The following is a 242,970-nucleotide window of genomic DNA, read 5'->3' as shown; positions in this document are numbered from 1 at the left end:
CTACACTTCTACACAACTCTGTTGCTGCAATTCCTCCAACCTTTCTTTTTCCATTAAAACACACAAGTAATTTTCTGGCTGCTTCAGTCCACCACATACAAATGGACACAAAAGCCATCATCATGACTGACATTCTTGATCACACTCTTGGTAGAGAGGCCAAGGAAGGACTGGGCATGGAGACTGATTTAGCCTTTCGTTCCCAGATGTCATTCCATATCCGAGTTGAGGTGGTGTGAGGTAGCTTGCACAGTCTCTCCACATAATGCACTTGTCCTGTGGCTAAATTAAGGAATTTCCTTCTAATGGCTGTCAAACCAGCAATTTTCACACCCCTAAATTAATTTAGCAAAACAAAAGACCACACTCCTTTTTCTTGTATGTGTCCTGTGTCTGATCTGAATGATCTGCCATATGCCACTCGATCAGCATAAAGATGAATATTAAACGTAATCAAAAAATGGGAGACTCACAAGAGAGAACATAAGGTGCCACAAGTACTCCTGTTCTTTTTGCGGATACAGACTAACACGGCTGCTACTCTGAAATGTGTCACCACTATTACTCAGACAAGGTTTATGGGACGTTAGCCAACACTCAGAGAGAGATGTTCCTGCTGCTTCTATGTCCAGCACAGCTAAAGAATAATCTAGTACAAGAACATATGAAAAATCCCAAAATGATGTTTATCCTGAATCCACATTGGAGAAAACTAGTAATATAGTTGAATGTCTTCCTTCTCCTCTAACTGTTAAAATGCCTCATTTTTAGAAGTATTACAAATTATAGGTCTTGCAGGTGTCATTGCACAATAAGATTAGACATGTCCACTTGGAAAAATTCAGATCCAGCTTCAGGGATGCTTGTATGTGGGGGTTTGGTTTGGACCATTATGGATGAAGAGGCAAACCACAAAGTTGGGAAGGGACTGGGATTTCCTCAAATTTATATTTTTTACACAGCTAATTCCAGCCGAAATAATCTTGCATAGTTATGGAGTAGGCTGAAAATCTCATAGGATCAGATTCTGACTGTGTACATCGAGTAGCAATCTGTGGATAGTCCCATTAATTTCAGTGGAAATACTTGTGGAATAAGGTGCTACTCGGCTTGAGTAAGTGTGCCAGATATGGCCAATAGGGTTTCTGAGATAAAAACAGGGTGGTTGGGAGGATAGAGAATACACAACATAACTAGGAAGCAACTTGTGTTTTCTTCTTGGTGCTCTCAACTCCCGTCACCTTCCTTGTACTTCAAGTGTTCTTAATTTTTTCTCCCTTATAATCTTGTTGTTAGAATCATAGAGTCATAAGGTTAGAAGTGATAACAAGGGTCATGTAGTGTAACCCCCTGCCAAGATGCAGGATTTGTTGTGTCTAAACCATCCAAGACAGATGGCTATCCAGCCTCCTTTTGAAAACCTCCAGTGAAGGAGCATCCACAACCTCCCTATACAAATGTATTCTAGACAGATTGAGAGTAGGTAAGCAACTGCTTTCAGGCTCTGCATGGGTCTACTTCTGAGAATACCTTGGAAGAGTCATCTGAGTAAAGGGATCGGGAGGCCCTGTTGACCGGAAGGCATGGGATGCATTGTCCTAGGGATGGGGGTTCCATGACCACCACTCCCAAGAGGAGGGGAAGCGTGGTGGTGGTCAGGAACTCCCTCCTAAGGGGGATAGAGTCATCCATCTGCCCTCCAGCCCGGGAATCCCAAGAAGTGTAGTGCTTGTCTAGAACTGGAATTCAGGATGTTACTGAGAGTCTGCTGAGACTCATTAAGCCCTTGGACCACTACCCCTTCCTACTTATCCATGTGGGAACCAGCGATTCTGCCAAGAATGACCTTGAGTGGATTACTGCAGACTATGTGGCTCTGGGAAGAAGGATAAAAGAGTTAGGGGTGAAAGTGGTATTCTCGTCCATCCTCCCTGTTGAAGGAAAAGGCCTGTCTAGGGACTATCAAATCATGGAAGTAAATGCGTGGTTACGCAGGTGGTGTCAATGAGAGGCCTTTGGCTTCTTTGACAATGAGCTGATCTTCCACAAAAGAGGATTACTGTGCTGGGAAGGGCTCCATCTATCAAATACTAGGAAGAGCATCTTTGGTCAATGTCTAGCTAACTTGATAAGGAGAGCTTATGAAGAAAATTATGATTTACTGAATTGGCATTACAGAGACTTGGTGGGACAACTCCCATTATTGGAGTACTAGCATTGAGGGGTCCAGCTTGTTCCAAAAGGATAGGTATGGGAAAAAAGGAGAATGTATACACTTGCTCCGAGGTCCAACGGGAAGTGAGCTGACTTGTGGGTTGGACTAGATGACCTCCTGAGATCCCTTCCAACCTTAATATTCTATGATGATTCTATGATTTTAAGCTCCCCAGATACCCTATTCTCACACAATTCTTTTAGAATATATAATTTTTTACACATCACAACAAAAATGGAAGCTTGTTTTAATCACAGATTTCTCCACTTCTTGAGCATCTTACGGGGAGTAGCTAAGGAGCCACTGTTTTAAGTGCAATTTGGATACAATTTTTAAAAGCGCCTAAGTGATGTTGCCTAAGTCCCCTTTGAAAAAAGTAGGAGCGTAAGTCCCATGGTGACTCAGGCTCTTAAGTCCAAGGTTTTTTTGAAATTAGGATGTAACCACTTCTGATTATCGATTGTTCTTTTAGAAGCACAATTCCACTTGCAGAAGCTCTGTGTCCTTTTAAAATCAGATTGAAGACCACGTTCCCTTGTAAAAATAGTATCAACTGTTCTATCAATCTTAAGTACTCATATGAGTTCCATTACCAGAGTCTCTCAGCACCTCATGAACTGTCATATCATATCTCATAGAGCTAGAAGGGACCTTGAAAGGTCCTTGAGTCCAGTCCCCTGGACCATTCCTGACAGATTTTTTTTGCCCCAGATCCCTAAATGGTCCCCTCAAGGATTGAACTCACAACCCTGGGTTTAGCAGGCCAATGCTCAAACCACTGAGCTAACCCTTCTCCCTATATATAGCTGTATTTAGTTGTTGTTACATAAATATTAGAAAAATTCTCTATTAGTTTTCCCAGTTTGTTTAACTTTGAGTATACAATAGCACTTTGTTTGTTTAGAACAATCAGGTTCACTGTTTTGTTGATGGTCAGTTGTACTTCCAGTCTCATAGATTTGTAGAAATGTAGGGCTGGAAGGAACTTTGAGAAGTCATCAAATCCAGCCCACAGTGCTGAGGCAGGACCAAGTAAACCTAGACTATCCCTGGCAGGTATTTGTCCAACCTGTTCTTATAAACCTCCAGTGATGGGGGTTCCATAACCTCCCTCGGAAACTTATTCCGGAGCTTAACTATCCTTAGTTAGAAAGTTTTTCCTAATAGCTAACCTAAATCTCCCTTCCTGTAGGTTAAGCCCATTACTTCTTGTCCTGCCTTCAGTGGACATGGAGAACAATTGATCACTGTTCTCTCTATAACAGCCCTTAACATATTTGAAGAATGTTATCAGATTCCCCTGAGTCTTCTTTCTTCAAGGCTAAACATGCCCTGTTTGTTTTAACCATCCCTCACAGGTCAGAATTTCTAAACCTTTTATCATTTTTGTTGCTCTCCTCTGGACACTTTCCAATTTATTCACATCTTTCTTCAAGTGTGGTGCCCAAATATGGACACAGTACTCCAGCTGATGCCTCACTAGTGCCAAGTATAGTTGGACAATCACCTCCTGCATCTTACATACGACACTCCTGTTAATACATCCCAGAATGATATTAGCCTTTTTTGCAGTTGCATCACATTGTTGACTCATATTCAACTTGTGATTCACCACAACTCCCAGATCCTTTTCAGCAGTACTACCAGGCTAGCACAAGTGGCAAGCACAGCAGTGCTCACGTGGTAGCCTGACACCCCTATAAGCAGTGCTCTGGGTGAAGATCACCTAACCTCTCCACAAAGGTGTTTACCGCTGATAGCAGCAATAAAGCTGAAATGGAAACCACAGAGGTAGCAGGCATGTGTGAGCAGAGCAAGAGGTAGGGGGTGCTGGGGGAGAGGTCGTCCTGAGGCATATTTGGTGCTCATCTGTGGCACACCCAAAAGATGCTTCTAAATTTCAACCAAACAGGAGAAAACCTGTATTTTTTAAAAAGAATTAAATAAAATCAGATCATACCATTTAAAAAGTGCTCTACCAGAATTTTTTTAAAATTAGCAATTGTACAAGACTCATGTTGACAACATCCCGATAACAACTAGCTCAATTAACAGTTAAAAATATCTATATCCAAATTAAGCTTGTCCTGTTTAACATAAGTACAGTTTTGCTACATTTGTTTATTATGGTAGAGACAGATGCATCTGATTACAAATGTCGATTGAGTAAAATGAAAGATCTCAATCAAACCCCAAGGAAATGTCTTAAGATCGCAAATATGCTTAGACTTCAGCTTTGCCAACTAAAAAGATCTTAAAACCATTCTACCCTTCATGTAATTATAATCTTTGCATATTTGTAAAGTTTAAATTATTATCGTTAACACCAAAGTGTAATCTTTTCACATAGGTAGCTCAGTTTGTCATGCCTGGTATCAGCCTGGTCCTGATTGGGCTGCAGGGATGTGCACTCCTGACATTTAGATCAAGAATTCCCTGGGAAATCAGTCAAGAGATTTTGACATTGCTGCTGGCTATTCTCCAGAGGGTTTAGTTTTACCCTCCTTCTCCATTTTCTGTGGACTCTGTACCTACTGTGGATGTACACAGAGTCCTATGCTAGGTAAAGAGAAGTGAGAGAAAGGGACAAAATGACTATTCATTACAGTGATTCATTCAAGATTTTGTTAGAGGCTTTACAAGAGATCAGTAATGTGGATGGATGACTGGCTAGCTTCTTTAGTCCTTATCCATTACCCATCTAATGTGACAGCTTGGAAACTGGTTGTTTTTCCAACTCAGTAAGAGCAAACCACAGTAGAAACAAACGAAACTGAAAACTTGGTAGGCTGGGAAACAGTTTGAGAGATGCAGGGTTTGGACTGCCATGTTCCTCTGTTAAACATTATTTGAAAAACAAAAGTGCAATAGAAACACAATGTACGGTGCACAGACATGGCTAGAAACTGCTGTGATTATGCAGCGGTAACTACAGCAACTTTGGGTATGCAGTGGGAACACAAGAGAAACTCCACTGCACACCCAAAGCTGCTGCAGTTACTCTGCAAAGTGGTGTGGGGGAGATGGGTCAGGTGGGATTTTAGTGGTGTATCAGCCTTGTGATAGGAGTAAAAGTGACATTCATTTATGCAATCACAAATTTTATCAGACATATGCAAATTAGTTTTCCACTTTATATACGCCACCACCTTTTCCCATTCTTCAAGGTTCACCTACAGTTTCCTCAGTAAAAGTGTTGCACTTCATGTGCTCCATTTCTCTATGCGGATGGCTGCATTTGTTTGCAAAAAAGAGAGTATTAACCTGTGTAAAAATTCCTGACTTTTTTATGACACTTAGGAGCCAATTTTCAAAACAAGACTCATGTATAAACAAGCACATACAATTATGAACTTAGATTTAAAGTCACGTATCAGAGGGGTAGCCGTGTTAGTCCGGATCTGTAAAAGCAGCAAAGAATCCTGTGGCACCTTATAGACTAACAGATGTATTGGAGCATGAGCTTTTGTGGGTGAATACCCACTTCGTCGGATGCATGTCAGATTTAAAGTGTAAATGTCCCAGTTGCATGCACAAAGCAGATGGTTGATCAAGCAAAAGGTGATTTAGCGCCTTCACTACCCATTTGTTCAATATTCACTGGTTCTTTCAGTAACTGGGTGAACAGTTGTTGACACATGATTGGCCATAAGGAACCATTAGATCATCTAGTCTGAGGTCCTCTGTATCACAGGCCCATAAATTTAACCTAGTTACCCCGTATTGAGCCGAATAAATAAATTGTTTTTAACTAAAGCATAATTGTGTTTGGCTAAAGAGCATGTTCCGTAAAAGCATCCAGTCTTCATTTGAAAACATCAAAAGATGAAGAATCCATCACTTCCCTTGGTAAATTGTTCCATTGGTTAATTACGTTCACTGTTGTTAATGTATGCCTTATTTCTAATCTGAATTTGTCTGGCTTAAGATTCCAATCATTGGTTCCAGTTATGCCTTTTTTTTCCGGATTAGAGGGCCCCTCTAGTACCCAGTATTTTCTCCCCAGAAAGGTATTTATCCATTGTAATCTAGTCAACTCTCAATCTTCTTTTTGATAAACTAAACAGAGTGAGCTCTCTAAGTCTCTCACCATAAGGCATTTTCCCAGTTGTTTCAAATCAGTCATTTTTGTGGCCCTTTTCTACACCCCCTCCAATTTTCCAATATCCCTTTTAAAATGCGGATGCCAGAACTGGACTCAGTATTCCACTATCAGTCTCACCTATGCCATATGCAGAAGTAAAATCATCTCCCTCCTCCTACTCACTACTCCTCTGATTATAAATCCAAGGGTGGCATTAGCCATTGTTACCCCAGCATCACGGAACTTGTGTTCAGTTGCTTGTCCACTAGGACCCCTAAATCCTTTTCAGAATCGCTGCTTTTCAGGATACAGTCCTCCATTATGTAGTCACGGCCTGCGTGCTTTGTTCCTAAACCTGTAACTTTGCATTTGGCTGTATTAAAACATATTTTGATTGAACAGGCCAGTTTACCAAATGATCCATATCACTCTGTAGGACTGCCCTGGCTTCATTGTTTTTTAGTACTCCACCAATCTTTAGAGCCCAGCAAATCTGCAGATGTACGCAGATGCGGATTGCAGATCGGATACGGATGCAAATTTTATATCCGCACAGGGCTCTACCAATCTTTGTGTCACCTGAAATTTTTATCAGCAATGATTTTATGTTGACTTCGAGATATTAATGGAAATGTTGCCTAGCATCAGGCCTAGTATTGATTCCTGTGGAACCTCTCTAGAAACACCATCATTCAATGTTGATTCCCCAATGACAATTACTTTTTGAGATCTGCCAGCCCGTTCTTAATCCATATGCTCTAATGACATTGTATAGTGCTAATCAGAATGTCATACAGTGCTAAATCAAATGCATTCCAAAAGTCTCTTATTTCTATGCAGCACCAGACTTGTAATCTCAAACGAATGAAATCAGGTTTGTTTGACAGGCTCTATTTGTACCAAGATGAACATGAACCTTAGACTTCCCTTTCTGTCCCTTGCTCTATGCCCACAAGAATCAATTTCCACACAGTATTAGGAATATCTACTTTTGAGCTGTCCAAATCCGTGTAGAAAATATGTCACAAATCTTACCTGGCACCCAGAATCTCCTGACTGTCAGCTCTCTGCTGTAATCACAAAATAATCTTTTTTGATTAAATAAAATATAAAAAATCATCATAAAGATAAGTTTTACTTAGCTGCACTAAAAACTTACATCATGCAAAGTTTATGCTGTCTATATTTGGAAAAGCCAGATCTGCTTCAGATATTTTAGACTGTCCTTGTGTTTTATAAAATAGTAACTGTCCTCTTAATAGTTGGGACTAATAATTTATTTTATATTTTCTCCCTCGATGTTAAGACCTTCTAAAAACTACACCTAATGCCTTTAAAGGTGTTATTGCTCAGTTTTATAATAAGGTCCAGTTTCCACTGAACTAACTGAAAAGTAGATTCTGATGACGAATGTTTGTTTACAAGACTAGCTATTTTGCTGTGCAAGGTTATAAAGAAAAACGGACTACATGTTTTTCCTCAAATACTTTGGGGAACAATGTTTTCATTTCTGACAGTATTAAATTTTTCATCATGTGATCCTGATAGATTGTAGCATAGATGCTGCAGTTACATAAAGCTAGTATATTTAATAGATTTGATAGATTTTTAAGGTGAGAAGAGACCATTATGATCAGTCTTGTCTCCATCATAACACCAGGCATAGAATTTCATGCAGTGATTCCTGTCTTTAGCCCAACAATTTGTGGTTGAGAAGAGATACAGTGTGCATTTTATCAAGATAAACAGTCTTGATTTAAAGACTCCAGCTGATGGAGAATTTGCCACAGCTGTTGATAAGCTGTTCCAAAGCTACACTGTTAAAGTTGTATCTTATTTCCTACTTGGCCATTCTTAATTCCAGCTACCAGCCACTGGATCTTGTTATGCCTTTGTCTGCTAGGTGTAAAGACCTCTTTCTTAGTCCATTACCTATGCATGTCCTGGAACTACCCATTGTTGGACAGTAGGGGAGAGAGGCAGTAGAGCGAGAAACCGGACATGTCAAGGATGGTATCATGTTTTATTCACTTCTCGTTGGTTTGTTTTTGTTTTTGCTACTGACATCTTGCTAGGACACACTAGAACATGCAGGCTGTTGCTCTATAAAGCTGATTTAAATTTTTTTGTGGTGAATGAACAGATACGAAATAATTAAAAAAAAATTCTCTCCAAAATGCCCAAAGTCAACACTATTCTGGAGGTCTTTGGGAGTAATTTTTCATATACTTGTTTGCAAATTAGACAAGTCGTGTTTAATGTGCCATAGACCAAATTTGAGGCAGTTTTCCATAGCATGTAGCTTTAGAATCAGCAAGTTTCTCTTTCCCTTAACTCCCATTTTTGGATGGGTGTGTCCAGAGTCCTGTTCGAAGTGTTTCCTTGGTGAAGGCAGGTAGTGCCTTAGAGGTAAAAAAGGATTCAGATATTGCTGATCCCTCCCTTACCTCCAGGCCATATTCTAGAAAAGCTTGATCCCTGAATAAATAGATTCACAGGGATGAACATTTCCCAGGGATTTTTCCCTTGCACATGGATTTTCCACACTTTTATAAACTAAATGCCTGCTGTACCCAATGCCTTCCAGTTTAAACCATATGCCAGCTTACTCGACTGACAAGTTTTTACCACTGTTAGTAATGCAAAGCCAGCATATCTACGGAAGAGTGAGCTAGATTCTTTTCAGCTACACGCATCATCAACACGATTATCAGTGAGGCTCTGATTGTGGAATCTTTATTCCTGGAAGTGTAAGAAGAGGCAGAAAAATACACAGCCTGTTTTTCAGATCCAGGGGGAGTTTGCAGAGCTGGTAGTCAGCTCTTTTTGACTTGTAAAATGAGCACATTTGATGTGGAAGTCATTGAGAGGGACTAAATATGCCACTGCACAATGTTATTTTTGCAGTCACTTTTCTGACTGTGACTGAGCTTTAACTGAGGGCCTGATAGTTCTGTCTCTTTGAATAAAGGATTCTCTCTCGTATAATGATTCTTCAGGAGTTTAGCACATTTTGTACCTAACCGTGGAGTCAGTCTCAAGCAGCCCATTAACTTCTTCAGACATTAATGGTGAATCTAAGATCTGGGATCTTAGAAGGCTTTAGGACAAAATAATGGTGAGGAAATAAACATATTAACACACAAGACTAAAACGATAAAATGAAAACCTCCTGATTCTTGGGGACATGATTGGACAGCTTGCTTTCATTTGTAACAGGTAGATCAATAAGTAGGTGAGGCTTACAGATCAAGCTGGGTCCAGCTGTGACACATAATTTGCTGAATTAGTGGGTCAGATTCTTGCCCCCCCCACTCTCTTTCTGCACTCAGGCAGTGCAAAGGAAGCAGAGACTGGCCACAGCCTCCCTGCTGAGGATACCCACCATGTGAAGCCCAACAGCTGACTCAGATGCTTTCCTCTCCCCACAATCTCTGGTGCAAAGGGCATTTCAGGGATGGAGCGGGGGGTGGGAGAGTAGCTCTACTGTGCTGAGCTGTAGCTATTTTCAGCTGGTTGGCAATTCCTAGGGGACCATGGCCAATGGGTTCAACCCCTAGGCTGTTCTAATTTGTGCCTTGTGCCAGGGCAGGCAGAAAATGAGATAGCCATAACTGGCTCCCTGACAGCACCCTCTTGTACTGCACTCAGCAGATGCTGCGTTCACTGGAGAATCAGGCCCACTGGGAGGAGTCAGGGAATGAGCCGCACTGAGTGAAGTGAGTTATCTGGTAATCTCATGTAGCTCTGATTTGCCTATTATTCAAGTAAGTGTCAGTGTGGATCTCTTTATGTGCTCGTGCTCTATGGGGACATGAGATGGCACAGGGCACTTGTGTGGCCCTAATAGGCACTGCTAGCCAAATAACCTCCGGTCTCCTCTGCATGCTAACCTACAACAGGATCCCCACTGATGACACCATCTTGTAGAACCAGTGTTACTGTAGGGTAACTGGCTGTTCTTTTCTGGCACGGAACAGAGTCCTGTCCCCTTTGCTTTACAGTGTGCATTTTCTGGGAGGGTTCCCAGGGGAGAGATTATGGAAGTTTATGAGACCCAATTTGGGTGGAAAACCAGTTAAATTTTATTCATCGTACAAGTGAGAAGGCTGCAAAAACAGGGGAAAAACAAACACTTGACTTTCAGGCAAATGCAATTTGCTTGGAAAGTGAAGAATTTAAACCACATACAGAAAGCGAAGGGAATCTAAGCCTTTGGGGACACCCCAGAGATTTCTTAGAATTACAAGAGTTATTGGAGACTTTTTACGCATTTCAATGGAAAGTGTCCTGTAGGCACTGGAATGTTCTGGTTAAAAGAACAGAGCCCTTTTCTACATTGCTTCCCTTGTATGTGAGTGATTTTGAAAGGCCTGGAGCATTTCAGAGGTTTGGGAACACAGACAATTGCAAGGGTCTGTGACAAGCATCCCCCCACCCCCATCCTATAATTGTCCAATCACTGTGGTTTTGTTCCTGAGCCAAAGCAAGGGGTAAGGCATAATAATAATAGAAAGTCCAGAAACTGTAGATTTTACATGACAAATACCCTGCTTCTCTCATTCAGCAAGTGCACAGCTCTGCAACCAGTGTGGCTTAGAGAAAAAAATAGCAGTTTGTAGCCTAAAAAAAGTTGTCACTGGGACAGCTTGTTTTCCTTTGGCAGATTAGAATAAACTAGAGGAATGCATCTATGCTCATAAAGAAGAGATGTCCTGACAATGATAAAGAGAAGCCTTGGGGTGTCATGAAAGTTTCTCTCCCCCTTTTTTAATCAGCTTGTTAATAAAGGAAGTGGCTTAAGGCTTTAAGATAGCCTTGAACATTGCCTTGAAGAATGTTTCTACGCCCCGTCACAAAAGAACAAATGAGGGATAGTGGTTGCATTTGGTTTTTTAAAAGAACGTTGCCAGCATTTTTAAAGCTGGATGCCTAAATTCAGGCTCCAAAATCCAGTAGAAGTGGGCTGATTTTCAAAGGCGCTGAGCACCTCCTATTGATTTCAATGGCAGTAGCAGGGAATTTTCAGCTGCTGTGAAAACAGGCCATTTCTTTTAGGTGCTGATTTAGGAGCCTAATCTTAGACACCCATATTTCCTGTGCTGATATTTTTAACAGTAATGTCACAATGTGCGGCTATAGTCCATTTTAAAACAGTTTTCAAATGTGACTGGTTTTATCATCTATGGCTACAGATGAGACAGCCTAATGTATTTCTCTCATTTGCTGCAGCACCTTCTTCAAATGGACATCTGAAAGTTCTGCTCTGCAAGCCATTTTGGATAAGGATCTAAGATAGTAGGAAGCTGAGTGGGGAAGAAGGAAAAATGGTAGCAGCAGCAGAATGCTGACAAGAAGGAACTGCTTGGGAAACAAGATGCAAAATGGCCTTTCCAGGAGAGAGAGACTTGCAGAACTGGCTTTAATATTTTGTGAGCTCCTAAATGAATGTACTCTTATGAATTCCCTAAAGTCAGCTCACTTCCATTGACCACTGGGTCAAGTCTTTCGGATGAACATGAATGAATATTAACAACATATGCACCAAACTCATACCTTGATATGTCATTGGTGTCTTCAAAAGGCTTGTTAGTAGCACGAGGAACTTTAGAGGCATCCAGGAGATCCTCCTCCTGATTTATATATGCTGGTATGCATCTTAGCATCAAGATAATCTTAAATGCTTTTGTCACACGTGCTCAGAACACCAAGTCCAATTGGTCAGGTCCGTGTTATTTGGCTGCAGTAACAGGGGGTGCATAGACATTTACAACTTTTTAAGAATAGTTCCCATTCACTCAGGTAAGGACAGTCAGTCATTTGTGACTTGGTAGCGGCGAGGACCAATTTGAGTGGCAGGAAAACCTGAGTTTTAAAAATATATATATATATTGAGTCCGTCAGTGTGCTTGGCACTGTGAAAACGTGGAAGAACTGACGGTCCCACTCTCTAGGAGCTTACAGTCGAAGGCCCCAGGGCTGCCCAGAACTCTGTGTAAGTGGATCTCTGCACCTGTACTGGAAACACTGCAGAATGGGGACCCTTGCACCATATTTACATAGTTATTTAGGTGCTAACAATGCCGATAGGTGCCTTTTGGATTTTACAAAAGTATGTGAGTAGGTTATGTGCCTAAATACCTTTGAGGAGCTGGGCCCTGTTCCTGTGCCCAATGGGCGTTAGGTGCCTACCCTCTTATGGGGCTTTTGTAAATCTCAGCCGGGCACTTTTGTGAATCCCACCTCCCTCTTTATGTGCCTACTTACCTTTGTAAATCTGGGCCCTAATGCTGACACACAGTACCGTTCTGATACAAACTCTCTGGATGATGTTTCCAATGTGCAGCACAGCAGAGCTTTGGGAGCGAGCAGTGCTTAAAGCAAGGCTTTGTGGAAGAAGTATGTGTTTGAGGAGGAAACTGAAAGACAAATTGGCATGGGAGACATTTGTAAATGTAAGGGACATGAGAAAGCAAGAAGATGAAAATGCAAAGATAAAAGGGAGTGATCGAGGGCTATTAGAGAAGAAAAGTTATGGTAGCCACACAGGGATTTTCTCTTTATTTTTGAAATGTAGGTGACTATTTCCCCTCCTTCTAATCATTATCGTAATCACTTTCGAAGGGTGAAAAGTACCCAGGATAATATTTCAACATGTTATGCAGTTTTCCAGTAGGCCCCTGTAGCGGGGTGGTCACCTGCTCCTGCCCTGAAAGGGCTTGAGGCCAGCCCTGGGAGAGGGCTGGGGTTGCGAGCTAAAGGCTTGCTGACTGGGGAAGCAGCCGCACCAGGGCTATGCCCCCGTCAGACTGCAGCTGGCCCTATAAAAGCCAGTGAAGCCAGGAGCTGAGAGGAGTTTCTCTCTGGCAGCAGAGAGAGAAGGGCCTGGCTGCAGAGCAAAGTACCTAGAGTGGAGCAGGGCTGGGGGAAGGCTAGAGGAGCCGGGGGAGCTCCAGCCTGGAAACCCCCCAGGCTGCAGGCCTTTGATGAAAGGCCAGGAAGGGTACTGGGGTTGCAGAGGTGCAGCCCAGGGTAGGCCAAGGCAGCAGGTCCAAACCCCCCTTGCCGGTGATGAGTGGCACTTACACTGCAGTCTGCCCCAGGGAACGGGGGCTAGGTGATGACTGGCAGTGGCCATAGAGTGAGGTGAGGTGGGGATAGAGGGTGGGGGTTCCCTGGGGAGGGGAGACCCAGATCTGCACCCCGGCCTGAAAAGGGCACCGGAGTCCAGGAGGGACTCGGGCCCAGTGGCAAGCGGGACACTGGCCTGCAGAGGGTGCTCCGGAGGCTGGAAATACTAATTCCCTCGATGACCAGCAGGAGGCGCCGCAGGGTGAGTCGCTGCCCTATGACATCCCCCATGAGTGTAGCTACATGGGTGGGCTTCAATGCACTCAAACAGTGCACTCAAAGCTTAGGTCTGTAGAACAGTACATCTGAGTATCATTTTATTTTGGGATTTTATATTGAAATGAAATGAATTAGTCTAATGATCATAGTAAAAATTAGGACAAGATTGTTTCTCCTATTCTAGATGCTTTATGTTGGATTAAAGGGCTGGAACAGTGTAATGGGACTGTTCCTCCAGGTTAGACAACTTGGCTGTAGTTTTATGTCAGATCAGTGCTTGGTGAACCCTTAATAATTCTCGGTGTTTTGACACAGAGCTGAAACAGAAGCTCTGATTCTTGATACTGCCAACTGCACAAAATGGAGCTGAAGCAATTCAGTGAATTATTTGAACATAACTGAAAAGTCCTCAATTTTCTCTGACATCTTCAGAATAAGATATAAAGCAAGGTTGTGTACCCTGAGTATGAAAGCCCAATGAAATTCAGAGGCAATAAATAGAAGTCTGATGTACTTTTTTACATAATGCAAAATAAGTCATGGAACTCACAGTTGTGGGAAATTATGTGGGGGAGAGGGGGGCCACAGTTAATTATTTAATGATGGTAGACAGATTCAAAAAGTTAAAGCTTTTTAAACCATTCACACAAATTGTCAACAGCACATGTCAAAATATACAAAGTAAATATCCTTAAATCAACAAATGGTATCTGTTTTTACTCATCATTCACTAGTTCATTTGTAACAAGCTGAATACGAAAGTCTAAATCACTGGATTTTTACTATACTAAGTTCTCAAGAAGCATTTTTCTTACTTTGTCTATCTGTGTATTTAGATTGTTGTCAATGGAAATATTTGTTCATTAATTTGTGTGTACAGTGAAATCAATGTTTACTGACATTTACCAATAAAAATATAATCCTCCTAAACGTATATATAAGTGTTACACACACACACTCTTTCTTGGAGTTCTATTAAGATAATTTCCTCTCCAATTTTGTAAACGTGTAATTTTGTAATTTTCACTACATTTAAAATTAAATTGGTGATTTCCAAGTTAAAAGCAGCCACCTAACACTAATATATGGGGCCCAAATAGCTTCAATAAGTTTGGTCTTTTGGGGAAGTTCTCCTAGTGAGTGCTTTGGTGTAAATTTTATTTTAAAGTTGGCCTCTAGTTTTCATGGACACACAAACCAGTGTATTTTAATTTGATTTGAAGAATTAATTTGGATGCCTTAAAAAAAGGGAAGCATAGGAAATTTTACTTTCCTCATTTTGCCTAAAATAAATAACGGTTAGCTGTTTGTTCCAGGAGGAAGGCAGTGCAGTCTAGTGATTAGAACAGAATGAACATTGGAACACTTCTGACTCATTATAATGCTTTTGCCAAGCTATTCAACATCTCTGTGCCCAAGTGGTGTGACACTTAACTGACTTATGTCTGAAGAGCATTTTGAGATCCTCAGAACAAAGGTCGTACAACACTACTACGTATTATTACAGCAAAACCTGTATCAAGTGACCAAATATTAGTTACATAGCACAGTAAGCTTAAAAGGTCAAACAAAAATTGAACTGGAAGACATGTGGATACCTTAACATAGCTCCCAGGACAGGCATTGTTTATTGCAGTTGATCCTTATAGTAGGCCTAAAGATACTATTGCCTACTATACTGCAATGTGCATTTTTGTACGTCAGCCAAAAACACGTCATATACTTTTGAGTACAACAAACATTGGTGGGCTTTTATATTGATTATATTGTCTGACCTTCAATTTCTGATTTCACTTACTGATCTTTCTAAACATCAGCTGATTTACAACCCAGACTCCCTGTGACCTTTTAAAATTTACTTTTAAAAATAGAGGTTATCTGCAAATTAGTCCTTTATCTATTGTAATCCCACAAGTCAAATATCACAGTCCCAATTCAATTATACTAAACTCTTTTATGTTAATTTTAAATCATGTAACTTAATTCCTGGCAAAGCAGGATGGTGAGTTTCAAAATGTGGTTAATGAGGCAAAGTACAATCTAGAGTCTGCTACTGAGATCATCCTAATCCCTCAGGTTGCTGAAGAGGACCGGGGAGAGACTTTTCCTTACAACAGTCCGGGTTAGATTTTCAAAAAAATGAATTTTAAGTGCAGTTAGGGGCTATGACATCTGACGTTGAGCACACACTGAAGTTAAATTACTTTCACAAGTGTGATTGAATAACAGTGCAACTAAACCAATTATGGTTTTGTGTATACACCCTTAGCTTGTCCCCTCCCACCGCAAATCGTAGATGCAAAATGTATGAGACTTGCGAAATCCAGGGAGATGATGCGTGTCTGCGAATACCCATTAATCAGTGCTCTTTGTTCATTTTTGCTCTCATTAGCACAAGTTCAACACTTTTTAACACCAGCTCTCTCCTCTTACCTGTTCTGTTTGTTCCCTCTGGGGCACCTGGCAGTGGCCATTGTCGGAAGACAGGATACTGGGCTAGATGGACGTATCCTGACCCAGTATGGTCATTCTTATGTTCTTATGTTCTCTTGATTCAAACACTGTTTTTAATGAATAAGAATTAGTTGATGAAATCTTATTTTCCATGATGTGAGACCATGCCACTTGTCCAACAGAAATATAAATACATATTTTCTAAAATCACTTTCAGGCCCCAATCCTGCACTAGTGAGGACAATGGAAGTTTTATCATTCATTTAGTGGGAACAAGTTGAAGGTTTGGTTCTCATTCAGTGACTTTGTAGTTTATCATTCTATCTATTTGAACTGGGAGTGAACACTCATCAGGACAGAGAAATAACAGAGTAGAACGCAGAGGTCTTGCCTTCACTAGGGAAAAAGGTGCATTTGAGTTAACTAAAGAGGTAAAATCCTAGTGAAGCCTAGGCAGTTAATAGCTTTCACATGACTTAGCCAGTAGATCTGCATAGGGACAATACTTGAAAATCAAAAGTTCCTTGCGAGCAACCTTCCATTCTTTTTTGAAGGCTGGTGTGCATACCCACTCATAGGAAACTAGCAAGCACTGCCCCTTGGATAGAAGGGGGGTAAAGTGGTCTTGAACTGTAGCAGTGCTCTCTCAAATTGGGCATCAGAGTAGGACACCAAGTCTAAGGAACAGTACTTGGTAAAAAATATGCATTGAATTTCATGTCATATCTGCATAATAGGAATTCGCTCAGACGTGCTTCAGGTGCAGCAGTGGCTCTGGTGGAATACGTCTGTAGAACCACAGTCTTTGTAGGGTTACCTAAGATACGTCTTTTTATTCAATGTGTCTCTGCTTGGAAATAGGTTCTCCCTGGTGTCTTTCCCCATAGACTATGAATAATCTGTTGGGTTTTTTAAAAGGGCTTGATTTTCTTCAGGTAAAAGCAGTGTCATTTTAACATCTAGAGCAGTGGTCCCCAACAAGGTGCCCGTGGGCGCCATGGCGCCCACGGGGGCATCTTAATGCGCCCGCGTCCTGGCCCCCGGGAGAGCACCCGCTGGAATGCCGCCGAATTTCAGTGGCATTTCGGTGGGGATGCCTCTCGATGATGACGCTTGTCGCTGACAAGTGACGTCATCGAGAGGCGTTGCTCCCAAATTTCAGCGGCGACGCCTCTCACTGACGCCGCTTGCCGTCGACAAGTGACGTCATTGAGAGGTGTCGCTCCCGAATTTCGGTGGGGACACCTCTCGATGACGTCGCTTGTCGACGGCATTTCAGCGGGTGCTCTACTGCCGCAGTGGTTCTTCAGCTGGCGCCCGCCAGCCAAAAAGGTTGGGGACCACTGATCTAGAGTGTGCAGAGGTGTTTCTTGGCAGTGGAAGTGGGGGTGTAGAGAGAACTCCAGAAGGGAGATGTATTGGATAAGGTGAAGTCTGACATCACCTTGGGCATAAAATTAGGGTGTGGCCTCAAGGTCACCTTGTCCCTATGAGCTATGGTGTAGTGTGGTGTGGCCACGAGTGGGTGGAGTTCACTAGCCCTTCTTGTGGAACTGATGGCTATAAGGAAGGCTGCCTTTATAGGGAGATGCTCTAAAATACTGTCCTAAGAGGCTCAAAGAGAGAGCCTATGAGTTTGGTCAGTACAAGTTTAAATCCAAGGACAGAGGAGGCTCCTTTGTAGAAAGAATGGTTTTCAGGGACCTAAAAGCAGAGCATGTAGGCCCGTCTTTAATATGCCTCTGGTGGGCTCAAATGGCAGCTAAACACACCTTGAGGGAAGCTGAGGCTAGTCCTTGTGATTTCAGGTATAATAAGTAGGCCTGGGTTGCAGGGACCCTGCCTTGAGATAGGGTTAGGCTTTGTTTTTGTTTTGTTTGAACTGGGCCAGAGGGAGAACCAAATCCATTTTTATTTGTAGCACTTGAGAGTGGAGCTTTTCCTAGATTGCAGTGGGATGATCTGGATTCCCTGTGAGCAGAAACAGTCTGCAGTTACCAGAATATCCTCCACTCTGCTAGATGGAATGTAAATGTCTCCCTGGCTGCGTACACAGGAGGTTTAGAGAGAGAGGCAGAGGGTAGGTGGTTCTCCAGACAGGTGTAGGGAGGTCTAGGTACCACATTGGCTGTGTCTGCCTTGATTTTTCTTATGGGCCCTGGGGGTCAGGGCCTGGGAGGTGATGGTATCCTTTCTGGGACCATTCTTGACCCATGTCCAAGACACATCTCAGTTGTCTTTCTTGGATCTCCTATAACAATGTTATTTCTTTCCCTAACCATTTTCTCATCACTTCATTTCTTACTTTCCAAAGTCTTCAAACTCTCAGTAGTCCCCCCAGCTAGTTCATTTTCACTGTCAAAATCTTTTATTTGTTGGCTTTCATCAGACTTCAACATTCCGGCCCATACAGCAGTGTCAGCACGATAACTGTTTCACACATACTGATTTTTGTTTTTATCGAAATGACTTTAGCCTTCCAGCTCTTACAGAGTGCTCTGAATGCAATAGTGGCTATTCTGATTCCTCTTTTTGTGTCATCTTCAATACTAGTCCTCCAAGGTGCACAATTTGTTCCACTTGTTCAGGTTCTTTGTCTCCAAGTTTGATCTTTATCTCTTTCTCTCATCTTCCAATTGCCATGATTTTGTCTTCTCTGTGCTGATCTTCAGTCCAAATTTTCTGCTTTCCCAATTTACTTTCTTAGTTATTTTCTGTAAATCCTCCTTGGTCAACACTATGAGGTCAACACTATCTGTAAGTCTAAGTTTATGCACACTCCTCCCACATAATAGGACTCCTCTTGTTTCATCTCAGAGTGCTATAGCCATTACTGATTCCAAAACAAATCTGCATCCTTGTCTCCTCCTATGGTCATGCTGAACCATTCCATCATTTTCTTGTCTACATCTCATTGCACCCATCCAGCTTGATCAATTTCTCAGGGATGCCATACATTATCAAGACTTGCCATAACCCTTTCTGCAACATGATATCAAATGCCTGTTTAAAGTCTATACAGTTGTTGTAAACAGGTTCAGTTGTGTTCTATGAACTTCTCCAATATCTGTCTTATCACAAATAGCTGATCTACTGTACTTTGTCTGAATCCGGCCTGTTCCTCTGCAAGTGCTGCTTCCGCATACTACTTCATTCTCCTCTGCAATGTCTTGATGAATGCTTTTCCTGGCATTCTCAATAAGATGATTCCTCTTATCTTCTTTTTTATAGATTGGTACTATTATCACTTTCGCCCATTCGCTCGGCACTTGCATTTGTTTGTAAAGCTGCATGGTTGTTGTCACTTCCTGGCACCTTTTTCTTTTTCACGACTTTCCATTGAGATCTTTACTTCTAAGAATTCCAGCATCTGCTTTCCCTTGTTTGTACTGGCAAGCTTCTCCAGGACTGTTTCATTTACTGTGTTCTGTATGTTGTTCAGCTCTTCAAAATACTCTTTCATCAATTTATTTCTTGTTTGTCCTCAATTATTTGCCCATGCTTGCATCTCACCACTGACATCTTCAACTCATATATCCAAGTCAGTTTTCTTATCATGCAATACAATCCGTGCCATATTTTTCTTTGTGTATTCTTCTGCTTCATTACGTAGTTCACATAACCAGTTGTTTCTGTCTCTCTGTTTTCTCTTTCCAGTCAAACTGTTGAACTTAGCTCTTAGACTTAAGTCTTCCTTTTTATTTCCTTCAGCGTCATGTGCTTGTCACTCAATTGCAGCACTCCATCAGTTCTTCATTTTGGCTTTGTAGCCCAGCCTCTCTCATAATCCCATTTTTTACATTGTTCCATGTCTTTCAACATTCATTTCTTCTTTCACCAGAGATGTGATGTTTCTCTGCATGGCTTCTTTGTATTCTTTCAGGATATCTGGCTCTTTCAATTTGTCCGTCATACATTTTATTTCTTGGCACAGTTTCAGTTGCTGGTAGCCTCAACTTCATTGATGTCAGCACTAATTGATGATCCAATTCAATATCGGCCACAAATGATCTGCACAACCACACATTTGATTTCCATCTGTGATTCACAAGAGTCTATCATTTTCTTCATTTGCACATCAGGTGATATCCAAGTACACTTGCTCACAGCTTTCTTTGTAGAAATAGTGTGTTCATTATCACCTGGTTGTTACTTAGGCTACTCAATTTCTGCCTTTCTTCTCTTGCATTTTCTTCACCCAGTCTGAATCTGCCTATTGCTCTGGCACAGGAATTCCAGTCCTATCCTACTTTTGCATTAAAATCTCCCATCACCAATAACATGTCTTGTCTTGAAGCGTCTTGTATTGCTTTCTGTAGATTGCTATAAAATTCATCATTTTTTCCCTTGGGCACTACTGTGTTCAGTACATATATTTTTATACGAGTCAGATTTGATTCTAAATCTCACCTTCAACATATGAAGATACATTAGGTTAAATACCATTAGAACCCAGCTTGCCTTTGGCTTTAGCACTAATGCAACTCCATCCTGGTGTCTACCATCTTCTCGTCCCAGGATTGATATCCTGTGTTCATTGTGGTAGCATTCTTATTTGCCTTCCCGTCTAATTTCACATAGACCGATGATTTCCCACAAATATCTTTTCAACTTGCATATCATTACCGTCAGTGCTTCAGCCTGGCATAATGTTCTTACATTCCATGTTCCGGTAAATGTCTTATCCTTTGGGTTCATCATACAGGTCCCTGTTCCGCATATTGTTGTGTGTGTTCTGTTCACATACTTTTTTCCCCACCTTGGTTTCTGAGCAGTGAACGTGGCCTTTGTTTGCGTGGGCAATGACCAAGCCATGTACCTTACACCAAAGAGTGCTGTGTACTTCAAGCCAATGTCTCAACGGTCTCATGGACTGATGAGTATAAGGAATGACATATGGAAGGAGACCAACAGGCCCAAGAACCTTATGTAAAATTGAATGTCTGTTCTGGTTGCTCCCTGAGTGTAGTCAGAGTTTGTTGCATCCTGAGGTATGTCTTTTCTGTGAGAAAAGCCCTGGCTTGGGTCAAGTGGAGAAGTACCCTGATAAAAGAGATCCTATGTGTGGTATGAAGAGGAGCTTTCACCCTGTTAATTAGGAGACCCAGTGATTAGAAGAGACTGCATATGTATTGAATTGCCCATGTCAAGTTCTGAGGAGACTTGGCTATTAGCAGCCAGTCATCAAAGTACAGGTAAACAAAGACACCTGGGTGTCTGAGGTGAGCAACTGCCACAGCAAGACACCTGGTGAATACCTGAGGCATGGGGATGGAGCTAATTGTAGGACTTTGAAGTAATAATGGTTTGACCCTACACAGAACCCGAGGTATTTGGTGCGAGTCTTTTGATCACCACATGAAAACAGGTGTCCCTCAAGTTGAGACGTTCTAATAGAAAGTTTATGCCTCTTTCTGTCTAAGGGGGTGATTGAGAGGCTGCAGCTCCCTAGACTTCTCCTGTGCTGCAGATACCACCAGGAAATTGGCCAGTGGCTGCTGGAATAAAAACTGGTGGCCCTTGCTAAATATCCTGCTCCTCTGGCTACAGGAGGGAATGAGCCAGGTGAGAGCCAGGTGTTCTTGGCTGAATTATGACAGCCACTTCTAAGGGACAGAGCTGGCCTCTCTGTAGTTTGAATCTAGAAAATGTCAAGGTGGATCACTTATGTACAGCCATTCTCCCCAAGAGTTCCTCGGGCTGCCTATGCTCACCAGGCAGGGAGATGGATGATGCCCCAATTTGAACTTTGGACAGGAAGCATCTATATTCTCCCTCAACAATGACTCATATGGGTCCTCAGGAGGGTTACCTTGTGCAGGAAGAAATTCTCTCAGCCAGAGCAGCACTGGCTGAGATAGTAGCCCCCAGTCCAGGATTGGTGCAATCCTCGTCTGGAGCCCTTAGTGGAAGTGGAGTTGAGAAGTGATTCTGTGGTTTGATTGGTTAGGATGTTGGCATTGAAGCTGGTCTCCACACCAGCAATGGATCTGCCAGAGCACTGGGCTATAGACATCTGAGCCAGGTGAGCCTGGAGCCTCATGTGTCTCTTTCCTTTCTGGTCCAGAGATTAAAGGCATTGCACACTGCACACTGGGTGATGATGTACAGTCTGTGGCAATTCACCCAGGCACAATAGGCTTTGGATGTGGGCATCAGACAGTAGTATAATAGCAGAACAAGAGACACCTCTTGAAATGCTTATGAGGCTTGGGATGTGGCATAGCCCTAATGAAGGAACTAGGAAGTGCCCAGGACAAGGGACTGCTAGAAGCTGGGAGTGGACAATGGGGATGGATCAGTTGAGAATTGCCCTGTTCTCATAGACTCATGGACTCATAGACTTTAAGGTCAGAAGGGACCATTATGATCATCTAGTCTGACCTTCTGCACAATGCAGGCCACAGAATCTCACCCACCCACTCCTGTAACAAACCCCTAACCTATGTCTAAGTTATTGAAGCCCTCAAATCATGGTTTAAAGACTTCAAGGTGCAGAGAATACTCCAGCAAGTGACCCATGCCCCATGCTGCAGAGGAAGGCGAAAAACCTCCAGGGCCTCTGCCAATCTGCCCTGGAGGAAAATTCCTTCCCAACCCCAAATATGATGATCAGTTAAACCCTGAGCATGTGGGCAAGACTCACCAGCCAGCACCCAGGAAAGAATTCTCTGTAGTAACTCAGATCCCACCCCATCTAACATCCCATCACAGACCATTGGGCATATTTACCTGCTAATAAAGATGAATTAATTGCCAAAATTAGGCTATCCCATCATACCATCCACTCCATAAACTTATCAAGCTTAGTCTTGAAGCCAGATATGTCTTTTTCCCCCACTACTCCCCTTGAAGGGCTGTTCCAGAACTTCACTCCTCTAATGGTTAGAAACATTCATCTAATTTCAAGTCTAAACTTCCTAATGTCCAGTTTATATCCATTTGTTCTTGTGTCCACATTGGTACTAAACTTAAATAATTCCTCTCCCTCTCTGATATATTTATAAAGAGCAATCATATCTCCCCTCAGCCTTCTTTTGGTTAGGCTAATCAAACCAAGCTCTTTGAGTCTCCTTTCATATGACAGGTTTTCCATTCCTCAGATCATCCTAGTCAGGGGCGGCTCTACCTTTTTGGCCGCCCCAAGCAGTCATGCGCGGGAGGCGCCCCGGAGCCGCGGGAGCAGCGGACCTCCCGCGGGCATGACTGCAGAGGGTCCGCTGGTCGCGCGGCTCGGCTGGACCTCCCGCAGCTGCGGAGGGTTCGCTGGTCCCGCGGCTCCGGTGGAGCATCCGCAGGCATGCCTGCGGGAGGTCCAGCCAAGCCGCGGGACCAGCGAACCGTCCGCAGTCATGCCTGCGGGAGGTCCACTGGAGCCGCGGGACGAGCGCCCCCTCCGCAGTCATGCCTGCGGCAGGTCCGGTCGTCCCGGGGCTCCGGTGGACCTCCCGCAGGCATGACTGCGGCAGGTCTGCCGGCCCAGCCTGCCGCCCCCCCGGGAAAGGGCCGCCCCACGCGCGTGCTTGCCGCGCTGGGGTCTGGAGCCGGCCCTGATCCTAGTAGCCCTTCTCTGTACCTGTTCCAGTTTGAATTCATCCTTCTTAAACATGGGAGACCAGAACTGCACACAATATTCCAGCTGAGGTCTCACTAGTGCCTTGTATAATGGTACTAACACCTCCTTATCTTTACTGGAAATATCTCGTCTGATGCATCCCAAGACCGCATTAGCTTTTTCAATGGCCATATCACACTGGCAGCTCATAGTTATCCTGTGATCAACCAATTCTCCGAGGTCCTTCTCCTCTGTTACTTCCAACTGATGTGTCCCCAATTTATATCCAAAATTCTTGTCTTAATCCCTAAATGCATGACCTTGCACTTTTCACTATTAAATTTCATCCTATTACTATTACTCCAGTTTACAAGGTCATCCAGATCTTCCTGTATGATATCCCCGTCCTTCTCTGTATTAGCAATATCTCCCAGCTTTGTGTCATCCACAAACTTTATTAGCACATTCCCACTTTTTGTGCCAAGGTCAGTAATAAAAAGATTAAATAAGATGGGTCCCAAAACCAATCCCCGAGGAACTCCACTAGTAACCTCCTTCCAGCCTAACAGTTCACCTTTCAGTATGACCCGTTGTAGTCTCTCCTTTAACCAGTTCCTTATCCACCTTTCAATTTTCATATTGATCCCCATCTTTTCCAATTTAGCTAATAATTCCCCATGTGGAACCATATCAAATGCCTTACTGAAATTGAGGTAAATTAGATCCACTGTGTTTCCTTTGTCTAAAAAATCTGTTACCTTCTCAAAGAAGGAGATCAGGTTGGTTTGGCACGATCTACCTTTTGTAAAACCATGCTGTATTTTGTCCCAATTACCATTGACCTCAATGTCCTTAACTACTTTCTCCTTCAAAATTTTTTCCAAGACTACAGATGTCAAACTAACAGGCCTATAGTTACTTGGAGTACTTTTTTTTCCTTTCTTAAAAATAGGAACTATGTTAGCAATTCTCCAGTCGTAAGGTACAACCCCTGAGTTTACCAATTCATTTAAAACTCTTTGGAACCGTATCAAATGCCTTACTGAAATGAAGCATTGGCCACTGTCAGAAGACAGGACATGGGACTAGATGGAGCATTGGTCTGACCCAGTATGGGCGGTCTTATGTTCTTATGAAAAAAAGGGGGGAAATTTCAGGATTAGTTAAATACTTGCACTAAACTAAGGAAGTACAAAAAAGGGGCTGAGAAGGTTCTATTTGCTAAAGACATGAGTAGGGTGAGTTCTGTCCAGGAACTGAGGTGGTTGGGGGTGCACTCCCTTATAGAGAGTAGTACACTGAGGTCATCCTCACAGGAGCGCACTTGTGTGCCCCCAATGGACACAACCTTTCGAGGCAGTTCCACAGTTCTACGGCCAGGGTGCCAAATCCTACAAGGAGGAATAGTCAGAGGCCCTTGAAGAAAGGCCAGCAAGTACATCTGGAGGAAAAGAATTCAACACACAATCCCTGATCCCTGAAACACTTAAGTACATACATGACTTTACTCACACGTACAGTTCCATCGGCTTACTGGATTCATAGTAGCAACCACCAAAAACATTTGGAGGGGGTGGGGGAAGAAGAGGGGGAAAAAAATCAGTGGAGTAATTTTTGCCCATAAGTTGATTCCAAAGATGTACCAAGTACTCTCCTCCAAAAGACCCACAATGTCCTACATTTGTACAATAAAGTAGATGTCCATACTGTGTATGCACCTAGGTGTGCGCACCCAATGCTGCCACGTTTTCCTGTGCACACATGCCTAGAACATTGTGTACCTCTGTGTCCTCCTAGAACTAAATGTTCCCTCTCCCCAGTGTCCTCTCTCCACATTTTTCTCCCCCTCTCTTCTATCTCCTCCAATCTTTGCATACAGTCTCCTCAATACAGGCTGCTTGTTCCCTTCCTAGCTGTATTTTCGTCCTCCTTGCTGGGAGGAGAGCTGAAAGGTGTCCTCTTCCTCCTTCCACATGCTCGTCATGTGAGAACTGGACTCTTCCTTCCCCTTACTACAAGCGCAGCTAGCAGGGAGGAAGGTAGGTTCTACCCTCTAATGTCTCAGTGTGGAACTTCTCTGCCTTCAGCTTTGAGTGGTGCTCTTACCTGTGCTCATCAGCTGTTCGACAGTTCTACTGGTAAGGGAACCAGCTGTGTGCAGTACCACTTTTGGGGTTGGAACTGGCCTCCCCTCTCCTCTGCCACAGGAGAGAAAATTGAGAGTAGAAAAAGGCATTGGGGTCCCCCTATTCCTCAGAGTATGTATGTGGTGGGTAAATAGCTCCCCTATCCAGTAATGAGCTGCCAAAATCTTAACAACCGGTTCCCTATAAAAAGTTCTGATTTAAGGGGGGGAGGGGTCAGGGGAAGACATACCTGTGGGGCCAGGGGCCCCTGCAGGGCCTGGGGAAATTGCCCCACTTGCCCCCCCGGCAACCCTAGAACTTGAAGCCCCCTCTCCCCTTACCTTGCCGGCAGCTCAAAGCAGCAGGATGACTCAAGAGCTCAGCTGAGCTGCCCAGCTGCTGGCCATGCTGCAGCTCTGCTGGGGGCTGGGGGGGGCTGGGGGGAGACATCCTCGTGGGGCCAGGGGCCCAGGGCAAATTGCCCCACTTGCCCCCCCCCCCAAGGCCCTGGAGCTCGCAGCCCCGTTATCTTGCTGGCAGCCCAGAGCTCAGCTGAGCTGCCTAGCTACTGGCCATGCTGCGGCTCTTTGGGGTGGGGGAAGCGGGGGAGGGCCCGGGGGAGACATCCTCGTGGGGGCAGGGGCCCCTGCAGGGCCCGGGCCAATTGCCCCACTTGCCCCCTCCCCTCCCCTCTGGCCAGTCCTGGAGCTTGCAGCAGGACCCCCCCACACACATCTTGCTGGGCCATTCAAAAAGCGGCAGCAGGACGACTCCAGCGCTCAGCTGAGCTGCCCAGCTGATGCCGGCAGCTGGCCATGCTGCAGCTGGGGGGAAGCAGGGGAAAGGCTGGGGGAGCCTCAGCCTCCCCAGCTGGGAATCCTGGGAGCAACAGGATGGTCTGGCCCATGGACCGGAGTTCTTTGCCCACCCCCTGGCCCTTTAACAACCGGTTCTCCACGGAGGTCTAATTTTAGCAACCGGTTCTTGGGAACCTGTGGGAACCGGCTCCAGCTCACCACTGCCCCTATTCTCCCCGCCCAGGGCTGCCTTTGGCAAGATCAGGGCCATACAGTCGTTTGGCACAAGGAACCTGGGAAGCAGTAAATCTCATAGTGAAGAAGGGGGAGTCACTTACTTATGACAGTTTTCTGTAGAACGGTCTCCTCATTCTACAGTTCCTCATATTCTGAGACTGGAAGCAATTGTTCAAAACTACAAAAATGTTGGGTTTTGTTCCCCTTCTGGGACATTCCGAGCATCTATTCCATAATGCTTCAGAAGAAACTGTCTGCATCAGGGATGATAGTGTCATAGTTTCAGAATAATTGCACCTTTAACCCCACCTCCGTGATCTGCTCAGATCCCAGGCCTTTACCTCTCTCTGGACAGAGACCCATATCCCACTCCCTTCTGACCCGAAGTTTTAGCCTGCAGTCCCCCTGGCACTTCACTGTGATTATCCCAAGCAGGTCTGACAAATGTCCAACCCCTGCTCCTTAGTTTCTCTCTCAGAACAATTAGAGTGTTTTTACCAATGACCACGTAGTTCTTCCAAAGCAGAGCAAGTTTATTCACAGATAAAAATGAAAACACACAAACAAAACCAGGATCTAAAATGCTTTTCCAGTAACTCCCCATCTGTCCTATGGAGACCCTAGCAGGTCCCAGTCTTTCCAACCCTTCAGCAGGGTTGGGTGCTCCCTTGAACAAAAGGCCACGTCCATTTACTGAATCAAAAGGCAACCCCCGAGTCTGTTATACCCCCAAAAAGCTTTGTGTCTCAGCCTCCTAAAACCAGGTAAAACCAGTCATTTCCCCTTTCCTCCAGGAATCCCAAGCCTCAAAGGGTAGCTCCATAACCAGCCTTGGGATTTTGCATTAATCATCCCCAGTGATTTTAGTTCCTCGTGGAGCTTGACAACTCTCCCCAACCAGCCAGCATACAATCCCTGGCTCAGAGAGATATAGATAATAGTTATAAAGTTAAATACAATAGTCTCAAGATATACCTGGCTTCATTCTATCTGTCACAGACAGGATATTCTGCCCTCTTGCCCACAGGTTCCACTCCTTTATAACCAGGATGATGGGATTTTGTACTCAAATTCCATAAATCTGCCTCGGGGATTACAGTGGCCATTTCCCTTCCCGTCACTTCAGAATGCTGCATCCTCCATCTTTCTGAGGTTTGCTGCTTGATGGCCCAAACTCCGCAAAGGAGAGAAAAGGTAACAGAACACAGAGCACAACCAGTGGCAATCTGCTGGAAGCGTCTGTTGCAATAGAGCAATTCCTACTGAACTGTGATCATGGTTACCAATGGTCCTGAAATAATGGGTGCATACCTCACGTGCAACAGTTAGCAGGAGGCATGGCTGGAGGATTTACCACTGTCTGTGGAGGTGGATAATAGCCATTGCACTGATTTTACCTCCACAGAAAATCTCTGCAGATGTTCCACAGCCTCCACCCTATGATTCTGCCCAGACACTGAGGATGGCCACTAAGTTCAGGATTGGGATCATTGTGTACATCACATGATGGATTTCTATTTAATAATTAAAATGCCAAGAGAGTGGGTAGGTGACAAATGGGTACATCACTGCAACTGATAACACTACATATGTCTTACAGAATTAGCCAATGATTTTTATTAATATGCCACACACAGCAAAAAATATACATTCAAAACACTCAACACATTATTCCTACTTAGACAGACAGACAGAGACACACACACACAAATCCATGCTATTTTAAATGTTTTTCAACCATTACAAGAACATTAACTGAGCTAATGAAACAGCTGGCTGAATTACTGCTTCCACAATATAATCCGTACTCAAAAGCAGCTTTTTTCAGACCTTTTAGTGCAAATTAGATAGTTTATAGGTCTCTTTTGTGCGTTGCTCCTATAATTTTGTGTCAATGGGTATCACTTTCATTTATAAAATCTCAACTAAGTCAAGACAATTACACTTAGCAGTTACATTTCTTCCACTCAGAGCTGTATGGTAATATTACAGTTGCTGGTTTGAGGCCAAAATTGTTAAATGTCTGATAGAATTTTAAAATCATTCAGAGCTATACAATTGGCATTGTATAATTAAACATTAAATAATCCAAGTAATAAAAATCATAGGTCAACTGTCTCTCTGTATCTGACAGCAACTTTAAGTATTGTCTCACTACTTCCATATTTGTTCTTTCATCGGAGGAATGTCTGTCTTTGAAATTAGGAAACTTCAGCCCTGCTGGAGCACCTATCAATTGCAAAAAGTAATTGGCATCTTCCTCTAGAGTTTCGAATTTTCCTATGAAATCATAGTTGATGAGGCAGGGATAGCAGAGTTTACTAATCTGCTCCCAGTGTATGTCCATTCCTACTGGGCGCTGGGAATCTAACAAATACTGGACAAATTCTTTGAACTTCACACCTGATCCAGTTTTCAGTGCCTCTTCACGTGCATTAAGTCTGTATTTCTTAATAATTGCCTTTCCAAACACTGGGTGGTAGTAGCTGTTTGGATGTTCAAATTTATCCCTGAAGGCAGACACCAATCTTTCCATGGGGTCACGTACAAATATGGTCTTGGTGTAGGTATTTAAACGTGTCTGTATCCCTTTTAAGTCATAACTGTCCAATTTCTTTAGATGCTTTCCGTAGTGCACGGCATCATGGCTAATACTGTATGCCGAAGAGGCAAGTCCATTGAGCACCATTAGAATCCTTTTCCAGTTGGAACAGCCTGCTTTAGGCACTTCACAGTATAAGATTTTGTGTCTATCCTCTACGTATATTCTGGATACCATACGCACTAGATGGGTTCTGAGCTGGTTCTCACTGCTGTATTTTTTACAGAAGTCATAAAGAAAATATCTGCGTTTCTCTTGAGCTTCATCTATGTTTTTCCATCTGTCACCTTTGATTAAACTTTTATTTAAAGGGCGCATCACTGGCGGTAAATTCACTTGTTTAAGCTGTTTTAGAAAGGCTTTAGTCATCTGCTGCTGTTCAGATAATTGGTTCACCAAGGAACTGGCTATCTCACCAAGAGGACTGGCTTTCTCCTGTGAATGTCTCCCCATGATTACAGTTGTCTGTCGCTTGTTGAGGTTAGCAGCAGCACTCTGATTTTTTGGTGCTGTGGCAAGCTCCTCTGGGTGCGGGAGCTTGGAATCCTGTAAACATTAAAAGAATGAAAATTTAAAGCATATTTCACCATTCACTTAAAGAATTATTAGTCTGGCAAAAGCAGTAGGGGTATGAAAAATACATTTTGTGCTAGCAGCTCTATTTGAGATGGGGAAGGAAACTCACAGAACAGGTTTACAACCACTCTTAGATACATCTAATTTAGTTATGAGTTGGGTTAACTGATGAGAACAATATATGCTTTTAAGCTGAGCTTGTTAACACCAGATCCTCTTAACCACATGGGCTCCAGTAAGTCAATCAAAATGAGTATCTTTTTGAGATTCAGAACAGCTGTACATAGGGAGGTTGATGCACTTGCCCAACCTTGCTGGCTTTAACCATTAGGCCCCTTTCTGGTGTTAGCAAGGTTGAGAGCCTTAGTGTAGACAAGCTGATAGCCATTGAAGCCACTTTAAACCCTGGGTTTATTAGAGCAGTCCAGAGCAAGACTCGTCAGGACAGTGCTTAAAACAGTGTTAGCAGGTGGTGGGCTGACTACACTAGGGTTCCTGAAGTTCCGAACATTGTTGGAATTGAACTCTGTGTAGCAGCGGTGACAAATGTTTAGAACATTTCCTAGCACAGACAGGCTTTAAGTGGCTATGAGCAGTGACTCAGTGACAGCTTAGGCAGATACTCTGAAAGGATTAGTGCAGAGCTTTCCAAACATTTTGCCTGAATTTTCAGCTTTATTGCTTCCCACGACCGCAGACAGCAGGAAGTATGTCAATACACAATGGCATCTTCCACACTGTGTGACATTGCATGCCCTGTATGTGCAAGATCATGCTGTGTGGAGGATGCCATTTTGCAGCGTGATCTTGCCCACACATGCGAGGTCACGCTGTGTGGAGCAAAATGGCCTCCTCTGCACAGTTGGGATCACCAAGACCCTCTCTGCTGATGGTGCAACCCCACTTGGGGTCTCAACCCCTAGTTTGGGAATCACTGGATTAGTGTATGTGGGGAGGTGTTACAAGGTGTTACAACCCGTGTTTTAAAAATCTCTCCTAACAGCACTGGAGTTTGTGAGGTCTATAGGAAAACAATGAAGTCACTTTTAAAGGATTTCTAACCTTTGCCAAAAATTGATGATTCACAAGGTAGTTGGTTTTGTTTTTCACAATGGCTCTTAACTGGGTTTTTTGAAAATTGGCAGTTTTGGGGCTATTTCACATATAAAGTAGTGCCGCCTCTGTAGATTATGCATGACACCCAGGAATTTGTAATTATTTATAGAGAGAGTACTGGATGGTATAAAGCTTGTGAATACCATTTTGAAACTGAGCCTACAGATATGTAAGCCGTTTCAAGAAGAGGGAGCCTATCTTGACATATGATCAGTGAGGAAAGAGTTTCCAAAAGGGTCATTGGGGAATCAGCCAGCTCTATATTGCCTCAAACTCTCACAGATGTAAAGAGTCTTAAAGGGCTCTGCTCTTATTTCTCTATTTGCCAATGTAAAATTACTGTATAGAATTCAGTGAAAAGGAAGGCCTTTTTAGTGGTTGGCAGAGTGCAATTTACTATTTAAAGAATTACAAAAAGGCACTTGATTGCGCTCTGCTTTGGTCTTATCCATGATTTAAAAAAACCAAAAACCTTTCATATTAGACAGGTGCATATATTTAGAGATTGAGACTAAGTTTTTTGCCTAAGAATGGGGAGGATTCAAGAGAGTGGTGCAATCTAAGAGAAAAAGAGTCCCGAAGCAGGGAATATGGACGCAGTGAATGATTGTAAGTTCACGTGGCATTTAGATACCACAGTGAATGGTGGTGAAACAATGGAATTTCTCAATGGAAGAGAACCACAACCATTGTGGAATATAGTGTTCTCTCAGAATACAGAGAAAGTAAATGCTTTTGGTCACAGTGGAAAAGTCTGTAATTTAAAAGATGCAATTTTGTATAGGAAATAGGGAAAACACACCTAGCACGAGGTGCAGGTAGATGAATCTATATAACTAGTATTAACGTTATGCAATGATGTTAAAATAACTGGACACTGTGGGGTTACAAAATCCTTAACCAACCTCTGAGAGAATTTTATTTGATAAAACACAGAAACATAAAAAATATGGTGCTTTTGGTGAAAGGAGTGTCCCCACTAAGGCAGTGAGAGGACTAACATCTTGGGGGAGAGGGTATCTCCAATGCGCAGTATGGTTATTGATGTTCTTGCTTATGCTTTTGCCTAAGATAGAGTCTGACTGACTAACAGTACCCGATAATTTCGGTGTTTTCAAAACATAATAAAGAGAGAAATCAAGGTATCTCATGACTCCTCGTATTTGATCAGCAGCTGAGGGCCTAATGCTTTGGAAGAGGAACAAAGGAATTTGGATCATTTGGACATACATATACAAAAATATGTTTGACAGAGCAAATTTGAATACCCTTAGATAAAGTATAAGAGTTTTAAGTAGTATGATGGAAGATCATATGGGGAAACTTTTTACAACTGGAGAGCTGGCTTGTTTCCATCAAATCGAGAGAAAGGATAGACTTCCTGAGGTCCTGACTACAACCTTGCTATGGACTCTATTCAGTTCTGACTCAAGAAATGGTCCATTTGGGACCCAGAACCAAGATCAAAGTTATCCTTGAGGACACTCAAAGGCACTACAAGAAGAGGACAGGATTTCAACCTGGTTACCTCAGAAATTGAGAACACAAATGTAGGGACCAATGCTGAAGTGTTTGTGACAGGAGTGAATACTCCATTGGAGCAGGATGGGCTGAGCCATTTGGAGGAGCCTCAGATAACACTTCACAAGAACAACTTCTTACATGCAGCAGGAGTCACTTGAAAGTGGTCCCCTCTTAGCAAGCTGAGAAGAAGAAAAAGGCTCCAAACAGATATGGCGGTGAACAAAGACGTGGGGGAAAATGATGACATTGGAAGTTCCGAGAACAAGAAAAGGATTGTGTAAATATGTAAGCTTCTTTTTAATGCTTTGTGAATTTGATTTTCTTTTCCTGTTGTGTTCCATAGTGGATTATATTGTAGAGGTCAATAATTAGTACTGTAAGCATCCTGAATAATGAAGTGGTTGCAGTGTTTGTTGCTATAAACTCAGGGTAGTCAACAGGCAGACCGTTGGCCAAATCTGGACTGCCAGATGCTTTTGAAAGGACCCCAAAATCTTTTTATTTATTTATTATCATTATTGTCATTTATTTTTTATTATTTTCTCTGGAGTCTGGACCTTGACTATACCTGGGCCAAGAAAATTGGACCTTGACAAAAATAATTGACTCTCCCTGCTATAAACTATATTTAAGAATGGGAATTGAGTGTGGGTGATTTTTAAAGGCACAAATGGCAGTTAAGCATCTAATTCTCAAGAAACTCTCCCCTGGAACTCACAGAAGAGATTAACAACCTCTGCGTGTGTGATAAATGAAGTGGGGGGCGGGGGGAGGGAAGCTCCCTTTTATGAACACCCAGCCAGACAGTAAGCTATAAAGTCCCTCTTGGTCACTGTTCTCTGCTTGCTTTATGTATAAAGGGTTAACAAAGTTCCCCAGGTAAAAAAAGGGGCACCTGATCAAAAGAGCCAATGGGAAGGCTAGAACTTTTTTAAATTGGGAAAGCAGCTTTCTCTTTGTGTCTGTGATTGTTCTCCAGAGAACGGAGACACAGCAGCAGCAATGCTGTAAGCAGCTTTAAGCCACGTATGATCATAAGTCATCAGATCATACCTAAAACTACCTATCTGGAACTCCCAAATGTGTAAGTAGATTAGGAATGTTTAAAAAGACACGATTAGGGTTATTTCTGTTTATTTCTTATGGCTAATGGACTCCTCTGTGCTAATCCCAGATGCTTTTGTTTGCTTGTAACCTTTAAGCTGAACCCCCAAGAAAGCCATTTTGGGTGCTTAATTTTTGGAATTGCTCTTTTAAAATCTAGCAAAAGCCTAAATTCCAGATGTATTTTTTTCCTTTTTGTTTTTAATAAAATGTACCTTTTTTAAGAATGGGATTGGATTTTTGGTGTCCTAAGAGGTTTGTGCTTGTTGTTTGATTAGCTCGTAGAAACAGCTAATTTCCTTTGTTTTCTCTCTCAGCTCTTTCCCAGAGGGTGGGGTGAAAGGGCTTGACGGTACCCCACAGGGAGGAATTCCCAAGTGCGCCTTCCTGTGTCCAAGGAGTTTTTTTGCATTTGGGTGGTGGCAGTGTTTACCAAGCCAAGGTCAGAGAAAAGCTATAACCTTGGGAGTTTAATACAAGCCTGGAGTGGCAAGAATTAGTTTTTAAAATCCTTGCGGGCTCCCACCTTCTGTACTCAAAGTGCCAGAGTTGGGATTCAGCCTTGACAGCATGTATGCATAACTGAGTAATGAGCTGGGTTAATGGGTGAGAACAATAGATGCTTTTCAATTGGATGAACTGTGCTTAAGAGAGAAGTTACATCAAATGCTTTTTTTAAAATTGCAAAATAGTAGTATAAGTGAAAGAGCTTCATGCCACATGTGCTCCTCTTACCCTCCTCTCCCCTACCCTGTCCCTCTCATCTCCCTTCCTTTTTCTTTCCACGTAGCTTATCCCCATCTAACTAAACCTATCTTTAAAAAAAAATTGTGAAACTAACATGAAATTTGCAGCCATCACATTGTTCACTCTACATGTGTGTTATACTCCTTCATCCACAACGTGTTTGTCGTGTCTAATTCGATTGTAAGCTCTTTGGGGCAGGGACCATTCACTTCTCTGTGTTTGTACAGCACCTAGCACAATAGGGTCCCCTGTTGGTTTGCCCTTAGGTACTACTGTAGTATACATGATTAATAATAATACGATAATATTACCCATGCAACACTGGCAAATCTAGCTATTGTGGCTCTCATGGGGCTGGGAGCATTGACTGAATGACAGTCCAGCCACATGCTCTGAAAGAATTTTTATGTTTTTGGGGCAGAGTTAGATCCATGTGAAATGGGATAGTGTTTGTGTGAGAAACCATTAGCTAGCTGGAGGTCACAACATTGCAGCTCCCAGAAGTCCAGAAAGTGGCAAGTTTTGCTGCTGCTTTTTTTGTTTGATATTCATTTGTTTACAATGAAACAACAGGAACTATGTACATATTCCAAATAGAAGTAGATTGGGAAAGAATAGTCTAAAGTTTTTGTCCACCCATTTCTCTGTCAGGAAGGAAATAATTCATTCCTGGAGTGAAAATCTTTCCTGGGCTTTTTGAAGCCAGAACATTATGATCAAGTTTTTCAAAAGCAACCAGTGATTTTGAATGCTTAAATGTTTGGGTGCCCAGACACTCGCCTTAAAGATGTGAGCATCCGCCACAGAAAATGCTGAGCACCCACCCTCGGCAGATCATGCTCTGTCAGTGTGCCTTGAACTGGGCACCCAAAAAGTGAGAGACCTCAAATCACTGGCCACTGTTGACAATCTTGGCCATTATCTGCATTTATAAAACACAACCTTTGGGTGCAATCATAATTTTTTAAAACACTACTTTAAAAACCTGCCAACAATAGTCAGCAAGCAGATAATCCCCAGATTAGTCACTAGCTACAATGTTTTCAGAAGTCTGGTATCTCCCTACAGACATGAGAGCTACTGCTTCACTGTTCCTGGATGGTCAAAAAAACAAACCGTGGACTCTAATAAAATGCGAAAAGAAATGAGTTCTAAAATCACTGTGGAGAGCAGAGAGTCTCTTGTTGAGATGTTTTGACAACTTGTGCTACAGGTTGTGTGCAACTTATCTGACAATTACAGTTAATTGAAATGTTGCCTCCTGCGCATTTTCTCTCATTACTCACTTGTGTTATTTGACACATTTGAAAGGAAGTTGTGGAGTGGCCATATGTCTGATTTCGGTGGTAACGCATAACAGTAGATCTAACCCTTGTTTCCCTTTCGCTAACCAGACAGAGAGAGAGATTTTAAAAATAGCTTAACTAAATACAAAGGGAAGGATTTTAACATGGTCACAGTAAGGTATTTGGCTACCTGCCATTCAGTGAATGTGCTGAACAAAAGGAATTTTGGGGGTGGCTGGATTGGTGCATGTAGTTTGTCCTCATCTTTTTATTCTTTTAAATACCCCACTCCTCACTCATTCACAAAATGGTTTCTCCTTACTGTAGTAGCAATAAGCTGCAAAGACCCACATTCAGGCACATGATGCTGTCCTTCCTCTCAGTGCCTTCACAAACCACTGGGTGGAAAAGATAGAAAGACTAATGCTAAGAATGGCTAAAATTCATCCAATTATGTGATGTGGTAGTTATAGAACACACTAGGAGGATCCCATCTCGACTGTTCTCAATTATAGCATCCTGCCATGCAAAAAATATAATGATGTCTTGGGAAGGGTGATATTCTAGGGCCTGATTTTCAAAAATGTAATGAGCTGTAAATACAGACACCATTATGCCTCAAATATTTTAGTGCTGGATCTTGCTCTATTAACAGGAATAGTAAAATTAAGAGCTCGACAGAAAGAGTGGATCTGAGACAGAGGGGGAAAGAAACTGTTGTGTAGTGTTCTTCTGCAGTGCTAAATAACTACAATTCCGGGGTCAGTGAAGTGGTTTTTGGTTGTCAAAATTTAGCTACAGTATCATCTCGTACACCATCACACTCTCCTTCTCAAATGTTCTTTCATCATCAGCTTGAGCTGACTGCATGAGTAACCTGGGAGTAAATTTTACTGTAGGTCTGCGGTACCTGTATCTGCTTATCATAGGGTTGAGTTAGCCCATATCTCTGACCAAGAGAAGGGGACAATCTACTGGTGCTATATCTCTGAACAGCCAGTAAATACTTCATCAGTTGTTTTTGTGCATCCAACACTACATTGCACCACTTATGATCAGAGTTGGCTAGAAAACATCTCTCAAAATGAAACTGATAAAAATCAGAAAATATTGAAAATTTGTTTGCGTTTTCCGATCAGCTCTATTTCTAAGGAGGCTTGTGTTCACCAAGCTCAAGACTCCTGCAGAGTTGTATCAGGGACTTAGAAAAAAGAAATCACGTTAGGTAGTGCATATGCATAGAAGTTTAGTTATTACAGGGAAAAGATCAGTGACACGATAGAAGTAGGAGCTACAGTATAATGTGAGTTTGGAAAACTAACAGATGGAGCTGATGCATGGGTCATAAACTTATTGTTTCAATTGAGAGTTTCAATCCAAGATAATCTCAAACGCTATGAAAGCTTAGTAAGGGCTGAAAAAATGTATATACAAGGACTCTCCAGAATGCTTCCAATGGGGGGACAGGGCGGGGACTGGTAGGTCACTGAGTTATTGCACGCTCTTTTTTGCCTGGGTTCTAATCCTGATGTAGGTCATAGGTAAAAATTAGTTTGGTAGCTTTTTCTCAGTCTTCATTGATTTAAATCATGAAATGACCACATAATTTGGCACAATTAGAAGTCTCTCCTCAGAAAAGGTCAGGATTGTGATAGCCGAGGTCAGAATTAATATGCATTAGCAGCGGTATGTGGAGGGCTTGCATGGCACCTTCCTCCAGCATATCAGACTGAAGCCACTGCTATTATAGATACATAGAAATAAGTTCTATAAGCCTGCTAAGAGTAGTGGCTATTCACAGTCTTTTGGTACCAGGAAAATATTTGCCAAGAATAACTGGCCATGGTCAGAGAACAATTTTACAACAGACCCAATAAATAAACATACACATTCCTCACATAGAAATTCTGCAGTCTAGTGTTAGTGAGCTTAAACAAATCCCTGTAACAGCTCTTGAAAGAGACTGACTAACCTACAAAGAGTTGGTCACAGATGTAAGGTAAAAGATTGCTACTCTTTTTGGTATCTTATTAACTTCACTGACTTACAGTTTATTAAGGGTAAGTCTCTGATGAGAGCAGGATGAAAACTACTGGCTCATGCATTCTATATATAAATCAAGGGCTGCACTGACAGGAAGGGGGGTGGGATAGCTCAGTGGTTTGCACACTGGCCTACTAAACCCAGGATTGAGAGTTCAATCCTTGAGGGGGCTATTTAGGGATCTGGGGTAAAAATCTGTCTGGGGATTGGTCCTGCTTTGACCAGGGGGTTGGACTAGATGACCTCTTGAGGTCCCTTCCAACCCTGATATTCTGTGAAGGGGAACTGGTGGTACTCTTCTCTCAAGCCTCACCAAGCCCACACATGTCCTGACACCTCCCTGGTCAGCCCTTCTCATCCCCTCTGGTTATACCTCTCAGGCACTTGTTAGTGACGCTCTCTTTCTGCCAGTCTTCTCTGGAATCCTAATTTTTCCAAAAATCTCTGCTTACAAATTCAAAGGGGAATAGCCACCAATGTATCAAACTGTGTTTTAGAGAGGAACATTTTTGTTTCACATTTCTGTGGCCAGACACCAAGTGGAAGGGACTTGAAACAGGATGCCGTGCCTTTCTTGTCTAGGTCACTTCTTCTAACCTGGCACAGGGACGCGTTGTGGAAATGCTCTTACCATTCGACAGCTTCCAGGGGTCTGCATAAAACGAGCTAGTGGTTTCAATCCAGAGGGAGGAAAGATGGTTTGTGGCTAAGACTGGTACTCAAGCTCTGGGTTTAATTCCCACCTTTGCCACAGCTATAAAATGGGGATGATGCATACCTCACAGCAGTGTTGTTTTCATTAGTACAGCACTCAGATACTACAGTGGCAGTAAGGAGATAACACTGTAGGAACTAGGTAGCAATATTACAGAATCCTCCATTATAATATATATTAATTGGTATCTTTGTGGGCACTCCTCAGCAGAAGCACCAATATCAACGAATCAACACGTGAAATCTCCTCTCTCATCTCTAGAGATTGTCCTCTAGATCAGAGCTGAGGCATCTAGTCTAAGTAAATTTGTTCTCCTGTTGCTTGGACTGTTCCTATTCTGTAAATGGAAGAGGACTTAAATGAATATTAAACAACACCAAGTACACATTCAAAAAGATTTGTCAAAGATATATTTGGGGTGTGGGATGGAGACACCTTTGCACAGTTACAAGGGAAGGTAGTTTGAATTTTCTGTTACTTTAGCATGGTAATTCAGATGCTGGAACCCCCATTGGTATCTGTTTCAGGTTCCTGAGAAAAACAAAGCAGAGCAGCAACAAAATGGGCATGGGGGTGAGGAGTAGATAGTGCTTGATATATTTATTTACAACACTGATAAGGTTGCCCGATACTTCCCATTATAAGATCCTGTTTGCAGTTGCTTATAACTTCACCAGACTAAACATTTGGGCTGATATTTTCCATGCTAGGTGTGTGCCTCAGGGTGAATGTTGAATAATTTCAACCAAAACTGTTCAGACACTTCTGAGAAAGAGGCTAAAATACACTGTTTTGCCCATGTTAAAAAATTCTGGCAATCTTGTGTTTGAAAAGCTCTAGCACCCCCATACTTTGGAGCAGTGACTTGAAATTTGGAAAGGAGGTGGTCTTTGGGTCAAGGATGCACATTTTGCTGTCTCTGTGAAAATCCACCCAAATTTGACCAAATTATAAGCCTCTGAAAAACTGCAGTTCGCATATGCTCAAAGGAAACTTGCTAGAGTTTAACAGCTAAATTCCACAAAGATTCCATCCACTATAGCATGCATCTGCCTGGGGCTGAGCAGGTGGTCACTAACTTTGTTTTCATTTTCTTGGTGCCCAACTTCAGACCCTGGGGTCTGATTTGCAGATGTGCTGGGCACTCACACCTGCGACTGAAGTCAATGGGAGCTGCACTTTGAATGCATAAAATGCTATATAATGAAAAGCACTCTGAAAACGTAGATCCCAGGCATCTCAAATTGGGCACCCAGAATTAGTGGATACGTTGAACCTCAATTTCTCTGTACTTCAGTTCCCCATTTTACAGAGGTGAAGATAAATTCATTTGTGAAGCACTCAGTTTCCATAGTGACAAGCACCATAAAAAAAACCCATGAGGAAATTAATAACTCTGTCTTCAGAGCAGGGTTTGAACGGAGTGCAGGAAATAAGGTATGGGAGCACACCTTAAACAATGAGTAGAAAACAAAATAATGAATAGCTGCTCATTAAGTGAGCACCATCTGTTCTGTGCATTGAATGAGGTAGGGATACTATGGAAACAATAGTATGTGATCATGTAATTAAAGACTTTATCATAATGCATTTGCCGGAGCAACCTTAATTCTGGCATTTCCTAAATGAGTGCTTGACTTTGCATCCTTAATTTCTTTTTAACATAGTTTTTGTGTGTGTAATATCATCATATTTGGCTTGCTAAACCCAGGGATGTAAATTCAATCCTTGAGGGGGCCATTTAGGGAACTGGGGTAAAAATCTGTCTGGGGATTTGTCCTGCTTTGAGCAGGGGATTGGACTAGATGACCTCCTGAGGTCCCTTGCAACCCTGATATTCTATAAAATCTATATATTGTCAAAATACAATGTAGCAAATACAATTCTGACTAAGTATGTTACAAGAGGTTCAAAACTATTTCTGTAACATTTGTATTACTTGGCCAGAGTTTTCTGATATCAGGATGCTGCCAACTAATAGGAAGTGGTATTTCTGACAAACGTCGCAATTTTACAAAAAAACAAAACAGCTATTTCAGTATCAGCAGTATTCTCCCTCATATTTCTCTATGCTCATTATCCGAAATACAGATACTGGCTCACAGCAAACCTGATCCGCTAATCCAATACAACCAGCAAGCTTTTGCATATGATCACTATATGTCAAATTACCATTGTGATTCTCACGCCACCAGCATACATCACTATCCAGTAAACCACATCTAAATCAGTGCAAAAGAGTCCCATCAGTTCGGTGTATGATTTTAGCTTGTTGCATTTTCATTTCAGACTCACTAGTAGGTCAATATATTTGACCAGCGTTGTTTATCAAACTTGCACTCTTATCTCTATACAAGGCTAAAATCCATAAGCAGAGGAAAGTAGCCTAAGCAACATCAAATGAAATTTTGACACCAGATAAGAGGATGATTTGAGTTTCATTATGGAAAATACTATAGAGATGACTCTAGTGCTCTAGGCAAGCAAAAATATTTGCATGTCTACAATGCAGTAGTTGGCATACAGCACACACCCCTATTATATGTATATAAGGACCTTAGATCTTAGGAAAGCATAAGTTTTTAGGCAATCTTGAGTCAGGAAGTTTAGTATGTTACACATTAATCTTTTATTTGAGCTAAACAGATGAGATTAATATGTAATCTCTCTTTTTTCTGTTTAGATAATTTTACTTGCCTTTGTGCTTTAAGCTACGGATGGCTCCCATTTGTTGATAAATGTATTTCTGGAAGTCATTTAGTCTCAGGTAGGGTTAAGAAATAACCTTTACAATACTGGTCATTTTAGGAAAAATAAAAACAAACAAACCCCAAAACAAAAATAAGTGTTGTCTCTTTGTCTTGCATGTTCATAACTCAAAGCAGGCAGGTATTTTTTATCCCATTTTACTTTAAAAGCAGCTAGCTATTTTTCACAGCCACACTTTAGTCCATCTGGTATTTTAGAAAAAAACTAGATAATTCAATATATAACATTTCATAACTGTATCAATATCAAATAAATTTAAAAACAGAGCCTAATTTCTAAATATTAACATCTTAACAATACATCCAAACCCCAGATTTCGGCACTCAGACAGGCTCTTCTCTGTCTACATTGACAATAAATGCACCTAAGTGATGTTCTGAATGTCCACATGTGGGATTTGGATGTCCTATTAGGGCACCTGTGTTTAAAAACTGGGCCCATAATGTATAAAGTATGGTAAAACAGCCTAATTGTAGCCATGTGGGATTTGAATCAGGTCCTAAATCATCTTCATCAGTCTTTCTAAGAGCATATTTTAGGCTGTGAACATTAGAGCAACAAAAAAGCAAAAGTATATAAAATGAGGGGAAGGAAGAAGCTCTTTTGAGAAGAGAGGCACATAATGTAATGCAGCAGCTCTATGAACACAGCGATATTTTCCACATTAGCTGAGGATGTGGTAGGTTCCACAGGGATCTTTTCCTGGTCAACAGAGACCATTCCATTCTTATCTGCAGGTAAACACACTTATCTATCTGCAGAAACAAGACATTCTGTTCTTTTAGAAATAGCACTAAGAGGTTCAAATGAAAACTAGGTACAAATGAAGAATATTGATATAAATTCTGCAATGACAAATTCCACTTCCCCCCAATTGCTTTGAAAGAGAATAAGCTCTCTAGAGGTCTCAACGCATATACATTTTCTGTCAATCACACTAAAGTTGGATGACTATCTTTAAATAAAAAAAATGTAAAAAAAGATAAATAAGATTGTATAGGAACCCAGGCTGGCAAGGAGCCCAAACACATCTCTGGCTATATGCAGTGTTACACCTAGAAATTCATCCTAACACTAAGGGTACGTCTATACTACCTGCCGGATGGGTAGAGTAGCTCATGGGCCCCCATAAACTACAATTAAATGTTAGTTTAAGTATCAGCAATTTCACCAAGTTCTCTGTTACTATGTACCTTCCAAATCAGTTTAATCTTGCATAACAACTGTGGTACTCCTACAAATCTTATTTCTCATGTGTACTTAAGGGTTAGGGTTGACTTTTATTGTTGATGGCTATTGCAGCATCAAACTTGGCCTCATTTTGTTTGTCAATGTACCCAATTATTGTAATGGTGATGGTTTTATTGTATTCCCCATTATTATGATTGTGATTGTTTGCATTTGTGTTTATGTTATATCTGGTGTTTAGTCAATTGTAATGGTTTTAGTTATATTCACCTGGTTATGGTTGTTTGGTTTGCCTGCAACAGATCACCTGTGCCCTAGAACAACAACAACTACTGTAATGATCATAGATCAAGGGGCAGAGTGTTGTAGGAGCAGCAGTGATTTGTATGCTATGTATAACCTGTATGCTCAAAAGGTCTGTTACACTTTTCCCCACTCTTTTGTCTCCTCTCTCTCTTTGAATACCTGTGAAGTGTCTTTCCCCCTCCCTCCTGGAATGCTTGTGGGATGAATGGGCTGCTTGAAGAGCTGGAAGATCAGAAGAGCTCTCAGGTAGACAAGGTATCTGGGACTCTAATTAGGCATCACACACACACCCAATGCATGGACACTGATCGAGGTGGAGTGTGACCAACCAGACACCTCCAAGTCATCTCTAGTCGCAGGCCATGAGGAGCAGGTCCTTAAAAGGGGAAGGGGCCATGTGCTCAGGAGTGCACTCACAAGCTTGTACCTCCCGTGAAGGCCCTTCACCCGGACTGCCTGCCCAGTGGTTCGCCGCATTGCATTCCATCGTGCCTCAGGAAGACTTACCTTCATTGCGCCATCCATCGCTGCGCTGTGGGACACTTACCTTAAAGGATCCTGACATCTCCAGTGCTGTGCCTGTCCTGGGAGTATGCGAGTCTGAGTGTGACACCCCTCCACCCGCCCTCTTCTTTTGAGCTTAGCTATCAGTATAATAAATGTGCTGCTTTCTGCCAAACTCTGGTGGGTCACTAGTCTTCCCTAAGCTTACTAGTTGGCCCAATTTCAGGTAACAGTCTCCTTTCCTTTTCCCCAGTGGTACTTAACACACATCTTGGCTTCTGGGGCTGTACACAGACACCAGGATACAAGTTAAGGTTGCTGAGGTAGTGTAGAGTAGGGTACACAAAAGCAGAAAGCAAAATATTTATGGGTGACTCACTGCTGTGGAAGGATCTTGGAAGTGGCAATGTTAAAAAAACAAAAAAAATATGGAGAAAAGGAGGTGGCTGAGAAAGCCAGCAGCTGGCTAAAGATCAAGAGGAACAAGAGTCAGTGAAGGTGGCAAACTGTAGACAAATATTTTGTCTCATGGAGGATGATGCCTTGATTTTACATTTATATATATATCACCAAAATTTGCTTAAAAACTAGAAAGAGCTAATGACGATGTAGAAATGCATGACTGGGGTTGATTGCAATGGACTTCTCAGGGTGTAAGTGTGGTTAGCATTTGGACCTAGCTATCGAAAATTCATCATTGTTCAGTCAGAATTTAACCAAGCAAGGGCTCACTGAAGGAGGAAGCAGCTTTGTAGCTTTTTGACCTTATTCCCCACTCTTGTCTGCTCTTCAATCATCCTGGCCTTGTTATGAACCCCCCATTTCACATACTTGTCCCTCATGGATTCTAATTTAATTCCATCACACATTAACATTCCACAGAATCAGTTCTTCCTCACTAAAAGTTCTGGGCCAGATCCTCAGCCAGTTTAAATTACTATTGCTGCATTGACTTCAAGAGAAATGCACCAATTTACATCACCATGCATGTGAAACCTTTTACACTGTACTGGAAACAAACAATCTTTCTGCCATCAGAATCCATTCCATTTTAACCTTTTTAAAATCAAAGTGACACTTTGAATCAAACCACATTCATGCTGATAGTCTACATTTTTTCAGAGGGTTAAAAATAAGATTGTAAATTCAAAATGAATCTTCTCCAGTTTATTCTTGGAAATCTTCAAAGGGAATTAATATAGAACAGGACACCAGCAGCTCCATTAGTGGCAGAACTACCATTAAGTGGATACATACTTGATTAAACAACCACAAACAAAGAGTAACTATTAATGGAATGATGTCAGACTGGAAGGAGGTCTCAAGTGGGGTTCCACAGGGATCTATTCTGGGTTCATTGTTATTTAACATCTTTATTAATGACCTGGATGTAGGACTAGAGAGCATATTGATCAAATGTCCAGATGACACACACCTACTCCAAACACTTTGGAGAACAGAGCTAAAATTCAAAGGGATCTTGATAAATTGGATAACTGGGCTATAGACTACAAAATGAAATTAAAGACAGACAAATGTAAGGTGCAGGGGCGGCTCTACAAATTTGGCCGCCCCAAGCAGTCATGCGCGAGAGGCGCCCCGGAGCCGCGGGAGCAGCGGACCTCCCGCAGGCATGACTGCGGAGGGTCCGCTGGTCGCGCGGCTCGGCTGGACCTCCGGACGGTTCGCAGGTCCGGCGGCTCCGGTTGAGCTGCCGCAGGCATGCCTGCGGGAGGTCCAGCCGAGCCGCGGGACCAGCGAACCGTCCGCAGTCATGCCAGCGGGAGGTCCACTGGAGCCGCCGGCCGAGCGCCCCCTCCGCAGTCATGCCTGCGGCAGGTCCGCTGCTCCCGGGGCTCCGGTGGACCTCCCGCAGGCATGACTGCGGCAGGTCCGCCGGCCCAGCCTGCCGCCCCCCCGGGAAAGGGCCGCCCCAGGCGGGTGCTTGCCCCGCTGGGCTCTGGAGCTGGCCCTGGTAAGGTGCTACATTTAGGGAAGAAAAACCAATTTCACACAGAATGGGGGTTAGCTGGCTTGGCGGCAGCACTGCTGAGAAGGATCTAGGACTTGTGGATCACAACCTCAACATGAGTCAGCAATGTGATGCTGTTGCAAAAAAACCCAAAAAAACAAAAAATAAAATAAAGCAAATGCAATTTTGGGTTGCATTAACTAGGGTGACCAGATGTCCCAATTTTATAGGGAGAGTCCTGATTTTTGAGTCTTTTTCTTATATAAGCTCCTATTACCTTCCTCCCTCCCCACGTCCCGTCCCAATTTTTCACATTTGCTGTCTGGTCACCCTAGCATTAACAGAGCCATACCATGCAACTCACGGGAGGTGATAGTACTGCTCTACTCAGCACTGGTTAGGCCTCAGCTGGAGTAGTGTCCAGTTTTAGTCACCAACGTATAGAAAGGATGTACAGAAACTGGAAAGGATCCAGTGGTGAGCAACAAAGATGATCAAGGGAATGGAACGTAAGCCATAGGAGCAAAGGCTGAAGGAACTAGGTGTGTTTAGTTTTACCCTGGCATGCTGACTGGCTGCTACACACTCCTTGGCTCCAACTGACTGTTGCGGGCAGGTTTTTCCTGCCATACACCGCCATCAAATGTGGCCACCACAGCTGCTGATCCATTTTCTATTCAGTAATATCCTCTTAATTGCCCCCCCTAAAAAGCTGAGTCGTACTTAGCACAATCCCTTTTAAAATTAATATCAGGGGTTACATTGGGTGACTGGGCATGGAGTGTAGGTAGAATTGAGGTATCCATGCAAATAGATGCTTAGTTTTAGGACTGCAGCCAGAGTACACAGATTTAAAAAAATTATAAAGTAATCATTCAAAAGTGCAATGATTATGCACGTTATTCTGTGCTCTGATTGAATAATAGTATTCCGTTTATTAGCCACTACATATATGTTGAACATAGTTTACACCACATTAATGTGTATTCTGAACACATTACTAATGTAATATTCATTTTATACATAAGTGTTGGCCAAGTTATGCTAACTGAATATATTATGCTCTTCCCACATTTCTGCTTACACTTTGCAAAGCTGAAGTCAGATTTGGCATTAGCTAATAGAGAACTTGTCAAAGGAAAGATATATTCGTTCTATGTCCTAGTACAGGTTTAGAATGCAGGATCCAAAAGAGAGAGAAGAAAAGTACAGAACAAAACAACAAGTTAAGAAACTGTTATGAACTGGTGGGTTGGATTTTAGTGACAGATTGAGAGTTCTGTAACTTTTTAAATGAGTATTTTCAAAGCACAGCTTCTGTGTAAAGCGAACATGCTATGGGATAAGAATTGCTTCCCAGAAGAAGGGTGGATCTGTATATCTCCTTTTTGTACTATACTGTTTTTATTTTAGACAATATGTCTGCTTAAGTTCAGTTATTTGATCTTTTGAACATTTTAAAGAATGAACCGTGAGTGTAGTCAAACCACAGGCTATACCTTTCAGTCAATAAGTCAGAGTACAGGGATTTACATACTTTGCAGTTATTTAGGAAAAACAGTATAATCATTAAGCAAAATAAATCCTTTCATTGTTCAGAAAAAGTGTACTGCTTAGAATATGTATACAGCTGGGCAAGAAAGGGTTTTCCCATCCTGTAAATATTTTCAAGAGTTTGAAATTTTTCCGTCTTGAATTCGCACAAAAATTCAAACTCTCAAAAACATTTATGCACCAAAACGACTGATTTTTTTCTCATCTCACGTCAGCCAAAACATTTTGTTTCAATAATTTCGAAAAATGCTGTTTTTATTTCAACCTTTTAAAAACAAGTCTAATTGGCTTAAATTAAAAAAAACCAAAACAACCCCCCCCAAACAGTCAATTTGAACCAGAAAACCGAATTTTCATTTAAAAAATGTGAAAACTTTTTTTTTTGATAATTTCAAAGCTATTTTCTTGACATATTTGGGGGGTGGGGAGTGACGGGGTCTGGAAATTCATCAAACCTAAATCTGTTTTGCGAACAGTTTCAGTTTAGACAAATCAGCTTTTTTTGATGGAAAATGATTTGTTGAAAAATTCCCAACCAGCTCTAAACAAGTAACTACAGCTCTCCTGGCCTTTCATTGGCTAAAACAATTCCACTTCTGTATAATTTTCAAACATATGCAAGTTCCTACACTCGGAATTGCTAGTATTGACCTTCATTTATGTACCCATTCCTTCTGACACAGAAATAGTAAATAAAATATTAAAATGTTATCTTTGCAAACAGTATTTTCCCCTAATTGGTGCAGTAATAAAAAGCAGAATCAAAAACTAGTTTACTTTATAGCTCAGCCGTTGGACTCCAAGTATGACAATGTCACAAGCAATGTCACAGTTTAGCAAAGCAGTAGTGAAAACTTGCAGTTGTAATTAACCCCCCACCCCAAACTTCACATAGCAATGCACTATTTATCATTTGCACATGGTGCAGTAATACAACAACATAGATGTTTCATACCAACTTTTAGAAAGTTGTTCTCTCAAATAGGTGCAACGATCATTTATACAAAGGCAGCAGTTAGGCATTCTCAGACCTGGTCCTAGCAGACAAACTGCCTGCTGGCTTTGTCCTTATCACAGAGCAAGATGACAAACTGGCACACTTAATTGCTCAAGATACAGGCCATTGCCTCAGACAGAAAGAAGTGTTACAATCCTAAACTCAAGTGAATAGGCAGAACTGTAGGGCAGGATGGGGGGACCTCACACTATCTGCCTGTCTTATGTTTAACTTTAGCCTTTCCTATAAGTTTCTCACTTTCAAACTTGCTAAAATTTTCCAAGAGTACATAAAAAATATAGAGTAATAAAAAAGTGTGTAAAAATGGCACAATACCTGATTAATTATCTGTTGTAATTTTTCTCCAGACACTGAAAGAAAAAAGAAACATAAATAATTAGCTGTAACTTATTTTAGTGCATAAAATTATCTTGTATGTAACAACAAAAATGAGGCAGTCAAGGAAAACAGAACACACAATATGATAACGAACAGTGTACACAGAGGCTAAAAAAGGATCTTTAAAAAAGAAATCCAGCCAAAGTGATAACACTAATAGAATGAAGCAAATGTCTGTAACATTTAAACTAGAGATTGAGAGCACTAAGGGGGAATTTGATGGATAGCCAACCAAAAATATCAAGACTAATAATATGAAATAAAGTATAAAGAGATCAGAATCATTAAACCACCAAGGCATAATGAGGCAAATAAAGAAAGAAGGAAATTGCAGCGCAGCTAAGTAATTTATTTTAATTGATCTTCATCACACAGGAAGACGGGGAAAACGCTTATCCTCAACTAACATTTGAAGTCAATGGAAGTGACTGGCTCTGTCAGTCACTCGGAGTATCAAAAAATTATTAAAAGGTGGTGATGAAACTATGGAACCGAGATTGCACTAATGCACCAGGAACATAGTTATCAGAATTTGGTGGGAAGTAAAAATATTAGGTAGCTAACCTGTTCATAATAATATTCAATTTAACCTTAAAAGCATAAGAGGAATGGGAGATGGCCACTTTTGCACCCATCTTTGTAAGAAAGACCTACAGGCAATTAGAGTTGAATAAACAATTGATTTTTCAGTTCAATGGCTAAACAAAAATATATATATCAGACAGAAAATTTGGGTTAGGTTAGAACCAAAATTGATTTTTTTGTTTTTCTCGTCCAATTAAAAAAAACTGAAAAGATGTTATTAGGGTTGAACAAAATTTTTTGAAACAACATTTCCTATACAAAATATTGACTTGAAATGATATTTCAACATTTTTGAAATTTCTTTTCCTGACAAAACGGTTTGCCAAATTACACCCTGATTCCCGAATGGTTTCAGTGCTCTGAAAAATGCATTTTTAGTGAATTTACTATTTGCCTTTTTTTTTTTGCCTAGCTCCCTGGCAATTGTTATATTGTAATGGGATGGTAGTTTATACCAGCACACTATGTCATACACAATATCGCACTATCATGCCAATACAGTTGGGTCCATAATCTGGGACAGAAGGGCTAGCCACAGAGGGAAATATCCATCCTTCTTCCTGCACTTTGGAGATAGAGAATTGAGTGCAGGATTCTTAGCCAGCTATTTCCTGCCTACCATGCTCCATGGTGTCCTCTTAGAACATACGCTCTTTTGGGATGTATGCTCTGACGTGATGTTGAAGTCTGCTAAACTAGAACCTCCAAAGCTTGGTTCCAGTTCAGCAAACTCAGGTAAGCCTTGCTTGGAAGAGTATTCTCCCCCATTACAAATCTGGAAAGCCCCAGTTAAGTCAACGATATAGTCTCATCTTGGCCACCACACTGAATTTTGGTGATATGATTTCAAAGGTAGATGTTTTATTGTAAAGGAAAACATCCATTGGGTGGGTGAATGGGAAAAGAAGGTGCTTCCATACAAGGAAAAAAGACAAATATTATTTCATTTGGAAAGGAGAAAGAAAGATGTAGTGAAGATGTCATAAAATGAATGGTATAGACAGAAAGCCAATCATGCTACCCTGTTAATTACATCAGACATTACAAACTCCGAGACGTTTAAAATGAAGACAAATTTCAAATGGTTAAACAGCAAATATGCTTTATGAATCATCTTAATTAACCTGTGGGTTTCATTGCTGCAGGATACTATGGTGAAGAGATCAGTAATATTTAGATAAAGTTTAGCCACATACATGAATAAGACTGACATCTGCAGTTACACTAGCTAAATTAACATTGATTGTGTGTGTGTGTGTGTGTGTGTGTGTGTGTGTGAGAGAGAGAGACATTCATAATATCGAATACAAAAATGATACATGCATGCAAATAGGATTAATACATTCAGTAGATCATAACCTTTACAGAGATATGTTACATGGTATATGTAGCATAAAACACATTCTAAGCATATTTCCTTAGACCTTTATGGGAGGTATCGTCACAATGATCATTTTTATTCTGCGATTCTGCTGATTTACATGTTAGATGGCAAAAGTTACTCCCCAGCCACAGCCGTGAAGAATTCCATCTCATAATAACTGGACACAAATTGGTTAGTTGAATTATGGTTTTATTTACTTATTTTGACCTTCCTCTGAACCTTCTCTATAGTGTATTATTGGAGACAAGATACCAGTCTGGATAGAGGTTACTTTATCCCATTGTGGGAGTTTCTGTGCTTCTATCAAAAATCACATATCTTTGTAGAATCAAACCTAGTCTCAACCTTCAGGTAAAAGAGACAAAAGAGAGTAAATGTATCTTGCAAAGTGCTACCACACAGTAATAGTCAGAAGTGTGGCTAGATTAATTACACTCTCTCTGCTAGGAGGTACTCCACATCCTTTGTGGATGACCAAGAATTTCACATTCACCTACATCTAGCTCTACATATATCAGCCATGGTTTTCTAGACCAATAATGATGGGACTCCCTTTGCAGCTTGTCAGTATCACTCTTTAATTGGCCCAGGGGATTGCTGTTGAGTGACATTAGGCACTCCCTCTTCCAGGAATAGTTATGTAAATAGTGTCCCTTTTCATAAGAATTTCTTTGTACTGACATACAGAGTGTACAAAATGTAGATTTTTTTTAAGACTGGGTAACAGTATTATGAATTTTTTAATGTAACACAAGGTATTATTAATAAGAAAAATGATCTTCCCTATTGATCCTCATCCTAAGGAGAAAAAACTGAAAATAACATACTACTGTAGGCTTTACCATAAAATGACTCTTACGATAATTATTTCCTGCATGTTGGTGTAGTATTTTTGTTTGGTAGATGTAAATGGTACTTTTTAGCTCCGAGAGGAAAAAAGGAAACATCATTTAGGGGAGACTTACGGTAAGTCATTCCCAGGTTTATTGAGATAATCTTTGTGAGAAATGGAATTAAATCTTGGGGCTATTTTTTTTAACCTAGTAAGGTTTTTGGTAATAGAGTATTAAGGAATATGTGTTTTAACATTCCTTAATGATATACAAGTTGCTAGGAAAGTACAATGTTTGAAATCTCTGGTTGGATCAACACTATTTTGCTCTGAGGTTTGTGGACTTTGAATACTGATGCTTTCCTGTTTTCTAGTATATTTGTTTTTAGGCTATTTTGATTCACTTTAAAGGAATTTTAATAGCTTTCTGTTGACAGCATGGACAGCTGGTCTTGAGAATTAACAAAAATTCACTTGCTGACTGAGGAAGGAAGTGACATCAATGAGTTTCTAAAGTCAGCCCAGAGGGAAAAGTGAGTTTTGTGCAAGTAACCTTTTCATTTCATTGTTCTTACAGTGATGCTTCAAGATGCAAATTGCATTGTCAGTCAAAACCTATGGTAGCTACCTCAAACAAGCCTGAAGATGAAGTGAACGTTTGAAAATACATCTGTGACAATTTTATAGTCACAGTTAAGGAAAATTAAAAGGAGAAACTGAGGTACCATCCTTAGTTCTTTCTTTAGTGGTTTAAACACAATGCTATCACTACAGTGGCAGTCACTTAAGCATCCTTATGAACTACCAGCAAAGATAATGTGGGCTAAACAGGGCAAACATTGACTGTCCACTTTGGGAGAAAAGGGGTCGAACTCAAGGTCACAAGCAAACTGAATATTGCATTCTCTGTTTACTCACTAGTTGATATTTGACCTCATTAGAAAACTACCAAATAGATTTGGCATCAGCAGCAGTCTCAGAAGAGACCAAGGTTTGTATTAGCAGAGATGTTGAGAATTAGGATTGAAGCACATTGGCACAGCCATATCAAGCTGCTTGCAAAGTGCTTCCATGTATTATAGTTGGTTCAGATCAATGCTAACCTCCTTTCATGTTAACGAGCACTATAAAACAATAAGAACATTCTGAATTGGAAAAAAAAAAGATTTCTAACATTTTATGCTTACAACACTACTTTTATGACTGAATCCCAGTCCCAAAGAGCACAACTGAAGTTCTTTTTGGCGAGACCAGATTTTGGCCCTTGGTTTCCATGCTCCTAAAACACATACACACATCCATCCATCCACCCTTAACCTCCACACAGTGTAGTCTTTTTGGGGACACTAACAGTGGGAATCAATTTTTTAATTCTACCACCAGTTTGAAAATGCTGGTGTTTTGAGGATATGTCATGGCAGCTGTTCTCATGGCTGACATTGGTAACCATTTTGCCCAGCTCAGCAATTTAAAAGTGGAAGATATGAGAAATGAGCTCCAAACTCAAAGCACAGGAGGCAATGGCTGATCAAAATTTCCAGTATCCAACCTTTAATTCCAGTCCCGCAGCTAATTCAAGAATATGGGTAGAGCCATTTGCTTCTGTCTGTAAGCCCCCAACCTGAAGCAAATACTCACCAGCAACCACACACCATACAACAAAAACATTAACCCAGGAACCTATCCTTGCAGCAAAGCCTGTTGATAACTCGGGCTTTGGCTACACTTGCATTTCAAAGCGCTGCCGCAATAAATTTGTTAGTCTCTAAGGTGCCATAAGTACCCCTCGTTCTTTTTACTGATACAGACTAACACAGCTACCACTCTGAAACCATTTGAAATAGAGTAGCTCAAAATGCTCTATCAAACTGTTAATGCATGTCACCAGGACGCACATGCATAGTTAGTCTGTGGCAGACTAATGTGGGGTAGATTCTCACCCTATCTTGCCATAAACTTATTGTTTGTGTAGACAACCCCTAAACATCCTTAGTAACACTGAACTGGAGAACTGTCCTTATATTCACTGGGCTGACTGTTAAATCATTTTAAAAAGCCATTTTTCTTCTGCCACAAAAAAGGTAAGACAATATTTCTAGCTGTTTTAGAAAAGTCTGTGACAAACGGCCTTCCTATATGAACTTCAGGTTACTTAACCTAAAATAACATATATAGAGCCCATGCTTTTTAGAGTTCTCACTGTTTTCAGTCATGCTGGGGTTTCCAGGGTAGTTTATTTTTAAATAAAATAAAAATTGACGTTTACTTGAATGAAGGATCTAAAGACTAAAATGTATTACAATGTGAGAGATATTGGATACAAGGCCATGCAGTAGTTGTTGCTCTCATGATGTACTGTAACATTTGTTCTTCAAATATCTTTACATACATAACCTATGCAGAGAACAGCATGTAAGTATTCACACTCCATCACCCCTCCTCCATAAAAGAGAAAGCAATATTTGTGGAGGTTTGCAGATTAATCTGGCATAATTCCTTTAGATTTTCTACTATTTTCGGTGCACATGATTCAGATCACTGGTTACAAAAGTTTCTGTAAGGAAATATTTCTTCTGGTGACGAGTACTCGAAACAGCTTGCTGCTGTTTCTTGTGTTCAAACAGCCAGGCACATTATGACTCCTGACAGCCTTTTCCCTCCCTTAGCATACAGGAACAGTGAAGTGTTCCATTTCAAAAAGCAAAAGACGACTACTTTATTTAATCAGGCGCTCCCCACCCCGCTAAATTTCTGATACGGTGTGCACCATCAATCCCTATGGAGAGATCCTCGCTGCAGCCACTGATCCCAGAGCCTCACTCACTGAGTCTCAGCCCCACCTTCCAGCCTGGCACGCACAGGTGCAGTGCCACTCCCCATCCCTGAGAGGGGATATGGGCTGTTGGACAGGGGGACCCCACAATTCAGGAGTCAGCCACCTGCTGTCCACCCCCTGCCAACACAGGTTTGACCCCACCAGGCCTCCATCATGATGGAAGAGCCACAGGCTAAACTTGGAGAGGCATTGTGATGTAGTGTTCAGGGGTCGCAGCTCTGGGTTTGTCCCCACCACTCTCCTTTCATGAAAGGGGATGGCAGGGCCAAAAATAAGTGAGTGGTGTTGTGGCATGGTGCATGGGGGTTGCGGGTGCAAACCTGAGTGGCACTGTGACAGCCCCCAACCTCGTGCACCAGATCACAATGCCACTCACTCAATTTTGGCCCCAACACCCCCACCATGATGGGATAGTGGTGCGTGAGCAGCGAAGCACGGCTCCTCCTCGCCACTACCAATGGTACACACCGTGTGTAACGTGTGTCTGGCTGCAGGTGCCACTGTGTTTAATTATAAGATCCCTTAAATACATACATCCGCCAACTTACATGGCACTGTTGACACCCTTTGCACAATGCTAGCAATAAACGATTTTTTAAAAATCAAGCCATCATCCTACACTTTAAGGGGAACAAATACTTTCAGATGGTGAGAAGGGTTTGGGAAGTGAACACTACATGTAATCCACTGAAGGTTTAGGCTGTGTCTAGACTAAGAGGAAAATAAGTTCTGGGGCCTAGCTACTTGAGAGACCGCCTTTCTCCTTGTGCTATATTGCCACAGCTGGGGTTGTCCAAGGTGCTCCAGCTGGACCCCTTCAATTTATAGGAGGAGGCAGTATTAAGGTGTTCTCTGTGAGGGGACCTCAGCTCTTCATATTGCTGTCTATGTATAAATATCTCTTATCAAGCCACTTTCAATGACATTTTTCTCCTTTTTGTTACATCGGTTTAAAACATTACAAATGGCTTATTTACAACATTGTCTTAAAAATGTCCTTTAACATATTTCTGAACCTCTGTCTAATTATGCAACTGAATATGATTGCTGGGGCCCACAATCTATTAATTACATCTTTACGGTATTGCATAATCCTTCTTATCTGTCACGATGCCAACTCACAAGTTACCCTGGCAATGTTAAACATAAAAAGAACCCCAAGTTGATATTGATTGAACCAAATGAAGGAAAGTTGGCCATCTCAAAGTGTTTGAATTCTCATAGCATTCCAAGGTCTGCCTGGCTAATTTTTGGTGATTATTTTTGATATGAAAACAGACCTTTAATTGTCAGTCTCTAATAAGGATGCAGAGCTGTTCCCTGGGAGGTTCAAAGGACCCTGGGAATCTAAACATGTACGAAAGCTCAAGTAGCCAAATGTCTTGGCCGATCCACGTGCACATTTAGTTTTCATCTAATGAAATAATTACAAATAAAACAAAAAGGAGCAAAATAAGTTGTTCTGGGTTTCACAAAGACGCTCTATTAATAGGATTTTTTTAGGGCCTTGTTCATTAACTGTTTTGAGCATAAGAAGAGGAAAACTGAAGATTCCATTCCTAACAAAAAATGGAATATGGATCTGGGCCAAATTCTGAATGGACTCATACTCTGTGCAATCCAATTAAAACCAAGGAACATACACAGGATATAAGGCAGTGCAGAATTTGGCCCTTTACCATGCCTGCAGCAGTATCAAATGTTTACAAGAGATGTATAATTTTCTATGAACAAGTATTTCTACTATTTCCATTTGTAGTATAGGATGTTCATTTTTTATTGGAAAGCTACATCTGCATTGCTTTGTTTCATCATCAGAGTTCCTTTAATAACCACACATTCGGACATCAGAATGCTACATACAGCAGTTTTAACATCACTGCAATATTAATGTAACATTTTCCAATAGAATTCTGTGTGCATTTTCCATGTTCATTACATAGTAGGTCCGTATCCAACAGATCATAAGAGTAGTTTGCTTAATTCTGTTTATGTCCAAATCACCATAGGACTGCTTTGAAATCTATGTTTGTTTTTTTCTGGATACCCCATGACTTTTTCAGATTTCTCTGCACTTCGAAAGGTCTAATGGGGCAAGTAATGGTATTTTTCCTGGGTTCCTAGTAATCTGCAATTAAGTATGGAAGGATCATGGCTTAACATATGGATGCATTTTCATAAACCTTTTCACAGTGTGGACCTCATCATAATGCAATGACTGCCTTACAGACATGAAACTTCACATTCAGACTAATGAGGGATACCTCTTCTCCCATTTGTGATCACATGGACCATCTCGCCTCCCATTTCTGATTACATAACATCCATGTGGCAATTACAATCGATTACATGGAAATTACATATTATGTAAAAATGTCCTCCCGACTATTCTCTGAGTTAGTTTTAATACTGGTCTCTTCATCTCTAACTAAATAGCTAAACTAACGGCACAGTACTTACTCATCCCACACAGAAATAAATCCATGAACATGCACAGTTATCTCATCAATGCATTGTACTGCTACCTTAGACTACTTAGGGTCCATCCGCACAACCCATGGCAATGAGCCTCCTAGCCCAGGTTAACAAACTTGGGTTGGCGAGGCTCAGACTAGCACTCTAAAAATAGCTGTGTGGACAGTGCTTTGAAGTTGCGGCTTGGACTCTGAAATCCACCCCCCTTTCTAGGCCTCAGAGTTGCAAGGTCTACCCAGCTATTTTTAGTGTGGTAGCATGAGCCCTGTGAGCCCAAGTCTGTTGACATGGGCTGGGAGGCTGGCTACCGTGGGCTGTGTAGACTTGGCACCACACCACCATTTCTGCTTTGGTTTTTATTCCTGCCCAACTTCTGCCCACATTGAACATACATGGCTTCAGCAGCAAAAGTGGAAGTTGCAGCTGCAGTGATATTAGAAACATTGGGGGAACCATATGTAGCCCAGGATCTGCAATTTGGCATCTTCTGGGGTAGGTCAACCACTGTTCTTACACTTCTAGGAAAAAGAACTGAAATCCAGCTCTAAAACATGCCAACCCCAAATAATCTCAATTAGATTAGACAATTTCTAAAACAAAGAAACCTATGATCACAAGGGGTGAACAAAGTGACTCAGAGTTCTGGGCTCCCCAAGAAAGTGTCACAACATGGCACCATAACTTGCAACTAAGGAAAGCCCAGGGAGGCTTCCCTTTGAGTCACCTGCTAGAACTGTGGCGTACACACCAGTCCACAAGGGTTCTCTCGTTTGGATCTCTGAAGCAGAAGCATGCCTGATGTGTGCACAGCAAGTCCAGCTACGGATGGAGGAATCCAGCTTCTTGGCAGCAATTACAAAGTATACTCCCAAAGCCGAGTCTCCATGGGAAGCCTAGTCTACAGCTAATACACGTCAAAATAAAATGTGTTTAATTGCCAATGAAAAAGGAGGCCAAAAATGAGCAACAGAGAGGAGGGCAAATGCTCTTTCAACTTACCAGGACTACATAAGGGTTCTCTACTGACTTGATACTGATGCATTCCTTTATTTGAGACCACCCTAACTCACGCTGCATAGTACTTTAGCCACAAGCAGCCCCTGCGTGACTGAGGGACTCTTGGTGCCAACTGGCAGAGGACACAGGGGTGCCTAAGGGTTACAGGGATTCCCTGGGTTTGATATCTACATACTACCTCACGAAAGGGTGTCATATAAGAGCTCTATTGAAAGCCTGTCTCACATGGTCACCATAACCATTGCAAAATCTATGTACTGATAACATGTAAGGAGCTATATAGATATACTGAAACTTCTATTCTTAAAGCCTGCAAATTTGTGGCTTGTCACCAGAAGGTGATCAACAAGTTCCTTTCTGGCAGAAGATATTTATCTATCTGTCTGACTAGGGAAACTGAGTATTGTATGGTTCACAACGGATGCTCATTTACAGTCTGAGCTGGATGCTAATGAAGGGATTGTGAAATCTTCCGGAGAGGGAATTTAAATGAAGATAAACCAGCAGGAGGGAGTCCTGTTTGCAAGTGAAGACGATGGATTTTTGGACTTCAACTGTAAGAGACAAAAATGCTTTCTGGATCCTTCACTTAGGAAGCAAACTAACCATGCGTTTGCTTCATTAAAAAAAAAAAAGGATCACAGCCAAATCTGGCTGAAACACGCTGGAAAGACTTTGAGGTGAGCTAAACTTGATTTGACATGGCTGTGCCTTATTAGGTAAGACTAGGCTCTAGACTGCATGTTATGATTTTGTTTTATATGTAACCATTTGTTTCCAATATTTCTATTTGCTATCACACAAATCTCTATTCTTTGTTAAATACGCTTCTTTTTTGTTTTTACTACATATACAGATCTAAGTGCTGTATTTTTAGCGGAGCTGTGTTCCAAGGCTTAAGTGGCAAGTAGAGGTGTCCTGTTCCTTTGGGAATGGAGGATCTGGGAATTGTGAGAGTGTTCAGTGGAACAGGGGCTGGGCACTCCAGGCTCAGAGCACTCGGGGGTTGGAGTGTGCCTGTAGTTAATCGGTATAGAGAAAGTGGGGCCTGCAGAGGCATGGAAGACAGTGCTTGTATCGCCAGAGGCTGGTGGAGTTAGGGCATTGACCCATAGCAGACACACAAGGCTTGCTCGCACTAAGGGCAGGTGGTATTGAGGTGCCTCATAGCCCTAAGTACTCCCGAAACATCACACACTGAAATGAATGGGGATACTCAATGAAGTAAATATTACCCAGAGTGCATAAGGATGGAGGATTCTGGCCCTTAGATAGAGACTATTCACAGAGTAAGGTGCTACCTAGTATAAGGAGTAAGAGTGATAGCATCTGGCCATTAATCATTGAGCATAGGATGCAAAAAATAAGGAGAAGGTAGCAGGTTATAGTCCTTTGAAGTCGACTGTTAAAAACTTGTAAAGTAAGGAAATTTCTCTAACAGATCTAAATTTGTAGTGAAAGGTGGCTGGAGGAGGAAAAGCAGAACTAAACAAAGGCACAGTGTAATCTTCCCTAATGCAGGTTTTGAATTAAGATTGGTCAAATACAATATAAAAACCTAGAACAATCCGTTGCTGCGGGGAGTACAAATTTATCCACATTTTATAAAACTGGAGTATGACCTTTTGCTACCAAGAACGGTGCTTGTATTCAGCTACAGTTATTGGTAGTCATTTGTAAAAGGTCATTCATGGACAAGAATATAATATGAGTTTGAAAAGTGCAGGGGATTAGGTTTCTGCTTTTTGCCTCATGTGAGTCTCACGAACTTTGGGGGGACGGGGGGGCGGAAATCATTATCATGACAAACAGCTTTGGTTTTAAAACTGATTTGAATAATATAGGAGCAACATATCAATTACAATTTGATATTTTTCAGCATCCAACTGTTCATAGCATATAAATAATACTAATATTTATCAGTAAAATATACATGAGAGAGAGAGAGAGAGACTGCATTTTCAGGTAAGAGGTTTCTTGTTTACTTACTTTAGATTTAATCAATTTCCTTTTAATAAAATATTTTAAAACCCATCACCTCTTCCTCCTCTCCCACCCTAGAAAATTATTATTAAAGCTCAGTCTTTTCATAACTGTTACAAAAGGAGGGGTGTTAGGTTTTAAAAAGGTGTATTTATATTAAAATCAATATAAAAAGTACACCTCTCCTCTCTCAAACATCCATATCCCTCTGGAGTTTGCATGCTGGGTGATAGTTTAAGGAGCATCTCCCTGGGCAGCTCCACAGGTCTCGCCACCTATCCAGGCCAGCGTGGAGTCCAGCCGGGGAGCCATGGGGAGCTGCAGCGGACCGTCCACGTGCCTGCGGTGCAGGGGCTGAGAGCAGCCTCTGGCCATGTCCCCGCCTCCCAGGCTCCCCACCTGGCTGAGGGCACGTGGAAGGTCCGTGACTCTGAGCAGGCTCCCCACGCGGCTCTCCCTGACTGGGCTCCAGCGGGGGGTGGGGAGCCTCAGAGCCTCAGCCCAGCCACAGTAAGTAGAGCCCTGCAAATCTGCAGATATCCACAGACAATTTTTGCAGGTCGGATGCAGATACACATTTTGTATCCACGCAGGGCTCTATGGCTGGGTGCCCTCAAGAGACCGTGGAGGGGGAAATACAGGTGCAGTTATCCTGAAACTGACAATTACGACTAGACTACTGTTAACTTTTGCTATTAGAACATATTGCTGAAAAATACAGAGTAATAAAGGTATTTAAAACGAATATGTATTGTTTAAAATTTCATTTGCTAACTGTAATTATCTCCTCCTTTATTCCAGGCTTTGCTACAGGTGAAACATCCTGGATCCTGACATTTCATGCTTTACAAATATTGTCACATATTTGGTTTCTGCTTTGGCAAGGATCCTGTGTTTACTTTAAAAATCTCAATTGCATCTCACTTTTGAGTGCCATCACTATGCCAACTCAGGTACTGGCAGTGCTCAGGACACAGTGGGAAACAGCAGGGGGGATGAAACAAGTTCATCTAGAGAAATCATTTCAAGACCTTACACATTTCATTGAAAACATGCTAAATGTTTCCTTTTAATTAAACAGAGAGTGAAAACAACAGCAGTAAGAGTTGTGCAAAAATTATAAAGTACCCCAATGGCAAAAAAGAAAAAGATGCATTTTGTGCCAAATGACGACACTGAAAGATTATTTATAAATAGATGTTTCATGTGCACTTTTAATGTTGTAGAGTCAAATTGAGCCTTTAAAACCACACCCACAAATTCTGCATATGCAAACATTTGTAACCCCCAAACTAATACTGCTTCTTGCAAAGCAATATATGCACACACAAAACCCAGCACTTGGGCACAATTTGTATACATAAAGCATGCAGGTGCAATTTAATAGACACCTACTAGAAAAATGTAGCCATACTGCATATCAACAACTATTTATGTATAAATGTTTAGAAAACAATTTTGTAATGTTTATACTCACCACCATGAGGCAGAAACCATGTCATGCACAAGAAGCAGATCTAGAATTTTGCAACTGAAGTCGCAGACATTTTAATGAATAAAACGATGATTTAAAAATGGAAATCTATTTACTACTGGTTGCATGTTGACTATTTCCAGCAAGTAACATGCATGAGATAATGCATCCATGGAGGACAATTTAAATGCTTATTTCACAAGAGTGAAAAGAGAATTCTGAAAAAGTCCTTAGGACCAAATGACTAAGTTAAAATATTTGTGTTATTACTAAAAAGAACATGATGCTTATTCTTCCCTGGTGAGCTATATTCTCTTCCATCACATTAAAAAATAATCATGCATGCTTGGTGTGAATCAGCATGTGAATTACTGACCAAATGAGCTTCAGCAAGTACTAAGTGACATTCAGATTATATTGCTATTATGCCCATGTAAATTACTAATTTCTACTGAATTGAGCATTTGGGACTGGACATTCCTCTTTGTTCTTGACAGAACATAGTAGATAAAACTTGACACTGTCACACTTATTATTCTTCCTGGGCAAGAATTTAAGAATTTCTGCTGATAAAGAAAAATCATTGCCAGTTAACCCATTACTGCTGTTTATTTATAATGGGATACAATTCTTAATCTACAAACCCAAATTAAAGAGATGTGGAAAGAAACAACAAAGAAAACTGAAAAGCTATCTGTTGATTAAAGAGTAATTTGGTCTAAAACTAAAACCACACCTATTACTATTTACATTATTTAAATAAGAAGCTAGGGGAAAAAAGATGATTTGACAAGACTGGACTTCGAAGAACAATACTTCTAGATCTTAGCCACCAGGAACATATTGGCCTATTGCTATTATTAGGAACTGTCTCAATTGTGGATTGTTTAACTATAAAAGTAGGCTCCAGATACTGCAAACCTTGAAGAAACAAAACTTCAGAAAATACATTTTGCATGTTAATATTTATGGCTCCAAGCCAAGGGGAGTGGACAGCATTTTTCAAAAGGGCAGTGAATCAGATGTTTAACTATATGCTCCAAAACTGGAGAACTGCAATCAACCTAGAGTTTCAGATTTCATCTGTTGTTAACGAAGTGTATCACTGAGGTGTTTGCTTTCCACAATGCCTTCTTCCCCTTTGGATTACAGATAACTAGCTCCCAAGACCACAGAGGAAAGACAAACATCTTTGTTAATCATGGCACAGAGCCATGGTTACATGAAACATAAGTATAGTCACACTACGGCTAGAAAAATGGAACGTAGATTTATGAGACGAGAAAGAAACACACAGGGCATGTCAAGAGATGAAGAAATATTTCAAACTAGAACTTACAGTACATGACTTATCTTTTTTAAAGCAAAAGTGACTCCAATAATGCCACATGGACTGAAATCACATCTCAATAGGTGGGGGATCTAAGGGAGCTGGCTATGAAAGGGGAGAGTCCCAGCAGCAAGGGAGGGAGGCACTCATGGAGACATTCCTCCCTCCCCTTGGAGTCTCTGGCACCCATTGGCCAGCTGGGGGCTGTGCGTGGGGGAATGCTGATTGGCTGGCATTCCACAGATCCCAGGGTTTAGCCTGGGGCAGGAGGCATGTGGAGCCTCTTTTGGCCCTATTCCAGCAGCCCCACCCTACCCTCCCTGAACTAGGAATGGGAATCTGGCCAGACAGTTTATGCAGGTCTAGCCAATTGGCTGTTTAGGGGCCAGGAAAGAATGTTTTCTCCCATGGGCCAATTGGCAGAGGATTGGGGAGTTTTTGCCTTCCTTGCAGCACCCTCAAGCCAGAGTAGATTAAGTAGGAATGTGCTTGCTCCCTAACTGAGGTACTTGGCTGAGTTAATTTGCTGCAACTTTGGGCCAATTTCCAGTGTGGATAAAATGCATGGTTCCCAGAGGTAAAAACCTGGGATGTTGATGATGGGTCTTCGGCTCATGGGATAGCGCGAGACCTCGTGGCCCTCACAAACTGAGGTACCCACCCTTCTGCACCCTCTATCCTCTTTGTGGGGTGGTGATAGTGGTGGTAGGGGTCAGAGTGAGCTGAGTCCTGGGGGGCAGGCTGAAGAGAGCCTATCCCGAGTTATGGGTTATATGGAAGGAGTCATGCAACCCCCGCACTGGAACCAAATAACTACCTGGGATAGGAGAGTATGGGTGGTGGGCAGGTAGCTCTCCTCCCTTGTGTTTACATTTAATAAACATTGCAACGTGCCACTTAAAATCCATCCATATGTCTGTCCTCATTTCTGGCCATATCAAAAACAATTGGCACATTTCTCTGTAATGACAGTGGGGATTTGCAGATCTCTGGGCAATTACCAATGCATTGTAACAGCCTGGTCTTTCAACATGGAAAATATATTTGGTTAAACCATTGCTTTGGACACTTCTCCTCAGAGACGTTACCTGTTTGTTCATATGTAACGCATGCACTCCATGATCCCAAGATTTAATACCTTTTGTCACAGATAAATAAAATAAACTTATCTAGTGCTTACATTCTCTGAGTGTATTGTGATTCCATATCTTGTAACAGCAAGGGAAACTAAAAAGAAACCCACAGTTTAAACTATTGCAGAGTCTGTTCATGACACCTTGATAGCTGCATGCCCTTAATGTCTTAATGACACACTGAACTGCTGACCAAGCTAGAGAAAGGAGAGTGGTGGTGGTGTTTCTTATGTTATTGTTCTGCACTGTGTGTGTGTGTGCACGCGCTCGCGCACACACATATGCAGGGGCACATCAAAATTGCTTTAAAATAACTGTCACAATAACCCTGACTTTGGAGCTGGCCGGGGACTGACATGGGGACCCTTTATTTGCAACAGTAGCCTAGCTGCTCTTAACCCCAAAGGGACAGTAATCATGAGTCTCTGTGACATGAAGGCACCAGGCCACAATCCCTTTCTCTCAGAGTATCTAACTACCGCAGGTACTTATATACCCTTCATCACCATAGGCGGCGAGTTATATGGGCCCGTGGTGCCCATGCTCCACCAATATTCAGGAATGTTGGCCTGGCTCCACCAATGTTTGGGCTTATATTTTCAGAGCCGTCCCATCCATAGGATGGACTTGCTCAACTGCCATGGGCCATGCACTTTGGGAAGCCCCACGCTTCAGGGGGACATGGGGTCCAGGGTGGACTGGGGGGCTAGTGGTGCTGGCAGCAGCAAGCGACATGGACCCAGCCTGCTGTGCTGTATTCCGCCCTGCCTGTTCCTGCCCCTGTTCCGCCCTGCCTTTCCCCACTCCACCTCTTCCCCCCAAGCCTCTGCCCTGCCTCCTCCTCCCGCCCCTGCTCTGTCCCATCACCTCCCGCCCCTGCGCTGCCCCCTCCCACTCCCATTCCACCCCTCCCACCAAGCCCCCACCCTGCCTCTTTCCAGATTCTGACTACTCTCCTGAGTGATGCTGGGAGCTGGCAGGGCAGGGTGGAGGAGGCTGGGACCAGGTCACTCGCTGCTGCCGGTGCCAGGCCACCCACTCACCACCCAGGCCGCCCTGGACCCTGCATCCCCCTGAAGCATAGTTAGGTGCCTAGGAGCTGGACTAACCTGCCTGAGCTCTTGGCCAAATCCAGGGCCTGGGGCAATTGCTCCGGTCTATTCTATGGATGGGATGGCTTAGCTTGGACCCATTCTGGGCACCACCAAAAATTATACAAACCTGGCTCCCATGTTCATCATTAGTATCTGAGTGCTTCACATTCTTTCAGTGTAGTTATTCTCACAACACACCTGTGAGGTAGGGAAGTGCTATTATCCCCATCTTACAGATGAGGAACCGAGACACAGAAACTAAGTGATTTGTTCAGGGTCACACAGGAAATCTATGATGGAGCAAGGAACGGAATCCTGGTCTCCCATGTCCCAGACCCCCTGCCCCCCATAACCATAGACCATCCTTCTTCTCTGCCAAGGATTGGGAAAGAGGGGCAATGTAGGAGCCACTACAGCAGTTCTGTCACTGTGCCACCTGAGAGTACACTCCATCCCCATGCAGGATCCCGGAGGAGCTGATCTTCTGGCCTTCTAGAGGCTTCACATCAGTGGAGCTGGGCAAAGCAGACCTAGTGAGGGCCAGGATACATCCCACGGTCTCTAATATTGAACTTTTAAAAAAAGTCAATTAGGCCTGGTCTACACTAGGACTTTAATTCGAATTTAGCAGCGTTAATTCGAACTAACCGCTCAACCGTCCACACCAGGAAGCCATTTAATTCGAACTAGAGGGCTCTTTAGTTCGAATTCGGTACTCCACCCCGGCAGGTGGAGTAACGGTAAATTCGACATGGCTAGCTCGAATTAGGCTAGGTGTGGATGCAAATCGAACTTAGTAGCTCCGGGAGCTATCCCACAGTGCACCACTCTGTTGACGCTCTGGACAGCAGTCCGAGCTTGGATTCTCTGACCAGACACACAGGAAATGACCCGGTAAATTTGAATTCCTTTTCCTGTCTGGGCACTTTGAATCTGACGTCCTGGCTGGACATCGGGGCGAGCTCCACAGCACCTGCAACGATGCAGAGCTCTCCAGCAGAGGAGTTCATGTTATCTGTGAATAGAAAGAGGGACCCAGCATAGACTGACTGGGAACTCTTCGATCTGATCGGTGTGTGGGGCGAGGAGTCTGTGCTTTCGGAGCTGCGCTCCAAAACAGGGAATGCGAAGACCTACGAGAAGGTCTCCAAAGCCATGAGAGACAGAGGATACAGGCGGGATGCAACGCAGCGCCGCGTGAAAATCAAGGACCCCAGACAAGGCTACCAAAAAATCAAAGCGGCAAACAGACGCTACGGAGCCTGCCACCACTGCCCCACCAGTGACCGTGGACTCTGACGATGGGACAGTGTCGACGGCCAGTTCCTCGGTGATGTTCGCGGATGGGGAAGATGAGGAAGGGTTTGTGGAGGACGAGGCAGGCGAGAGCGCTTACAACGCTGGTTTCCCCGACAGCCAGGATCTATTCATCACCGTCACGGAGATCCCCTACCAACCCTCCCCGGCCATGAACCCAGATCCTGAATCAGGGGAAGGAGCAGTCGGTAAGTGCTTTAACCATGTTAACTTTTATTCTTAATATAACAGGAATCTTAACTGTGTGAAAAGGAGGTCTCTCTAGATATGGGGATAGAACAGAAATCATCCTTGGAGATCTCCACGAAGCTCTCCTTGCGTTAATCGAAAAGCATCAGCAGGAGGTTCCTGGGGAGAGCTGCCTTATTGAGTGCTCCGTGGTAGCACAGTTTTCCGCGCGAGGCTTTCATGAGGAACTCAGGGAGCACTGCCTCCCCGAGCACGGCTGCATCGGGCCCTGGTTCGTGCTAGCTTTCACGCAGCATGCGCTCTCTATCTCCTTCAGTGACCCTCCTCAGGGTGATCTCGCTCGGAGACTCCTGCATCTAATTAGGGTAATTACTGTAATTTTACGCCTGGTCCAAAGTATTTTTAAGAAATCTACGGACAGACGGCATAGCACAGAATCAGCACGCAGCTGCGTGACGAGCGTAACGGAAAGCCAAAGAATATAATGGACGCTCATGGAGGGAGGGGGGAAATGAGGACGCAAGGTATCCCACAGTTCCTGCTGTCTCCGAAAAGTATTTGCATTCTTGGATGAGCTCCAAATGCTTCTAGGGTCAAACACAGTGTCTGCGGTGGGTCAGGGCATAGTTCGGCAATTTGCACACACACCCCACCCACCACCAGAAGTGAAAACAATCCTCTGTTGACTCTTTTACATGTCACCCTATCTTTACTGAATGCTGCAGATAGACGCGATGGTGCAGCACTCAACACCAACATCCTTGCTCCCCCCACGCTATGGATGGCTGATGGTACAATAAGATGGAAATCCATCCTCATCATCAGCCTATTGGCACATGGGGCAGTGCAAAAGGGCTGGTAACCATGCCGACTAGTATCAGTAAGGTCAATCAAGGGCGCCTGTCCCTAATTTTTGATGGCTGATGGTACAATATGGCTGGTAACCGTCCTCATCATTGCAACAGGGGGCTGAGCTCCATCAGCCCCCACCCTTCATTGTAAATAAAAGATTCAATTGCCCCTGGACTAGCAGAGGGATGATGGGCTCCTTCATCCACACTCCTTAATGTCCTGCCTGGACTATCATTGCAGCTGGAGGCTTCCTTCCACTCATTTCTCACAAACAAGTCACTGTGTCTTATTCCTGCATTCTTTATTACTTCATCACACAAGTGGGGGGGACAATGCTATGGTAGCCCAGGAAGGCTGGGGTAAGAACGGAATGAACAGGTGGTGTTGTTGCAGGAGCACCCCCTGTGAATAGCATACAGCTCATAATTTATGCAGGATCAGACACAGAGCAGCTGTGCTCTCTGGTTCTATGATACAGTGGTTCTCTAGTACACTTGCCCATAATCTAGGCAGGACTGATTCTATTTTTAGATACCAAAAAGGAGGGATTGACTCAGGGAGTCATTCCCAATTTTTGCTTTTGCGCCCCTGGCTGCTCGGCCAGGGGCACTTATGACAGCCCCAAATGGGGCAGTGCAAAAGGACAGGTAACCATGCCCATCTTATTACCATCTTATTACCAATTTATGGTATGGTTGATGGTACAATATGGCTGGTAACCATCTCTGCTGTCATGCAAAAGCAAAAGCATGCTGCTGTGTAGCGCTGCTGGCCCGCCTCTGTCAGCGGCATCTAGTACACATACGGTGACATACACAAAAGGCAAAACAGTGTCCATGGTTGCCACGCTATGGCGTATGCCAGGGCAATTCTGGGAAAACGGGCTTGAAATGATTGTCTGCCGTTGCTTTCCCGGAGGAAGGAATGACTGGCGACATTTACCCAGAATCCACCGCGAAAATGATTTCTGCCCCAGCAGGCACAGAGGTCTCAACCCAGAATTCACAGAGACAGCCTAGACTCAGTTAATTGTTCGCAAAAATGTATCTTTGCAAGGAATTCACTCCCTGTTTCCCATCTCACAGCTTCCACTGTCTCCAGACCTGCCACAGCATCCCCCTCGCAGAAGCTGGCAAAGATTAGGCGGCGAAAGAAAAAGACAAGGGACAAGATGTTCGAGGAACGTATGGGCTGCTACCTAGCAGAGGCGGACCAGCAGAGCCAGTGGAGGGAGACCGTCTCTCTGTGCCAGCGCTCACACAGCGAACGGGAGGAGAGGTGGCGTGAGGAAGACAAGCAGGCGACTGAAACAATGCTTGGACTAGTGAGGGAGCAAACGGACACGCTCAGGCGCCTTGTGGATGTTCTGCAGGACCGCAGGAGGACAGAGACACCCTGCAGTGTATCTGCAACCACACTCCCCCGCCACAAAGTCCCATCCCCCCCTCACCGAAAATAATCAGGAGGAGGGGCGGCCGGGGACGTGAATACTGTCAATGCACCACAGCACAGTGCTCAAGTACCCAAAAGCTCTCATACCCTATATTTGCCGAAGTCCTTCACTTCCAGACTCACAGTAATCCCAATCCCAGTCCCATCCCCTAACTGTCTACTTAAGTAATAAAAATGCTTTGCTGTTAATTACTGTTTCTGTTATGTTTTTTCAAAGAAGACTGTGTTCGAATGGGGGGCGTGGGGAAGGGGGTGGTTAATTGCATAGGACAGTCACCTTTCCCAGGGTACAGACACGGGGGCAGGATCAGCAGCAGGTCACACACACGGTGCAGTCAGTAGGCAACCTGGTCGGTTTTTGGAGGTGGTTTCCAGGATCTGTGTGGGCGGGGGAGATGTGACTTTGCATCGGGGGAGGGCGGTTACAGATCTTATACAGCGGTCCTTGTCCTGGACCGCTGAGTCACGCAGCTGAGGAATCTGTATCCGTCCTCCTCCACCACAAGGTCACATATCCGCCCGCACACAGAATTCCATAAAGAGGGATGGCAGGCTCCGTTGAAAGAAGCATTCCGGCACTGCGGACCGCTCTAGGAGCAGGAGCCTGTCATTCCTTGAGTTTAGAGGCGGTCTTTACATCACCGCACACCCTACCCAGCACAGCCTGCGTCCCAGTTTCAACCCTTTCACGAAAAGTCATGAATAAAGAAACCTTTGTTAAGTAATAATGGGACATGTATTTTATTTTTACACGTGTGCTGGAAGTGGGGGTAACGGGGTGAACTGGTTTTAACCGAAGAGGAGAGTCAACAGTCAGTGGGTAAAGAAACAGGGGCAGGTTCAGCTTCTCTGTAAAGAAACTGAACAGTCACAGGTCACGCTGCTCGCTGGTATTTGAAGAGTTCCTTGTCGCTGTCCCAGGCACCTGTATAGGGCTTCATGAGCAAGTGCATTAGCGGGCAGGCTGGGTCCCCGAGGATGACTATAGGCATCTGCACATCCACAACAGTTATTTCGTGGTCCGGGAAGAAACTACCTTCCTGCAGGCGTCTGAGCAGCCCACAGTTCCTGAAAACACACGCATCATGAACCTTGCCCGGCCACCCGACGTTGATGTTTGTAAAACGTCCCCTATGGTCCCCCAGTGCTTGCAGCACCATTGAAAAGTAGCCCAATTTCTCAGCAGCTGACTGTGGAAGACGTGGACGATAAAGTGCGAGGAGAAGAAAACGGCGATGATCGCAGCGGGCTCCGTGCTTGCAGTGCTGTGGCGTCCGCGCTGTCACTGACCAGAAAAGTGCACGAACAGATTGCCCGCAGGCGCTTTCAAGGAGAGAGGGCGTGATTGACGGTTCAATGATGACAGTTACCCAAAACCACCCTCGACACATTTTTTCCCCCAGCAGGCATTGGGGGCTCTACCCAGCATTCCACTGGCAGCGGGGACTGCGGGAACTGTGGGATAGCTTCCCACAGTGCACCGCTTCCAAAGTCGACGCTGGCCCCGTGAATGTGGACTCAGAAATTCGAATTAGTGTATTTAGTATGGATACACAAATTCGACTTCATAAGGTCGAATCCACAAATTCGAACTAAGTTGATTCGAAATAGTCTTGTAGTGTAGACAAGGCCTTAGGTAGGATTAGTTCATAAAAGTAGATGTTCATTAAAAAACAACAACCGCCAACTATTATTATAGCAAACGCTGTGCTTTCATTACAGCACATTGGTAGATTTAATATCATTGCATTTGATTTAATTATACTTTGTACATTAAAAAAACCTTCTTCCTTCCTTCTAGTGAATCATTTTTATGGTAAATAAGACCATTGATTTTTAAAAATGGAAAAATTAGCCAGGCAAAACACAAATAAATATTTAACAGGCATACCCATTAGAGACATTGTCAGTTTTAGAATTTATACACACGTACCTCTTATTTATCCTATTAGTAACACCTTAATAAATAATACTACAGCCTATCTATTATGTAGCGTTTTGCAACTATAGATCTAAAAAGCACTTTACAATGGTATTATTAACCACGTTTTACAGATGAGGAAACAGAAGAAAAGCGACTTGCCTGAGGTCCCTCAGCAACTGGGCAGGCCAAGTCCAGAAAGGGACCCTGAATGCCAGCCTAGTACATTATCCACTGGACCACCATGCCTCACTGACATTTTTACATGCTAGTTTGTTTTCTCTGACAGGGCTGTTTCATTTTGTTTCTTTCAGCCTCGAGAATAAAATGAGACTGGTCAGGGTTTTTGTTTGTTTATGGCCAGTTTCTAGTCCATTTTAGTTTCTTGTTTTCATAAGCTAGCACTGTTTTATTCTGTTCTGGGTTGCAAATAACGCAGGGGAATGTTTGTTGTAACGTCCCTCCTACAAATATTCAAAAATCTTGTTTAAAAAAAAACAAACTATTTTAAAGCCAAATTTGACAGAACAAAGTCTCCTTTAAAAGGAACAGAAAGGAAATTAGTGTCCCATCTTGCCACGTAACATGGTGGATTGCACTGTGGAGACAGTTTACATACAGGGTTGCCAATTTTCTAATCCCACAAAACTGAACATCTTAGCCCCGCCCCTTCGCCAAGGTCCCTCCCCTGCACCTTCCCTGAGGCCCTGCTCCCTGCTCACTACAATTCCCCTCCCTCGGTGGCTCAATCTCCCCCACCCTCACTCACTTTCACTGGGCTGGGGGGAGGGCAGGGGGTTGGTGTGCAGGGAGGGTGAGGGCTCCATCTTGGGGTGCAGGCTCTGGGATGGGGCCAGGGATCAGGGGTTTGAAGTGCAGGACGGGGCTCTGGGTTTGGGGGGGCTCAGGGCTGGGAGAGGGGGTTAGGGTGCCTAGGAGCTGGACCTGATGGCCACTTCCGGGGTGCAGCGTGGTCTGAGGTGCCAGGACAGGTAGGGACTAACCTGCCTGAGCTCTGCAACACCGCCAACCAGACTTTTAACAGCCCAGTCAAAAAACAGGACAGCTGGTCACCCTATTTACACAGCAGATGGAGGGGGAAAAATGTCAGCATGTAGACCCTGATCCATATGAGCACCTGAGCCATGTGGGCAGACCTTCATGTCTGCATGGATCAGACTGCACCATTGTGGCCAAAGTCACTAAAAGACCTACAGGGAAAAATATATATACGTGAATGAACTGCAGCACAATCAGTGTAATGCATGGAAAACTGGACAAACTGATCTTTTGGCTCAACAGCCTTACCACGCAGCCAGCCTAAGCAATGTTCCCAGTCACCTAGATTTACCAGGTTTGACCTGCACTTTCAACTTCAACTCCACTGACCCATAGGAAAGTCAACAAAACATCTTAAACTGGGTCAGTAGGTAAAACAGCTAATTGCCTCTCAGGTCAATGATGAAATTATCTTTATGGATTTGGTCATTTTGGATTGCGATAATTTATTGATTTTAACAGCAGGCTGCTTACCAGAAAAGGGACAATGTAAAGTAATGCAAGTTCCGACATCAAAATTCTCCATTCTGTTGTAGCTGAACTTTGTGTATATTACTACATTTCCTGGAACTGATTTTACTTGCTTTCATTCTTGCAACCTACCAGAATTAATAAGAAGTTTAGATAAGATGGATACAGAATATTTTGCTTTATACTAGGGGACAAGTATCTGAAAGCTATGGGAAATTGAGTTGATTTTGTACAGAAGTACAGGTTTTCACTAACCTTTTGTAGTAAAATGATGCCTCATGCTATCTTATCGAACACACTTTATAATGTAAAAATGCATTAAAAATTGTGAAGTCTTAACATAAAGAAAGGCATGTCAAGAGACAGACTTAAAACCATGTAACTGTGCGTGCATAGGTCCTACAGTATGTGTGGCATGCATGACCATGCACCATCTGTGGTGATTCTTTAGGGAAAACTCAGGAAACTGCAATATTCCTCATATATCATATCTTCATTTCCCCAGCTCCAACCCTTACATGTTATGCCTTCCTTCTAGTGGTCCCTCCATGAAAGGGGGAGTGGATTGGAGGATTTTAAATGGCCACATTAATTATTTATCTACTTTTAACTGAGTTTTTTAAATCAAGTAGACTTCAAGCTGATGGTCTCTCCTCAATGTGCAAACCAACAAATCAAATTGATCAAAAGTAAAACAAGTCTACCATCAGGCTGAGACCTTCTATTAGAAGTTTCAGTCAGAAGCTCAGCATGGCCATTTGACAAATGGAGCGTAGTATAGAAATGTTAAACAGACACATAAATATAGAGATGCTAATGCATGCCACAATGATTAAAGTACAGTTGAACCCTGTTATGTCGCCAGCGGGGACCAGGTATGCGGGGGGCGGGCGGCAAAGCAGGGACCGGCGAAGCGGAGCCGGGCGGGCAGGCGGCAGGCAAAGCGGGGACCAGGTATGCGGGGCCGGGCGGGGCCGGGCAGGGACCGGGTATGCGGGGCCGGGCTGGCGGGGACGGGCAGGGACCGGGTATGCGGGGGCGGGCGGGCACGGGCAGGGACCGGGTATGCGGGGGCGGGCGGGCGGCTGGGGACGCGGGGAGCGGGCGGCTGGAGAGCCAGGGAGCGGGCGGCTGGGGACGCGGGGAGCCGGGCTCGAGATATTAGGGTTGGGCAAATCGACATAATGGATGAGAAACCCATAAGATAAAGAGGGAGTTTGGCGGTTCCACTTGTAAAACCTCGAGTTAATAGGATTGGCAAGTTAACCGAGGTCGAGATAAATGGGTTCGACTGTATTTATAAACGAATACTTGTATTTTGTATGCTTCAGCATTAAAATGCCCTGGCAATGCATAACTCCAGAATATCTTTCTTACGCTCCATGACTGGCAGTAGCAGATAGAAGCACAGAAAAACCCATCAACAGAACTCCCAATTTACTTTTCTCCATATTGTGGATAGTTGGCCAACAACAGGGGGGTATGGGCAGAAGTGGTCATTTGGCAAACTCCTTCCATGCATGTAACTGCTGAGTAATATGCACCTTTATATACACAAATACACCTTGTAAGTCATGCCACTAACAGCCAAATATCCGTTATTAAGACATCTTATGCATCTAATCTGAGATGCATTGTGGTAAGGTGGACCTCTGCTAAAACAAGCAACCTAAAAACAATGAGTCCAGATTATATTTAAATGTCATTAGGCACTTAGCACATATGTAACTCTACTCACATAAGTGCTCACACTGACAGCAGGATTACTCACTTAAAAAACAAACACATATGAAAGTCTTTGCGGGATCAGAGCTTTAGTGGGGTATTTGCTTATGCACAGAGCAGTTTTTGCATGCAGTTTTCTCAGGCTGAAATTTTAATGGAAGTATTTTTATAGTCCTAAATTGAGTTTTGTTTTTTAAAATCATGTAGGTTTTCCAGTGCCCATATCAGTGATATTTTTACCCACACTCCATACTTCTTATCACCTGATAACCTCTCCATAGACTAAATACAAGCACAGTACATGCTATTGAAATAATTAATTCCATTGCCATATCTGCAGCTTATATATGGTAAAAGGAAGTTTTTCTTCACATAGTGCACAGTCAACCTGTGAAACTCCTTGCCTGAGGAGGTTGTGAAGGCTAGGACTATAACGGGGTTTAAAAGAGAACTAGATACATTCACGGAGGTTAAGTAAATTAATGGCTACTAGCCAGGATGGTTAAGGAATGGTGTCCCTAGCCTCTGTTTGTCAGAGGGTGGAGATGGATGGCAGGAGAGAGATCACTTGATCATTTCCTGTTAGGTTCATTCCCTCTGGGACACTTGGCATTGGCCACTGTTGGTACACGGGATACTGGGCTGGATGGACCTTTGGTCTGACCCAGTATGGCCATTCTTATGTTCTTATCTGTCTATCATGTGCTATGTACTTACTGTAGGAATACTGTAGGATACTCTGTCAAGCTTTCTTCCCATGAAGAAATGATTTACTATAGATCTGCACTCTTGCTGTTCTGTTTTATATAGAGATGTGTTCCCATATCTATATGCTTATACATTTGATCCCTCATAAAGATCAACATATTTATTTCAAAAAGTCATCTGTTTTTAAAAAGAAAGGGTTTCAAGGAAACGAACGCTGATTTTGTGTGGTTAAGTGCCCCCTAGTGACAATGTCCAACTCCAGATAACTTTCACAGTCATTTACAAGCCATATATATAATTCTCCCCATCTCCCATAAAAATAAGGTCACTACATTTACATTAGTATACAAAAATCACAGAAGTAATTGTGAGGAAAATGCCTCTCTGTGAAATCAGAGTGCTAGCCTAACAAGAGCCTCATTTATTTGGAGCATAACTTTGCAAACTCTTCACTCAGTCTTTCCTCACACTGAGCTCAATGGAAATACTCATGTAAGGGATTTGCATGATCAGGCCCTTGGTAAAATAAATGTAAGTATCCAACATAACAATTACATCTTTGTTTTCACTTAGGCTTCTCATTGACTGACAGCTATGAAATAAAATGTAAAGGAGAAATCACCATTCTACGCTAACACTGCAGCCCTTAAGGACAATACTACAAAAAGCCTCACCTGCTAAAGCAAAGATGTCTAATCTATAGTATTTACAGGAAATATGTAAAAGGACATAACCGTCTCTGTTCTCCGTGGGCTTTATTTATTCAGCCTTTACTGCAAAAGGATTAAAGGGGTAATATTCAGGGGCTGCAAATGAAGCAGGTTTAAAAGATAACACTTCCTCTTCTCCAGTTAATGTAGTTGGAAACAATCTCAGAGGGGGATACAGATGGCCTTGTTTTATACTGCTGCCCGCTACAGGTGAGAGCAAAAGAGTAACTGATCAGTTTTATATATAATTTATGATGTTGAGGAAAACTCCTTGTCCACTAAGACCCTCCCCCCATCTTTTCCTAAATACTTTATCAAGTTTGTGTGTGTGAATTTCAAAAGCGCTTGCCATAGGCTTAATTCTGCTTGTGTTGAAGAAAATGGAAATTTCGCCATAATTCAAGTGTTCTTCCATTATGCAGTCTAGAGAACACCACAATATTAATTACAATTGAGCTTTCAAGATAATTCTGGGTCATCTTTAAAAAGACCACGGTCAATTCCTTTAAATAAATAATGTTATTCTCCCTGTAATGCTCGCTTGGAAACTTGAGAATATGATTTCTTTTGTATAAACAGTGCCTTTCCCCCTTACTTGATAAACATCAATTTTATGTTCCTGCTTTTCTAATGAAGTAACAGCTACACTAAGTTTGTTTTGTTTGCTTCATTGTCTGCACTACCAAAATCAAAGGTGTCCGCAGGAATAGGCACAGCCCTCCTGAATGCTTGGTAGTTAGAGCCAGCTGGAAGAGCTCATACATTGCTCTGGAATATCACATTAAGTACTTAAAACAGCTCTTCAACAATGAATCACCCAGGATATGGAATCCAGAAGACAGTTCATACTGGATTAAAACAAATAAAGCTGAATAAAATGTGTCCAAAGATGTAACTGTTTTCACATACACACACTGTATAAACACACACAGATGTATGTCCAAACTCCCTAAGAATGCTTTGTCTCTTTAGACCAGGGGAGGGCAAACTACGGCCCGCGGGCCGGACCTAGCCCGTCAGGGCTTTGGATCTGGCCTGTGGGATTGCCACCCCTGTGACGCTGCGGGCCCCGTGCCGCTCCCGGAAGCACCCGGCACCACGGCCCTGCAGCCTCTGGGGGTGGGGGCAGAGGGCTCCGCACGCTGCCCTCACCTGCAGGCACCGCCCCCCACAGCTCCCATTGGCCGGGAATGGGGAACCTGTCTTAGCCCCGCTATGCACTGCTGCCACCCCAGAGCCGCTCCAGGTAAGTGGTGCCGGGCCAGAGCCCGCACCCCAAACCTCTCCTGCACCACAACCCCCTGCCCTGAGTCCCCTACCACACTCTGCTCCCACTGCCCTGAGCCCCCTTGTACACCCTGCACCCCTCCTGCACTCCAACCCCCTGGCCCAGCCTTATGGTCATGGCCCTGCATGCAATTTCCCCACTCAGATGTGGCCCTTGGGCCAAAAAGTTTGTCCACCCCTGCTTTAGACTAATAGAAATCATCACTTCATGCTCTGAACCAGAGGTGAAAGTAAGCTGGTACAGGCTGGTACGCCGTGCTGGACTGGACTGGTTTCTCTGGTGGTGATTTAAAGGCCCCAGGGCTCCAGCCGCTGCGGGGAGCCCCAAGCCCTTTAAATCACCGTCGGAGCTCCGGCAGCGGGGCTCAGGCAGGGATTTAAAGGTTCTGAATCTCCGGCCCCTGTGGGGAGCCCCGGGCCCTTTAAAGCGCTGCCTGAGCCCTGCTGTGGGAGCCTCGGGGCCCCGGCAGCTGGGTTCTGGAGGGGATTTAAAGGGCCTGGGGCTCCCCACAGCGGCTGGAGCCCCGGGCCCTTTAAATCACCACCAGAGCCCTGCCGCCGCTACCGCAGCCGTAGCCCGGCCACCCCGGGGTAGCAGCGGCAGGGCTCTTGCGGTGATTTAAAGGGCCCGGAGTTCCACCGTGGCCAGAGCCCCGGGCCCTTTAATTCGCCCCTGACCCCCAGGGCTCCCAGACGCCTCTGCAGCTGGTAGCTCTGGGATGATTTAAAGGCCCTGGGGCTCCCAGCCAGAGCCAAAGCCCCAGGGCCTTTAAATCTCGAAAGGCCCCACCTCTTCTAGTTGAGGCCATGCCCTGCTCAGGACTCCGGTGTACCGGTAAGTCCTTTAAGTTACTTTCACCCCTGCTCTGAACTCAAGTTTAGCCTTTTAAGTTACTTTAAAATAAGACAAAATCCTAGCATCAGTGCAGCTCTATTCTCTGATTTTAAGACCGTACTTACATGATGGTCAAAATTCAGCTAAACTGACCAAGACAATTAGATTGTACATACAATAGTACACGGAATAAATTGGCATTTAATACTTTCGAAATCATTATAGATTGAGCCAGTGGTTTCTTAAGGCTAATAAATGTAGTCAAGAAGCATGCTACTTTAACTGTATTCCAGAGGTGTGAAACCTATTCAATTCAGTGTTCATGGAAGTTTCATTGGCACATATTAAAATGAACTCAAGATTTTACAGATATCATGTTCATAAAACAAAAAAGCTAAGATAGTTAAAATTAATATATCATAAATAAAACATGCATTGCAGCATATATTAAATGACAGGTCTCAGAAACTCTGCTTCCATGCAGTCATTCACAAAGCTGCAAGAACACATGTGATTCATTAAATCCACTGAAGTGTACTAGCTCTTCCTGGCATTATTCATAATTGAAACATTTCAATTTTAGTTAACAGAAGAGAGAAAACTAATTTAAAAGTAAAACAAGGAAATTAGTTCTGTGTTTCTGGATTACAATCCCACAGTGCCTTCAACTAGTCCTATTTAGCCTCAGGGGGTTTAATTTAAAAAAACAGGCAATTTAGCCCACTTGAATAGAAAACCTTTTAAAGGCACAGACCTCTTCAATACTTACTTCTATCACTGCATCATACGAACCTCGTACAGAAATGTAGCAACGTTTCAGTTCAGTCATTTATATTCTGAATATTCAATTTGATAATTCAGTTTTCTGTTTCCAGATGGTAGGTGTACTGAAATTGATGGTCTGACCTTTGAAGTTAATGGCCACCCCTCTACCCCCCCCACACACGTCAACAGGCTTTGGATCAGACCCTTTTTCAGTGAAATACAGTGCAGAAGGCACAAATAATCAAGTTTTGTGCAGGGTATGATGGGGAGACTGGCAAATGATGGAACAGTGATTGCAGTCTCTCCTATGCAGTGGTGCTGTCCCATCCATGCTGAACGATTTAGGGCCAATGCACAAATCTCTGCAGCATATAGCATATGGAAGACTGTTACCTGCTTCATCTTTGCATAGGGCCTTATGTGGCCGCAAGGACCTTGTGTGGGCCCTCTACAACAGGGTGAACTTCACCCTTAAGGAATTTGCACCTCCATTTCCCCATCTACAAAACTAGGCTAAGACATATCCACCTTTGTCAAGAGTTTTGTGATCTCATTAAAGATCTGTACAAGGACAAAATATTAATTTAAATCACACACTCTTCTGTTGTTTCATAGGATAATCATAGGCAGACATGCCACATTCTGCAAATTTGTTGAGTCCTTTGAGGTCTCCTCAGAGGAAATCTATTCCACATTGATCACTGACCTCTGACTTGATCTTGGAAGGTCTATAGGCTGTATTTTACCCAAAACTATCTGCTAAGCGTGCTTATAGAAATTATTGAAGTTGTAACAGCAAGCAGAAGAATCAAAATATAGGTATTATAAATAGGCTTGGCTATATGTCTTAAGTATTACGTGTTAAAGGTTTAGAGTGAGGTTTAGTAGAAGTTGGCTTCTGGTATAGGTTAGTATGAGTATTACGTGCTTGACTGAAGGTTATGAAATGATATATGCTTGATTTAAGGCTATAAAATTTAGCAATATGTATCTTGTTACTGTTTGGCAATGCATGATAAACATGTAATCCACAGACAGACAGTAGCATTTTAATAGAGCTAACCGCACTGATGTATCAAAAATATTGGGAAAGGGACTGACATAAATGGTTGGGTTAACTGTTGGAAATGTAATGACAGTCAAACAAAATGCCATATATGGATAACTGGCCGGGCCGGCTCCAGGCACCAGCTGAGTAAGGTCGTGCTTGGGGCGGCAGATTCCAAGGGGCGGCATTCCGCCCAATCCTTTTTTTTTTTTTTTTGCGCTTCGCTGCTTCGGCTGACCCCACAGGTTTTTTTCTTTTTGGTTTGCTGCTCCGGCCGCCCTGTAGGGGGCAGCAGCACAGAGGAGGGGAGCGTCCTGCTGGGAGCGGTGCGAGGTCTGTAGCAAGCCCGGCAGGGCAGCCTGCATCCTTCCCTGCCCGCTGACCGGAGCAGCGTGGAGCCCTCCTGGCAGGTGGCATGGCGAGCACCCCGCTGAAGGAAGCCCGGGCTGCCCCCCTTCTCTCTCTCCTCCCCGCTGCCCAGGGAACATCTGCAGGGCCGCGAGTCCCCCTGCACCCGCGCTCCGTCGGCCTCACAGGTTTTGTTTTTGTTTCCCCACCCCCCTTCGCTGCTCCGGCCAGCTCGCAGGTTTGTTTGTTTATTTTTCCCTTCGCTGCTCCGGCTGGCTCACAGGTTTGTTTGTTCCCCCTCCCCCCGCACACCGCCTTTGCTGCTCCGGCCAGCCTGCAGGTGTTTTTTTTGCTTTGGGGCGGCAAAAAAGCCAGAGCCGGCCCTGATAACCGGAATCCTCAAATTGGTCTACTGGAATACCAGCTATGTGTAGGGGGTTGAGATGTGATCAGATACAATCCCAGCTGTATGTGGGTGGCCTGGAAAAAAGGGGTATAAAAGGGTTAACCCATCCCTAGCTGGGACATTGAGGTAATAAGAAGGTGGAACCCTGGATTAACCTCATTTTAGGATGCTCTCCTCTGACTTTGTTTCCATCTTTGTCTGCACTGGCGTCCATCAGGTTATGAGTATGGACAATGCAATGCTGGGAGCTAAGGGGTGCTTTGCTATACTTGTCTGTTCCCGTACTTATCTTGCTTTTCTATAATTTTTGTACCTAAATACTAAATAATATCTTCACATCCCTACATGTGTTTCACCAGTCTCATAATTAATAATATCTGACACAGCCTCAAGAGTAACCTGTTACCTGTCACTAGTGCACTTTGCACCCTAGGTTAGTCTCAGGCTACAACTTCATAACACCAAACACACAAGTTGACCATTATAATAGGTTGCAATTAGTGTACTGTTTAAACATAGCTGTGGATCATGTGTGTTATATCCCTGATAAGTTTATTAGTCTTAGATCGGAAGAAAGATATATGTACCACAGATATATGTACTCACGAAGGCTCCAAATTCAGTAAAAATCTGATGTTACTTCTATGTTGTTTTTCCTCTGTCCCTTACTATTTTGGTGGTTTGCATAGCCAGGCACAGAGGCTGGGAGTGAAGTGGGTCAGAAACAATGTAGTGCTTACGCTGCTTCAGTCAGAGGTAGCTAGTAAAACACCACTGACAATTGCTGAAATGGGTTTCAGTTACTGATTTTTGAAAATGTAAATAAAAATATAAACACCCGAGAGTTTAATATAATCCACCAAATCTTGAACAAAAAAAGTTTTGTTTACTGCTATCCACATCCTAGAGGATGAGTCACTGCATAAAATAAAAATAGCCAAAATATAATCATGTCAATGTTTAAATAATTATTGTAATAAGAATCTGAAACTCTCCTGAAAGATCTGCAAACAAGAGTGAGAATAAATGGTAATGTATTAGTTTAATAAATTGTCTTGTTGCAGAAGAGGTGAGACACAAAAACATTGAGCTACAGGAAAAAAAACTTTACTTTTATATTGGGTATATCAAAAAACCAGCATTTTGATTCTTATCACAAGGTTGACTTTGTTTAGTTTCACATTTTCTAACTTTAAACAGTGATGATTCGTTGTCCTAGATTGGGATGAAATTGTTAAAAAGTAAAAGATAAATGTCATTACTGCAACAGACCAGCAAGGGGAGTAGTTACACTTTGAGAAGTTTCTAACTTCAGCCAGAGTAAATTATACAGAAATGTAGAAACATATAAAAATATTGATGCTGGGTTGTGTACACAATAGAAAGAACAATTATTTTAAATGTGAGGAATTAGAAATGTCGAGCTTTTAAAGATTACTTTGTTCCTGAATGAAAGGTGAAACACTCCCTCTCTCTCTCTCTCCCTCTCTCTCTCTCTCACCAGCTCATCAAATCGTCCCACTAGAAACCCTATGGAACTAAGAAAATGAGATAAAAACCTTGGTCATTCTTTTCTATTTTTCCTTTAAACAGCAACAATCAAATCTCCACCAAAGGGAGGTAAATTCTGTAGTTTCCTAGGTAAATAAATATCTGGAACAGGTGCTGCCGATAAGTAGGCTGTGTGTGAAATTCATAAGCCTGTTTGAATACTGACAACTACTAAGGATAGCAGAGGGTATGACTTTTAAAAGCAGGGAATGAGATCTTTGCATTCAGAGTTCCTGGTTAAAGGCAGCTAAGTAGGCTCTTTCTTAGAAGACGGTCCTTGACAATTACCAGCTAATAGCCTTTTCAGCAGATTGGCCTCCTATAATACCATAGAACTTATTTTTTTGGCATAAGTGGAGGAGGTGTGGTGGAGCATGGAATGCATTTAGCTTCCACGTGTACTGTCACATTAGAGAGAGGCATGAAGTCTACCATTTTGTCAGCACCTGGCCTAACCCATAGCCACATATACAGCATTGCCCTTGGGCAATGACACTTCCCAACCTCAACCCAACTATACCAGCATTAGGGACAGATGGGCCTCAGGTCGGAGCAGGAAACTAGAAGAAATGCTCTCAAGAGAAGAAAAGCTTCAGGCTGTGGAAGTTCACTGAATGCATTGACTATAGCACTTAGTATTCACAAATTATATCCTTTAATATCACACAGCACTACAGCTTCTTTATAAAAAACATAAGCCTTCCCCCAAGAAATGTTTCACTGGTTTATTAAAATTATTACTTCAGTCTATGTATTTGGCTATCTACAAATTCATTAATATTCAGTGCAAGGATACCCTAGTGAGGAACCCTGTGTAATCATTTGTAATTGCTATTAGTGCTGGTCGAAACTTAGGATTTCCGGTTTGAGGGCGTAACATGTTGCTGGGAATACCCAGGGCTGTGAGCCACTGTGTTACCTCTCTGTAGGGTGACCAGACAGCAAGTGTGAAAAATTGGGACAGGTTGGGGTGTAATAGGAGCCTATATAAGAAAAAGACCCCAAAATCAGGACATCTGGTCACCCTACCTCTCTGTCTCAGCAAAAGTGAACTTTGCTGGAGATTAGATTGTGTGTCTGCTCTCTGCCATACCAGTCATCTTCCTAGCCAGCAAACTCCTCAATACTCTACCACTCTTAACCTTTGCTAACAGGTAATGATCAGTGAACTCCAGTACCTGAGCTCCTCTGAGATGTTTCTCTGTAATGCACAACACTTATGACTGTACATTCACAAAAGATATTAAGTTGCTGCTCCTTCAAAAAGTACATCACAGCTTATTAACTTAAGTGGGTTAAACACAACCTTCCCTTCGAACACAGCACTGAGTTGGTTTATAGTAAAAATAAAAAAAATTAACAAAAAGTATATAGGCTAAATGATATGGTTAAAATAAACAACAGCAGAAAAACACTTTCTAATGTCTAAGACCTAACTTAACAAGCTACTGTCTTTGTTCAAAATAGTTTCCTCACTAATCTTCCTTGCCCAGCAATAGCTGGCTAACTCTTCGCCAGGATCCCTCCAGAGTCCAAGGCGCTGATTTTCCTTGTCTCCTCCCATGAAAGAGAACTTCAAGTCTTTCTATGTGTCCTTATATCTCAAGGTCTGTCTTGGTTTCCAAGGTCAAATTGATCCCCTGGGGTTCAGTTTCCTGTCTCCTCTGGGGGAGGAGCGGGCAAATCTGTCTTGATTAAGGTGTCCCCTGCTCCCATGTTATGCTTCCTGCCGCAATTTTACCATGCAAACGTTCTTTTTCTGCAACCTACAATACAAGTGAATAGCCCATGTAATTTGGCCATACCTGGTTTGAGGTGTTGGCCTCTTTCCTTTTTGAATTAAACTAAACTGAAGGAAGGCCACTTTAATTCTAAATGAGAATGTCCACACAGAGGTTTAATAGTTTAACTAATCCACTTTAAATTCACACCTTTTGTTAATTCAGATTAATTTTGCCGAGTGTCCCTCTGTAGACAAACCCTATATTTGTTTAATGAGATGTCACTGGGTGGGTTATCATCAGCAGGACTGAAACCTGGGACCTACAGATCTAAAATGATAAGCATCTACTGCCTGAGTTAAGCATCAGGTTTGCTAGCTCAGAGACAACAGACTTAAACCTCCATGTGCTCCAGCCAAAGAACCACATTGTATAATCACAGGTTATAGCTGAGTTTTTAAAGCTAAACGCAAATTGATGTAAATTCTCCTCCTGAGGCGCAGGAGCATTATCCCTGAAACCTGCACACTTGATGGGAGATTAGACACCTTCACATCAGGGAGTGCCAACAACTTTGTGCTAATACATACTTTGAGTTGGGAAGAGGATTTGTGTGTTGATTACTCTAAGCCTGGCTTTAGCAGTCGGCTAATGGTAACATTTCTGCAGGCTTCTGGATGACTGGGATTGGCCAAGTAAAAAGATCATGGGTCCAAAGCGGAATCTGTTCTTGACAACTGCTGAGCCAGGGACCTTGGTTAAGAAGGGCCCTGGAACCCAATTAGTTCCATTAGCACACACATAGACCGCTACTCGATGGGAATCAGAGAAGTAAAGAACAAAAACAACTTTTCCTTCCCACCAAAACAACCACCAAGACTTCACCCCCATCCCAAACCAAGCTGTACACCAACCAATCTAATCATTCGGCCTGCAAAAGAGCCAACATAAAAAGATGTTGCTGGCACCATGTCCTAAAGAACACCAGATTCCTATTCTGTTGGATGAGTGTCAGAAACAAAATTTCAGACTCAAGAGCCCTCCACTGATAACAACATGCCTCAGCCTGTCTATGCTTAAATATTGGTTATATTAGCCCAAAGAGCCCAATTGATCTTGCCTGCTATTATGAGTATTATTCTGGGGTTGATATTTGAAAGACCATCAGAAATTTAACTCAATAACAATAAACAAGAAATAAAATGTCTTTTCCAAATGAAAGTACTCAAAAGGAATAAAAACTTTCTTCTAAGAGTCCATCTCATCACTAGCACAAATGCTCACGGGCTTTGCAGATAATGTAGGAAATGTAATATTACTAAAACGCATGTAACATTTGACCTCATACACTTCATTCTAAGTGGATACTCTTATTAAAACGATCAAAATTCTATTAGTTTTCTTTTCAATGAAGCAGAGCGCATAAATTGCTTTAGTATAAAAGTAGCTTCCATAGGAGGGAGTCCATGTTAAGTATTCTTTCATATATTTAGATTGTGCAGTGAGAGAGTAGCTTTAAAGGTCCATTTTCAGACTTGCCTTTAAGTATCAACAAGACGGTACCAGCTATTAAGAGTATTTGAACTCCTGAAATAAGTACCACTACTTGTAACATACACAACTATTTTCATATTTTTTTTCAAAAGTCTACGGTTACTGCTTTAAGTCTCTCCTTTTGCTCTCTGTAAATTTGACCAGCATGCACAATGAAAAAATACTCCCTCTCTCTATTACTATAACATTTAGGATACTCCATTGATTTTATTTTCTCTGTCATGCCATAAGAAAGAAGATGATTTTCTCTGTAGCAGTGTGTGCAAGAATGGTAGAATATTTACAGTACCTCTCTCTCTCACACACATACAGATTAACTAATCACCCAAACCATGTTTCTCATGAAGTTGGTTGAATTTTTGGGTTGCTGTGCTCTTCCCTTAGGGGCTTGAGAGAAAGACAGAGAGACTGGTGCTTATCCTGATAGGTCATTGGCCACCGCTGGCTTCTCCTACAGATAATAGATCCAGCACTCAGTCTCACATGCAGGTGTTTTCAGTTTGTAAGAAGCTATGAGATTTCAGCAAGGGAAGCTAATTGTCACACCCATCCTAGGCTTTCTATCCAATTTTAAGGAATGAAATCCCCATCAGGTCACCTCTTCCAGATCACTGAAGGAAGCATATTTGTCACTTTCCAAGAGTTCAGCCTGAGTACATCTTTTAGACTCATCGCTCTGACCATCTGTGAGGAGTCCTTAGCATCATCAAAAATTTCCTTCCCATGTTCTTTCCACTGTCTCAGTGGTGCCCTCATTAAATGCTTCCTATACACCTATATGACTAAAGTGATTTTCTTGAGTTCAATATGCATCTTTGCACCAATTTTCCAACATATACATAATGAAAATCAAACATAAATCTCCCCAAATACACCAACATTTCTTTTATCTCTAATCAGTGGAGTGTCCAAGACTTTGCTAGGAAAGATTACTACACCAGAAATCTTGAGTGAGCCTTCCCAAACCGTAACCTTTTTGCCAGGTATAGATGGTGACAGAAATGGCCAGGGATTCAATAAGCTCAGGGAGGGGACCCTTTCTAAATAAATAAAATATATGTCTCTGTCTGCCATCCAGAGCCATACTCCAACTTCCACTTCTCAGAAACTACAATTTAACCTCTCTAGTCACCTTTCCAGGTGTTTCTCAGAATCCTCTGTAACATGAAACCACGAACACCCTTTAAAACACAAGCTGCATATACTTGTAGAGAATAAAGTTAGCAAACCCCAAGTCCTTGCTGCTGTCATCAGTCCAGTCTGACAGATTCTGGGATTTAGAGGGGAAACCTACGGCACAGAAGGACTGCAGACAAAGGCACTCCGGACAGAGACCCTGGCCCCTCAGACAGTCCTCCAGCACTCCCGGAGTTTTGGGATTTGCACCCAGAGTTCACTACCTTTAGCTCAGGGCGACCCAACTGTCACAGGCTATACCTCTCACAAGCTCTCTTCTCTTTCATAAATACAATTAAATGAATCATTTAATATAAGTTCAAAATACAGAACAGAAACTCAAACCACTGGGATGAATATGTAAATATGTAAATTAACCCACCCAGAGCTGGCTTTCACTTTTACCCATAATGAGAAGTAGAGAATTCCATTTCTCCCAGCTTTCTAGCTCTGGGGTTTACATGTGCATGTCTCATCTTCTCCCCTTCATTCCCATTCTGCTTTGAAATAGTAGAAACTTATTTCGGTCTCTAACTTGTTGAGCAGAAAGTCCAGGTCTCATAGCTATAATCTTCAATTTATTTAGATGATGTGATGTTATCAGCAGTCTGCCTACCAGCTGCTTGTCTGTTTATATGTATTTCAACTATAGGGGATTTTGCAGTTACCACACAGGGCCTAGTTCCTACACAATCTGTGAAAAAGCATCTTGTTTTACTCAAATCTCTTTGTTCTATAATTACGTGGCCCAACTCATCTTAGAACAGTCAATGGAAAGACCACCACTGAATGCAATAGAAACCGGATCAGACCATTGGCGATCAGTTTGTACAATTTTAACATTACTAATGTAATATTCATTGTTACTGATGAACTTATAAAACAGTGTAACATCGCCAATAATCTTTCAATATCTTTGATGGTTGCTCAAGCATCATGTTGCTATGTGTCACTGTTTATCTATATAACATCACTATATTCTTTAACATTCTTAATCTTCCCATGCCTGCTTTACTTCTTGTTCCCATTGTGTAGCTCAGCATGAATTAGAGTAAGTCAATATGCCTAGTGGCTTCCTGATAAACAAATTCATAGTATAATTTTTAAACATTACAGTTGTGGTGAGGAGCACTAACCAAGATCAGGAGTCTAGTATCAGAGGGGTTGAGACATATTATTTTAGTTCACGCTTGAACTAGGATTCATTTGTTGGAAAATGTTTTCAAGAAAACAAAAATATTTTCTACTGGCAGTTGCTGTGGTATGGCAGACTAACTTCCAGTTGATCACTCCAATTCTTGGCAATGGTCTCTTATTCAGAAGCCACTTCTATTTAGCTCACTATTAAACAATCCATCTGTGTACTAATTCATTTGGAGAATATTCTCTATTTATACATCTTCTCTTACATCTTTCTGAGAATCTGGAAGGCCAGGGTGCTTCTTCAGTTAACTGGGATAATAAATTACAAAGTATGGGATCAATCCTGTTAAGTGTTGAACACTCAATTTCAATATGAGTTGAGGGCTTACAGTATGTGCAGGATAGAACTCTCTGGGTTCTATTATACTTTCAGTTGCATCAGTGGAGATGCAGTGGATTAAATACCAGTGAAAATTAAAGCAAAATTTTGGTCTGAAATTATTAGGACCAGCATTACATTGTTCAAGGTACTGGGTGTTACTGAACAATTACTTTTGATGGTACCAACATAATTACAAAAAAAAAAAAAAGAGTGAACTTGTAAAAATCTATGGTATCATCTAACACGCTGAAGAATACAAAATAGTTATCTTAATTGTTTGTCAAAATATCAAACTAATTTAGAGGTTAGCCTCCCATAAACCATTACAATGACTCAAATTTATTTGTGGTACATATTCTTTTGCTTTTATAACAGCTTTTTCCTCCTCTTTCCAAAATACAAAAATCATTAAGCTATATTTTTGCATCAGTGTGCTCAATTTATATTCTAATTATTTTCAGTTCCCTTAGTGTTAACGAGTCCTTCAAGTCAACCTGTAGAAGACTTGACTGAAGACCACTGCTTTGATTTTAATGTGCTAGCTAAGATTCACAAAGATTTGCAACATCGATGTAATATTAATTACAAGGAGTGGTAGAGGGAACTTAGCAAGTAACATAGCTTTTTCAAATGGTCTATAAGGATTTGTTCTCCAGAGTTCAAGTGTCTGGTGAATCACTTGCTGCAACTCTCTACTTGATTATCACTAGTATCACTGACCATGGTGTTCTAACATTATTTTCCATTCCACGTCAAAGGGTGCTTTGTGACCCCTTTGGAAAAGGACATTTATTCTTGCCTGTTTTGGTGGAGTTGAGTGTGAGATCATGCTGTGGGTATTCTGCTCTGATATTATTAAAATCCTCAAGCAGCGGCACTTCAGTATTGATTATTCAGCATAAGGTTTTCCAGTCATTTTCCACATATGGCTGAACACCTTAGGAAGCCTGTATAAAATTCTAACCTTTTAGAGTGTAATTCCCCATCCATGACACACTTGCTTGGAAGTGGACTTAGTGGCCATATTTCAGACTCTAGAGAAAGGGGTGAAGCCTGGTGGCCATAGAACAGCTCTGTGGAAGCTAGAGAGGGGACTGACCTTGGGGTTAGATTAACACTCAATAAACATGGAGCCTGTCTCTACCACAGCTGTGATTGCATTCTGCTTCAGACAATGTTAGAATAAGGCCCTGTCAACGATCTGGCTGGGCTTCTCCTGCTGGCAGTTCACCAGATTGCTGTGAAGGGAGCCAACCACTCATTTCCCCTTGGTGTTTTAAACCCTTCACAGTCTGAACAGAGTCCAGTCACTGCCCTAGTCTTAGGATCCCTAGACAAATTCTCAGGGTACAGCTCCTCTATCTAGGATCCCTTCCAGAGAGCTGGGACTACACAACACAGCTGCCTAGCCCCTGGGCTCAAGTGCTGGCTCCATAGGCTCCCCCATAGCTTAAAGACACCCTCCTCCAGAACTTCACCCAAACATGTAAGCCTTCTAGTTTCCCCCTTCAAAGGGCCATTTGGTAGGTGTCGCATACACACACACTTTGCACAGGACTCTAACACAGCATTGCTCTCAAGCATGAGAAACACACAGATGGTACAGATCATATAGATAACAACAAACATACTAAACACAATGCTACTCACTCTAGCTCACCCTTTCCTTGGGAGTCAAGGCCAACCTTGGGGGTGGATGATCAGTGAGAGTGCCCTGAGTGTCAACTTCTGGGTGTGCCACATCACTCAGCTTGCTTGGGGGGTATTGGGGTGCAGGCCAAAAATGTTTTCCCCTGGGTGGCAAAATACCTAGGGCTGACCCTGTTTGTAGTCCTTGGGGGACCATAAGTGTTCAGGTGGGCAGGGTCATTCTCCTCTCCCCATACCTCATCTGACTCCAGTAGCAGAATCCATCATCTTGAGATAGTGAAAAATGGCTGAAGGACCCGCAAGTAAAGCCACTCCTGTCATATGCAGCCTTCCAGTCTCCTCTGTCAGGTATAATTATGATTGGCAGGCCAAAAAAGAATTTGAAGAGCAACTAGCAAAAGATTCAACAATAATTTTTTTTAAGCATATGAGAAGTAGGAAACCTGCCAAACAATTGGTGGGGTCGCTGGTGATCGAGGTGCTAAAAGAGCACTCAAGGAAGACAAAGCTGTTGCGGAGAATCTAAATGAATTCTTTGGATCAGTCTTTGCTGCAGAGGCTGAGAAGGAGATTCCCATACCTGAGCCATTCTTTTTAGGTGACAAATCTGAGGAACTGCTCCCAGTCTGAGATGTCAATAGAGGAGGTGTTAAAACAAATGGAAACATTTAACAGTAATAAGTCACCCAGGACCGTATGCTATTCACCCAAGAGTTCCTAAGGAACTCAAATGCGAAATTGCAGAAATACTGTATTATGTAACCTACTGCTTAAATCAGTTTCTGTACCAGATGACTGGAGGACGGCTAATGCAATGCCAATTTTTAAAAAAAGTTCCAGAGGCAATCCTGGCAATTATAGGCTGCCAAACCTAACTTCAGTACCAGGCAAATTGATTGAAACTATAGTAAAAAACAGTATTATCAGACATACATGAACACAATCCACTGAGCCAACACAGCTTCTGTAAAGGGAAATCATGTCTCACCAACCTATTAAAATTCTTTGAGGGGGTCAATAAACATTGGACAAGGGTGATCCAGTGGATATCGTGTTCTTGGACTTTCAGAAAGCCTTTGACAATGTCCCTCACCAAAGGCTCTTAAGCAAAGTAAGCAGTCAAGGGATAAGAGGGAAGGTTCTTTCATGGACCAGTAACTGGTAAAAAGAGAGGAAACGAAGGTTAGGAATAAATGGTCAGGTTTCACAGTGGAGAGAGGTTAATAGCAGGGTCCTCTATGGTTCTGTACTGGGACCAGTGCTGTTCAACATACTCATAAATGATCTGGAAAAAGAGGTAAACCATGAGGCAGCAAAGTTTGCAGATGATACAAAATTACTCAAGATATTTAAGTCCAAAGCACACTGTGAAGAGTTACAAAGTGATCTCACAAAACTGCTACCCACTACAACCCTTATCTCTCTCTCAGAATTACTAATTTGTTTCTTCCTGCTTTCAGGTAAGCGTTTCTGGTTATTATTCACTAGATTTATTAGTTTGAATGTTTCCAAGATGAATCTTATTTTGTTGTTTTCTGCCATGTCTAATCTCATTAGTTGCCTTTGCATTATTTATCTATTGGTGCTTGCAATGGAAAAGGGAGTAAACCATATAATCAGGAGCTGTATTAGTGAAGATGTTAAATAATAAAAAATTGGGATTAACTGAATGCCCACTCCCCTCCCCCCTCATACATCACTATTTATCACTGCTTTTTATTTACAGTCCTTCAACTAATCTAAAGTCCATATGTTCCTATCCCAGCCAATCTGAATTAGTTTTTCAGGTAAACTTTCATAAGACAGTATCACATGCTTTACTGAAATCCAAGCACATACTACAGCATATTCCTGTTTATCTGAAACCTATTATCTGAATCCTTTCCTTGTCCCCCAGCATGAGATACATGCCCTCTGCAGCATGTATTTCACACTGGGGGAAAAGGAAGGGATTCAGATAATGCAGAGGTTCAGATAATACAGCAGATCCCCCCAGACCAGGACTGCAAAAAGGAGGACAGGTCCCATGCCCTGGGGGGAGGCCATCATGCTGCTGAATGACTCCTACAGCAGTGCAAGGAGCCCTCTGCGGCCCCACCATCATGGGAGGGAGGGAGCGGGGCTGTGATAGCAGAGCTGCAGAAGGTGCCCGGCACTGCCACAGGGCAGTGACATCTGCAGATGCAAGGTGCAGCAAAGGCGGTGGTCCTACCAGGGTGGAGCAGAGGCTCCTGGCCAGGACTGTGAGGAGGATGAGCCACTGGCCGGGGGCAGGCCACCCTGCTGCTGAATGGCTCCTGCCCTCTCCATTATTTGAACTCCCAATTATCCAAATAAAATCCATGTCCCCCATGCTATTCAGATAATTGGGAGCATACTGTATACCTACCATTTTCCCTTCAACAGTTAATTTTGTAATCCTATCAGGAAAGAAAATAATCTGGATGGATTTATCCTTTATAAGACTGTACTGCTTATTGTTGCATTACTACAGCCGGGCAAAATGAGCATAACTTCCAATCCTCCCCCAAACAAACTTTGGCTGTTTTCACAGTGTGTAAAACTTCTGAAATTTGCTCTAGTTTCACTGAGCACTCATAGCTTCACTGAATTTGACTGTGTAAAATAAGCTGAAAAGTCCCTCTCTCTCAATTTACCCTTATGGATATTGAAAAAGCTGCTGAAGTTAGAGCAATGCCCACACAAAATGAAATGATCAAACGGACTAAGCACTGGAATGGGATCCAGGAGATGTTGAGTTCTGTTCATCTCTGCCATTGACTCACCTTAAATGCAAAATAGTAAGAGCGTTACTACCACGATCTACTAAAGAGGGCTTGTAAAGTGCTATATGAAATTGATCTTGCAAGGTGCGGAGCACCCACCAAAGCACTTCAGTGCATATGAGAAGTCCCACTGATGTCAACATGGGAACTCGTGCTGAAAGTTACCCATGCACTTATATGCTCCGGTTCTTAGTACCTTGCAGGATCTAACGCATAGTGTACTTTTACAAATCCTATTTAGCAGATCAGTCTCAGCCCACATTTTAGATGGAGAAAGAGAATAAAAGTGTAAGTATAGGTGAATGCCAATGCCCACAAGATACAATGGGGCTCTGTACAAAGTCAAGTGCGGGATCAGGGCCTATCTTTATAAGTTTCACCTAATTTCCCTTTGGTCTCATAGTTAGCATTAACACATTCTTAAAAATAAACTGTTCTTAGTTCCCTGCAAGCCTTTTCTTACTGTATTATTGTGGCTTTGTTTTTGCCATTTCATTTTTAGGGTCGTTTTTTGTCCCCCCCCCTCCCTTTTTTTTAAATGACAGCTCTTTGTTATTCAGTGCACATGCACATATACCTGTCTGCATGTGCAAATACAAGCACAACAGGTGTGAAAAACTGTCCTGAACTGAAGGCCAACAACAGGTAAAACTTTACTAGAACAAGAGAGTTCATAAGCAGGGGTATTTGAGATTTTTTTTAAAATAGCCTTTCAGCTTTATCTAGAGAGCTAATATGTCTATATTTTCCACAATCAGATAATGTAGGTATAAAAATAGACCATTTCAACCAAAGCGTCCCACAAGTCCTCCTGGACTTTCACTGAATTAGCTAAGGCTTATTGAGTGCAGTTTGAGTATGTGTTAAATTTTTTTTTTGGTGTTTTTTTTTTCATATAAGCAATAAAGATAGATCAGCAGACTGGAAAAATGTTATTCCCCAAGAGTCTGGGACAATATGAATTCACAGCCAAGCAATGTGACACTGCTTCTCAGATAGCCAGGGGAGAACAAAGATTAAGATCAGAATGTTACAACTGAATACTTAAACAGATGTGCAAAGCAATCCAGTTCCAGATCAAAGCAGCATTATAGCTGAGGAGTGTTTCTGTTAAGAGCATCAGTGGAAGGGTGATGTTGTCTTGTCCAGCTATGCCACTCAGATCAGGAGCTGGGTTGTCATAGCCAGGCAAAACTGATGGGAAGTGCTCAGGCTTGGATAGCATAAGTGTACACAGATGGGCAAAGAAAGAGAGAGGTTATCTTTGCACAGTTTTCCCCCTGAATAAGAAAAATAGACATTTCTAAAATATTCATGAAACAAAAGGCAGATATAGAGGAAAATACACACGAGCAGAGGGGAAAAAAGACTGAATTGCAGAAAACCAAGTTAAATGTTGAACAGACAGGGAGAATAGGACAGAACAAAAAGGCCAAACATATCAAGTTGAAGGGGAAAAAAACCACAAACACTTGAAAGCAGAAGTATGAATGAAAATAACAAGCAGCCTCAAAGCCATTTTAAGTTACATTTAAAAAGGATGTCAACTGGGTCAACATATTTACCTATTTACTAGAGGACAAGATTCCAGAAGCCATCTGAAAGCAGAAACAATTCGTTTGACTTGACAGTTTGCTTGTTTTTAAATCAAAAAAAGGAACTCGTATCTCTCTTCATTCCACAATAAGGAACAATGGTAACATTGTACATAGTAAGCATGCGTGAAAGAGAAAGCTGGGCGAGTCCATAAGAACACCACTCTGTGTATGCAGAACAGGAGTCAGCAAACTTAATATACTCACTAGTGCACCTGTGCCTGCCATAGACCTCCACAAGAATGAAAACATGAAGTCGAACTGCTCTTTGCTATGAACTCAACATAGTGCTCTCAAACCGCTCCTGGAATCTTCTTCGGAGAGTGTCCCACTGCCCCAATCCTGCACACCCCACCACAGCCCCCAAATATTTTTGGCCACACTGACAGGGACAAATATTTTAGCAAAGGTTTTTCTCAGCTTATGCAGTAGCTCCTCATCAATACAGCAAAATGCTGCGATACTGAGGGTACTTACAGATGCAGTGATCAGATTCACAAAGCAAAACAGTGAGGCACAGGAGACCATTTTATTCAGCATCAGAAAAATGGGTGCAGGAGTTTTGATAACTAAACGGGAAGACAGGAAACAATGCTCACTCCTCCCTCTCCACAGCCAAATCACTGCTTTCCTTCTACCTCTCCAGCCACTTTTCTCCTTTCAGAAAAAAAACAACCACCTTGGGACATGTTACAGTAAAGGGCAGAGTCAGGGAAAAAAATGGTATCAAACTCCACAGTCCTTTACTTCTCTTCCTTGTCCCCCTACTCCCCAACCTAGGGTACATGGATGTTCAGCACCTTCTGAAACACAAGCACCTTCAAGAAATCTCAAGTTAGGTACTTGAAAATTACCTCCGAATCACAAGTGATTGTTGAAAATTTAGGTCATGTACACGCAATAAACATATCCTGCAATTACTCCTTCCTTAGTTATTAGTCAATGGAAACAGACTTCACTACATTGTAACTGATTTCATCTTATACTGTAGCATCCCCCGATTTTGTATGGAAATATTTTCATATCTGTGTTTTGTCAGTATGAGGCAACATGTCAGTTTTTCCTGCATTAGCCATTTATCATTTCAGATTTGTTTTGCTTGCATAAACACACTATATTTCAATACTGTGTTAAACAATAAAATCTTATGCATTTCCATAACAGCAGAGCACAGCTGTTTTGCTACCTGTACTCCATCTTATAACTTGGCTGGTTGGAAAATAACATTTCAAAATAATTTCTGATCTTATTTTAACAGAGGGCCCTGCCAGAGTCTCTCTTTTGTGTGAAAAAAATACGATTGGCCAGCACAACAAATGCTGCACTAAAACCATAATCGAAAAGGAAACTGGTTATAGGTTTTTGTCCTTTTTGTATTTTTAAAACAGAATCCATTAATGCAGGTAGGAAAATGTGTCTGTCATGACAGAATTTGCTCTGAAGGTCTAATTTGTAGTAGATGGATAGCATAGCTCACAGGCAGAGACTTGGAGAGACTTAATTGAAAATGGAGCCAGCTGAGTAATAAAGGTCTGATTCTGTTCCCATTGAAGTTGATGGCAAAATTTCTGGTGATTTTAGTCAGAGCAGTATCAGGCCCCAGGAGTGAAAAAATATAAAATTTGTTTTCTCCCCCAGGATTCATTTTAGTGAATCCTTTCCAGACAGGACATATTAGAGGAATTCCTATGAAGCATTATGAGTTTTTAGAAAGGCAAAATAAAACCAATAGCTTTGTCACAGTATCGTCAGTACTTCAACAGTTAATATTCAGGAGTGTATTTATTATACCGAATAGCAGTCCCTGGCATTATACTTTAATAATAGCCTACCACACATCCCTGGCTCTATGTATTCTAATCTCATATCTGAGAAGGTACAATTTGTTAACTTTATTTTCCTTTTCTAATGTAGAAACTTCTGAATGTTTAACTCTGCAGCTACGGTAGCTGCAAGTCCCACACTGATGAACCAAAAGCTCCACTCCCCATGTTATGGCGCCAGCCAATCAACCATTGATAGCTGAGGAATTGGATTTGCAGACACTGCTAGAAATGGATGAAAGTTCATGAAAAGGTCAATACTGGGGAAGGGAATGTCTGGTAGGGCTGAAATGGAGTCTCAGCCAGGGATCCACAAACTAATTACCAGAAGACCACCTGTGGAGCCAGAGCAAAGGAGGGAAAGTGGGGCACTCGCTGTGGGGAGGGCCATAATGTGAGGGGCATGGCCAAACTGGGCAGACTCTGTGGGGGAGTCTCAGCTGGTAAAGGTTCTCTAGTTGAGGGAGCTGTCAGCTCTGACAGGTGTCAGACATGATAGCCCACCATGTTGGGAGAGAACATTGGAGCTGAACAGATTTGGGGAAGCTCTAATAGGGAAATGAGGCAACAGTACCTCCCTCACCCAATAACGTCCAGCATGGTTGAGCCAACGCTCTTATGCTACAATCGATGCAAAACAGTCAATTGTTGCACAAACAAGTTAACTCTTTCTAAAAGGAAGATACTTGAGTTGGACCAATTTCCTGATTTAATACAGTCAATCCTATCCTTCTACTCCATTATACTATGTTACGACGCACAAACTGTAGCCCTACTAAGCAAAATAACATTTTCTAATTACCATATGTTAGGAAACATTTCTCATCTCTTTTATTAGTAAAGTATAGAATCATGCATGGCAGAATAGTCTTGCATGTATAGAACAAAAAAAGTGAGGAGGAGAATGATTGCTGGTCTGTAGTTTAGTGACTGAAAATATAGCAGGCTGGTTACAAGGTATGCTATCAACAGTTAACCTTGAGACAGATTTTTTTCTCCACAGCTTCTGTGACTCAAAAGTAATAAATTGAAAATGTCACTCTGACATTGAACAGCAAATAAAAATAAACTATATGCAGGCCTGTAAAATTGGAAAAATTCCCTACTAGTTCCATGTAGAAGATAGTGCACTATCAGTATAATTAAACAATTCAGAAAAAAAAAACTTATTCAGGTTTTGAGCTATAGTCTTCAGTACAGACACAGTGTTTCTGCATCATAATAGCTTATTTCTGCTCCAAAAGGAGGAGGTTTATAAAGATTCAGGCTTTCTGTAAAAGCTGTTGGCAAAAAAGATGGCAGAATAAAGATGCTGGTATGTAGGGTAAAACCCAAGGATTGTATTGGGGATAACTAGAACCTGTATATCCTGCATTTGAGGAGCTATGCTGTTCCATATTTTTTAAACAAACACTAATTTGCTCAGTATTATAGGGTGAGCTGGTAGCAACCTCTACATTTAGGTTGCATAACAACTTCCATCATACAAGATTCTTATACATTTTCTTTCTTTCTTTTTTTAAAAGACAGTCTAATACCTTGACTGTTTGAAGCAGACCTTTAATATTTGGCAGGGGGAAAAAGCCCTGGAGCCAGAGAAGAACCTTTTCTTTGTGCCATGAAATTCAGTTCAGGTTTTGCTGAGATCTAAACTGTTATAGAATGTAATTTCCTGTTTCTTGTTTGGGTTGTGCAGGAAAATTCTGGCAAGTTGCCAAATTAATACATTGACCACACATTCTAAGGCTGGATTCCAAATCGGCAGCAGCAGCACATGCTGGGCTGGGGACAGCCAGAAGGTGCTGGAGCATCTGAGGGTGGCAGGGATAACAGGGATTGACCCAGGTTCAATTCCTGACAACTAGCCCCCCTGAGGCCAGTGTCAAGCCCATAGGCCCACTTCCTCTCCCCCTACAAGAGAACGGCCTGCTCCTACTGTCACCTGACAAAGTTCATGATGTATCTCAAGTGACAGAAATCTGTACCAGGGCTTTGGAGCGGAGGCCGAAGCTGGAGCGCGGAGCAGCTCCGGAGTAGTGGAGGTGCAGGTTTTTGCCTGGAGTTGGAGCACAGCTCCAAAGCTCTGATCTCTACTGCATTGCTGAAGGTTCATGGTTCACAGTTCTAGAATACCATAGGGAGGTCGCTACAGTTACATATTACTGAATTTACATTTACCTTTCTTTTCCTAAAAACCCTAGAAATTATATACAAATGAATAAGGTAAATGCCTGCATAGTCAAACCATCGAAACTTAAGTAATGCCATATTGACAGCTGCCTATGCATCCTTACTTCAGTGAATATGCATTATGATAGTCTTCAGTTACATGATCACACGCTACTGTTCACGTGACCTGTGCCTCTTTCAACATATAGGATAAGCACACAAGAGGGAACCTAAACTTGGCATTTCTTAACTTTTGAACGCAAGACCATATAGAATAAGTCATGTTTCAACCTAACGTTTTTTGTATACGATTAAATGTAGAGCTGCATGAAAGCTTTTTATTTAGTTTTAATAGCTGAATAACGCAGTTATTTAATACAGAATTGGTCAGTGACAAAAGAACTGCAATTCTTTATTTAAAAAAAGTTTAATTATAGACTAAATACCATAGCCTATGTTTGAAGTATTTTATTTTTAAGAAGCCCAATATTGAGTTAAAAGAGCTGTTTTGGACCGAAGACAGCTGATATTGTCCTATGAAGACATTAAGTATCAAATTGTACTGCATTTCTTTTTAACTATGATAGTACAGTAATTATTGTTGATCATTTCAGCTTCTTCACAAGTTGAAAACATGGATGGTAAATTAGTGATAATTAACAGTGGGAAACAAGGATATTTATATACTGTCTCTCAAGGGCTTGTCTACACATGAATGTTCATCTGGAATAAAATAGGGTTTGAATTTAAAACAGACTAAGTATTCCTGAGTAACTCCATGTGGGGACACTTATTCCAGAATAAGAGTGCCTTCTTCTGAATTAGGTCAATCCACTAAATTAAGTCAGAATAAGTGTCAGGAATCCCCAGCAGCTCTGCCGGCTCACAATCCTGACAGCTTAATGAGCACAGCTGGGCCACATCAGCTAGATCATCTGATGGACCACCCCACCTGATTGGTTGGAAAAATCAGCAGACTGGCTTTTAAGACTAGCTGCAACAGTAGTTCAGTGTCTGGTCAAAGCATTCACCCATGGCTGTAATAGCTCATAGCCTGAACCCAACCTTGCCCTTGCCCCACGTCACTCCAGGTAACCTGGTCCTGACCCTCAAATGTGTTTTCTGACTTTGGGTCTGGCATCTGGTCTCTGACTCAGGTTTTGACCCTTAGCTCTGATTCCTCCCTTAGGCTATGGCAGCTGACTCCTACTCCAACCAGTAGGCATGGCCACCCATGTCCTGGTCTCCTGCCAATAAGGCACTCTTGTTCTGGAATAAGCGTGTCCACCAATGGAATTATTCAGGAATAGCTATTCCAGAATAACTCTTCATACAGAAAGGCCCTCCTTACATCATTTAATTGTTAATAGGTCGGGGGAAGGGAACGTCTCTATGCATCCTGTTTTGCACTTGGAGAGATTTCTCTCAATAAATATATCCTTTATTTTCTTTCTTTTTATAGATAAGATAACTACAAATTATCATATTACTTTCTCTCTCTGACTGCCCTACCAATCTCTCATCAACCAATTCTGAATCTGTTTTCACTTTCAGTCATTTATCTACAAATACTTATGTGAGAGGTATTATCAATCATATCCTGTTGCAAGGATACAAAGAATGTTCATTTAAACTTAATGTTCCTCTTTCTAACAAAGTGCCATGAGGAATGCACAGATTTCACACAAAAACTACCTTGCATAACTACATTTTAAATCAAGACCATCAGCTAGTAGAACAGGCATTACCAAGAAGAATTTTTTTAAAGGTAAAAAACAAGTGAAATTTAGTCTTGAGCTTGCATAGCACAGCTTCATTTGGAAAGTGGATGTTTTTGGAAAACTGGTAGATATGCAATAGTGTATAAAAACCAAAGATAAATGTACTGCCTTATAAATTCTGGGAACAACGGCAGTATAAGTGGAATAATGTCCTTATTACAAAATAAGGCATACTATGAGCCTAATCCAATACCCGTTGACATTAATGGAAAGCCTACCAACACTTAAAAAGTAATCCAGTAGATTCTAATTAGCATAGATAGGTATAGTTTATACATAAACTTGTATAAATTCATGAGGACTGCTGCCATTTCTCCAATTCATACCCACTCCCTGCATTTATTCCATTACATACCCAACTCATTGTCATTGCACATCCACTTTCATTCAACGACACATGGTTCCCCAGAGAAAATAAATGAATGGGTAGGTATGGAAAGTGGTATCACCCATTCTGATTCATTCTATATAAATATAGCCACTCATTTGGTATACATTCCGCTACTCCATCCTCACACGTTCCCTACAGGCCTTCCGCACATACACCTCAGCGGACCAGAACAGTTAGCAGATGCTTCCACCAACCTACCCCCTACACATCAAAAGGGGTGGGGCAGCACAAACATAGGATCTACCTTTTAGGGGGCACCTTCACGAGGAAAAAGGGTATGTATTTAAGTCATTAGCTAACCTGAGGTAAAATCTTTGTGAAGACAAAGCAGTTGGTAGGTTGCACACAAATTAGTAGGTCAAGATAAATCCTAGGATCGCTCATGGTCTTTAACGTAACCTGCTAAATCGTGTGAAAACTACACCCTGCCTTATCTTCACTAGGATTTTACCTCAGATTACCTACCTCTAGTCACCACCACCCCTTTTTTCCTTGTGAATAAAAGGCCTTAGCGGCAGAGCCTAGGAGAAGAGCAAGATTTCACAGTATTCAGAAGTTCCATTCCTGCATGTGGACACACCACACCATACCCCTGCCTCTGTGACCTTCTTGTCTCCCCTTTCCCTGGCCAAGAAATCCACAAATCTCCCCACACAACTGGCTCTTTCCCCATAGTGCTCTCCTTATGAGCCTCCCCAGACAGACATGCTACTGCCCCTCCCCATCCCTCCTAGGATGAGTGCTGGTGCTTCCCCATGACCCCTGAGCTGCTGCCCATATTCCCATGAACTACTACTTTGTGGTGCTGGAACAATGTTTATAGTGGGAGTAGTGAAGGTGGAAACCATGCCTTTGGACCGTTATCACTACTCAAGCCAAGGGGTGCGGCAGCGTCTCCAGCACCCGTAGTTCCAGCACCTATGCTGCTGCTGCTCCTACTCTATTCTCTCCCCATGTACTTCTGAGATGCTGCTTCCCGCTCCATGATGTGCAGACTGAGATGTTAAGTTCTGGTTCCAACCCCGCTGGCCCAGAGGAAACAGCCCCCACCCCATAAGAGTGAAGTTGAACAAAGCCAGCAGGGTGGAATTCAGCACCACTTAGTCTGAGAAGTGGGTACTGCTGGGTTGGGGGGGGAAGCTGCAGCCCATTCCTGAAGATCCTGGAACGCCAAGGGACTGAATGGACAGCAACCTCCTGAACATGTAGGAAGCATTTGGCCATCCCTTCGTGTCAGAAGGAGAGGAGACCACTGTACTTCCTCAGAAGATGCCCATATTAAGCAGGAAGCTGGGTTCTGCAGTCCATACATGGGACATACGAGGCAAATGGCTGCCACCTTACAGTCAGTGAGGGACAGCAGCACTTAGAGGGGGAAGCACTCACCTCAAAGAGCGGGGAGAACATGGGCCTAGTCCACAGTGCCTGGGTGGAGGGGCTAGGGGCAGGAAGAGTAGCTGCTTCCCAACTGACCAGAACCAAAGGCTGAGCAGAATTGATGCCCTCAGTCCTTTGTTTCTATAGCTGATACATGGTAGGCGTGGTCAGGATTCTGCCTGCTCCAGTAGCCAAGGGTTGTCCCTGAGCCTGTGCAGTATCTCTGATTAGCTGCATTTCCCCAGGATAATGGTGAAGAACAACTAATCACAGGAGAGTTCCCCGAAAATGGGTTGGTAAACCCATAGAGTTGACACATTTGCATGGATGTCAATGGATTTGGATCAGGACACACGCACACACTCAAGACACTAAGGCAGATGAAATAGGCAAAATCTACTGCATAAAATTCATTTCCTAGATGTTTAAATAATGTCTGTTTTTAGATATATTACTTTCCACGTGTTCCCCCACAAAAGGGACAAAGGAGTTCAGGAGAGCTGACAGTTTCTGAAAGAGACTAAGTCACAACAGCAAACTATCCCAATGCAAAGGCAAGATAGGAAGACTAGTTAAGAGGCCAACGTGGCTGCATTAGGAGTTCTTTAAAGACCTGAAAATTAAAACAGGAATCCTACAAAACACGGAAGCATAGACAAATTGCTAAGGATGAGTACAAAAGAATAGCACAAGCATGTAGGAGAAAATCAGAAAAGATAAAGAACAAAATGAGTTACATCTTACAAGGGACATAAAAGGCAATACAAAGCGGTTCTATAAATACATTAGGAGCAAGAGAAAAAAATGAAAATGTAGATCCACTACTTAACAGGGAAAGAGAGCTAAAAACGGACATCATCAAGAAGGCTGAGGTGCTTAATGTCAAATTTGCTTCAGTCTTCACTAAAAAAAAAATCATCATCAGATATTTAACACAATTAATATTAACAAGGGGGAAGAACACAAGCCAGAATAACCACCTCCGCTTGGACCCCTAGGTTTGAGGCTACCTGCTTCATTAGGTCCTGATATGCCTTATGGTCATCTGGTGGGGAGCCCTCAATTGGTGCCTCAATGTCAGCAGGATCCTGCAAGTCTTCCCCCTGGGGTTCAGTATCATGTTTGGTATGCTGCACCGAGGGTGCTCTAGCCTCTGAGACAACCAAATAAGATAATCTCAAAGGGGTCCCTTGAGGTGGTGGAAACCCCCACTGGTTCCAAAAAGGCCACTGCATGGCGGATGGGGCCTATGGGTACTGTGGCCAGGCCCCCCGAGTTTCCAATGAGCTCGGTGCTGTGACAGAGTGGAAGTGGCCAGGGGAACAGTGTGGTTGACAGCTTCAGCGGCAGGAATACAATTCCCCCTCTGAGTCTGATGGGGGTGAAGAGATGCACTGTGGACACCAAAACAGTGCCATGGCATTGGGTGCTGGAAAAGATTGCCTAGGGGACTTAAGAGGCTTATAGCACAGGTTTCCCCTTGGACAGCTGACGTAGTGCCGGTCGAGGTGCTGGCACAGATTCCCTGCCACTTGGGGGCACCATTGATGCCGACACGGTCATAAGGTTCCTTGCAGCCGCAAAGGCGTTGGGAGTTGATGGGACCACAAATTGATGGGTACACTGGTCTCAAGTGGGCATCGTATGACACTGTGAAGCCAGGGCTGTGGGCACCAGGCAATGTGGCGCTGGGGATGAAGAGCAGCCTGACATGGGTCTCACTCTGTTTGTCCCCTGGCACCAGAGATCAACTCTTCTCCTGGTACCTGCAGCGTTTCTTCTTAGGCACCAGCGAAGACTATCAGTGCTGAGGGACTCTCATTGATGGAGGAGTGCTCTGCACCGAGGTCGAGGTGCTGAGTCTCAGTGTGGCTCTGAGGCCAGTCTTAGGGCTGCCTCCACGAGGAGGACCTTCAGACAAGCAGCACTGTCCTTCTGGATCTAGGGCTTGAATTCTTTACAAATTTGGCAGCGGTCTTTCCCATGAGCTTCCCCAAAGCACTTGAGGCAGCTCACTCAAGGCACAGACTTGCTGCATGAAGCGCAAGGCCTAAATCCCAGTGACCGAGGCATGCCTCAGCACCAGGACGAAGGACAACTCCACTATCTAGCAGCAGGGGCATCCAAACTATCTAGAAAGAGGAGATTGGGATGCTTATCCTGTCCGTTAAGGGTCAGATTCTCAGACACAAGTAGATTGTGTATGGAATGCATGAGGTTTACCAAGATGGCAGCATTTTTATTTTGGACATTGGCTTCAACATCTTTCTGAATAACAGTAAGATTTTGTGGAAGGGAATGGACAGGGTGCCTCACACAATGGTGCTGAATAATCAAACTAGCCCTTTGCATTCCAGTGGTAAAGTTCCTACAGTGGCTGGAATGAGAGGCTGGCCCAATTTTATTCATCAGCTGGGCTTGGAGTGGAAAATTAAAATGGACTCCAATAAGCTCTGAAGGAAGATGAAGGGGCCACAGTACTGTGCATATGTATGAGATCCCTCCTCAGAGACCTCCGTTCCTTTAACAGAAGAAATTTGCAGTTTTGCCAAGACTACTTCGTAAAGGCAAGGAGGTACCAGGCATCTTCAAAGACAATATCAGGAATGGAGGACTGCATAGACTAGGTATATGCGGCCAAATCTTCCTTTTGGTTTACAGTTGAATTTATATTTAAATAAAACGTGTAGCCAGGAGTCTTTAACTGTACACAGGTCTTGCAAACAAGAAAATAAACTACATATGTAGGTACTAAGGCTGTCAATTAATCGCAGTTAGCTCACGCGCTTAACTAAAAAAAATTAATCACGATTCATTGCAGTTTTAATCGCACTGTTAAACAATAGAATACCAATTGAAATTTAGTAAATATTTTTGGATGTTTTTCTACATTTTCAAATATATTGATTTCAAATACAACACAGAATACAATGTGTACACTGTTCACTTTATATTATTTTTATTACAAATATTTGCATTGCAAAAATGATAAACAAAAGAAACAGTATTTTTCAATTAACCTCATACAAGTACTATAGTGCATCTCTTTATCATGAAAGTGCAACTTACAAATGTAGATTTTTTTGTTACATAACTGCACTCAAAAACAAAAAAAATGCAAAACTTTAGAGCTTACAAGTCCACTCAGTCTACTTCTTGTTCAGCCAATTGCTCAGACAAACAAGTTTGTTTAGATTTGCAGGAGATAATTTTTGCCTCTCATTTAAAATGTCATCAGAAAATGAGAACAGGCGTTCGCATGGCACTTTTGTAACCGGCACTGCTATTTCTTTTGTTTTTTACAGTGCAAATATTTGTAATAATAAATATAAAGTGAGCACTGTACATTCTATGTTGTAATTGAAATCAATATTTTAAAATGTAGAAAACATCAAAAATATTTAAATAAATGGTATTCTATTATTGTTTAATCCAGGGGTAGGCAACCTATGGCACATGTTCCAAATGTGGCACACGAGCTGATTTTCAGTGGCACTCACACTGCCTGGGTCCTGGCCACTGGTCCGGGGTGGGGGCTCAGCATTTTAATTTAATTTTAAATGAAGCTTCTTTAACATTTTAAAAACCTTATTTACTTTACATACAATAGTTTAGTTGTATATTATAGACTTATAGAAAGAGACCTTCTAAAAATGTTAAAATGTATTACTAGCACGTGAAACCTTAAATCAGAGTGAATAAATGAAGACTCGGCACAACACTTCTGAAAGGTTGCCGACCTCTGGTTTAATTGCACGATTAATTTTTTAGTCGCTTGACAGCCCTAGTAGGTATCATTAGTTAACATTTTTTTCCAAATCTAAAAATCAGACCTGGATATAAAGCCAGAATTTGCCAACCTGAATCATTATTAAATTTCATCAAATCTTTATAGATTCACTCTTGCTGGTGCTATTACAAATCTATGCCAAGCACTGTTTACGACTATCCATACCTGGCACTGATTTCTATGGTAAAATAAGAGTTCTATGATGCTACTCTATCAATGGAGATTCACGCTGGTGGAAATCTACTTGCAAGTAAACTGTACTGACACTACACAAACATTTTCGTGAAATTCATTCAGGGAAAAAATGTTCAGCTTCATTTAGAAGATTAAGCATTTCTTCTGAGACCAAAACACCTAGATCAAAAATGACACTGCTTTAAGTTTACAAGGCTATGTTTTCTGTTTTGGAAGTTCTGCTTTAATAATGTTCCATAGCAAGTAAATCCATATTGTTGCCTGACTTATTTTTCTGCCCTATTTTAGGCTTATAGAAGAAAATTCTTTCCTCACACAGGATACAATAAATGCATTCAGCTCCTAATCTGTGACTGTCAGTTTCAGTAGAGGGACAGTACCCAAAGTGCCAATTTTCTGCTTTTATTTATTTATTTATTTAAGGGAGGGAGGGTGATTGGAGATGGTGGTAGTATTCTGGATCTACATTTAGCCTCGAAAGCTGATAACAGACAAGTGTTAGTAGTTACAATTCTCAGAACAAAAAAAATCTTATTTGGCTTGGTCAGTATTGCAGCCCACACAATGTGGAAAGATGCGAGTCTATAAAGTTGCTTCAGTCAAGAATTAGTATAAAGGTTTTCTTAAAACATGGGTGTCAGAGCCTGGTAGGCAAGCAGTACAATCACAGTATGATTTTGTGATGAACAGACAGTTACTATAGCTTCGCTCAGGAGAACATAGGGCAGGAATTTAGTAATTGCTAAATCAAATCAATCTCAGTGGTTCATCTACTCCAGTAAGCTAACTTCAGCAGTGGCCGATACCTCATGTTTCTGACAAACATGCAAGAAACCCCATGCACAGCTAAGGAATAACTTGCCCATGGGGGAAGCTTCTTCCTAGTTTAGATACTTAAGTGATTGGCTTATGACCTCAAGTAGAAAGGCTTGCATTTCTCATATTTCTTACCCTGCCTAGTGTAACTGTAGGCGTTTTCATTTATATAAATGCCTAAACCATTTTGAAAATCCAGGTAGGCTTTTGGTCTCAATGGTATACTGTGGCAGTGAGTTTCACAGATTCAGTGCGTGTTGCAAAAGTATTTTATCAATTTTAAATGTGCTGTCTCTCAGTTCCGCTGGATGTCCTTTTGTCCATGTATTATGAGAAAAGGGAAACACGCACTTGGATTATTTTCTCTGTATCATTCATTATTTTTACATACCTTTACACATACTAGTGCCCAAACTTTTCCTATTGCATCCCTTCTTACCAGTAATGGAATCTGTCTGCGTCCCCCCTCCATTACAGCACAGCCAAGGCTTCCTCAGCAGAGGAGCTTGGGCTGAAGGAGGGGTTGGGGGCAGAACTGCAGATGGGGGTGGAGAGGAATGAAGGCAGAGCTGTGGCTGGAGCTGCGGCTGGGGAGTGCTCCCTCCCTGCCCCCTATAGGAGCTGGCCAGCCATGCTGTGCACCCCCCAAATGTCCTCTGTGCCTTCTTAGGAGACACGTCTCACAGTATGGGGAGCACTGCTTTACATTTTGCCCCCTTATTTATCTCTTCTTTGAATTGTCTTTTTTCCCCATGGAAATCTTTCCAGATCTCTACTTTTCACCACTCGTCTCTAAACCCTTTCTGTGTTTGTGGTACTGGCATTCAGGGTGACGGAATATCATTACTTTATACAATGGCATTTCAATAATTTTCAGAATTATTTTCTAATCTATTTATCCTAATATTTTTTATTTTGACTGATACTGTGCCTTAAACAGATGTTTTCAATAAGATGTCCATAGCTTTTCGGACAGCCAGCTACTATGTTGATGGGGAAGTTGGTCGGTGTATACCTAGATGGCCAGACACAATGAAAACCTTTCTTGAGTTATTACCATTCATTGAGCGGCAGTGTTGTTTGTGCTGTCACTTTTAGAGGCAACAAATATCTTTTACCTATTGCAGTAGTCAGTAATATAACCCTATTTTTTTTTAAGGCGTTAGGAATTATATTTATATAGATACTACTACTATACAGTATGGTCCTCTCAACTTAGGGCTTGGCTACACTTGCAAGTTAGAGCACATTAAATCAGCCCCGGGCACCCTAACTCCTGAGGTGTCCACACTGGCAAGGCACTTAGAGCGCCTGGATTCCATGGCTGGAGCGCCCCTGGTAATCCACCTCCACGAGAAGCATAGAGCTTGCTGCGCCCTTGCTGAAATACCCGGGTGTCAGTGTGGACGTGTTGCATTACTGCGCTGTGATTGGACTCAGGAAATGTCCCATAATCCCCTGAAGTCAAGTGGCCACTCTGGTCATTGTTTTGAACTCGGCTGCAGGCATGCGGATAGCCCCTTTCAAAGTTCCGTTTCTGACAGCCGGCATGCTTATCTGCTCCGGGACAAAGCAAACCATTACTGTGGAATGCTGCTGCTGCTGTGTGTGCGTGAGAGAGGGGCGCCGGGTGGGGGCTGATGTTGGGGTTTCCCCTTGCTGCTGTCTGAACTTACAAGACAGCATGCTGACACACACTCTGCCCCCCAAAACACAGTCTCTCCCTCAACATACACACAATACACTCCCGTATCAGAGGGGTAGCCGTGTTAGTCTGGATCTGTAAAAAGCAACAGAGAGTCCTGTGGCACCTTTAAGACTAACAGATGTATTGGAACATAAGCTTTCATGGGTGAATACCCACTTCGTCAGACACACAATACACTCCCTGTCACACTTCACCCCTCTCCCCCATTTGAAAAGCCACTGCAGCCACTTGCTCACTGGGATAGCTACCACAATGCACTGCTTTCTGTGGCATTGCAAGAGCTGCTAATGTGGCCATGCCGCTGCGTTTGCAGCTGACAGTGTGAACACAGAGCAGCGCTTTCCCTGCTACGGTCTCTGAGGGCTGGTTTAACTCTCAGCACTCTACATCTGCAAATGTAGCCAGAGCCTTAGAAATTCTCTCTCTTTAGAATCTCTAAATCCTTTCAGGTTTAATACTATTTCTTCACCTCTACAGCCTAGTCTCCCCGCACTGCAAATACTCCATTAATTTTTCAATAATACCTAGCATGTCAAGTACCTGCAAGTGGCTGACACCCTGTTATATTTCTCAAATGTACCTCTGATCTCAATCTGTTCCCTCTTTCAGTTCAGATGTAATTTTTGTCCTGCCCTTTCTACCGGATAGCCAGCTGCCTTTATATTACAGACCTCACCAACAGATGTCTTTATCTGACCAAAGTGGTCTTCAGTACCTGTTGGCTTCATACCACATTTGTAATTTAAACAATCAAAGCAAAGTTAGTTCTGTGTGTCACTAGTATGGCTACACATTGGTTAAAGAGGAGTCCATCCCTGCTGTACAGGCGCTCCCTCTATCCCAAAGTTCTCCTGTGCCCAATAAATTTTAATCCATCTTCCTGACTCGGTCGTCTCAGCCACACACTTTCACCCTGAAGTCTCCCCATCTAGATGGCTCTGTGCACGCAACTGGAAACACCTCAAAGAAAGCTACCATGGAAGCACCAAGCTTAAGTTTGCCTCCTAATAACGTCAAGTACGCTTCCAAAACTTGCCTTCCACCTTCCTATATCTTTGTTACCAAAACTTCCTCAGTTTTCTACATGATTCACCACCTTTGTCCCCTGTAGGCAAGTCATAGAATTGTTCTCATAATAACCACTTACCACGACCATTTCTAATGATCAGTGACCCCTTTCCCCACAGCCAGTCTCTCAATAATACTGCCATTTTTTTAAGTGACCCCAAAGTTTGAAAGACCTCTGTTGGGCCCTAAGTTTGTTCTTCCATTCCATCTTATCTTCTGCCCTCATAAGGCCTGTTTCCTCAGTTCAAGGACCAGGGCAGCCAATTCTGAGGGGGGGGCACTTTATAATATCCCTATGTGCTATCTTTGTGAATAGTTCCATCTCCCGCAGTTCCAGCAGCTCAGTAACTTTGGCCTCAAGATGCTGTATTTGGAATGTGAGAGCCATAAGCTGCTTGAAAACAGGATAGGAGTGTTTGGACTGAACTGGATAAACAGAATTCAGAGAGCAACAAATATACTCATGATTAAGTAGAGTACTGAGATAAATGCCATCCACGTGGTATAACAAATGGAAATAGATTATCTCGTCTAGAGTACAGTATAAGCATACAAATCTTGATACATTCTCACTCCCAGTTCTAGACTTCAAATATTGTTAATTGCAAACAAGAATCATTGTATGAACTATACATCTTCAAAATGTTTATCAAAGTAGTACAGGTCACTGGCTGACTCATGTGTGCAATGCTACCCTCCTGCTACCCTCTCATTTTATAGCCTTTCAGACAGCAGATATTTTCCAATATTGCTGTGTAGCAATTCCATAATTCATTAAGAATTACAAGAGTGAAAGAGCAAATGCATTTAACTTCTCAAAGGTCTTAATTTAATAACTTCCAACCACCTCCAAAATTAGTAAGTTATAGCCACATAAATAAAAAGAAAACAAAGAAAGAAGAAGTGGGACCATTAAGCACTGAAGATGGCAATCTAGGCAAGGCTCAATACCTAAACAAATACTTTGCCTCAGTTTTTAATAAGAGTAATGAGGAGTTTAGGGGTAATGTCAGGGTGGCTAATGGAAATGAGAATATGGAAGTAGAAGTTACCACATCCACGATGGAAGTCAAACTCAATCAGCTTAATGGGACCAAATCGGGGAGAGGGGGGGAAGATAATTTTTATTCACAAATATTAAAGGAACTGGCATATGAAAATTGCAAGCCCAATAGCAAGGATTTTTAATGAATCCATAAACTCAGGACTATGAGTTTATGGATTCACATCCTATGACTGGAGAATTGCTAATATAGTACCTATTTTTAAGACAAGGGGGAAAAAGTGATCTGGAAGGCCTGTTAGTTTAACCTCAATTGTTTGCAAAATATTTTAAAAGAGAAAGTAGTTAAGGACATAGAGGTAAATGGCAATTGAGATAAAATAGAACAAGGTTTTAAAAAAAGATAGATTGTCCCAGATCAACCTGATCTCTTTCTTTGAGAAGATAACTGGTTTTTGAAACAAAGGAAATGCAGACGATCTAATCTACCTGGATTTCAGTAAGGCGGTTGATGCAATTCCACATGGGAAGTTATTAAACTGATGAAGACGGGGATTAATATGAAAATTGAAAGGTGGATAAGGAACTAGTTAAAGGGAAGACTAAAATGGGTCATACTGAAAGGTGAACTGTCAGGCTGGAGGGAGGTTACTAATGGATTTCCTCAGGGATTGGTCTTGGGACCAATATTTAACATTTTTACTAATGACTGTGGCATGCAAAGTGGGAGTGTGCTAATAAAATTTGTAGATGACACAAAGTTGGGATATATTACCAACACTGAGGAGGACCAGAATGTCATAGAAGATGATCTGGACAATCTTGAAAATGGGAGTAACAGAAATGGGATGAAATTTAATGGTGCAAAGTGCAAGATCATGCATTTAGGGACTAACAACAAGAATTTTTTGAATAAGCTGGGGATTTGCAAGTTGGAAGCGACAGGGGAGGTGAAAGACCTGAGTGTATTGGTTGATCACAGGATGATTATAAGCCACCAATGTGATGTTGCTGTGAAAAAAGCTAATGCAATCTTAGGATGCATCAGGCAAGGTATTCCCTATCTCTACTGGAAAGTGTTAGTACCATTATATAAGGCACTGGTGAGATCTCATCTGGAATACTGTGTGTAATTCTGGTCTCCCCTGTTTCAGGGAGATGAAATCAAATTGGAACAGGTCCAGAGAAGGGGCTACTAGGATGATCAGAGGACTGGAAAACCAATCTTAAAAGAGGAGTCTCAAAGAGCTTGGCTTACTTAGTTTAACCAAAAGAAGGCCAAGAGGAGATAGGTTGCTCTCGATAAACACATCACAGGGATAAATACCAGGGAGGGTATTTAAGTTAAGCACCAATGTGTAGAGAAGAACAAACAAATATAAACTGGCCATCAACAAGTTTAGGCTTGAAATTAGACCAGTGGTTCTCAAACTTTTGTACTGATGACCCCTTTCACATAGCAAGCCTCTGAGTGCGACCCCCCCCTTATAAATGAAAACCACATTTTTATATATTTAACACTATTATAAATGCTGGAGGCAAAGTGGGGTTTGCGGTGGAGGCTGACAGCTCGTGACCCCCCCCATGTAATAAGCTTGTGACCCTGAGGGGTCCCAACCCCCAGTTTAAGAACTCCTGAATTAGACAAAGGTGTCTGCCCATCAGAGGGGTGCAGTTCTGGAACAGCTTTCGAGGGGAACAGTGGGGGCAAAAAACCTTCAGTACTGAGTCTGATAAGTTTATGGAGGGGTTGGTATGACAGCTGCTTATAATGGCATGTAGATGACCTGTGATTGTTAGTGGCAAATATCCCCCGTGGCAGGAGATAGGACACTACTTGGGGAAGGCTCTGAGTTACTACTGAGAATTCTTTCCCGGGTGTCTGGCTGTTGAGTTTTCTCAGCATGTTCAGGGTCCAACTGACCACCGTATTTGGGATTAGGAAGGAATTTTTCCCCAGGTCACATTGGCAGAGACCTTGGGGGCTTTTCACCTTCCTCTGCAGCATGGGACATGGGTCACTTGCAGGTTTAAACTAGAGTAAATGGTAGCTTCTCTGTAACTTTAAGTCTTTAAATCATGATTTGAGGACTTTAGTAACTCAGCCAGAAGTTAGGGGTCTATAACACCAGTGGGTGGGTGAGGTTCTGTGACCTGCAATGTGCAGAAGGTCAGACTAGATGATCATGATGGTACCCTTTGGCCTTAAAATCTGTGAGTCTAAGTGAGCCTGATTATGCATATCTTTATGCAAACTGCAGGAGCCCGTATCCACATTTTTACATTGTTAACACTTGCTGTTGCATGTCCTTGGTACTGTAGGAACACTGCTGGACTCTGTGCAGTAGACAATATTACCATTGTCAAACTTCTGAAACATTAATTTTGCAAAAAAAACAGGAGTACTTGTGGCACCTTAAAGACTAACAAATGTATTTTAGCATGAGCTTTCGTGAGCTAAAGCTCACTTCTTCGGATGCATAGAATGGAACACACAGACAGGAGATATTTATACATACAGAGAACATGAAAAGGTGGAAGTATGCATACCAACAGGCAGAGTCTAATCAATTGAGATGAGCTATCGTTAGCAGGAGGAAAAAAAACTTTTTGAAGTGATAATTAAGATGGCCCATAGAAGGTGTGAGGAGAACTTAACATAGGGAAATAGATTCAATTGGTGTAATGGTTGGGTCATTACACCAATTGAATCTATTTCCCTATGTTAAGTTCTCCTCACACCTTCTATGGGCCATCTTAATTATCACTTCAAAAAGTTTTTTTTCCTCCTGCTAACGATAGCTCATCTCAATTGATTAGACTCTGCCTGTTGGTATGCATACTTCCACCTTTTCATGTTCTCTGTATGTATAAATATCTCCTGTCTGTGTGTTCCATTCTATGCATCCGAAGAAGTGAGCTTTAGCTCACGAAAGCTCATGCTAAAATAAATTTGTTAGTCTTTAAGGTGCCACAAGTACTCCTGTTTTTTTTGCGGATACAGACTAACACGGCTGCTACTCTGAAACCAATTAATTTTGCAATTTCCTCAAAGCCAGAATTGTTAATTGCCATAGTGCAACAGATCTGTAAATACAAAACAGACATAAAATAAACAGCTCGACGAATGAATGGTTCCGACAGGGAGGTAAATACTGCAATATGAACATTTTAAAAACCAGTCTATATAAGTTAGTAACAAATGAGTCTCCAATCTAGTCCTTTGCTGAATCAAATGAACACAAACCAAGCTGCCTAAGCAAAGACTAAAGGAAAAAAAACTATTGAATGATATTACTGTTTTCCCATACGAGTGAAACACTCTGTACTCCAGTGTGTTATGGAGGGACGTTGTCAGACTTATATGAAATATTTAAAAATCTAGTCAGTTGCAAAAAACAAACAAGTTCAGTTACTATCCCCTTCCCCAACATCCCTGGTGATTTTTGTGGTTTAGCAATTACATTTTCGCACAAATATCTTAGTTTTAAATTTCTCAGTGAATTTAAACAAAGGATAAAAAGTGATTTATGCTACAAGTGGTTAAGTCTTATAGGAAGTCAAGGGAATTTAGGAGCCTATGCCACTTTTGAAAGTTTAATCTAAAATGGTTTTTAAAAAAAAAAAAACCCAAGATTTTGAATCATGAAGTAATTCACAAATGTATCTAAAGTGGGTTCGGTTTGAGGAGTGAGCAGGTTACCTGTTCTCTGACACCTTCATGTCCAAACTTTTGTGAAAAGTTACTACGCAGAGGTTCGGCATCACATTAAGAATACAGTTCGTGATGATAAACATTATGTAGTTTCAACTGACTTGCTTTACCTGGATTCACTGAAACTCTGTACATGCCATTACATTCAGTGAAGTGTTTTGTCCTTTTACATCAGCCAATTGACCACTAACCTTCCAGCAGCTTAATCATTTAATAAACAAAGGGCCATTTTGTACTTTTACCCCCTCCAGATAACTCAGTATACAAAAGCAAATGAAAGACTTACATTTCTAGCCAGAAGGAACAAAGCCTATCTTTCCATCTCATAGCCACTCTAATTCCCTCCTCCCTATCGTACCTTGAATGTTACAATATGGTAAAAGTTAAAATAGTGAAACTGTACAGCTCTTAGTAAGACAAGCTTTTTTTATTGCAATAAGCATTATAGCACATTGAATTATCTGTGTAACAAGTGCAAATAAAGTAAAACATTATATTTTTAATGCAAGTTCTAAAAGCTTGTGTGTTCAGTTTGCAATTAGTAACGTACAAGATGAGAGAAACTGATGATGGCCAATCTGCTCTGAATGGGGGTAGGTGGAAGAAGGAGGGATGGGAAAGAGATGGAAAAAGAAAAGTTGAATTTTTAATTATCCATATCTCAGCTACTTACAGAAACAACCCTCTTCTCACCACCCCAGAACACTATTACCTAGTCAGACAGGAGAAATATATAAAGTATTTGCATTAAAAATATAAATCCCAACTTCAAATGCAATAACTATAAGTATTTAAGAAAGAATAGAGGTTCCGCTAGAAACGAGACTGATGGAAACAAATGGTTACAACACAAAACAAAATAATAAAACGTGAACTAGGGTGTACACTTAATAGTTACCTTTCCTTTCTAATAAATTAGAATTTTCCACCCAAAGTGCAGTCAATTGCAGAGCTGGCTGGCTTCACAGGAACCAGGATCCAATCTTCCATGAAACACCTCTGCTCAACAAGATGTCTCCTCAGTGAATGGATGCAGAGTGTCTTTCTCCACCCTGTGACATACTGAATCAGTCTTTTGTCTTTATTCACAGACTGGGTAATCCATGGTCTGTTATGATGTTCTCTTTTTTTACTTCCATGTGGTTTCAAATGTTTTCGGTGGTCTTTGATGGCTTTCCACTGACTGTTCGGAGATAGAGAAAGTTACAATTCTCTGTTTCTTGAATGGAGTATTACTGAGACATATGACTCCCTGGTCATTAACATTTACTCCAAGACCAAAAGACATAATTTTAATGTAACTAGTCCTTAAATATTACCCATAAACACATACCAATGATTACGAGTATTAATAAGGTACAAGGTTTCAGCAGAGACCTCACAAAGTACTCTTTATTGATAAATACCACGGGAGTGGTATATTAGGTGTTGTGAGTTTGTCAGGTTTGAGACAGAAGTTGCTTGTAAAGAACAATGAACACTTGGCACCAATAGGCCTCTGTTGTCACACTAGTTATGGAACTCCTTTTTGGGCAGTGCCAGCATATTCAATATCCTCTGTTACTGTCATCTGTCAGTTCTTCCTTGACCACCTTCACTTTGTCTTTCCTCCCTTGGGTACCCAGTTCAAAGCTTTCTTAGCATGTACACCATATGGAAGATGGGAGATATGTCCCAACCAGCTGAGACTTCTTTCTTTGATGGTATTTTCTAACATATCCTACTGTCAGCTCTCTTACTTTTGAATGTCATTTTGTCTTTCCATGAAATGTGTAGCATCTTCCTCAGCAATCTGTGATGGGCAGCTTCCAATCTCCTTTTGTTAGCCATTGACATCAGCCAAGTCTCTGCTCCGTACAGTAACGTGAGCCATAAAATCAGCTAGTATAATCTGACCTTTAGCTTGGTGTGGAGCTCTGTTTGACCAAATGTTGTTCATCTTTCCAAATGAGGTGTCTGCTTTTCTTAATAAGGACTATATTTAGGTGAGTAGTAGGTTAATATAAAAAATACTATCAATGGATTACAGCATCTTCATAAACAATTAAAGCCAAGCTTGCCTTTTAACACAGAACTACAAGATAAAATCTTGGTATTCTAAATGTAACAACCTTTAGTTTTCTGAGACAATAAAAAGAAAATAAGAATGTGAAGTTCCATGGATTCTATTTGCAAGATTTAAAAATATCCAACAAAGAAAATTTCCAGTGGTTGTCAGCAGGAATTACAAGTCATTCTTTAAGCGCCTGTTAAGACTTAGGTATCTAGGTACTTCAGTGGTCCTATCACTATGGGATCTGAGAATCTGCAAAACCCAGGAGATAGAGGAATTAGTATTATTTCCATTTTCTACATGGGGAACTAAGGCATAGAACAATTAAGTGACTTGTGCAAGGTCACACAGGAAATCTGTGGCAGAGCCAGAAACCGAGTTCAGGTTTCTTCAGTCACAGTCCAGGGCCATAACTGCAGTGTCATCCTTTCTTCCTTGAAGGACAGGGTAAATGGATGTGTGATGAAATCATGACGTAAAGGGCACATGAATGCCCACGTAGAATTTTGTTTGGAAATCTGGCAATTTACCAGCCGAACATGTCACACAGAGCCTACCCCTCAATGAGCAGACATGCTCCCTCAAAATCCACAGAGAAACTTCTGTGGGTTTACTGCAAGGAAAAGAAAGGAGTATGTTGTGTAGCCGCATATCTCCTCTCTACTGAGCCACATCAACATCAGGCCCTCTCCACCAGTTTTGTGCTTTGCTGCACTATACCTCACAGGAGCATTTAGCCCTCCATGATCAGTGTCCCACCAATTCAATTAACAAGAAAAAAAGTATGGCCATGAAGGAACCTGGCAAACCTTTGCAGCAAGATGTACCTGAGCATTATGAATCTTTTCTTATATTCTTGTCTGGGTGCTATCTGAACTCCATGGAAGCCCTCTGCACTTTTTCAGGTATTTATAAAGAGCACATAGCATTATAGGTAGGCTGTTTGCCTGGCTTTACACCAAATAGTCCTCTTTTTCTATGGTTTCATCTCTTGTCTGATACTGAGACAAAATCAGGCATGGTTTTGGCTGGTATCATGGACAGGGCACACTATTTCGAAGAGTGCGCCACTCCACCCCTGCCAGTGTGATCTCACATGTACTGGGCTTGCAAGGTCATGCTGGTGTGGGGCAGGGCAGCATGCTCTTCAAAATGGCATCCTCCCTGCAGCGTGAGTGTGGTCATGCAGGTGGTGGTGGGGTGGTTGGAAGTGTATGTGTGGTATTGTCCAGCACTGTGGAGATGCATGATAGGTATACTATAGTGCAGTAGGGTGTCCAATGTGTCTTTTGTCCTGCTTTCCAGCTCAGGCAGTGGTCAAACAAGATATGAGTAGTCATTTAGGTCTACTTTCACATCTTCATGCACAATAAATATAAGACTGTAGCAGGGCTCCCCCCAGGTCCCCTTAGTTTGATACTTTTGCCCCCACTCACATGTCAGCATGGTCATTTACCTAATGGCACACTGCATTGTTGTTTAGATCCTTATGAAACAGAAATGGTGACAAACTGCAACTGGTGATCTAGAATTCTAATTCTACTGTGGGAAGACTGGATGTCAGATACACAACAGAAAGTAGTAGTGGGTGTGGGAGTCAGCATAATGGGTTTCTGTATTAAAGGACTATTGAATTTAAAAACACTGTAGTCTCATCTCTTCCGGGGTGTGGGTGTGTATCTCTGATGCTACGATACCATGGCACAGAAAATGCAGCTGGTTTAGTGGCAACTGCTGTGTCATGTGTGAACGTAACGAGAAAATCAAGTTACATCATTTTATTGTTCAGCTAAAGAAATATCAAACTCCTTTGGCCACAAGTGAGCTTGAAAGTCTTATTTGTTTTAGGCTCAACAGTGTAACACTGAAGTGAGTTGACACTAACAATTTCTGTAAAAAAACAAAACAAAACAAAACTGCAATTTAAGGGGCAGGGAAGTCAATTTATACTGACACTTCTATCGAGCAAAAGCTATATGAAGCTTACATAAACCTACAGTCTCCTCTACTACTTGTCACTTGGGCTGTTCAAGTGCGTGTCACTTTCTGCTACTAAACTTTGAATCGTTTTTATGTATAATGCAATGTTTTTATGTAGCTTTAGAAATCCAGTTTTATATTCAGGGACCCAGTATTGTTTTAGGATGGCAGCAGTGAGATTAGCATGGGTTGTTTTTTTTTAAATAAAACCCTACCAATTTAGAAATGGAACTTAGAGTGATTACCATGCTCTAGTTTATTGCAGTGCTCTGAAGAAAAGATTGAGGATTTATTTGAAGAAATATGTTAGGTCAGTCAGCAGAAAAGCACAAGAATTTTTAAAATAGTTTTTATACCTGTTAGTTGTTAGACAATTATCAAAAATAGTTACTGATACTGTAAGCAGTTTTTAGTCTGAATAAATGTATTAAAAAATATCACATTTCTGCAGAAACTAGGTTAAAAAGGCAGACTTACTACTTGGACGCCTCACAAAACCAAATGGCTTAAAATTACCTTTCAGAAAGTTTTAAAATTTGTTGACTTGCTCTAGTTATGGATTATTTAGATCTATCGATAAGGACTGCCTTTCCCTTTCTTCCTTTTGCAAACATCTTAAACAGGAAAACGACCCTTAGGGTGGCTGACAGTCCTGTAACAAACAGTGATCTGCATTGTAAAGTCATGCTAGTTTTACTTGAAAGAACTGGATCTCCAAGAGGGTTTCATCTACAGCCATGTTTAACCAAGTGCAGTCAAAAGCAGGTGTATTAGAACCTCTTTAATTCACACTTCATTCATTCATGCACACAGAATTTCACTCACGAAATTCTGAGGCTTCTTCACCTCTCAGTAAAAGCTTAATAGCAGAGTGATGTAGTGAGGTCTCAGAGGAATCAATTATTTTTACAAGATATTACAGAATATTTGAAAGAATTCTATGAAGTACTATCATAACTAATTAAAGTACATTTGTCAAATAAATGAAGTGATGCATTATTATTTGCTTTCTCACTCACAAATTCATTTAATTCAGTTATTTGCAACGGATCTGTAATGTATTCGAGTGAATTTAGGAGGTTTTTGCATACAATAAACTGAATTTATATCCCACTATGAGTAATAAATAGTTAAAAAGTTTCTTAATGTTCCACCACTACCGAAAAAATATCTACAGTTTAATTTCCTAGCTTCTATCTATGGGAATATAAACAAGAGACAGGAAAACAAAATGAAAACAGCCATGAAAGCTGACAGTTACTTCCACATACTTGCTCAAATTTACTGTTGTCTTTGTTAGCCTGTACTACCATTTACTTAATCCTAGAAGGTGATAAAAGAAAAATATCAATGCCTAAGTAACACGTACATAGTATCTCTTCATGGTAAAATGCTTCTCCCCCACCCCACAAGATCACATTCCCTTGCCAATCGTTACACAAGCTACAGTATTTTGCTCATGTTCATGTTAAATAAATATGGGATTCTGCCCACCTTAATGAAAGTTTGTATAAAATGTGAATCCTAATTTATTTTCTCCTCTTTGAATCTCAGCATTGGAAGAAGCATGTTTCTTAGCTTTGAACATAAACAATCATTCATCTCAACAAAAGCTAATGACTATTTCATTCAGCACTTGTTACTGTCCTCATTAGCAGAGAAATGGTGATCTGCTTAGAGCAGTGGTTCTTAACCTGGGGTGCACGCACCCCTGGGGGTGCGAGACATGCCAGGTTTTTTAGAAGGTAAATCATCAAAACCACAAATTAAGCACAAGCACGTAAGTACTACCACTTTGTTTCATCAAACCTATGTATTTATTAACATTATACATTTTTAACAATTACAGTAATATACAAACAAATATCTAGGTTTAAGGGGTGCAAGAACGTATTTTTTAGGTTTAAGAGGCGCAAGAACATATTTCTGAGAACCAAAGGGGTGCAGGCTGCAGTAAAGGTTAAGAACCACTGGCTTAGAGGGAAATGCTGCTCACCCTGACCCCAAGAACTCCACCAGACCTGTGACCTCTCATGCCAGCAAGCTCTCACTTTTAGAAGTAATCAAGGACTAGACCTTCCAAAGGTGGAACTTAAATCCCAGAAGAGTCAAGAGCACAGTTGAATAGATTCTCCTCTTTAAAGTAATTAGAGCAGCATTCTTTAACTTAGGCTTTTTCTACACTACCACTTTTGTCGGTTGGGATGTGGAAAAACCCACACCTCTGACTGACATAAGTTTCACCGATAAAAGTGCTGGTGTGGACAGTGCTATGTCGGCGCGAGATGCTCTCCTGCCAAAATAGCTAACTCTGCTCATTGGCGGTGGTTTAATTACTTCGGCAGAACTCTCTCCTGCCAGCAAAGAGCAGCTATGCAGCAGATCTTACAGCAGCCCAGCTGTGCTGCTGTAAGGTCCATAGTGTAGTCATAGCTTTACTATTACGGGCTGGTCCACACTGGGAGATTACAATGGCATAGCTACGACTTGGGTGTGTGTGAAAAATCCACATTCCTGAGAGACGTAGCTATGTCAACCTAACTCCTATGTAGGAAGCACTAGGCTGATGGAAGAATTCTTCCATCTACCTAGCTACTGCCTCTCAGGGAGGTGGATTAACTACAGTGATGGGAGACCCCTCTCATCACTGTCCTGAATGTCTATACTGAAGTGCTGCAGAGGCGAGCTGCACTACTATAGTGTTTTAAGTGTAGATATAACCAGAGTCTTTGGCACATATGTAGTTAGTGTGATGTAACCATCCATAACCTATTACATTTAATATTTGCTAGAGGACTCCGTGGACGGTACTGATCACCAAGAAAAAAAATCTCACTTTTAGCAGTGCATTTCTGTTGATCCAGAATACACACATTATTTAACTATCATTTTTACAAAACAACAAAGTTCTTGCCCCTGTAGGGACAAAAATGGGAAAAATATTTTGTGGCCTCCAGCAGTAAAAGACCACACGCCCTCTAGTGAAAAACATTTTCACAGAATAAAAGGAGTAATATGAGGGAGAAAATAAATAGACTAGACGATCTGCCAGTGAAGGTTTTTTCCTACAGTTCATTTTCTAGTGTTTTCTCAAATCTAGCTCTAAGCAATGAGGAATTCCAAAGCCTAATTTTTATCTCACTGCCAGATGTTTCTCCCAGTGTTCAGTCTGGAAAGTTCTCTTTAACATTTTTAATTACATCACCTTAAATGGGTCTTCTCCATATCCTTGGCATTTACATTGAAACATTTTTAGATAAAGGATCTGGGCACAGCATAAACTAGACAAACTAAGTATAATTAATCATTTTAATCTTTCCTTATTGGCCAAGCTCACCGTATTATTTTTGTTGCTCTTTGATTTGCCTCCAATTTGTCAGTATTTTCTGGCAGTGTGTTTCCAGGGGAATTGAACACACAAATCTAGGTGTGATTAGTTCAGACAAATACAGAGAGGGACGCTTACTTCCCTTCTGAGAACACCGCTGTGAGATGCCTCTGTAGATGCACGGTTATTGGTGCTTTCCAGGTTCCTCCCTCCACTAAATACTTGGATTTCAGATGATCCTTCCTCCACCTCCATTATTTCTTTGTCAGCAGAAGTTATTCCTCCTACTTTACCCCCCCCCCAGTGGCGAGTTTTAAGATACCATTTACTTTTTATGCCAGATTAAGAATGACGTTAAGGTGCAGCAGAACTAACCCCAAGCGCTCAATAGACTCCTCTAGCTTGATACATGGATGTTCATTATTCCTCAACACTTCAGTCATTTTTCACTCTTCATGATTGTATTCCTATACAACCAAATTTCTAGTTCAGATTTCAGATAACATATAGTGTCAGATGTTTTACTAAATTGCAAGTGCATTACTTAATATAAAAAAACCTGATGGCTGAACAGAGCAATCTAATTTATCTGGCAAAAGGTTTTATTTTGTGTGTGTGCTAGAGCTATTTATTGCAGGTCAAAGAAGAGAAGAAAAGAAATGGAAAAAAGGGGGAGGGGAGAGGAAGGCAGACATTGATCAATGAGGAAAGATTAAAAGGGCTAATGGCAAACTCTGTTGGTAGTGACAACAATTTTTTTTTGTTATGAAACTGTGTTTCAGTAAACCCCATTGAGTCCACTACATATGCCTTTTGCTGTCAACATTAGAACTTGGTTAAGTGCTCACACTGTCTATTGCTAATACTTTGATCATTATCCTTGGAGAAGAAAGTGCTGTGCTATCATTTCTAGAATTAAGTGCAGTCATTCCACTGATCCATAAAGTAATATCTAATTACAGGACAAGAAGGATAGTAAGTTTTACAAGCAGTTTCAAGTTTCTTCATTTCTAATGGGAAGTGGAAATTGTAATTGAACCTCCTGCCCATCTAAACGTGAAAGACAGAACTGAATTTTTGCTGTGGTCTACAATTTGACTGAAACGTTTTTTTCCAGGGGTGGGACTCCAGGGGATAGAGGGAAAAAATGGATAGTGCATAAGAAGATACAAAAAATAAGAATCTCCCAAATGAATACTATTGTTTGAAATGCAGACTGGCATCCACTTTAAGCATGTATAGTCCCATTTAAAAAATATTAAAATGTACAAGTTCACTTGTAGCTTGAGAAAGTAGCCTGTTCATCTCTAGCCATTCAGTAGGCAGTCATCACAGAGCTCAGTCTCTGCTTGGTTTAAATTGCCTCCCAACTGCCATCCAACATGTGTTTTCCTTAGTGAACAATCATCCCAACTCCACTATATTTAAGTGAGCCTATGTAACTGGAGACAAAAAATTGGCTCCCCCACCTAGGCTAGCATGTACTTGCTAATCAGTCACACAATCTAGTAGCATGATTTGGGTTAATCGGTCTCAAGCATGACGTCAATGTTTTGTCATACTCCGTGATCAATCATATCTTAAAAGATAAAAGTAACATACCTCAGCCATTTGAGATGAATTCTTGCAGGAAGGAAGTTCTGCTCATGGGATAATGAAATCTTTGAACCATTCACTCTTTATCAGTAACTATTTTGGCATACACAAGTAGTCAAGAATCTGCAGGCTCATTTTGAAAATTTAAGTGGGACAGTAAAACAGAGGAGATGGAGGGCGAAAATGCTGAAATGATTTCCCCCACCTGTAATGGGCCAAAACAATTGTAGATCACAATCAAGTCCATGTTATTCTTTGTGTCTATTAAATAAATATTTTGTTCTGATCAGGTAATATTAAAAAAATAGGAGTAGTAACACTTTAGCAAGTCTTACTTTTCTCTTCCTTGGTACTTCAACGTCAAAATGTTTGACATCATCAGGAGCTCCAAGGGAGGGGAAGAAATGGATTATTCCTCCCATACAAATACATTTCTTTTACATATGAAGGTTGTTAATTCTCAGTAATGACAGAGGCCCACTGTGAATTAATGAACCTTTTGAGTTAGCAACTAAGTGAATAAAAAAGCAAGCCTAATATATCAGAGTAATTTCCTCATTTTGACAAGTTTAATTTTAATAATTTACAATACTTTAATTTACTGCAATATGTTTTGTGAAAATAATGAAGTCCTAGCAATCCCCTTCAGTACAGGGCTGAGTCATTAAATGATCTCTCCTAATCTTTGACAAAGATTTTTGTGCAAATTAGTGAAACAAAGAATTTATTGCACTAGTGTCAGGTTCCTGGGGCACAGCTCAAACAGCTTAAGGTCAGATTTCCAGGCCAAGGTCAGAACTTGTGTCGGGGTCCAGAGTGAGGGTCAGAATCCAAGTCAGAGCCAAGGTCAATGTTGGGAGCAGAGAAGCACAGTTGGTCATAGCAGCTCGCTGGGGATCCATGTTCTTGCTTAGACACTTCCTGGCATGGCGTGTGAACTTCTGTGGGGTCAAGAGGCCTCTAAGGAGGCTACCAATTGGGTCTCTTGGATGGGACTTCCCATAGTGTACTTCAGCTATGGTTTATGGGCAGCAGCTGGGATATAGATGCCATCGAGTGGCAGTGTGGAGGTGACAGTCTGGTGGCGCTGATGATCAGGTTTGAGTCCCACCAATCCCTACTTAACCTCCCCCTTCCAGGGACACCTTCCCCGCGCCCAAGCATAGTGTTTGTCTATGTGGACTACATAGGAGGCTGCTGCAAGGTCAGGCACATGGAGCTGGGAGGCCCATTCCAGGACTGATCCCCTCAGGGCTATAATTTCCCAAATTGGTGAGGTACCAAACAGGAACCATGATTGATTTTAGAATCCAAAAATCTCATTGCGACCCTGGACCTGTACTAGAGGGGGTGAAGGCCGTTGTCAGCAATCAAAGGAATTGTTGACATGTAGCTTCAGCAGCGATACATGGAACACCAGGGATACCCTGAAGGATCTGGGCTGCTGGAGCCTGGGTTGATCACCTGGCTGATGGGGTACAGGCTGAGCTACTGGTAATCCAGTTTACAACAAGGATGGTCCATGTGGGAGGTATCATGCTGAGATCTAGACCTTTTGTCCAACTGCCAAAAAAATCAGGGCATTCTGGAGCTGGCACTCAGTATATTGCTTGGAGTTATTCTTAGCATTTTCAAGATGTGTCTTAAGCTCCCCCTGGACGTTGTGGATCTGCTATACCCACTCAGTGGCTGCCATAGAGATGGCAGGTAGAGCCAGCTGAAGGTGGGAATGGAACATTCATGGAGAATGGACTCTGCCTGGTGTAGACACGGTTGGTGTTATAGTGGGTGAATACTGCCTGAGGTAGGAGAGACGACCAATCATTTGGGTGATTAGAACAGTATCTACGGTTCTTTACAAATAAAACCAGAATCATTCTCTTGAAGTGGTCATCAGCCTGTGGTGATAGGCAGAGGACATGTAGGTGAGGACTTTGAGCAACTACAAGGTTTTCTCTTCCAGAATGGTGACACAAAAGTTGCAGAGCTTTGTTGGATGTGACCTATTTGGGAAGCCTATGGAGACGGACGATGTGCATCACCAGGAATTAAGCCATCTCTTCCACAATGGTCAGGTGTGCAATGGGAGGGAAGTGGGCTGTTTTGGTTATTTCATCAACCATGGTGAGGATGACAGTGTACCCATCACACAGGGAGCTCTGTTATAAAATTCAGGGTGGTGGCAGTTCAAAGTCTAGCCAGGGTCTCTAAGTACTGGAGTGACAAAGGGGGTCTCATGTGTGTCCTCTTGGCGCGAGTGCATACTTCACAATAATGATGTACGTATGAGTGCACCATTGCTAACATCCAGGACCACCAGAAGGTGTGAGCAGTCAGGCAAAGGGTCTTGAGGCTGCTAAAGTGGGCTGCTAGCAAGAAGCTGTGGCTGAGTCTCAGGACCTCCAGCTGGGGGCATCCCAGTGGGATGTACAAGCAACCCTTGAAATAGAGTAAGATATCCCATATCTGATGTTCATTAGAGGGGGCTTCCTCCTACCAGTGAGCTGATCAAAGACACAAGGTCTTGAGAAATGGCAGCATCCAGGAAATTGCAGGGGAGCTCTGTGCAAGAGAGGTCTTGACTGGTGAGATACTCCCCTTTTCAAGACGGGGCCCAGGAGAGTGGTCTTTGGTTAAACAGCTTAGCCTTGTGAAGACATTTAGAATTTTCTGCTTTGTGTACATCTGTATTGGTAGTGCACCACTCTTCAATGGCAGTCTTGATTGCTTGATGTTCTTTATATATGATTTCATAATTCCATTCTGTCAGAATAAGATTTTGTGACCAGTAGGCACAAGGGAGAAGATGCTGTTGGGGACTGTATCTTTGGGATAGTATGGCCCTGAAGGCACGGTTGGGGGCACCAATTTTGACAACAAAGTGCCTGTTGTATTGCTGGGGACCAAATGAAGGACGCATTCTTGTACAGAAGAGCTGTCAGCAGGGTTATCTATAAAAAGTTAGCAGACGTCAGAAAATGCTACAGCTCCTTGGTGTTTCAAGGGTCCATCCAGGTCCAAACAGCATCCACTTTTCTGGGGTCCATTTGGAGGCTCTTGATGTAGCCCAAGAACACCAGGGAAAGTAGCCTGAAGCTGTACTTTGAATTTCACATATGGACCATGCTGGCGAAGCCAATCCAGGATTGATCGGACGGGCTGAGTATGTTGGTCAGAACTCAGAGAAAACAAGTATGTTGTTGAGGTAAACTGCAAAATACTGGTCTCAGGTGTCATGGAATACCTCATTCACAAAATGCTTCAAAGTGGCAGGGGCATTTGAGAGACTGAATGGCATTATGGAGTATTCGTAATGGCCATATGGGGTATGTAAAAAGCTTCCTTCCATTCGCCCTCTGCTCTGATGCTTACCAGCTGGTAGGCTCTTCACCCATTGAGCTTAGTCAATATCCGGGCTGACTGCATGTAGTCCAACATCTCCAGGATGAGCTGGAGGGGCTACTGGTTTCTGACAGTTACTTGTTTGAGGGCCCAATAATCCACAAGTCCCATCTTGCTTTTTGACAAAACACAGGGTCGCTCCACCCCCGCCTGGCAGGAGGGGTTAATGGTTTGGCCAGATTCTCCAGAAACAGGAATGCAGGGCAGCCAGTGCAGGTTCTGAAATTGCATAGAGGCTGCCAAAGGGCATCTTGGCCCCAGATTGCAGCTCCGTCTGTCACAGTCCCAGTGTAATGGTAGAATGGCTGCAGTTCCCCTCCCCCCACCCAATTGAAAAGAGATCTGTGCATTTGCTGTACTTAGTGGGAAGAGCAGGGGTTAATTCTGGTGGTGGTCTCACCTGGCCCACAGTCAGGGCCTGGGGATTTCTCAACAGTGGCCCAGTCTCTGGCCAGGCTCCATCAGGTGGTACATATAGACAGGCTTGCTGGCAGAATTCAGAGTGGAAGCTGATTTTCCATTTCTGCCACAGGATGTGCAGGTCATGGGTCACCAACCACGAGATGCAGAGGATTATGGGAAGCGTGGTGAGCGGATCACTCCAAACCTTAGGGTACCTTGGTGATTCTGGATATCACTTCCAAAGGCATGCTCTCCTATGTCACTGGGCCTGAAGACAGGAACAAGCCATCTAGTATCTATGAAGTTGGGGGCTGCCTGGGCCTGCATTGGGATGCTCACAGTTTGTGCAGCATCAGCATCCATTAAGTTGTCTGCTGCCCCAGAGTCCACGACTATCCATCGTGGGGGAAAATGAAGACTTGCGAGGTTCCCCACAACAGAAACCACACACCATGGTGGTGATGGCATCTTTCCTCTGGAATCACACAGCCATGAGCTACATGGGTTCTGGAACCAGGCTGAGGGATGTTACCAGGGATTGTTGGCTGGGATGTGGCACTGACCCCTTCCTTTCTTTGCATTGCTCACGCAATCTGTTGACCTCACTATATGGATCGACAAAAGGCATCCAAAATGGGTCAGTGTTTCCACACAAGCTAGTTCATCTTTAAACCCACTCGTGTAATCCCCACTGAATCTGGTACAGCTGGGATGACTCGTTCCACTCAGTGGAAAAGATGAGTCACCTGAAGAGAGCAACCAATTCCTTTCCTGTCAAGAGTTTTCACAGGGTTGCGTCAGCTGAGTGACTGCACTGGGAATCACCAAGAAAGTGGCAGGAAATGGCCGAAGGAAGGCTCCCAGTTCATCTTTCGAGCTCCTTGTTCTAGCAGGGGTGAGGCCCTCTCCCATTAAGACGCTAATTACCAAACCTACTTTAGCTTGATCAATGGAATAGGATTAGGGGTGCAGCTGGAACAACAAATGACATTAAGAAACCCCTGAATTTTCAGCAGTCCCTGCTGAAGCATTCAGGAATGGGAACAGTCATCCCCTGTATCCAGGGGTGCTGGGAGCGGTGCATGTCTGGAGCGTAGTATTCTTGCTTAGGAGGAAGGGAGCCTGCAAGGTTCTCAGCAGCATACTACGCCAGTTAAGTCCACAGTGCAATGTTTTCTGTGTTGTCTGCACCCATAAGGTCCGGTTCTCCAGCGAGAGTCACAAACATTTGTGCTCAGTGTGGAAAGTTCCTCCTGAAAACAATCAATCCATAAGGCATTTGTGGTGCCCTTTGAGACATGCTGGGTAGGGGATGACCTACTGCCTTCATGTTCCCATTGGACTGGCCTTCACCAGGGCTAAGGAGTGGTCCACGCAAACTGTCAGGGTCCTGGGTTGGGGCTCAAGCAGTTCGAGGCCAAGTTTCTGGTCTGAGGTCAGTACCAGAGGTCTGAACTTGTGTTGGGGTCCCAAGTCAAAATTCAAGTCAGAGCCAAAATTGATGCCAGGAATTAGGGAGCAGAGAAGCACACTCTGTCATGGCAGCTTGCAAGGAATCTGTGTGGTTGCCTGAACACTTCCTGGTACACCCTGTGGGCTTCCATAGGGCCAATCGGGTGCCTCCAAGGTGACTGCCAGTCAGTCTCTTAGGTGGGACTTCCTATAGCGTACATCCACTGGTTTGCAGGAAGCTGCCAGGTTACAGCTGCTGCAGCTGTGGGGAGGTGTCCAATACCTCGTGGCTCTGCTGTACCAGGTTCCAGTCTCACCAATCCTCACAGCTAGTCTTAATCAAGTTTTGAGAGCTGAAGTCCCTCCTATAATGTGGGGATTGTTTGACAGTTTGGTACCCAGGTTCTTGTCACCTGGCCTGCCACCAGCTTGAAGGAGAGTTGCTGGTGCTTAATTGTAAACTCTCTGACACTCAGCCTGTAGGCCACCCAAACTCTCTCCTCTGGGCTATGCCAGTTATACTTCGTCTTGCAGGTTAATCATAAGTGTACCCTACTCCCCTGTGAAGCATTCTCCTATAATGTCCAGCCCCTTCTCCAATGCAGGCTCACAGAAATACAGGTCTGCTGTCCCCCAGACAACAGTGTACACACCAGCTGGCAAGATTCAGTTCAGGATCAGAACAGATATATTTATAGTAAAAAAAGTTTATCATCAAAAGATGCAAGAGCTAGTGAGTAAGGATAATGGAAACAAATTACATATAAAATAAAGTCATAATTTCTAGAAATTAAATTTAACAGGCTCATCTTCTAATGAAGTTTCTCACCCCAAATGCCCTTTGTCGTGTTTCAACCAAGGCTCGTTGTGATCTCTTTTCATGACTGTAATCGCACTAGCCGATTGCTTCCTAGATACAGTAGCTCCTTGCTTAATGTTGTAGATATTTCTGAAAAATTCAACTTTAAGCGAAACAATGTTAAGTGAATCCAATTTCCCCATAAGAATTAATGTAAATAGGAGGGGGTTAGGTTCCAGGGAAATTTTTTTCACCAGACAAAACACTACGTAGATATACACACAGTATACGTTTTAAACAAACAATTTAACACTGTTCACAGCTATGATTATTGTGAAGCTTGGTTGAGGTGGTGAAGTTAGAGCGTGGAAGAGGGAGGGATATTTCTCAGGAAATGCATTACTGCTAAATGATGAACTAGCACTCGGCTGAGCCCTCAAGGGTTAACACATTGTTGGTATTGTAGCCTCTCACACAAGGCAGCACGAACAAGAGGGAGGGGAGACAGACACACACCTTGTGTGTGGGGGAGAGAGAGAGAGAGAGAGATGCACACTGCCCCCTTAAATGCATTGTCTTTTTTAGTGGATCAGGAAGTTGAGACAGCAGCTGCTGCCCCAAGCTCTCTCTGTCTCTCTCCGTCCGTGTCTCCTCCTGCTCTATACGGAAAAGGGGTAAGTGGGGTGCAGGAGCAGAGGGGAGGGGGAAACCCTGACATTAGCCCCCGCTTCCCTCCCTGCACAGCAAGCAGGAGTCTCTGGGAGCAGCTCCAAGGCAGAGGGCAGGAGCAGCACATGGCAGTGGGGGGAGGGACAGCTGAACTGCCAGGTAACTGATAGCCTGCTGGGCAGCTGCTGCACAGAGAACTTAGGGGAGCGGGGAGCTGATGGGGGGGGGGCTGCCGGACCACACTGGTTACAAGCTCCCACCAGCTAGCTGCAACGGGCTGCTCTTCCTGCAAGCAGTGGACAAAGCAGGCGGCTGCCAAATGATGTTAGAACGGAGCATTGCACAACTTTAAACGAGCATGTTCCCTAACTGATCAGCAACATAACAACAAAACAACGTTAACCAGGACAACTTTAAGTGAGGAGTTACTGTATAGGATAAAAGAGTGTCTATCTTGCCTTCTCCTTATATCCCCAAGAGTTCATTGTCTGTTCTCAGAGTCAGTATAACCCTCCTGACTTATTCTCTGATGTGCTGCTTAATGATTTCACATCCCGCTCCTGCCCCTGTTGACTTTGTATGTAAATAACTCTCCCCATTGGGTTAGCTTACAATATTAAATTTACCTGGCAACAGAGACAGACAAACAAACATCTTCTGACAGGAAACTGGTTTCTCCACCTCTCTCGTGATATAGATGTTAGAACAGATTTTCAGTATACATACTGAGTATCCATCCATATATTTTACAATGATATTAATCAATCACCAGTGTAACTCTGGCTTTCATAAGACCTCACATGACTTTCTTTGGTGAATCAGAATGTACATACCAGAATCATAATAGCCTTGTAAGCCCCTTGCCGGTTGGCATTGAGGGGTTTGTGGGTCACAGGCTATAAGAGCAAAGTTAGCAACAGAGTAGGAGGTGGAAGGCAAAGGAAAAAGGTGTAAGCCCCATAAGCTTTCAGTACTCTCTTGTGTAGCCATCCTGTAACCAAGGGTCTGTGGTTTCTGTTACTCTAGGATGCGCTCAATAATGTATTACAAAGGGCAACACCCTGAACACCAGGTCACAAAGTCTGTTACTTTTCTCTCCCAACCTCCATCAATAACAGCCATTTTGTATTGGATTGACTGTGCATGTTCTTTAAGAGTACTGATTTGAACTTGTGCCATTCCCACAAAAAGCACAGATCCTCCCATGAAGTTTGCATAGCATACATGTCATTTAATTTAATCTGCCACCCGTAGTCACAAAGCCACTGAATGGCTGGTTTAATGAGAATGAGAACTGCGGGAAGTCTATCTCCTTATGTCTAGCAGTACTAGATTATTCTATGCTGGGACTATCTGCTACTTCTGTCATATCTCAGACCAAGAAAGTAAACACTTTATCAGAATTTAGGGTTTACCAGGTCAGATAAAATACCATGCTAATAAGTTAGCACTGGCCATTCCAGGTCAAGAACAATGCCTTCTCATTTAAACCATACAACTTCCCCTTCCACTGCATTCTCCCAAAAGAGAATGGAGATTATCAAAACCTATGTCCCCATTAAAGCATTATTTTTGTCCAAATTTGAGAATTTTTGGAAATAAGAGATTTGCAATAGCAAACAGGTTCGCTCCCCTCAGCTCAGCTGATAGTGTCTGCCTGTTCTTTGAGAAATAAAAAAAAACAGATTATGTGGGAAAGTTATTTTTTCATTTTTCATCTAAAAATGCTTTCCTCACTTCACAATGCACCTACAAAATTCTACTTTTGAAGTGCCAGACATGAATATTTTTTTACATTTAACACAAATGAGTGTTTCTAACTGGATTAGCTAAAACCAACACACCATGCTCTCCCTGGGGGATTAACATTAAAACAGCCCTTCAACTCTCTCCTCCTCCAATCAACTCATGTAAGGGGATTTGTGAACCCAAGGAACAATCCACGGCTTAAGAGGATCGCAGAGCACATGGGAGGTATTTTTAAGTGGATGCTTGTAATAAATTATTTGGGTTCCTTAACTTAGGAACAGGTTTCAGAGTGGTAGCCGTGTTAGTCTGTATCAGCAAAAAGAACGAGGAGTACCTGTGACACCTTAGAGACTAAAATTTGAGCATAAGCTTTCGTGGGCTAAAACCTACTTCATCGGTAGCCCACGAAAGCTTATGCTCAAATAAATTTGTTAGTCTCTAAGGTGCCACAAGTACTCATTCTTTTAACTTGGGCCTTGGCTCCAGCAGCTTCTGTTGCTGGGGTCATCACTCTCCACAATGGAGATTTATCAGACCTGAGCAGGTCTGAGGCTGGTTTTGGTGTCTGCATACAGGGAAGGTTCTCCACCTCTTCATGCCTATGTTTTGAGTGGGAGTTGTAGACCCCATCACAGCAGAACACAGGAGATGTAAAATGGTAGCTTGAAGCCAGCTTTGTCCTCTTTCCTCCTAAATTCTGCATAGTGCAGGAATAGAGCGTGAGGAGGAAGAGATCCTGGGGTGAAGCTTATTCATTATGCAGCTAATACAACCTAAATTACATTATGTAACCACAGAGTTAGAGCTTTCAATACACTGATACAGAGCTCAAACAGCTCAAAGTGACCTTCTCACCCTGCACATTCAATAATTTAAAACATGTAGTCTATTTTACTCATCTTAGAACAACTTTTCTATACTTTAGACAAGCAGTGTGTGCACATGCACACGCTCTACACTGCAATGTAAGCCCAGAGTTAATGGGATTTGAGTCAGTTGACCCATGCCAAGGAACCCTGGGCTTGAGCATCTACACTGTATTTTAACCCTACTTTAGGGCTCTTCTAACCCATGCTCTGGCACCCACACTGCAGTGCGCTGACCCAAGTCAAAGGAACTATATCCCAGAATCCCTAGCACCTCCTTCCGCCAAAGAGTGGCCACTCCACCCCTAGGACTATGGTAAAAAAAACTTTACGGCTCACCCTGCACATTACCAGGAAGCAGTTCACTTTGCAAAAGGCTTCATTGGCTCGCTTTCCATTGCAAACCCAGGAAGCTCTGTGATAGTGTGCTTGCAGATCAGTGATCCGAAGAGAATGGGTTATTGCTGACCTGAGTTGCTTCTATTTGCAAAGAGGGGGTAGCTTCAGTTTTCAGTAGAGTGGATTGCAGATTGGCAGGATAGAGAGGACTAAGGACGTTGTCCCATTGAATTGTGGGATACTTCCAGCTGACTCCCAGGACTCAAGTCAAGCAGGGCTACATCTACATTGCAAACCAATAGGGCTCAGACCCTGGATCCTGGTTTAATACGAACTCAGACCCTCTAGCCCTGCAAGGTCCTGGGACTCTGGGTACAAGCCCGGGGTTAGCACAGTTGCAGTGTAGACGCAAGGGGGGCTAGGCTTGGTCTCAGGCACGGACTTGCATTGTAATATAGATATACCATTGGGGGTAAATGGTGCCATTATATGCTCTATTTGTAGTGAAATACTTCATGCATCCTTTCGAACTTTGAGGAAGGGAGGGGAGGCAAAAAAACCCACTATAGGAGCCCATCTATATGACCAGAGAAGGGGGTGGGATGTAAAAAGCTAAGCTAAACTATCTGAGTAGAGTTATGCTGCCAATAAGTACATTAAAACTTCCTCTGTTTTGAGCTGAGTGTTTTGGTTGTATATGAATCAAATATATTTCCAAATCAGAGGCAAGGAAAAACCCAATCACAATGAAATGAAAGAGCAAAAGAACACAAGAACCAAGAAATGCATGTAGTTGCAAAGTCAAGGAGGCGGTGACTGGTAAATGTATCAAGGGTCAGTTAGATTTTTTTTAAATGGTAATATCCTAATTTTGCAGTCAGGTCAAGTCAAAGGACTATCTTTTAATCAAAAAAATTCTAGAGAGAATCTTAGGCTAACATTTGAGTTTAAACTACAATAATACGATATGAAGGCAATAGCCAGAAGTAAGTTGCCTTTGCTTAGTAGACTTATTCTGCACATATACACTGCAAAGGCTCAGAGGAAAATCTCTGTTAGCCTTCAGGTATGCTGATAATTGCCATATTATTGTCTTTAATGGAGGGTGATAAACTGACTAGTAGGAACTTGGAGAATGATTTTGCCTACACAGCCAGCTTTTGCTAAGCTGTGCACTGTGAATTCCAGGCATGATCATACAGATAGAAAGTTGCATTGTCACTATGAACACAAAGGCCTTATCTACACTGCAGGGTTTTGGTTGACAAAAGTGATAGACACTCAAAAATCGCTACGCTAAGAATCAGGATGTCATGTTCACACTCGCTCCCTGTGTTGGCAGAGTGTGCCCACAGCTGGAGCACTATCAATGTTGTGAGCAATGTACTGTCCAGCTCAACACCTTCTGCCAGTAGGCAGATGAAATTCAGTGTTGATAAATGCAAAGTAATGCACATTGGAAAACATAATCCCAACTATACATATAAAATGATGGGGTTTAAATTACCTGTTACCACTCAAGAAAGAGACCTTGGAGTCATTGTGGATAGTTTCCTGAAAACATCCACTCAATGTGCAGCGGCGGTCAGTGAACAGAATGTTGGGAATCATTAAGAAAGGGATAGATAATAAGGCAGAAAATATCATATTGCCTCTATGTAAATCTATGGTACGCCCACATCTTGAATACTGAGTGCAGATGTGGTCGCCCCATCTCAGAAAAGTTATATTGGAATTGGAAAAGGTTCAGAAAAAGGCAACAAAAATTATTAGGGGTATAGAACGGCTTCCATATGAGGAGAGATTAATAAGACTGAGACTCTTCAGCTTGGAAAAGAGACGACTAAGGGGGGTATGATAGAGGTCTATAAAATCATCACTGGTGTAGAGAAAGTAAATAAGGGAGTGTTATTTACTCCTTCTCATAACACAAGAACTAGGGGTCATCAAATGAAAATTAATAGGCAGCAGGTTTAAAACAAACAAAAGGAAGCATTTTTCCCACACAACACACAGTCAACCTGCGGAACTCTTTGCCAGAGGATACTGTGAAGGCCAAGACTATAACAGGGTTCAAAAAAGAACTAGATAAATTCATGGAGGATAGGTCCATCAATGGCTATTAGCCAGAATGGGCAGGAATGGTGTCCCTAGCCTGTTTGCCAGAAGCTGGGAATGAGCAACAGGGAATGGATCACTTGATGATTACCTGTTCTGTTGATTCCCTCTGGGGCACCTGGCACTGGCCACTGTTGGAAGACAGGACACTGGGCTAGATAGACCTTTGGTCTGACCCAGGATAGCCATTCTTATGTTCTTAAGCTACAAGTGGTGACTTTCTTTCCAGACCAGAAGATTACAGTGGAGGATGTTGAAATGCCCATAGTGATCCTGAGAGTCCTGGTGCACACCTTACAGCCATAGCTTATGAAACTTTACACAGGAAACCTGGACAGCAGTAAGGAGTGGTTCAACAACAGGCTGAGTAGGTGCCGGATGACCGGGGAATGTGCCTTTGGCAGATTAAGGGCATGCTGGTGATGCCTTTGTGGCAGGTTAGACCTCAAGGAGGATAATATTCCCATGGTCATAGCCACATATTGTACATTGCATAATCTTCGTGAAGCTAAGGGTGAAAGGTTTGCTCAGGGCTGGAATGTTGAGGCAGACCACTTGGCTGCTGATTTTGAGCAGCCAAATGCCAGGGCTATCAGAGGGGCCCAGCAAGGGCAATTAGAATCAGGGAGGCTTTGAAGCAACACTTTGAAAATGAGAACCAGTAATCTCGGTGATTGGTGCTGCAATGTTACATTACATGTAGTTTTTCTAGGAAGCAATGACGACATTTGGGGCCTTACATTCTAGTAAGCAAATTATTACATTGCCTGTGTATGTATTGGAAAGTGCCTGTTATCTCAATTTGTAGGAAACAAAGATGAGTTACTGTTCAAAAACTTTTCTTGTTTAATAAAAGCAACATCACACACACACACACACGCGCGCGCGAGCTTGGTGGGAAAGGTGGTACATGGAAGGGCAGGCTTTCAGAGTTGTGTGTATGTCCAGCTATCATTTTGAAAGTTGTCCGAAAGGAAGGAGTGAAGGGGAAACCAAGACGACCCGGAAACTGGAAAGGACGGTGCAAGCAGAGTTTTCCTGGGGGGTGATGGGGGCATGTAAAAGTTCTCAATGTGCTGCAGGGAGGATGGGCATGCATCTACTCAGTCTGCAGTATTAAGGACTTCAGCATCTGTATTTGGTCCTCCATTACTTTAATCATCTGCTCAGTAGTGTCCTTTACAAACTTCTGATTTTCTTTTCCGTCCTGCCTTTCTGCTTCCCTCCACTCCTTGCGTTCCCTTTTCCCTGCACTGGAGAAGTGCAGTACCTCCCAGAACGTATCTTCTTTGCTCCATTTTGGGCGTTCTCTTATCTGGTGGAGATGTTCGGCCAGTGTGTGTGGGGGGTGTTCCTGAAGGCCACATCTTCCGAAGCACAAGGAACAATGCACAGAAACATGATTGTTAAGTTCACACATAACATTGAAACTTTTCAGCAAAATACACCTTTTGCAACATAATCACTTTCTCGCTGACCCTTGGCAGGCACACATCTTGACGAACACCCAAAGCATGATGAGTGTTGGCTAGGAGTGGCGCTTTACATGGGGATAAAGAGCACTCTGCAAGGGTTGTGGTGCAGCTGACTAAGGAAAAAATTCTCCCACACTTCCACAGGCGGTGGTCAGTGTAGCAGGTCTCATTGCTGAGGGTAAGCAGAGAAGCGAGGGTACATCTACTACACACTTTGGCTTCCATCCTGATCCCTATGCTGCTCGCCGGCGTGCCACTTTGGTCCCTGAACAAGTGATTGCCAAATGGTGTGGGAAAGTTTCCTACAATGGGGAAAGGAACAAAGCAGCTCTGCCAAGGAAACGTCAGCAGAGGATTGCTGAGTACCCTCCAGGAAACTTTCCTAGAGATCGCTCTGGAGGATTCCCATGAGATCTCGGCATGCATCAACACCCTGTTCAGCCATAACAATTAGCTGCACGGGCAAATGTCCAGCACACAGAAACAGCCAGCCTTGTACATTTCTATACCCTGAACCCACCGCCGCACTCGACAAACCACAGCCACTTACCAGGCATCTCCTTTCCTCCTTCTTGCCTGCTGGAGAGTAACTGCAAAGACTGGCTAGACACCTCCAGAGTGGTGAACAGTTCCTGGCTGTCTGCCACACTGGGAGCTCCACCTTGTTGTCTAACTCCACCTCTTCATCAATGACTTCGTCCTCCAGGTTAGGCTCTCTTTCCACCACCTCCAGGCCCGCCGAAGTATCCACAGGGCTCTTGGCAGTGAGGTGGGGTCATCACCGAGGATAGCATCCACCTCCGTATAGAACCGGCAAGGCTTAGATGCAGCACCGGAGTGACTGTTTGCCTCCCTCGCCTTATGATACACCTGCCTCAGTTTCTTTATCTTCTGCTCTGCACTGCAGCGTGTCTTGATCATAATCCCTTTCACACGAGCCTCAATAGATCTGCCCGTAGATATCAAAATTCCCACCGCTCAAACGGCACAGCCTCCTCTCCCCATATACTGATCAGATCCACCCGCTCCACAGTGGTCCAAGCGGGAGAGCGTTTGCTGTGATAACCAAGGTCACCCGGGAAGATGTGGCTCCATGTTGAGCCAACAGGAATTGGAATTTCAAAAATTCCCAGGGCTTTCAAGGGGGAGGGGACCATGGTTGTTACCTGGCTGCAGGGCAGTGGAGTTCAAATTGATGAGTAGAGCGGTCAGAAAGGGCATTATGGGACACCTCCTGGAGGCCAAGTAGAGTGATAAAATCAAGCGTGGTGTCTACACTGAAACTGTGTTGACAAAAATTGTGTGCAGAAAGCCTTATGTCTCTCATCGGGGTGGTTTTATTTTGTCGGCAAAACAAGGCATTTTTGCCAACAAAAGTTGCATCGCAGTGTGTATGCATTCAGTTTTGTTGACAAAAAACTGTCTTTTGTGATAAAACTCTGTAGTGAAGACAAGGCCAAAGTCTTGTGATAAAATTTGTCACTCATGATGCAATACTTGCCAGAAGATACAGATGCACATTGTGTAAGAGGACAATCATACTTATGGGTTTGGTCTCCAGGAGAAGCCCTGCAGTAGGGAATTTTATTGGAAGGAGTGCTGTTACATAACATTGCTAATATCTATGGGATACACATACAGATTGAGATATTCCAAGCAGTGAGGGATTTAGCCACGTTTTCTATTAATCATCACCTAAACCAAATGGTCAAATTTCTGCTCTTCATTACATACATTCAACCCGATTTAGTTCCACAGCTGCACAGGTGTAACAGAGTACAGTTTCTTCCACAGTGTACATATAGTAGTGTCTAAAATTCACTGTCCTACAGAAGTCATAAAAATCACTACCCTAAATAAATGAATTGTGAAGATTTCACACAAAGATGAAAGATTTTTTTTGTATTAATTGATTTGACCACTAAACCAGACTTGACTGGCAGAAGTGTTCAAAGACTTAGAAGCCACAGTAATACATGGTACTAGTTTACTCCATATTTTGGTTAAGAGTAGTAACATTCACATCACAAATACATCCAGGGGTCAAAATTGGAAGTGGCAGAGACTATAATAAAGACTAAATGATTGCCTTTTAGTCTTGCTTTTTCTTTTACATCATCTTCAGAATTTCTTCTTTTCTTTAGTTAAAAAAAAACGTAGAGACAATTTTCTTCCTTGAACACTTTGCACCCCAAGAGTTGGTCCTGACTTAGAAGCCACAGTAATACATGGTACTAGTTTACTCCATATTTTGGTTAAGAGTAGTAACATTCACATCACAAATACATCCAGGGGTCAAAATTGGAAGTGGCAGAGACTATAATAAAGACTAAATGATTGCCTTTTAGTCTTGCTTTTTCTTTTACATCATCTTCAGAATTTCTTCTTTTCTTTAGTTAAAAAAAAACGTAGAGACAATTTTCTTCCTTGAACACTTTGCACCCCAAGAGTTGGTCCTGAATAGTTCCAACTAAATCATATGCTATTTGTATAGTAATATTGATCTATTTGGGTATGCCTCCCCCGCCCACCCCCATCATCATAGTACTTTTAAACATCTCAACAACTAAATAAAGTAAGGAAACACTATTATCCCCGGTGGCTTGCCTACTTTCACACAGGAAGCCTGAAACAGAGCTGTGAACTGAACTTGGGAACCAAACCACTGGATCATTCTTCCTCTATTAATATACTCAGATAATATGTAGCTCAATTCCTATGTACCCAAATGATCATCAAAAGTCAGACGATGGATTCTCCTCAATATTCCCCAAATGAAATGAAATGAAATGAAATGCCAGGTCTGCAGTAAGACTAATGTAATGTTATAAACTACAGCTGCCTGGAAATTTTTCCTTTTTTTTTTTAAATGGGAAAATACCAATTTGACAATCTACATGTTCTGCTGGAATTGTCAGTTTCATCCAATTGTCCAATGGAAACCTGCCTGATTTCCTGAAAGCTCGCCCACCACCGCGCCTGGCAGGCTGCCTTAGACTCAGAGCCAGGTGCCTGGTAGTTCCGGCTGGAGCAGAGGCTCTCCGGGTTTCTAGGTTCCTCCCCTTGTGCAGGGTTCTTGGCAGCCCTAGGATCTTGGGCTTCAGCTGGGGCTTCCGGGCGAGCCGTCAGGAAACAAGGCAGGTTTCCTTGCCAGTCTTATCAATCTCGAAGAAAAGCACTACCTGGAATCATACAGCTATTAAACTAAGAATTGTTATAAGTCAAACCTGAGCCATTACGGGGGATTGATACTACACTGGCTGCCAATAACAAAGTTCACTTTTTGTTTCAGAATTATAAATAAATTAATCAGTACACATTATATTGGCCTATTGTGCAATCAGTAGTGTGGTCAATTAATAGATATCCCCTTTCAGATCACCCCCCAAGAGCTTCACACAAAAACATACAGCAAATTTGACTGCTTTGATTTCTAGATCCCATCCATTTTTTTTGCTTCAAGTGTATGAAAAACAGGAAAGTGATTTGAAGTCACACTGTTTCAATATATGCTCCAGATTCAACTCTGGCAAAGAAGTTACATTGAGGACAATGAAACTGGCAGGCAATCATCCAGGGGGGAAAAAAGGAATGAAAAACAATTCAGTTAAATCCCATCCCATTATGCAGCAAAGCTGTAGGTGCCTGTTTCAAAAACATCTGTTCAGTTCAAATTGAACAAAAGAAATCATGTGCCTGATAATTCTACAGTATATTTAAAGATTGATATCCCACTTCCTGTCACATATTAGCTATTCCCCCCCATTCAACTTCACAAGAACGGTTAACTATCCAGAATAGTAAGAATTGAAGCTAGAATACTGGTGTTTAGGACCACCCACTTCCATAGATTTCACTTGCCATATTTAAGTACATATTGAATAAATGGCATTGAGAAAGCCAGCAAGGCACTCAGATTACCTTGTTCTTGCTGTATAAGATAAGGAAATTAAAATCAATAAATTAGAACACAACCAAGCTGTGGAACTCCACCACAATATGAGGAAAATAGTATAGTAGGGTCTAAGAGGACTAAATATTTATATAGATAATGCATGCCCAGTTATCGTACAGTTAAATATAAAGTTAGAAGAAAGGTTTCAGGATAGTGGCCAACCAATAGATGCTTGGAGTTCAGATGCAATTTCCCTCTCAAGGGACACGGTGGTTCTCGTTCATTATGGGGATTTTTTTTTTTTTTTTTACACTTTTTTCTGAAATATCTGGTCCTGGCTGCTGCTGCTGGAGATACACCTAATGAATTTAGGATACTGCTTAGGGTGACCAGACAGCAAAAGTGAAAAATCGGGACAGGGGGATGAGGGGTAATAGGTGCCTATACAAGAAAAATACCCAAAAATCAGGACTGTCCCTATAAAATCGGGACATCTGGTCACCCTAATACTGCTCTGATCCAGTATGGCATTTCATGTATTTTTACTCATAAGACTGTTATAATGCAAAGTATCAAACTCTACCCTTGATACGAATATTTGCCAAATACAGGAATAGAAAAGGACTGTACACCCTCCCTTCAGCAGACATACATTTAAGAGAGAAAAAGCCAACTCTGTTTTGATCTATAGAGTGAAATTCATCCACTTATATCCTGTTCTCTCTGGGAGATTTTCCAATAGCACTATAACCTACCTCGAAATGGAATTTACTGATCCCTTTAAATCCTCTCTTTCTGCTTCAAGCCATTACTGGGTCGATAAAAATTATGCACAGTGGGTATTTAGACAACAGGGATAAATACTGAATACTCCCAGAAGGGCAGCCTCAGGAGAAATGGGGCATTTCAACCAGTAACTGGAGAAGTGTTGACTAGACTGTAGTACTGTTTTGCTCCTGCTGAGTTTGTAAGATAGACAGACAAAAAATGATCCCTATAAGCTACCCAAGCCTCCTATTACAGAAGTATTTCAAGCTTACTAAAAAGGAGCTGGTTAAAATTATTCACTGCAAATGTCTATTGCTAAGTTGGCCCCTTTTTGCACACTGATCCCAGTTTCTACAAGTATATTAGGTAGTCACAGACTAGTTTACCGGACAAATTTCACACAAAGGCTTATTCATGAATTGTTTGCTTTAGCAGTTCATGGTGTGTGACTGGCCATCTAATACATGATATTGCTTCTGTTCCCTGATTAGATTGACTTTTAATAAAAGCTTAACAAATGAGAAATACTAAATATGACACTTTAGGTATGTATCCCCCTTCTATTTGGAGGTTCCAGATAAGAGTAGGTTTCTCCGGTCCTTAAGGGTCTGCCTATTAACTTGGCAGAAACATGAACAGTCTATAGGAGCAAGGAGCCTGACTGACATGCCCCAGGTAGCCTGCATATGACTGAGACTATCCAGGAACGAGTGATGGGTAGAGCTAGGCAGAAAAAGCTGTTCTCTTTTGCAGAGGAAATCAATATTTTGAAATCTGGTTTTGTTCAGATTTTGAATGAGAAGCCAAAAATTTCAGAAGTCTCCATAAAAGGGAATCAAGCCCCTAGGCAGTCCATTTGGTGTGCTGCTGGGTGAGTGAGCTGGCAGGAAACCAGACACTCGTGATGGAACCCTGCCTCGGTTTGGGTGGAATTCTGTGGAAGTTGAACATCTCAGTGAAACATTTTGATTTTGACTAATCAGCAAATTCTTATAAAAATGTTTTAGCAGAATTGTTTTGATCAGCTTTAGTGCTGAGCCCAGACAGAGAGGGAGTTGGGGAGAAGAAAGTTAACTGCAGGGAGTCTGACTGCTATAAGAGGGGACACTGCTCCTCTGATGCTCTAGAAGGGAAGGAGAGAAGTGTATAGAACCAGTGGTGCTCCAGGAGAGGGCATATGGCATAACTTTTCAGATGAATCATTCGTTCTGAAGTCCAAGAAAATTCAGCATTCATGTACGTTTTCATGACCACCAAGCACCCATCGGAATACTTGCCAACAACGAACAATATAACCCCATTCAAAAAAACCAATGAAACCAAGCTGCCAAACTTACAGCATCTATTCACTAATTATTTCTGTAGCCTTCATCCAGCTGTACTTACTGACTAGGCCACATAAAGTCATGTCAGGAACCAGACACCAACTAAGAGGAGACATTTCAGAGTTCAGGATCCTAACTGTATGTTTTGGAATGCTGGTGTGCGGTGGTAACTCTGCAGGGCTGGTGTGCAAGAGTGTGATGCTCATACACCCTGGTGAACAGCTCTGGGCCCAGAAGGCCCAGCCTAGCCACAGCCACTTCTTATGCTCACACTGGAGGTGGGGCTCAAAAGGGAGCAGCTCAGCTCAGTCTGAGTGCAGAGTTCTGTACTGCAAGCTGCTGAAGAGAAGCTGCTGGGACTCCATGTGGCAGAGACCAGGCCCCACTGCTGAGCCGCCATAAGCCCTTTACCCCACGGAGGCCGGGAACAAAGGACTGCCACTAATAGAGGCAGAGCACAGAGAACTCCAGAAGGAATTCAGAAACAGATCAGTGGCATTGATGGAAGAACAAAAGCCAAGATAGGAAGTGACCCAGGCATAAGAGCATCTGTCCCTCGACCACATATCTGAGCTATTATTCACAGGGGCTTTAAATTTAAAGAACAATGTAAAGGTGCGGGACTCACCACTGCTGCGCCTCCTGCTGGTTGTTGGGAATTAGCTCTTTTCCAGCCTGGGCGCCCTCTGCAGGCCAGTGTCCCTCTCTGGGAAACCCCCCAGTCATCACTGGGGCAGGCCAGTGTCCCGCTTGTAGCTAGCCCCGTGTCCCTCCCGGACCCGGTGCCCCTTTACACTGGGGCTGCCTCCTAGCAATACCCTCACCAGTCAACCCTGGGGCAGGCTGCAGTGTAAAAGCCACTCATCATAGGCAAGGGGGTTTGGACCTGCTGCCTTCCTCTGCCTCCCAGTACCTCTGTGGGCCTTGGACCAGGCCCTGCAGCCTGGGGAGTTGCCAGCCTGGAGCTCCCCTGCTCCTCTGGCTCTCCCCAGCCCTGATTCACTTCCAGTACCCGTTCTGCAGGCAGCCAGGGCCTGCTCTCTCCCAGCCTAGAGAGAGTCTCTTTTGGGCCTCTGGCTCCCAGCTTTTTCATACAGGCCAGCTGTGGCTTTATTGGGGGATGGCCCAGTTGCGGCCGCTTCCCCAAGCAGCCCAGCTTAGCAGCTCTCAGCCCCAACCTTCTCCCAGGGCTAACTTAATCCCTTTTTCCGCGGGAGTGGGGGAGCCGCCCCACTACAAACAACATTAAGAAATAGCTACTACATTTCAATTCATGCCACAATACTTGATGTTTTCTCTGAAGTACATCAGATGGCATGGAGAATGGGCCAAACCCAGCAATCCTTACTCAGGTAAAACTCACACTGACATCACATAAAAGGCCACACTTCAAGACTGTTGCATACATGTTGGCTTCAATGGAAGTTCTGCCCAGATAAGGCCCGTAGCCATGCAGGGAACCCTTCAGGCACTGATACCTCAAGTGCTGTGCTACTCCATACAGGTCTGATCCCCCACTCTCTGCTCAGTTCAATCCAGCACACCAGGCAACAGTGCTCTAGTAAGCTAAGAAAAGTGTGGGGGGCACGCTTACCCTCACCCTCTGGGAGGCCTTCATCCTCTATTACTGAAGACACTTAGTATGATGCACCTGCTCAGTCCTATCAGACAGTCCCTTCTGGCAAACCAGAGGCGGTGGCTCCTGAAAGAAGCTGGTAGCTCTGCTTCTGAGACCCCTTTAGCTGCTATTCTTCCCTTTTCCTTGCTATACACAAGGGCAGGGAGCATGAGCATGAACAGAAAGCAAGAAGATGATTCCAGGTGCACAGAGCAGTGGGAGAGAGGAGCAGAGGACAGAGGAGTAGAGTACATGGTAGAGTTGGAAGCTGAGATCACTGATTCAACAGATGGCTCAGGAAGGATTTGAGATCAGCGAATCACTTTCAAAATTGGGTGTTCTTAGCGGTGCGAGTGCTAGAGCAAGTGTGAAAAGCTAAATCAGAGTGGACACAGAGGTGCTTGGGGAAGACCAGGTCAAGAGGACACTCGTAAGGCGAATGTGGGAGTCGTAGCGCTGTTGAAAAATCAAAGATGTGAGGGGCTGGTGAGTGAGTGAGATCAAGCCATAGAAGAACGTGGAGTTAGCTCCAGTGTGAGAATACACGAGGATTTGGAGGAAGAGGAGAGAGAGCAAAGAGTGTATTCTAATGAGGAAAAAAATGATAAGAGTGGAAGTAAATATCCAACCTGTAACCTAGCAGGGGACAGAGTGCTATTGAGCATGTAGTTTTTTGCTTCCCTACAAAAATCCAGGTCTGGTTAGGAGGCATGTAACACCACAGCTAGGAGAGCCTTTGAAACCAGAGTAGAACATTTATATTAGCAAGAATGTGAAGTTTAGCAGATGCACCAGCAATTTACCAGGCTTCAAGTAAGATATACTAAGAAATTGAAAGTTCAGTGCTGTAGGAGCCGATAGTCTTCTAAACTCAAACCTAGCCAGTTTTCAGTCACGTAGCAGCATGCCGTTTGTACATTTTGAGCAGGGCACTGCAAAGGCTAAAACCAGTTCTGCTTACAGCAAAAACATTTGTCCCTAAAGGCTCTTAGAGTGACAGTTCAGAAGTGTGCACAAAGCATGCTTTACGTTTTTTTAAACAGAACAGAAAAATACAGCCATTTGCAGATTAAAAACCTCTAGCTGTCTTAGTAGCAGCACGCCACTACTGATACGATTAAAGAAGCACACAATCTTTTTGAAGATAGTTGTCAACTTGGGACTCTCCAAAACTCCAAGCTAGTTCATTGCCAAAAAGCCACAGGTATACAAAACAAAGAAAAAAATCCAGCTGAAGAGTAAATTCAACATCCATATTAGAGTAATCTCAAATTGCACTGTATGTTCACAAGTGTTTCAAATTATTTTACTTAGTAGCAACATTTAAGTGACCATATTTTTAGAAGAGAGACCATAACTGAGAACAATAAGCAACAGGGAGGTGCTGTAAAGGAGATACAGGTGTTTGGAATAAAAAAAAAAAAAAAAGAGTTGCTTTTTATATGGGGGGGGGGAAGATGTCTCAGGGTTGAGGGGAGAGAAGGGAAGGGAGGACTTAAAGCCTTCTCTTCATGAGATAACATGTCACTCAGATGAAACGCAGAGAAAGCCAAAATCTGTTTTGCAGAGATCCTGATATGTTAGTACAACAGTGGCACTCCTGCCATAGTGGGACACTGCCTGCATTTATGTTTATTCATACAGAACACTTAGGGCATATCCACACTTACTGCGGCGATCAATGCACTGGGGGGGTGGCGATTTAGCGGGTCTAATGAAGACCCGCTAAATCGACCACAGATTGCTCTTCTGTCAATTCCGGTATTCCACCAGAATGAGAGGAATAAGGTAAGTCGATGGGAGAGTTTCTCCCATTGATGCAGCGCGATGTAGATACCGCGGTAAATTGACCTAAGCTACATCGACTCCAGTTACATTATTCACATAGCTGGAGTTGCTTAACTTACGTCAACTTACCCCTGTAGTGTAGACGGGGCCTTAGGTAGCAGCAAAAGATGCTCAACAAACGCAAGTCATAGCATGGGGAAATTCCTTGATACATATACTGATTGCTGCACTGTAGTATAGAGTGTTAGAGTCCCATTCCACTGTCCCCATCCCCATAAAAATCCCACACCACACCTTCTCATCAAATTATTCTTTTAGCTTAAAGCAGCAACTTAAAACAATGGAGGCAATATGTTGCATCACAGGAGCAGGAAGGAAGTCTAACAGTCAAGTGTGGTCACAAGCAGAGAGAGAACCCTTTATTCCACTCCAGCAGACTCTTATATACACAATTATATTAGGCAATCAGGCAACAACTAACAGGTTAATTAGATCTACACAGGCACAGCTGTAACCTCATAGGATAATTATCATCCTACACACCTGTCTAACTTTCCCAACACAATCAACTCATCCCAGAAGCCCAAACATCTCACATTCCTTTTCCCACATCTCCCCCCTGTATTCAAAATCAAAAGGAAAGGAAAAAGGAAAAAAGAAAAGAGAAGAATAAAGGTGTTAGCAAAACATTTCCAACTCATGACAGCATAACACTATAATCTATCACAAACCAAAATTAAAACTTTATAAAACCAACCTATGACCATGCAATCCTTAACATATCACAGATTAATTAGCTACACATTATAACATTTATCACAGAAGACACAACTTCCAAAACCTTTCTTAAATCCTTAACATGAAAAAAGGATTTAATTTTCATATTAGCAAAGGTAGAAACACCAAACAAACAAAAACAGAACACAACAAACAAATGATGTAAATTCTGCAGGATTCCCCCCTCTCTATTAAATTACCAAAATATCCCTCAAGTGTCAGGTGATCAAACTGACACTGAGGGTGGGGGAATTCTAAAGAAAACACATCAAACCACATAACACAACAATAATTCTGGCCAGAAAACAGACAACACAAAACAACAATTTTTTTTTTTTTTTTTTTTTTTTTTTTTTTAAAAACTCTAAATAATAATTGCATGGTACACTGAATGCTATACAGCCAACACAAAATCTCTTTCAGACACAGCAAAAATCATTTCAAACAAGAAAAATCCTGACAGAGCTAGCAAATAGTTCTCCTCCGGGGGCTCTGGTTCCACGGCGATCTTTGCATCTCAACCAGTCTCACATTCTCTGTGTTACACAATCAGCACAAGCGAGACATTAGTGCAGAGGAAACAAGTCAGATGTACATAATAAAGCTCCCAGCAGGTGTGCACTCCCTGCTCCAGGAACAACACTTGCACCTCATCGTTCAGCTGATTGTGCTGCTCTATCAAGCCAGCGCACTCCCGCCCGCCATAGGCGATGCAAACTCTCTGTCCTGGATGGAGCTGTGAGCGGTTCAGGTCTGGGAAGCTGGGCATTTTTTTTTTTTTTTTTCCTCTTTTTCAGGCAACCGATACTATAGCCCGCAGCTTCTCCGCCATTTGTTGCATCACATCGGGGTCACCATTTGTTGCATCACAGGAGCAGGAAGGAAGTCTAACAGTCAAGTGTGGTCACAAGCAGAGAGAGAACCCTTTATTCCACTCCAGCAGACTCTTATATACACAATTATATTAGGCAATCAGGCAACAACTAACAGGTTAATTAGATCTACACAGGCACAGCTGTAACCTCATAGGATAATTATCATCCTACACACCTGTCTAACTTTCCCAACACAATCAACTCGTCCCAGAAGCCCAAACATCTCACATTCCTTTTCCCACAGCAATACAGTTAAGAAAACTATTTTACCTGTAGGATGTTCTTCAATCCAGGCCTGCAGGTACATGAAGAGGAGTAGACCTGCTACTCCAAACATCAATACAGTCACAAAGACTTGTCTCAGGTTCATGACCCTGTCAGAGGGCTGCATTTCAGCTCCTTTCAGAAAGCTGCATGATTCACTTTCTAATAGGTTCTTAATTTAGCTGTATCTTCTTTAGCATCCTTTCCTTTGAGACAGCAACCTGGAATAAAAAAAGGACACAAGAACTAGCTGTATCTCTTAAGTGGCTTTTCTTCAGGAGAACCTGTGTAAATACAAAGCATAATGGTTACGTAAGCTACTAAGTGAGGGGGACTGGGAACACTTGAGTTTATGTCCATAGTCCTAACAATTTTTCCATAATACCGACACTCCCCAATGAATCTCAAAGACAAATCATTTTTTTCTAGAGTGAAGGCAAAAATCCATTCATAACGCCAGAGTATTCATGCTCTGTGACTGTGCAATATGGAGAGTCAAGGGAGGGGGAGGAAATCAACCCCACAACCTGAAGCCAAGTCCAGCTTCCCCACAATACAGCTCCCCACAATCTGTCATTTCATCCTATTAGCTATAAAACTAAAGGACATAGTGCTTCCATAGCAGTTGTGGAGAATGTTGGGTTATTAAATCCATGCAGTTGAGAATCTTGTGGCTCCTCTTCTTGTTCCAGTCCAGTCTTTTATAGACTACACAAGGCAAGTGTGAAGAGCCTTTCCACAGCAAGTAAGGGACAGACAGTCACCCTTGCACAGCTGGTCAAATGTAGCCTTCTCTAAACCAGTAAGAACCTATATCAGATTATATAACTCAGCCTGAAGTGACGAGAACTAATGGAATTTTAAATCTGGCCACTTTGCAATCATTACTAATCAGGGCCGGTGCAAGGAAGTGTCGCACCCTAGGTGAAACTTCCACCTTGCGGGCCCCCCTCCCACAGCCCTGTAGCAGCTCCCCGCCCCCCCCGAGGGCCCCCCCAGCCCTCTGCTCTGCATCCTCCCCGAGCACACTGCCCCCGCTCTAATTCTCCCGCCTCCCAGGCTTGCGGTGCCAAACAGCTGATTGGCACTGCAAGCCTGGGAGGCCAGAGAAGTGGACCAGCACTGCGCTCCGGGAGGAACTGCTGTAAAAAAATAAAAATAAAAATAAAAAATAAATAAAAATTGGGGCACTGCTTTTTGGTGCCCCCAAATCTTGACGCCCTAGGCAATCGCCTAATTCGCCTTAATGGTAGCACCGGCCCTGTTACTAATATATGGTGGAGGGAGAAGAGAAACAGACTAAAAGCCTGAGTCTTGCCATCGACTTCCCTGGTAGCAGAATCGAGTTCAAAACTTGGCTGAAAAATTCTTATTTCTTGTATGGCACAGAGCCACAGGAGAAGGAAATTGTTTATTTAACAACCATCACCTGCCACTCAAAAGCTGATGTTAAGAGTTCATCAAAGTAAGGTACAAAAGGTTTTATACAATATAAATGTAAAGCTTCTTAAAGTGAATTAGAATGTGCTGGATTTTGAAAGCAATGGAGTACAATGTAGAAGTACATGTTAAATTAGATTGCAGAGCAAATAAAAATATTCTGAAATTCAGTACAATGAAGCCCTTGTAAATGAATATCTGATAAAATACACTTTTAGCAGACTAAAGCAAAAATACAATGAAAACTTTAGCTTTCAGAGGACACGAGTAACCAACTGAAGCAGTGTTTTAAAATGAGCACTCAGTTAAAGGAATAAGTCTATTCCTAGTGTGTGCGTGTTTGTGGAAACAAAAGTAGCAGGTATTTAACAAGTCATACTTGAATGACAAAAGCATTATATAAGCTTTCCAGCGAAATGCAGAACTTCATCTGATTCACAAAAAGAAAGAGAAAATATTAACCTATTTCAATAACTCAGTGCTTTCACACATATAAACTTTGACTTTACTGTGTATGAAAGCTTAATCTTCACCTAGCACATTTTAGTATGGACATACCTATTGTTTATGGGAAGCTCATGTTAAATTCTAAATGTGTGTTAAGTAAAGTGATGTTCAGAACTTGAACATACTTTGTCAAGTATAATTTTTTCCTTTCAACTCTGTGCCATTAAAATTAGGGCTGTTGATTAAACACAGTTAACGCACGTGGTTAACTCAAAAAAATTAACTGTGATTAAAAAAATTAATTGCGATTAACTGCACTGTTAAACAATAGAATACCAATTGAAATTTATTAAATATTTTTGTATGTTTTTCTACATTTCTATTACAACACAGAATACAAAGTATGCAGAGCTCACTTTATTTTTGATTAAATATTTGCACTGTAAAAATGATAAAAGAAATCCTATTTTTCAATTCACCTCATCCAAGTATTGTTGTGCAATCTCTTCATCGTGAAAGTGTAACTTACAAATGTGGATTTTTTTTGTTACATAACTGCACTCAAAACCAAAACAATGTAAAACTTTAGAGCCTACAAGTCTACTCAGTCCTACTTCTTGTTCAGCCAATTGCTAAGACAAACAAATTTGTTTACATTTATGGGAGATACTGCTGCCTGCTTCTTATTTACGTCATCACCTGAAAGTGAGAACAGGCATTCACATTGCACTTTTGTAGCCTATTTACGTGCCAGATATGCTAAATATTCATATGCCCCTTCATGCTTTGGCCACCATTCCACAAGACATGCTTCCATTCTGATGATGCTCATTAAAATAATAATGCATTAATTAAATTTGTGACTGAACTCCTTGGGGGAGAATTGTACGCCTCCTATTCTGTTTTACCTGCATTCTGCTCTATATTTCATGTTATAACAGTCTTGGATAACGACCCAGCACACTTCCGTTTCAAGAACACTTTCACAACAGATTTGACAAACACAAAAAGGGTACCAATGTGAGATTTCTAAGGATAGATACAGCTCTCGATCCACGATTTAAGAATCTGAAGTGCCTTCCAAAATCTGAGAGGGAAAAGGTGTGGAAAATGCTTTTAGAAGTCTTAAAAGAGCAACACTCTGATGCAGAAACTACAGAACCCGAACCACCAAAAAAGAAAATCAACCTTCTCCTAGTGACATCTGACTCAGATGATGAAAATGAACATGCGTTGGTCTGCTCTGCTTTGGATTGTTATCGAGCAGAACTCATCATCAGTATGGACACATGCATCCTGGAATGGTGGTTGAAGCATTAAGGGACATATGAATCTCTAGCATCTCTGGCAAATAAATATCTTGCGACACCAGCTACAACAGTGCCATGCGAACGCCTGTTCTCATTTTCAGGTCACATTGTAAACAAGACATGGGCAGCATTATCTCCTGCAAACTGTAAAACTTGTTTGTCTGAGCAATTGGCTGAAGTAGGACTGAGTGGACTTGTAGGTTCTAAAGTTTTACATTCTTTTATTTTTGCATGCAGTTATTTTGTGTACATAATTCTACATTTGTAAGTTCAACTTTCATTCAAAAGAGATTGCACTACAGTACTTATATTGGATGAACTGAAATATACGATTTCTTATTTTTTACCATGCAAATATTTGTAATAAAAAATAAATATAAAGTGAGCACTGTATACTTTGTATTCAGTGTTGTAATAGAAGTCAATATATTTGAAAGTGTAGAAAACATCCAAAAACATTTAAATAAATGGTTTTCTATTAACAACAGTGTGATTAATCGTGCAATTGATTTTTTTTATTGCTTGACAGCCCCAATTAAAATACTTTGTAAAGTACAATGAAAAGTGCTTGCAAACCTGTTAGCTTAAATTTAAAGTATATCTCAAGGTCATATTTGCCATTTTATGCATTATACCTATGAAGAATGTAGATGCCTAGACACAAGTGTGACAGACACCATTTTGAACTTATACTCTGGCTGATTTTTTTTGTATATGTCATGAAACAACTAGTTCAGACATGGAACACTTTTTTGTGTATTCCTTTCTGGTTAACTAACATGCAGAGCTGACAATGACAGCCTGCCATCTCCTGCTATGGAAGCTATTTCCACTTCCGGCTACCGATATGGTACAGTGCCTGACTATGAATGGTAGTAAGAAACTGGTGGAAGGAGAAACCATACTAAAAACATGCTGAATATAAAGGAAGTAACATTGAACTGCTTCTAGAATGGTGGGGGAGGTGGGAACCCACTCCTCCATTCTTTTAACTAGGAGGTTCTTCCCATTCAACCTCTTTCCCCATGGTGCTCCCAGTGTTCTCACCCCTTCAGTCTCTTTAGGGGTGAAGGGGAGACCCAGACCAAGACTAGTTATTTTTGCCACTCCCTGGACCTGAACTTTAGCCACCAAAACACATGTGCTGTATTCATATCCATAGGATTAGCTCTGACAAACAGAAGCATTCCTGCTTCATAGAGTTGGGATCCCTTTCTGGTTATAAGGAGAAACAATTAATTCAATCGCCCACAGAAAGCTGCGTTATTTACATAACATTGATATTCGTTTGGATAAGAACTCAGAACAAAACAAGTAACATTTTTTGATGCTCAGCAAGTCTGAATGCATAATGGTAAGAAACATGTTCTCTAGCAGTTACCAGGCCCTGAGCTTTTTTGGTAAAGTTACTGGGGATGCATAGCTGTGTGTGTCTTATGACAATAAAGCCAAACAACCAGAATACATGCACTGAATGGGAATTTCTCTCACAAATAACCAAACGTACAGTTTTCTTGCTTCTCTTTCCCGTCCCTTTTTCTCTGATCATATGGGACTGACTGGAACCAAACCTTGAGAATTAACGTAATATTTGGGGTTTACGAGAAACATTTTATTAGGAGACTTAGAGTGTCTACACTACCCACCGGACTGGCGGCTAGTGATTGATCTATCGCGTCTCGTCTAGACGCAATAAATCGATCCCCAAAGGTGCTCCCCGTTGACTCTGGAACTCCACCAGGGCAAGAGGCAAAAGCGGAGTCGATGGGGGGGGCGACGGCCGTCGATCCCGCGCCGCAAGGACGTGAAGTCAGTCAATCTAAGATACGTTGACTTCAGCTACACTATTCTCATAGCTGAAGTTGCGTATCTTAGATCGATCCCCACCCCGTGCAGACCAGGCCTTAGGTGAAAGTGTGCCTCCAATGGCTTGCGCTGCCAGTATAGCCCTTTCAGTGACATGGTTCAATCATGTAGGAAGATACCTAGTATTACTTCTGATGATACCAGACTAAGGTAATCCATTAATAAGAAAAGCAAACATCTTGCTATCGGGACAATATCTGCTTTAATGCTGTGAATTCCACATTGTTTTCTTTAGAGAAATCTCAGGATGCACTCCCATATATTTTTTTTATTTGTCGAAGAAAGCTGAGGCGGGGGGAGAGAAATTACACAAATTAGCATTAGTCATGGTGTGTTAGGAGTATACCCATCTCACAAGAACAGTATCAATTAAAGTCTGTACAATTATCTTTTTATTGAGATCTCACTACATGCGTTGTTTTAAATTGTGTGTTCATGTTTAAACCACATTTCACTTCAGACAGCGCAGCTCAGACTATTATGTGCACAGTGAACAGAGCCTTACAGCTACACTATACAATTTTAAAACTGCCTAGCCTGAATAATTAGTGCAATTTAGTTAACTCAATGATTTGTAATCTATATATGAAAAATCAGAGGGGTAGTTAAAATAAAACCTCTGCGTCTACAAATCTACTGCAGAACATTTTAAGCAGCCACAATGACACTGTGACAGATTATCCCCTTTGGCATTAAAAACTGCAGGAGGGGGACAACTCTCCCCCCCAACAAAGAGGAACTCTCTGGAAGGATTACCTCAGAGATTAGCCCCCACTGCTTATTGAGGGGATGGGATGGTTGCTCCTCCCCCATGACAAAGCTTACTCTAACATCAGTGGAGCCATCTGTGTGGAGCCCGTGTCCCCACTAGCTGTAACCCCAGGCCACCCTCTATTCCTAATTCCTTGGCCATGTGGCTCCAGTAGAAATATACTATCAGGGACTCCGCCCTGACCTCAACTACTCCAGGCAATCTTGGGAGTGGAGGCTATGGGGTAATGTTAATGCAACTGAGAGACTTGTGCCCCCTACCCCTCCAAGCCAACTCCACTTTTCCCTCAGCCCAGTCTGACTCTCCAAGCAAACCCTTGGATATACAGGTTCGGGGCTCCACAAGATCCAAGAAAGGTGGAGGGGGAAGGGATGACATAGTGCCATGGGAGCCCCCAAACCCCGCTTCTGCGCAAAGGAGGAATGAGCCAAGTCTGGCTAACCAGTCTCAAGTCCTGCCAGAATGCTCCAGGATGCCATCCCAGCACCCTTTTGGGGACCCAGACTGGCATGTTATGGCTCTTCTGTTATTTCCATACCAGCACTCCTCAACTGCAGCACTCACCCGGGGGTGGTGAACCTCTCCTGCACAGATCAAGAGGGTCACAATCTGCCCCATTGACTTCAATAAAGGCAGTTATGGAGGAATTCTATAGTTAGGCCTAGTCTACACTGGGGAAGGGGTGTCGAACTAAAGCACGCAAGTTCAGCTACGCGAATAGACGCCGCGGGATCGAAGTCTGTGGATCCCCCGTTGACTCCGCCACCGCCGTTCGCGGTGGTGGAGTTCCGGAGTCGACGGGAGCGCGTTCAGAGTTTGATATATCGCGTCTAGATGAGACGCGATATATCGAACTCCGAGAAGTCGATCACTACCCGGCGACCCGGGCGGGTAGTATGGACGTACCCTAAGATACATACCAAAAAGTTTAGACATTAGAGGCCTAGGAGACATAACCATATGTTGTTCAGATCTGTAAGTGATACAGAAAGCTAGAAGAACAGAAGTGCACATATCAGTTTTCAGCACTGAACTCCAAGGGTAATCAGCAACAAGTTTTCAGTTACTGCGTTTGAAATGAGAGCTTAGAAATTTTATAGTGGGCCCATATTAACTTTTAATATTTCAAGTTCTTTTAAGAGCAAAAGTATTTAGTAACATTGTCATATTTAACAAGAAACCTCCCACTCCATTAATATACAGTCATTTTATTTTTCCTCCCTTCAGATTTTAGGTCTAATCCAGAGAAGTACATCCCATTGCAGGATAAGCACCACCTGGTAAAATACTCTGGGCACCAGCACCCAGCAGAAATGAGGGAAAGCAGCTCCTGATGCCTCTGCCACAACTTCTAAGTAATCCCATTTTATTCAGTCCTCACTCTTTCCCTTCCCCTTAAGCAACACTCTTGTCCTGGAACTACGTGGCACATCCCAGTTCTGTCTTCACTAGAGATATTTGACACTCATATCACTTTTTTGATTCCTAGCATGCAAGTCCACATGAAAATCTGGTGGTAGCCAGAGCATACAGCAGCTGAGTAACTCCTACTTTCAAACCTCCCTATAACTGCCACATCACAACCCCAAAAATCAAAATCAACACAGAAACAGAGTGAAAGAAACTTAAATAGTAAACTAGAGAAGTTTGGCAACACTGTCTCTCCACCCCCCCCCACAACTTGGTATTCTCCTGAAAAACAGAAAAGGACAAAGATTAACCATTAGAGAGATGGACACAGACACTGAGACAATCCCATCCCTGTGCATTTATTTTACTGGTCGTTGCCACAGATGTCCACCCACTACTTCAGTGGTTCCTCACACACTCCTAAAAACAGAAAGCAGAACAGGGTCATTACTTGAAAGATACATAGTAGAGCTATCACAACCCCTCATACCACAGATGAAGCCATGAGGGTGACCAGACAGCAAGTGTGAAAAATTGGGACGGGGCGGGGGGGGTAATAGGCTTCTTCTATATAAGAAAAAGCCTCAAATATCAGAACTATCCCTATAAAAATCGGGACATCTGGTCACCCTAGAAGCCACTTACCTTTTCATAATCCCCCAGCACACACTCATTTTTCCCTAGCCTTCCCCAAAGAACAGTGTGTCTCTTAGTGACTCCATTGTAGTGCTCTGGCATGCTGGGGAGAACTTTCTGGGCTCCATGGAGGGATGTCCTCCTGGACACTGGCCCAGCCCATTTCCTTCTCTGTATCCTAGAAACAAGAAGTTAAAAAGCTGTTTGTTAGTTCAGCAACAAGAACCAAGGAACAAAAGTTACTGAAGCAATTCAAAAGAAAAAGAGAAATCCAGCTCCTCACCTTTTCAACTACGGAAACTCAAAAGGTCATATGCCAGACCTCCGGGAACACAGGTGGGAGGAAAGGGCTGACACTCTACCATAGCAACTTCAAGTGGAAGGTCATAGCCCTAGCCCTTCATAACACACGTGGCTCCTCATACTGGACAGAGCTATTCTTATCAGTCATTGGAACAAATCAAAATTGTGAACATGTGCACTATTCACCATTGCTATCTTCCTGCTCCCGGAACCTAGCTGAGCACTCTGGGATAGATGCAATAGCTCAGACGCTGAAAAGTTTGCAACAAGTGCTGAACGTGGACATAGTGCACTGTGGGTAAGCAAAACAGGATACCCGATTAAAATTTAAAAAAAAAAAAAAGTTCCAGCTTAAGGATCCAAATTTTAAGTGGTTCATAGATCATCATTTAGTCAGGCCTGCTGTATAACAGTGTACTGATGTATTTACACATATGTATGTAAATCTCCTGAATTAGTTACTGCTTCAAGTTCAGAAAGAGCATATCTTTCTAAAAGAACCAATCTTGATTTTAAAAAGTTTCCAGTAATGGAGAATCCACCATGACACGGTGTTAATTCCCTTCATTGTTCAAAATTTGCACCTTATTTCTGGTTCAACTTTCAGCCATTGGACTTGTATCACCTACCTCTCCTGGAATATAAAAGTGAGGAATTTAGAGGATTTCTTTGACATATTGGATGATTTAGGCTTCAGTTTCTCACCTTCCATGCTCATTCTCCTTTTTGTGTTCTGTGGAGTCTCTTTAGCTCCAAGGTGTCGATTCAGTTGCAGGCATACATTTCTCTTCAAGAGCAGGATTTTTTCTTTTTTTTTTTACAACTGCTAATTAGAGGCATTGAACTAAAAGGCAGTGAAGCAGTCAAATAGTACAGGTACATGGCAGCCATTTTGATTGCACGGGAACCCAGTGGAGGCAGAAGTATGAGGGGGTGGAGAAGAAAGCGGACCATCAACAGTTCTTCAAATTGCTAGACCAGTTGTAATACAGCCATGCCCGAATGTAACTAAAGGCATCATTTGGCTTTCAGAACCCTTATTACCAGCAATATTATATTGTGAGTAAGGAAGCCAACATAACTTTCATAGAGCTCAGAATGAAGAAAAAGATCTTGAGTTATAAAGTTCCACATTTGACGTGGACTTTGAAACAAAAATGGATCTTCAAATGACAATTCCAAGTCACTTGAAAGAGTAAAGCTTAAAAAAAAAAAAAACCACCCACACACAAACAGAACCCCTCCAATTCCTACAGCTTGAAAAAAATATTAAGGCTTCAAGAACACTCAGGAAATTCCAAATATAAACATTACCAGAGCAAGCTCAGCTGCACACATATTTAGCATTTTTCTATTTCACTTTCCCTTATTACAGTGTAAACCTTAATACCATTATAGCAATTATGCCTTGTTATTATTGCACTTTATACCATGCCATATATTGTATAGGATGAATGGTATACAGAAGGTAAACCATGTGCTTCTATTTACCCTATCTTTGGGATATGACTTCGCAGTTCAGTGTATTATTGCACCTATCCCTTAAATGCTTCATATATAAGAAATTCACATTAATCAATCAGTAAACAAAAATCATTTCAGGAGAGAAACAATTATTTGTCTCATTTCATGAGATTTTTCTTCTCTACGGGGACTATGTAAAGGAAGAGGGGACAGTGATAAGCATAGAAAGCAGTACTTTCTTCTTCAATCATGATTAGGGGAATTGGGTAGATGCTGTAAATAATCATAAAAAGCTTAATTTCTGCCTTGAAGATCTTACAGTTAAATTTATGTCAAGGCACAAGGAAGTGTAATAAACAATAGGAGGGAACGTGGGAGGTAGAGCAGTAATCAAGACACATGCTTGTTTAAAAACACCTGAGGCTCCAATCCTGCAAGCACTTATACAAATACTTAATTTTAGACAATGGGATTAGCACGCGTAAAGTCAAAAACATGTTTAAACATTTGCAGGATTGGAGTGTGTGTGTATAACTAGATAGACAGAAAGCAAAATCTTTCCATAATTTCTATACATTCAAATAGGGGGTCTTGTTTATTGACTGCAGTGAATCAAAGTGGTATTAGTATGCCAAGATGACTTGCTTTTTGCCCCAATCACTCACTTTGCTGTCCAAAAAACTATCCAGGGAACATTATCTAGTCTTTTATTTTTGAACTCAGGTCCTGAATTCTAGGTTTCTGCTGTGCAACAATATTTGCAAAAAAAAAAAAAAAAAAAAAAAAAAAGAAGTCAGTAGAAAGGTAGGAGGTTTGTACCTTTCCACTCAGTTCACTTGTCACAGAATAACGTAACGTAGCTACAGAGTCTCTTTAACTTCTTAATGACATAATTTGTCCATAACACATTGATGTCCCTAAAAAAAACCAAACAAGTCTCCCTTCTGCTCCTTTCTCTCCCCCCAAAAACCCACTAAACCAACCCAGTTCACTTTCCTTTATTATTTCCACGAAGATTTTTTTGAAGTGTTTTTCACTGTTGAGTTGCCACTTGAATGCCGCTAAAATACATAATAAAGAATTAGTTACATTTAAAATGACAATGATATAAATCATTTGCACACACTGAACAAAACTGTAAGGGAAAACAGCAAAACTGAACTCAAGAGTTGTGAAGTGACTATAGTATTATACAACACCGGTTATGTGAAAATACCTTCTGGTTCCTAGAATGATTAAATAGTAAGTTTACATCAAGACTTAGATAAATTGTCTCGATTCTGAGGTACTCTCTACATGTCTTCATTCAGAGATAAACCAAGGAACCCACTAAGTTACTATAGGGCCCATCCAAAAACCCACTGAAGTCTATGGAAGTTTTTTCCCCCGATGACTTCAAATGAGCTTTGGATCAGGACCTAAACGTTCAAGGGCAGCTAGTGAAAGCCATCATCACAAATAGATTGAAAATAAACGAATGTGAATGAACTAAGTAACTTTTAAGACAAGATGAAAAAAAAGTTAGTTTAAACTTCAACAACAAACCTTCATTCCAGCCTTGCAAAGGGACTGAAGTTGCATTATAAGAGCACTGACATTTCACCCCTGAATCCTTTGGTACCTACCCCAGACAGAACCACCCAGGCTCTCCGGAGATCAATGTTTGTTTTCTATGGGGGGGAAGAGATCGGAACCGCGTCCGAGCTGTCCCAGAGCTCCTGGCAAACCCTAGCCCCATGCAGAGCTAGTGGCAGGCATCCGGGCGGAAGGCAGAGACGGGGTAATTTCGCTGCGTGCAGATCCCAGGTTTAGGGAGCCTGGTGGGGAAGAGTCGAGCGCATTTCATGGATAACTGCACAGAGACAAAATCACCTGAGCTGAGAACGTGTCTCTAGCTCCCGCCCCGGACAAACGCAGCGAGCAGCCCCCATACCCGCCTCCCGCTGCAGCGGGCACTTACCGCAAGCCGAGCTGCGCGCCTCCCGGAGCTCATGGGCTCTCCGCCTGCCGGAGCTCAGGTCCCAGCGGAAACTTCCCAGCCTCGCGTAGCCTCCCCGGCTCCCGCTAGTTAGAGCTCCCGGGGCAGCGGAGGCTGGAGCCCCGCCCGTCCGCCGGCCACCCCCGCAGAGCTGATCGAGGCAGGCAGAACAATCCCCCCCTCCCGCCGCCGGCCTAAGGGACAGCCACGCCCAGCTGCAGGGGCTGCCCCGCGCCGCCGGCCCGCCTTCCCCAGCTCCACGTGCGGGGCACTCGCCTGCTTCCCCGCGGTCCTGCCAGAGCCTGCCTCCCAGTGCTCGGTCCTTCATGTACCTACTGACCAACCCCCCACTCCTTAATTACCCCAGAGAGCGCGGGTACTATGGGTTAAAGGGTAGAAAGCTTCCCCCACGTGATCCACACACCAGGTAATTAACAGCGGAAGCCCCTAAGAAGACGCTGTTGCTCTCCCCTTGTTTGGAGCTAGCCGCTTCCCCTGCGTCTGTGTGGTCAGTGTCTCCTGTCTGTTCCCAGGCACCACAAGGTCTGACTTGCAAACACTGCAGTAGAAACGGTTTGCCCTTGCTTTGAGCCTGATACTCGTTAAGAGGGCATAGAGAGATAAGGTGGGTGAGGCTATACCTGTTATTGGACCAGCTTCTAGGGGGTGAGAGACAGGCTTTGGGAGCCACACAGAGCTCTTCTTCAGGTGCAGGAAAGAAACATCCAGCTTCTCAGCTAACTCCAAGGTGGAACAGATTGTTTAGCTTAAGTAGTTAGCACGTATTGTAAGGGACTAGTCCTTCCAGTTTCTCTCACCAGTAGAAGTTGTTTCAATAAGAGATATTACCTAACCCATGTGTAACCCTTCTGCCCATCTGAGTTGGCAGCAACAAGAGCCAGGTTCAGTATCTAGGGGTTCCGTTTCAATAACGCAATGCAAAACTGGCTTGAGCCCCCACCCAGTGACCTGGGACAATTACATACCCACCCCGGGGCACCTCTCAGAGGCAATACTTCCCCTCTCGCAAGCATGGAGTCCGAGTGTAGCAAAATCCTTTTAATAAAGGAAGGAAACAATGCGGCATTATGTTGGGGAACCATCACAAACAGGATTCTTAACACAAACCATGAGCAAAAAACCCACCCCCAAGTAAGTTTGGCAGTATCCTTTTCCCCTCAGAGTCTTAAGTCTAACACCCCAAAAGTCCAACACCCCAAAAGGCTCTGTCCCTGGGTCAGTGCAGCCTCAGAGACCAAAAGTTTATCTGCAGAGTTTTACACACACACATCCCTACCGCCTGGGTGGAAATGGGGGAGAAGGAGTGCACGGGATGTTAAGGGACACCTTACATGGTTCGAGGCCGACTGCTCCGCCTCTCCATGGGGTTCTGCTGCAGCTTTCACCACGAGCCACTCCATTCCACCAGCCATCCCATGAATGGCTCCAGCATCCCAGGAACTGCTCCGCTCAGCTTCACTGCACTCGCCATCCCATGGGCTGCTCCAATCATCCCACAAACTGCTCCGCTCTGCCAGCCACTTAGCAATATATCTTCAGGCTCCCCCACTAGTTAACACAGCATTCAGTGATCTCAGCTCTTAGTAATTTTAACTCTTTAGTGATTTCAGCTTGTAGCAGGGGAGCCTCAGTGCTGGTGCACCACTGGCCCAAAGTGAATTCAGCACAGCAGCCTGTAACTAGACTCTTAATAGAATCAAAATCAGCTCTGCTATTCAACAATGGGGAGAGAAGGAGGTGCAGTGAGTATTTCAGGACCCATACCATCAGGTACAAATACCTGTCCCCATCCTCACTCATAGACTTTAAGGTCAGAAGGGACCATTATGATCATCTAGTCTGACCTTCTGCACAATACAGGCCACAGAAACCCACCCACTCCTGTAACAAACCCCTAACCTATGTCTGAGTTATTGAACTCCTCAAGTTGTGGCTCAATTCACTGGGTTTTGGAACCCATGTCCCTTGTGCTACTTAGTTGATGGTGAGTCCCTCTCATAAAACAGTTCCTTGATTCACATAATCAGGGTAACACCACTTTATTCTTCCTGCCCCAATAACAGAGAAATGGGGGATCCCACAGCAGCCAAAGTGACCATTTGGGCGGCTGTGGGCTCACGCTAGGCAGGATGGGTGTGCCTATGCAAACAAGACCAGCCCCTGAAGTTCTTTTCCACAACTCACAACCAGATGTCAGGGTAGAGCTCATCTTGACTCTGCTTATACATGTTTTTCTAATCTTCTGTACAACTACACTACATACAAAACTGGAGCGGAGACATTTGTATTGGTCTGAAGTTTAAAAATAAACCTTTCAGTATAAAATCTAAACTGAAGGCCAGTTTGACCTAACAGGGACCAGCGCAGGGTTATATTCCAACAAGCCAGTCCACAAAGTCAGTCCTATGAAGCCCCATTTGACTCAATCAGGTTCTCTGCTAACCAGAACCCTCCCTTGGGTACAGCAAATCGGGGCAACCACTCCAGGTCCCATGCTTTGGGGGACCCTGCGGGCCAGCATGGTCAGTCCCGGAAGTGAAGGATTTGGCACTTCTGCCCCAGATCCCACACCCCCGCACTGCATGAGAATCAGCTTGTAAAAAAACCACACACCTAAGGTTGGTAAATGAGAATGATAAGGGTAGCAGGACAAGTTTGTTTGCAAAAGCCATATAGTTCTTTATTTAAATGGTGTCTCTGCCAACATCCTACATGTTTTGTTTGCACAAACCTAGGTTGACTCCCCAGCAATATCAAACCAGTGTGTATGAGTCCAGATAAAGGTTGTGGCACATACAGTAAGCATCTAGGGCCTGTAATAGGAGTAACACTGGTATTGCTGGTTAAAGACTGGAGTAGCAGGTAATAGAATTCAGTGCAAAAGGCTTTTAGGGATTATAATCCACAGTAAATACCTTAATTAACACTAATATAGCATTTTACATGTTCAAAATGCTTTGCAAATATTATCTAACATTCTCAAAATAGCCCTGAGATGCAGGCAAGTAGTATTATCCCATTTAACAGATGAGGAAATTGAGGCAAAATGACAATTTTCTTAAAACCATACAGTGAACTATTGTTAGAGCCAGAATCAGCACTCAATAGGTCAAAATGCCCAGACCTGTGCCCCAAACACTAGTCTTCACCTCTCTCCCCTTTAAGCATTTTACTGAAGTATAGGGCTTAAATTCTTAGAGTATTTCCCAGAACCCCCCACAGCCTCCTCCCCCAATATACTGTAAGAACTTCAGGGGGGGTTGAAAATATTTACGCAACTCTGCTCCAGATAGCTCCAACTGAATTTAAAATGCTCCTAGAATTACTCCAGCATTTAATTTGCTAACTACTCACTGACACTCAGTCCCATCACTCACTTATAGGCATAACCCCTTCATAGAGTAACAGTAATCTGTCCTTTCATTGTTTGCCCTGTTTAGCTACAGATGGTGTCCCAGGATCATTTTAACACCAATCTTGGAGTGAAACAACTGTTGAACATCACAAAGCAACTCCAGACAACCAAATGTAATTTTTTGCAATTGAAGTTTCCAAAGCGATTTAGCTAGGGAGAACACGCTAACATTCTAAACAAGCATTCTAAATGAGAATTTAGCCAGGACTCCAGAGATAATACCAATTTAATATAAAAAGAATCATGGGACATTAAATGGCCACAGCATTTTTATGTTTTGTACACACATGTTCCTTGGGTATTTCCCATACAAGAACTAACGTGCTGATTCTGCTTAGCTGGTGTTGTGTGAGCAGACAATGGCAGAAGATGGTGGTATAGCCTCTCAACTTCCAGTCCTCCTTTTACCTCAGGGATTTCTTTAGTTTTAGTTCACAATGGAGGCTACCAGCTCACAGAAGACCTAGGCGGTTTCTTGACTCTGCCGCAATGAAGTCTCGCCTGTTTCTTAAAGCCAACAATGGAACCAACATTTTTTCTGGTGGTGTTATAAAAAGTCTTCCATGCTGCCAGATTTATTCCTTATCGCCATTGTGACATTACCCAGAATACACTCTGGGCTGATGAACAGCTCAGTTCTCCAACCTGGATTGCCTTTTACACTACTTTGCTGTGAGAACTACCATTCACTGTCTGCTCACACACAGCCTCCAGCTGTGACCCCCAAGGAGATTACCAAGATCCCTGGGGCTCTGTCTGCTGACAACTAAGGGGTGAGGTAGGGAGGGAGAGCCAAGGCAAACTCAGAGTCTGCCCGGCAACCAAATAGGGAGTGAGATGCCCCTCCCAGGGCGTTCAGGAAAGTGGAGAAGCTATTTTGGAGTCAGTCTGGAGCCAGTCAGGGCAAGGGCAGGGCTGGCTGTGTGGGGAGCTGGTGAGTCCTAGGCCTGCATGCAGGCCTTGAGAACTGGCCTCTGCGGACATGAAAGCAAGATCCCTCAGCTGGGCTTTTCCTTCTCCACTGATAATTCCCAATTTGTAGAGTTTTGCTGGGAAACTTCCCCAGCCAGGCTAAGTTAGCCCTCCAGCTCCCTAGGTGAGACCAGTCACCACATGGTCAGCTCTGCTCTGTTTGTTAGTTCAGGGCTGCTGTGTGTGTCTGGATGCTGGGCTAGGAGACTACAGTTTGGATCTTAGTACAGTTGTGTAACCTGCACCCCTCTGTGGTGAGGGGAAATCCTGGGACCAAAACAGCCTGATTCCCGCTTGAAGAAGATCCCTGCCAGCAGACATCAGCCCCTCTGCAGTGACTGAGGAGTCCAGAGGATAATTCATGGAGTTTGTGAGTGCACCATCTTTTAGTCAGGGAATTTGTTTTGGGGACCCACTGCTCCCTGAACTGTATCCTCGAGCCAGAGAGTAAGGGTATGGGGATTTTACAACCTGCTGCATATTAAACCTATGGAGGGATTTACCACCTTCTCCCACTTGTGAGTCCATTGGGCTGTAACCTAGTCAGCAACACTGCTAAACCACTGCAGAGAAGAATTTTGTGGCATAGGTCATCAAGGGCCCCAACAAAGTTCATGTACCAATGGGACACTAATCTTACATTTGCTACATCAAGTGACATAACTGGGGAAAGTCACAGGTATTAGCAGCGTGGGCACCGGTGAACCTAACAACAGTGTTTTACCCTGTTATGTTATATTTGTCTCCTGTTTAATATAGTTATTGTGTTGAATATATTGCATGCGTTTGTGTTATTTCTTGGAAGTCTCCAACTATCTGGCAAATACGTGGGAGACAACTTTCATAACTCAAAATTAACTATTTTCTTGCCAGCATGGTGCAATCTTTGAGATAGCATCTAAATCAGAGGTAGGCAACCTATGGCACGTGTGCCAAAGGCAGCACGCAAACTGATTTTTAGTGGCACTCACACTGCCCGGGTCCTGACCACCGGTCCGGGGGGCTCTGCATTTTAATTTAATTTTAAATGAAGCTTATTAAACATTTTAAAAACCTTATTTACTTTATATACAAGAATAGTTTAGTTGTATATTATAGACTTATAGAAAGACCTTCTAAAAATGTTAAAATGTATTACTGGCACACGAAACCTTAAATTAGGGTGAATAATGAAGACTCAGCTTACCACTTCTGAAATGTTGCCGACCTGTGGTCTAAATCATTAAAAGAAAATATCACTTTTTGAAAGTAGTAGTGACCCAGTTGCTGGATAGCAATGTATAGAGCTAATGGTTTGCCATGGCAAACAATATGAAATCATGGTCTGGTCACAGAAGAAAGGCAAAAAAGCCACAAATGTAGTGAAACCTGCCAAAATTACAGATCAAATTATTTAATATGAAAATAGCAATTGTTTTGCAATAAAAACCAGCTAAAACCTATTTAAAACTGCTGTTCGAGTAGACTGCCAGATCAGCCCCACAGCAGCAGAAGTGAGGAAGGTGCGGCTTCCTGCTAGTGCAGGAAGAAAGCCATAGCTCCTGCTACTTAGCATCAGCTATGTAAGCTCTGGCTCACTCCCCTTCCCCCAAATCTCAGAAGTCACAGGAGCTGAGACTTGCTGTAGCAAAGCACTAACCTTAATTGAGCCTGCCGTATAGCCCTGGTTTTAATTTAGCAGTTCTCAAAGTTTTCAGCAAAGCAGGTTCAGATATTCCCTAACACAACCATCTACATATATATAAAAACCCAAAGGTGTCATACATTTAAAAAAAAACATTTTTAGAAAACTTGAAATATTTGACTTAAGTAGCAACCATGATTGGAAAATGTGTCTGTAGGGCCTGATACTTTTCCAGGGGAGTTTACTCCAGAAAATTACCAGGATAAGTCACATGGATGCAAGTTGAGTTTTACCCAATGTGGACGCTGCACTGGTGCACATGCACCAGCATAGCTACATTAATAGTGTTGATTTCCCCCATCCAAGATAGACAAGCCCTGAGTGAGGAAACGTGAATTTGGTGGTGTACTCTGCTTCAAGACTTACACTGTAAATCAAAGTTTTATTTATTTTTTAAAGATTCCTTGAGTGTTAGGCTTTCAGCTAGTCTAAGTAGAATAGAAATCTATTTATGTTTTCTTTTGTTGTTTGCTGGTGGTTAATAAGTGTGCACAAAAAGTAAGTTCCACAAGAATCACCTTTTCAGAGATATTGCATAATAAAATAGACCAAGTGAAATACCTCTTCCTTTCTCAGTCAATAGCCTTAAATTTGACTCTATCAAGCAATACTATAGCAGTAGGGACATCCAGCTCAATAGCACTTCAGCCTAAAAAATATTCACCCATTAATTCACATATTGAAGGGGCCATCAAAACCTCTCAGCAAGAACTGCTGTTGTCTACTTATTCAAAGATATCTATTGATTCAAATGAGATTTGTTCTTTTCAGTTGAGAAAGCTTCATATTTAAAATGCCTGAAAGCTTTCCGATCAAATAGTTGTGTGGATAGACTAATCTAATGGGCTCCAGTTCTTTAGGTTGATATGTCTACTGCCCTACAGTTCTAGAAGGCTCTTCTTCAGAGGTGAGATAGCTACTGCCCTGCCTTCAGCAACAGGGATGGAAACAGTCCCAGCTGGATTGTGGCTAGAGACCTAAATTATGCTCAGAATATGGTATTCTGAAGCAGGGAATGCCCCATTGTTTTAGTAGACGGGAGGGAGTCCTCTCCAAAAAAACCCAGCAGCTTCACCAGGGCTCCTCTTTTCTCCTTAAAAGTGAGGTTTTAAGACCTCTACCTCAGCCTCCAAAAAACTTTTAAGTTAAGAATTGGATTCCTTATCTAGGATAAGGAGGCTTTCTTTTGAAAGAAGGCCTGGGTCGACCAGAATCATCCTAAGGTTGCCAATACCCTTTGTCTTCATTTGCAAAACTAGATAGAAGTTTAATTGAAAACCAGGGCTCATTCATTTCCCCCAGGAAGCTCAAAATAAGGACTGATTTCCTAGTGCTTTTGAATTTCATTGTAAGAGCTGGGCCCCACTAGAATTCTCTAGTTTGTGTTCCGGGAAAAGGAAATGCTTATCTTTGTTTTCCAAAAAACACCTCCCAAAAATACCATAATCTTAGCTTTCTGTAATGTCCTTAGAAGGACTAGTGTGTAGTTTTAGTGCACATTGCAAAGAATCGGAGACAGTTTTTTCAGTGTTTCATCTACCAGTGCTGTTAGTGATCCCACAGAGTTAAACACATTAACTTCTAAAATATTTGGATTAAATACTGTAAAAAGCATTCTTAAAAACCTCAGCAGAAACATTCTTCATGCGTGCCTTTCCATTTTGATTGAAGGAATTTTTTAACAGATCATCTCCACCATAGATGTGGACTCTGCATTTCTCAGCTACAACTGACGGCACTAATGCATTACGCAGATAAAAAAAGTTTTATCTTTTACACAAGTACTAAAGGCAGAGAAGTAAAACCTGTATATGCCCGTTAGTCATTACATGTCCCCTGTATGCCCACATAGTAGCATGTCCTCACCTTGCAGCACCTCCTTATCTCTGGTCACAACACTGCACAGGGTCCTTTTCTCCCTTAGACCTACAGTGGCCTCTCCAACTGCCTCTTCTCCTGACTTGCCTTCTGGCTGTTATAAATCTAAACATCTTCTGGGTAACACAAAGTCCAAACAAAAGTTTTCAACTACGGGCCCTTCTGCCCCCTCAGGCTTCACTATAATTCCGTTGTTGACTTTACCTCTGGCCTTTCCCTGCAGAAGAATGACCTGTTCCTGTAGCAGTCTTCCTCCATTATTACCTCACTGTTAAACCCTATCCTGGTGCTTATCCCCACCAGAAAGACCTATGTCCTCTATAATCTCTCGCCTATGGAGCTCCCTCCATCTCCTTATAAGACGGCTAGGAAGCAATTAGTTACTCACCCTCCCTCCCCATGTGTAGAGCATGACTACTTGGGATTCTCTCTCTTGCCTTACAGGTGATGGGGGTTAAGCCCCATCACAGCCAGACACACCAAATTCTCTCACTCCAGCAGCACTCTAGATAGTAAGTTAAGTTCTATTCTGATTCTATACCTGTTGACAAGGTGACTTTATAGATGGTTGGGGGGGAAGGGACAATGTGATATGTGGAGCAGTGTGTGCCTATAAAGTGACTTTCAATCTGTTGAATGAAGACACTGCATCATTAAATATGTAATTCCCACATTAGGATTCCACTGCCATCTGAATGCCCTAAATACTGGGAATAAAAGCAGGGCAGAAATATGAAGGCATGACAGTCCAGCAGCTGCCCTGAAGTCACACATAAAATTCGAAATTCCACTGAAGAAGACCGAATGCAATGAAAGATTATATTGTTTGGTTATCCACACAGGATCATTTTACATGGTGAATGTTTACATTGCTTACTAGAAATGATAACATTTTGAACCCACTCAAAGAACTTAGCTTCAAAAGTCTAATTCAAACCTAGGATGTTTTTGGGTTTGCATACACTATGGGGTTGGTGGAGGGAAGAGTAGTACAAGTAGGGTTGCCAAGCCTCCAGGAATTGTCCAGGAGCCTCCAGGAAATAAAGATTAATTTTTAATTAAAGGTTATGTCATGTGATGAAACCTCCAGGAATATGTCCAACCAAAATCGGTAAACTAAGTAGAGAGGGAAATTCCAGTGCAAAAACAGAGACTAGGTAAAATGAAAAAACTAGACTGTGTAAAGGAGCAGAGACAGGAAGAGAGAATTGCTAATGAAAATATAAATACAGTGGGCCTGATTCACAATTGCCTGGTCCTTTGTTTAGTGTAGTCATTTCCATGTGGCAAAGTGGTGTATAACTCTATCATTCTACACTTCACACTGGGGTAAGTGACTTCACAAGGTGCAGTGAAGAATCAAAGTATGTGTGCCTTATATAGGACATGTGTTTGTGCTAGACTAAGTTTGGAAGGTTTTTTAATTTTGTTTTTGTTTTTTTTATGCTACCTATAATTCACAGTACAGGCTTCCCTTTCGCTAGAAGTTGAACAAAAATTTTGAATCACCCTGGAGGGTGCAAAACCAAGAGAGAACTTTAACAACTGATTTCTGCCAACTTCCTAGACTCTCTCACAGCTGGATTTCAGACCAGGATATAGCACTGAGACAGCACCAATTGCTCTAGTGAATCACCTTCTAGACTAGATACATTAGCAAAGTCATTAGATCTGTCAACAGGGTTTGACAGAGTTCAGAGATGACACCTAACTGTTGATAGTAGGGGGGACACAACTTCAAGGTTCAGCCACCCCCCCAAACAACTTGAATCATGCCCCCGACCCTGGCAGCCCCTATCTTAGCTTCAGTCTCCCCTTTCGGAAAGCAGCAGCCCCTCACTGGAGTGCCCTGTTGTTGCTCCTGCCTCTCGCAGCTCAGCTCGCCCAGCTTCCGAGGTCAGTTGACTGGCTCAGTTCTGCCAGCTGCTGTGCAGGGACTGGGCCTGGCAGCACCATGTGACCAAGCGGGGCCGACTCTGAGTCAACAGGAAAGCCACATGCAGGAGTGGGGCAGCCCCGCCCTGAGCCCCTGGAGGGTGGGTAGTTTCCAGCCAGGGCTTCCAAGGTCACCCCCACTTGGGGGATCCTGCACATTAGCCATGCCGTGGCCCTGGTTAAATCCCTCCACCCTCCTCTGTGCAAGACCCAAACAAACACTGGGGCAGGCAGCTGGCCCCACAAGCCAGCAGTGACCCCCTGGAAGGCCCAGCTCTGCAATCCTTGGGCAGGTGCGGAATTTTCCTCCCACATGTGGCCCGTTGGCCTGGCTGGAGGGTCGCTGTGGGTCAGCACCAGCGTGAGCCAGGCCTGCAAAGGGGGAGGACAAATGGGGCGCAGCTTGCTATTGCTGGTGTCTGTTTTGAAATATGGTGCATTCATGTATTTTAAACCCACTCCCCACAAAAATATATATGTAAACCCTGGGAGAAACCTGGGGGAGGGCAGCACGTGACCCTCTGTGCCCCCATCCCCACCCTCACCTCTGACAAAGTTGGCCATGATGTGTTTCTGATTTGCCTGAGATCTGACAGGGACAGACAGAATTGCACCCTATTGTCTCAGACAGACCTCAGAGAGTGTTGTGTACAATTCCATATTGGCTCAGTCCTGTGCACGTCCTGATATATTCAAAATTCCTACAAGAGATTGTGAGACAAAAGGCACTTAAGTGCCAGGAGCATGCATTGATACTGGACTCCATATCTCCTTCATAGCAAACACAGCCATCATTACAAGCTAGCTTTCCCAGTGCTACAACAAAATATTCTAAGCACTTGCTTATCTACACTTACCGGGGGATCGAAGAGCAGTGATCAATGCATCGGTGGTTGATTTAGCGGATCTAATGAAGACCTGCTAAATCGACCTCAGATTGCTCTCCCGCCAACTCCTATACTCCACCAGATTGAGAAGAGTAAGGATAGTTAACGGGAGAGTGTCTCCCATCGACATCACGTAGTGTGGACTCCGCGGTAAGTAGATCTAAGCTACGTCAATTTGAGTTATGCTATTCACATAACTCAAATTGCATAGCTTAGATCGAATTTCCCCTGAAGTGTAGACAAGACCTAAGTCTGGGCAAGACAGAGATGATGCTGGTGGCAAAGAGGAGAAGATTTTGAAGAGCTGGCCCACTGATGGGGCAGTTCAGTCTTCAGCTCCATGTAGAGACAGTGCTGGCTGCCAGAAACATTTTCTACCATTTTCAGCTCTGTCCCTTTCTGTCAAATGCAAACCTGGCTATGTATTTCTTGCAGCATCAACTGTTGGAGCATGATGTACCAGGAGCTGAAAGTGAATGCCATGAAGCAGCTCTAGTTGATATGTGCAGCAGCTTGCTTTCAGAGCAGCAAAGAGTGATTAAAGAAACATCACCCCCTGCTCTGATGCTGCAGTGGTTCTCCGTCCATTAATGGATCCAATGTAAGGCCCCAGCCTTCAAAGGCTTCAGTGGCCTGGAGGCCAGCTATCTCAAACACCATCTTCCTTTCCAGGACCTACCACAACAGCTGCATTCATCAGAGGTGCTGGAACTGTGTGAGCCCCCTTGTATTGTAGGTTTTCTTGGCAGCAGACCCATGACTAATGAACTCCCCCTCTGCCAGACAGTATAATGATTCTGCATTGCTCCATCTTCAGAATAAATAAAACACCTGACCCATAGCTTTCCTCCCCCCCAATAACTATCCATAGACAAAACATAACATTTACCAATCACACCCTCACAATGCTACACGAAGAAAGGGAGGAAAATGCAATCTGACCCCAGTTCACGAAAGCACTTAAGAATGTGCCTCACTCCATCCTTATCCAGGAAATCATGTGCTTACAGACAGTGTTTTATTTAAGCATGTGCGCTCATTTTATTTGAATGTGTTTAATTTATTTTAGAGCTCATATACCACTGACTGTGATGGGCACCGTAATACAATCCAGATAATCTGAAGAGGGGATGGTGGGGAGAAAGATTCACCTACTCAAGCTAGTTTTGTAAACCCTAAACTCAGTTTGGGAGTTTCACCAAACCTTGGACACAACAAGGCTTTACCGTCTCTGTTGCTTTGTAATATTCAGATAAATCCCTTATTTACAAAAGCAGCTAAGGAGTAAAGGAAAATGTATTTTTACTTAATACTTTTCCTGGTTTTGTGAATACAATACTAGTTGCTTAAAAGCTAAACGTTCAGCTAAACATTGGAAAAGCTTTACAATCATTGGAGCAAACACTGACACTTATTTTGAGATAAATTTACATTTTTAACATAAATATTATTCCTTGAAGTGGAATCAAAATGCACATCCTATAATGTAGCAATGACTATAGATTTGTAACTTAAACATCACTGTGGGCCCAGGTTAACCATGAATGTCCTCAACAGAAGCTTTGGGCACTATAGACTCCCCATTACTGGACACTTTCTACTGCAATTTTCTCAGATGTAGTCAAAATACAATGGTCAAGTTTTGTAGGCAAACACTTTTGCAGTTTTACAAATACATTCTGTGTTTTGTTTGTTTGTTTGTGGGTTTTTGTTTTCTGTTTTGATTTCCAGGTCATCTGTAAAGAGTAGCATTGATGAAATCCTCTTTAAACTTCAAACAGTGGATTAAAGTAACAGGGTTGTTTTATTGATGTCTCTTATTCTTTTTCACTGACATCAGATTTTGCATTATATACATTCCTGACACCAGTTTCTTATCATTTTCTGCTCATGTCAGTGCAGTAAGACTGTGGAGCTTTGTTTTCAATAAGCTCTTTTAGGCTTTGATGTGAAGAGATTCTTTAAATATTGTGTTTAAAAGCAAACAAACAGTTATATACATTTTCAGGCTCCCCAGTTCATAAAATATCAAGTATGCTGCAAAATACACACATAAATCATTATTAGTGAGTGTCATTTGCAACCTGCTCTCAAACATCAATTCTTAGCTCTTTCACAGACTTTCTCTCTGATCTTGAGCAAGTCACTTAGCCTCTTTATGCCTCTATTCCCCCTCATGTGAAATGGGAATAGTACTTCTCTACCTCACAGGTGTTGTGAATATAAATACATTAAAAATGCGAGGAACTCAAACAAAAGTGAGGGGGCCTCATAAAAGGACCAAAGATAGAAACCGTTCACACAGTACATAGAATCCAAATTCATCCCCTTCCTGGAATTTGATTTTAACACAGAAATTCATACTAACACGACATTAAGCTCAGCTCAGCTCAACCCATCTTCTCACCCTTGGCTGCTCCAGGGGTTTCTATGTCATAAATGTTCAGCCCATACTGTAGGTCATCCTTCTATAGACTACCATTTCCACTTTCCTTCTTTCCAGATGGGTCACTAGCCACCTGTCTCAACGAAACAGCAGAATCTGCTTAGTATCCCCCCCAAGCAACAGCAAAACCTGCTAACGAGGGCATTTCAGGCAAACACTGTCAGCCTGTTAACAATAACCAGCAGCCAATTCAACTTGCAGGAAAAATGATGTTTAAATTGTTTAGTACTATTCTTTTATTAAATGTACATATGTGATTATGCGGTTCTGGCGGGACATAACTGAGAGTGCCAATTCAGGACCAATCGCTTAAACAGGGCAGTTACAGCCCAAGGCTGAGGTTTTTCCACCTCTAAGGCAAATCAAACCAGCCAGACTAAGAGGACTTTGGATTCACCCCACTGGCTAACCACAAGTCACACAAGGAATTCCCTTAGACACTCCAGTTTCCCAGTATCACCACCAGACCCACTCGTCCTAGGGGTGAATGGTTATGAAAACCAAGACCCCAATAAAAGAAAAAGGTTCTCTCAATCCCAAAGAATCAAGCCCCAGACCCAGGTCAATATACGCATCAGATCTTACCCACAAATCACGCAGTTGCCAATCCTTTAGAATCTAAAATCTAAAGGTTTATTCGTAAAAGGAAAAAGATATAGACGAGAGCTAGAATTGGTTAAATGGAATCAATTACATACAGTAATGGCAAAGTTCTTAGTTCAGGCTTGTACCAGTGATGGAGTAAACTACAGGTTTAAATCAAGTCTCTGGAGTACATCCACAGCTGAGATGGGTCAGTCAGTCCTTTGTTCAGAGCTTCAGTCTGTAGCAAAGTTCCTCCAGAGGTAAGAAGCAGGATTGAAGACAAGATGGAGATGAGGCATCAGCCTTTTAGAGGTTTTTCCAGGTGCAAGAACACTTCTTTGTTCTTTCTGTGGAAAATTACAGCAAAATGGAGTCTGGAGTCACATGGGCCAGTCCCTGCATACTTTGCTGAGTTACAAGGCATATCTGCCTTCTCTCAATGGGTCAGTTGTGTAGCTGATGGTCCTTAATGGGCCATCAAGCAGGCTAGGCAGAGCTAACACCAACTTGTCTGGGATGTTACCCAGAAGCACAGCACAAATTTGAAATACAGACAGTATAGAGCCAATATTCATAACTTCAACTACAAAATGATTCATACATATAGACAGCATAATCATAACCAGCAACCCATAACCTGGTCTTAGACACCTTATATGAAGTCCTTTACATAAGATTTGGTGCCACTACAGGACCTTGGTTGCAACCATGTTCTATATGGTCCCAGATTATATCAATAATGTCACAACATAACTAAACAGTGTTTAGTAAACAGGAGTAATGTTGTTTGTCTTAAACAGATTTTGGGGGGGACACCAGCTTTCCTCAGTTCCTGGGAAATTACTTTTCACCCTTTAAAATGGTACATATAGCACAGGCAGCTATTAATGCTTTGCATTTGTAAGTAATGTAGCCCTCTTGTGGCTGAGGTCACAGAAAAGGGATTACAGATCTACTACTAGCAGCAGACAAGGCTTCTTCAGCTGCAGCAGATGTTTGTGTTTAGGAGCTGATGGTGGATCAGGTTTTCGGTCCCAGCCCTGCAAATTGTATGTGAAATTTGCCTCATATAATAATTTTGTCTTGTATACAACACCTGCATTAATTACATCACATGCCCTGGGAGTTGCCAGATCCCCGAGACAAGAGTGTTAGGATGACTTTGTAACATCAACAGAGATTTCAAAGCAATCAAAGAGGGCCAAATATATTCCAAGTGCTACTAATAATGGTGGGCTTCAGATATTCCTGGATGTGACAGCTGACTGATTTCTTCACCAAATAGTCACCGAACAAACAAAAAGTGATGCCATTTTAGATTTAGTATTTGTAAGTAGCAAGAACATCAGAAGAACTGGTTAGAGAACAATCTTGGCTCAAGTGATCATGAGTTAATTCAGCTTAAACCAAATGGAAGGATAAACAAAACAAAACAAACAAAAAAAATAGATCCACAAGAGGGTCCTTGATTTCAAAAGGGCAAACTCAAAAAAAATCAAGGAAATTAGTTAGAGAAGTGGACTGGACTGAAGAATTTAAGGATTTAAATGTAAGGGTGGCTTGAAATTACTTTAAGTCAAAGTTGCAAAAACTATCTGAAGCCTACATCCCAAGCAAGGGGAAAAAATTGTAGGGAAAGGTTGCAGACCAAACTGGATGAACAAGCATCTCAAACAGGTTAAGAGAAAGCAGAAAGCCTGCAAGGAATAGAGGATGGGATGGATCAACAAGGAAAGCTATCTCTTGGAGATCATAAGGTATAGGGGAAAAGTGAGAATTAAAAATAGTGAGAACTGCAAAAAGCCAAGCAGAGTTGGACGTTGCAAATGGAATTAAAACAATAGTAAAAGATTTTTCAGCCATATAAATAAAAAGAAAGCAAGGAAAGAAAAAGTGAGGCTGCTAAACACTGAGGATGGGATGGGGATTAAAAGTAATCTAGGTATGGCCTAATGCCTAATGAATACTTTACCCTTATTAAAAACTGAGGCAATGAGGAACTTGGGGCAGGGTGGCTAATGGGAATAAGGATATGGAAGTAGAAATGACCACATCTGAGGTGAAAGCTAAATTCAACCAACTCAATGGGCCCCAGATAAAGGTACTGGCACATGAAATTGCAAGCCCAATAGCAAGGATTTTAATGAATCTGAAAACTTGGAGGGGGGATGTCATACCCTATGACTGGAGAACTTCAAATATAGTACTTATATTTAAGAAAGGGAAAAAAGTGATCTGGGAAACTACAGGCCTGTTTGACCTCAGTTGTATGCAAGGTTTTAGAACAGGTCTTGAAAAAGAGAGTAGTTAAGGCCATAGTGGTAAATGGTAATTGGGATAAAATACAACATGATTTTTACAAAAGATAGAGATCAGGTTGGTCTCTGACAAACGAAATTCAGTAGATCTACCTGGATTTCAATAAAGCATTTAAAACAGTTCCCTTTGGGAAAGTATTAGTTAAATTGGAGGAGATGGGGATTAATATGAGAATTGAAAGTGGATAAAGGAAAGACTAAAACAGGTCATGCTGAAGGGTGAACTGTTAGACTGGAGGAAGGTTACCAATGGAGTTTCTCAAGGATCAGTTTTGGGACCAATCTTATTTAACATTTTCATTAATGACCATGGCACAAAAAGTGGGAGTGTGCTAATAAAGTGTGCAAATAACACAAAGTTGGGAGGTATTGCCAATATAGGGGACGCCATAATATTCAACTACAAGATTTGGATAACCTTGAAAACTGGAGTAATAGCAATGGGATGAAATTTAATAGTGCAAAGTCATGCATTTAGGGACTATGTCATCAACTGAGGTGCAATCCAGACCACTGAAGGGTTGTCACTTCTTACCTTGTAATCGTGAGTGCCTCACAATGCTTTCCTACTGTAGGTCTCTGCCTGGGACACTCACAATTCAGCAACAAGCATGCAGGTCATATCTTAAGTGTCTGTGTACTATGTAGCCAGCCATGGTTCAGCAACCTTGACTCCACCAGCCTGTCTACAACCCTTCTCTGGCTTCCACTAGCCTTGGTTACAACTGACAAGGTGGCCCCAACACACTGCCAGTCCCAAATTTCCCCAAAACCATGTGCCCTGATGTGTCCAGCCCTCACCTGGACCACTCAGAGAAATAATGTGTTGTTGCTCCTTTAAAGAGACAAAAGTATATTACATCTTATTAACTTAACTGGCGTAACACAGCACTGAGTTGGTTTATAGTAACAATTAAAAAAGTAACAACATATACATAGGATTAAGTGAGTTAAAATATAGAGGAATGAAGATAGAAAGTGTTACAAGTAAAACAAAACAAAATATGCTTTTCAGTGGCTAAAACTAAACGCAATAAGCTACAGTCTTTGTTCAAAGTAGATTTCTTACCAATCTTTCTTCTTTCCAGCCATGGTTGACTCTCTCACTGTCATGACTTTCCACAGAAGGGCAAGGGGCTGATTTCCTATGTCTTCCTTGGTGAAATTTTTTGCCTAAATAGGTTTCTCATCTTTAAGTGAACAAACTACGCAAACTGAAAAAAACAGAGAAGATCACTTCTCTAGTACTGGTCAGCAGGAATAATTTCAGGTGTTGCGTTTAACAATAGATAGGGAAGACATTTGATAGAAGTGTGTTTAAGGTACTAAAGGTACTAAGGTAACTACCTAACTCTATGGTGGTTCCTGGATAACTTGAATAGTCTGCCTTATACAATATGAATCACCTGGCGTTGCAAGAGAGCTCGTAGCTGATATTTTTCAGTGCTTGAAATGTGTTATTAATTGCTGATCAGACATTTAATTATTTTCATATCTTTACTTTCTGTTTATATAGATGTACTTACTGATGTACATTAATCAGAAATTTACATGTAATTGCAGTAGATGTAATTTTCAGTTCTTTGTGTGAAGTTACATTAACAAACAAGTTACATTAAGTACTTTATAACTGATTTGTTCAAACACGTCCCTAATTCTTTGGCATGAGAGTTGGCAATTCTAGTGCAGAGAAAGTTAATACTGCCAAAAATGTGGCCTAACTTTTTCCAGGTTGACAATGCTGTGAGTCGTTAGCCCATGGCCCCTCCCACACAGGCAGGCCAGACCCCTGGGTACTGCATAATGGGTCAGCCATGTAGTTGCTGCACAGGGGCTGGTGGCTGATATATTGTGCCATTGGATCAGACCATATAGCTGTCTGTTCCTTGCTGCCAATTTTCAGTATGACTAGTTGTTCCTGTGCGCCTAACTGTTGTTTAATAGAGGGAAGCATAGGCCCTATGATTATTTGTAAATGTCTTTTTAGTCCCTAAATGAAGCAGTGAATGAGCAGTTCCTCAGGCATACAAGAAGAAATAGAAGCAGGCCAGGCAGACGAGACCCACTGAATTTAAATTTAGCCATTCTTTCTAGAGAAGTGAACTAAACCTTTAGTCACGCTGGCTTTCTCTTAGGTACCAAGTTCACTGCAATCATTTGGAAGGCAGAAGAAATAAAATAACAAGTATTGCAATTGTTTCCTGCATTTTAGCTCTACTTTTTGGTGTAATCATGCAGAACAGTCAAGAATTTCCCAAGATGCATTAGCAGAACCCTACTAGATAATGGCAGGAGCTGCATAGAAGGGAAAAAGCAGTTCATTTCCAACTGAGGGCCAGATTCTGCCCTTGATCACACCATCAGTGTAAATCCAGAGTAATTCCATTGAAGCTGATGGGGTAACTCTAGATCAGGGCACCCTGGCAGGCTGGGCCAGTTTGTTTACCTGCCGCATCCGCAGGTTCGGCTGATTGCAGCTCCCACTGGCCGTGGTTCGCCACTCCAGGCCAATGAGGGCGGCAGGAAGCTGCAGCCAGCACATCCCTCGGCCCACACTGCTTCCCGCCACCCCCATTGGCCTGGAGCGGTGAACCGCAGCCAGTGGGAGCCATGATTGGCTGAACCTGCGGACGCGGCAGGTGAACAAACTGGCCCGGCCCGCCAGGGTGCTTACCCTGGCAAACCGCGTACCAGAGGTTGCCGACCCCTGCTTTAGATATACACGGTTTGGGAGAGCAGACTCTGGCCCCAAGTTAAAAATCAGAATATTCTGAAGACAACTCTGACTCTGAGACAAGGTTAAGGGATGCACAACACCGCAGGAGCCTGAGAAAGACAATTAGTGTGTGAACATGAAAACCTGAGCAGGGAATGAAGAAATTAATTATCAGACCAAAGGAAAAATCATAGAAGCATGTAGAAATTCAATTAAAAGCGAGAAATGCACGTAGAGTCCAGTAACCTTGCAGATGTAGTGAGCTAGTAATGGTGGCTGCTGTCACTTAAGGCAATTATTGGAAATCATATAAACCTTTCTTTCTAAAACCAAGCTACAGTTGTTTGTGTTAGGGGAAGCAGTCATAAACAGTAAAATGAAACATCTTAATTAATGCAGGAACATGCTCTAATGAAACCTGAAGGAAGTAATCAGAGGAAATACTTTTATAAAAGTGTATCTTGTCAGTCTTATACATAAAACAGTGATAAAACAGAAGTTTGGGGCAAATGTGACTCTTTTATTGCAATTTGAACATGGAGTTTAGTTTGATAAGAGGTACTTCATTGAATGGAGTTGTAGAAAGCCACAAAAAATTATAGTATATTACAGAATACTACGTATATGGGATGCTCTTATTACCAAATTTGGCACTACTGAAATCAGTGTAAAAAACCTTGAGCTACTTCAGTGGGACCAGGATCTAGCCCATATGGTGAAATTCACAGAGAGAGGGGTAATGAGTGGTTATGCAGCAGACATGTGCCAGCTCCATATACACTGGCACAGATGGCAACATTGGAGACAAGCCTGTAGCCAGCCCAATGAAGGGACACAGGATCCGCAAATACACTCTAATAAAACCGAAGGACTATGTCTGGTATTGCAGCCTATAGGTTGGAGTAGTTGCCAAGGGGACTATGCTGCAACCTCGCTGCCTGGTTTGGGAGATGGATTTTGCCTGATTAGCCAAGCCTCTGTTTCACCCACAGACCATAGAAATAACAATGCATTATTTAGAATTCCATGTTTTCTGAGATCGACATACTGACCAGATCAGAGTGATAATAGGCTAAAACTGCCTCCTTGTTTATCATTCCTACGTTTTTCTTTTTTATAATCTTTATTTTCTTGGTTTATAAAACTTTCTCTTACTCCCCACAGCTGAATTACAACAAAAATTAATGCCTAGCTAGGCAACTCCCCTAAAATGTGAAAGGTTGGCATTTGATGATGTGTGTAGAGTAGATTATGCAGTGCTCGATCATAAATTCTTTGTTCTTTTATTTTAAAAAAAAGTCTTAAAGAAATGCAAAGGTTATGTGGAAATGTTATTACAGTATAAAGGACTGAACACACTCCCACTGGAATCAATGAATAGACTTTCCTTGAGAACAGTGGGACTTGTACACTTTGATTCACCACGTAATTTATGCATGGTGGTGCTCAGTGTAACCCTTTTTAACTTTGGGGCACCTAGAAAAGCACCGAGAGTCACAAAGCTTGAGTTAGGTCGACTCTCCATACAAGGAGTGGGGAGATACAGGGACCTAAGAATAGGGGATGAACAAAAGCCTGCACACTCGGAGGCTCCTGGCCTAAACTAGCCAATGGGAGGTGCCAAGCTGAAGGGGGTGTGCTAAGTCCCACCCATCTCTCAGAGATAGACACTCAATCCTGGGCTGCAGGGAGGTCTCTGCTTGGGCTTCTCAGCTACAAACCGTCTCTTCGTGTTAGGCACCACATTGTTTTAGCAAGAAGCCCAGGGGATGCAGGGAGGCGGGGCTGTTGGTGGCCTCCCTCTGTCCCAATGATTCTTTCATTGTTTATCCATGGTGCAACAGCTTCAACACTGGGTGAGAGAGAGAGAGAGAGAGAGAGAGAGCGAGCACTCACCTGGGAGGTGGGAGACCCAGGATCCTGTCCTCCTGCACCAGTGAATTTTTAAAATTGGCTAGTCACAGTGGAACAGCTTCAATGGGAGAGACTGAGGGAGTTTCATATTAGACTATCCCACAGCCAGTGGTTAGAGCATTCACTTGATAGTTGGGAGACCCCTGTTCAAATCTCTTCTTCTCCTCAGGTGGAGGGGGACACTTTAACCATAGGTCTCCCACATTCCAGGCGAGTACCCTTATGGCGGGTTGGATCACAGAACCCCCCTGGGAGCTGCCACCTGATGTGCCAAGACTACTACTGCCCCTGATTTCCTGCCCTATCAGCTTAGGACTTCAGTGCCTTGCCTGGTTTGAGCCAGTATCGCTAGCCTGCTGCAAACCCAGACCCGGGTCTGAATCACGTCACCTAACAGCTGTAGGCTTACATGAAAGCAGAAGTGTTCTTGTCTTTAACACTCCGGTGCCCAACTCCCAGTGGGGTTTAAACCCAAATAAATCCGTTTTACCCTATATAAATCTTACACAGGGTACACTCATAAATTGTTCGCCCTTTATAACACTGATAGAGAGATATGGACAGCTGTTTGCCCTCCCCCCCAGGTATTAATACATACTCTGGGTTAATTAATAAGCAAAAAGTGATTTTATTAAATACAGAAAGTAGGATTTAAGTGGCTCCAAGTAGTAACAAACAGAACAAAGTAAGTCACCAAGCAAAATAAAATAAAACGCGCAAATCTATGTCTAATCAAACTGAATACAGATAATCTCACCCTCAGAGATGCTTCAGTAAGTTTTTTCCTCAGACTGGACACCTTCCAGGCCTGGGTACAATTCTTTCCCCTGGTACATCTCTTGTTCCAGCTCAGGTGGTAGCTAGGGGATTCTTCATAACAGCTCTCCCTCTTTCCTGTTCCACCCACTTATATATCTTTGCATAAGGCGGGAACTTTAGTGGGACAAAGGATTCCCATCCCTCTTCTCAATCGAAAAGCACCAGGTTGAAGATGGATTCCAGTTCATGTGACAAGATCACATGTCACTGTAAGACCCCCAAGTCTTCATTCCTCCCAGCCTGACTCACAGGAAGCTTGCCTACAAATAGAGCCATCTACAGTCAATTGTCCTGGTTAATGGGAGCCATTAAGATTCCAAACCACCATTAATGGCCCACACTTTGCATAATTACAATAGGCCCTCAGAGTTATATTTCATATTTCTAGTCTCAGATACAAGAGTGATACATTTATACAAATAGGATGACCACACTCAGTAGATTATAAGCTTTGTAATGATACCTTACAAGAGACCTTTTGCATGAAGCATATTCCAGTTACATTATATTCACTCATTAGCATATATTTATAAAATCATATAGAGTGCAATGTCACAACCTTAACTACTGGGCTAAAGATTATGAGAGAGGTCACCTTCCTCCCCCTGGCCATTTTGTGTAAGCTCGCCTGTAAGAGCCCAGTCCCATAGGTGACATCTGACTACACCTCCTGGATTGGGTCCTGCAGATGAGTTAGGTGGAGGAACTCCTAATGTCTCCTGGTTTGTACATTGCTCTGGGGCGTAGGCATCCAGACGTCTGGCGGGGTCTGCAGAAACACAAGTGTCTCTGGAATTTATACTGCAAAATTTGGGGGCTGAATATCTGATTAAAATATGACGATATAGATCATTGTTGCAACCACTGTTATATATTTGCAGCAACTCTTGTACAAAGGTTGTCAAGTAAGGCATCTATGCAAAGGTTATGATTTGCTGCTTATGATTATGCCATCTGTATGCATGTATCATTTTTGTATTTGAACTTATCAGTATTGTCTCTATACTTGAATTTCAAATGTTTGTTCCTGGGGTACCACCCACAAGGTAGCTAGCCAGCACATCTTGGAGAGACTATTCAAATTAAGTGGCTCAACAAGAAACACTTGGTTGACAGTGGACCATAGGAGATGCCCACCTACACTGAGTGTATTATGTAAACGTGCTGCCATGACTGAGCAAAACTGGGAATGAACATGTGACTTGCTCATGTGACTCCAAACACCATCTTGTTGCTGTAATTTTCCACAGTAAGAACAATGGGATGCCCTCCACATAGCAAAAGCTATAAAAGGCCCTGGAAACACCTCCATTTAGTCTTCGATCCTGCTTCTTACCTCTGGAGGACTTTGCTACAAACTGAAGCTCTGAACAAAGGACTGACTGACCCATCCAAGCTGTGGACGTATTCCAGAGACTTGACTTAAGACAGCAGTTTATTCCATCATGGCTACCAGCCTGAACCAAGAACTTTGCTATTACTGTATGTATTTGATTCCTTTAACCAATTTTAACTCTTCTTTCTTTCTTTCTTTCTTCAAACCTTTAGATTTTAGATACTAAAGGATTGGTATCAGAGTGATTTTTGGGTAAGATCTAAGTTATATATTGACCTGGGTGTATGGCTGGTCCTTTGGGATCAGAAGAACCTTTTATTTGATGAGACTGGTTGTAAAGAACCACTCATCTCTGAATCCAGTGTTCTTTTGTGGTGATATAAGAACTGGAATGCCTTTATGTTTTCCTGTTAGCCACCGTGGTGAAACAGAAATTTAATTTTGTTGCTGGTTTGGTATATCCTATGGGGGATTAGTCACCAGTCTTGGGGTGTATCTGCCCTATTTCTCAGCAGTTCGTCCTGAATTTGGTATCCTCAGTTGTGACCCACTAAAGCACTGTTACAGTGGCGTAGTCGAGCAGGATAATGTGCATAGCTTATTGCCCTAAAACACTGGTGGTGGTTTTGAGTGAGTTTTAACTGTGGTGGCTAGAGAACAGACAAAGTGGTTACTGTTTTGTTATTTTCTGTTTGCTTATTTCAGGAAAGAGAAGTAGGGACAGAAAAGTAGGGAAATGGGTAAAAGTGAAGTTATCAAAAAGTTGGAGCTGCACAGGTTGCGATGGGAAGAAAATGAAAGGATAAATAAGAGACAGATGGAACTTAAACAGATAGAAACTGAAGCAGAGGCAGCCAGCTGGAAAGCTGACCACAAGAGGGCCATGGAAATCCAGAAGCAAGTCCTGGAATTGAAAGATAAAGAATATGGAGTATACGTCACACCTAACCCCAGAGGTTACTGCCAGAGGATTGATCACTGACCAATGTGGAGGCCGTATGCCCCATGTCCTCTTTTCTAGACAGGGCATCAGCTACCATGTTTTTCTTCCCTTTAATGTGCACAATCTCCATGTTAAATTCCTGCAGGACCAGGCTCCAGCGTAGCAGTTTTGAGTTTGTGCCCTTGGTCCTGTTTAGCCATATTAAGAGCGAATGGTCTGTTAGAATCTTGAGCCTCCTATTAAAGAGGTATGGTCTCAGTTGTTTAACAGCCCACACTATGGCATAGCATTCCTTTTCTATGACAGAATAATTCTGCTCAGTAGGGGACAGCTTTTTGCTTAGGAAGGCAACGGGGTGCTTCTTGCTGTCCTCCTCTGTTTGCATCAGTACAGTACCCAATCCAGTGTCGGATGCATCAGTGAACAATTCAAAAGTCGTATCAAAGTCAGAGGAGCTGAGATGCCCTGAGGCAGCTAAGTGAGGGTTTTGTGGAGCCTGATTCTGGCATTTAGGAACCTAAAGTGCCAGTTAGATACCCAAGTCCTTTTGTGAATCCAGCCCTTCACGCTGGTATAGCATCCTTCATCCTAGGATATTCAATGTGCTTTACAAAAGGTGGGTAAGTACATAAATGTGGTCTGCATATCCCCACTAATTCTCAATAGCTTTATAGCCACTTCTTCATTTTAAAATTTTCTGGAGCTCTATTGTAGACCAGGCTCCAGACATCCTGAAATGTTTATATTGAACTGGCACCAGGTCAATTTTCTTAAAGTTAAATCATCAGCATAAAAGTTCACATAACCTTGACTATCAGCACAGAGATAGATGGAATCCATCTGCCTGCATGAATGAAAATCTTTGTGTCTTCATTTTAAATTGACATTTTTTCCCCTTGGGTCAGCTGCAACATTGAAGTCAGGTTGTTGTGTAACCAGGTACTTATCTAAAGAAAAAAGCCCTGAAGAGAGCTATGGAGAGCCATATGTGCACTGAATAGAGAGCCACAGGTGGAGTATTAGTGAGATATGTAAGTTAGTAATATACCAGGGTTACCTTCTAATTTTACACAATGCACCCCTTAAATTATGATTTCCACCAAATATATGTTGGTTTCTATCTTGGGATTCCAGCAACTTTCCTTGTTGAATGAATTCTAATTACTCACTCTGCAGTTATATTGACTTTAACATCCTTCTGGGCAATTTTGTACCATGTTTGTACCATAGTTTCAAATTACACTTAATGAATTAATCTTGACTATCAATATCAAAACTCCCAATCCACAATAACCCCAATAGAATGAAGAATTCCTTTTTCTTTATGCTGCACAGATCAATTCCTGCCCCGAATTACAATTCCGACAACTCCACTGAGTTCAACCAAGGTGGAAAGCCAGGCTTAGATTTGGATACATGCCACCTCTTAGGAGAAAAGAACAGGCATATACAGCTGATTTCATTTGTTCAGGCCTTATGATGAATAGTCATCTTAAAATGAATGCATTGCACAGGCTCTTGAGTCATAAAAAGCTTTGCAATTTTAAATGTCTATTATTTTATTTTAGCATTTTTACAGTCGATCTCTTTCCATGCCATACACTGAATTCAACAGACTTCCATAAGAAAAGAGTCATAACATAAGTCCAACAACTGTGCAGAAATAAAATGTACAGGAGTATATTTGTGCTAGCTACACTGTTCACAAGTACAAGTAAAGCATGCTGAGCATGGCTAATTGTTTCAGTGCTGCCTAAATACTTGGTATAAAAGGCTAAAAGCCACGTCCAGTGCTGCTCGATGTAACAGCTGTGTCACCTATGAAGTACAACAAAGGCTAACAGTAAAGGGGTGTAAGCCATATACTTAGGCTTGGCAGGATTCGACTGAAATCATTAGTTATCGGTAAATGTAGATTTCACCTGACACAGAAATTGACAAAAAAAAATATCCATTGACAACAGTTGACACTGAAAGTCTCTTTTGCACCTAACACCCAGAAGGATTCAGTGTCAGGCCCCACAACCATGTAGGTAGCCCTCAGTAGCCCCACTATCATGGCTCCGCTCACTCACCCATCAGCCGGGAGTGCAGAGGCCATCCCTGGGCAGAAGCCATTCAGCAGCAGGGCGGCTTCCCAAATGGCTGTGGCTCAGTCCTCCTCCCCACAGCCCTGGCTGGGGGGGGTTTCACCTCCATCAAGCAGCACTGCAGCCTTCCCTGCATCTTGCCCTTGCATGTCTTGGGACTGTCAGCTGCACTAGGAGCCTCCTGCAGCCCTGCTGTCAGCACTACCTCCAAATATTATCCAAAGTTTCAAAAATATAATAATCAAATTCTGCCAAGGCTAAAAATATTGTTGCCCTTTTTTGGCCTGAGCAGTTAGACTATATTCAGGCCTTGCTGGGTTGTTTCCGAGTCAGATATTTCTTGGGTGCAGTCTTGTGTATTTACAAGAATGTACACAAAGTCCTGTTTCCCTGAACCCAGTAGAAACAAATAACATGAGGCAATTTCCTTGTTCAGAAATCCAAGCCTGTCTTTCCAGCTAGTAACATACTCACTCAGTGCCCCATTCATAAACATCTATCACTTTCTCCCTCTCAGGCTTTGTCTACACTGGCAAGTGAACAACAAAACTTTTGTCATTCAGAGGTGTTAAAAAACACCCTCCCCGAAAGACAAAAGTTTTGTCAAGGAAAAGCACCAGTGTGAACAGCGCTTTGTTGGCAGGTGTGAGTTATGAGGGATTACAAGTATTGGTTTACAAGGTTCACAGGATACATACATAGTGCATAACCAGCATAGACCCAGATTGAGGTGCGGGAGTTTTTAAAATGTCAGTGGATAAGTGGTTCTACTATTGCTGCAATTCCATTGGTGGTAACAATGGTGGGAAAGCTAGTGTAGTCAAGGCTCCAGTGTAGTATAGACCTGCCCTGTGCAGTATTAAGTTACCTCGCGGTCAAAAAACCAGTGAATGCCTGATGCTCTGTCTACATTAAAGCTCTCCCTACTGTTACCACTGGTGGTGTGGTGACAGTGGGGAGTGTTAGGTGAAAATAGTCCTGTGAAGGGTGGCCATCACCAGAAGTGCTGCCTAGTGGTCAGGCAAGGGCATGGCAGTTGATCCCCCTTCCTGATGTCTCCCCTTTCCTCCAGAACTCAGTCCTGTGAGATCAGTCCCTTCTTTTGCTGCCTACCCTTCTGGCCAGGTCCCGCACTCCAGTCCACCCCTTTCAGGGTGTGCACGCACACACACGCGTGTGCACACACACACACACAATGGAGAAGTCTTTTGGTACCTGCAAGGGCTTTCTCCTTAGTTCAGGGTCTGAACCTTGTGTATTCAGGGGTTTCCCCAACTGGATAACTTGCTGAGGGGTACACTTTTTTTTGTTGTCCCACCTTTTGGCGTTGGTAGAGGAACCTGAGCCCACACTCTCCACTGGGCTCCAATCCAGGGCCCAATGGTGGGCAGTTAAGTTCTGCACCTTAGGGATCTAAATAGTTACCCGTCTGGATCACTTCCTTCTGAGCTCCCCTTTTCTCCAGCAAAGTACATTTAAAGAACTGAACAGAAAATAAAGTTTCTGACCTTCCCACCCAGACACCAGTCTCTCCTTTGCAGGCTTGATTGGGTCAGTGCTCAGGCAACAAGAGCTCCTGGCCTATTACTTCCCCGAAGAGCGGAGGTCTGTCCACTTCCACTGCTTACTCCTTTTGAGCATCTCAGCTTCCCCTTTTAAGTTCCACCTCCAGCTAGTGCAGGCTGGGTGTGGCAGCCTGGGCCCAGAGCTTCTCCTTAACCCCTTGTTCTCCACTGTGGCATTTGTACACCCCATCACTGGGCCTTTACATCAAGATGGAGTGAATAACCCACAGCAAATAATTTATTCAACACATTTCACCTCTTTGTCCATGGTATATTCTTCTCAATTTAATGTATTTGAAACCATTCACTGAAAAATTGAAGCAAATAATTCTTGGTCTGTAGATAGTAAGAAAACAGCTTGGTGTGAGCTTTCAAAATGTCTTCTGTTTTGGTTAGGTTTGATTGGCTGTATTGATCACATGGTACATTTCTGTTGTCCGAATGGGTGACTGTAGCTTTTAGAATTGGGTTTCTACTGTGTATACACATATTCATTTACAATGATACATTTCAGTGTGTACTCTTGCCAGTAAAGTTATCGCTAGAACACTAAAAGAAGTCAAAGCCATTTTTAAAAAAATCAAACAAATATTCATTCACCACATACATCCATATCTGAGATGGAATACTGAAGCTTTGCTGTGGCAACAATATCTATTTTTAAAGGCGAGATGAGCAATAACTTCTCAAAATGAAGTTATATGGGAAATTCTATACTAAATAGTTAGAAGTTATTTCCTAAGTTACAAAGCTTTCAGTGAAGACCAGCTTTCTCACAGGTTTTGGCAAACAATCAATCTATTGCTTGAATCTGCATAGGTCTGTTGAAAACCCTGTAATAACTAATAGCGAACGGTGTAAAAATCTATTGTTTTTTTCCTTTAATTTTTTTTTAAAATCCCTCTTTACACTTAAAGTTAAGTTGCACTCCATTAGAAGGACAAACACCTCAAGTCTTTACTAGGATAACTTAAAAGTAAACATCCTGCATAAATAGATTCATTTTTATCAGATGACGGATAAGAAACTCAAGTCAAAAAGTTTTTTCAGTTCTCAAGAGGACTGAAAAAATACTCTTTTACCGGGATATTTTTTCCTTGTAACCTTTTCAGCTAATAGTGAACAGATGACTATTGCAAACTTCACTTGCAGCAAATTTAAGACAAGATAACATCATCATCCATCTTGTTGATGAACCTCAACATTTTATCTGCAGACTAGAGCTGGGTGCAAAATCGAGCATGTCAAGCATCTATGCAGCTCTCCATGAAGGAAGTGCAACTGAAGGTTACAAAACTTTTAAAGCCAACTTTTAAGCTACCATCTGGAGCCTATTTAATGATTGCCAAGCACATCTGCCACGATCAGACATGCTTAAAATTAAGACAAAACTGAGCCAGCGTGACTTTTTATTTTAAGATAAGAACTTGATGCTACACGAACAACCAGGAGCCTCAGACTGAGAGGCTTTGCCTATAGCTGTCGAAGACAGCAGTAGTCCAAATCTAGCTAAGGGTGATAGTCAGTGAAAGGCATTGCCAGGTAAGAACTATTTGATAGTCTTAGCCCAGCTCCTACTGAACAAAACATCCACATTACAAAAAATCCCACCCTCACAAATGACAGCACAATTGTCAGCCTCATTACACAGGGCAAGGAAGATTTTGGGATTACAGTATATAAAGGTTAATGTACTTCTTTAATATGTGGGAACACAAATAATTGCAATTCCTGAAAGCAGGAATAGATCATGTATGATGAAAATGCATGTTATTAGATACACAACTCTTTCTTTTGCTAGGACATGCATGCCAGCCCTGTCTGTACAAATGGTGGACCTAATAAGACATAAATCTGTCTGTTAGATGATGGTTAAAATTTAATTAAAAGGAGAAGTTTTACATGACTGCACGATTAACTTGATGATTACTGAATTAAACAGGAAGACAGATGCTTTCATGTTTGCTTACTCTATCCAATTTTCATATGTTGGTACAATGCCATGGTCAGTATTATTATGCTCCATGCAGGAAAAGAAAAACAATATATTAAAAGTTTTTTCATTAGTTAATTATGTTGCATAATACCCAATATTTACATTTGGAGATAAGCAATAGATACCTTGTATGAAACTGTAAGTTATAGGATTTCTAGCCAATAGAACTTTCCTTTAATGACATGGCCAATATATTTGTGTGTCTGGAGGGCAAGTCTGACTTTGAAATATTTCTTTAATTCACTGCACAGGGCACAAAAGTAACCCAAATCCCCTAAGATTTCCATGTTAGTTGTAGACCAGTCTATCTTCAAGGCCAAAAGGTAATGCCCAATAGACTGTGTACTGTGTCTTCTGCTTGAGGAGATTTCAAGGCACACTGAATTTCTTATCCTAAGGGTTACCACGACTCTGTCCAGTTCAGAGCAAATGGAATTATATGGCAGTTGCCTTTGACCTCGTGTTCTGGAGAAGATTCCTGAAAATCATTACAAAGTGTTTTTTAGAAAATATAGCTTGCCAAACATGTCTGCACTTGTAAGAATAGTATATAAAGCTATTATCAAAATCAGTTTTTTAGCAGAATCTTCAGCTAGTGATTAAAAATGAAGAAAAACATGTTTGTGTCCAAAGCTCCCACCAAATGCTCATTTCTGCTGTTTCAGAATTCAGAGATTCATATCTAAAACTTTACAGATAGCTCTTGAATGCGATCTCAACAGCACTTATCTTTCTATTTGTGTTTAGCAATTTTAGCCAACAGTGGGATGTTACATTGAATGTGGTTTGTACATTGTCTCTTGCTGTCTAGAAATTGCTCATTTTCAGCAGGATCTAAACATCTGTCTCTTTCCCTTTACAAAGCTCTTCATCTTGAAAATCCCACTAACATCTAAGAAATATTTTAAAGAAAACTGAGACCACACTATGTCTGTGAAAATATCTCCTTGACTGTTCCCTATCGACTGAGACGGACATATTCTTGTGTCATCAGTCTGCTGAATGCTTCAAAATTGCTCCGTTTTTATTTGCTGCAGCAGCACCTGTAGCTTTTTGAAAATTTAAAAAAAGTATCTTGTCCCTTTGAGAATTCATTCAAAGTAAGAAACTAACTGAAAAAGTACGGTAATAAGATGATTATACATGCAGAATACCAGTAAAGTAAAAGATTGGCCCAAACCTTAATTTTAGTAAAAGGAAACAAAATTTTGTCATTAAAGTAACACTAGGATTGTGAGATCAAGCATTTAAAAAGTTAGGAAGTTCCAAAAGTTAAGGTTACTCTAGCAATGTTAACTTGACTGTGTTGTACATCCTGTATATTTTTGGTATGCACTAATAAAAAAGAATACATATATTCAGTTTTATATTTAACATTGGGGAATAGAGGCAGATTTGAGCTGAAACCTGTCAGTTGTAGTTGTACCCCTTTAAATAGCTTGGAAGCCATCTAATGGCCTCTTTTCTTCTATTGCAGAAGCCACCTGAACTCTAGCAGAGCAGCAGTGTATGTATGTAGTTAAACCTTGTATATTTGTGTACAGTTAGTAAATATGGTTATTTGAAACTTAACTCTGTCCATGTATCAGAGGGGTAGCCGTGTTAGTCTGGATCTGTAAAAGCGGCAAAGAGTCCTGTGGCACCTTATAGACTAACAGACGTATTGGAGCATCCAACGAAGTGGGTCTTCACCCACGAAAGCTCATGCTCCAATACGTCTGTTAGTCTATAAGGTGCCACAGGACTCTTTGCTGCTCTGTCCATGTAGTCAAGTATCAGAGGGGTAGCCGTGTTAGGCTGGATCTGTAAAAGCGGCAAAGAGTCCTGTGGCACCTTATAGACTAACAAACATATTGGAGAATCAGCATGCGTCCGATGAAGTGGGTATTCACCCATGAAAGCTCATGCTCCAATATGTTTGTTAGTCTATAAGGGGCCACAGAACTCTTTGCCGCTCTGTCCATGTAGTTTCCTCATATTCTTAATGTTGTATGTAGAGCAAAGACACACCATTCATACACTTGGTAACTAATTCTAGCTTTGTCAACAACCTGCATGAGGATGCCTTCTTTGTGTTTCAGTTTTTCAATCTGTAAATTGGAAATGATAATGCTCTGTGTGCCTACTGTATCTGTGTCTCTGCCTTCTGTCCTTCACAGGGGTTGTGTGACTTAATCTCATCCTACCTCATTCAGGTAGATGCTTTCAACTACCTGAAAGGGGGTTCCAAAGAGGATGGATCTAGACTTTTCTCAGTGGTAGCAGATGACAGAACAAGGAGTAATGGTCTCAAGTTGCAGAGGGGGAGGTTTAGGTTGGACATTAGGAAAAACTTTTTCACTAGGAGGATGGTGAAGCACTGGAATGGGTTACCTAGGGAGGTGGTGGGATCTCCTTCCTTAGAGATTTTTAAGGTCAGGCTTGACAAAGCCCTGGCTGGGATGATTTAGTTGGGGATTGGTCCTGCTTTGAGCTAGGGGCTGGACTAGATGACCTCCTGAGGTCTCTTCCAACCCTGATATTCTATGAGTCTATGATTCTACCAACCAGCCACGACGTGCTTTTGAGCAGAGGTAGCCCATGACGAGGGGAAAAAAAGTAGGATGGTTTGAATTCAAGCTACATCAAAGGGGACTTCAACCTTGGGGCAAACTCATATTTACTGAATTTTGTTTATAAACAAAACTATTCTTTCACCAATCATTTCCCATTTGCTTTTACTGAAAGTATTTATAATTTCGTAATAACAGCAGAGCCTCACACTTTGCATCTACCCGTGCCCGCTTGGTTGCAATGGTAATGTCTGTGATGCCATAAATCCTGCAGTATGGGGTCTGTACAATTCCTACATTCCACATGTTACTCATTTGATGCCATGCTTGCATCTTTCCCCTGACACCAGTCAGGCCGTCAACTCCACCTGACATGTCACTCACCAATAAGACTGCAGGGAGGCAGCAAAAATTTCCTTGCATTTCCTTCCCTGGGTGTTAGGAGCTGTTTAGGGACTGCTGAGAAAGCAGCCAAGTCTGTCCCCTTTTCCTCACTCTCGGTGCTCCAGCTGCTGGCTTCCTAGCTCCAACTGTGCTTTTATGTCCACAAAGCAGGATAGGCTGTGGGGAGGAATGAGAGAGAATAATAAGTCAAGGCTGCCTCACATTTGCCTACCCACCTCTTAGTTCTCATCAGTTCTAAGTGTAGCACATTCTCATCTGCCACCAGCAGGTGGCCATAAGGAAAATGACAGTGTGTGTTTGTGGGTGAGAGCGAAAGGGCTTGGTTGGATGAACAAGGAGGTTAGGTGGGAGGGTGGAAGAAAAGACCAGGAAGGGGAAATAGTGGATATCAGGGGACGGTATAAGGAAGGGGGAAGGTGAGGAGCAAGAACAGGAGAGAAATATGGGCAGAGAGAGAAAAAGCCAATAAATGGGGGAGAGACTAGGAAATGAGCAAAGAAACACAGCAGTAGAGAAAGAGGAGATGGGAGGGAGAGAACCGAAGAGTGGGAAGGAAACACTGAAAGTTATATCAGAAAAAGTTTGCTCATGTTTGACAGAAAAAAGTAACTCCAGGAATTACATGGAATTCAGTAACACTGCAAACAGAAGATGGGTCATGGCTGAAGGAGCAGGCCCCAGTTTACTTAAGTGTTTAAGTTTGACATGTTTGAAAATTATAATTAAGGCTAAGATTTTGTCATGGGTATTTTTATTAAAAGTCATGGACGGGATGCGGGCAATAGACGATAAATCATGGATTTATTGAAGTCCAAGCCCTGGCATCCTGGGGCTGAAGCCTGCGACCCAGTGCCCTGGGGCTGAAGTTGCAGAGGTCATGTAAAATCACAGAATCCATGACTTCTGTGACCGACTCATAGCCTTAATTATCATTGGTCTCCCCTGTAATGCCCTAAACCATCCTTTCACATGGATCTTTGAAAAGCACAAAAAGAATGAAAAATCCCAATTGGCAACTGCTAACAAAGAATATCTAATGTGTTCAGGTCACGGAGACCTTCAAAGCACATGTTTGCAGAATTTGGCTTAGCACTCTCTGAGGAAAGATAACTCTGAGTCCAATCCCTGGTAGGATTTTCAGAGATGGATCTTAAGTGGAAACCCAGATCCCCTGTACTAGCAGAAATAATGAACAGGGCAATGAACAGGAAAGGTGTGGTAATGTAACCCTGGTTAAACTCCCTGCACCATTTTTATCATTTAAGAGTTTCTTTTTATTCTGCTTCCCTGAAGAGGATACCCCTGTTGATGTTGAATGCATGATGCCCATCTGTTATAATGATGCTACGCTTGCTCAGTGGCTGCCTATTCATAGACTACATAGAAAAGGCCTGATCTTGCTGATCCATACTTGGGCAAAACTTCCAACTTCCAAAACTGTGAATGAGCACAATGGATTCTTTTCTGCTACCGTGGCGCAATATAGTTGGGATGATGAACATAAATTCCTTCCAGTGAAAGTTTCAGTAGCATATGTTAAAATTTCTGGAATGACTAACCCCCTGAAAAATGAAGTAAAAGGGGCAGCAAAGCTGCCTAATATCCAGAAAGTGCTGAGCCTCAGCCTTTGAAAATTCAGATTCCTTTAAGGAGTCTGAAAATTGGGCATCCAAAATCACTTTTGAACACTGAGGTCATACAGTTTGAATGTGCTGTTTTACTTCTTATAACAGACACAGAACAAGGGACATCAGGAAAAATAATAGTGGTTCAGTAAGCCTAAACTGATGCAGTATTCATTTCTTTAGCATGCATTGACTTCCCTTTCAACTTCAGTTCTAGGATGCAGCGGTTCTGATGTAAGTAATATTTTATCCTAAAAGTGGGAGAACATCAAGTCTGGGTAGAACAGAGCTAAACGTGAGACAAAAATGGGAGATATGCTTCATTGTGAGGGGCTGTGGAGAAGTCTCAGGGGAACTTCTAATTGGGGAGACATTTTGGTTAGAGAGAGCCTCTCCTGTTATTTTTGTGAAAAAAATCTAGGAGCCTGCCAGTAAAACTGCCTTGCATTTCTGAAGTAAATTCTAATGACTCACTTTAAAGTGCTTTTCCAAGACAGACATAAATTTAACAAGTATAGTTTTGCGGTAGTGCATTCCTGAACTAAATTTAATTTCATATTTCTTTAAACTGTACAACCACCTGGAAGCAGTTGTAACAACAGCAATAGCAAATCAATGTTTGTGAGGAAACTCAGTTAAGTATTAAGATCTAATAATATACTGTCTTGGCAGTAACTGCAAAATTCTGTTTTCCTTTGCAAACAGAGTGTCACAAAATAACAGGTATCTATTATTATTATTCACTATATTAAATAAAAAGATATTGATTTCTACTAAAAAAGTTCCTAATATACACACACATTATTCTAAGGCTCAGAAAAACTATATGCTTTGGTGTCTGGAAACACTTCAAGGAAAGTTTTAGGTTTGGTGCTTTTTGAAAAGAACATTTTGTTTGTTTATAGAAACAACAGCCATGAATATAAAGGGCCCTGTCCTTCCATAATGGATTTATTCAGTCCTGCCTTTACCTGATATCTTGTTCAAGGAAGGATAACACACAGTACAGGACTCGAAAAACACACAACCAAAAATCCACCACCCTGCCCTGACATTTTGGTGAGAATAGATTTCAAACATGGAAAGAGGATGTAGTTCTTCCCTCTTGTTCTGTCATTTAGATATATTGAAACTAAGTGTAAAATGGTACCCAATCAGAATGGAGGCAATTTACACTTATTTTTGCACCAGTGCAGATGACTACACGAAGAACAAGAGGCAATGGTGAGTCGAGGCTTCAAGTGAGTCCCTTTTTCATTGGACTATTTTTCATACTGACCTAAATTTTTGGTCGAAACTTGAACTAAATCTTAGGCTTTTCTATTGTGGCTTCTCCGAGCACCCTGGAAAAGCAAACCTTTGCTGAGGTCTTTTTCCATTATTTTTTCATTTACATGAAGCTCTGTGCTTCCCAGTTACAGCTGAGGATTGAAACAGAAATTTCAAAAATCACAGGAAACAGGATGCTGTTGCAGTATTTCCTTCCTCTCTGGAAGTAGGAATTAGGATGCTATTAGGAAACATCCAAATGTTCAGATGCTTTTTCAAACCAAGTCAACCCTCTGAACCTTTAAGAATCACCCAGACAGTAATTTGTCTATCTGCTTAGACCTTTATACCCATCACCATATCTAGCCACTTCTATGCATCAAAACAGACTGAGGACGTACTTCTATTGAAATGTTTCAGATACAGGAAATATAAAGTGTTCTGTTTATTTTGTTACTGTCATCTTTAACTCCACGGGAAATGCTACAATCTGGATTTAGGTGAGGCACAAATAATTCTTAGGGGGATTGTCCCTTTAATAAATAGAAAAACTTACACAGCCCACTCCTAAGAACTTGGCCATGGATCCTACTTTCCTATAATCCTTTTTTCTCATCTTTCATATAATAGTCCCTTTGCAATGGGAGAGAAGTTGAACTAGAGTTAAAAGTTCCTCACTGGGGACCAGGCAGTGCCCTGCCTCCTGTTACAGTACCATACTAAAATGACATGAGTAGAAACGTGCACTGTATTTTTGGCTACCCTGGATATTATGAGGCGGACACGGTGAAACTCTGATACTAAGGGGGATGTTGATTTGCAATGGTCATGATGAATAGTTTTGAGGAAAATGTGTGAAAAAATATGCCACAGTTAACGTTAAATAAAAGCCTGCTTGTGCCTAATACATTGAAGAATTTATCCATGAGAAAGTCATTATTAAATATAGTGGGCACCTGTAATACTGCCAAGTTCAGAAAGAACATATTTATGAGGGAATTACTGGAATTAGTCCCAGGGAAACTTCATTTTGCACACCCACCTTTTAAAATGCATGTGCTAAGTTTACCAGTCATCTCTCTCTTTCAGTTCAGAACAAACTCGCCCTTGTTCCTCACCAACCACCTACTTTGGGGCTTTCAACTTTAGCTCCCTTCCAAGCACGCAGTACTACAATACAGTTTCCACAGCACATCCTATTAAACTGATTGCTGCTGTCTAATCCACAGGGCAAAATATACTGTCAGTAGGGCTCATGTACCAGGTACTGTGTTTCGTCTTTGAACACACTTTTGGAGGAGGAAGTTGCTGCAAGAGAGAAAAGATGGTCTTGTGGTTAAGGCATTGAAGTGAGCTCCAGGAGTTCTGAGGTCAGTTCCTGGCTCTTCTATCATGAGCAAGTCACTTAGTCTGTGTATATCTCAGTTCCCTGTCTCCCGCCTTTGACACAGGTATACCCCTGCAGATATATTGCCTCCATGTCCAATCATCTCAATATTACACCGAAGGTGGGGGGTGGGGGGGTCCTGTGTGGTCTCTTCTGAAAGCTAAGAACTAACCGATTGTTATGGTTACAGCGTGATGTTTGTACAGGAAATAATTTGAGAGTTATATAGCAAGTAGGATATTGGATTTCAGAACTGTTGAAGTGAAACTTGTCACCTGAAGTGAGGTAGGTCTCAGGGCTAACTCAATCAGCATCGAGAACAATGGACATCCTTGGAGACAGCCTACATTTACTGTCCGGACCAGGTGGAGACTTGAACATTTATCAAAACAACCGAACCAAGGAGATATCTCTGAGGAGGCGGCCTCTGGGCTATGAGACAATAACCTGTAACTGTATGGGAACAACAACAACAGAAAGGGTAAAGGATTTTATCCATTACAGAAAAGAGACTCTGCCAGCATGGGTATCTTGTGAAAGTGGCTCCCAGCTTTCTGAACTGCGAGGACTGACCACTGTGTGAGAAATACCTTCTTAAACCGGAACCTCACCTGTTAATAAGTACAGGCTATAGACTGAGTTTTATGTTTTTCTTTTACCTGTAGCCTTATAGTTACAAACTCTTGTACTTGCGTTTATTTGAATCTGTATCTCAAACGCCGTTAAATAAACTTCAGTTTGGTTTCACCATAGACACATCAAAGTGCCGTGCAATAAGGAAAGAGTTGAACTGCAGTGAAACCAGTGAATTAGGGTGCGCTGCTTCCATGGAGGCAGTGGATTGGTGTTCATTACAGGTGGCCACAAAATAAGGGACTCAAGTATAACCAAGTGGGCTGTGTAATTGCTAGCCTGAAAATGGAGAGTGCAAGGCCCTGGAGCCCATAGCAGAGTGCCGATGTTTCCAGCAGCCAGTAGTTGGGGAGGGTTTCCCCGGGTGGGCACCAACAAGGCTCTCTCAGGGTGTAAGCAGATGGTAGTGATTCATACCAGACACCTCAGGTAACCCCCCAAAAAGTGTCATGCCACCATGTATCTGTGTTATCTATTCAGACTGTGAGCTCCTCAGTGCATGGACTGTCTCTTACAATGTAGCACAATGGGATCTCATTTTGGGCCCTGAGGCAGGATTTTCTTTAAAATAAAAATAGCAAATGCCTTCATTGTTTGCAGCAGACCTTTGATATTCAGCAAGGCTACAGAATTGCCTCTCTTTTGTTCCATGAAATTCTCTTCAGATTTTTTCTGAGATATTAAATATCACCATTTCCCTTCTTTCATTTGCATTGCTCAAGAAACTTTGGCAGCATGTGCACAAAACAACAAAATGTTCTAAGGCCAGGCTCACCCCACTTCCAAAGCAGCAGCAGCAGACACTCAACTGGGAATGCCAGGGAGCTGCTGGAGCAGTTGTATCGGGAAGGATAGAAGAAAAGTTGAGCTCCTCCCCTGCTGGACCTAGCACAGGGCCCCAGTGGCCATGCTCCTCTCTGAGGGCACCACACTGGGGCAGACATTAGGCTGAGCTCCCCCACTATAATCCCGCCCCCATGCACCTGGCTCTCAGCATTTCCCCTTCCACAAGGAGAATCACATGAGGCTGGATGACTTCCAGCTCTAAAGGCGGAGAAGGGAAAGAGAGATAGAGACATTGAAATGGACCAGGTTCATTATAAGCATCCCTTGGACCCAGCACATGGTGCCAGCAATTCATTCCCCTGCATTCAGATAACAGCTTTCACCAGCTACCAGCTGATATAATTAATAAGAATGGCTATACTGGGTCAGACCAGTGGTCCATCTAGCCCAGCATCCTGTCTTCTGGCAGTGACCAATGCCAGGTCCCCCAGAGGGAATGAATGGTACAAGTAATCAAGTGAGCCATCCCCTGTCGCCCATTCCCAGCTTCTGGCAAACAGAGGCTAGGGACACTTCAAAGCATGGTTTTGCATCCCTGCCCATCCTGGCTAATAGCCATTGATGGACTTATCCTCCATGAACTTATCTAGTTCTTTTTTGAACCCTGTTATAGTCTTGGCCTTCACAATGTCTTCTGGCAAAGAGTTCCACAGGTTAACTGCACGTTGTGTGAAGAAATACTTCCTATTTGTTTTAAACCTGCTGCCTATTAATTTCATTTGGTGACCCCTAGTTCTTGTGTTATGAGGAGTAAATAACACTTCCTTATTTACTTTCTTCACACCAGTCATGATTTTATAGACCTGTAGCACAAGTAGTAAAGCCAATGCTGAAGGTTCAGGCTCAAGCCTTGATGATGACGATGGGAAGGTTGTTACAGCTGTAAATAACAGAATTTGTTTTTACCTTTTTCCTTTAAAAAAAAATCTCTAGGAAGTGACACAAAAAGTTTATGTTAAAAGGATGTTATATGGGTAGTAAAATTAAATATTCAAAAGTTAAGAAATGCCAGCTTTATGGTTGCCCACACAACCTTAATTCAGTGCCCCTATACATATACTTTATGATACATAATATTTTTTCTACAGGACCCCTGCCTCATTCAATGCACACATACACGCACGAGGCAGCAGAATGAAGGTTGCCTGGGCAACTGTAAGTCTGGCATTTTCTAACTTTCAAGTGCTTGACTTTGCAACCTAAATTTTCTTGTAACAGCTTTTTTGGTATGGATTAATTATAATGAATTATCAGCATTGTAGAAGAACACTGGCTGCTACAGAATTGATTGCTGCCACACACAAGCTTCAGCAAGGAGCAGCAGTGAGCGGGGTACCGAATGCCAGTGCCATAGAAGTGCCCATTGCATGAGTTTTTGCGACACACATAAAATTCAGGCTTTTGTATTTTGCATACCAAACATACATTCATAATAGCATGGCCTCAGATAGCCCAACTCACTGAACAGTAAGGCTGATGAGATTTTACTCTTCAACAGCAATTGGGATGGGTTAAATTCAAATTGGTCAGAAGCAAAGAGTTAGGTAGTTTTATTACCTATTACCTTTATTTCCTATCCCTTGTGCAATCTGTATTGTGAGAAAGAGGCGATAACTCATTGTATTGGCCCATACTTCCCTGACCATTTCAACCATTTGGCCTTTTTTCAAACCTTAAAACCATTCCTATCCTTTTTCTGTAACTGCCTCAGTCAACTGACTCTATTTCTTAATCTATTCCAAATATTATTTGATTAGCATCAGGCCTGGAATGTATTTGCTCAAGGAAAATGACTATAGTCTTGAAGGGTAAAGGAATTTCAAAGCCCCCATGATCTTCATCGTATGCACTATTCCTGTTTAAGATTAACTAACATCAGTTTGCCCCATTAGCCACTGAAATGGCTAACTTTATGAGATGAAAATGTTTGTGTGTGATTGTTTTATTCACTGCAAAGTCTCTGAGGCTCCCCAGCTTTATGGTCAATTGCAAAAGTGGCAGATAGTAAAACCTCAATACTATGATCTATAGTGCATACAATTTGCTTTCTCACAGAATAACTCCTCTCATGACCATTTCCCACTATCCTTTGGAAGGAACAGAACGTTACATGCACAAAAGAATGTTAGTATGTTGAGCAGACTAGATGCTGCAACCACTGATAATAAAAATAAGCTATATGAGAACTTGGAGGGAAAAAATAAATAGGAGGCAAACATGAGTAGGGTGGTGAAGCACTGGAATGGGTTACCTAGGGAGGTAGTGGAATCTCCTTCCTTAGAGGTTTTTAAGGTCAGGCTTGACAAAGCCCTGGCTGGGATGATTTAGTTGGGTTTGGTCCTGCTTTGAGCAGGGGGTTGGACTAGATGACCTCCTGAGGTCCCTTCCAACCCTGAGATTCTATGATTCTATGATATAGATAAGTGAACAGAGCTTAGCTGGCCACTTGTTGTAATTCCAACATGAAATATGACCATGCTTTGCAAGAAGCCACTATTCTGCCCCCTCACAACAAATATTACAATGCCCAAAATGGAGACCTTTATACTCACTTAATATTGCATTTTAATATTCAAATGCAATGGAAAGATACATACAGGAATCATTTTAAAGAAATGGATAGATAGTGGCTAAAAGCGGAACTGAGATCTGTTGACCAAGGAAAAGATATAGTCTCAGGGATTCACTAATCTATGAAAAATGGATAATTATCAGCTGTAAATGCTTTTTGATTATAAGTGGAGGTGGTTGGAACATTTAGACAAAACTTTTTTAGTTGAAATATTCTGTTTTGTTGAAGCCAAAATGTTTTATGGAGATGTCAATGTAGACAGTTATCTCCAGTCAATTCCAGAGAGAGAGAGAGAGAGAGAGAGAGAGACCCACCAAAAGACCCAGATAAAAAACTTGATCATTTCAATTGCAAAAAGGACATTTTGACACAATTCCATTCACAGAAACATCAAAAAAGTTTGTTTTTTTCCAGTGTGGAATGAAAAATGTAGAAACCTTGAAAGTTTTTAAATGAAATTGTCATTCTCCAGCCAGCTCTAATTATAAGGAAAATCATCATAGCTGTTGTTCCCTCACTGAATCCCTGAAATTAATACAGAATGTCATACAGGCTGTGAGCGCTGCTTTGCATCTGGGGTGGGAGGGAGGAAGGAATATTTTTCCAATGATTTTTAGTGACCCCCTGTGGCCAGCTAAAACATTCAGTCTTCTGAGAAACGCTCTTGCTCTCCTATTTGGAGGGAAGGTCATCACTGACAAGAGCAGTGCTAAGAGTTACATTTGGGGGGTGCCAAGGAACCCATAGGAAAAATAAGTATATCATATGATAGAGAGTTGTTTATCCCCTTCTAAACAATCTAGACATAGCTGTTAATCCGTTATGGGAAAACAGTAGCCCTATTGGTATATGAGGAATAACGTACCCTCCCACATAGATAATGAGGATATAATGCTATCAGGCATGTTATGGTGACATCCTAAACCATTAGATTGAAATTCAAGTAATTTATTCATGTCCTCAAAACCACAGGATGAAATTAGAGTTGTAATCTACATATATTTTAGGAGTTTACATTCACATTTTATATAGTTCTCGGTTAAAAAGAATCTACTGACCTAGTCTGCGCACTTGATTCATTCTTGTGGGTGGAAGTAGTTGTGATTGCACATCCCATCCCCATGCCAATATATGAACTTCTGAAGAGGAAGATGATGTCACATTACTCCCCACCCATATGGTGTACACCGTTGGGGTTTGTGGCTAGAAGAGTTAGATTACCAAGGGACTACTTAGGCAAATGCATAGTCACATGAGGTACAAGCAGCTAAAAACAGAGGAGGGAAGCTAGTTCTGAAAATTGGGCTGAAAGCCAGAGCAGGCTAGAACACCAGTTTGAAATAAGGGCTTTATTACTTTGTTTTGGAAACTCCCACTGTTATTTGGGATGGTGGGAAGAGTAGGTGCATTTTCTGGTTCCTTTACCTATTGTGGTGGGTGAGGTAGGGCTTCAACTGTTTTTTATAAGCAGACTCAGTCATTTCTGACATGGCTCCATAGGGATTGTCTGGTAAAGGTGATGCACTGAAGAGATACAGTTTGCCTTCTCTACAGCTGCATTCCTTTTACTTATAGGTCATTTGCTGCATTGGTGGCCTTGGCTACCAGCTGAATTTCACCCAAACACAACAAGACATTTGCAATACAAAGTTCTTAAATTTAAAAGTTATTTACAGTTTTGAGGGCACCTAACAACAATCTTCAAAAAACGACCAGCTTGTAAGTTCCATCAAGGACCCAAAGGCATTTGGGAGAGGTTATCTGAAACACTGTTAAAAAGAAACTATAAACATCACTCAAAGATGATCGTTAATTTTATTATTTTGAGGAACGTGTCAGTGTGCTAGGCGATTTAGTTCAAGCTGTCAGGCCAAGTGGAAATGATGAGAGTTGCATGAGAGACGGTCTAAGATATTACAACCTTCTCCTTATTTCACTCACATGAAAACCATCTGTAAGAAATCAGGGAAGCTTTAAAAAGTAGGTCTCCGGAGCTCAGTGATTTTAAAGACCAGTTTACACTGACTTTCAAGAGCCAACATCTTGGTAAATGGGTCTTTTACTAAACAAATATTCATCCAAAAGGGAACAAGGATGTCTGCTCCCACCACTTCTATTTGTCCTATCAATACAACCACTTGCAGAGGAAATTAGAGCTAATAAGAATATTACAGAACCCATAAAAACTGCAAGCCACAAAATTGCCTTTTTACACAGACGTACCTCTGCATCTTACACAAGCCATATGCTCAAAAACTGCATTTTATACTTTTAGCCATATCACTCTACAAAATGGATATGTAAAAGATATACTCACGAGGCAAGAAACCACAGAGCAGCTCAAAACCTCATGTCAGATCTCTTCAATGTTTACAAAAATAAAGGGCTAGTTTCTCAGATGGTGTACATTACCATCTCATTGATACCAATGGTGATTTATACGTGCTGTGGCTCTGGCCCAGAATACTTAGGCACATATGTGGTTGCTTTGGCAACTCTATGTTGCTATGATTCCTCCTCTCTTGCAAAAACTGAAAGAGAAAGTTGGAACTCGGAATAAGCCTGATTTAAGTTGACTAGGTTGACAATGTGCTATAAATACGAATGGGCTTCAGCATGTTTGGTTTTTTTTACTTGTTTAATACGCTTCCTATAAAATTGCCTGGGAACTTTGAAAAGATAGACAAAAAAATTGCAACAATATTTGTGTGTGTCTTAAAAAGTCCTTAGATCAAAAATAAAGTGTTGAGTTGCCTTCAGGGCAGGGAGGCATTGGGCTTCCAAACCTGAAACAGTATAACTGGGCAGCTAATTAATAATAATACCATCTATCTCTCAGATGGTACTTTTCACGAGTAGATTCCCAAGCGATTCACAAAGGAGGTCAACATCATTATCTCCATTTTAAAGATGGGGAAACTGAGGCAAAGAGAAGTGAAGTGACTTGCTAAGTCACCCAGAAGGCTGGTGGCAGAGCTGGTAATACAACTGGAAGGGAATTTAGGACAACAAACTGGGTTCTGACCCAAAAGCGCAGATATGCTGACAGAATTGTAACAGTTACCAAAATGGTATCAGAATGAAAATCAATGATTTCTCCATGAAGGACATCAACACTGCAGATGCTAAAAGAGAAACACTTGAAATATATTGTTTCTGGCAGGAAAATATACTAAAGTAAGAACAATGGAATTCAGCATCTCCATCTTACATTAAAGACTTAAGAAAAACTTACGTGGTTCATAGGGCCTTGTGCATAGGGATGAATTTCATTCATAGGGAGCACTATATTGAACATGGTGGAGTGTTGGACTTAATTCAAAACTAAATGAAGAACTTCAAAGTGTACGGTCTCTTCTCTTAAGTTATGCAACAGAATATCCTCTTGGACTGTGAACTAGAAAAAGGAGTGGACAAGTTAAACTGAAATTGGACTGAAACTGTGTTGGTGCCTTTGTGTCTGTGAGCCAAAGTGTAAAATTATTTTGCACAAAGACATTAATTTTTAAAAAATGACCATAACTAACTTGATATGAAGTTGTATCATTCAATATGTATATTATTTTATGTTGTCTGGTACATATTTGATTTTTGTTTTCAGCTTTGTCCAACTGTTACAAAGAGATGCTAAAAACCAACAACATACAATTCAAAGCCAGTGATAATTCTAATACTGTATATTAATGATATGTTTTGGTTATAATGTAGTGATAGAATTTCAATAATATACTATATATTTTTAATTTAGTATTATAATAATAGTAACCATTTAGTCCCCGAGACTGCAATTGATAGCATGTGGGTGGATTTTTCGGCCTGCAGAGAGATCTATTGAAGTCAGTGAAAGCAGCAATCCACTTGAAGCACTATCAGTTGCAGGATTGTGGGTTTATATAGCACTTTCCATCTTATATGTGCTTTAGAAACAGTTAAATATACTCCTGAAATTATAATGAACCTACGATACTGACCTATAAATTATTATAAGTACATTTAAAATATTGCTCTATTAGTCTAAAATGAAATCCATCAACTACTTACCATTTTAACAGATTTTATACTTCCAATAGAGCTTAAATACATTTTTGGGTGTGTTTGAGTAAGAAGACAATTGTCTTATGAAAGTATTTTTGAAATCTGAACAGATAGATCATGAAATACTGCAACTGACTGCAAACAATCGTCTTTTGTACAGCACAGACACACACACTTTTCAGGAAATTATGATATTGTATTTTTCAGTTTCTCAAAGAAAATACAATTGCCATATCAATTTAGATGTAACTATATTACTGTAGTGCTTATAGCTCAAGAATGACTGAACAAATACACATGCACGCACAGAGGTATTTGCTTTCAGTGTCTGAGGCATCTAGTCCAAGCTGGCTGTGAAGGAAGGAAGCCCGTCTGAGTGGTGGGCTGGGTTACAGGAACAATACAATCAGGGGCGGCTCTAGGAATCTGGCCGCCCCAAGCAGGGTGGCATGCCGCAGGGGGCGCGCTGCCGGTCGCCGGTCCCGCGGCTCCGGGGGACCTCTTGCAGACGTGCCTGCGGAAGGTCCGCTGGTCCCGCAGCTCCGGTGGAGCTTCCACAGGCATGCCTGTGGGAGGTCCACCGGAGCCACGGGACCAACGGACCCTCCGCAGTCATGCCTGCGGGAGGTCCGCTGGTCCCACGGCTCCGGTGCACCTCCCGCAGGCATGTCTACGGAAGGTCCGCCAGAGCCGCCTGCCGCCCTGCCGGCAAAATGCCGCCCCAAGCGTGCGCTTGGCGCGCTGGGGTCTGGAGCCGGCCCTGAATACAATTGTTACAATTTAGAATGATAAGCCTATACCATGATGCCTACAAAATACCTGACAACAATTAGGCAGCTGGACAGAGGCCGGGTTGCGGTTTGGGACTGCTGCTTATTAGAAAAAACTCTCTCACCCTGTGTACCCACTGTGTACTTGTACCTGTCTGTTGTCTTTCATCTGACACTTAAATTGCAAACACTTTGGGACAGGAACCATCTTTTTGTTATGTTTGTGTACAGCACCTAGCACAATGGTGCACTGATTCTTGATTGGGGCCTCTAAGCGCTGCCACAACATAAACAGTCAGGATACAAATATGTACAGTAGAAAGTTTACTGTGCATTAAGCTGTATCGGAATTTTCATGTTGTATTTTATTATATATTGCATTTTTTCCTTGATAGTATTGTTTGTCCAATAATGATTTTAAGACAGAGGTTCTTGAACTGAGCACTTGTGATTGGCTAGCACCTACATGGTGCTGCCTGCTCCTCCTCCACCTTTCCAGCTATTAAATTGCATTATAAGACAGCCCAAAACAGCATTCAATATCTGCTTACTGTTACTTTTCCATGTTAGCAGTTACTGTAATTTCTATGGGGATATTTTTAAAATCGCAAGTGGGTGAGGTGGTCTGTCTGATGCTGAATGGGAGGAGAGGTGTGCATGAGACAAACTCTCTGATAAAATATGGACTGTTCCAAAGAGGTTTGAGAATCCTTCTGAGTGGTGACAGAGTTAATATTTGGTTGCTCAACTTTAGCAATCTATAAAAAAAACAACAAAAAAAAGTGTTTAATATTAGATGTTCACATAAACAAGGGTAATTTACCAGGGAATATAGATTCACAAGTATATTTGCATATAGTAAGAGGGAACTGCTCACAACGGTATAACCTAGTTTTAATAGCTAGACCAACCTGAGAGTGAACCTGAGCTCTCTGAAAGGAAACACTCTTCGTTTCCTTAGAGACAGCATCTCAGAGGACAGAGATACAACAACAGTAAGAAAATGAAAACATCATGGAACGCTGGTTTAGGGCTGATGATTACAAGCACAAAGGAATTTCTGCTCTCTTGTTTTCAGCTAGCACTCTTGAACATGGTCCCTTCACTCAAGCTATATCTTCTAGGGCTAAATCTGGCTCACATTACCTGTTAAGTCAATAGGCTAGAAGGATTTGGCTTCAAATGGGATTATGCTAGGACACAGGGTGACCAGATAGTGTGAAAAATTGGGATGGATGTGGGGGGTAACTGGCACCTGTATAAGAAAAAGCCCCAAATATCGGGACTGTCCCTCTAAAATTGGGACATCTGGTCACCATACTAGGACAGCTCTGTTGCAATTCTTATAACGTGTGAGCTCAGTTTTCTCAGACAAATTCAAAATGTTGCTTATCTATGCCCAGCCAACAGCTTGAGGGACAAACAGCTGAATTCAGAATCAATTGAAGCAGATTGTCCCTGACGCCTCTGTCAGGACTAGTTTTTTCAACAGAAGGACATGACCACTGATCTCTTCCTCTTGAAGCTGCATAGGAAATCACTCAAAGTGGCTTTATTTGATGTCCTCAAAAAAACAAACAAACCTAACTCTATTCAAGGAACTCCAGAGTGAGTCCTGAGCAATCAGGGAGGTTTTAAGCACACAGCTGGTGTTGATGAAGGTATTTTCATGCCAAAATTTTCCATTTTCAGTTTTCCAAGACCCAAACAGAGAAAATGAAGCTTTAACATTGCACATCTGCCTGATGGCCTCTCATTCAGCTTTAAGACAAAATACAATTTTGGATTCATGCAATCATCCAAGTGGAGAAGTTATTCTGTACTTTTTCCTCCCCGAACCTGTTCTGTCTGACTCTCAGCATAGAATGACTGTCAGATTCTGTCCACCTTTCACCTCAGATGTGGCTGAATTCCCTTGGGGTGAAAAAGCAAAAAGTTTCGAGAGCACTTTGGAATCCTTTTTATGAAAGGCACAATATCCAGTGAAGCAATCCAGTTCAGAATTATTACATTTATAATTACACTTATGCAGTGGTTCTCTGAGAAATCATCTCATGACATTAGTATACATACATTCGCTGCACCTTACACAGACACAGAAGTAGTGCAACCAGTGTACTTCCACTGTGTGAGGTGCGTGGAGGGGAATCTACACACAGGATCTATGCAAATCTCCCCACTGTTAGCATGCAGGGCATGGGAGAAAATGACAAAATCTGTACCTGCATGGATTCCTTCCTGCCCCCAAACGGGATCTATCCAAAAAAGGTCCCATCTTAGGCTACACTAGGTATTAGAATTGAATAACTTCGGCAAAATGGCCCTTTCCCCCTCCCTCATCTCCACTGTGGGAAAGCGGCTGATCTTATTCTTGTTTATTATTTTTGCTTCTATTTTAATATATGGTAAAAATGCCTACAGCTTGGGAAAGTCTTTTTTTATTTTTTGGAATAAATAAATGCTGTGCGCTTGATTAGTGACTTCACTATCTCAAAGAGCCTTCAACCTAATCTGAATAACAAATAAAGGCAAAGTTCTGTTGTGCTGTTTATCAGAGAAGTGTTATGAGTGTTTGTGTTGTGTGGGTGGGTGTGAAGGAAAGTCTTGAGATGTTTATGTTGTTAGCCTTTGTCTAATCCCCCCAAAACATGACTAAGAAATTTTTTTAAAAAAGTAGGAAGATGATGGTAAAGTCAGTTACAAAGTTGTATATTTGATAGAAAGCTACATTGGGGAGTAAAAATAAAATCATAAAATAACAGGAGACAAATGCAGAGGGAGTTAGGGAAAGATGAAAGAAAAGAGGAAAGTGAATACCAATAGTGGTCAGACACAGTAAAAGCAAAGACCAGTAATGACAAGCAATAAAGACCCAGGGTCAGAGGTGAATGATGAAAGCTGTGGAAATGAGGCTGGCTAGTTTCTAGCAGAATACTATTTTATTTAGGATGTTATTTTGATTAAAGTCAGCAAAGCTGTTTAAATAGAGATGATCTCTATAGGAGGAGGAATTCAAGGCAAAGGAACCTGTAGTAACATTTTCAAAAGCATGTAAGTGACTTGGGCTTATCTAGAGCAGCCACTGTAGCACTTCAGTGTAGACACTACCTATGTCGACCGGAGTGGTTCTCTCATTGGTGTAGATAACCCGCCTCCCAGAGAGGCAGTAGGCTAATGGAAAAATTTAACCTTTTAGTGTAGACCAGGCCTTTGGCTCATTTTCAAAAGTGACTTTAGTTGCTTAGGGTCAGATTTTTAAGATGTAGATGGTGACTAGTGGAATTTTCAAAAGTGCCTAGGCACTTAACTCCAGGTGCCTAGGGGATTTTGAAAATCCACTTGGTAGCTATCTGCATTTTTAGGCACCTAAACACTGTTAAAAATCTGGCCCTTAGGAGCATGTTGAGGGGTGACTCACTGCTGGCACACCCCATCATGGCTCTTCTCATCTAGCTTCTGCTCCCCCACTCCCCAGCAGCTACTCCAGCCCTGCAGTGGTTCACCTCTTCTCGTGACTCAGCCCTCTGGCTAGGTCATTTATAGTCCCCTTCTCACCCTTCCAGGATAGCAGAGCCCTACAAATAAAAAGTCCAGTATCTTTACATCAGGTCCTTAGCCTCCTCTGGCATCAAGGCTTCCAAGACTCCTTATCTCTGTATATCAAGGGGGTTCATGTCACCCTTTCCGGTGCTCTCTCCTCTTTGTTCAAGTCCAGGAACCCTGGATAAGCAGGCAAGGTCTGTCTGTTCAGACCCATCCCCTCCAACCTCTCTGGACTTCTTTCTACTTCAGCCTATACAAACTTATAGCACTTCTGCCCTCAAGTTCAAACTTCCTTTCCTCCTAAGTGTCCCCTTTGCTCTGTTCCTCACTTGAACACATCCCTGGATCGCTGTCCTTTTGTCAGGGCTCACCAGCAGAGCTAGCTCCACCCCAATGGCTTCTGTATCTCTCTCCTGGTCTCTTGCCACTGTCTTCTACTCAGGAGAGGATCCCAGCATTTCCTCCCTTTATGGTAGCCCTCCAACTACCCAACTTCCTCTCCCCTCCTCTAGTTGGAACTCTTCTTTAATTGGGCTTGGCCCACACCCCAGGAGCAAGCGGACACCCTAACTGTGCTCATCATCTCCACTTAACTCTTTCAGTTCCAATGTAGGATACACCTCTCCCCCAATCACACAGTCTAAGTCCCACTGATTTCCAATAAAGGGTCTAACGTAGCCATTTGGCAGTGGCACTTCCAAATGTTTTTTTAACCTTTTGCTTTTTAACTGAGTTGGATCCACTCTTGTGGTATTTTTAGTGGTGTGATTAAGACAAGCCTACTGTGAAGAAAAATCCAGTGATTTATATCGAATAAAACAGCAGCAACATTCAGTACGAAGAGCTTTGAGCAGACTTGCTGGTGATGGTGTGTGCTTATGTAATGGCTACTGCCTTGGCCAACACCAAGTGCTCATCAGGGCTGAAAGTGTGAGTAGCCACAACTTGAACTAACAAGTCAGGCTCTCCAACCGAGAGCTGTAAAAGACCAATATACTCTGTGGGTCAGACCGAGAGAGGGACATGTGGGACACACAGACTAGTAGGTTACACTAACATAAGTTAACACTGAATGAACCCCATGAGGAACAAGAGCCAGAGCATGAAAGGCTGGCTGCTGGGTACATGGATAAAGTAATCTTCTAGAGTGAAAACAACAGGTGGGAAAGAACATACTCATCCTTTGCAGACTAGCTTGAGATGTTTCCAAGAGGTAGGATTGAAGATGAAGGGCCAGCATCCCCTGTCAAGCACACCTCATACTGGCCAATGCTGGTTCTTCAGAGGGAATGAAGAGAACAGGCTGGCTATCATCAAGTGATCCATCCTCTGTTGTCTTCTCCCAGCTTCTGGCAAACAGAGGCTAGGGACACTGGCTAATAGCCATTGTTGGACCTATCCTCGAGGAACTTATCTAGTTCTTTTTTGAACCCTGTTATAATTTTGGCCTTCACAACATTCTGACAAAGAGTTCTACAACTTGACTGTGCGTTGTGTGAAGAAAAACATTGTTTGTTTTAAATCTGCTACCTATTAATTACATTGAGTGAGCCCTAGTTCTTGTGTTATGTAAGGGAATAAATAACATTTTCTTATTCACTTTCTCCCCAATATTCAAGATTTTGTAGACCTCTATCATATTTCCCCTTAAGTTGTCTCTTTTCCAAGCTGAAAATTTCCAGTCTTTTTAATCTCTCCTCATCTGGAAATTGTTCCAAACTCCTAACCCTAGGTGCCAACTCTGTGGTTGCTCTGGGGCTAGAGCACCCACGGGGAAAAAAAATGTTGGGTGCTGAGCACCCACCGGCAGCCCCCCTATCGATGGCTCTCCTTCCCCCACAGCCTCATTCCCCACGGTGGACTCTGCCGATCAGCACCTCCCCATCCCTCCCAGCATCTCCAGCCTGCCGTGAAACAGCTGTTTTGCGGTGTTAGGAGGTGCTGGGAGTGGGAGGGGAGAGGAGTGAGGGTTCAGCACGCTCAGGGGAGGGGCAGAAGGAGTGGGGAAGAGGCAGGGCAAGGGCAGAGTGGGGGTGGGATGAAGCAGAGCAGGGGTGGGCATTGGGAGAAGAGCTGGAGTGGGGGCGGGACCTGGGCAGAGCCTGGGGGAGCACCTATGCCACTAACCATTTTTGTTGCCCTTCTCTACACCTTTTCCAATTCCAATATATCTTTTTTGAAATGGGGTGGCCAGGTGGACCTTGGAAACCCAGCCTTCCCAGCCAGATGGGCTGCCCAGAAGCTGGGCAAGTGAGCTGGCAGTATGCCAGGCAGGTTTCAAAACTCTGCCAGAGTTCCATTGTAACTTTGGCAAAATAGGACAGTCTTCCTCAAAACATTTCAAATTTGCCGAACTAGCACATTCTGATAAAATGTTTTGTCGGAATTTTTTCTGTAGTGGGGCGGTCATCCCGCTCGGGCTCAGCAAGTGTTAAAAGCCAGCCCTCGTAGAGGGCTGGGGTGGGAATCCAATCAGAGAAGGCCGAGGCAGCCAATCAGGGCCAGGCTGGGCCCTATAAAAGGGCTGCAGGGCCAGAAGGCAAGGAGTCTCTCTCTAGCTGTGGAGAGAGAAGGACCTGGCTGTTTGGGAGCACAGGGAGTGGGGAAATCACGGCTGGGGAAAGGCAAGAGGAGCTGGGGAGCTCCAGCCTGGCAAATCCCAAGGCTGCAGGCCTTGCTAAAGGCCAAAGCCAGTATAGGGGTTGCAGAGGTGCAGCCTGGGCTTAGGCAGAGGCAGCCGGTCTGACTCCCTTGGCAATGATGAGTGGCCTTTACAGACTGCAGTTTGCCCCAGTGAGAGGGGGCTAGATGACGACTGGCAGCAGCCACTGAGGCAAGGTGGGTGTAGAAGTTTGGGGGTTCCCCTGGGAGGGGAGACCCAGCGTATGGGGTGTTGCAGGGGGCAGAACCCCAGGGTAAGGGGCATTGGGGTTTGGGAGGGACACGGGGGCCCTGAAGCAGGCGAGCCACCGGCCAGAAGGAGGTGCTCTGTGGCTGAAAAAGAGCTAATTCCAAGACTACCAGCAGGAGGTGCTGCACCAGTGAGTCTTCGCTTTGCTACACAGCCCCATCAGATACATTTTCTATGGAAAAAACTCCATCTAGAGCATAACTGTAGCTATAACAGATCTTTTACTTTCCACTTAGATACTCAGAACTACCCAAAAATCAGCTTTCTGCTTTTGTAGCAGATGGCGTAATCACTATAATTCATATTCAGTCCTGCGGCAAATTTATCCTTGAGGTCGCTTCCATTCACTGCGGGGATGAGTTTGGTTCCTTTGTGTTTGCATTGCTTGCAAATTTGGGAATAGCCTCTCTCTCAGGTCCCTACAACAACCCCACAATTATCAAAATAATATGGGCTACTTGAGCACAGCTCCAAAATGGATTTTAGCAGCTGAAACCATCAGCTAGAAATACTGAAATAATTGGCTTATGGTCATTACTTGCTGAACTCTTCCTTACTAGGACCCTTTCAGCAGATCTGCTTTGTCTCCTATTGAAATCTGGGTAGGTAGACTTCTAACACGGCTTAGAGTCTGGGGCCGACACAAACTGGTCCTGAAACACTGATAATTTTGAAATATGAATACTTCTGATTAAGCATTGTTCTGAAAGGGTTTCCCAGCAGAAAGGAAAGGATTATCCAGACCCTGTTCTTTGTGCCAGACTGGCAGCTCATTGCTTCAAACAGTGGGTGGTCAGCAGTGGTGAAGGCCTTATCATTTCTGCCAGTGAACTCCAGGTAGCAATTTTAAGGAGCTTAATCGGCAGATGGGGTTAAAAACATAAGGGTTCATCAATGAAAAAATTAACAGTTTGAAGAACAATGATTCTTTAAAGTTCTAACGATCTGTCTAATCACAGCCCTATCTCTGAATGAAAGAAACCTCCATAAGCCACAGCCATTCTAAAAGCAGTAACTAGAAAGTGTGTTCCCTTCAATTTAGAATCCTACAAGGGCACAGTGAGTACCATGTTTCATCAGCTTAAATAATTAACTGCAGAAGGACATGTAATATTCATCGCTGAAAATCATTAAGCAAAATAGGCTGGAAAAAAATCTTAAACATGAAGTGATATTAATCATTTAGCCACAGATTCAGCTCAGAGCTTCTCTTTTGTTTAATTTTTTTAAAAAACCTATTCACTGGCAGATGTTGCTCTACAAACCCCACACAAGAAATTCCCACGTGTGAGGCACCGAGCCCGAGGTTCCGCAGTATTAATTAACGTTATGAGGCGTTGTTAATGACAGTGGACAAAGTTAAAACCAGGAGCTCTTTGTGTTCAGTAAATTGGGGATGAAAATGGGTCAAAAGAACAATGCCTTTCAAATAGCATTTATCTTCTCAGATGCATTGTACACTCCCAGCTGTTCTTATTTGTGCAAAGAAAAAGACAAAAACAACCCTAGATTTTTCTACATCTCCAAACATGCACAATGGGAAACCCCCGCAGAGCTCAGGACTTCAAAAGCAAAATGGATTATTCCAAAACCCAGAAGCTTCATTAAGATTTCTGAGCTGGAGGGGCTGAACTTAGCATGTGCAAAGGCTGAACTCAGCATGGCAAGCAGAGAATTTTAGAGTTATGCTGTTCATCTTTCTGATTAGGTGATTTCTGGGCAAACTCTACATGTCTGAATTGTTCAGCTCATGGCCCGAAGAACAATCATGTACAAATTGACTGTGTCAGATCTCACTAAAGTTTCTTATTGTCCTCTGCCTCTGTGACATCTCTTCTTGTTCTTTTCTCTCTCTCTCTCTCTCTCTCTTTTTTTTTTTTGGCCTGGAAAACTAGAACGGGCTGAGCCCCAAACCAGAATCTTTGTTATGCGACTCCATATTTTTTGACAGGTGGGAAGATATTTTAACAGATAACAATTAAAAATGCGCACATGAAATGCATTGTACTAGTCAGAAATATCTTGAGTAGTTGGGGATGTAAATACTTCAATACCTGCTCCCTTAGTAGTCTGTTTCATAACATCCAAAGGGCAAATATTTAGAATTTGACCTTTAAGCAGCATTTTTTTTTTAATGCTAGTGGTCACATAGGACCAATGGAGTAAGTCCAGTAATTTGACTCATCATGTTGTGGGTAAAGCGCCATGTTCAGATCCAGTTCTGCAAATCTTTACTTGTGCAAATAATCCTTACATACAGGAGCAGTCCGCTTGATGCCAGTTGGATCGCTTGATGAAGGCGGCTTTGCAGATCTGCACTCTCAGTTGCATCCCACTCATAAATGACTTGATGGAACAAAAAATTATACACTCATACTTTCAGAGAAGGTTCTTTTTTAGTAGAGATATCTGTTTCTGAACAATTTTTGGAAATAAAATAAAGGGCCAGATTCCGGCCCTCACTAAAGCCTCTTTGTGCTGCTTCGGGGTCTAAAAGCTGCATTAAATGGGTAACTGGGAATTTCTTTAGCACAGACAAGGTGCAAAATGTTTTTTTTTCCAGTCCACCATTTCAAGAGACAAAGGCTAGGCCCTGTCTTTTTTTTTTTTTGCAAATGCAAAATAATATTAAATAAAATAAAAAGCAACCTACAAAATGAAAGACTTAGCCCTCAAGTGGCTCCTGCAGCAGCTCCTGTCCCAGGGGGCTGGGCCTGGCTTTCTCCTCCAGGTGTTGCACACTGGGTCTCAACATTGCTGAGGTTTGGTCTGTCCACATCTCCGGCATGACAGGGCCAACTTTGAGTGAGTGGGATCATGACCTGCACCCTTCTGTCATGATGGAAGGCAGCCAGGCCAAAGATGAATGGCACTGCAACCTCATGTGCCAAGTCGCAATGCCTGGAGTGGAGAGCCGGGCCCAGCCCTGCAGGACTGGAATACCTTCTGCAGAGTGACTGTGAGGCGGCTCACTTCACAGACTACACCCCACATTCAAGGGCTCCCCCCTGACCCCAGGCCTACCATGACAAAACAAAACAAAATTATAAAAAATAAAAAGAATTTCATTAGGGGAGTCTGTAAAGGGGCCTGAGTCTCCACTGACATATCTTGGCTCAGTCATTAACACCCATGAAAAACAGACATAAAATTTACCAAATCAGAATTCTCCATTCACTCATACTGGATGGTAGCATATTACACCCACTTTGCACAGGTGGACATGACTGTACGAGGACGAACAAAGGGAGAATGAGGGCCTTACAAATCATCCACTGTATTCCTATTTGTTGCATGAGGAATGTAGTCATACAAAATGTCTACATAAGGTAATTCATATTTCTTTTAGGAAGTTGGCTAGCATTCAGGAACACTTAAGATATCCTGCACATTGACTAGTTGCAACACTTTCTCAGGGTGCCGAAGACTGTGAATCACCATTTTACCCCCACTGCCTCAACAAGAGAGACTTGCTGGTGCTAAACTGGGTGTCACTTCCTGACACACTGCGACAGTCTGTATCCCTATGTTCACCCCTTTTACAAGACTATGATAATTTTTGTACAAAGTATGCCTGGAAAGGTATCATATGAAAACTCAATTTCCTGATCATTGTAAAATATGCGTAGCAATATTGCATGTAAGGTTATAAAATTCTATTGTATGACCTTACTGAGACATGCTCCAAGTTTAGAAAAGCAGCCACAAACCAGTCCTTCAGCGATAAAAGGCAAACAGGTGCCTGACAGACTGAGGGAATGAATGAACAAATTCAGCCAGTATGACTGCTAAAGCATGTGGTGAGAGAAACTTTTGCTTTCAATTCACTTTGTTTGTTAAGTTAGGTATTAGTTGTGTTTACTTTATTTTCTTGTAACCAGTTCTGACTTTTATGCCTCATTACTTGTAATCACTTAAAATCTATCTTCTTGTAGTTAATAAACTTGTTTTATTGTTTTATCTAAACCAGTGTGTTTGGACTGAAGTGTTTGGTAAACTCCATTTTGGATAACAGGGTTTGTGCATGTCATTTATATGAGCTTGTGTTGTCCAAAGAGAGTTGGGCAGTATAAGATGTACATTTCTGGGGGAAAGTCTGGGACTGGGAATTTGCTGGAGTTGCTTTGCAGTGTAATTCAAGAGTGGCTGGCCATAGCACTCAGACAGTATAGATGGGAGTAACTTACATGCTGCAGGTTGTGTGAGAGCAGACTAGGAGTGGTTGCTCTGACCGTGAAGCAGTGTAAAAGGTTCCCCAGGTTGGAGAATTGAGGAGCCACAGCTGTTCAACAGTGCAGATTGTACCCAGAGTAATGCAGTTATACTGATCTAACTCTTGGTGTAGACAGCACTCTGTTGACAGAAGGGTTTCTCATGTCTACATGGCTACCTTCTCTTGGGAAGGCTAGGTACCTACACTGAGAAGAGAAGCTTTCCCATTAGCATAGGTAGTGTCATCACTAAGGGCTGCAGCTGTTGTGGTTTACGGCCATGTCTACACTACTTCTTACGTCGGCAATACCTATGTCGCTCAGGGGTGTAAAAAAAAAAAACACACCCCGAGTGAAATAAGCTTCCTCAAGTCCATGATATAGTCCCTCTCTGCCACTTATAGTCCAAATAAACCTCTGAAGTGCATTCCCAAACAAATCTCTACCCCACCCCACCCCACCTCCGCTGTTCTGCTCTTCCTGTTAAATCTGCATTTAGCTCAGCCTGGTGACTATGAATGAGACAATACTCAATTTATATTTCAACAGATAGATGGACAAGCGTCTCTGGTCTGGCAGGAAACCAGTTTCTCGCCTCTGCTGGGGAGTAAACTATAAGAACATATCTTCAGTATATAGACATAGCTTTTTAAATAGCATCAGTACATACATTTCACAATATTAATGACCAGCATGATCCGGGATTTCATTTAAGATCTTACATGACACTCTTTATGGATAGACACTATGAAAGCAATGTGTTACATGTAGTGAGTTTGTCAGGCCTGTTAGGACTTGCTGACAGAGAGTAACAAGCCCTTTGCCACTGGCACCAGCGGGTCTCTGGTTCACACTAGACAAACAGGAATCATACACAGATGTTCAATACTACATACTGCCATGAAGGGAATTACAAACAAATTTAAATGTTTTCTCTATAAGAGTTATTAAATCTTTTTCTTTAAAAAAATTACACAGAAAATTCAATCGTCCTATGGAGAGGTACTCTGTCAAATTGGGAGACTAAATTTAAACTTTTAAGTATAAAAAAGGAATTTTAGTTCTGCTTTTAATAAAAAATGTTGTGGAGAATTTAATCAGAAAAAAAGTGAATGATAACTGGAAATTTTTAAAGAACACTTTAATAGATGCCCCAAAAGCCACATTAATGGAAGAAGGCAGTATTGGTTAAAAAAATTACCTGTCTTAGAGGGCAAGTGAAGGCAACTATAAAAATAAAATAATTAATTTATAACAAATGGAAGAAAAGGGAAGTCAATTGTAATGAATATAAATCAAAAGTTAATAACAGTAGAAAATTGATATAGGAAGCAAAAGGTCGCAAGGAGACTGAGACCTGCAGAGTTAAGGACAATACATAGGTATTTAAATATATTAAGTACAAAAACAATCCTAACTATGGTGTTGGTCCATTACTAGATGGAAATGGTAAAATTATCAATAATAATGCAGAAAAGGCAGACGTGTTCAATAAATATTTCTGTTCTATATTTGGGAAAAAGCCAGATGATGACACTCTTTCCATTTCAGTAGTAACTCATGAGAATAGTAAACAGCATCTACTGAAATCAGACACTTTAGAATCTGCAGGTGCAGATAACTGGCACCCAAGAGTTGTAAAAGTGCTTGCTGAGGAGCTTACTGGACCATTAATGTTGATTTCCAGTAAATCTTGGAATACTGTGGAAATTCCAGAAGACTGGAAGAAAGCTAATATTGGGCCAGGATTTAAAAAGAGTAAACAGTCTGATATCGATCCTGGGCAACATAATGAAACGACTGATGTGGGACTCCATTAATAAAGAATTAAAGAAGAATAGTACAATTAATGCCAATCAACATGAGTTTATGGAAAACAGATCCTATCAAAGTAAATTGCTTTTCTTAATGAGATTACAAGTTTGGTTGATAAAGGTAAGAGTGTTGATGTAATATAATTAGACTTCTGTTAGGTATTTGACTTGGTATCACATTACATTTTGATTTAAAAAACTCGAACAAATCAAAAATTAACAAAGCACATGCTAAATGAAATAAAACTGGCTAACAGGTTTCAAAATGTAATTGTAAATGGGTAATCCTTGTCAAGCATGTGTGTTTCTAATGGTGTCATGCAGGGATTGGTTCTTGGCCCTATATAATTTAACATTTTTATCAATGACCTGGACAAAACAAAATCATCCCTGATAAAGTTTGCAGAGGACAAATAATTAGGGGAGTGGTAAACAATGAAGACAACAGGGCACTGATACAGAGCAATCTGAATCGCTTGGTAAACTGGGCACAAGCAAACAATATGCATTTTAATATGGCCTAGGAAAAAAGAATGTAGGCCATACTTACAAAACAGAGGACTCTCTATCCAGGGAAGTGTTGACTTTGAATAGATTTGGGAGTCGTGGTGGATAACAGTTCAACATGAGTTCCCAGTGTGTTGCTCTGGCCAAAAGGGTTAATGTAATCCTTGGAAACATAAATAGAGGAATCTTGAGTAGGAGTAGAGTGACTACAGTATTTTACCTCTGTATTTGCCACTGGTGTGAATGCTGCTGGAAACCTGTCACCTGTTCTGGTGTCCACAATTTAAGCAGGAAGTTAAACAGGAGAATGTTCAGAGAAAAGCTACAAGAATGATTAAAAGATTAGGAAACAAGCCTTAGATTGATAGACTCAAGGAGCTAGCAAAGATAAGGTCAGGGAATGACTTGATTCTGTAAGTACCTACATGGGGAACAAGTATTCGACAATGGGTTCTTTAATCTAGCAGAGACAGGTATAACACAATCCAAGAGATGGAAGTAGAAGCTAGACCAGGGGTCCGCAACCTTTCAGAAGTGGTGTGCCAAGTCTTCATTTATTCACTCTAATTTAAGGTTTTGCGTGCCAATAATACATTTTAACATTTTTAGAAGGTCTCTTTCTATAAGTCTATAATATATAACTAAACTATTGCTGTATGTAAAGTAAATAAGATTTTTTAAATGTTAAGAAGCTTCATTTAAAACTAAATTAAAATGCAGAGCCCCCTGGATTGGTGGCCAGGACCCGGGCAGTGTGAGTGCCACTGAAAATCAGCTTGCGTGCCATAGGTTGCCTACCCCTGAGCTAGACATATTAAGATTGTTAAAAATGTATACATTATTTCCTGTGAGGGTAATTAACCATTGGAACAATTTACCAAGGATCACAGTGGATTCTCAATTTTTAAATCAAGACTGGCTGTGTTTGAAAAAACAGATATGCTGTGTGTTATACAAAAAGTCAAACTAGATGATCACAATGGTCCCTTCTGGTCTTGAAATCTATGACCTATCTTCCATGACACCATGCTGAATAGCTTTAGTCATATTTTTAGCCTCTAATTCTTTGTTAATAGATTCCCAAATTAACAGATTTTTTTACATGGGATTGACTTAGTCCACGGTTTCCAAGGTCATCCCTTTTAAAATATTGGCACTACTGTCCAATCCTCTGGAATTTCTGCAGTTTTCCGAGATTTATTTTAATCTCGGTTAGTTCCTTTAAGTCTCACTTGTCTAGTCCACCTGTTGTACCTTGTCATAGCCTCAATTGTGAGGTCTCTGGGCAGACTGTGTCTGTACTGTGAGTAGCACAATGATCACTGACTGGTGTCTCTATGCGATACTGTAGTACAAATAATAAATAAGGCAGTTTGTGATCCCTGAGTGTGTTAAGTGTATACCAAGGCAGTGGTCAACTGAAATACAACACAAGTTTTACAGTTAGAATATGATTTTTTAACATAAAACACACTATGTTGTGGTATAAAATGTACATAAAAACACTTGTTCACAGTCACTTTCTCTGGGAAGAGGGAGGGTGTTTTGCAGGAACAGCATGAACTGCCAGAAATGGATGCACCAAACCCAACTGTGCTGAAAACTAGAAACAAATCTTATAACAATCAGGGCTCTTTTCTACCAGGGAAAAATGATGACTTCATGTCTGAGCCAAAGCACTTGTTAATACACTTAACTGCAACAACGGAATTATTAACAAATAAACGAACTTATTTGCATTCAGTGTCCATATTTCTAGTAGGAGAAATCCATACACTATGCCAAAGTAAGAATTTAAGTGATTTTACATCGAATTATAAAATGCAATGAATTATTTATAAAAAATTTATCTGCATTAGCACAGATGGTACACAACATTGGTGCTCTACACTGCCTTGCATAATGGAAATGCTTGATAAATGCCATGCATCTCTGTTACACAGTATCATCTTGTATGCCAGCACAGTGTGTCACTGAAGATGTTCCCGTGTCAGCACATAAAACTTAAACTACATGCCAACTGCAGAAGAGAAATCTAGCCTGATTGAAAATAAAATAACAGATGTAATAAAAAAATACATTAACCCTCTTCTAAATACTATCTAGAAGTTGTTTAGTCTACTGAATGAAATAAAGTGGTGGTTCCCAGTACAGATTATCTCAATGGGGAAAAAAATTACTGAAGGTTTATCTCCTCCTCCTCCCCTTACTAAAGAAGTAAAGAAGCCCAAACCCTCTAAAGCTGCCTAAGTATTTAATGTTTTAAATTTACAAAAGCAAATAGTAATTTTGGTTGTCTCAATTTTTGAACACTTAGCCGGAGGCACCTTTTAAAGAGGCTAGATTTTCAGAAGTCATGAGCAAACACCCTCTGAAATCGGCCCCCAGACCTTGAAGTCTGATGAGTGGTAGCCTAGACAAGCCATGGTATTGGTACATGGAAGACGGTTGTGCCAGCCATGGAGACTGACTTGGCTATCGGTGTTACCAGCACTACCCAAAATTAGGTTGCAATTCATCTCAGTGCTAAGCACTAAGATTTCAGTAGATTTTAAAACGATATAGTTTGTGGATGGAATTGATCTAAACAAAGTCATGATTATTCTTATTCAATTACCTAATAAGAGCTGCCTCGGTTAATTTCATTTAAGGCAGTAGAACAGGGGCCAAATCCTGATTCCACTGAAGTCTGGCAAAACTTTCACTGATTTCAAAAGGGTCAGGAGTTGGACCCAAGAATGTATTTTTCTTCTATGTTAATTTAAATAAGTGAAAATCTTCTAGGACAGCTAGAAAAAAATATCAAGTTTCCTTTGAGTGGTATTTTTCTTAGTGGTTATTAAATCTTTGCTTCTGATTTCTTCCTGCATTTTAAGGCTGGACTAAAGTGAACCTTGGTTAAACACTATCAATTTGCACAGCAGCGGGATTACTTTGCATACTTCAGGTATCATCTGCCCTTCTACTTCTGGCAGATCATCTTACTGACAGTGACCTGTGATGGCTTTCAATGAAGTGAGGTCTTTCCAAGCTTTTTCCACATACAATTTTACAGAGAACTCAAAAGCAGAGAAATTAGATTCTAAATTCACTTTCTGATTTTTAGAGATAATGGACAGAAAAGTCAGATAATGGATCAGGAGAAGGTACTTCCACTTAAAAGTATTCTTGCTTGGTAGGGTCAGTTTGACATGAATAAATATAAGATTGCAGTTAAAGAGGCACTTTCATGTAATTTAAGACCAACACTTGATCTACTTTTAAAAGTGCTAAATGTCTGTTTCAGAATGTAAGCTTTTCAGGGTATGGACCCTTTATCTTAGTGTCATGTACAGCACTGAGCACATTATCACCACCTGACAGATAAAGGCAGAGATAATCCCTTGCGAGGAACTCTCCCTGAAGTCTAATGATCTGTTATTAGTAATTGTTTATTAATGCACCTACAATACATTTGCTGTCATAGAAACAGCCAGTCAGCCAGACTATTAAACACAAATCAAAGAGACACTATCAAGCTTATAAACACATTTTAAAAATATATTTCTTACCTTTATCACTAAAAATGACTCAATGTAAAAAAAATAAACTTAATACTATGTGTACTTAACTTTTAAGAAAAATAATAGAGACAAGCTACAACATAAATACACAAATAAAATATACAATATCTGTTCTTCATACAAGCTACACAGGCTAGATGACATTTGACCTTTGGTTTTATACACATATCCAGTAGAATTATTTTATTATTCTTTGCTTTTATCATTTTTTCAGGCCTTCACAAGAGAGTCAGCCAGATGACTATTTATGGCCAAATCTAGACCTCTTTTTATATGGCAGTAAAGGAAATAGTCCCTTACTGCTGTACATAATGGCATTGTATTCTGCTAACTATTCATGGGAATGGTAATTCATGTGATGAAAAAGGGGTTTCAAGCCCAAGTCTGTAGTTGGGAGCTGTGGTAATATTTGGCCTGAGCTCTCTGGTTCATCCACCCCAAGTAGCACTATGGTCCATCTTGGCCCTCTTTTCCCTCCTCCTTGCCCTCACTGTGTGAAGCCACAAAGCAGAGCTTCTGTGTGGTTGGACAGAAAGCGATACCAAGGACTTTTGCTTTCTCTAGTTGGCTGTGTTACTATCCTTTGTTAGTTCTTAAAAGTCAATACAATTTTAAACCAGAAATAAATAAAAAATGCTAGCTTTAGTGAGGATTGGAGGGAAGAGGGGTCTGTCCCAACTGTCCCCATGGCAGTCATCGGGAGGAATCTTCATGCCCAAGGGCTTGCCCTCCCTTGGCTGCAGGAATATCTAAGAAATAATCCAGGTCTAAGTATTTCACAATAATCAATCTTTTGTTAGGGTTACCAACCATCCAGGTTTTACCCGGACAGTCCTGTTTGTGGCTTCTGTGTCCGGGTGCCATTTAGGGTTGCCAGGTGCTTGGTTTTTTACCAGAAAGTTCAGTCAAAAAGGGGACCTGGCAGTGTCCGGTCAGATGTTCTAACCGGACACCAAAAGTCCGGTTACTGTGGGGCTGGGGGAGGTGCTGGGTCATTAACCTGCACCAGTTCCTGCAGGCAGGCTTTTTGTTAGGGAGCAGCAGCTCCTGTCCCAGCTCCAGAGCAGAGGGAGCCCAGTTTTGGGGGAGGGAGAGAAAGGTGGAGATGATCCAGGGAGCAATGGGGAGGAGAAGTGAAGAGGAGTGAGTGATGGGGATGGGCCCTTGCGGGGGAAAGAGGCAGGACAGGGGCCAGGGCTTTTGGGGGTGGGGCATCGAGGGTCCAGTTACCAGCAATTAGAAAGGCAGCAACCCTACCTTTTGTATTATAAACATGAATCACTTTTAAAATACTTTCCCCTGATAGTATAGAAATACAGAATGATCCTGGTAAAATCTATGTACATATAACAGAAAACTGGCACAACTGCTTATTGCACTTAGTTGAACACTACTCTCCTTCTGTAAGACTATTTTCAATGTAAGCCAGACGATGAGGGTGTTTGTAACAGATTTCAAAGAAACTGGGCTCTTGAGCTCTATATCAGGGGTAGACTTATAATGAAGGACCTTACAGAAATATGTGATCCAATTTCATATTGTAGTAGACGTAAGGAGGAAGTCAAGCTGTATGTGTACTGGGCCCAATCCTGCCTCCACTGAGGTAAATGTGAGTGCTCACAGGGCTTTCCTGTGAAGGAAATCTCAAGAAAAGGTGCATTTACTGAAGCCATTGTTCTAATGTGCAAAATTTCTGAGGCATTATCCTCCCCACCCAAGTAAATGGCAAATTATGGTGCCTATATTGAGATTCAGTGGAAGAGCATAGAAGTCATAGCCTAGGGGCATCAGGGGCTACGGTGGCTTTAAGCTACCTTTGCACCCTCCTGATCTTGGGCTGCCCTATTTAAATTGGAGCAGCCTCTGGGTGTTGCCATGTGGGTCATATTAGCCAAAGCTAAATACTGACTTGCAATCCACCCTAGATCTTTTCTCAGGTGGCTGTCATAGCCTGGGACTTTCCCTCAGCACCACCAGCCTGTCCCAGCACAAGTTGCCCATTTCTCCCACAAATTGTCATCAGTGGTGAACTCCTGGAAAACACTGAGCATCTCCCTTACCCTGATAGCCACCTCTCCCAGTGAAGATCGAACATGTGATCTGTTGTGCCAGTGAATCCTTCGGAAAGTTGCTTTGTCATGTCTTTATTGACAGATCTGCAGATGGAAACTAAGATCCTGGTCTATAATACAGTAGTCATCCCCATCCCCACTCTTCTTTATGGGTGCGAGACATGGGTGACATACCAAAACCATCTTAAGCATCTGCAGTGGTACCACCAGAGCTGTCTTTGGAAGATTCTCCGTATCAGATGGGAAGATTGTTGCACCAATGCCAGCATTCCTTCAGCCGCTAACATCACCAGTGTTGAGGCAAAGATTATGAAACATCAGTTTCGTTGGGCTGGCCATTGTGTGCAGATGTCTGATACTCCTCTTCCAAATCAAGTCCTCTTTTCTCAACTTAGTCATGGTAAGAGGACTCATGGGTGGTAGAGGAAAGACTACAAGGACAACCTGAAAGTATATCATAAGAAGGGAGGCATTGACCCCATGAACTGGGAAGAGCTGACTGCAAAGGCATCACATCATACATCAAGCTACAGCTCTGTTTGAAAGACTCACCTTGCTCGAGAGGCTGAGAAATGGCAAAGATGGAAGAGAAGTGTACAGCATCCTGGCCAGCAGCTGTGCTCTCTCCAAGCAACAATCTGTCGTATATGTGGAAAAACCTGTAGAGCATGGATTGGATTCCTCAGCTATCTTAAGTCTCATCGATGATGTTTCCCCCTGGCAGACATCCTCATATTGAGGGATAGCCACTGCTGACAATATACTGAGCAATGTGCTGCAGCGCCACACCCAACATGTCCCCCCATCCTCAGTTTCACCTCAGCATGCCCCTTATGCTGAGTCTTGTGAGGGGATCCTTTGGAGGCAGCCTTATGGCTGTTTTCTACAGTACCTGTGTGTGGCAACTACTCTGCCTGTTGAAACCAGGGCTTTTAGGGCTTCGTTATCAAACATATAGGGGCCTGAGTGAGGGGAAGATCTCACTCCAGATCTTAAAAACACAAACTTCTCTCTTGCCCCAGAAAACCACTGTTACAGCCTGAGATGGAGCATGGGTGGGAAGAAATGGGATAGGGGTGGGAGTTTGGGGGAAGGGTGCGGATGGGGGCGGGGCAGATCAGGGGGTTGAGCAACCCCTGGGCCTGGAGGAAGCCGGCACCTATGTAATGGACCCTATGTGACTGGAGGATTAGTGCCATTCCGTTCTCCTTCACCACGCCCTCCACATGCCTTCTTCTCCCCCGCCCAACAGCACCTCTCCTCCAAAAGCAGGGGTAGGCGGAGGCACCAACCCGACAGTGGCATCGAGTTCCCTATGCCAGGGGAATTCTCCGCTAGAAATTTGTAGCCAAATTACAGCCTCTTTATAGCCTGAGCAGTGCAAGGGGGCTGTGACACGCAAAGGAATCTGACCCAATAGGGCATTACCAAAATATATTACACACATTGCAAACAAAATGAAGGCTACCTTCAAAGTTAGTAAAGTTATCAACTCTACAATGCGAAGGAAATTAGGTTAATTTAATAACTCTTCCTATTATGTCCCTAATCACATTAAGGAGGTGAAACAATCAGCTTTATTGTAGGTGGATTAAAAGGAGATTGATTCAGAATGTGGTACTCTTCTCCACATATAGACATATGGTTGAGAGATTGCTGAGGAAAGCAATTATTTATGATAAGCATAAAACACTTGTGATTTAGAATTTAACAGGTGTCACTGCTAGTTTAAGAAAAAACTTTTGAGATTCATATCAGTCCTATGATTATCTAAGGAGATCTGAATGTTACAGATCTGAATGATCTGGTTAGGGATACCAACATTACAAGAAAGTCAGAGTAAAAGTAGTAGCCATATCAAATGAGTTCTGTAGAAGCACTTTGCAGATTTTTATGATCTTTTCCAACATCTGATGAGCATCCACCTGTGGGAAATGGTCTGTTTTTGTGCAGTAGTGTTGGTCATTTAACAGCTTGGTAGATATCCAGGGTATAGAAACAATGGGTGTACAGAACCCAGGACTCTGAGGCCTGGGTGAATGCAAGACTGTTTACAGTAGAACCTCGGAGTTACAAACACCAGAGTTATGGACTGACCAGTCAACCAAATACCTCATTTGGAACCAGAAGTACACAGTCAGAAAACAGCAGAGACATAAAAAAAAATCAGCAAATACAGTAGAATACTGTGTAAATGTAAACTAAAAAACAATAAAATAAAGGGAAAGTAACATTTTTCTTCTGCATAGAAAAGTTTCAAAGCTGTATTAAGTCAACGTTCAGTTGTAAACTTTTGAAAGAACTATAATGTTTGTTCAGGGTTACAAACATTTCAGAGTTATGAGCAACCTCCATCCCTGAGGTGTTCCTAACTCTGAGGTTCTATTGTATTTCCCATTTACAAAGATTCTTACCTCCTTACTATATGCCCCCTAGTGGTGACCCTGAATAATGATTCTACACTTTCAGACTGAATCCCACATTATATCTATTTCCTAGCATAAAAATCGGACAAATTATCCATTCTTGTGTGAAAGGAGGAGGGAAGGGAGTTTTTAGGAGAAATTCTCTACAAGGTAATCGTTCCCCCAAACAGTCCATTTGGAGGATATGGGGTATGTATGAGGGAAATGGTATTTGCTTCACATGGAAATAGCTGCCGGACTCACCCTTAAGCTTATAGGATCCTGCAGCCCCCAATGGATCTCCCCACCCCACACTCTCCAGCAAAACCATGCTACCTTGAACTCCCTGAAAGCTGCTACCCCCACAAACTTGTGTCTTAGGCTGTATGAATATATATATAATATTGTCTTAGGCTGTATGAATTGTCACCATTGTTCTGTCCCCTTCCATCATAGTCCACACCATCTCTGTCCCCTCAGAGCTCATTCTGAAACATGGAGAAGATGAAATCAGGCAGTGCCATGAAGGCAGCTGAGCCTCCCTTTCTAGACAGAAGGGTGAGGTATGTACCACCACCATGTATGGATCAGGACAGAAGCCATGATCTGGAACTCTGTTACTGAGAAGTACACATGTTTATAAACCACAACTTCAGCTACTCAGTGGAATAAGTTCTTACTGCTTTACCTTCATGGGCAACTGACTACAATCCTTCTACAGTAATTCCCATTCCTGTCTCTTTGGTCTGTATAGAATCCATGATAGAAATAAATAATAAATTGCACTTAATACATATGACAACTCCCACCCGAGACTCTCAAAGTCTTTTATTCTCACATGTTTCTGTAAAGTGAATATTTTTGCCTTATGCTAAAGATGGGAAAACAGAGACACTGATGGTAAAAACATTTTTAAAAGCGTTTATGAGTAGTTTGATTTTGACTATGCTAGATGCTAAAGTGTGTCCAGCACCAATTCAGCTGCACCCCCTGCTAAAACCCATTTCAGCAACAGGTCATTTTTAGCATAGACCAGGCCTTATTTTCAGTGCCATTCACTTTTTACAGCTTCTACAGTGAGTTGTTCTTGCCTCAGTTCCTATAAGCATGCATCCTATTAGCTAAATTTTTGGACTGCATGTTTTTATACATACCATTCTCTAGTTTGAGGTTTGCTTGTCTTTTTTCGTCTTCAGCTGGTCTTAATTGGTGCTCATGCTGTTTCTTAGCAGTATTCTGTGCCCAAATGTCATCTATGTATAGCTGCATTTGCCAAAAGGTTCATTTTAACATGAGATTCCTCTCTGTTACAAAATGTTAAAAGCTACGTCCCTAACGAAATTTTCCTCAATTCTTCGTAGGATCTCTCAGAACCTCCTTAGTCATTTCCTGTGGTGTGTCCCGTGTTCTTGTAAAAATGACCGCTACTATATGATCCTCACTTCATAAACTTTAAACAGATGTGTCACTATTTTACGAAACACTACAGGTGCTGAATTTATTCCAAAAAGTTGTCTGAGAAATCTCTAGTGCCTATATGGTATTTTCACAGCACCAAACATGAGATTACGTTTATCTAATTTAAGATACCAAAACCTGCAACTTGTCTCTGGTTCAAAAGTCCTGTGCATCTAAAAGCTTTGAAGGAATCTCTTCAAGTATAGTTGTATTCAAGTCTCCAGGATCTAAGCAAATTCTTAAACTTTCACCTGGATTCTCTATAATGAACCAGTCTGTGAGTTTGTCATTTTATTTATATAGTAACTTTCCCATATGACCAAGCTTCGTTGTTACCTTTTCTCTCCTACCTACTGATACATTTAATGGGAAACCCATCCCTTGGTTTTTTAAACATGTATTTACATCATATGCTTAGTACAATTTTTTCTATTTCATTACAGACTTATAATATTTTTATATTATTTGTATTTGAGTTACTTACAAAAATGTTTAGTTCTTCACTTGTTAACTAATTTAACTTTACTGGCATAGTATGAACCCATTCACCCGTTTACACTAGGTTATATATTTTAGCTCTCTATCATGAGAAGCTAAAATTAAAAAATGAATATTTAAAAGATCCAAGAACTACTCAGCTGCCAGATAGCTTCACTACTAGGAACACTAAATTCAGCAACCTGTAGCTTTGTTATTAGAGGGGAGGGATAGCTCAGTAGTTTGAGCATTGGCTTGCTAAACCCACACTTATGAGTTTAATCCTTAAAAATCCAGAAAACACCATCCTAGCCACCATGGATGTAGAGGCTCTTTACACAAACATCCCACACACTGATGGAATACAAGCTGTCAGGAACAGTATCCCTGATGATGCCACAGCACAACTGGCTGCTGAGCTCTGTGCCTTTATCCTCACACACAACTATTTCAAATTTAATGACAATATATATCTCCAGATCAGTGGCACCGCTATGGGCACCCGCATGGCCCCACAATATGCCAATATTTTTATGGCCAACCTGGAACAACGCTTCCTCAGCTCCCGTCCACTCACGCCCCTTCTCTACCTACGCTACATTGATGACATCTTCATCATCTGGACCCATGGGAAGGAGACTCTGGAAAAATTCCACCACGATTTCAACAGCTTCCACCCCTCCATCAACCTCAGCCTGGACCAATCTACATGGGAGGTCCACTTCCTAGACACCACGGTGCAAATAAGTGATGGTCACATTAACACCACCCTATACCGAAAACCTACCGACCGCTATACCTACCTTCATGCCTCCAGCTTCCATCCCGGACACACCACAAGATCCATTGTCTACAGCCAAGCACTGAGGTACAACCGTATCTGCTCTAACCCCGCAGACAGAGACCAACACCTAGAAAATCTCCACCAAGCATTCTCAAGACTACAGTACCCACACGAGGAAATAAGGAAACAGATCAGCAGAGCCAGACGTGTACCCAGAAGCCTCCTACTGCAAGACAAACCCAAGAAAGAAACCAACAGGACTCCACTGGCCATCATATACAGTCCCCAGCTAAAACCCCTCCAACGCATAATCAGGGATCTACAACCCATCCTGGACAATGATCCCACACTTTCACAGGCCTTGGGTGGCAGGCCAGTCCTCGCCCACAGACAACCTGCCAACCTGAAGCATATTCTCACCAGCAACTGCACACCGCACCATAGTAACTCTAGCTCAGGAACCAATCCATGCAACAAACCTCGATGCCAACTCTGCCCACATATCTACACCAGCAACACCATCACAGGACCTAACCAGATCAGCCACACCATCACCGGTTCATTCACCTGCACGTCCACCAATGTAATATATGCCATCATATGCCAGCAATGCCCCTCTGCTATGTACATCGGCCAAACTGGACAGTCTCTAAGGAAAAGGATAAATGGACACAAATCAGATATTAGGAATGGCAATATACAAAAACCTGTAGGAGAACACTACAACCTCCCTGGCCACACAATAGCAGATCTTAAGGTGGCCATCCTGCAGCAAAAAAACTTTAGGACCAGACTTCAAAGAGAAACTGCTGAGCTCCAGTTCATCTGCAAATTTGACACCATCAGCTCAGGATTAAACAAAGACTGTGAATGGCTTGCCAATTACAGAACCAGTTTTTCCTCCCTTGGTTTTCACACCTCAACTGCTAGAACAGGGCCTCATCCTCCCTGATTGATCTAACCTCGTTATCTCTAGCTTGCTTCTTGCTTGCTTATATATACCTGCCCCTGGAAATTTCCACTACTTGCATCCGAAGAAGTGGGTATTCACCCATGAAAGCTCATGCTGCAAAACGTCTGTTAGTCTATAAGGTGCCACAGGATTCTTTGCTGATCCTTAAAAGGGGCCACTTAAGGAGCTGGGGCAAACATCTGTTTAGGGATTGGTCCTGCTTTGAGCAGGGGCTTGGACTAGATGATCTCCTGAGGTCCCTTCCAGCTCAGATATTCTATAACTATCACTGGTATGACCTCTTCCTTTTCTTTGAATTTGTGAAGCATGTCAGCTGACATTATATTGGCTTGAGCTATTCTGCACACTGAGCATTTTATTTGCTTGCTATATAAGCTAAATTCTACTTACTTCAATGCTGCTTTCCAAAGCATTTACCCTCCTCTTCTATAAGAAGTCAGGCTACATTGCTCCATCTCTTTACTACATTATTCACAATGGGGGGCACAGTTTAAATAGAAATGTACAGGGGCGGCTCTAGGATTTCCGCCACCCCAAGCAGGGCGGCATGTCGCGGGGGGGCGCTCTAGCGGTCGCCGGTCCCGTGGCTCCGGTAGACCTCCCGCAGACGTGCCTGTGGAGGGTCCGCTGGCCCCGCGGCTCCGGTGGACCTCCCGCAGGCATGCCTGCGGATGCTCCACTGGAACCGCGGGACCAGCGGCCCCTCCGCAGGCATGCCTGCGGGAGGTCCGCCGGAGCCGCCTGCCGCCCTCCCGCTGGGACACCGCCCCAAGCACGCGCTTGGCATGCTGGGGTCTGGAGCCGGCCCTGGAAATGTATACTCCAGTAATAATCTACACAGCTCTCCAGTCATTGCCCGTAGCTCAAAGTACTACAAATTAAATTACGCTGCAAAATTCCACTGGGCAAGGAGATCGAAGTGCATGCTAGATATAAAAGTAAGGAAAGTAGAAATAGAGTTGAAGATGGCAGGCCATACTGTAGTCACCAGATTTTAAACAGAACGCTGCATGTTGTAATAATTTGTTATGTAACTGAATGGGTTAGATTAATTCTCACTTGTTTATATCACTTCAAAAGTTGCTGTTCCTGAGACCAGTTTGATGTACTAGGAGGCCAAATTCTGTCCCACTTACTTATGTTGACTAGTATCTTACTCTGTTGTCCTTACTCAATAGCCTACAAATAACATGTAAAAAACTCTGCATAATCTGTGTTCTTGTAATGACAGTGGTGAGTCAGCTGCTGTGTTCCATTAGAGGCTCTCATTTATTCTGTCACTTTGTCACAGAGGTGGCAGGCATGTTGAAGCAAAATACAGGTCCAATGTCATCACTGCCTCTTTTAGATTTCTGCAATTCTATTCAAGGCTGCGAGGTGTCACTGGCCATAGTGTCTGTGCTTCTTAATGTCAAAATGCATGTTTTCCTTTCTTCTGTTATGTTCCAGTAGCCTTTCCCTGAGACCGTATCTTAATGTCATATACACAATGGACATTTACTACCATTGGAACAAGAACTTTATTAACAGCACCTCCTATATCAATTATTAAAAGTATAGCTTAAATACAAAACCACATTTTTACTTGACTACATTTTCACATCCTTCATTTTGAACACCAGGTGTCACTAGTATACTCTCATCTCTTCCTACTGCAGTTATCTTTCCTATGCTAGTTCAGCGAGATTCTTAGGTTCATTATTTCAATCTTCTGATTAGAGGTTCAATACATTAAGCTATGCAAGGTGAGATATTGTAATACTTGCAAGAGAAGTGTGTGGGATTTTTGGTATATGAGGGGAAGGAAAGCAGTTAAAAACAAAATATATATATGTGCGCACACAATTTTCTAAGCGGTAGCCGTGTTAATCTGTATTAGCAAAAACAACAAGGAGTCCTTGTGGCAGCTTAGAGACTAACAAATTTATTTGGGCATAAGCTTTTGTGGGCTAAAACTCACTTCTTCAGATGCATGGAGTGGAATTCCTACTGTATTTTCCACTCCATGCATCTGAAGAAGTGAGTTTTAGCCCACAAAAGCTTATGCCCAAATAAATTTGTTAGTCTTTAAGCTGCCACAAGGACTCCTTGTTTTTACACAATTTTCTGTGTTTGTTCACATTCTCAATGGTCCAAGTCAAATCACGAATGTAAAAGCAAATACCATTACCTGAAAAAAAAATCTCTCTAAATATATATATTTTGGTAACTATGCACAAAATGAGGCAAAAGACTAAGACAGCCTTCCTACAACACAGCTTTTTCATGCAACAAACTTTCTGACCATGCAATGACCTGGGCATACACACCTACCAGGATTCTGGAGGGTACTCTAAGGAGAATTTGTACTGTACAATGTAGGAGACAAGAAAGACTAATAAACAAAAAAGTGAAGTTTATGACACTGTAACGCTTCTGTATAGATTTATACAATATACTGTGGGTCATTATATAGGTTCAACGTTGGTATAGGCCTTTTTCCTTTTTACAGTGCTAGGTAGGTGTATGGTACCCTGCTAGGTAGTGACACATTCTGGCTGTGCAGGGCAATTCAGCCAGAATGCCTTATTGCGCACTGGGTGAGCATGCTGGGTAGAAATCCTTACACATTTTTGAAAGAAATAGGCTACTCCCCACATCAAGTGTGCAGTGGGTAGAGTGCAGAGTTTGGGTCATGCACCCAACCCAGCTGGCTGTGCTTCTGTGAAACTGCCCTGGGCATGCCACAACCTAGCCTTCGAGAGAAGGCACAGTCTGTTGAGTCTCGCACCTGTGTGGTTGTAGCACCAGGAAGAAGTTCCGTATACCCTCTTCCCCACTTTTTTGCAGATGCATCCAGAAGTTTATTACCTCACCCCCCTTGTCTCTCTAATATCCTGGGATGAACATGGCCAGAACACAATTGCAAAGAAGAAATAGTGATCAGCTTCTATTTTACACACACCTGTGTCTGTTGACTCATGTCCCACCCCAGCTACATTAGCTGGAAGAAGGAGAAGCTGAGTGTCTTCTCCATTCTCTTGTAAAACAGTGGGTGGCAGAGTCCAGGTGATTCTGTAAAATCTCAGCCATCAACTTGGGAAAAGGAGGAGAAGTAGCTACCACCTGATATTTTAAAAATGGACTATGTTTTAGTTTGTCAAAACTGCACCCATCACACTGCCTCTGGGAGCAAAAATATAAAACCACTATAAGCCAACCATATTCTGTGAAATGGACAAACTGAAAATTGCAGTGCCACACACCTCTTGGAAGAAAGAACAGCCCACTACGCTCCCTCACAGGCCAAAACCCTAGTACCCACTGTGCCTTAAAGTTCAACAAATCCTAGCTCCAATCCAGGAACTTCACAGGCATGGTCCCAGCCATCTGCCTGTGCTTAAGAAGTTGTAAGTTTGGGGTTCATGCTGTATCAGATCACCAGTGAAAGTCTAAAAACAGAGCTTAAGCTATCCTATACCAGGCAGGCATGAAGGATGCCATCTAAAATAAAGCTATCCAAGTGTGACGTGCAATAAATCCTTAATTTATACATTGTTCACTCTTTCATTATGAATAAAGATGCAATGGAGACAACATAGTAATTTTACACAGAAATCAACCAAATGAAATGCAATTAAAATATGTTGTAAATTAATACTATATACATATAACAACATACTTAGGGTATATTGAATAATTTTGTAACATCTGCAAACTTTGTCACCTCATTGTTTACACCTTTTTCCTGACCATTGATGAATATGCTGAATAGTACTGGTCCCAGTACAGATCCTTGGGAGACCCCATTATTTACCTCTCTCTACTGTGAAAACTGATCATTTATTCCTACCCTTTGTTTCCTATCTTTTAAACCAGTTGCTGATCCATGAGAGGACCTTCCCTCTTATCCCATGACAGCTTAGTTTGCTTGAAAGCCTTTGGTAAGGGAACCTTGTCAAAGGATTTCTGAGAGTCCAAATACACTATATATTCATTGGATAGAAATTGGTGAGGCATGATTTTCCTTTACAAAAGTCATGTTGACTCTTCCCCAACATAGTGTGTTCATGTATATGTTTGATAATTGTGTTCTTTACTAGAGTTTCAACTAGTTTGCCTGGTTGTGAAGTTAGACTGATCAGCCTATAACTGCCAGGATCTCCTTTGGAGCTTGTTTAAAAAAATTGGCATTACTTTAGCTAACCTCCAGTCATCTGGTATAGAGGCTGATTTAAGTGATAGGTTAGTAGCTCTGCAATTTCATATTTGAACTCCTTCAGAACTCTTGGGTGAATACCATCTGGTCCTGGTGATTTATTACGTTTAATTCATCAGTCTGTTGCAAAACCTCCCCGACTGACAATTCAATCTCCCTCACATCCTCTGAAGTGAAGATCGGTGCAAATAATTCATTTAGCTTCTCCTCAATGGCATGGTCGTCTTTGAGTGCTCCTTTAACAGTTCCATCGTCCAGTGGCCCCACAGATTGTTTGGCAAGTTTCCTGCTTCTGATATACTTAAAAACATTGTTGCTTTCAAATTCTTTTTTGGCTTGACTAATTATACATTTGCACTTGTCTTGCCAGAGTTTATTTTCCTTTTTCTTTTCCTCAGTAGACATTTTAAAGGATGTCTTTTTGCCTTTTTTACTCTATCGTTTAGCCATGATTGCATTTTTGGACCCTCTTACTTTTTTTTATTTGGGGTATACATTTAGTTTGAGCCTCTATTTTGGTGTTGTTTAAAAGTTTCCATGCAGCTTGCAGGCATTTTACTTTTGTGACTATTCCTTGTAATTTCTGTTTGCCTAGCGTCGTCCTGTTTGTGCAGTTCCCCTTTTGGAAGATAAATACTACTGTGGTGGTTTTTTTTGATATTTTTCCCCACAACGATGTTAAATGTACTTACATTATGGTCACTGTTACCAGGTGGTTCAGCTATATTCACCTTTGGACCAGATCCTGTGTGATACTTAGGACTAAATCAAGAATTGTCTCTCCTCTTCTGGGTTCCAGGACTAGCTGCTCAAAGAAGTAATCATTAATGGTGTTTGGAAATTTTCTCTCTGCATACCATCCTGAGGTGACATGTACCCAGTCAATATGGGGATAGTTGAAATCCCCCATTATTACTGAGTTTTCTATTTTTGTAGCCTCTCTAGTCTCTCTGAGCATTTCACAATCATGGTCACCACTCTGCTCAGGTGGTCAGTAGTATATTCCTGCTGCTATAATTGTATTATTCAAGCATGAAATTTTATCCATAGAAATTCTATGGTAGAGTTTGATTGATTTAAGATTTTTTACTATATTTGACTGTCAATCTTCATTATAATGTATTGCTTATAATAATAAAATATTGCAGTCAGTTGATTTCTGAGTAAGTGTATCTTGCCTTTTTTATGGAATGGTCATTTAATCCTTATCTTTTCCATGGAAGTAACCCAGCTTTCAAATCAAAGAGAATACTCTGCAGTTTCCAAATACTAACAGTTTCTTTTTCTCCCCTTTGTTAATTTAGTTATCCTCATTAATGACTCTCTCAGACTGTCATGTGCTGATACAGCTAACAAAGTAATACATTTGAAAATCTAATGGAACTTGTAAGGCAGATAAAGCTCATGTGTACATATTTCAGACTGTTTATTTACCAGTCTTGCAGAGCTTATCTGCTCCTCACGGCATTGTGCAGTGTACATCCAGCAACACTGTTGCCCCTATGTCTTACATGAGAAAAAGATATTAGCCTAATTTAGTGAAGAGAAAAATTTCATTCAATCCCCAATGGCGAAGTTTCTAAGTGAGAATCTCTCCCTCCTCCCATTGATTTAAGCTTGCTCTAAAAACTTCTAAATGTTCAGTCATCATAGCAGCAGAATCAGCAGAAGGCTGTAACAGCCAAATATTTACTGTTCTCCCTATTCAAGTACATTTCACAAGTCCCCATTAAAGCACAGTTGCACTGATTCACCTGCAACACATATTGATAGTTGTCATTTGTTTAAGGAGAAGTTAAACAACATAGGTACAGTGGAGCACGTAATTGGCTACTAATAAATTATCTGATTAATTTCGGCATTACAGCTGAACTCATGGCTCCATTAAAATCAGAGTTTTGTCACTGAAGTCAGTGGACCAGGATTTGACCCTATTTCTGTCTGTGAATTTCTCCACCTCAACATCATGACATTTTAAAGCAATTTGTTAATCAAAATTATTCACAAATTTCTTCAGGTGGAAGAGAGACACCAACCCCCAATCTGTAATTTGTGCTATATTTAATATTTTATATTTAAGAGATATAGTGGATATTTTGAATTGTATATTCAGTGGCAACAATCAGAGTTCACGCTGCAGTGGTCAGTAACATAAGTCATCTAATCATACAATAGAAACAATAACACATGATTTATATAACAAACACATAGCATTAATTTTCAAAATTACTTTTGAACATACCATTGTCCGTTTGGCCAAGGTGGTTAGCTAATACTGGGAGCCTTGAAGAGTTGTTTCTGTTAGGAGAAATGGATGGTGGGCGTTAGGTATTTTCTTTGATTGTAACTAAACAGGATTCAAAGAATGTACACATCTATCACAGAGCCATAACTTCTAGATAAAAAATATATTATACTAATAGGATCATAACTTTTCTTCAATTAGAGAATGAAAATGTGGGAACATTGGAAAGACTGTGCTGTCATTTAGAATGTCTCCATAATTGTCATGCAGTGCAATCAAAATCTATAACTTGATGGTATGCTACAAGCCGCTGCAAATTTAGGAATATATAAGGCAGGTGGTAAGCCAAATGTTTTGGGCTAACCTATGGCATAAAGCCATATGCCATAGGTTTATGCAATAGGTTAGCCCAACCTATGTTGGGCTAACAGGTTTCTCCTGTTTCCCCAAACACAGGAGAAACAGACACCATCAGTTTCCTTGCTTACAATGGCCAAGCCTGCCTTTCCAGTCAGTTGCATGCTAAAAGAGGTCTGTCTTTCTGCTCCCTCTCAGGACCACTGCTTCTCTTGCAGTCTGTTTGCTTTCTTCTTCAAACACACACAGAGCTTACCAAACAATCCCCTAGCCCCTGCATTTGCAATCAGGAAACAATCTCAGCCCACAGAGTTTCACTTCTAATCAGAGCTTACCATGCAACCAATTGCCTTGGGCAGTGGGCCTACTGGTAAACCTTGATAAGCAATACAAGGCCTTGCTAGGAAGATAAATCTTTCTGGACTATCATCTTTTTGTTCTCACATTTCACTGAAGTAAGTTACCTGACTTCAGTTGGGAAAAGCTTCAAGGGCAACTCAGTATTTTTGAGCTATGAATTCCCAGCCACTTACTTTACTTATTGCTGCATCATCAGTCTTCATCAGGATGCAGTAAATACCTTTGCAGATGTCAGTAGCTTGAATTTAGCAAAGCTGTTATTTTCAGTGGTTAATAGCAATTGAGCTTGTTCCAGACTTTTTTATTTTAAACAAGGGTAGATTCTCCATTCAGAGCCATGGGGAATGAACCACTGAAGTTGCTGGTGCTCCCTTATTGACTGTTCTGACCACCAGCTGGTTTCTGTCTGAACCTCATATTCTCTGAGTACTGTTCTGATCTCTCATTCTCCAATGATCCTATTTCTGATCACCAGCTAATTTCCTCTACCCAATTTCTTTGTGACCTTCAATCCATCCGTATCTCTGATTTTCCTGCTGGTCTCAGTTTCCCCCTTCCCTCACTGAGCAGACCTCCTCCAAATTATTTCATTATCTTCATTTACAACTCCACTGTCTCCTGCACATAGCCCTCCCCCCCTCAAGCCCACCCTCTTTTGCTCCCTTTTCCTCTCTCTCTGGGTACATCTGCACTACAATTAGCACCCACGGCTGGCCTTTGCCAGCTGATTTGGGCTCACAGGGCTTGGGGTACGGGGCTGTTTAACTGCCATGTAGATGTTCTAGGACCTGTCCCATCTGACAGGTCCTAGAGCCCAGGCTCCAGCCTGAGCCCAGCTGTCTACACTGCAATTAAAACAGCCCTTTAGGCAGAGCCTGAGTCAGCTGGTAGGCACCAGCTGCAGGTTTTTAATTGCAGTGTAGGCATACCCCATGTCTCACCTATCCCCACGTATCTCTGGCAGCTCCCTGCTTCCCCACCTCCTGTTCCCACACCTCAGAAAGGCCTTGGAGGAAAACAGAGAACTGCACAACTTCCCCCACTACAAATTCATCCTCTTCTCATACAACTGTGTCATATTCAATTAAATTAGCACTAGTACTTTCCCCCAATTCATTCTACTTTAGGCATTTGTAATGTGCCCATCCCCACAGTACCATGGCATCCCAGAGTAGTTGGATACCTGTTACTGACCTCTACGATAACTATCCATAAACCATTTTACCTCCTTCCATCCTCTGCTCAGGTTCTTGTCAATTTCTTCAGAGAAAATTGATGCTACCCAGGGAGCACGTTTCTCTTTATCTTTTCACTGCCACCCCTCTGCCCACCTCCACATATGTTCTCCAGACGGGCTGGCTTCAGCCAGACTCAGACACCTCTTATCCTTCTTTCACTAGCCAACTTGTCCACTTAGCCCTATTTTCTCCAGAGTCCTGACTTCTCTAGCTCCCTTTAACACTCCCTCACTTTCTTTTATGCAGTTTCAACCATTCTTGCTTACCTAGCAATTTTCTGACAGCCTTCAAACATGCTTTTTGTTTTGTCCTAAAAATAAATCTCTCTCCAAACTTTCTGGATCCTCTAACCTGCTTCAAGCCCATATCACATGATCTAGCCGCTCTTCCTGAGATCTTCAAGGCTAACTCATACCCATGTCTCTAGCCTCATTTTCAGTGCTCCAACTGCTCCCTCCTCCTCCTCAGCATTCTCTCCTTGAACTTCCATCTCTCTGAGATCACCTGGTTTACCTCCTGCATCTGGCTGCTACTTTATGGTGAAATTCTGGCCTCATTGAAGTCAACTAGAATTTTGCCATTGACTTCAATAGTCACCCCCTCTTTTCCTTCTGTACTCTTTCCAATGGATAGCTTCCTCTATTCACATCTCTTCAAATACCATCTCTACTCTGATAATTCACACTTCTCTCTCCACTTCCAACCTGCAGTATCTCCCTCCATTTAGACTCATATCTTAAACTGTCTTGAGGGCATCTGTTCCTGACTGTCCCAACTTCATCTCCACCTCAGCATGACAAAAAATCAGATTAATTAATTTCCACTAACTCTTCATGTGATAGAGTACTTAGAGTCAGTGGCTGACCCTGCACTCTGATCATGTAAGCTTTAGTTGGTTCCCCCAGAAAAGACCTGATGGAAGAGTGGAGTACTGAATTACCTTATCAGACTGAAGGGGGTGGGGTTGAAGAGCTAAGGAGCTAATTATCTCATTAGCTGAGAGGGTAGTTAAAAGCACTGGAAGGAAGCTCTGATGGAGAATGTCAAAAACTGTGATGGAAATGGTCAGGCCTAGTGGTTGGAGCCAGAATCAGGCATCCAGGGCAGGATTGGAGTGAGGCTGGAGCACGACTGGGAACAGGGCTGGAGGAGGCTAAGGCTTGGGGAGTCTGTTGCCACCATCAGGGAGAAAAGAGTTCCAAGTCCTAGAGTGACATTGACCAGACTGAGCTGCTGTTCCACCTGTGGGGCTTATATACCTGGTCTGGGAGTCACATGACCAGTTCCTGGCTTGTGGATTGGCTGAAGCCTAGCACAGGAGTGACTCATCACCTTACAGAGAGGTGAGCAGAGTCCAGAGGAGGTAAAATTTCAGGATGCTGAATTCTCTCCTTCTCCCAGGAGAAAGAGCTGAGGAATAGGAAAAACTGTAGAGAGAGTTACTGCACAGGATTATGATGGTGGCTTGATGGAGGTAATACAAATAAAACTCTCAGAGGTGCTAATACACAGGAAGCATTCAAGGGTGTTTGTGTGGGATCTCATTTCTGTTAGAGCCCAGGACACAGACAATATCCCCACACAGCAAGTTCAGCTGCTGCCTCTGGTTACTGTAGGCAACAGAGATTCCTCCCCTGCAGCACCAGGGCAATCAGGGTCCCCGGATTTTCCTGTGAATCAGGCTTTTCTGGTGTTCTGCTTTGCACCAAAAATCAATTGGGTTGTGCTCACTGACACCTAGAAAATTCCCTGAAATTTTTGAGTTGATTGGGTACAGCCTTCTCAATTTACATGATATACAGACAAACTAAGAAATACCATTGAGAAGTGCTTTAAATCTCACTTTGCTTGGCCCATAATAGTAACGAGGACAACTCGGCATTGGGCATGTTGGAAAGCACTCAGATATTTTTGTTATAGTCTTCTCTCACCTTCCAGGGGGTTTACTTGTGTTCATATGATTAAAAATAAATGTGAGTGATTAATTCAATACACTGTTTGGTACAAACAGAATTTCAGGGGTTTTAAAATAAAAATGCAAATAATTTTAATTACAAACTATTATTAAAATAAGAGACCATGAATGAGTTTTTCAACCCAACTATGAAAATCCATTAAAAAACTAAATATAAAGCATATAACAGTAAATTCCCTTTTGAGACAAAAATTAAATATAACTAGTCTTCTACAGAATCCACGAGGGCTGAAAGGATGAAATTAACCATTAACAGTGAATTCTTCACACAGTGTTGAGCTTCCCCTTCCCTGAATGACAGCCAGTCCGAATACGAGAGCCAGAAATAATAAAAGGTTCTTTGCTGCATTAACTTCCTGATAACCAGCCATGCACCTGCAACACAAAGATGTTTGCCCTCCAAAATAGATTTGGGAGTAGAATTTTAATGTGGTCCTTGCATGTATATAGCCCCTTTCATTTGGAGGCTCCCAAAGGTACAGTAAATGTTGTACACACAGTAAGCAGGAAACACTTCACTTGATTAAATTAAACCCTCTTTAGGATGAAGTGTGGTAGATGTTGGACAGCACACATCCTTCACAACAGTTTAGGACAGGATCTGAAGAATCATCATTGTATTCTCAAAGTACAGGGTGAATATTGATAAAGAGCAGCTTGTTTCCCCAAATGGAATTTGGGAATTGTACTTTATTGTTTAAAGGAAGTGGAAATAGAAATAGAAATAGTCTATTGTTAGGAATAACAGGTAAGTGGTAAGATCGAGAGGTTACATGAAAGCTTACCTCCCCTCCCCCGTTCTAGTTTTTTGGCTACATTTAAAAAAAAAAAAGCAAGCACACAGGGACCCCATCCTCGGCACGTTCACTCGCATGATGTCTTACCCAGATTTGAAATTTCAGCCCTATACCATACGTCATTCAAAATGCAGTACTTAAAAAATGTGCTAATACCTTCAAAGGTTCATAAGCTTGGTTCAGTGGTGCCTGCTATCCCTCCCCCACACCATCACCTTTATCTCTAGTTTTCATGGGCTCTAAAATTGAATTATTGTTTGCATCATTTTGGCAGAAACAATTTTACATCCTGTAATTCAACCAAAAATCTATAAATATGAAATTGTATCCAGAGATTAAACCAATACTTGGTAGTGCACCAAGTTGGCACTTGGCCTCATTGCTCTTTCTAGTTTGCAAGCTTTTATTTTAAAAATGTTCCTAGCTCTTATGAATGTGGAAAAACAAAACAAAAACACCCCAAACTTACCCCTGTGAACCACGGGCATGCTCTTTTGCCAAGATTACAGACAATTTACCACATTTCCTATAGGATGTATGGACTGCACCATATATCTCAGGGGGGTATTAATTCTGGGGCCCCATGGTGGAGACGATGTAAATTTCCACTATGTTAACTATTTCACTGTTTGCTTTAGCAGAAGCATCTAGCTACTCTGGGATTGTGGCTAGAATTCAGGTAGAATACCAACACTTCGTCCCCTCACCCAATCTGACTCTTGAGTGTGCAAACGAGACCATAACTACAATTTCTGATTAGTTTGAGATTAACTGGACAGATTGGCTACCTAGTCAGTTTGAATCATCTGTGCAGGTTACTACTTTATTCTAACTGATGGTTAACAAATCATTATCACCTAAAATGATTGGAATGAGATTCCTGATTTTTTATATATTATTTATATATTAAGTGACTGAGAAAAAGCAAAACAAAGCTCCCATCATTATTACTGCTACCAGAAATATTGGAAAGAACCTATAGAACTACTCATATAGGACCAGATCCTCAGCTGTTGTGAACAGGTATAGTTCCATTGACTTAAGTGGAGCCAGCTTACACCAGGTGGGGAATTAGTCCTTAATGTTGCGCACAATACTTGCAGATAAATAAGCATCATTCTGACCACCTAATCTGTGCAAGCTCTGTTCTTTTAAATCCTTCTTTATTAATCTTTGCATCATGAGCAGAGGATTTGTTGGTTTGTTTGAAATCCACAGTATTCTCCAGCTTCTCTTTCTTTTAAAGGGTGACTGTAGGCTGTGAGTCAGCCCTCACCCACACTTTCTGCTGGTACAGCTCTCCACAGAGACAAATACTGGAGTGATTAATGTGGTGTTGCAGTCCATGGAGCATCCAGTTCCTCCAGACACTGACGTGACTGCAGCAGTAATGGGATCTGATGGGTAACTTGCCTGACTTGAAAAGCAGCATTACCCACGCTGATTGTTTTTATTGGGTCATTATTACTTTTTAATTTGGATCCAATAAAGAACTTCCCTATGTTCAGGAAAAACATTGTTAATTGTTAATGCTCCCCACAATACATTGTGTGCTTCTTTCCATAAATGGAACAAAGTGCCTTCACTCTGATTGCCAGCTACAGATTTATTGGGATATGGATTACACATATTAAACACAGTCATCAGGCCACAAAGGTTCCATCACAATCTGCCTACAAGCTAACATCATTAAGAGGCAGACTTCATATATCTTCATGACTGATATGTTGATCTTTCCCACTCCATTGACTAATGAATAGACACACGCAGTGTTTTTCAACACTGGTGTGCACATGTCTGATTTACAGCAAAGCACTAAACACTCAGATGCTGATGAATTCCAAATTGCATTGGCACCTGGCTGACCATAATGTTTCCCTAGGAAGAGTGCTGTTATTACATTACACACTCATAAATAATAAACATTGTGGGTTAAATCGTGCCTGCAGTTTCACCCAAATAATACCAGTGAAGGGACTGTGGCTCTCTGGGACAGACCCTCTGCTGATGCAAATCAGCATACAATCAATCCCTCTATCAGATGGCATTTTGTGGGTAACATCCTCTTCCAGATGGGGGTCATTTCACAGCACTGGTTCTCACTCAGATCATACTGTATTTGGGTGACCAGATGTCCTGATTTTATAGGGACAGTCCTGATATTAAGGACTCTGTCTTATACAGGTGTCTATTACCCCCAACCCCCGTCCCGATTTTTCACACTTGCTATAGTCACCCTATCTTGTAGACTAGAGGACACAAAGATAACAGCGTGAAGTATTCCCTTCCCTAAGGAGTTGAGAGTGGCGCCTTTGTAACACTCTCACCTCCTGTAATGGAAAGATCAGAATCAGGAGTCAAACTCAGATGTTCTTTAGCCATGTAAAGGCTATAGGACTTGGCCGTTAGGCTGGCTTACAATACATGTTTTATATCGTTAGTACACGAATAATACTTTAGGCCCAATAGCAAATTCCATCTGAGGATCTCAGAGCACTTTACATACACTGTAAGGCTAAATTCGTCAAAGACCCGGTGAGGCAGTAACATAGACTCATCCCTGTTTGATAGATAGGGAAACTGGGCCACAGAGACGTTAAAGCCAACTGGGTGCTGAAAATTATGACATTCATATTACAAATATTTATTTTCTTTATAAATGTTCATGCTTTTCAAATCAGTGTCTATTAGGCTGGTATAGCTCTAAATTGGCAGTGAGAGGAGTAAGGCCTCTTCTCACTCCCCTGAGCAGCTGTGCTCAGATTGAGGGAACAGCTCTGGTGAGGCCACTCACTGGACACTGTCTGCTGTGAGCAAGTGGGTTGGGGAGGGGACATGCAGGGATGGGGGAGTGGGAGGAGCCCTAGGTTGGCCCACCTGCTTATTTGACAGAGTGGCTGGCTAGACACAAATAGAGGAATGAGCTACTCGGTGAAAAGGGGTGAAGTAAATTACTCCTTTGTCAGACTATGATGGGAAGAATTGTGACTGAGTCAGACTTCATTCTCTGGTCTGCTCCTGGGATGGGGCAGTTATGAATAAAAATTGTATCCGGTGCATTTACAAGGTGATTTGATTTCTTTTAAGGAATATGTTTCACGGTATGTGTGCACCTACTAATAATGCATAAGGGTACATATTCCTCAAACCATTACATCTAAACAGATGCTCCACTGGGGTGTTATTGGGAAAAGAGGAGGAATGGTTATTGTGGTTGGTGAGATATTTCAACATTAAGGAAAGCCCTATTAAAAAAAAAACTTCAATTTTTTTCCCCTGAAGGCTGAGTCACACTTTCATTTCAACAACCACAGGAGGGCTAAGTGGAAATTTGGTTTATTTTCAGTTTTCTTTTAATTCAATGTTTCCCACTTATAACAGGTATACAGCTAATAAATACTTTGAAAAGCCTTTTGTTTTTTTCTAAAAATCTTTATAAAATAAATACTATTTT

General features: G+C 42.2%; 1 protein-coding gene across 1 annotated transcript; it reads right to left on the bottom strand.

Moving 5' to 3' along the window:
• Positions 1–27,567: 27,567 nt before the first annotated feature.
• Positions 27,568–158,287, bottom strand: CHST9 (carbohydrate sulfotransferase 9). The gene is made up of 4 exons (XM_045003286.1): positions 157,997–158,287; positions 146,395–146,609; positions 48,158–48,192; positions 27,568–29,966 (listed from the first exon to the last, which is right to left on the bottom strand). Exons 2-4 carry the CDS (start codon positions 146,513–146,515, stop codon positions 28,869–28,871), a joined length of 1,254 nt encoding a protein of 417 aa, XP_044859221.1. The 5' UTR covers positions 146,516–146,609; positions 157,997–158,287; the 3' UTR covers positions 27,568–28,868.
• Between the last annotated feature and the right edge of the window lie 84,683 nt (positions 158,288–242,970).

This window comes from Mauremys mutica, chromosome 2 (assembly GCF_020497125.1).
Source record: "Mauremys mutica isolate MM-2020 ecotype Southern chromosome 2, ASM2049712v1, whole genome shotgun sequence".
Lineage (NCBI taxonomy): Eukaryota > Metazoa > Chordata > Testudines > Geoemydidae > Mauremys > Mauremys mutica.
This window is presented reverse-complemented; position numbering and strand designations above follow the sequence as displayed.

Coding starts and splice junctions, on each gene's coding strand:
- CHST9 (XM_045003286.1), bottom strand. CDS start 146,515: ATGCAGCCCTCTGACAGGGTCATGAACCTGAGACAAGTCTTTGTGACT. Junction 48,193..146,394: donor GATTGAAGAACATCCTACAG/GTAAAATAGTTT, acceptor TTTTTCTTTCAG/TGTCTGGAGAAAAATTACAA. Junction 29,967..48,157: donor TACAACAGATAATTAATCAG/GTATTGTGCCAT, acceptor TAATGTTTACAG/GATTCCAAGCTCCCGCACCC.